General features: G+C 40.6%; 1 non-coding gene and 2 pseudogenes across 1 annotated transcript; all 3 read left to right on the forward strand.

Annotated features, from left to right (window-relative positions):
• The first annotated feature begins 32,989 nt into the window (after window positions 1-32,989).
• On the forward strand, window positions 32,990-34,258 carry LOC130035265 (zinc finger protein 322-like; annotated as a pseudogene).
• A 391-nt stretch (window positions 34,259-34,649) lies between these two features.
• On the forward strand, window positions 34,650-201,322 carry LOC130034952 (contactin-associated protein-like 3; annotated as a pseudogene).
• Window positions 35,678-35,784, forward strand: LOC130036264 (U6 spliceosomal RNA). Its single transcript, XR_008794317.1, has one exon. It is a non-coding gene; the product is annotated as a U6 spliceosomal RNA (small nuclear RNA).
• Window positions 201,323-288,358: the final 87,036 nt, after the last annotated feature.

The raw sequence follows: 288,358 nt of genomic DNA on the forward strand, positions 1-288,358 counted from the left end.
ATTTTGAGCACAGAGCCAGGAGTAAGGCCTGAGCACTGCCAGGTGTGGCACACCTCTACCCACCCACAGATAAGGGGGAAAGATGAACAGACTTCCTCAGAGAAAATAGACAGCATATATATATATATATATATATATATATATATATATATGTAAATGCTCTGTATTCCTTTTCAGAAGGGACATGAAAAGCAAAATAACAATGACGTACCACCTCACACTAGTGAGATTGGAACATATATAAAAGAACAAAACAAGTGGTGCTAGCACAGATATGGCAAAAAGAAACCCTTATCTACAGCTCGTGGGCATGTTGATTTGTTCAACCTATCTGAAAAACAATATGGACACTACTCAAGAAAATAAAAAAATTGAGCTTTCATATGACCCAGCAATTTCATTTCTTGGTATCTACCCAAAGGCCCTAAAGTCAGTATTCGGTGAAGACAATTGTGCTCTGATGATTATTGCAGGACTATTCGAAGTAGTCAAAATCTGGAAACAACTCAAGTGTTTGAGAGCAAGTGACTGGATAAAAGAAGTTGTGGTATATATACACAATAGAGTACTTCTCAGTTATAAGGAAAGGTTAAATCATGCAGGAAATAATAAATGGCTGAGGGCAACAGAACCTGAGCTGTAGTCTGCAGAGTGAGCTTACAGTTAGACTCTTGGTTTGACTCTTGGAGAGAACTTAAGACAAAGGTGAAGGAAAGTGTGCATTCTAATGGAGTGTGTGATGTTGGAATGTTGTGTGCACAAAACCCTTTCACTAACAACATTTTAAATTATAGTGTCACAAATACAATTTAAAATTAAAAAAATTCACTTACTGCCTGCAATCTACTTTTAAAAAAGTTTTGTTTTTTTTAGGCACTGGATGGTGGGGACACTCTTGGTAGTGCTCAGGATTTATTCCTGGTTCTGTGCTTAGGGATCACTCCTGGTGTGTTATTTATCTCACCAGCCTCATGTAATTGACTTCTTTTTCAAACTAATTTCATCCAAGACCTGTGGTGATTATGCAGTGAAATTTGATAAGGTTCACCACAACAAGCCAAAAAACATGAATGGTTCAGTGTTTATTACCTTGGCCAGTAAAATGATTTAAATGATAGATTTTAATTGTAAATGAATTCTTGAGCAATTGCTGACTCAGAAAAATCCTTTGAAAATACTATTCAAAATTATTTTATTATAGTTGAGATAACATGACTATAATAGTGTTCAATTTTATGGTGTTGATATGCAAAGTTACCACCACTGAAGTGTCTCCATTGTCCTTCTCTCATTTCTAATCACCTCTTCATTCCCCTCACCTTTGCTCACTCTGTTTTCTTTGTTTTGGTATTGTTTGTTTTTGTTTTTGGACCATGCCCGGCGATGCCCAGGGGTTACTCCTGACTCTGTGCTCAGGAATTACTCCATACAGTGCTCTGGGAACCATACAGAATGCTTAGATTTTACCCTGGTCAGCCAAGTGCAAGGCAAGCTCTGGACTTCCCACACTCTGAATCGGAGTTTTGTAACCCAAGGGTAACAGTTGTTTCAGTTTATGTCTCTTTCCTTGAGTTCAGAGAAGTTGTAGGTTCTCAGTATATTTGAGCACTTAACTCCCCAACCTCCCCTGATGCCCAGCTTTGTCATTATCAATATGGTCCCTGAGGGACTTTTTCTGTGTGCTTAGTGTGCTACACGATTTCCCACCCAAGGGACAAATTGTTCCTTGCACTTAGATTTGAACAAAATCATGCACAACTTTTGTCACCCCTTCATAAGACTGGCGATGGCCAGGGTGGGAAATGGCACCAGATGAAAACAGGGGACAACAGTTGTTTGGCAGCCTTCTTAACACCCCGAAAACCCTTTGGCTTCACATAATAGTTTTATGTCAAACAAGATAAGTCGGAAGGAAAAAAAGGGCAAGCACGGGGCGATCTCACTTAATCTGTATATGTGGAGAAACAATACAAGGGAATGACAATATTGACACTCTTAGCCTGGGATTCCAAAATTTAGACTACCAAGAAGTGGGGTTGGTGGTGGCAAAGAGATTATTAGAAGTAACCTTAGGAGGCTATAGAGATAGTACAGTGGGGAAAGTGCTTGCCTAGCATGCGACTGACCTGCATCCCCTGAGACCTGCCAGGAATGATGCATCTCAGAGCATCACTGAATGTGACCTCCCCACAAACAGCAATAACCACAATGGCAGCTGCAACAACAAGAAACCTAAGAACATTGATTTAGAGCATTTTGGTACTGATGAGGTGAGGTATCTGAGTACATTGAAACTCTAAATGTTAATGCTAATGTAAATATCTGATCTAATCTATCATAAATTAAGCAGAAGAATTTTTGGCTATTTTCATGCTAAGAATCTCCCCTCCCCCCCACCCCGGCCCCTGATTTATAGAACTAAGATGCTGATACAAGAATACCTTCAGTCTTCACTCTCTTCTCAACCTGTCAGAGCCACAGTATCAAGTCTTTCCTGCAAGATCTCTATTTTATGAAGGCTAGCATACCTTCCATCTTGATTTTTATGCCATTAAGTTTTGGATGCTCTACATTTTGCCTCTTGCTGTGTGTAATTGTGTGCGTTTTGGGGGACTGAACCAAGCTCTAAATGAATGTTCAGTAACACCATCCAAAGCAATATATTAATAATAATAATATAAGTGAAACCTATGTTGGTACATGACTCTAAGTGTATAGTTTATAGTTTGCTCTTTATGTTTTAACGAATGTTTAAAGGTACATAGCCCCCACTATAATATGATGGAGAGTAGTTTCTCTGAGCTAGAGATTCTTTCTGCTCCTCCTAATCATTTCTCTCCCTTAAAACTGGCAGCCACAAATCTTTTCACCATTTTCTTAGTTTTGCTTTTTCTAAAACGTCATATACCTGAATCAAACCTTATCTAAGTTTATTTTTGTGGTATGAGGCCTCAAACCCAGAACCCCAAGCCCTAAGACACACATACATGTCTTACAGGTACTCTGTCACAGGCTCACATTCCTGCCTCCCACCCACACCCTTTTAATGGCCTTTTTGTATTGACTTCTTTCACTAAGCATTTACATTTCCTCCATGTATTTTATGGATGAATGGCTCATTTCTTTTGATTTCTAAGTGATATTTTACTCTCTGTATGTATTTCAGTTTATTTGCCCATTCACTTATTATAGAATGTTGTGGGTGTTTCTGAATTCGACTCCTTGTGGGAAAAGTAGCAATAGACATCTGTGTATTTGTTTTTTTGTGAAGAGAAGTTTTTGACCCCTTTGGGTGATAATTGCTGGATTGTGTCACAGGAGCTTGCTTTGTTGTAAATGGCCTTGCCACACTGATCTAAAGTAGCTGCACCATTCTGCATTCTCACCAGCAATGAGCGAGAAGTATTATACCTTCAAGTTCTCATCAACATTCAATGTTTTCAGTCTTACATATGTTGGCATTCTAGGCCCTCCCGTTGATCGTCGATTTTGCTCGAGCGGGCCCAGTAACGTCTCCATTGGAGACTTTATTGTTACTGTGTCTGGCATATCAAATATTCTCAGTAGCTTGCCGGGCTCTCCGAGAGGGGCGGAGGAATCGAACTCGGGTCGGCCATGTTGGCCGCTTGTAAGGCGAATGCCCTACCCGCTGTGCTATCGCTCTGGCTGGAGCAATAGCACAGTGGCAGGAAATTTGCCTTGCACGCGGCTAACATGGCCGACCCGAGTTGGCATTCTAATTGCGATGTAATTATAACTCACTGTTGTTTTAATTTGCATTTCTACAATGACATATAATGTGAAACCTCTTTTCATATATTTATTTCTTTTTTTTGGCTTATTTTTTATTTTTTAAATTTTGTTTATTTATTTATTTATTTTTGCTTTTTGGGTCACACCCGGCGATGCTCAGGGGTTACTCCTGGCTCAGGGCCTCAGGAATTACTCCTGGTGGTGCTCCGGGGACCATATGGGATGCTGGGAATCGACCCAGGGTTGGCCATGTTGGCTGTGTGCAAGGCAAACGCCCTACCCGCTGTGCTATCGCTCCAGCCCCTGTATGTTTATTTCTTATCTGAAAATTCTTCTTTGGTTTCCTGCTAAAATCCTTGGACAGTTATTAATTCATATTGTCTTCTTATGCTTACTTCCAAGAGTTCTTTGTATATTTTACATGTCTTTTATCAGAATTGTCTTTTGCCAATATTTTCTCCTAGTGTGTGGTTTGCCATTTCTTTTGATTTTGCCTTTCACAGAGTAGTAAGTTCAGCTTTCCCATTTTCTCTTTCTCGGTAGTGTTTTTGATGTTGAAGCAAAAAGTGGCTATCAAACACAAGGCCATCTTGATTTTCTCCTCTGTTGTCTTCTAGGACTTACCTGATTGAGTGGTTAAGTTCCAATCTTAGACTTATGACATTGCTCAGACCCTGTGAAAGGTAAAACTGTCACACAGAGATAAAATTGTTACAGATTTGGGGTCCCTTCAATTCAACTGTTCTCAGAAGGACCTAATCAATTTAATTAATACAGGATTCCCATTCAATTAGTTAACAGGGAGAACAACAGGAAGAAATTCCAGGCACCTAAGACCCTGAGCACAGATTCCCCATTGTAGTAAAAAAAACTAATTTCTCACATGAGACCCAAGCACAGGTTGCCCATTTAGACACCTGTCACAACCAAAATCCCTAACATAAAATTCCATGCTTATAGCACTCCTAAAATAATATCTTCTCTATAAAGAATGACAAATAGAACCCTTAAAACTATTCTAGCCAGAGATGTTCTCTCTGGAGCCTTTCTGATATGTTCCTCTCTTTCACAAGCATCCTTTAACAAGCATCCTATGCTCTTACCCAGAGGGTGAGTCCTACAATTGTACACTTGAGTATTCCAGTCTGAGGAACTCCTACTTCAGTTTTGTGCTTTACATTTCGATCTTTATCATTTTGAGTTTTTTTTTTTTTGTGAAGGGTGAAAGATTTATGTCTGTCATTTTCTTTTTGCTTATGGTTCAAGTTGTTCCAAAATAATTAATTGAAAAAGACCATCTCTTCTGACTTAGTTCTGGGAAAGCTAGAAGCATATCACTTCACTAGAATTAATAACATACTGATAACATACTGCAACAGACAAGAAATCAAAATCCTTCTCTATGTCCTCCATTCACCCAGTGTCCTACCAGGCCAAGCCTTGAGGATTACAGAAGTAAATTTACATCTTCTGCCACTGTTCATAACTACTGCATGGCTTGCATCTTGGCAGCAGATTAAACTGATGGAAACCTCATTTCATATAGGAATACAGTCAGATATTTCTGTGGCATGTGTTTTTCAGGGATAGGAGGTGAGTATAAATGATATGGAGGTGGAGAGATATTCAGGCTAGTCTTGTTTACAAGCTTGGAATGTCCTATAGTTCCTAGGGGAATAAAACATGATGGCAAAGGGAGAAAGACAAATATGGGATATTCTTTTTTTTTTAATCTCCAACATGTAGAATAACAGGGCAAGGGAATATGGGCAAACCCTTGGCCTTAGGTTGTAGAAATGGAAAGGAGACTAGTGGAGAGTGGACACTAAGGAAGGAGACACATGGAGTGGCCAGGTAAGAAGAGGAGGACTAAAGCTAACACATTGTTCAGGTGTCTTGGTTATCTGACCAAAGGAGAGGTATCAGTAGGCATCAGAACCATAGACTTTAATCCTCCACTGTGCATTGGATCCAAACTACAATAATTAAATCTAAAAATTAATCTGTTAAAGAGGCAGACTGGGGGTTGGGAGGGAGCCTATGGATATAGGTGGAGGGATGCCCACCCTGATGGTGGGTTTGAAGTTGGAGCACTGTATACCTGAAATAATGTTAACAACTTTGTAAATCAGGGTGCCTAAATTAAAGAAACAAACAAAAACACCCTCACCACTGTTTATAATTAGGGTTTGGAATATAAACAGTTTGGAAACCCAAACCCCAAATATAAACTGTTTATAAACAAATATAACCCCTAAATTTGGCCAGTTCCCTGGAATCCTTGAACAATCTCAGACAGGAATCAAAGGCGTGAGAACATGGGTTGGATGTCAGCATGGAGATCAAACACCGGTGATACTGAGAAAGCACCTTGGACAAGGTAAGGATGTAGTTTCTGAGGCTGACTGAGTTCCCAGAGGCCTTAATGGATCATCAGAACATTAAATGTTAGAATCACAGTTGAGTTTAGGCCTCACTCCTCTCCATAGGGAGCTGGGTCCCAGCTATCTTCAGGGACTTCTGAGTCTGGAGGCTGGGAGGTGCCGTAGTGAGGTGAAGTAGTTGTTAGCCTTCCTTGTAGAGAAGAGAGAAGTGTGAGAGGAGAAAGGAGGGCTGTGATTCCAGCTACAGGAGAGAAGTTACACCATACTCTTACCCGTTCCAGGGATAAGAAAGCAGTTTTGATTTGTTAAAGAATGGACAGTAAACCAGCAAGTAAACACGCATTTTCAGTGTTGAGGAGGTTCTCTTCTGATAAGACACACTGAAAGATACCTTTCGTATACAATTGTGAGTAAATTGAATTTACAAGTGGTGAAAAAAATCAAGACAAAGTGTTGATTTGGATTACCGAAGGTCATAATTTATTAAAGAAGTTTATGTTTTATGTTTAAAACTGATTAATTTTAAACTTAAAAATAATTATATTTATTTTAATTTAATTGTATATTTGCTCGAGCGGGCCCAGTAACGTCTCCATTGGAGACTTTGTTGTTACTGTGTTTGGCATATCCAATACTCTCGGTAGCTTGCCGGGCTCTCCGAGAGGGGCGGAGGAATCGAACTCGGGTCGGCCATGTTGGCCGCTTGTAAGGTGAACGCCCTACCGCTGTGCTATCGCTCCAGCACATATATATACATATGTGCATAAATAAGTTTTGAAAAATGATACTTGACATGCTTTGGGGACTTGAAAGATAACTAAATGTTACAGTCTTAGAACGGGGAGATAGTGAGAACTTAGATCAGCAAACCTTGAATTTTCTAAGGACTAAGACCTGGGCTTAGTTGAAAATGCTGACATCCAGTTTTTCAAGATCTAAGATGGATGTGATCAGACTAATGGTACAAAGGGTGAGGCACTCGCCTTTGATGTGGCTGACCCAGGTTTGATCACAAACATCTCATATGGTCCCCTAAGCCATGAGTAATTCCTGAGTACAGTCAGGATTAAGTCCTGAATATCACTGGGTAAGACCTCCCAGAAGAATTACCTCCCAAAAAACCAACCCAAACAAACAAACAAACAAACAAAAATACTAAGGCTGAGAAGGAAATTAGTTTTTAACAGGCGACAAACATCTTTGTTGTGACTCCTAAGCTGTCCTAAAAGTAGCCAAAGACAATAAGTAAATTAGTGTGGTGACTGTGTTCAAATAAACCTTTACTGGCAAAAATATGCAGCAAGCTGGGTTTGGCCTTTGGATGCAAGTGCGTTTACTACTGTCTTATTGTTTTTCATATTTATTTCAATATGTGTTAGACCCAACTTTATTATTTATCAATATTTATTTATAGGTTTTTGAGCATTCTTTATAGCACAGCATTGATAGGGGAGCAATAATAACAGTGATGTGAAATAGGTAATTTCAACCAATTGGAAAAAGTCTAGGTCAGTGATTTGCAAAGTTTCTGTGGGCATAGTTGTATGTCTTAGTCAAAAAGCTGATGAATTTTTCTTATATTTTCTTCAGATTATGATAATGTCCTAGACTTCTATGTTATTTTATGATGGTGACCATAGAGAGATACAATTCGAGAATTATCAGATTTCAATTTTTTGAAAATGAAGTTTAAAATAATACTTGATTCATCTGAGCCAAAAGATGATTCTTTTCAGTACTACTAAGTCTCTTGTCTCATTTTTCAAAAATCTTAAGCACATCCCATTAGAGAAGGAAATACAAAAGCATAAAAGTTAGAAATGAAGATGAATTATTTGCCCTTTGAAAACCCAGAATAACTTCCAAGAAACAATAAAAATGAAAATGAGTCCTTATGAAAGTAATTTCCAAAATCAATTAATTTTTTCTACCTGTAATTAGCTAAATAATAAGTTCATAAAGAATGACATTTATAAAGAATGATAAACAAAATTAGTAAGAAATAATTCAAATTCATTTAAAGCACCCCCAAATGGCATAAAATAAGATTAGGAATTAGTCATCGTACTTAAATGTCTATTTTTAATTTATAATGATAAGTGCTCACTCTAAAGGAACCCTGAAATAAAACTGAGATCTTTTGAATTTTCATCTGGAAACGTCTGCATGTAGGAAAAATAACAGCAAGTGATAAAAAGGAGTAATTATCATAGTTATGAAAATGCATTAAGAGCTTAAATTCGACAATTTGAAACCAATTAATATTAATATTGTTAATATTAATAAATTCATTTGAAAATTAGTGAAGAAAGCTAACATGCTTTGTGTATTTATAGAATTAACGTAAATGTAATATTTCAAAGTAGGACAAAAATGGATTATTCAATAGATGAAACTGGCAATTATGTAGGTCCCTTCAGAAATGAACAAAACTGATATAGATCCTATGACTAGGCTGGAGCGATAGCACAGCGGGTAGGGCATTTGCCTTGCACGCAGCCAATGTGGCCGACCCGAGTTCGATTCCTCCGCCCCTCTCGGAGAGCCCGGCAAGCTACCGAGAGTATTCGATATGCCAGACACAGTAACAACAAAGTCTCCAGTGGAGACGTTACTGGGCCTGCTCGAGCAAATCGACGATCAACAGGAGGGCCTTTACCTTTACCTTACCACTAGGTGAAGATGTCTAGGCAAGCAAAAGAGCTCCTCCTGGTGAAATTCCTCAGGGAGTCCCAGGGACACTAACTGCAAAGATTCACCCTCAGCCTAGCAGGAGCACTGCAAGTCCACTGAAGAAGCCCATCAAGCTTGATGAGCGAGACAGTAATACAGAGGTTCAGTTAGAACCAACCAGCTCAGTAAGTCCTTAGACAGAGGCTTTAGTGACACCACAGGAAGGATATTCAATGAGCTCAAAGAAAGATACAATGACACAAGTGTTTAATACAGCACAAAAAAGTACAAGTGTTAAAACACAAGAAAGCAGAAATATAGAATACGGTAGGAGATATTAAAAACTCAGTAGAGCAGAGGAAAAATAGCAACTGAAGAAGAGATCAAGGAACTCCAAGAGTGATGGTGAAAACTGCTAGAAAATAACAGAAGGTGGAGAAAAGCCTTCAAAAAATGAACAACATACCACAAACAAAGGGGTGAATTCAAGGGGAACAATGTAAGAATTATTGGCGTCCTGGAAGAACAGGAAGGAAAATTTGATGAAGAAACAATGTCAAAAAAATCACAGAAAAGAATTTCTCAGACTTGAGGAATACAGGCATCCAGATCTCAGAGGTTTGACAAGTCCCAACAAAATATAGATTCAAATAGGAAAACTCCAAGAGATATTGTACTCAAATGACAATATCCAAAGATGAAGATAGAATATTGAAAATAGCAAGGTATAAAATGAAACGTACATACAAAGAAAGCCCCTTTAAAATAGATCTGTTGTCTCTATGAGCTGGAAGAGAATGGAGGGATATAGTACAAAAACTCAAGGCACTGAACACATCACGGAAATTACTCTATTCAGCTGGACTTTCATTCAGATTGAGGAATGTTTAGATTCAGGGACAGGCGATAGCTTAGAGAATTCATAGACTTGAAACCAGTCTTGTAAGAAGCATTAAAAAAGCTTCTTTAAAAGGCAAAACAAGTTTCTCAGCACTTGGCATTAAGGATGGCATTCATACATTGTGCTTTTCATTACCCTCTATTATATTAAGAAAGGTCTGTATATCCTATTCTGCTAAGTGATTTTATATATTCACAGTAACAAATTAACATTTCAGGAGTGTAGATGTCACCACCTCTTTTTTTAACATTTTTTCTTATTTATTTATAATTTAAAAAATCAGAGATTGGAGCAAAAATACAGTGTATATATCACTTGCCTTGTACCTGGATGACCTCGATTTGATCTCTGGCATTCCATATGGTCTCCCGAGCTCCACCAGGAGTGATCACTGAGCACAGATCCAATCGTAAGCCCATAGCACAACTGAATGTAGCTCCCAAACAATAAATAAAATTTTAAGCAGCATGATTTACAAAGCTATTAATAACAGTTTCCGGTATTTAATATTTTCTCTCCAAGCTCACCACCAATGTCAGCATCCCTCCACCAAAGACCTGAGGTCCCATCCCTGTCCCCATCTCCCCTCTTTAGCAAATTCATTATTTATTTATTTATTTATTTATTTTTATTTATTTACTTATTGAATCACTGTAGGAAAAGTTACAAAGCTTTCAGGTTTAAGTTTCGGTCATGCAATTATCAAACACATTTCCCTTCACCAATACTTATTTTTCACCACCAAGAACCCCAATAACCCCTCCCCTCAACCCTCCCAATGCCTGTGAGGCAGATGAATTCTAGTTAACACTCTATCTTCTTTGATTAGATTCCTTGTTTCGAGAAAAGATGCACCATTATTATTTAGAGTTTACACCCCCAAATCAGACATGCTGAAAAGGCATTGTGAAATAATTTGTTTTCTACAACTGGTTACAAGAATCAAATGATGTCGTGGCCGTGTGATTTTGGATTTCTTGTATTTTACTTATTAAGCCTGTAAGTATTTCTGCTGAGAGTCAGATAATTATGAGATTGATTTCTGTGCTCTGGAGCCATGGCTATGCTGGAGAGCTGCTCGTGGGGGCAATTCGTGACCTCGGTAGGACGTGAAGAACGAGCCGGGAACGCCCCCCTTCCCATGAGGTTTCAGTCGCCCCATCACGACAGGCTCATACCTGGCTTTCCATAAAGCTCTGAAGCGGCTACCATCTTTCTTTCCAGAGGGAAAAAGGCAGCCACCACCTCTTTAAAAAGAGAGAGCAAGCTGTATCCCCAATGTAGCACTGTAGCACTGTCCTTCCATTGTTCATTAATTTGCTTGAGCTGGCATCAGTAACGTCTCTTTTGTGAGACTTGTTACTGTTTTTGGCATCTCTCTCGGAGAGCTTGCCAGGCTCTGCCATGTGGGCGGGATACTCTGCGGGCAGAATATTCTCAGTATCTTGCCAGGCTCTCCGAGAGGGATGGAGGAATTGAACCCAGGTTGGCCACGTGCAAGGCAAATGCCCTACCAGCTGTACTATTGCTCCTACCCACTGTGCTATTGCTCCAGCCCAAATGTTAAAAAAAAGCCTTCGCCTTATTTTATTTTTAAAATAGATGTGATTACAATAAATTAGCCACTGTAAAGGTACCCACTTAGTTATAGGAATTTTTGTTTAGTAATAAGGTATGTGTTACTAAGTAAATGGTGGAATCCAGAATCTATCACTGTATCACTGCCACCCCATTGTTCATCATTGTTCATCGACCAGTAACGTCTCCATTTGTCCTAGCCCTGAGATTTTAGCAAGTGCCACTTTGGAGGCTCTTCCAGGGTCAGGGGAATGAGACGCATCATTGTTGCTGGGTTTTGGCATATGGAATACACCATGGGGAGCTTGCCAGACTGCTCTGTGGTAGTGTCTGCAATACTCTAGGTAGCCTGCCTGGTTCTCTGAAATCAAGAACTAGACAATAAAATAAAATATTGATGGATTAGAGAAATTAAAATATTTTAGCATTAAAGTGCTATCAATGAACATGAAAACTATCCACTCTATTCATCCTTACAATACTAAAACACCAATTCTGAAAGGTGCATGCATCATTATGTTCATTGCAATAGCTATAGTACTGGGGGAAATCAGTATTCATTGATGGATAAATAAATGTGGCATATATATGCATATATACACACACATACACAAATTATATATATGCAATGGCATTCTATTTAGCTAATAAAAAAGGTGAAATATTGCCATTTCCATTAATATATGGACCTTGAGTGTATTATGCTAAGTGGAATAATTGAGAAAGAGATAATAAAAGATGACATGATTTCACTCTTACATAAACTAAAAAGACACAAAATAAAGAAATGGTCAAACTCAAACTAATTGAACTCTTGGACATAGAGAGCAGAAGAGAAGGATGGTGATTAACTACAGGGGTTCAGTTATATGGTTGTGGATAGAAACTTGGTGGTGACATGTCAAATTATAATGCTGTACATCTAAAATATATGTAATTTGATAAACCAGTGTTACTTCTATAACAATTATAAGACTGCAAGAAACATCGAAGAATTTAAAACTATGCATAGAGGAATACATGTCATTATATGAAGCATATAGATGTGTTCCATACTTATGTGCTAGTTTTCTTAGTTTATAAGGCATTGCTACAAATCATTATTATAAGCTAAAACACCATTAAAAGGGTATGACAATACCTTCAAAAATCATATTGTCTCCCTTATCTCAGAATTGTATCCTCCAGAACTGCAAGCAGCAAATTCCTGTTATTCATAAGCTACCCAGTCTGTGGTGTTTTTTGTAGACTGAATGGACTCCGGTAGCTGTTCATCCAGTAAATACTGCATGCCTTTGAATCAATACGTTGCTAGAAATTCATGCATGCCTTTCACCTTCCTCTTGACTTGGTGAATGATGCTGTAGTGTACAAGAATCTCTGTGATCCTGTTTTGATTTCTACAGTACATAAAAGTATAACTGATGGATTTTATGTCAGTTCTATATTCTCTTTTTTTAAGACCCTCAAAAGCTGCTTTCTACAGAGGCAGCCTCATTTTGCATTTCCAACAAAGACTTCTGATTTCCCTCAGATTCATGTAAGTAGTATTTCTATTTCTCACGCCCATCAAACTGCCTTGCCTTTGTCTAGGGAAAGGCAGTCAGGTGGGATGGGATTGATGCTGCAGGTTCTTGCTGGGGCATTAAGACACTTAGTGTGCCTTATGCGGGCCATTCACAGAGAATGTTTGAGAACAGCACTCCTGGCTTCTGCTCACAATAACATCAGTGACACCCTTGGTGCTGTGCTCTTAAGCAGCATACAAGCAACATCTTCTTATTCCTGTCTTTTTGCATGTACCGAATCCATCTTAAACATTAGTGGCATCCACGTTTTGGGGAGGAGGCACGGGAACTAACCCAGTACTCATTCACTAATGCCTCTGTCATGTGGACTGGTTCAAAAGGTTCCACTTCCCAGATCTATCTGATAGCAATTTCTCTCCTTGCTGATTATTGGAAAGTTACAGTTATATTCCTTACTCTTTCATGGGCTTTTTATACTATTAAATGATACGCTGAATCTTGGCCGTTGATGAGATTATATGGCACCAGGGTCAGTTTGTGGGTGTGACTGCCAAACTAGTGGAAAACTGGGGATCTGGGCGGAGGAGTCTCAGGACCAATCCGAGCAGGCTTGGAGATCTCAGCCATAGGTCCCGCATACCTGGATTCCTCTGCCATATTATACATGCGTGAGGCTCGTCTGAACATGTGGAAAGTGGTTTTGAGCATGGCTCTGGTTGGATTCTGGAGGTTTTCACCTGCTGGGGTTCTGCTTTGTTCCATAAAACAAAGCTCCCGGAAGAGAGCAATGCAGTCTCCTGCCTCCGTGCCAGGACGTCTTCACCAGGACCCCCTTGAAGAGGTGCGGGTTGAGTTTCCCTCCCTGCCCCAAGCAGAGCCCTTACAACCTAAAACCTCCAGAACCCAGCCATCTCTCCCTCCCTCCCTCCCTCCCTCCCTCCCTCCCTCCCTCCCTCCCTCCCTCCCTCTCTCCCTCCCTCCCTCCCTTCCTCCCTTCCTTCTTTCCTGTTTTGGGCCACACACATCGTGCTCAGTGCTTGCTTCTGACTTCGCACTCAAGAATCACTCCTGGTGGGGCACAAGGGATCATATGGGATTCTGAGATTTAACCCTGGTCAGCGTTGTGCAAGTAAAACACCCTACCTGCTCTACTATTACTCCAGCCTCTCATGGTAAGTTTTTTCATCTATATCTATTATTCCATACAAAGGTATGCCAAGGGGCTGGAATGATAGCACAGTGAGTAGGGCATTTGCCTTGCACTCGGCGGATCTGGGTTCGATTCCTAGCATCCCATATGGTCCCTGGAGCACCTCCAGGAGTAATTCCTGAGGGCAAAGCCAGGAGTAACCCCTGAGCGTTGCTGGGTGTGACCCAAAAAGCAAAAAACCAAAAAAGGTATGCCAAGCATCTACCTCTGACCCCTGAAAGACCCCCTAGTCCTGTATTTTAATTAATTTTCAAGACCATGTTTTATTGGTTTCTGTCTATTGATTTTACTATTGGAACAGATCTTAAAGTTCTTGATTTTAAGATGCTGTTCAGCAAGAAAATTCTAAGAAAAGAATTTTATTGCTTAGAAAACATGTACATTTCATCAGCGCATCTGTGTCACACTGAGCTTACCAGGAGAGATGGGAGAGGTGAGGAGAGTGAGAGAGAGAGAGAAAGGAGGGGAAAGAGAATAAGAGAGGAAAGAAAGAGAAGGATGGAGATGAGGGAGGGAGAGAGGGGCTGAAGGAGAAAGAAAAAGGGTGAGGGAGAGAGGGAAGGAAAGAGAGGAGAGGAAAAGAGATTAGCACTGAGCAGGTATTTAAGAGGTAAGAGAAACAAAAGTAGAATGTTCTTCTGGAAAATATGGACCTATGGGACCAGTAACTGGGGGACCATATGGTATTGAGGATTGAATGGAGGTTGACCAGATAGATGTTAAGGCAACTAGCCCTGTACTATTTTTCGAGTCCTTGCCACACCCTCCTTTTTATTCAGTTGTTTTATTATAGTTGTGAACTTGTGTGAGTTCTTTTTGTATTTTGGACATCGTTTTGTCTGATGTATTATGCCCATGTATTGCTAAGTTACCTATTTGCTTTTATGATAGTGTCTTTTTTATGTACTAACCTTCTAATTTGATATAGTCCCATTTATTTCAGTTTCCTTGCAAATGGAGTTGAGTTTCCAAATATATCTTTAATGTTAAATTCCTGGGATATATCACTTATTTTTCTTTCATGTATGTGTGAAGCTTAATATTCAAGTCTTCAGTCTATTTTGAATTCATTTTTTGTGTGTGATATTAGTGATCAGGTTTTACTTTTTGTCTAGATACAGTTTTCTCAACCACCACTTGTTGGAAATGTTTTTTTTTTCTTGTTCTATTTATGAACTTGTCTCTTTTTTCATAGATTAGATGTCCATAAATGTCTAGGTTTGCTGCTGGATTCTATTTATTTCAATGATCTGTATGCATTTTTCATTCTAATATGTGGTTTTAATATTATTGCTTGATATCACACTATTTCAATTATTATTATCTGATTTGTAATGTATTTTAACTTTCTTTTTTCCTCTCAAAATTTTCTTTTTTCTCAAATATTTTCTTTTTCCTTAAAAAATGACATTTGTATTTTTGTTATTTCAATCCATGAACACTGGATATCTTTCCTTTTTGTGGATAGTCTTTTGTTTACTAATGGCTTGTCATTTTCAAATGTATACATCTTTTTAGCTCCTTTGACAGGTTTACTGCCAGCTAATTTATCTTTTATGATGACATATCAACTGGGACAGTTTTCTTAATCTCACCTTCCTCTAACTATATAGCAATGGAGAGGTGTGTATATTGATTTTAAATTCTACCGTTTTACTGAGTCACTTATTGTAGTAGCCTTTGGTTGAATCTTTAGGGTTTTCTATAGACATTATTAAGTTATCTATAAATAACAATAGTTCATTTCCTTTAATAAAAATATAATTACCTTTTATTTCTTTTTTCTTACCTCCTTGTTTGAGTTCAACTTCCAAAACTGCATTGAAAGGTACTAAAGAGAATTAACAGCCATGACTTATTCAGTGTTTTAGAAGGAAACATAGTTTTCCACCATGGAATATGACTTTGGCTTTGGGTTTTATATGACTGTTAATGTACTAAAAATATGTTTCATCCCTACATATTTTCCATTCTATTTTTATTTTATATCTCTTGTCGTTGGGATTGGAAACTTCTATGAATTTTTTGTTATTTCAATATTCTAACATTTTTTGAGATTTTTTGTGTTCCAGTGGTCATTGATATAACTCATGTGCACTTTAGAAGAAAGCATATTTATTTTTGTCCCTTAACTCTTTATCTTGGAATTAAACCACTATTCTAATAATACTTCTCCTAACTATATCTAATATTTTTTGAAGAGGGTATTTATTTCCTTCATTATCATTTCTATCTCCTGTTCTACTTAGGCTTTTACTGGAATTTTATCTTCAATTTTATTTATTTTTTCTCTGTGAGGTTAAAATTATTTTTTCTATTTTCCATGGAAATTTTCTTTTTATTCACAGTGGTTTTCCTATTTAGTATCTGAAAATTTTTGTAATTTCAATTGAAGAACTCTCTCTGCTCCTGCATTTCCTTTACTGTTTCACTGTTGTTTCATTCTGTTTAAATGTATTACTCAATTTTATTGAGTAATAGTTATTTTATAAAGATATGTTATAGACAGGCTGTTTTCACTTGGGACACCTCAGAGGGGGACAGGTGAGAGCCCTCTCCACCCCAAGGGACTCAGCCCCGGCAGCTGACTTCCACAACCCAACCACTGCCACGCTCCAGGACGCTTTCCACATGCTCGGGTCAAACTTCACGCATGAGTGAAGTCTTACTGGACCCAGGTAATGTACAACTTTGTGACCTTAGACTCTAGGCTAAACAGGACCCTGGAGCAGAGATCCTCTGCCTGCTTCCCACAGTCTCTGGTGACCCAGGAGTCATGCCGTGAGCCACCTTTTGCCCGCGCCAGAAAATCTCCTCGTCAGCCACCGTCCAGATCTCATGGCTGCTTCTCCCGGGAGGGAGCATAAAATGAGACACCCATTAGTATGCCATTGGACTCTATGCCAGGCTGTTTTCACTTGGGGAGCCCCAGAGGGGGTCGGGTGGGAGCCCTCCCCGCTCCAAGGGACCCAGCCCCTGCAGGCGACCTCCACAACCCAACCACCGCCATGCTCCAGGCTGCTTTCCATATGCTCAGGCCATGTTCACTCACATATGAATGAACATATCTTGTACCTCACGGCCACAGTCATAAGACACTCCCTACTCAGTTTCCATATTACCACACCATATTTGATGAGGTTCAGACAGTAGGCAACAAATCACAAAGGGGAAAAAAATCTCTCTCTATATATATGTATATGTATATGACTATATATATCTACATATGACTGGAAACACCTGTAAAGTGATTAAAGACCGCAAAAGCCTACATTCCTCTCAGAGAGCCTGGCAAGCTACCAAGAGTATCCCTCCTGCATGGCAGAGACTGGCAAGCTACACGTGGTATACTCAAAGTCAAAGAATGGAAAACAACCCGGCAAGCAAACACCCCCTTCAAGAGAGCTGAAGTGGCCTTACTAGTATCGGATAACATAGATTTTAGGTTGAAAAAGATTAGAAGGGACAGTGAAGGCAATATTTTTTTAAATCAAGGGATATGTACAGCAGGAAGAAATCACACTCCAAATGTATATGCACCCAATGAGGGACCAGCCAAATACCATCAACAACTGCTAGCAGATCTTAAGAAGGACATTACAAGCAACACAATAGTATTTGGAGAATTTAACACCACCTTATCACCCCAGATAGATCAAGAAGATTAAAACTCAGCAAGGAAATAATGGCTCTGAAGGAAGAAATAGAAGACAGAGGGTTAATAGATCTATACAGGACTTTATACACACCCCCCCCCCCCCAATACACATTCTTTTCCAGTGCACATGGAAAGTTTTCCAGAATAGACCATGCGCTGGGCCACAAAGTATATTTCAACAGAATCAGGAAGACAGACATTGTATCAACTATCTCCTCAGACAACGATGCGCTGGAGATAGAGGTTAATCATGTACAAATGCAGAAAACCAAATAAAAAACCTGTAAATTAAACAACTCAATGTTGAACAATGAGTGGGTCAGGAGAGAAATCAAGGAAGAAATCCAAAGATACCTGGAAATAAAAGAGAATGAAGACACAAGCTACCAGAACCTATGGGACACAGATAAAGCTGTGTTAAGGGGAAAATTTATAGCTCTGCAAGCATTTCTCAGGATGGAATAAAGGGCCCAGTTGTTTATGACAAATTGACCATTGGCCACACAGCACAAGATCTTAGAAAGGGACCAACAAAAGGATCCCAAACCAGGCAGAAGGAAAAGAGATCATAAAACTTAGAGCAGAAATCAACAACATGGAAACCCAAAAACAATTTGAAAGAACAATGAAACCAAGAGCTGGTTCTTCGAGAAAATAAACAAGATAGATAAACCACTAGAAAGACTCACAAGAAAGAGAACCCTAATAAACCAAATCAGAAATGAGAAGGGGGATATTACAAAAGAAAGCAAAGAAATTCAAAAGATCACCAGAGACCACTTTGAAAGTCTTTATGCCGCAAACAAGAGAACCTAGAAGACATTGTCAAAATGGCAATACTCCCAAAAGCATCGTGTAAATTCAATGCAATTCAAATAAGGATACTCATGACATTCTTCAAAGAAATGGAGCGAACACTCCTGAAATTCATATGGAACAATAATCGCCCACGAATAGCTAAAGCAATTCTTGGGAAAACAAAATGGGAGGAAACACCCTCCCCGACCTCAAATTCTACTACAAAGCAATAATAATTGAAACAGCATGGTACTGGAACAAAGGCAGAGCCACAGACCAATGGAACAGAGTTGAATATACTGAGACTTCTCCCCAAATATATGATCATCTAATCTTTAATAAGGGAGCAAGAAATGTGAAATGGAGCAAGAAAAGCCTCTTTAACAAATTGTGCTTGCAAAACTGGACAGCTGCATGCAAAAGAGTGGGCGCAGATCTCTACCTAATACCATGTACCAAAGTAAGATCAAAATGAATTAAAGACCTCAACATAAGACCAGAATACATAATGTACATTGAAGAAAAGATTGTCAAAACCCTCCACAACATTGAAGCTAACGGTATATATAAAGATGACATGCCACTGGCCAAGCAAGTGAAAACAGAGATAGACAAATTGGACTATCTTAAACTAAGAAGCTTCTGCACCTCAAAAAAAACAGTGGCCAAAACACAAAGACAGTCTAAAGAATGGGAAAGGATATTCGCCAAATCCACATCTGACAAGAAGTTGATATCAAGGATACACAAAGCACTGGTTGAACTCCACAAGAAGAAAACATCCAACCCCATCAAAAAATGGGGCAATGAAATGAACAGAAAATTTCTCAAAGAAAAATCTGAATGCCAAAAATGCACATGAGAAAATACTCTACATCACTAATCATCAGAGAGATGCAGATCAAAACAACAATGAAATATCATCTCACACCACAGAGACTGGCCCACATCCAAAACAACAAAAGCAACCAGTGTTGGCGTGGATGTGGTGAGAAAGAGACTCTCCTTCACTGCTGGTGGGAATGCCAATTGGTTCATTCCTTTTGGAAAACAGTATGGACGATTCTCAAAAAATTAGAAATTGATCTTCCATTTGACCTAGCAGTACTATTCCTGGTAATCTGTCTAAATGACGTCTCCACTTCTATGTTCATTGCTGCATTGTTCACAATAGCCAAAATCTGGAAAAAAACCGAGTGCCAGAGAACATATGACTGGTTAAAGAAACTTTGATATATCTACACAATGGAATACTATGCAACTGTTAGAAAAGATGAAGTAATGAAATTTACATACAAGGGGTTCTATATGGACAGTATCATGCTAAGTGAAATGAGCCAGAAAGAGAGGGACAGACATAGAAAGACTGCACTCAAACGGGGAACATAAAGTAAGAGAACAAGAGTCAAATACCCAATAATAGTTGAAATAAGTACCAGGATGTCTGCTCCAGGGCTTGGAAGCCGGCAGCACGTGCTGGGGAAAAAGACAGCTCAGATAGAAAAGGAAACACCAGGTGAAAGATGTTTGGAGTACTCGTTCGGGATGAGATATGCATGCTGAAAGTAGACTGTAGACCGAACACGATGGCCACTCAATACCTCTATTGCAAACTACAATACACTGAAGGAAAGTGTGAGCAAAAGGGAATGCCCTGCCACAGAGGCAGTGTGGGGTGGAGGCAATGGAGTGTGTGGGTGGGAGGGCTACTAGGAGCATTGTTGGTGAAGAATGGGAACTGGTGGAGGAATGAGTACTCGATTATTGTATAACGGAAACCCAAGCATGAAAGTTTGTAAGTCTACAACTGTACTCATGGTGTTTCACTAATTAAAAAATAGCAAAAAAAATAAAGATTTCTTTCCATCTCTGTGCCTTTTCCCCCTATTCTCTAGAGCCAGAACCAAGGGTAATCTAGGCATTCCCCCTTTTACTTCCTTGCATTGCCTTGTTCAATTATTTCATATATCTGTAACTTTTTGTTTTAACATTATCCTGAGGTTTAAATATAAAGTTGTGTGATTCTCACAGATTGGGTGGATTGATATTAAATTTATTCTATAGTGGACAACATATTTACTCTACCTGTGCCTCCACAGCCTAAAAGAAAAGGAGAAAGGAACCTTGTGATTCAATGCTTCTAGTTGGGAGTGCTTTGCAATTTACAGTATTTTCTTTAGCTTTCCTAGAAGTTCAGTTTCATGCTGAAGATTTGCTTTAATAAAAAAAAAATCTTTAAAGCTCTTTATTCCACTTTCAATTCTGAGTAGTACTCTGTAAATGAAAAGGGTTCTAGGTTGAAAATCATTTTAGCACTTTAAATTCATCTTGACACGCCTGCTTTGTCCTGCAATTCATCTTCTCAAGTCTGCAGATACTCCAACCAGGCTTCCCTCTCTGCAGTGTTTCTCCTTAGAGACATCAAACATTTTCTTCTTTAGTCTTTACCACCACACTTTCAGCGAGTTTCAGAGTATGTCTATTTGGCCAGATTTTGTTTGAAGTTGTTTAGACTACTTTTGTGAAGCTTTTTCTTCAAATTAATATGCTGTTAGTTGTTATCCTTTAACACATCTATTCTTTTTACCTTCTGGATATCCAGTCACGGTCACGGTCACGGTCTTCCTGTTGTTCATCAATTTGCTTGAGTGGGCCCAGTATCGTCTCCATCATGAGACTTGTTGTTACTGTGTTTGGTATATCGAATATGTCACGGGTAGCTTGCCAGGCTCTGCCGTGCGGGCGAGGTCCTCTCGGTAGCTTGCCGGGCTCTCCGAGAGGGGCAGAGGAATCGAACTCAGTTCGGCCATGTTGGCCGCTTGTAAGGCAAACGCCCTACCGCTGTGCTATCGGCTGGAGTGGATATCCAGTAATCCAGATAATATTTATGTTGTTCATAGGTTTCTTATGCTGTTTTAATTTATTTTCTTAATATTTTTCTAATTGTTGCTTTCTACAGTCATATTTAAGCTCACTGATTCCATTTAGCAAATTCTTCATGTTTATTATTGTAACTCATTATTGTATTGTTTTTACTATTATTTTGTCTTTATTTTTGATTTGGAATCCCTACTCAGAAACTCTCAGGTTTTACTCTTGGCTCTGTGCTAATGGATCACTGATGGTTGTGCTGGGATTATTCCATTGAAAGACATGTACTGTCTCCTTGAGCTGAGCAATTGTATTCTTTAGGTCTGATAGTTCTTTTGGAAACTGCTTCATATTATTCCTATCATTGTATATAATATTTCTTTCATTGATTATTTGTCATGTTTTGGTAAACACTGTTAAAACTGTTGCTTACATTTTTAGGTAAGTTTTCTAGTTCTAGAGGTTACCTAAATCTCAGACTGGAGAGATAGTAGAGAGTTTAAGCACTTGCTTTGCACACAGGCAAACCCTGATTTGATCCCTAGCACTGCATATGGGCTCCTGAATCCCACCAGAAGTAATCCCTCAGCATAGAGACAGAAGTAAGCCATGAACACCACCAATTTGGATCCCAAGCAAACAAAAGATGCATAGTTTTGTTGTATTTAAAATTTTCCCAGAGTTTTTCTTCGGATTATAATTTTTGGAATATGTCTCTGTATTTTCATGTTGTTTGAAATAAAACTAATTTATGAGTTGAGTAAAACTGACATCTTTTCTTGACTGGATGTGTAAAATTTATATTAAGGTTGTTGTTCTGCTGCACTTTTCTATGAACTCCCTGCAGCTTATGGGCCACACAAGGCATATTGTGCCTGTTTTGGACACTAGCCTGCCTACCCTGAGACTGAAGCTCTGATTGCCTCTGAACCTAGTGCATTACTTTACCAATTATTCTTCAGTTAATGTGATTGAAGAATTCGCTAAATCTCTAGACATAAACAGCTGCCATCTCCTAATTTTCTTAAGAGAGAGGTTCACAGGTTGCACTTTAACCACTGCTAAACCACTGATTTATTATATAACCTATTTTACATCATTGCTAATACTGAAACATTGAAATCACATTTAAATGTGGGATTTAAATATGCTAATTTAGAAAAATAAGGTTTTATTCACAAAAGTCATCTACTCAAAGTCTAAAAATTTGTGAGAGAAGCATATGGTTAATACATTCTTGGAAAAAATGTTATTGCTTGCATGGGCATTGTGATGTATTTAAATCCTCTCAGCAGATTGTCATTTAAGCAGCCTTAGTGATTACTGAATTGCTGATACAATGATATCATATAGTTTTGCAGTACATATGACTTAGATGGAGACAGCAATCACACTCAAGTAAATATTGAGCTGAGATCAAACTCTTTTCATAATAAATACATAATAGTGGGGAGTATGATTGTTGTTTTTACAATCATGCACCAAAATCATGCAAGTTAAATTACAAATACTTACAACGAAATGTCTCATCTCAATAAACTGAATAATAAAGAAGTGGGAGGCACATATGTAGAGTTCTGTGGCATATTATATTATGCATGACTGACTATTCCTAACCTCTTCTTAATTCACAATGCATAAAGTTATCGAGTAGTTTAAAAGATTGTAGGACCAGTGTGACAGGCATAGTGGGTAGAACAGTTGGCTGAGCTCCTTTGGGAATTATTCCTGAACACAGAGCCAGGACTAAGTCTTGAGCACCACTGAGTGTGACCCCCAAACAAAAACAAAACCAATATTATAGAAGAAATGTCTTGTGTAAGTTACTCATTCCAGTGCATTTTATGTAACAGAATTTGGCTTGTCCTGATTATGGCTGATAGTCACATGTCATCACAGAAACCATGAAGAGAGGAGATCTCCTGTGAGCTAGCTACGATAGAAAATCAGACTCTCTTTATAATGAATAGCTGATTAAATAGTTAAGACCAGAAAACCTGTCTACATATGTGGTGATTTATAATGATAAAGCAAATCAGATTGGCATCTTTAACTTCTGTCCAGCATTGCAAATCATAAAGAATGAGAGACTCTCTGGCTTGTGTATGTTGTAAGGCCACCTCTATAAGTCCCCAAACTCCACCCCCCCAGCCACCTAAAGGGGATTTAGTGGACATTTATTGAGTCCAATTTCTGTTCTGTTCCCTGACTCCAGACACATCAACCATTGACAGTGTAGGTTAAGGACAGTGTGTGTGTGTGTGTGTGTGTGTGTGTGTGTGTGTGTGTGTGTGTGTATATATATATTTACTTTTTGGCAATTTATACCTGGCAATACTTAGGAGTTACTCCTGGCTCATGCACTCAGGAATTACTTCCGGTGATGCTCAGGGGACCATATGGGATACTGGGAATTGAACTCCAGGTAGGCTGCATGCAAGGCAAACACCCTACCCGCTGGGCTATCACTCCAGCCCAAGTTAGCAAATGTATTAAGAGTTAAAAGGTACATTAAGAACAAAGACTGAGATACTGTGGCCTTAAGATCAGCAGCACTTTTAACATGTAGTATTGAAGTCAGGGTATTTATTTTATTTTGGCTTGAGTACACATTTTCAAACCCCTTGTCTAAATTTCTCTAGGTACTCAAGTTATGTTAATCTCCAATTCTGTTATTGTCTAATCACACAGTTGCAGCCCTCTTTGCTTAAACTAAACAAAACTTATTTTACCCAGGAGACTGTACCAGCCTTGGGAATATTACTACGGGAAGACTTCCCACACGAACAGTCTATAGCATATCATCTGGCTTTCCTCAAACTGCGTACGTGGAACTAAAATTCCATTTTCTGCCAGTATTGTTGTGAGGGAGTAAGTACTACTCATGCAGTCTCCATGGGGTCTTTTCTACATGTCCTGGGAAATTATTCTGGGAGAGACATGAAAGAAGAGTGCTTAACTCAGCAATCCCAGACACAAAGCAGATTGTCCTACGAACAGGAGCACCTAGAGAGCTGCCTGGCTTCGCAGGCATGAGTAGAGAGACAGATTTTGGGGCAGAGGGCCATCAGGGAGGTCTAGGTGAACCCTAGAAAAGGATTGAGGGGGTTTTCTGCTGTATTTCAGGGTTATAGGGCATAAAAAGGAACAAAACATGGAGGGACTGGTGTGACTACATAGAGACACCAGGGTTTCCGAGCCTCATGAGAACAGCCTGTTTTGTGGGCATTTTTTGAGGTTACAGTAGGTGGGGCACGTGTCTTGCTCACAGCAGACCTACACTTGATCCCTGTCATCCCATCTGATTCCCCAAGCACTCCCAGGAGTCATTCTGAGTGCAGAGCCAAGAGCACTCCCTAATGCTGGGTATGTCCCCCTCTTCCCACAAGTTTTCAGAATTGAAAAACCAATCATCTTTGCTACTTATTATCTTTTAAATCCTCTCCTTTCCCAGAGAAAAAAATAAGACTTTCTCAAAAATTACTCAATTTAGTTCTATAACACACAATCCTAAATTCTTAACAAGCACTTAGAGATAGAAAACAGGATTTCTGTTAGCAGCCATTCTGCTGAGGCTACCAGACACCATCCATATGCCTTGGTGCTTTTGTTGTTCTCTCAAAGGAAAGAATAACTTGCCTTTCAGTTTTTCATTCCTCTATTCTCTTTCCCCCTTTTTTCTTTTTTCTTTAGCCATATCCAGCTGTTGGGGCTCACTTTTGGCTCTGACCTTAAGGATCTTCCCTGACTACGTTCTGGACCATATGGCATACTGGAAATTGAATTCAGTTTTGCCATGTGCAAAGCAAATGTCTTCCCTGCCGGACATCACTCTAGCTCTCATTCCTTTACCCCTTCTACCTTGCCTCATTTCACAAATTGTTGACTGTAGAATGAGGATGGCCTTTATAGCTTATAAAACACGAGCACATCTCCTCATTGTGTTGGAGGTTGGTCGTTGCAATTACTATCACCTTTAGGTTGTGCAGAGAACAATGGAAGTTCATAAAGATGGAGAGATTGACACTTCGAATAACCTCTAGCCAAAAACATAGACTTATAAAGTATTTTTATTTTCCCCACAAATCTGTGCCTGTCTTACTATGTTAGTACATGTCTTCAAGGGCAGAAGCCTCTGAGGATGAGTTTCCAGGCCCTAAGCACTACCAGGAGGGAGTGTCTTGAGGTTCCCCAAGGAGGAGGATAGCCACTGTCCTTGCCCAGGAATCACAGGGCCCTGGTAGAACACTCTGTGGAAAACTATTGTAGTTCCTGGGTCAAAGGGTCCAGTTTAGAAGTGATTGTAGGCTCTAGGCCCCAGACTCTTTTGCGTGATGGGATTCGTGTTCATTGATAAGACAGGCTAGACCAAATGGAGGAAAAAAGGACACTGACTCTCCCTCTGTTCCTGATTTATCTTTGAGAAACAGGTTTTGTATGGAAAATGTCATTCCTGTATAGACATCTACCCCACTATAGTTATTTTCAAAATGTTGTGTATTAAAATATATAGAATAAAAATTGTCTTCACAGACCAAGAACAGGAAAATCCTTCATCAGTTCTAAAATCATTTTAAGTGGTTTTATAAAAATTGCAGGATGGTCAAGGTATTTTTCCTAAAATCTTCAATTAAGCAGCTTTAAACATTTTCAGAGAAATAGCCCCTGAGAAAAATATAATAGAGACTGAGCACATTCATGAATTTATCTGATTCCTAACAAGCCCAACTTGTGAGGAATAAAGCATTTTATATGTTGGAAATGTAATTATAAATTGTTCAAATACCCACTTGATCTCACTACAATATGTTTTTATTGCTCTCTTTGTATGCTCACTTAAGATTTTTCTCTGAAATGTACTCATGGCACAGACAGCTGTACAATAAAAGTAAGATATTGTTAAAAAAAACACTTTCAGAAATCACATTGAAACCACTTATCCTGGTGTAGGCTTTCTAGATGTTTTATGTTCTTTCCACAGAACCAGTCAGAAGCAAAAGAATAAGGCCACCAAACAAAATGTTCTGTCACATTCTCAAACTGCCAGAGATGAGCATTTCCCTTTCTCTCTGGGTACCAACTGCGCTCAGATAGAAGTGCGTTAGGCTGAAATGTTAGCAGTTCTGAGAGAGGCAACTGTTGCCTTTGTTCTTCTCCCCTGCTGTCTTATTCACAATTGCCTGCAACTGTGGTTCAATAAAGATTGTTGGATTAATAGGAGGATCAGAGCCCTTGACCTAGAGCAAAGTATGGTTAACTTTCAGAAAGAGGCTACTAGGATCCAAAAGCTTTGGAGACTCATGTTCTATTTCTGAATACCTAGGCTGCTCCCTAGATACCCTAGAGAAGAAATACAAGCAAACTTAAAATGTATATTTGTTGGAACACAGAGGCTTCTGGCAGAAATGCTTTTGCACTGTGAATTAGGCTACGGCCCCTGCCACCCCGGGTAGGAAAGGGCGTTGTCCCTTCCACATTTTCCCCTCAGTGGCACCATCTTTCAGAGCCTGTTGACAGAGGGGTATGAGTCTGCAGTGACAAGACACACCAGGCCTTACAGGATATGGGGGCGGAACTGGCCCTTCCTTCTGCCCTGACGAGACCCCGAGTTGCTGCCCACAAATGACTCTACCAAATCCTGGAATGGCCATGATCCCAGAGACACACAAACTAATCTCATAATCCATTGGCTTCTGGCAGAAATCCCTCCAGATTTAATTACTAAAATATCAGAAATACAAAATTACGTGGCCACGTGTCATCATATGCTCTTCATTATCAGCAATAGAAAACAAATTATCTAATGATGCCTTTTCAGAGGGCTGGAGCGATAACAGAGCAGGTAGGGCATTTACCTTGCACACGGCCAACCTGGGTTCGATTCTTCCACCCCTCTCGGAGAGCCCGGCAAGCTACCGAGAGTATTTCGCCCACACATCAAAGCCTGGCAAGCTACCCGTGATGTATTTGTTATGCCCAAAACAGTAACAACAATTCTCACAATTTGTTGTGAGACATTACTGGTGCCTGCTTGAGCAAATCGATGAACAACAGGAGGACAGTGCTACAGTGCCTTTTCAGCAGGTTTGATTGGAAGGGGAAAATTCCAAATAATAATGGTGGGTCTTTTGTCGAAAAATTGAATGTAATCAAAGTAGAGAGAGAGAGAGTAAAGTGGAAATCATCTGCCACACAGGCATGGAGGGGTGGGATGGGGGGTATACTGGGGTTCTTGGTGATGGAACATGTGCACTACTGAAGGGATGGGTGTTTGATCATTGTATGACCGAGACTTAAGCCTGAAAGCTTTGTAACTGTTCTCACAGTGATTCAATAATAATAATTTTAAAAAGTCTACTTGTGGTAAATCTCAATCCTACGTTGTGGTTTGTCCAGTGGTTCAAAAGTTATTGGTGTTCATCCAACAATCCTTTACAGCTCATCTGCATACGCCTGTGTTAGACTTCAATCATGACTTTTCAACACTTGCCTTTTAAACATTTTTACAACTTGAGATAAATCCCTTCCTTTACTAATTTATAGATAACATTGTACATGAAGTAGATGAAGTGCATGATATTAATATCCTAGTTACATTTCTAAAATATTTCTAAGTTTTGTGATAGAACTTGAGAATATCTATTATAATAAATTAGGGGATTTTCTCCTAAAACTTTCTTTAATGTCTCTAAAATAATCTAGAAGGGAAATGATTAAAAGGAACGTTGCTTTATAAGTAGTGCGACATCAATAAGCTCTTCCTTGCATTGAGTCAGATTTAGGTGACCAAAGTCATGTCATGATGTTTGAAATGAGCTGATAATAAGACCTGACCTTCATTTCCAGCATGGAATATCATCAAACCTCTTTGATGAATAATTAGATACTATTTTTTTCTCTTCTCCTTTCTTGGATTCATTTCTTAGTTGCCTCTAAAGTGAGTACAAAATATTTTAGTGAATATAGATTCCACTAATTTAAGCAAATAAAATTTTATCCACAGTGATAAAGTACTATAAGATGTTGATTTGGCCATATTGCAAACCACAATGCCCGAAAGTAGAGAGAGAGAGTATAGGGGAAATTGTTTGCCATAGAGGCAGGAAGGGTTGGAAAGGGACATTGGTAGTGAAGAATGTGCACTGGTGGAGGGATAGGTGTTCGATCATTGTATAACTAAAACTCAAACATGAAAGTTTTGTAATTGTATCTCACGCTGATTGAATTAAAAAAAGATGTTGATTTGGATTGTTGCATAAAGAGTTACTCCTTAATATCAATAAGAGAATAATTAATAGTATATAGAACTTTCAGGTAGAAATAGGAACCTGCTTTGTCAAATTCCTTCACTTAAGGGCAATCTGCACATGCAGATCTGCATCCTGGCCAGAGATATATGGTACAGGGGTTAAGGTGCTAGTCTTGCATGCAGTCAACGCTGAATCCTTACCCACCACTACATATGGTTTTCAGGTAATGCCAGTAGTGACCCCTGAACACACAGACAATAACCCCTAAATTACATGTGACCCCCCAAACAAACATCTTTGCTTCGATGACTGGGAACTTGCAAAGATGAACAGAAAAAAAGGACAGATTAATTAGAGAAAATGTATATTTATGTATAGGTTTCTTTCTGAAGCTCTTCATCCCCAGATGTTTCATAGTAATATCACAGTTATACCAACCTGGGGCTCTGTGGAATATTAAGGAAAGGAGCTCTTCCCTAGGTGTCTTTTACACTGGAGCCTGTTTTCTATCCCCTTCAGTCAGCATCTCTACTTCATTTTGCACATACCAGAACACTGCCGTGGAGACACTCAGTAGCCTGGCACAGATGAACAGTTGGTTCCTCACAAATGGATTCTTATTCCTAGACATCTGAACTAAGAGCCATTATTTTTTTTTACTTTTGGTGAGGCATTTATTTCATTGAGTGTTTTCACTATATCCCATCACTGTCTTCAGATCCTGAAGGTTTCATCAGATAAGTTGGCTGTAAATCTTTTTTTTTAAAATTATTTTTAGTGAAACACCATGAGGTACAGTTGTAGATTTACAATTTTTTGTGCTTGGGTTTCGATTATACAATGATCAAATACCCATCCCTCCACCAGTGCCCATTTTCCACCACCATGGATAATATCCCTCCCACCCCCATCCCTCCCATCTTACCCTGCCTCTGTGGCAGGGCAATCCCCTGTGTTCTCTCTCTCCTTTGGGGTGTTGTGGTGTGCAAAAGAGGCTCTGAGTGGCAAACATGTTCAGTCCATAGTCTACTTTCAACATGCATCTCCCCTCCTGGGAGGATCCTCCAAACACCCTTCATTTGGTCTAAGAGCCATTATTAACCATCCTTAAACAATTGAGCGAAGATCACTCAGGAAAACAGTTTCTAGTTTTTTGAGGAAGGCCCATATTGTTTTCCAAAATGGTTGGACCAGTTGGCATTCCCACCCACTATGAAGGAATGTACTTTTCTCCTGACATCTATGCCAGCAATAATTGCTCTTGCTCTTTTTGATGTGTGCCAGTTTTTGTGGTGTGAGATGACATCTCATTGTTGCTTTGATTTGCATCTCCCCGAATAGTAGAGATGTAGAGCATTTTTTCATGTGTCTTCTGGCCATTTGTATTTCTTCTTTCAGGAAGTTTCTGTTCATTTCTTCTTACCATTGTTTGAGAGCATTGTATGTTTTGTTCTTGTAAAGTTCTACCAGTGCCTTTGATATTGATATTAACAACCCATATCAGATGAGTATTGGATAAATAATTTTTCTCAGTCTGTGGGCTGTCTTTATATCTTTATAACCAGCTATTTGTATCAATTGCTTAGAAGATAAGTGAGTTTGTCCTCCTAGTGCAAATAAACATGAGGAAGTATTGACTCTGATTTTCTAATTTCATTACTACTAAATGAAGTACTATTTTGTGAACACCTTTATGTTTCTGCATATTAAAACTGTGAGATGAGACAAGAGATTTTGGAGTTAAAGTACGTCAAAATAACCCTAAATTTGTTTTGAATATACGTTCCATAAAGTTCATAGAACTTAGATACTTTATAATTTTTCATAAATTTCAAAAGAGACATCATACTGAAGGATTCATTCTTTTTTGTTTATTTTTCAGAGCATAATGTAACAGGTCATTGAATGGGGCAAATTTTCTTACATTTTGTGTAATTAATTCTAAAAACTTTTAGCTCTAATTCTAATATGTTGCAACTTCAAGATGCATTGATGATCTGGGAAAATCAGTTAAGTAGTTGATGAAGAATCAGTGATGTCAAATTTCAAAAGAAAAATGAGGCTTTAAAGGAAGAATCTTGGGCCCATTTTCTAAAATACTTTGAGTAGAATGATCTTGCTCAAATATTTTGGGAATTAAAAACATACAGCAAGGTAGCAACAAAGGTGCAAATTTAATGGAGAACTGATTCTCACAATTGAGTTGGGGGGAGGGTTTGATGGGGAGGAGTGTTGGGGTTCTTAGGATGGGGGTACGGTTATAATGGATGTGGTATTTGAATTATGCACACAAGAAGCCATTATTAATAGTATTGTAAACCACAGAATCAATAAATAAAAAAAGCTAAATAAAATAAGATGTTGGGAACAGGAATAACTGGTTGATATTCTGGCTACTGCAAAACAACCTTTACACTATAGCAGATTCTCTAGTGGAAGGAAAAATGGAAAGGGAGCTGGTTGAAATGTTTGTATACAAAGAAGACTGCTGTTGTTTATAGACAGTTGTGACTTTCTGCCCATCTTAAAAACAAGTCATTGTTTTACTGGTGTAATGTGGTGGTAATGTTTACTAGAATGGAGAAGAGTGGATATTTGGGGGGTGTTAATTTGCTAATAGGTAGCTATAAAACAAATCACTGTCACTGTCCTATAAAACGAATATATCTTTAAATTGATCTCTAATTTTTACATAAAAGCACAGGCAAAAGCACAGACCAAACAATTCAGTAAACACTACTAAAGAAATATTTTCCAGGGTGAGTGGGGTGGAGAGTCTAGAAAATTCATTCTGTGTGTGTTGGTGTTTTTCCTGTGTTTGTATGTCTTCTCATTTTTATATGGAATCACTGTCCTCCCGTTGTTCATCAATTTGCTTGAGCGGGCCCAGTAACGTCTCCACTGGAGACTTTGTTGTTACTGTGTCTGGCATATTGAATACGTCATGGGTAGTTTGCCAGGCCCTGCCATGCGGGCGAGATACTCTCGGTAGCTTGCCGGGCTCTCCGAGAGGGGCGGAGGAATCGAACTTGGGTCAGCCATGTTGGCTGCGTGCAAGGCAAACGCCCTACCGCTGTGCTATTGCTTTTATATGTAATGATGAAATTTAAGTCAATTAAACCTTTGTTGATTAAATCAGTAAAAACTTATGTATCTATAAATAAAGTATATATATTGTCCTTTTTATTTGCTTTCCCCCTAGTTGTTTCTAATTTTAAAAATTATGAGACAGAAGCCATGTATTTTCTATAAAAACTCAGTATCATTTTGGACCTCTCTAGCATGGAGTCAGATTACTATAATTAAGTAAACACACCTCTGTGTTTTGAGGCAGGTGATGTTGGTGTTTCTGCAAAGTGTCCCCTAAATACTGGTGATATGAGACCATCTGAATATCAGAGGGAAACATTACGTTTCATGACCAGAGACATAGGATCTAATCCTGACTCTGTTGAATAATATCTCTTCTACCTTCAAGGAGTCTTTCTACTTTTATTTTGGCTTTATATTTTTAAGTTATGGATTTTGAAATAGAAAATTACTCAGATTTCTTCTAGCTCTCAAATTCTCTGATGTAAAATTCTTACCATAGAGCCGCCAATGTGCTAAATGCCTAAGATGGAGAAGTTCCTTGTGAGTACTTTATATATCCTGGATATCTAACCCTAATCTGATGTGTCATGCAATTTGCCACAACATGGAACTGGGGGGGGGGGGGGCGGGGGGGCTGAGCCGGCCGCATCACTGCGGGCTGCGAGGGCGCGGGGAGCCGGCGTGTCGGCCTGCGCGCGACCCGGAACCCCTGCGCCCCGAGGAGCTGGGCCTGACTCTCCGCTGCGCCGTCCCGCCCCAGGGTTCCCTTTCCCTTCTGGCCCCGGAGATCCTCCTCCGCGGAGCCCGCGGCTGCTCGGAAGCCCAGTTTCCAGTGTCCGGAGAGTAACCGGAAGTGCCAGCCCAGGCCGCGGGGCGGCGCCGGTGGCTGCTGGAACGTTTTTTCCTTGAGAAGTCAAATTCTCAGGGCCAGGAACTGAAGACTGCTTTTTGCTGGAGGTAAAGGCCCTCCCATTGATCGTAGATTTGCTCGAGCGGGCCCAGTAACGTCTCCATTGGAGACTTTGTTGTTACTGTGTCTGGCATATCGAATACTCTCGGTAGCTTGCCGGGCTCTCCGAGAGGGGCGGAGGAATCGAACTCGGGTCGGCCATGTTGGCCGCTTGTAAGGCGAACGCCCTACCCGCTGTGCTATAGCTCCAGACTGCTTTTTATCCATCTTAAGTTCTGGGGCTGGCAGGAATTAGTGTATATGATGCTGGAAACCTCTGGAGACAAATTTCTCATGACTGGAAGGTCTCTTCAAGTCTTTATCAAGAAAATGACTTTGACGAGAACGATGGGTCAGGGAGACCAGTGGGAAACTCCCTAGGAGCGAGACCTAGAAAATGTACGCTTCCAAAGAAAGGTATAATTGGAGAACTCAAAGAAAGAAAATCCATCATGTTTGCCCTCAGAAGGGTAAAAAGATTTTTATTCAGGTACATGAGATTACTCGGATAGATGATCGGATATACCAGTGCCTTGAACGTGAGCAAAACTTCTGTGAAAACTTAGCTCTTATTATGTGCGAATGAACCCACTCTGGGGAGAAACCTGATCGCCGTGACATGTGTGAGAAAACCTTCCCCCAGGGCTCAAATCTCGTGTCGCATCAGAGGCTCCAGGGCTACGAGAAACCCTACAAATGCAGCAAATGCGAGAAGAGCTTCTGGCACCACTTGGCCCTGTCGGGGCACCAGAGGACACACGCGGGGAAAAAATACTACACGTGTGACGTCTGCGGCAAGAACTTCGGCCAGAGCTCGGACCTGCTGGTCCACCAGCGGAGCCACTCGGGCGAGAAGCCGTACCTGTGCAGGGAGTGCGACAAGTGCTTCAGTCGCAGCACCAACCTCATCCGGAACCGGCTGACGCACACGGGCGAGAAGCCCTTCAAGTGTCTGGAGTGCGAGAAGGCGTTCAGCGGGAATCGGACCTGATCAGCCACCAGCGGACCCACACCGGGGAGAGGCCCTACAAGTGCACCAAGTGTGACAAGAGCTACCGGCACCGCTCGGCCTTCATCGTGCACAAGTGGGTCCACACGGGCGAGAAGCCCTACAAGTGCGGCGCGTGCGAGAAGTGAGAAGTGCTTCGGCCAGAAGTCGGACCTGATCGTGCACCAGCGGGTGCACACGGGCGAGAAGCCCTACAAGTGTCTGGAGTGCATGCGGTGCTTCACGCGCAGCGCCAACCTCATCCAGCACCAGGCCACGCACACGCACGCCTTCCGGTGCCTGGAGCACGACCCGGGTTTCGGCCGCGACCCTGACCTCATCGTCCGCCAGCGGATCCATGTGGACGAGAAGCCGCGCCAGTGGCGGCCTGCGACGGCGGCTTCCTCCTGGGCATGGACTTCGTGGCGCAGCAGAAAATGCGGACTCAGACCGGGGAGCTGCGGTGCAGGTACAGCGCCTGCGACAAAGGCTGCCACCAGGCTGCGGGGCTTGGTCCGCATCCCGCGGGCCACGCCAGTGACAAACCCTACCTCTGTCACGTGGGTGAAAAAGGCCTTGAGCTGAGCCCCCCGCATGCGGCGGACGCCTCGCAGATGTCTTGACCAGACTGAAATTTTATTATTATTATTATTTTTAAATTTTTTTTGCCTGTTTGTTTGCTTTCGGGGTCACACCTGGCCATTCACAGGGGTTACTCCTGGCGGTGCTCAGGGGACCACGTGGGATGCTGGGAATCGAACCCGGGTCAGCCGCATACAAGGCAAACGCCCTACCCACTGTGCTATCGCACCAGCCCCCTTATTGTTATTTTTTTAATGTACATGTTTAAGACTCATTAAGATGGAAAGAAAATGCTTAGGTAAATCTCAGACTTTCCTCAGACCTCAGACCTGAGTGGGGACCAGAGAATCTGCAGTTGGAGGCAGTGAGATGGTTTGCGCAGAGCTGCCTGACAGGACCCCTTACTAGTCACTCCAGTGAGAAACCGTACAGATGCCCCGAGTTTTGGTAAAGCGTTAGTTGAGTTCATACTTGAGCACCTCCAAGGGGCTCGGGATTCCGAGATGAGAACCCTTCCGAGGCAATGAGTGTGAGCTTTCTGGAGTGCATCCCCCTTTCCATTCTAAGGGAATTCATACCGAGGGCAGCTTTTCCAGTATCCTCAAGGTCATCTGGGCCTCGGGCCGGATGCACCGCCCTCTGGACTTCAGAAAACCCACAATGAGGAGAAAGCTCGGCAAGAACGAAACAAGCCATCAGAATTCTGACTTAGTCATCAGTGAAGCCAGACTCGGGGGAAATTTGTATGTTTCTCCTGAATGGGGCAAAAACAGGAGCTTGGAGCGTCTTTTGGGGTTCTTAACAAAAATGACCTGTTCTAAAGAAAGACCTTCCAAAGTGAATGACAAAATTTCTATCAGTGACCAGCTCTTGTGGTAGTACTCCGGGGAACTCAGATAAGTTCAGACTAATACCAATCTGAAAAAAGAAACACCTTGCTTGAAATGCCTACCTTAATGGGTCCCAGAGCGCTGCCTCTGCAGAGAAATCTGCTCTAGTGAGAGATCAAACTGTGAACAATGTACATAATAATAGGTTTGCGGAGAACTGTGCTCATAGGTGGTTGACCCATACGGTCCAGATGGTTTTAATAGAGTCCGGATAAAAAAATACTGAAATACCAGAAGCTTTTTCTGGGAGGAATTTTAGGGCAAGTCAGAGTAGACCTGATGGGTCACTCAGGTCAAGATGTTTTCTTTACCTGAACCAGTTAATGATTGCTTTACTTTCCATTTTTTAAATTTGGCAATCCAATAAAGGAAAGGACTATAACCTTAAAAAAAAACATGGAACTGGAAGATAATCATAAGCCAGAAGAAGAAAGACAAACACAGGATGATGTCACTTATCTGTGAAATGGACTTATCTGTGAATAGGCATCAGGGCTTTTTTATACCGATGATATGGGGGAGGGGTATAGCCAGATTTCCAAAACACAGATTCATTAAAACTGAAGACATATGCTCGCTTCGGTAGCACATATAGTAAATTTGGAACGATACAAAGAAGATTAGCATGGCCCCTGCACAAAGATGACGTGCAAAATCATAAAGCGTTCCATATTTAAAAAAAAAACCTGAAGACATGATACCTAAGCAGTAACGAGTGAAACTTTGCAATGTTCCTGTCACGCTGACAGCTGACAGGTAGGGGTAAAGTGGGGGTTGGGATGGGGAGGAATATGGGAGCACTGGTGGAGGGAAGCTGACACTGGTGGAGGGACTGCTATTGAATTAGTGTGTCCCTAAAACACAACTATCAGTAAATTTGTAAGTCATGATGCTTTAGTAAGAATATTTATACAAATAAAGAAAAAGCAAAAAATAGTCATTTTAATGTGAAAAAAAACCCTAAGATAATATAAAGAAAGAGGAGGAAAAGATGGAGAGCGTCCATATGGTTGCATTGACTTGCTTTGGAATCAGAGAATGGGTTTAGGAGATGAGCACCTTTCTAATAGCAGCTTTTGAAGGTAGACATTTTATAGCTCATTTAATGTAGCACTGAAATTTAAAATAGTCTTCAAATAGAAAAATCTTGATGAAGATTATTGATCCACCCTCTGAGAAGAGGTTGTCACTTTCCTGAGGAGAAATTGTCATTTTCCAGGTTAAACGTTAGCAAAATTCCTTTAAAACAGGACAGTTCTGCATTTTGATAAAGTGGAGCACCTGCTGTTTACTGTCAAGTGGGGTAACAATGTAAAGATGATCTTCTATCTATATTGATCATTTTTTTTTCTCCAAGGGCTTTCCAGGAAACTCAAATGCAGACAGCGTGGTGCAATACAGACTCCATTCTCCCTTTCAAGCCAGATTTCTGCGCTTCCTTCCCGTGGCCTGGAACCCTAAGGGCAGGATCGGGATGCGGATTGAAGTATACGGATGTGCATACAGTGAGTGATGGCTATACTCAAATGGCTATGTTACCATGCTAACTCCATGTTAGCAGGATATTGTTCACTGAGATCACGGTCACGGTCCTTCCGTTGTTCATCGATTTGCTCGAGCAGGCCCAGTAACGTCTCCATCCTGAAACTTGTTGTTACTGTGTTTGGCATATCGAATATGTCACGGGTAGCTTGCCAGGTTTTGCCAAGTGGACTAGATACCCTCGGTAGCTTGCCGGGCTCTCCAAGAGGGGCCGAGGAATTGAACTCGGGTCGGCCATGTTGGCTGCCTGCAAGACAAACGCCCTTACCTGCTGTGCTATCGCTCCAGCCCAGCAGGACATTACAAAAACCAAACTGAAAACCCTTGTTGATCTATGTCCTTTGATTATCATAGTTGTTTATTTATTTTAACTTGGATCACATGAAATATTCATTCACAAAGCTGTTTATGATCGGGTTTCAGTCACAAAATGTTCCAGCACCCATCCCTCCACCAGTGTACATTTTCCACCACCAATGTCTCCAGTTTCCCTCCTGTCACCCCCACCCCTGCACCCAGCCTGCCTCTATGGCAAGCATTTTCTTCTTCTTCCTCTTTCTTCTTCTTCCTTTCTTCCTCTTTACCCCCCTCATTCTCCTCCTCCCCCTTATCCTCCCCCCCTCCTCTTCCTTCCTCTTCTTCTTCCTTCTTTCCTTCTTCTTTCTTCCTCTCTTCCTCTCTTTTGGGAATTATGCTTTATAATGTAGATACTAAAAACAGTACATCATGTTTTTTTTCTTTACCCACTGCTCCATAATTGATCTTTTCAGCCTTTTAAATATCTGTGTGTGTAGAACTGGACTGAATGGATATCTTTGATAATACTGCTGTTCCTTCAGAGTTGAGTTCAGATACCTAGTCAGAAGTTTAGAGACATAGATGTCTAAAGTTTCCCAGAGTGCATGTTTATAAAATTAACAAAGTTCAAATTGACAACAGAAGTTAACTTAAAAGCTGCTTGCTATTTTCTGATACTGTAAGGACACTTGTGGGAGTGGGTGTCGCAGGCCCAGATGCCCATGTGATATGTGGACCCCACAGTGTCTACATTCTATTTGCACCCCCCCATTACATACTTTTTGTACAGCCATCTAACTTAATTTACTCTTAAACTTTAGAACATCATCTTTATATTCTACCTGCTGATTTCCACTGATAATAAAAAAAATAAAGTTAGGAAAGTCACGAACATTGGAGTATTTGAAAAAATCTATCCTCAAGTTGCTATTTTGAAGATACAAAATATACTGTTATTTCTTAAGTTAGTAGAAATCACACTATTTTTAAAGAAATATCTTTAGAAAACTGAAAAAATGTAGACTAACTTGGATCATAATAAGATTGGTTTTTTTTCCCTTTAGGTTTGGATAATAACAGGCAATACTCAAGACTTACTCCTGGCTATGTGTCAGGGATCAGGCTTGTTGAACTTTCTAGACCATATGTGGTGCCAGAGATTGAACCTGGATTTGCTGCATGCAAGGCAAATGCCTTACCTGCTGTATTATTGCTCCAGCCTCAGGGAACAACTTTTCATTTTAGGTTCAGGTCAGGTTGATCATTCACACTTCCTCATACCTTATTCTGTATCCGAGTCAAGCATTAGTTTGGCATAAGTATGTAATTATAATATCTACCGCATGTAGAATTCATAATGTGTCACATACTAACTACCACACTCCTACAGACATTTTCACTTGAATACCACACCAACCAAATGAGTTTAGTATAGTTATAATTGCACTGCTTTAGAGATCAAAGAAAACTGGACATTGGGAAAATGAAGATGTTTTCTGGCTGTCTAGAGGATACCTAGGTATTAGAATAAAGGGAAGAAGGAAGGAAGGCAGAAAGACACGAAGGGAGAGATGGAGGGATGGAGGGAGAGAAGGAGTAAAGGAACTTAACCAGAATTATACTTTCAAAGTTAAATATTTGGGTAGTGTAGTAGAAAGGAGGGAGTATACTCATCAGAAGAAATTAAGGTTTTATTATTGCAGGGACAGGCTTTGTGGGTATAGTGAGTTATTGAAAATGCTAACATTATCACTTTGGTTATCCATAGATAATGTGATTTCTGAAGGTGAGGTTAGCACAAGCAACTTCATTATAGATATGAGAGTAATTCTAAAGCTTCCCAATCCCCAAAGTTTCACTGTTTACCAAACTTTGTCTATATTTTGGTGTTTCTATTTCCATGGGCTATTAAACTGGGGAAGGTGTTGTGTTTGCATCCATATTTTTTTCCTGCTTTGCATTAGTCAGTTTTTTCCACCCTTTTGTTTCTTGGATCTCTTAAATGAGCTCAGACTTCCATAGCTAGGACACCTGATATTTAGAGATTCCCTTTGATCCCCTGAAATTAGCATCTCCTTCCATATTCTGCAAACAACTTCAGGGGTACTGACTTCAAACCTCAAAAAGCTCTTTGATGGGGATTTGCCATTAACTTGATATTACTTTGGCAGAATGAATTAGCTAGATCCTTGGTTTAGATGGCATAAGGAAGATTAAAGCTGAGTGTCTGAAACCCAGAATTTCCCATTTGCTTTGCTTTGGAGCTGTGGTGCTAGCTGTCATTCAGTAAACATGAGCTATTAGAGACAATGTTCTCTTTCTCTCTCTCTCTCTTTCTCTTTCTGTCTGTCTGTCTGTCTCTCTATGTGTGTCAGACAGATAACAAATCACCAGGGCTTCATAGTTTACTTTTTTGATGAGTATGTAATGTGTACATTTCTCTTTTATTTTTTTTTCTTTTTTTTTTCCCTTTATTGTATTTTATTTTTTTTTAAAGTTGTAGATTTACAATTTTTTGTGCTTTGGTTTCAATTATACAATGATCAGATACCCATCCCTCCACCAGTGCCCATTTTCCACCACCATGGATAGTATCCCTCCCACCCCCATCCCCCCATCCCCCCTGTCTCTGTGGCAGGGCAATCCCCTGTGTTCTCTCTCTCCTTTTGGGTGTTGTGGTCTGCAAAAGAGGCATTGAGTGGCAAACATGTTCAGTCCATAGTCTACTTTCGACATGCATCTCCCCTCCTGGGAGGATCCTCCAAACATCCTTTATTTGGTGCTCCCTTCTCTATCTGATCTGCCCTTTCCTCTAGGATACCTGGCTGGCCTCTAAGTTATGGAGTAATCCTCCTGGTGCTGATCTCAGCTATTCTTGGGTATTAATCTCATACTTTGTTACTTTATATCCCCCAGATGAATGCAATCTTTCTATGTCTATCCCTCTCTTTCTGACTCATTTCGCTTAGCATGATACTTTCCATATTGTACCACTTGTATGTAAATTTCATGACTTCATCTTTTCTAAGAGCTACATAGTACTCCATTGTGTAGATGTACCAAAGTTTCTTTAACCAGTCATCTGTTCTTGGGCACTCAGGTTTCTTCCAGTTTCTGGCTATTGTAAAGAGTGCTGCAATGAACAAACAAGTGCAGATGTCACTTCGACTATACATTTTTGCCTCTCTGGGATATATTCCCAGGAGTGGTATTGCTGGGTCAAATGGGAGCTCAATTTCTAATTTTTTGAGAATCGTCCATACTGTTTTCCAGAAGGGCTGAACCAGTGGACATTCCCACCAACAGTGAAGGAGTGTCCCTTTCTCGCCACATCCACGCCAGCATCGGTTGCTTTTGTTCTTTTGAATGTGGGCTAGTCTCTGAGGTGTGAGAACATTTCTCTTTTAAAGTAATAATGGATTTTATCTTTGTCATTTGTTTTTTCACTGAACACTTTATGTTGAGTGGCTTATCTTAACATGCAGTATCTCTTGCTTTCAATGCTTTTTCAGTTGCTTTTCTTTTCATTTGTCCATAATTACATTATTATTCCTATAAACATTCCATTTTCTTTTTTGGTGTTTTAACCACAGTCAATAATGCTCAAGGGTTACTCCTGGTTCTATACTCAGGAATTAACTCCTCATGGTTCTCAGAGGACTATATGGGATGCTGCAATTGAAGCTAGGTCAGCTGCGAACAAGGCAAATGCCCTAACTGCTATACTACTAATAACTCGAAGCTTAAACATTTTCTTGCCTTTTTGAAATGGCATATGCACTCTGTCTTTTGATGATGATGATGATGATGGTGGTGATAATGTTGATGATGATGTGTGTATATGTAGCAAGTAGAGATAAAGGATGTGTTCTTAGGGGTCTAACCAGTCTGCAGGCAAGGTCCTGGGTCTGCTGTGGGGCTCTCCTTATCTGTGTCTCATTGACTTTTCTGGGTCATGTTAGCCATCTGAGCCACTTTCCTTTTCCTCCCTTGCTGCCTCCCAGCAGTTCTATCCACCTGATGTCCACATTCCTTTTAGACCTGCTCTAGGCCTTGCCTTTCACTCAAGGCAAGTGCAAGGCATGTGCAAGGCAAGCCACATGTTGGGCAAGTGCCCTTTCCTCTGTGTTATGACTCCCAGTGTCCCAGTCATGTCAAACTAGACTTTGAAAATAGCTTTGAAAGTTATTTGAAAGAAAAGACTTTGAAAGTCAACAGGGAAGAGGAGACCAGTATGCAATTGTAATTTATTTACCTTTTCACTTAATCACTTAATCACTTAACTTCCCGTTAGTCGTCGATTTGCTCGAGCGGGCGCCAGTAACGTCTCCATTTGTCCCTGTCGCATGCTAGTGTAGCCCAATGGCATCTCTTCGCTCCGGGAACATGGAGGGCCTCAAACCGATCGTTCATGACCTTGACAAAGAAGTCTGACCATCTGGTAGGTGGGCGGCCACGCGGTCTCTTGACATCCCGTGGAATCCAATCAGTAACAGCTCTAGTCCAACGGTCGTCTTTAAATCTCATTACGTGACCAGCCCATCTGATTTTCGACACCTTGGCAAATGAGACAGCGTCCCTGATCCTTGATCGTCGACGGATGTCAGAACTCCGGATTCGTTCTCTCATTTGAGTGAAACGTGATAGTCCAAGCATAGCTCTTTCTATTCTTCTTTGGGAGACCTGAATGGCGTTCTCATCTTGTTTGCGTAGGGCCCAGGTCTCTGAGGCATATGTTAATGCAGGAAGAACAGTGGAATCAAAGAGATGTGCCCGGAGCCGGAGGTTCTTCGTCCTCTTAGCTATTTCTTCGACGTTCTTGAAGGCGTTCCAAGCCGCTCTCTTCCTCCTGCGCAGCTCGGGTGCCAGGTCATTTGTCATGTTGACCTCTCGACCTAGGTACACATAGCTGTTGCATTCGGAGATGGTCGTTCCATTGAGAGCGAATGGGGCATCAGGAACAAGGCTGTTTCTCATAAACATTGTCTTCGTAAGATTCAGCTGTAGTCCTACCTTTCCACACTCACGGTCAAAGTCGGCCAGCATTTGTGCCGCTTGGCTGATGTTTGGTGTTATTAAAACAATGTCATCAGCAAAGCGGAGGTGGTGTAGTTGCCGACCATCTATCTTCACTCCCATTCCTTCCCATTCCAGTCGTCGCATGATGTTCTCGAGGGTGGCACTGAAGAGTTTTGGTGAAATGGTATCACCCTGCTGCACCCCTCTCTTGACATCAACGATCACTTCTTTGTAGAATGGTGAGATCCTGGTAGTGAATCCGCAATACAGCTCACGGAGAATCCTGATGTATTGGGCTTGAATGCCCTGATTGGCTAGGGCTTCAATGACCGCTTCTGTCTCAACAGAATCAAAGGCCTTCTTTAAATCAATGAACGTTAAGCAGAGCGGCATCTTGAACTCCCGAGAAACCTCAATGAGTTTGGTTATCGTGTGGATATGGTCGATGGTGCTGAATCCTTTGCGGAACCCTGCTTGCTCACATAGTTGTCCTTCATCTAGTGTTCTGCCAATCCTATTCAGGATGACTCGAGTGAACAACTTGTAGATGACAGACAATAGGCAGATCGGGCGATAGTTGTCAATGTCATGGATGTCTCCCTTCTTGAACAGTAGTACGGTCCTGCTGGTTTTCCATTGAGATGGAACCTTGCATTCAGACAGGTAGCGAGTGAAGAGCCGAGCCAGTCTATTGATGAGTACTGACGGCAGGTTCTTCAGGTGTTCAGGTCTTAAATACCCCACTGGCAGACTTCCACTCTCGACACTACTTCCACTACCCAGCCGTCGCCACACTCCAGGACGCTTTCCGGACCCGCGCGGCCACAAGCGGCCGCGCGACACATCATAAGACACTAAATACCCGTCTTCTGGAATTGTCTTACCATATTTGATAGGGTTCAAATATGGTAACACCTACAAGGGTGATTAGAGGTCACCCCAAAAGCCTCTATACCTCTCGGAAAGACTGGCAAGCTACCGAGAGTATTCCGCCCGCACGGAAGAGCCTGGCAAGCTATCCGCTGTGTATTCGATATGCCAAAACCAGTAACTACAACTGGTCTCATTCACCTGAGACCTCAAAGAGAGAAGAGCAGAAGTACTGGTAGATGCGGCAGAAGCCGGGAAAAGTATTCGTAACGCCCGCCTGTCCTTCGCCAACTATAAGACCAAGATGACTGCCCTCCGACGTCCTGATGGATCCATCACATCCTCCAGAACGGCAATGGAGAAGATTATCCATGACTTCTACTCAAATCTCTTCGATAGCCATGTCCACTTGCCGACATACCAAATTCCACAGGATGGGTATGTCGTTCCCAACGTTCTCCCTTCCGAAATCCGACACGCCATTTCGTCAGTAAAGAAGCAAACAGCACCCGGCCCAGACAAGGTCAGACCTGAACACCATTTACCTTTTATATTTTAAAATATCAATGCAATGAAAATAGAGATTTTGATGAATGAACTCAAGACATGTCAATATTTATTAACCTGCTCCTAAACTGAATAAAATTAAATAACCCATATTTGTTAAGTACTTGAAGAAGCTTGAGAAAAGGGTACGGATAGAACTTCCTTCTTGTCTGTAGCTCTTCCACTCTGAATGGATTTAGAAACTGTTAATAGAACTAGAAAGACATGATGTATAGTAGAAGGAAACTTAATAAAGAAGGAAAACCCCAGACATTCTTCAGACTTAAAATTCTGTAGTCATAAAGAGAATAGTGTGGTCCCATGTGTGCTCCCATTTCAATTATTAAAGAGTAGAAAATTGATTGTACTGGCAAAATGAATGACACAGTAGTTGACGGCCAGGCACCTGGGTTCCTATGTCAGGGAGGGCAAGTGTCCATTCTCTGCAGGCTGCTCAATTTGGTATTGGGTTTCTCACTCTCAATTTATATCAAAGTATAAAGAGAAGATAGATTTTTATCTAATAAAAATGCTTCTCTCATCTCCAACCATATAATCTTATAGTGTATTTATAGTAGGAATGGAAATTAACAATTTTGAAATATAATTAACTCTAAAATAATATGAAAATTATCCCACTCCTATTTTAATATATAGTAGATATTGTTCAGTGCAGTTTTATCTAACATCTAGTAAATTCATTATGCAATTACTCCCTGACTTATTCTTAATCACCTGCCTGGTGCGTGGGGCTCCCCTACAGTTGCACCTGGTATTTCCCAGGGGACCATGTGGTGCCCTGAAATAAACTGGGGTTGGCCTCATGCAAGGCGCATGTCTTCACCCTGTATAATTACTTTCCCAGTGATGGTATTTTTTAAAAAGGAAAAACAAGCAAACAAGTTCATAAATTAGCACCACTAAGTATTTCACTGAAACTAAATACTGAAAGACATAGTACACACCCTGTATAATGTAGGTGAACAAGCAAAATCAGATTGTACTATAAGTCACATATACTGATAGCTTCAATTCATCAAAAATTTTGTTTTAAAATACTATAATTTACTGAGGCCCAAACAATAGCACAGCAGGTAGGGTGCTTACCTTGCATGAGGCTGACCCAGGTTCAATTCCTGGTATGCATATGATCCCCCAACCCTTCCAGATGTGATCCTTGAGTTCAGAGCCAGGAGTAAACCTTGAGTACTGCTAGTTGTGACCCAAAATAAAACCTCTACCACCTTTTATTCTCGCTTTGCTACACTCCAAGTCCTCCTCCTCCCCAGAGATTTTAAGGGCCAAGAAATTTGTTCATGGCATATTTTTTTGCCAATAGCCAGAAACTGGAAGAAACCTGAATGCCCAAGAACAGATGACTGGTTAAAGAAACTTTGGTAGATCTACACAATGGAGTACTATGTAGCTGTTAGAAAAGATGAAGTCATGAAATTTACATACCAGTGGTACAATATGGAAAGTATCATGCTAAGCGAAATGAGTCAGAAAGAGAGGGATAGACATAGAAAGATTGCATTCATCTGGGGGATATAAAGTAACAAAAAATGAGATTAATACCCAAGAATAGCTGAGATCAGCACCAGGAGGATTACTCCATAACTTAGAGGCCAGCCGGGTATCCTATAGGAAAGGGCAATTCAGATAGAGAAGGGAGCACCAAATAAAGTGTGTTTGGAGGATCCTCCCAGGAGGGGAGATGCATGTCGAAAGTAGACTATGGACTGAACATGTTTGCCACTCAATGCCTCTTTTGCAGACCACAACACCCAAAAGGAGAGAGAGAACACAGGGGATTGCCCTGCCACAGAGGCAGGGAGGGATGGGGGGATGGGGGTGGGGGGATATTATCCATGGTGGTGGAAAATGAGCACTGGTGGAGGGATGGGTATCTGATCATTGTATAATTGAAACCCAAGCACAAAAAACTGTAAATCTACAACTGTACCTCATGGTGTTTCACTAATAAAAAAAAAAAAGAAATTTGTTCATGGCATATTTTTTTTATTTTCTTCTACTTGTTGTCTTTAGAGTTAGTGGATATTAAAATATTCAACTTTATATCTTTCTTCAGTTTTCTCTTTTTCTTTTTAAGGGACTCAATTGCAAATACCATATATCAGATGAAATATGTATACATACAAATGTATATATATATGTATTTATGTATTTTACTCCTTGACTTTGTTTATTTCACAATTCTTCACAGCCCTGTTTCTGTTCTTGTATTATTATTTTTCCTCTGGTTACAGTTTAATATATTGCTATTAATTTTCAAGTTCATTGATCTCCTCTGGCATTCTTTCCATTTTGTATTTTTCTTCAAGGATATTGTAGCGTTTTTTTGGCATCTTGAGTCTGCTTAACTTTTGGAAATATAAAAAGGTTATAGAGTTCATCATCATCGTCTTTTTTTTTCTAACATGCATCAGTTCTATGTGAGTTTTTACTGATTTTTTTTTGTCATCACTGTGGGTCATTCTTTTCAGTTTCCATGTATGCTTGTAAATATTGGTTAAAGATAAGACTTTTACTTTTGTTTTGTTTAATGTTTTTGCATTGTAATATTTTTGAACTTCATTCAAATATATATTTGGATGGTGTCTTAAAATGTTAAGAATTTGATCCTCATGTCTTGAGGAACCAGTTGGGATGAGAGGTGTGTGCAGAAAGTAGATAAAGGACAAAACATGATAACCTCTCAGTGTCTGTATTGCAAACCATAATGCCCCAAAGTAGAGAGAGATTATGGGGAATATTGTCTGCCATGGAGGCAGGGGAAGGGTGGGAAAGGGGGAGCATACCAGGGATATTGGTGGCGGGGAATGTGTGCTGGTGGAGGGATGGGTGTTTGATCATTGTGTGATTGTAACCAAACATGAAAGCTTTTAACTATCTCACGGTGATTCAACAAAATTTAAAAAAAAAGAATTTGATCCCCTTAAGTGTTTCTTTTAAAAAGTTGTTATTCCCAGTCAGTTCAGTGTTTGGTGTAGAGTTAATTATTCCCCACTCCTCAGTAAGACCATCTTGAGCACTCCACCCAATTACATGGGTATTGAGATTTCTGGGTGAGTAATAGAACGGCTACTATTCCTTGTGTGTGTCAATCCTGTTTCCCATTCACATGTCAGTGGTTCTTTGCCCAGCCCCAAGGCATGCACTGATCCATGCTTTTCTGAAAGCTTTAGAAATGTTGCTTCTCAGTCACTTACATTCTCAGCCTCTCTCTTCTCTGTACTCTGCTGATGCATTCTAGGTGCTTTAGTCTCTCAGCAGACTCAACTCTGTCTCATCTGCACTAGGAATCTGTTGGGCTCTGCCTGATGTCTTCCTTTTTTCTCTCTGACCTGGAGCCTCTCCAAGCTTAAGCCCTGGTAACTGTAGTGCTTTGGTTTCGCTTATCTACAATTATTAGATGTTATTCTCCTTTGGTTCTTGATGCCAAATGTTGACTGTTGAAAACCAGTCTTACATAGGTTGGTTACCTTTTTCTGTTGGTGGCTTCCAAGGAGAGCCTAGTTGGTTCTGACACTCCACCTTCATCTGAGCAGGTGCTCTGAATGGAGTCTTCACTGAATTAGATAACAGGTCAACAAAATAATCAAGTTGCTGTTGCTTTTGTAAAACAGGTTTTTCATTTTTAAAGCAAAGAAGGATCACAGAGTGTCAGATTGTGACCTGGTTCTTATCACGGACATCTTGACCAATCAGACTCAGACTCAAGGGCCATAGATGAATGCTTCTGCAGTACGTTCTGTAAAGTGCCAGTTTTAAACTTTATGGTTCTCTCTGTTATCCATTCTTTTCTGGCATGTTCTTAAAAAACATGAAAAAATAGTCATAATTGTATGATAATATGCTAAAGTGGATGTGGATAATTCCAGATGAAGGGAACAGTCTAATAATCTGACTTTTGCTTTTTGTTATTCAACTCCCTAAATTGAGTTTAAGATTATTCTGATTTAAGACTTAAACTGTCAATGCTATTGCAAAATACATTATTTTAAGTGGTTTTAACATGTTTAGTTGACTATGTATCTCATTTAAGTTTAGTCACCTTATAGGCTTAGTCTGTCAAAATATTTATAAAACCTACCCCATAAAATATAATTTCATTACCTATATTTGCCTTTTTTTCTCCCCCCCCCAATTTTATTTTATTAAAGCACCATGAGTTACAACGTTATTCATACTTGGGTTTTTGACATTCAGTTCCCAGGACTGGTCCTACCATCAGTACCAACTTCCCTCCACCAGCGTTCCCAGGTTTCTGCTCCTACACCCCCTCCTGCCCCGCCCCCTCTGCCCAACATACATAGCTCCAGCCTGCTATCTTGACAGGCACCTTTTAAGCTTGGTGTCATTTGTTTATAATATTTTCTAGGGTACAACTTTCACCAAACACATAGAAATAAAGTAAAAGTATTAGGATAAAAACTTTTATATTATAATTTTGTGTCTTTATCATTTTCTACAGCTTTTGTACCTGGGTAGAATGTTCCATAAAGTGTAATGTATGTGCTTTAGAGCACATATTCCTACATTTTTCTCTGCCCACACTCCATCTTCTTTCAAGACATGCAATGCAAGCAACCACAGTCAGAAATCCCTGAGGGTCATTATGGGTTTTATTTTGAATGAACTGCGAGAACAAATATTATAACCATTTGGGGAGAAATCAAAGTCCTTTCCCTTAAAAATAAAACACAAAGTTTGCCCACTCTCACCACTTATTATTCAAATTAGTATTGGAAACACTTGCCATAGCAATTAGGTAAGGAAAATATCTTTTTTAAAAATTTTTAGATTGAAAAGGAAGAAGTCAAACTTCCATTCTTTGCAGATGCCATGATTTTTATTTAAAAAACTTAAAATTTACAAAAAAGTTAAATTTCATCTACAAAAACCTTTAAATTTAAATCTACATAAAACAATTGTATATTTTTCTACAAATGCTCCTGGAAACAATTGATATGTATGATAAAATGGCAGGCTACAACATTAACATGCAAAAGTCCATGATTTTCAATATGAAAATAAAATTTAACACAAAGGTATTAAAAAGCATCCCATTTATGATTGTGTCATAGATTTTCAATGAATTTAGGGAAGGGTTTTAGGTCACACCTGGTGGATCCAAGGTGCTCTGTGCTCGGGAAAGATTGAATGTGGGTTTATTGCAAGTGAGGCAAGTACTTAACTTCTGTACTATCTCTCTAGCCCTTGAATTAATTTTTTAGTAATTGTGCATTCAGAAATCTTTTACTGTTGCCAGTTTTTTATTATCCCCACGTTCAGTTACATGATTCCCTATGGGATTGCAACCACAGTTAATAAAATTATGTTTCAGAGCAGCAGTTTTCAAAATATATTTATAAAATTTTATTAATTAGAGAATGTATGATAACAGCAAATTCCCAGGTCCATCATCAGATACATCCAGTCAGAGATTTTGGGATGGTCTCAGCACTTTGCATTAACACACCAGCATATCTAATTCAAAGAAAAGTGACATTATTATTACAAAGATAGAGGAGGCTGGAGAGATAATACAGTCATTAACGTACTTTACTTGCCTGGAGCCCACCTGGTTTGGTCCTTGGCACTGTGTATGGTCTAAGCACCTCCAGGAGTAATCCCGGAGCATGCTGGATGGTGCCTAATTACCTCCCCAAACAAACAAACAATAAGACCAACAGAAAATCTTATGACAAATATTATCTGATCAAAATTATTCTGGGCTGTTTTCCACAATGGGATCAAAAGCATGAAGCAATTGCCAGAGTACAGCTCCACTTTAAGGACAGTGCTGCCCGATCTCACCCAACTCTGCAGGCTGACCAAGACCTGCCAGTCAGGGTTAGGAAGGCACAGCTACAGTGGAGAAAGTGTGAGTGTGAAAGCATGGAGCACCCTGCAACCTCTTCCTACAAGTGGACTGAGCAAATTCACTCCCCCTCTCCCCATTACACTGACCAGCAGAACAAAATGTGCAAGTTTTAGATGGATTTAGACTGAATCCTGAATTCACTCACCCAAGTCTCATTGTCCCCCAGGATAGAACTGTTGTCTGTTGTCATGAGAGCATACAGCTCTGGTTTGCTCCCCTTCCAACACACCCACATCTCATGTTGCTGTAAAGGTGCTGAGGGATTTTGTGGTGGCAGATACTTCTGGCAGAGAAATCAGTGGCGTGGGTGTGTGGTCTTTGGCATATGTGAGGACTTCTCCAGAAACGCTCCCATAACACCATCCCTAAAGAGTGGCTTCTGGGGACTAATTCTAATGAGTAGTCATAGCCTTAACCCACTTATACAGATTTTCCTTGACATTATCCTGAAGTTGGGAGAAGTTTCTTTTACCATAGAAGTAACTGATCCCACTTTTGAATAATCGCAGACATGTTTACTAGTAGTGCCTGTCCTACTTCAACATTGGATTCTCTTTTAGGACATTTTCCCTGAGTGTTATGAGAGATGTATGCCAAATGCCCTTTTAACATTCTGATTTCCTGTGTAACTAAGAGCTGACAATAAAGTAGGAGGACTCTAAAAGAATTATTTATAAAAGTAAAATTCCTTATTCACTAAAATGTTTAATTGTTACTTTTGCCTTTCAGCAATGTACATGGAGAAAAACGATATTGTTTAAATGTGATAGTTTTAAATTTATTCTGGCTTCATCAATTTTTTGTCTTCAAACTTCTCAATTTTAATGGGTAGCTACATGAAATAGCACAGCGGGTTGGGCGTTTGCCTTACACGCGGCCAACATGGCTGACCCGAGTTCGATTCCTCCGCCCCTCTCGGAGAGCCCGGCAAGCTACCGAGAGTATTCGATATGCCAGACACAGTAACAACAAAGTCTCCAATGGAGACGTTACTGGGCCCGCTCGAGCAAATCGACGATCAACGGGAGGGCCTTTACCTTTACCTACATGAAATGGTTGATTCATTTGATCTACTATTATTGTTATTATTATTATTATTATTATTTGATTTGAGGATAACAACTAGCTATGATCAAGGCTTACTCCTAACTATGGACTCAGGGATCACTGCAGTCAGTGCTCTAGGGACCATATGCAGTGCCAAGGGTTGAATCTGGGATGTCTGCTTTCAATGTAAGCTCTCCATCTGCTGTACTGTCTCTTTAATATACACTTGAGTTTTAAACATAAAGGGATTACTTTAAATTGTTTAATTAAACTTAATGAGATGCATATCAAGTATATACTAGCCACACTTTATTTGGGGGGGGGTTGGGGAATTGCGTCTCACGGCAGTGCTCAAGGCTTACTCCTGGCTCAGTGCTTAGGCTTACTCCTGAATTGATGCTCAGGGATCATGCCTAGTAGATCTCATAGAATCATATGGGGTACTAGGGATTGACCTGGGTCAGACACATGTAAGATTAATGCCCTGCCCCCTGGATTGTCTTTCTGTTTTTAAACTACACATTTTTATTAAAGTTAGATTGAAAGATATCAGTTTCATCTTTTCTTATACTTTCATTTATTACACAAGTGTATTTTTATGTCTTTTTAGTTGCAAAATATGAGAGTGGGGATATTAATTCTTATATATATATATTGCTATGTATTAAAACTAGTTTAATACTAATTTGACTGAGGTTGTTTTTATAGTAGTGATCACAGTCACAGGTCACAGTCCTCCCGTTGTTCATCGATTTGCTCGAGCGGGCCCAGTAACGTCTCCATCATGAGACTTGTTGTTACTGTGTTTGGCATATCGAATACGTCACGGGTAGCTTGCCAGGCTCTGCCGTGGGGGCGAAATACTCTCAGTAGCTTGCCGGGCTCTCCGAGAGGGGCGGAGGAATCGAACTCAGGTCGGCCATGTTCGCCGCTTGTAAGGCAAACACCCTACTGCTGTGCTATAGCTCCTTTTAAATATAAATTGAATGCAAGCGACCCTGTCAGAAAGATAAGACACTGTCAGAAAGTAGAGAAGAAATTGTCACATCACAGTAAAAAGGCACCTAGTAGAATGGCTTTCATGTTTTCTCGAAGTACCATGCAGAATAGATATGCTTTCTAGATGACTGAGGATCCTTTACTAAGAGCTCAGAGGAGTTTTGTAAATCTAATGTAAATTCCTATGACACTTATTCTTAGCAGAAGTATGTGGGAGTGTTTGCTCTATAGGAATTAAAATCAAAAGTACTGATTTAAAATTGAACTCATTTACATTGAATTTTAGTAATATCTTATCTTTTGTCAGTATGTAAAATGTATAGCATTTCAGTGAAACAATATTCACTGACCATAAAATATAAGAAAAGACTTTCCTTGTGAGAGATTGTCTTCAACGTCTTTCTATAATCACTGTGTTCACAGAATGAAAATAGACCAATACAAACATATGGACTTTCTGAGAAGATGCCTTTTCGGAGAAATGTCAGAAGAGGCAAAGAATTGAGTCCAAGTATTGTTCTTTTTAGTGCACAGAGAAAATTGACAGTGTAGTTTTTCACTGTGTTAAACAGATCAGAGATATTCTATTTGTGTGTTGACTTACACATTTCAACTAATTGATAAAAATATATTATACTTCAGTAACATGTTAATGTTTTCTGTTGTAGGATCCGAGATGGTTAACTTTGATGGGAGAAGTTACTTATTGTATACATTTAAGCAGAAATACATGAGCTCAACAAAAGATGTGATTTCTTTGAAATTTAAGACCAGGCAAAATGATGGGACTCTGTTGTACAGAGAAGGACAAAATGGTGAATATATCACAGTCGAGTTAGTTAAAGGAAAACTTGTCTTATTTCTTAATTCAGGTAAATCTATGGGAAATACTTTGGGGAATTTAAATTAGTTAGATAAAATTTTATGTCTAATTTTTGACAAGTAAATTATTGATTTATCCTAAAACCAGGATACTATTGAAAGTGGAAGAAATAACCTATAAACTAGTATTATGGTCCAAGGGTATAAGCCAGGACTTTCTAGGTGCATGGATTATCCTATAACTGAGTGTGTATCTTGAAAAGGCAACAACAATGTATCTTGAATATGCTTTTATGAAAAAAGTTTTATAAACTTGATTATTCTATAAAATGATTATTTTGTATGTTCAACATGCTATCTACCATTATTGCAAAGAAAAGAAAAATGATATAAATCATAATTATAAGGACAAATGAAATAGAATTACTCAAAATCTGAAGAAAATTGGCTTCATGACTAGAATAGTTTCACCAGTTCACCAGTCCTTGGGACAGAAGGAAAGTGTAATTGTGAGAATTGCTAAACCTCAATGGTATGAACACTATGGAATTGTTCATTTACCATTTCTCTGTTTTTAGGAGACTCTAACTCACCCTCCTCTGATGTCCAGGAGGTCCTCACTCTGGGCAGCCTGCTAGATGACCAGCACTGGCACTGTGTCCTTATTGAGCTCCTCCACACTCATGTCAACTTCACTGTGGACAGACACACACATCACTTCCAGGCTAAGGGAGAGCCTGACTATTTGGATCTTGATTATGAGGTGTGAAAATCACTTTCTAATATATTGGATGTACTTTTTAAATGTAAATATCAGGATTTATAAGAATATTGATATTTATTCTTTAAACATTCAATCTTATGATACCAGGCTCATCACCACACTTTCCCTTTTTACCTTCTAGAGATGGTGATGGATAGCAAATAGATTTACTGTGATCATCTGATCATTTCTTATCATATGTCATCATTAAATCATGGTGTTAACCTGAGAATAATATAATGTGATATTTCAATTATGCTTTAATAAAATACATAATTACCTGCTAGAGAATGTACCACTGTGTGCAGAAAGTTTTTCTTATTCTATGACTAATATAATAGTTGAGACTAATATAATATGAGATGTTTATTATTCCTTAATAAAATACATTATTACCTACTAGAAAATGTACCACTGTGTACAGAAAAAGTTTTTCTTACGAGTTGAGACTTACAGTGAAATATTTCTTGTGGTTGATGATACACAAGAATGTAGGGAATACATTTATATGCTATTGTGATGGATTGTCCCTTACTATTGTTACTCTCACATGGGATTAAGTGGTCATTACATCTAGGGAATAAGTAGATGAAACACTTTCGATATGACATCAACATTTTACAAAGTTTGGAACTTTCTTCTATATTACATCTAGTTTTAGGTTTTGAAGATACTTTGAGTTGTAAGGCAATCTTAAACAGATTAGCAACAGAGATAATTTGGAGAAGTAATTCTTTTGTGCCAAAATTTGATTTCTTTTAAATAATGCACCCATTTAGTTCAAATAACTCTTAGGTTACCCTGTTCCCAGATTATAAAACGGAGAAGGTTACGGAAGTAAATAAAGCAAGGTACAGAAATAAGAAGAGGTGGACAGAAGGAAATAGGAGTCGGGGACTCCTTGGACATAGTGGTGGTGTGGAACTCTGTTTTATCTATATATCTGAACCACAGAGTCAACAAGAACCAGTGAAAGTATGAGGTACAAACTGCAACAACCAATTTTGCCTGTCAAAGTTGCAGGCTGAGTGTTGAAAAGGAAACTGGGGAGAAATTAACATTTGTGAAGTGATTGGTGTTGGAACACAGTATGTCTGAAACTCAACTATGTGTAACTTTGTAATTTATTGTGACTTAATTTTAAAAAATATTATCTCATGTAATTTTTAAAGACCTAATGCAAATTTCAGTGCATTGCCAAATCCACTCTTAAAATCAGCAATTCCACAATGCAGCTAACAATCTAGAACATTTCAAAAGTTATTTGGTATTAATGATTTCAGCATAATCATTAAATGTATATTATTCTAACTTAAATATTGGCAAAATCCAGTATTCTCAAATATGTCACTTGAAAGATTAATAAAGTAGGATGTAACTATGGTAGGTCACTTATTAGACTAATCCAGACTTATATGGAAATAAAGATAAATTATTATCCATCAATGAAAATTATAGTGCCATAGGAGAAGATAATTGTAAGAGTATTAAACATACTATTTAAATATGACAAATGGAGATATGTAAATCTGAATCATCTATAAATCTGATCATATACTTAACATAATCATTAATGCCAGATAAATTAGATGATTTTCCTGTTAAAATATTTCCTCAGAAATATTTTAGGCAGATAAGAAACTCATTAAATAGTGTTATTTATGTCATTTTTCTTCTTTCTAAGATTAGCTTTGGAGGGATCCCCGAGCATAGAAAATCAATGGTGTTACGTAAAAACTTTAATGGCTGTCTTGAAAATCTCTATTATAATGAAGTAGATGTCATTGAATTATCCAAGAGAAAAAGCCCACAAATCCTCATCATGGTAAGAAAAATCTATATATGAGTTCAAGAGAAAAGGAAACACAATTTTTTTTATTGATTTGCTTTTTAAAATATACTTCTTCTAGAAGCTGGGAAGGTACAAGTTATAAATAATTTTTTTGTTAATGTTTGGTTTCTGCTATGTATATAAAGACAAATTCATAATTTCATAACATTGTTAAATTATCATCATTGAAAGACGATAATGTAGTGTCTATTTTCTTTTTTTTTAGGTGAAGCACTTTTTGCTGTTTTATTTTACTTTTTTAAAAATTGAATCACTGTGAGATACAGTTACAAAGTTTTCATATTTGAGTTTCAGTTATACAATGATTGAACGCCCATCCCTCCACTAGTGCACATTTTCGACCAGCAATGTCCTCAGTATCCCAAGCACACACATCCCAGACCTTCCCCTGCCTCTATGGCAGACAGTTTTCCCCATAATCTCTCTCTACTTTGGGGCATTATGGTTTTCAATATAGCTAATGAGAGGCTATCATGTTTGGTCCTTTATCTACTTTCAGTACACATCTCCCATCGCGTTCCATCTCTCCAACCACCATAGAATTAGTGATCCCTTCTCTATTCCGGCTACATTCTCCCCCATCTAATGAAGCAGGCTTCCAACTATGGAGCAATATTCATGACCGTAGTGTCCACTGTCCTTGGATATCAGATTCATATTCTGTTATTTTGTATTCCACAAATTAGTGCAGTCATTCTAAGCCTGTCTCTCTCTTTCTGACTCATTTCATTTAACATGATACTATCCATGACCATCCACATATAAGCACATTTCATGACTTCATTTCTCTTAACAGCTGCATAGTATTCCATTGTGTAGATGTACCAAAGTTTCTTTAACCTGTCATCTGTTCTCCTGCACTCAGGTTCTTTCCAGATCTGGCTATTATGAACATTGCTGCAATGAATATACATGTGCAGATGTCATTTCTACTGTGCTTTTTTGCACCCTCGAGATATATTCCCAGAAAGATGTTGAGGGGTCATACGGAAGCTCAATTTCTACTTTTTGAAGGAATACCCATATTGTTCTCCAAAAAGGTTGACCAGCCAACCTTCCCGCCAACAATGAAAGAGAGTTCTTTTCTCGCACATCCGCACCAGCACTGGTTGTTCTTGGTTCTTTTTGTTGTAATCCAGTCTTTGTGGTGTGAGATGATATCTATAGTTGTTTTGATTTGCATCTCCCTGATGATTAGTGATGTAGAGTGTTGTTCATATGTCTTTTGGCCATTTGTACTTGTCTTGAGGGAGCTTCTGTTAATTTCTTCTCCCCATTTTTTGATGGAGTTGGAAGAGTTTTTCTTCTACAATTCAACTAGTGACTTGTATATCATGGGTATTAACAACCTATTCGATGGGTATTGGGTAAATATTCTCTCTCATTCCTTGGGTTCTTTCTGTATTTTGGTCACTGTTTATTTTGAGGTGCAGAAACTTCTTAGTATAATGAAATTCCATTTGTTTATGTTTGTTTGCATCTGCTTGTTCAGTGGTGTTTTATCCTTAAAGAAGCTTTTAGCTTCATTGTTATGGACAGATCTGCCTACATTTTCCTCCAGGTACCTTATGGATTCGAGTCTGATATTGAAGTCTTTAATCCTCTTTGATATGACTTTTGTGCCTGGTGTTAGACAGAGGTCAGAGTTCCTTTTTTTTTGCAGATAGATATTCAGTTTTCCCAGCTCCACTTGTTGAAGAGGCTTTCCTTGTTCCACTTCATATTTCTTGCTCCTTTATTAAAGATTATGTGATCGTATATTTGAGAGTCTGTAACAGAATATTCAGCTCTGTTCCATAGGTCTGAAGGTCTGTTTCTTGTTCAACACCATACTGTTTTAATTACTACTGCTTTCCACTCGGCCATCCTGACATTCATCTTTCAAACAACAAATGTTTTTAGATAATATTTCAGTTGTGCAGATAGAAAAAGAAATTGATGTTATTCCCAAGATACTAATTAACTTGTGTAAGGTTGCACAGAAAATGTGGAATTTCAAATCGAGGCTTTCTGACTGAATTGTGTGCTCTTCTAACTAACTGTACTACATTGCTTGCTAAATCATTTTAGGCTTTGGAAGTTTAAAATAAAATAAATCCCAGTTATCTTTTGTTAGAAAACAGTATCCGAATTGCCTGGGAAAATGATAATTTTTATAATGTTTTTAAATTTTCTTAATGCTATGTTATAAACGAACACGTCATTTTATCATTGTGACAAAATTAGCTAACCTATTTTTCTCATTCAATGTGGGGGACAAGGGTGAAGATTTTGGGGGATTAAATATCTCAATTTGCCATTCAGTTTCCAGTTGGATGTGTATTCCAAAACTACTTCCTGTGGTTTATGCTAGATTTTGTGTTGTTTGTAGCGCTGTTTCAAAATTTGTCTTGTACATACCCTGGGGTGAAAGACAAATTATAGTTTGTTTTTATAATTACTGAAACAAAAACAAATTATAACTGTAGCTTTTGCCAGGATTTTCAGCCCCTGTTATTAGAATTTAGAAGATTTCTTTTTATCATTTCGTTTCTAAGAGAATTGCCCAGTCATTTAATAAGTCACATTAGCAAATTCTGAATGAATTAGATATCTGCTTTTGGTGTTGATGGTAAATTTTTAAAAGGGGTAAGTTTTGCTTTCCAGTTTTAAATAACAGGATACAATTCACGATGGTCTAGATCATTTAAAGGGCCTCTGTAGCCCTTTAAATATTCAAACTAGTACAGTCTGGTTCTTTAATTTGATTTGCGTTAATTGCCCTTTATCACGTACTTGATTCTAAACAAACACAAAATTTTCTTATTTGGATTTCGGGAATTGGTTTGGACCACACCTAGCTGTATTCAGGGCTTCCTCCTGGTGGTGCTCAGGAGACTATAGGTGTTAGCTACAGATGGAACCTCGTTGGCTGCTTGCAAGGCAAGTGCCCTATCTACTGTATTTTCTCTGGCCCTAAAGACAAAATACTTTTTATCTAAAAAATATTTTAACACTGAGCCCAGCAAGCTACTGAGAGTATCCTGCCCACACGACAAATCCTGGCAAGCTCCCCGTGGCATATTTGATATGCCAAAAACAGTACCAACAAGTCTCACAAGTTGTTGTGAGATGTTACTGGTGCCCGCTGGAGCAAATCAATGAACAACGAGAGGACAGTGCCACAGTGCTACAGTGTAGTGATAGCTTGACCTCTTCCTTTGCTATCTGTATGAGCTTGATATCTTTTTTTTTGGTTATCTGCTATGGCCAGGACTTCCAGTACTATATTGAATAGGAATGGTGAGAGTGGGCAACCTTGCCTCGTGCTCGATCTTTGAGGGAAGGCTTTTAGTTTCTCCCCATCGAAAATGATGCTTGCTGTGGGTTTGTGGTATATGGTTTTGACGATATTGAGGAAATTTCCTTCAATGCCCATTTTACTGGGAGATTTTATCCCAAATGAGAGCTCTATCTTGCCAAATGCTTTCTTTGCAGCTATTGATATGGTCACATGGTTTTTACACTTTATTTTATTGATATGATGGATTACATTGATTCACTTGTGAATATTAAACCATCATTACATCCCTGGGATGAATCCTGCTTGGTCATAGTGTATGAATTTTTTTGGTGAATTGTTGGATTTTGTTTGTTGAGGATCTTTGTGTCTATGTTTATTAGGGATATTGGCCTGTGGTTCTCTTTCTTTGTGGTATCTCTGTCTGCTTTTGGTATCAGGGTGATGTTTGCTTCATAGAAACTGTTTGGAAGTGTTTATAATTGTACAATTTCCTTAAAAAGCTTTAAAATGATTGGGATTATGTCCTCTTTAAAGATTTGGAAAAATTCACCAGTGAATCCACCTGGGCCAGGACTTCTGTTTTTGGGGAGAAATTTTTTATTACCGTTTCAATTTCCTAGATGGTGATAGGTCCGTTTAGATAGTCCAGGTATTATTGGTTCAGTCTCAGAAGGCTATAGGAATCCAGGAGTTTATCCATTTCCTCAAGGATTTCTTATTTCATGGTATGAAGATTCTCAACGTAATCTCTGATGATCCTTTGAATTTCTGTAGTTTCTGTTGTGATATCCCCTTTTCATTTCCGGTTCTATTTATTCGGTTTTTCTCTCTTCCTTTTTTGTGAGTCTTGCTACAGATTTATAGATCTTGTTTATTTTCTCAGAGAACCAGCTCTTATTTTCATTGATCTTTTGGATTGTTTTTTGGACATCCAACTCACTAATTTCTGCTCTAAGTTTTATTATTTCCTTACTCCTGCTTTGGGCTCTTTTTGTTGGTCATTCTCCAAGCTCTTAAGCTGTGAGGTTAGGTTACTTAGGTGGGTTCTCTCTTCCTTCCTGAGGAATCCTTGTAGAGCTATAAAATGTCCTCTTTATACACCTTTTTCTGTATCCTATAAGTTCTGGTAACTCGTGTCTTCATTTTCCTTCATTTCCAGGAATCTTTTGATTTTCTCTTTGATTTTCTTTCTAAGCAACTCATTCTTCAGCAGTGAGCAGCTTAATTTCCAGGTGTTTGATTTTATTTTCTGTTTATGTGTCTTATTCCCTTATATTTTCAGTGCATCGTGGTCTTCGAAGATCACTGATTCAAGCTCTATCTTCTTAGTTTTATGGAGGTATGTTTTTTGGCCCAGCTTGTGGTCAGTCTTAGTCCTATGCACACTTGAAATGAATGTGTATTCAGCTTTTTGAGGATGAAGTGTCTTGTATATATCTACTAAGTGAGCTCCTTTCTTTTATTTATTCATCAAATAAAGCATGTCCTTGTTAAGATTGAGTCTAGCTGACTATCAAGAGGTGACAAATCAGTGTTGAAATCGCCACTAGTATTGTGTTGCAATCTGTTTCTTCCTTCAAGTCTGTGAGTAGTTCTTTTAAGTATTTCACTGGTCCCTCATTAGGAGCATATACATTCAGGAGTGTAAGTTGTTCCTGACGTGCAGATCTCTTGATCAATATGAAATGAACTTCTCTTTCTCTTGTGAACTTTCTTCAGTCTGAAATCAATATGGTCTGATACCAAAATGGCCAGCCCAGCTTTTATGAGAGAGGTGTTTGCCTGAAAAATTGTTTCCAGCCATTGACTTTGAATCTGTGTTTGCTCTGACTGTTCAAATGTGTTTCTTGCAGACAGCAGAATATTGAGTTCAATTTTTGATCCATCCCTTGCCACTCTGTGTCTTTTAATTGGTGCATTTAGCCCATTGATGTTAAGAGAGATTATTATTATCATGGGGTATTGTATCATCATTCTGCTGAATTTTGGTTTATTTGAGGGGTTTGTCTTATCTTGTTCGTGCAACCATGGTTTAGAGTTTATGAAGTTCCTGAGTTGTGGTTTGTCTGTGAAACTGTGTGTTGTTCCTTCCACTATGAATGAGTCTAGCTGGGTAAAGTATTTTTGGTGAGGAATTTATTTAATTGAGTTTTTTCACTATATCCCATCAGTGTCTTAAGTCAGCTGTACATCTTAAGGATGCACTTTTATAAGCAATTTCTTGCTTTGATCTTGCTGCATTCAGAATTTTATGTCTGTTTAAGGTGTTTGTCATTCTGATCAGGATGTGTCTTGGAATATTTTTATTTGGATTTCATCTAGCTGGTACCCTTTGGGACTCCTGAATCTGGTTGCATGTGCTCTTCAGCTCTGGGAACATATTAGCAATGATGTCTTTGACAGTTTCTTTTTCATCAGGGTTTTCTTCCTGTCCCTGGGACTCTAATGATTCGTATGTTATTCCTCTTGACTTCATTCCGATTTTCTCTTCACAGTTGTTGGTTCATTATGAGACTCTTTTCCATTTTCTGCTGTTGTCTGGAGATTCTCTGCATCACCTTGAAGCTCACTGATTCTGTTCCTTAGAACCTGTTACTCTGCTGTTGAGGCCTTCCAATGAGTTTTTCAATTCACATACCAGGTTTTTCAGATCTGTCATTTCTGTTTGTAATTTTGTTTGTATTTTCCACATTTCTGCTCTCAGATGCTCTTGTACTGTTTTGGCGGTGTGTTTAATTTAGCTCCCTAATCATCTTCAGTAGCTCCCTTCTAAGTTCCTCATCAGAGAGGTTGTCTAGTGCATTATTACTGATTTGATTTTCTGGACTAGTCTCTTCACTAACTAAGCTTGGTGGGCTTCTGCGTTGCTTTACCATTGTGACCTGTGCAGTTTAGACTTTCAAGCTTACTGTTACTGTTGTGTTTTTGGTGTAATATTAATTGATAATATTAATTTATAATATTAATTGATAATATAATATTAATAAACAAAAAGCACCTGGCCCAGACAAGATCAGACCTGAACACCTGAAGAACTTACCATCAGTACTCATCAATACATTAGCTCGACTCTTCACACGCTACCTGTCTGAATGCAAGGTTCCATCCCAATGGAAAACCAGCAAGACTGTACTACTATACAAGAAAGGAGACATCCACGACATTGGCAACTATCGCCCAATCTGCCTATTGTCTGTCATCTACAAACTATTCACTCGAGTCATCCTGAATAGGATTAGCAGAACACTAGATGAAGAACAACCATGTGAACAAGCTGGATTCCGAAAAGGATTCAGTACCATCGACCATATCCACACAATAACCAAGCTCATTGAGGTATCTCGGGAATTCAAGATGCCGCTCTGTCTAACGTTCATTGATTTAAAGAAGGCCTTTGATTCTATTGAGACGGAAGCGGTCATGGAAGCCCTAGCCAATCAGGGCGTACAAACTCAATACATCAGGATCCTTCGTGAGCTCTATTGCGGATTCACTACCAAGATCTCACCATTCTACAAAGAAGTAATCATCCATATCAAGAGAGGGGTTCGGCAGGGTGATACCATTTCACCAAAACTCTTCAGTGCCACCCTCGAGAACATCATGCGACGACTAGAATGGGAAAACATGGGAGTGAAGATAGATGGTCGGCAACTACACCACCTCCGCTTTGCTGATGACATCGTTCTAATAACACCAAACATCAGCCAAGCGGCACAAATGCTTGCGGACTTTGACCGTGAGTGTGGAAAGGTCGGACTACAGCTGAATCTTACGAAGACAATGTTTATGAGAAACAGCCTTGTTCCTGACGCTCCATTCGCTCTCAACGGAACCACCATCTCCGAATGCAACAGTTATATATACTTAGGTCGAGAAATCAACATGATGAATGACCTGGCACCTGAGTTACGCAGGAGGAAGAGAGCGGCTTGGAATGCCTTCAAGAGCATTGAAGAAATAACTAAAAGGACAAAGAACCTCCAACTACGAGCACATCTCTTTGATTCCACTATTCTTCCTGCATTAACATATGCCTCAGAGACCTGGACCCTACGAAAACAGGATGAGAACACTATTCGGGTCTCTCAAAGAGGAATCGAAAGAACTATGCTTGGAATATCACGATTCACTCAAATGAGAGATAGAATCTGGAGTTCTGATCTTCGTCAACGCTCAAGAATCAGAGACGCTGTCTCATTTACCAAGACATCAAAAATCAGATGGGCTGGACATGTAATGAGGTTTACAGACAACCGCTGGACTAGAGCCATTACTGATTGGATTCCACGAGACATCAAAAGATCACGTGGACGCCCACCTATAAGATGGTCAGACTTCTTCGTCAAGACCCTAAATGATCGGTTTGAGGCTCTACATGTTCCTAAAACGAACAGATACCATTGGGCTACGCTAGCACGCAACTGGGATGAATGGAGACGTTACTGGCACCCGCTCGAATAAATCGATGAATAACAGGGATTAAGTGATTAAGTGATTAATTGAGGTGGAACTAATAAATTATTGGCCTAATGTGTTTTTGGTGTTTGGGCTGCCCTAGTGAAAGTTTAACATAAGAGGGTAATTTATGGTTCATATGTGATGTGGAGGGGAGAATATCTTGAGGTTGGATGTCATTTCCACCAAGCCTGTACCTGGGTTGGGGGAGATGAGCGAGTCCTTGAAAGTTGGCTGCTATTGCTATTTCTTTGTTGGTTTACTTTTACTTCTGATTTTTCTACCCACAAGTTTTGCTTTTCAACCAAGCCACATTGATACTAATCAAGTATTTGTCTTTCCATATATATAAAAATAGAATTTTATGTAAATCACTAGACTGATAATCACACATATTAATGCATACACATGCCTCCACATTTTATACTGTTTAGCAAGAATGAAATTGTTAAAGCTTATTTTTCATTTTGATTTTCTGACAGCAACATCTCACTTCAGTGATTTAATTCTATGTCAGAGTAGCTTTAAAACTTTCCATTATGAAAGTATAGTATTATGTATTTGGTCATTTCCTAGTGAGGGCATTTGCTTTATTCTTGCTTTTTGATTACTAAAAGCAGACATTTGTGGGGCCAGAGTGCTAGTACAGCAGGTAGGGCATTTGTCTTGCAGATGACTGACCCTGATTTGATCCTCAACACTACATATGGTCCCCCCAAGCCCTGCCATGAGCACTGCTGGGTGTGATTGCAACTCCCACTTGCCAAATAAAAGAGAAACATTTGCACATGTACATATATTTTTGCTTAGAATTTTCACTGATATAATTCCTGAATATAACATTTTAGTTAAATGTTTTATATAGTTTCAGAAATTATCAAACAGTTTTGGTGCTTTCCAAAAATCATAACATGATACTTTCACTAAAATATGAGAGATACCTCTCTTCTCCTATAAGCTAACTCTTTTTTTATTTTCCATCTCTTAGTTCCTTGCCAGCTAAGTCAACTTAACTAATTTCTTACTGTTATTTCCTGCTTATGTGACTACAGGTAAATTAAAAAAACTCCAAATATTTGTTTTTTTATTTCAATTTTTAATTTTTTTTATTTGAAGAACAGTTAGTTACAAAGTTGTTCCTCATTGGGTTTCAGTCATACTATGTGTCAACACCCATCTTTCTGTCCTCCACAAGTGTACATTTCCCACCACCAATGTCCCCAGGTTCCCTCCTATCTCTTAACCTCCCCTGCTCAACCAGCCTGCCTCTATGGCAGGAACTTTGTTCCTGTCTCTGTGTCTTTGGTCTATCTGTCTCTGTCTTTCTGTCTCTGCCAGTCTCTGTCTCTCTCTCTCTCTCTCTATGTTTTTCTGTCTGTTTCTCTTTCTCTCTTTCTCTTTCTCTCTCTCTCTCTCTCTCTCTCTCTCTCTCTCTCTCTCTCTCTCTCTTTTGCTCTCTCTCTCCTTTTGGGCATTGGTTTGCTATACAGGAACTGAGAGGTTATCATGTTTGTTCCTTTTCCCATTTTCAGCCAGCAGTCCTCATCCAGAGTGATCATTGTCATGGTGATCCCTTTATCCCATATGCCTTCTCTCCCAGCAATTGAGGCAGGCTTGCAACTATGGTCCAGTCTTCCTGGCCCTTGTTTCTACTCTCCTTGGGTATTAGTCTTTCACTATATTTTTTAATATTCCAAACATGAGTGCAATCATTTACTTTTCTTAAGTTTTTAAATTTTATATTCATCAGGTTGTTCACATTAATTGATTACATTCAATATTTCAACACCAATCCCACCACCATTACACCTTCCCACCATCATTATTTCAAATTTTCCCACCACTACTCAAGCCTGCCTGCCACAGGAAGATGCTAGGTAATTTATTTTCTATTGCTCATTGTGAATATAATGAGAGGTCACACAGCTGCTTTTGCAGATGCATTCTCCTGGAATTCTAAAACTGTAAATAATTGGGATCTAGAGACATCTATATAGGGACTAAATCCATTCTGAGATTCATTTGTGAGTCTCTGGGTGAAGGCAGTTGGTATACTTAACTGGGTCCTGGAGACAGTTTATAGGCATGACAGCCAAGGAATACAGGAGGAGAGACGAGGAGGGACTGACCGTCCCTTGTCACCATGTGGCCTGGAGTTTTCAGTCCCTGGTCCCATGTACGGGGGTTTTTATTTAAGAATTTTGTGCCCACCAGGGTTTCATTTGGAGTAAGCAGAGAGAAGGCACCTTCTCCGTCTGAGATGCCTGAGTCAAATCTGCTCGGTATGGGGTCCTGAGAAATCTTGGGCGAGCTACTGTCTTCTAATTGCTGAGTCTGAGTGTAATAATTTGATGTCTGTCTCTCTCCTTCTGACTCACTTCACTCAGCATGATACTGTTCATGTTCATCTATAGATAAGCGAAGTTTATGACTTTGTTTTCCCTTATAGCTGCATAGTATTTCATTGTGTAGGTGTGCCATTGTTTCTTTATCCTGTCGTCTCTTCTTGGGCACTTGGGTTGTTTCCAGTTTCTTGCTATTCTGAGTAGAGCTGTGAACATAGAAGTGCAGTTGGCATTTCTACTGTGTGCTTTTGGGCCCTTGGGATATATTCCCAGAAGTGGTATTGCTGGCATCATATGGAAGCTCTATTCTAGTTTTTTGAGGAATACCCATATTGTTTTCCATAAAGGTTCGGACAGTTGGCATTCCCACCAACAGTGAATGAGAGTCCCTTTCTCCCTGCATCCACTTTGGCATTGGTCTTGTTCTTTTTGATGTGTGCCAGTCTCTGGCTTTCCATAGATTTGTATTTTATTTTCTTATCAATGTGAACATTGATTATTATGTCTTATTATTTTGAATACCTTTCTGTTTACTTTTATAAGAACTTTCATATTAATTTATAGTTTTATGTTAGTAAACAACATTTTATCATTTTTAGTTAAAACATTTTTTGTATTAATTTTGTTTTAAAGATTTTATGGTATGTTGGGTGCATAGATATTTTTGTTAGTCATCAGTTTATCTATGTGCTTTCTTGTAGCTTATTTCAGAATGTGACTAAAACTTTAGACAATGTATTTGGCCTCATGAATATTCTTGTAACATCTTCTAATGGTTTTATTGTTTTAAAAATCTAAATCTGTATCATTTTATGTGATGTAAGCATTGATTTTAATTTTTATCTGATAAATTTCCATTTATTTATTTGCTAGAGCAGTGAACCAAATCTTTTCCTCCACATAGTTGAATCATCATAACTTTCACTCCATACTGAGCATATGTGAACATCTCCGATGCTTTTGTTGACTATTTTTGTTCCATTGAAATATCTATGTCAATAACAATACTACATTGACCTGATTATAGTGATTTCAAAATATGCTCTGGTGTCTAGAGTCTTGTTTTTCTTAACATAATATTTGTTGAGGATGAGGGGAAATTTGGGGACATATATGCTTCCCTGTGAAATTTATGAAAACATATCCAATAGCAGGTAAAAGTTCTTATAGCAAACTTAATTGGAATTGCATTCAGATTTTTCTCTTCAGACATTATGATTAATGAGATTTGTTCGTCGAACAATGAAAATAATCTAGACTATAAAGTGTTGTTTTTTAAATAGAATTGTGAAAAATTAAGAGCATTCCCAACTGATGGGTTAAACTTTTGGCCAGTAGCACCTCTGGGTGAAAGCCTGTGAGAACTTTTGAAGAGGTAAGTCTGCTTCTGGTTCATCTTGGCTGGCTGCACATTTTCCCTCAGATGTGCATAAATATTCCTCCCACTAAGAGTTGCTATCATCTGAGTGACAAGAATAGTTCCTGGATTTCAATTATACAATGATCAAATACCCATCCCTCCACCAGTGCCTGTTTTCCACCACCATGAAATCCAAGCACAAAAATTTGTAAGTCTACAACTGTACCTCATGGTGTTTCACTAATAAAAATTTAAAAAAAAAGAAGGAAACTGCAGAGTAAAAAAAAAAAAGAATAGAAGAATAATTCCTGGAACTCATGATCCTGTTTCACTGATGAAAACATGTAACATCTCAAGGGAGAAAAGCTCTCCTCTATTGTATCTTTTACTCAGCCCAAAAACTCAGGGAGAAAGTTGCTATAGATCCCTTTGCTAACACTGAGAAATGAAGTTGGAAATTTCCTAAAACGTTGACCAAACTAGGTGCCAGAGGGAAAGTACCACAGACAGGTAAGGTGGTTGCCTTGCTGGATAACTGACCAAACCAGGTTCAATCTCCAGCACCTCATGTAGTCCCCCAAACCCCACATGGAGTAATTCCCGGAGCAGAGCCAGGAGTAAGCCCTGAGCATGCTGGGTGTTGCCCTAAAATAACAACAACAAACAAACATTGACCAATCCAGAGTAGAATGGTATGAAGGATTGTGAATGATTCTGTTTGTCTACTTGGAGAGGACTAATATTTAAAATACGTGTTTACTGAGATGTTTGCAAAAAAGATGAATCTTGGAAAACTGCTGCTACTGAAATGAAACTGTCATTCCTGTTCCTAACAGTGTCTTTTACTGTATCCACAGGGAAATGTGACTTTCTCCTGCCTGTGCCCATAACATTTTTGAGCCCCAGGAGTTACTTGGCTGTTCCAGGCACCCCAGGAAAGGATGAAGTATCTCTTGCTTTACAGTTTCGGACATGGAACCGAGCAGGACATGTATTTACTTGCGGGTTTCATCATGGGTCCGGAGACCTCAGTCTTTCTCTAAATGATGGAAAACTTCAGCTGAGTCTCTTCCATCTTGTACATCCACTGAGGAGTGTCACAGCAGGTAAAAATGTGCTCCCTAATAGGTGTGTGTTCAAAAGGGAGTGTGGGCACTCTCATCACGTACATTAGGTGGCGATGAGCCACTTCCCCACCCCTACCTCTGAGAGCGGCCAACAAACACATGAAGGAGGGAACGGGGCCGCCAAGCTGGTTGGTGATCAGTTGCCATTTATTTCAATCTCTGTCCCGCCACTTATTCCGTTCTCCCCATGCACCTATTCCAATCTAACTGAGTGCTCCATTCCAGTCTCAAGCTGCCCTTCTTTCCTCTCTCCTTCTTTCCCCTGTTAGTCTCCTGGCACTTGGTCTCAGTGCCTTAGTCAAGAGCCCAGCCTCCAAAGGTTGGGGATACCAATCACACCTAGGTGAGATAGCACAATCAACATATGTAAAGCTTTCCTTCTGGAAGCTCTTCTAAAACAAAGATCTCCTCCTGCTAGGAGATCAGCTCAAGGCTGTGTTTCTCCTTTCCTTAGTCCATATACATTTAAACATTTAAACGGTTATCTTAAATTTATGTCTTAACGATATTAGTCATTTTGTATAGACACAGTAAGAAATGTATTAAGCTTAAAAGATGGATCTCCTGGGTACATCTCGCTATAGATCCCAGACTACAGTCTTCAGGCCAGATTAGTCTGTCCTGAGGGTTGTAACTGCAGGGTCCTTGTCCAGTCACTTCTTTTTGGGTCATGACAGAATTCGTTCAGTACCATGCTTTTAAATTATAAGTTTTATGGCACTTATATACCCTGTCCTGTTTTGAAACCAGGGTTGCTTACAGCTTGCCCTGGGTCCATCCAGTCCATTCATCAGGACCCTGCTTTGGGGTGCTAGGAACGAAAGGCAACCAAGGCTTAAATTGAGTTAAATATTACAGATGTCTGGGAGTAAATGTTATTTGGACTCAATTATCTTCCAAGTTACAAAAGCACAGAATTAACTGTCTTCCTGTGTCAACACAGAAAGGACATTGTTGTAAAGTAAACTATGCAAAGGACATAAGGGAAAGAGAAAAGCAATATTTCACTTACAAATACAAAATCCAGAGTCCTTAGCAGGATCTGACCTTACAAGTCACAGGGTTTAATTTGGGGATATAGGTGATTAACAGATAGGGAAGCAGAGCACAGAGAAGAAGTTAAAGATTAACATAGAGGAATAGGAGTGCCTCGGGAGCACTGTGATGGTCGTAACTCAAAAAACTTAAACTCCTTGGCCAAGGGAGAAAGGATGAACCAATGTTATCCTACAAATAGGCATTTGATCTCTGACTGAGCCAAGGTTGGCATCTCTAAAATAAACAATTGAATCCATTAACATTTATAATCACACCAAAAGAAGCTAAATTTTCTTTACCTGTGGTTTACATAACATTATGATGGAAGCTTAGCACAATTATTTTAAAAGTTCAGAAAATAATTTTATTTATAAGGTGAATGATGGTTGTGATATCTTTAAAATAATGAAATGCATTAGCTTAATCCTTGTTAGTTTTGAGAAGACACATTTTTAGCTGTCTTGTGGAATTATACACACATATATTTTAAACAGTTTCATGTCATAATTTTCCTCTCTCTTGTCATAGCTGGGCTGGAGAGAGTAGGATATTTGCCTTGCACTCAGCCGACCGGGGTTCAATTCCTCCATCCCTCTCAGAGAGTTCGGCAAGCTACTGAGAGTATACCGCCCACACGCCAATGCCTGGAAAGCTACCCATGGAGAATTTGATATGTCAAACACAGTAACAATAAGTCTCACAATGGAGACGTTACTGGTGCCCGCTCGAGCAATTTGATGAACAACCATAGATAGTGCTTCAGTGCTACAGTGCTTGTCAGAGCTGCTATTTCCCTTTGGGGGGCTGCTGGTTTTGGATGTATTTTTGTAACTATGGGTGGATATTTGACTATTTTCCAAGGAGAATCCATTTGTGTGTAGAATAACTTCTAAAGTTATGACATTATTGAACTTTGGGGATTATCTTGCATTTTAAAGTCCATTAATATGTAAATCTAGGCACACTCATGACATGTTATTTCACAAATATTAAATGTGAAAGTAATATATTACGTGACCATAGTCATGGGTTTTATATTTAAATAGGTAAAGGTAAAGGTAAAGGCCTACCCGTTGATCATCGATTTGCTCGAGCGGGCCCAGTAACGTCTCCATTGGAGACTTTTTTGTTACTGTGTCTGGCATATCGAATACTCTCGGTAGCTTGCCGGGCTCTCCAAAATAGAAGAATTTAAATTTTTATTTTTTATATGAAAAAATCTGATAATGTGAAGTTCCTTTTAGACCCTAGGAATGGAATTGAGTTGACTGAGATTCACTAAATTAAGTCTTGCTTTGTGTAAATTCGAAATCCTCATGCAATATGATCTGAATACGATAGATTTTACTGGTTCTCATGGGTACACAACACCTATTCTCTCATTACATATCATGTTAATGGAATTTTCTGAATGCTGAGAGTGGAGCTTTGCAAAAATGTTTTATTGTTCCAATTTTTAAGCATTTACACTTCAACATTTGTTATTTTTTTATGAAAGAACCAAGGACAAATTTTTATTGATACTTGCTGATTACCTTTGCAATTAAGTACATTTAAAGAAAATTTACAAAAAATAACACCAGCACTTTTTCTTAAACGTCCAGGGTATTTTTTCTCAATCCATATTTTCTCCCAATTCTTACAATCTCTTTCCCTCTGATAACCACAGTTTGTGTCAAAGTGCATCAGTTTGTATATTTTTTAATTTTATGATTTTTACGTTAAAAAACATGATTTACAAAGTTATTGATAGTTGAGTTGCTTGTCCATTCATTTTATTTAATCATTGTATCACTGTATCAGTCATCCAGTTGTTCATTGATTTACTCAAGCGGGCACCAGTAACACCTCCATTCATCCTAGGCCTGAGATTTTAGCAGCCTCTGCTTACTCGTCTTTCCCAACGTACTGGAGGCTCTTTCAGGGTCAGGGGAATGAGACACATTATTGTTACTGTTTTTGGCATATCGAATACTCCATGGCTAGATTGCCAGGCTCTGCTGTGTGGGCGGGATTCTCTCAGTAGTTTGCCGAGCTCGCCGAGAGGCATATATATATATATATATATATATATATATATATATATATATTTCTCTATGATTTGTTACCTACTGTCTGAACCCAATCAAATATAGTGTGGTAATTATGGAAAATGTCTAGGAGTATGTTCACTTGGCTGTGGAGCTCGGCCCAAGCATGTGGAAAATGACCTGGAGCATGGTGGTGGTTGGGTCGTGGAGGTCGACTGCCGGGGCTGAGTCCCTTATTTCTTTTATAAGTTTTATTATTCTGTTTGCCTTTCTTCTGATGTACTCCCATCTTCAGTGGTGACTTTCACTGTCTTTAATTTTTTGATTGTTTTTTTTGGGTCACAAACTGTGCCAGGGATCAAACCCAGGTCAGCTACATGCAAGATAAACACCTTTCCTGTTGTACTATTACTCCAGGCCACTTTAATGGATGTAGTTAGATGTAGTTATTATGCTGCAGATATGCTTTACAACCTTTAAGAAAGATAGCTGAATTGTCAGACTGGAAGAAGCATTTAGGGATTTTTTTTTGTTCTCTGAGTTATAGAGGACTTTATTTTAGGATCAATTTCTTCATGTTTTAATTAGATTTTTTCGTTGCCTTTCATGATAATAAATTTTGAGTCTGAGAACATTTCTGTTTTCACAAATATGAAACAAAACCTACTGATAATAGAAGAGTTCACTTGATCACTTGATATCCCGTTACTCATTGATCTGCTCGAGTGAGCACCAGCAATGTTTCCATTCATCCCTGTCATGTGCTAAGTAGCCCAACGGTATCTGCTAATTCTAGGAACATGAAGAGCCTCAAACTGATCATTCACGGTCTTGATGAAGAAGTCTGACCATCTCAGAGGTGGGTGGCCACACGATCTTTTGACGTCCCTTGGAATCAAGTCGGTAATGGCTCTAGTTCAGTGGTTGCCTCCAAATCTCATTACGTGTCCAGCCCATTTTCGATGCCTTGGCAAACGAGACAGCATCCCTGATTCTTGACTGTCCACGAAGGTCAGAACTCCAATTCTATCTCTCATTTGAGTGAAGCATGATACTGCAAGCATAACTCTTTAAATTCCTCTTTGAGAGACCCAAATAGAGTTCTCATCCTGCTTTTGTAGGGCCCAGGTCTCTGAGGCGTATGTTAATGCAGGAAGAACAGTGGAATCGAAGAGATGTGCCTGGAGCTGGAGGTTCTTTGTCCATTTAGCTATTTCTTCGACATTCTTGAAGGCGTTCCAAGCCACTCTCTTCCTCCTGCACAACTCAGGTGCCAGGTTGTTCGACATGTTGACTTCTCGACTTAGGTACACATAACTGTTGCATTTGGAGATGTTCGTCCGGAATTTGGTATGTGGGCAGGTAGACATTGAGAGTGAATGGAACGTCAGGAAGGAGACCATTTCTCATAAACATTGTCTTCATTAGATTCAGCTATAGTCCGACCTTTCCACACTCACGGTTGAAGTTGGCCAGCATTTGTGCCATTTGGCTGATGTCTGGTGTTATAAGAATGATGTCAGATTCATGCCTGAAGCCCAGTGGGGAAAGCGCCCGTCCATCTCCGAGGGACCGACCACCAGTCCCTCGGCTCCTCCCCTCCAGGTGGGTCGGGGGCGTCCAGCCAGGAAGTGCTCCTGCCCCCCCAGCCGTGCCTCAGATTCCCGCCTGAAGCCCAGTGGGGAAAGCGCCCGTCCATCTCTGAGGGACCGGCCACCAGTCCCTCGGCTCCTCCCCTCCAGGTGGGTCGGGGGCGTCCAGCCGGGAAGTGCTCCTGTCCCCCCATTCGCGCCTCAGATTCCCGCCTGAAACCCAGTGGGGAAAGCGCCCATCCATCTCCGAGGGACCGACCACCAGTCCCTCGGCTCCTCCCCTCAAGTTTCACTCAATGTCTGTTATAAAACAAAAAATAACGCCTGACTGAGAAGAACGTCAAACTCAGAAACGTAGAAGGGTGCCTACCATGGACAAAATCTTATCCATAATCCCTTTCCACTATAAGAGAGAATAGTAAAATCTGTGCGGGACGGAACCGAGGCCCATTGTTTGGCAACAAAACTGAACGGCTCCTGGCAGTCTCTCCTCATTCAACCAGGTACAGCCTGCCCCACGGCTTGAGACTCCCCCAGGGAATGCGCAGCTAGCTTGATCCCCTAGAATTGCCGGTTTTCTCCCTTTACCTGTACAGGAAGGGAACTGAGGCAACATCAGATCCCACAGCAACAAAGCTGAAGGGATCCGGGAACTCTCTCCTCACTCAACCAGAATAGTAACAGTGAAGGTGAAGGACTAAAGCACACTGGTTACAATGGTAAAGCAACGCAAAAGCCCACCAAACTTTCTTATTGAAGAGGCAAGCCCAGAAGACACCAACAGTATTGTAGTGTTAGACAACCTCTCTAACAAGGAATTCAGAAGGGAGCTAGTTAGGATGCTTAGGGAACTAAAAGAAACAATGTAAAACAAAGCCAATAAAAGACAAGAGGATTTGAAGGCAGAAATGAGAAAAATGCAATTGGAAATGTCGGACCTGAAAACCCTGGTAGGCGAATTGAAAACCTCAGTGGAAGGCCTCAGAAGCAGAGTAACAGCTGCTGAGAACAGAATCAGTGAGCTTGAAGATGAAGTTCAGAGACTCGCCAGAAAAGAGCAGAAAATGGAAAAGAGACTCACAGTTCGGAAACAGATGGCAAGAGAAGATCGTGATGAAGCCAAAAGGGGTAACATAAGAATTATTGGAGTCCCAGAGGGACAGGAAAAAACCCTGATGAAGAAGAAACTGTCAAAGACATCATTGCTACAACATTTCCAGAGCTGAAGAAAACTTGTGACCACATTCAGGAGGTCCGAAGGGTACCAGCTAGAAGAAATCCGAACAAAAATACCCCAAGACACATCCTGATCAAAATGAGCAAAACTTTAGACAGAGACAAAATTCTGAAAGCAGCAAGATGGAAAAAAGAAATCTCTTACAAAGGAGCATCCTTAAAATTCACAGCTGATTTTTCTGATGAAACCCTCAGGGCCCGAAAACAGTGGTGGGACATAGTGAGAAAACTCAATTAAATAAATGCCTCTCCAAAAATACTTTACCCAGCGAGACTCTCATTCATAATAGAAGGAACAACACACAGTTTCACAGACAAACAACAGCTCAGGAACTTCATAGACTCAAGACCATGGTTACAAGTACAAATAAATGGGCTACTTTAAGACAGGACAGGCCCCTCAAATACACCTAATTTCAACAGAACAATGGGACAAAATCCCATAACAGTAATCTCTCTCAATGTCAATGGGCTAAACGCACCAATTAAAAGACACAGAGTGGCTGGATGGATTAGAAAATTGAACCCAACATTCTACTGCCTGCAAGAAACACAACTTAATAGTCAAAGCAAACACAGACTCAGAGTCAAAGGCTGGAAAACAATCCTACAGGCAAACAGCTCCCATAAAAATGCTGGGGTAGCCACCTTAATAACAGACCACATCGATTTCAGAGTGAGGAAGGTCATAAGAGACAGTGAAGGCCATTTCTTAGTGATCAAAGGATCTGTACAACAGGAAGAACTTACAATACTAAATGTATATGCACCTAATGAGAGACCAGCAAAGTACTTAAAACAACTACTCATAGATTTGGAAAAAGACATCAATAGCAACACAATACTAGTGGGAGACTTCAACACCGCTTTGTCACCTCTGGATAGATCAACCAGACTCAAACTTAGCAAGGACATACTTAATCTGAGGGAAACAATGGAAGAAAGGGACGTAGTAGATATATACAGGACACTTCATCCTCAAAAGGCTGAATACACATTCTTCTCAAGCATACATGGAACATTCTCCAAGATAGACCACATGCTGAGCAACAAAACATATCTCCATAAAATTAAGAAGATAGAGATTGTATCAACAATCTTCTCAGACCACAATGCGCTTAAATTAGAAGTAAATCACACTCAAAAACAGAAAACTAAATCAAACACCTGGAAATTAAACAGTGCACTATTGAACAACGAGTGGATTAGACAGGAAATCAAAGAGGAAATCAAAAGATTCCTAGAAACGAATGAAAATGAGGACACGAGTTACCAAAACTTATGGAACACAGCAAAAGCTGTCTTAAGAGGAAAGTTTATAGCTCTACAAGCATTCCTCAGAAAGGAGGAGCGAGCCCACATAAATAAACTAACCTCACAGCTTAAGAGCTTGGAGAAGGACCAAAAAAAGGAGCACAACCCGAACAGGAGGAAGGAAATAATAAAACTCAGAGCAGAGATTAACGAGATGGAAACCCAAAAAACAATCCGAAAGATCAATGAAACCAAGAGCTGGTTCTTTGAGAAAATTAACAAGATCGATAAGCCTATAGCAAAACTCACAAAGAAAGGGAGAGAGAAATCCCTAATAAACCGAATCAGAAATGAAAAGGGGGTCATCACAACAGAAACTACAGAAATTCAAAGGATCCTCAGGGAGTACTTTGAGAAGCTTTATGCCACGGAACATCAAAACCTCGAGGAAATGGATAAATTCCTAGACTCCTACAGACTCCCAAGGCTGAACCAAGAAGACCTGGAATACCTGAACGGACCTATCACCATCAAGAAAATTGAAATGGTAATAAAACGTCTCCCCAAGAACAAAAGCCCTGGCCCTGATGGATTCCTAGTGAATTCTTCCAAATCTTTAAAGAAGACTTACTCCCAATCCTCTTTAAGCTTTTCCACGAAATTGAAATACCAAAAACACTTCCGAATAGTTTCTACGAAGCGAATATCACACTGATACCAAAAGCAGACAGAGATACCACAAAGAAAGAGAATTACAGGCCGATATCCCTGATGAACACAGATGCAAAGATCCTCAACAAACTACTAGCAAATAGAATCCAACTACTCATCAAAAAGATCATACACCATGACCAAGTAGGATTCATCCCAGGGATGCAAGGATGGTTCAACATTCGGAAATCAATCAACATAATCCAACATATCAACAAAAGAAAAGATAAAAAGCATATGATCTTATCAGTAGATGCAGAGAAAGCATTTGACAAGGTCCAGCACCCCTTTATGATGAAACCCCTAGCCAAAATGGGTATAGAGGGGACTTTCCTCAACATAGTTAAAGCCATCTACCACAAGCCTACAGCAAGCATCATCCTCAATGGGGAAAAACTGAGAGCCTTCCCTCTAAGATCAGGGACGAGACAAGGATGCCCACTCTCTCCACTGCTGTTCAATATAGTACTGGAAGTACTTGCAATAGCGATTAGGCAGGAAAAAGATATTAAAGGGCATTCAGGTAGGAAAGGAAGAAATCAAGCTCTCACTATTCGCAGATGATAAGATACTATACTTAGAGAACCCAATAACCTCCACCAAAAAACTCCTAGAAACAATAGACTCGTATAGTAAAGTTGCAGGCTATAAAATCAATACCCAAAAGTCCATGGCTTTCCTATACGCAAACAGTGAGAGAGAAGAAAGCAACATGAAAAAAACATTCCCGTTCACAATTGTGCCCCAGAAAATCAAGTACCTAGTAATCAGCTTAACTAAGGAAGTAAAGGACCTGTACAAAGAAAACTACAAAACGCTACTTCAGGAAATAAAAGAGGACATGAGGAAATGGAAAGATATCCCCTGCTCATGGGTCGGGAGACTTAACATTGTCAAAATGGCAATACTACCGAAAACATTGTATAAATTCAATGCAATCCCTATAAGGATACCCATGACATTCTTCAAAGAAATGGAGCAAACACTCCTGAAATTTATAAGCAACAATAATCCCCCACGAATAGCTAAAGCAATTCTTGGGAAAAAGAAAATGGGAGGAATCAACCTCCCTAACTTCAAACTCTACTACAAAGCAGTAATGATTAGAACAGCGTTGTACTGGAACAAAAGCATAACTGCAGACCAATGGAACAGGGTTGAATACACTGACATCTCCCCTCAATCATATGATCATCTAATCTTTGATAAAGGTGCAAGTAATGTGAAGTGGAGTAAGGAAAGCCTCTTTAACAAATTGTGCTGGCATCACTGGACGGCTACATGCAAAAAAAATGGGCTCAGAACTCTGCCTAACACCATGTACAAAAATAAGATCAAAATGGATTAAAGACCTCAATATCAGACCAGACACCATGAGGTACATTGAAGGCAAAGTTGGCAAAACCCTCCATGACATTGAGGCTAACGGTACTTTCAAAGATGCCACACCACTGGCCGAGTAAGTAAAAACAGAGATAGATAAATGGGACTATCTTAAACTAAGAAGCTTCTGCACCTCCAAAGAAACAGTGACCAAAATACAAAGACAGTCTATAGAATGGGAAAGGATATTCACCGAATACACATCTGACAAGGGGTTGATAACAAGGATATACAAAATACTGGTGGAACTCCACAAGAAGAAAACATCCAACCCCATCAAAAAATGGGGCAATGAAATGAACAGAAACTTTCTCAAAGAAGAAATCCGAATGGCAAAAAAGCACATGAGAAAATGCTCTACATCATTAATCATCAGGGAGATGCAGATCAAAACCACAATGAGATACCATCTCACATCTCAGAGACTGGCCCACATTCAAAAGAACAAAAGCAACCGATGCTGGCGCGGATGTGGTGAGAAAGGGACACTCCTTCACTGTTGGTGGGAATGTCGACTAGTTCAGCCCTTTTGGAAAACAGTATGGACGTTTCTCAAAAAATTAGAAATTGAGCTCCCATTTGACCCAGCGATACCACTCCTGGGAATATACCCCAGAGAGGCAAAAGTGTGTAGTCGAAGTGACATCTGCACTTGTTTGTTCATTGCAGCACTCTTTACAATAGCCAGAAACTGGAAGAAACCTGAATGCCCAAGACCAGATGACTGGTTAAAGAAACTCTGGTACATCTACACAATGGAGTACTATGTAGCTCTTAGAAAAGATGAAGTCATGAAATTTACATACAAGTGGTACAATATGGAAAATATCATGCTAAGCGAAATGAGTCAGAAAGAGAGGGATAGACATAGAAAAATTGCATTCATCTGGGGGATATAAAGCAACAAAATATGAGATCAATACCTAAGAATAGCTGAGATCAACACCAGGAGGATTACTCCATCACTTAGAGGCCAGCCTGATATTCTAGGGGAAAGGGCAGTTCAGATAGAGAAGGGAACACCAAATGAAAGGTGTTTGGAGGATCCTCCCAGGAGGGGAAATGCATGTTGTAAGTAGACTATGGACTGAACATGATTGCCACTCAATGCCTCTTATGCAAACCACAACACCCAAAAGGAGAGAGGGAACAAAGGGGAATGCTCTGCCACAGAGGCAGGGTGGGGGGGGTGGAAATGGGCACTGGTGGAGGGATGGGTATTTGATCATTGTATGACCGAAACTCAGGCACTAAGATTTGTAAATCTACAACTGTACCTCATGGTGCTTCACTAATAAACAAACAAAAAAAAAGTATAGTATTTAAAAAAAAAAAGAATGATGTCATCAAAGGAGTGGCGGTGGTGTAGTTGCAGACCATCTGTCTTCACTCCCATTCCTTCCCATTCCAGTTGTTGCATATCGTACTCGAGGGTGGCACTGAAGAGTTTCGGTGAAATGGTATCACCCTGCGGAACCTCTCTCTTGACGTCAATGATCACCTTCCTCTAGAATTGTGAGATCCTGGTAGTGAATCAACAATACAGCTCATGGAGGATCCTGCTGTATTGACTTTGAACGCCCTGTTTGGCTAGGGACTTGAGGACTGCTTCTGTCTCTACATAATCAAAGGCCTTCTTTAAATTGGTGAATGTGAGAAAGAGTTAAACTCCCGAGAAACCTCAGTGAGCTTGGTTATCATGTGGATATGGTTGATTGTGCTAAATCCTTTTCAAAAACTGGCTTGTTCGCATGGTTGTCCTTCATCTAGCTTTCTGCCAATCCTATTCAGGATAACTCGAGCGAACAGCTTGTAGACGACAGACAACAGGCAGATTAGGTGATAGTTGCCAATGTTGTGGATGTCTTCCTTCTTGTACAGTAGTACAGTCCTGCTGTTTTTCCACTGGGATGGAAACTTGCATTCACACAGGTAGTGTGTGAAGAGCCGAGCCAGTGTATTGATGAGTACTGACGGCAGGTTCTTCAGGTTTTCAGGACTGACCTTGTCTGGGCCAGGTGCTGTTCACTTCTTTACCAATGAATTGGCATGTTGAATTTCGGAAGGGACAACGTTGAGAACGACATATCCATCCTGCGGAATTTGGTATGTCGGCAGGTGGACAAGGCTATCAAAGAGATCCGAGCAGAAGTCCTGGATAATCTTCTCCATTGCCCTTCTGGAAGATGTGAGAGATCCATCAGGACGTTGGAGGGCAGTCATCTTGGTCTTGTAGTTGGTGAAAGACAGGCGGGCATTGCGAATGCTTTTCCCAGCTTCTGCCACATCTGCCAGCACTGCTGCTCTTCTCTCTTGGAGGTCTTCCTTTATTGATTCGGAGAGCCCGGCAAGCTACCGAGAGTATTCGATATGCCAAACACAGTAACAACAAAGTCTCCAATGGAGACGTTACTGGGCCCACTCGAGCAAATCGATGATCAACGGGAGGGCCTTTACCTTTACCTTTACCTTTACCTTCACTGCTTTGCGAGTTTGGACATTTGCTTGCGGTTGCCTGAGGCTTGCGCCAAGCCACATTGACAAATGAGCTCGAGAGTTTTTGAAGACAGGCATCTTTTTGTGGCTATCTCTCTCTTGGCATTCCTCGCACAATCATGGCGGTGCTGAACCAGTCAATCATATTCCTTGTCAATGTTGTCAGTGATGGCATCTTCCCATGTTTCTGCAATAGTACCAAAGAGCTCCCTGTTGATGGTTGTTCTGGTAGTTCTCTTCTTAAACTTTGCAGCTTTTTCTCCCTCCTCTGTGAAGTACAATTTTGCATGAAGGTGACAGTGGACCGATCCCATTTGAAATTTTGGGACAATAGCGACATCAGTCAGGCAAAACCATCGATTGAATATGATGTGGTCAGTTTCATTGTGGAACCGTCCACTGGGAGACTCCCATGTCCAATGTTTAGATTTAGCCTTTTGGAATTGTGAGTTATCATGGATGGTCTTGGTTAACACAATGAACTCGGACTGTCTCTCACCCTGTTGGTTCCATTCTAGGCCATGGGTCCTGATGTGGAGTTTTATGGCTGATCTTCTCGGTCCTATCTTGGCATTAAAATCACCAACAATGATCTTTTAGAAAGTGTGGTCTTCTTTATAGGACTTCTCCAGCTCCATGTAGAACTTCTCAATTTCTCCTTCATCATAATTGGATGTTGGTGCGTAGACAACCAAGATAGATACTGCTGGCAGTGAGCCACATCTGTTCATGTGAAATTTTCCGATTTGGGTTCTTAGGCATTCTAATGAATCAATGTTTATGGCCAAGTTCATGTTGACAAGGACACCAACACCACCAACACCTCTTTTGTCCATGTTCCGAGGAATAGTTCTTCCCCAGTGTCAAAAACGGCGTGATGTGATTAATGCCTTCTTGTCTCGGTCAGACCAATGATGTCATACTTGATCTTTCGTGCTTGCACCATCAGGTCCTCAATGGATGCATCCAATGCTGACGTACGTGCATTGAAACTATAGTCATTTTTGTCCTTCTTCGTATTGGCAGCCTAGGTCGGCCCTGAGATTTTATGAGGCTATCCTTCCTCATCCTTTTTAACGCTACCCTATTGGTGGCTCTTTCAGGGTCAAGAGAATGGGACCCATTGTATTTACTGATAGAGGAGTTGAATTTTATAAGTTTGGTTTTGAGACCACACTCAGCAGTGTTCAGGGCTTACTCCTGGTTCTGTGTTCAGGGATCACTCCTGGCAGGGCTCAGGGGATTATAAGGTTTGTTGGTTATCAAATCTTGATTGTCTGCATGCAAGCCAATTACCCACCCTGCTATATTATTGCTTCATCTCCAAAGAACTAACTTCAAACTTTTCCATTCCTGTAAATCTGTAAATGTGTCAGGAAGCATAAAATTAAGATTTAATGACTTGAAAAAAATAGTTACAGCTGCATTGTCAACAGGATTCGTGATCTTTTGGGTTATACTGGGAACATTTCTTAGATCTCAAGCCCATGTTGGAATCAGAAATCAGAAATCAAGGAAAAATCAAAAAGGTGGTTTGAAGAACAGTGGAAGAACATGGATTTACTTGGTTAATTGGACAATAAACACTGTATGTAGTATTAAGATAGAAATGGCTTTCAGACAGTCTACTGAAAATATATGATCATATTTTACTTGGGGATAACAGTTTTACTAGAAACAAATTCTTACAGGTTGACTTTTAACTCGATAGGTTTGTAAATAGCCCATATCATTTTCAGGTTATTAGTTGGCAAACATACCAATGAAACTGCTAGACTATTATTACTATTATTATCTAATCATCCAGGGTCTGCCCCAATGAGGTTAACTAATAACCTGAGCATAAACTCAGATTAGATAATAATGTTTTTAATTAAATGAATGAATAAAGTTATTTTCTGTTTTTTTGAAACTAGCAAAGTTTATTGGAAAGTAGAAGAGAAAGGAAAAGTAACTCCCCACGTGGAGAAGAACTTACTATAGGACAAAGTTCGAGGTGTTTCTTTTGTGACTCATTTCCCCTGATTGACCAAGTCCTAAGCCCTCTTAATTGAAGCAAGCATCTCTGTGCATTGTTGAGTACCAGTGACCATCTGTGCTTCTAATGGAGTCCAGGAGCATGGGAAGAAGGGAATGTAGTCATTGCCTTTGGCTTAATTTTCGCAGTTGAAATATGAATGGACGTAGCGTATGCCACATCTCAATAGAAGCTGCAGTTGCCATATCAAGCGTTGTGTTTCCCCATGAGAGAGAGAGGGCCTTGTTTCCTCCAAGGTTGTTTAACACTTACAGCACAAAGGACGAAGATTTGCATGGTTTGGGGCCAGTGTGAGAAACTGACCTTAATTATTTGTTGAAATGTGGGATTGTTTGCCTCCAAGAAGCTAACAAAAAAATGCCTGGATGAGTGGTTTGGGCCACTACTCTTTACTGGTTTATTTATGTCTGATGCAACATTCACTTTTCATTTACTCTAAGTTCCTTCGTCATGGGACAGTTGGTGGCAATGTCTAAACTAATCCAGACTAAACTTCATGATCATTTTCCAGTCTATCACTTTGAGAAAAAAACATTATATCATAGACATAATTAACATAAAATGACTTCTTTTGGATAAACTAACATTAGTTTTTTAAAAATAATACTTATTGGCAGAGTACACTATGGCATTTGGAAAATATGGAAAATATAAAAATGTCAAAATAAAAAAAAAGCATACTTTGTTAATCCAAAAATTTAGTTTAATATTTAAGAGCCTCTCTTTCAGATTTAACTCTATTTTTATAAATGTTTAAGTATGAACACATTAAAAATATGTATATGTACAAGTGTATGTATACTCACATATAAATAGGTGCATCGTTTTGAAATACTTTACATCTTGTTCAACAAATTTTCATGTTTTATTATAACTTAGATTACTTCTTTTCAAAAATTGATAATATATTCTTCCAAATAATCTTTAAGATTATTATAGGGAGTAACAGTACACAGAAATAAGGAAAATTATATTTCTAACATAAAAGTTTATAAAATATCTTATGTTACAAACTCTCCAGATATTAGTGAAGTGGATTGAAATAAATACAAGATTGAAATAAGCCCTATGTCCTGTCACTGTAAATAGTTCATTTTATGATTGTTTAGGACGAATCATGAAAATTCCATTTTTGTGAGGCCCTTGGAGTAGTCTCTTTCACCTAGATCTGCCTGAGATGTGGAATTTCACACATTTTCTGGATTTCCTCATTCTGGTGAAATGGCTCACACATCCTTCCTTGAAAGTATTCTTACCTTTTTTCCCCCTTTCTAGTGAGAGAGAAAAACATGCCTCTTTATTTCTCTCTATTTCTCTCTCCATCTCTCTATCTCTCCCTCCCTTCACATCTCTCTAAAGTTTTTCAATAAAAACTTTTTCTTTTCCAAAAAAAAGGCTGTTGCACATTCTAATGTAAAATAATTGGACTCTCTATTCTTGTTACCTCTTTGCCCCTTCATTATTTCATTTCTTCTTTGTCTATAATTTTCACATTTTTTAAAAAAAGGGTGGGGGTTAATAGCCACCACCAATTGTGCTCCAGGCTTACTCCTGACTCTGTGGATGCTGTTTGACTGGACTCAGGGGAACAATTTGAGGTGCTAAGGATGGAACCCGGGCCAACCATGTGCAAGGAAAGCAGTCTATTCACTGTTCTATCTCTCCTGTCACATGTCTGTAATTTTCAAATGTAACTGAATGATAGTGTCAAGAAATGAGCCTCTTTACTGCCATACAAGAAATGACAGCAGATAGTGACTGCCAAATGCTACAGTCTTGGCAGAGGGCATGCAGACTATAATACTGCAAGTTGAACATTGTAAATTAGGTTATAAAATATATAAGTAAATGATAGATTATATTTGCCTAGATATGAGAACCCTCTAATCACCAAATTCATTGATCAACCTGTCATTAAACCAGCATGGACTGTACCCTCCTCCTAGCTAACAATGGTCAATCTATAAATCGAAGTGCATTGCCTAATTGCATAATGTGCACCCCTTTCCCCACAATCTTGCATCTAGCGTTTCTTACTGTCTCTCTCCAAGAGACTCCATCCCTCCTTCAGATTGTGATTTCTTTTGTCCAAGCAGCTAAATGTGCTGCACAGACTTTGGGTGAGCTCACTGTGCCTTTGCAAGATGATCCAAGATGTGCATTATATTTTCAAGCATGTGTCCTGTTTAGAGGCAAAATCTGAAGAGTTTACAGGAATTTATTTTAACTTATTTTTTTTACTTTCAGGTTCTGCACTAAATGATGGACAGTGGCATTCTGTGTCCATATCTACTAGAGGGAGTCACCTGAGTATGACAGTAGATGATAATGCAACTTCCATAGCACATTCCCTACATGGGCAGATTCATTTTGGTGACACATACTATTTGGGAGGTAAGTGAAAGGAACAGGTAATCCGGCTTATTTTAAGACAACAAACATTTTTTGTGGGGTTGGGACTGGATCACACCCAGCTGTGCTCAGGGTTTGCTCCTGGTTCTGTGCTCAGGGATCACTCCTGGAGGGTTCAGGGACCACAATATGGGAATGCATGGGATTGAACCTGCCTCTAACACATGCAAGGCAAGCACCCTACCCATTGTACTATTGCTTTGGCTCCAAGACAACAAATATTTTAAAATGAAAGTTAAAAATGAGTATTTTTCAATTATGCTATGGTCAGTGGCAATCTTGAGGGGACAAAGTTGAAAAAATCATGACCCAAAGTGCATATTTACTAAGTGGCCTTGTTTAAATATGCACAAAGAAAGAAATTTGACACTAGTGTTTTACAATACCTTTATATCACAGTTATCTGGAAAGCTTCCAAAAGGTTGGTGCCTGCCTCTGTTTCACAAGCTGCTAATGTCTCAGGTCATGAGGTCTGTTCAACAGGTTCCTTACTGTTTTCTAGATCATTCTCTGTGCAGACAGCATTGGAAGGCATTGTTCTCCTCTCTAGTCTTGACTGCTTTTCTATAAGTTCCTAAAGCCAATCCTCTCCAGATGCTCTGTGTTAATCATGCTGCCATATGTCAGGATTATTCTCCTTTTCTCGGTTGGTTCTTCTTCGACCTGGAGCTTGATGACTCAGTAGTGCGGCCCCTGAGCATCATGACAGCAATGGTAGCACCTGGAAGCCCATAAGAGGTAGCCAGGTACCCCACCTTGTCCTCCTGAGCCAGGATCTGCAACTCGCCAAGAAGTACTTCTTAGCCACTCTCGACAGAAGTCACTTTTGCATAGCATATCAATAGTTGTAGGTAGCAGCTATAAACAGTGATCCCTTTGCCCGGTGATGAGATTACCAAAACCCCAGCAGGGCCTCTCTACCCTAAGCATAGTAAATGGATGGAGCATGGAAAATTCACCTCCTCAGTGCATTGTAATTACGATTTGGGGTCAAATTCAACCATCCTCAGGGTTTACGCCCAGCTCTGTGCTCAAGATTCAGTACTAGCAGTACTTGGAGGACCATATGTAGTGCCAGATATCTAACCAGTTGTCCACCTGCATGGCATCTTACCCCTTGTATTACTCTCATTCTGGCCCAACAGTGAATCTTTTATTAACACTGATTTTAAGTGCTGTGCTTTACAATACTGTTACTAGTAGGGTTTTATGGCTATAATGTATCAACATCACACTCTCCACTATAATGCCTACTTCCCTCCCCACTGTTGTCTCAGATGTCTCTTCATCTTAACTCCCCACCCACCCCAGTTCAGCCTACCACTTCTCAGGTTCTGTTGCCTTTGGGCAATTGTTATTCACTTACTATGTGTCTCTTTCTATGGCACATATGAGAGAGATTGTTCTGTACCTGTTCTTCAACCTCTGGATAACTTCATTCAACATAATACAACCCCCACCCATCCACTAGGCAGTAAACAGCTTGATTTTCTCTATTCTTATAGTCCAGAATTCCATTATATTTATATCCCATTATTTCCTTATCCAATCATCTCTTGATTGATTCCAGTGGGATCACCTTAGCCAGAGTGTTGTTGTGGAATGAAGATTTTGAAGGTGATACTCCCATACATAGGAACATTGAAGTAAAGAATCACATGTCCTCTGGAGGCTTAGAGATGCCATAAAAGATATATTTCTCATTGTCTTGAAACACTCCTTTATATATTTTGTTTAGTGTTTTATAATTATTTATTTTTAAAATAAGTTTGGAATCAAGGTGAAGATAGAGTGATTAATTGACAGCCTGACCAGAAAGTATAGTATCTTCCCTAGGAATTGACAACAGGCACATAAAACATGACTCCTAAGATTCTTGAAGCAGCATTCACTAGGAAGGGCAAGTTGGTACCAGCAACCAGCAACCTTGATTTCTTGGTCCTCTCACATGCTAACTGTGGTTCATTTCTGGCCCAGATCATTTACTAAAGTTTTATGCTTATGCATCATAAGTGTAAATCTGTAAGTATAAATCTTATAGTTTAAAAGATTTTACAGCTTCTTCACTTAATCACTTAATCCCCTTTATTCATCGATTTACTTGAGCGGGTGCCAGTAACATCTCCATTCATCCCGGTTGCGTGCTAGCGTAGCCCAATGGTATCCGTTCGTTCTAGGAACATGCAGAGCCTCAAACCGATCATTCAGGATCTTGACGAAGAAGTCTGACCAGCTTGTAGGTGGGCGTCCACGTGATCTTTTGATGTCCCGTGGAATCCAATCAGTAATCGCTCTAGTCCAGCGGTTGTCTGTAAACCTCATTACGTGTCCAGCCCATCTGATTTTTGATGTCTTGGCAAATGAGACAGCGTCCCTGATTCTTGAGCGTTGATAAAGATCAGAACTCCGGATTCTATCTCTCATTTGATACAGCTTCTTAGAGGAACAAATTCCTTCAAAATGAAATAATTTATCCAATAATTATAATTTAAATGGAAAGAAATTTAAATCAATAAAATAAATAAGCCAAATGCTTGATATAATATTGAATGATGCAAAATAAAGTACTTTCTAAAATTTTTAACGATTTAAAACTATTTCAAAGTATTTAAACAAATTTCAAAATCCTTAAAATTTAAACATTCTTTATATTTAATGAAATGTATAGCTAGAGAAGGAAATTTTCATAAATATTCAAAGACTACTCTCCACACGCTTGGACAAGCCTCTCGCATGAAAGAACTGGCAGAGGAACCCAGGTGTGTGGGACCTGGGGCTGAGACCTCCAAGCCTGCTGGAATGGGACTGGTCCTCCTCCAACCAGATCCCCTAGCTAGACAGTTATACCCACCAATTGCCCCCGGTTCCCAAGTAATCCCATCAATGGCTAAGATCCAGAGACTATAAAGCCAAGCTCCTGGAAGAGAACAACACAGAGTCTCCTTCCCCCGCACCTGACTGTCCTCACCAGGGCCCCTGAAAGTAGACAGGTTGAGTTTCCATTCCCACCCCAAGCAGAGACCCAACAGCTGAAGACCACTGGAACCCAACCACAGCCATGCTTAAGACCACTTTCCACACACTCAGATGAGCCTCATGCATGAAAGAACTGCAGAGGAACCCAGGTATGTGGGACCTGGGCCTGAGACCTCCAAGCCTGCTCAGATTGGGACTGGGCCTCCTCCACCCAGATCCCCCATCTTCCAGTAGCTTGGCAGTCACACCCACAAACTGCCCCTGGTGATGTGCAATATAATTAATGGTGACGATCCAGAGAATATAAAACCAAGTTCCTGGAAGCAACCTCTAGTTTTCACTCTAAGGAGAACCTGGTAGGCTACCAAGAGAATCCTGCCCATGTGGCAGAGTCTGGCAAGCTCCCTGTGGTATATCTGATATGCCAAAACCCAGTAACAATGATGGGTTTCATTTCCCTGACCCTGAAAGAGCCTCCAATGAGGCACTTGCTAAAATCTCAGGGCTAGGACAAATGGAGACGTTACTGATGCCTGCTCGAGGAAATTGATGAACAATGGGATGGCAGTGATACAGTGATTCAAAGCTTTGTGATATCAATCAGTTATTACTATGAAAAAAGGGTCACTCTCACTGTCCTTCCATTGTTCATTAATTTGCTTGAGCGGGCCCAGTAACATCTCCATTGGAGATTTTGTTGTTACTGTGTTTGGCATATCCAATACCTCACGGGTAGCTCGCCAGGCTCTGCCGTGCGAGCTAGATACTCTACGTAGCTTGCCGGGCTCTCTGAGAGGGACGGAGAAATCAAACTCGGGTCAGCCATGTTGGCTGCGTGCAAGGCAAACGCCCTACCTCTGTGCTATCACTCAAGCCGAATGAAAAAAGAGTATATGCTTTAACTTTTCTGGGGCTGGAGCAATAGTAGGTAGGGCATTTGCTTTGCTTGAAGCCAACCAGGGTTCGATTCCAAGCATCCTATTTGGTCCCCTGAGAACCACCAGGAGTAATTCCTGAGTTCAGAGCCAGGAGTAACCCCTGAGCATCGCTGGGTGTGACCAAAAAAGAAAATAAATGAAAATAAATAAATATATAAATAAATACTAATCTTTCGTAAATAATATACATAGGCACATTCTATCATCTACAAAATCAAGTGACAGTACTTTTGATAGAATACATCATGACAATGCTTCACTTCTGCCCTCAGATTCTCATTTTTGTAGATATTGCCTTGAATCTTTTTTTAAAACTGATCTTTGTTATACTCTTCTTTGTAATCCCTAATTTTCATAGGCAGTTAAAATTGTCTTGGCTTGTTTTTAAATATATAATCAGTAAGATAATACTGTAAGTTTTATGACTTTTTTGAGATCTAGCTTAGTAAACCTGAAGAGCTAAAGTTAACTCATTCTCACTTTGATTATGATTTTTTTTCCCCTTTATTTTATTTTATTTTTTTTAAAGTTGTAGATTTACAATTTTTTGTGCTTTGGTTTCAATTATACAATGATCAGATACCCATCCCTCCACCAGTGCCCATTTTCCACCACCATGGATAATATCCCTCCCACCCCCATCCCCCCATCCCCCCGTCTCTGTGGCAGGGCAATCCCCTGTGTTCTCTCTCTCCTTTTGGGTGTTGTGGTCTGCAAAAGAGGCATTGAGTGGCAAACATGTTCAGTCCATAGTCTACTTTCGACATGCATCTCCCCTCCTGGGAGGATCCTCCAAACATCCTTTATTTGGTGCTCCCTTCTCTATCTGAATAGCCCTTTCCTCTAGGATACCCGGCTGGCCACTAAGTTATGGAGTAATCCTCCTGGTGCTGATCTCAGCTATTCTTGGGTATTAATCTCATACTTTGTTACTTTATATCGCCCAGATGAATGCAATCTTTCTATGTCTATCCCTCTCTTTCTGACTCATTTCGCTTAGCATGATACTTTCCATATTGTACCACTTGTATGTAAATTTCATGACTTCATCTTTTCTAAGAGCTACATAGTACTCCATTGTGTAGATGTACCAAAGTTTCTTTAACCAGTCATCTGTTCTTGGGCATTCAGGTTTCTTCCAGTTTCTGGCTATTGTAAAGAGGGCTGCAATGAACAAACAAGTGCAGATGTCACTTCGACTATACATTTTTGCCTCTCTGGGATATATTCCCAGGAGTGGTATTGCTGGGTCAAATGGGAGCTCAATTTCTAATTTTTTGAGAATCGTCCATACTGTTTTCCAGAAGGGCTGAACCAGTGGACATTCCCACCAACAGTGAAGGAGTGTCCCTTTCTCGCCACATCCACGCCAGCATCGGTTGCTTTTGTTCTTTTGAATTTGGGCCAGTCTCTGAGGTGTGAGATGGTATCTCATTGTGGTTTTGATCTGCATCTCCCTGATGATTAATGATGTAGAGCATTTTCTCATGTGCTTTTTTGCCATTCGGATTTCTTCTTTGAGAAAGTTTCTGTTCATTTCATTGCCCCATTTTTGGATGGGGTTGGATGTTTTCTTCTTGTGGAGTTTAACCAGTATTTTGTATATCCTGGATATCAACCCCTTGTCAGATGTGTATTCGGTGAATATCCTTTCCCATTCTGTAGACTGTCTTTGTATTTTGGTCACTGTTTCTTTGGAGGTGCAGAAGCTTCTTAGTTTAAGATAGTCCCATTTATCTATCTCTGTTTTCACTTGCTCGGCCAGTGGCATGGCATCTTTGAAGATACCATTAGCTTCAATGTCATGGAGGGTTTTGCCAACTTTATCTTCAATGTACCTTATGGTTTCTGGTCTGATGTTGAGGTCTTTAATCCATTTTGATCTTACTTTTGTACATGGTGTTAGGCAGAGTTCTGAGCCTATTTTTTTGCATGTAGCCGTCCAGTGATGCCAACACAATTTATTAAAGAGGCTTTCCTTACTCCACTTCACATTACTTGCACCTTTATCAAAGATTAGATGAGCATATGATTGAGGAGAGATGTCAGTGTATTCAACCCTGTTCCATTGGTCTGCAGTTCTGCCTTTGTTCCAGTACCATGCTGTTTTAATTATTACTGCTTTGTAGTACAGTTTGAAGTTCGGGAGGTTGATTCCTCCCATTTTCTTTTTCCCAAGAGTTGCTTTAGCTATTCGTGGGGGCTTATTGTTCCATATAAATTTCAAGAGTGTTTGCTCCATTTCTTTGAAGAATGTCATGGGTATCCTTATAGGGATTGCATTGAATTTATACAATGCTTTTGGTAGTATTGCCATTTTGACAATGTTAAGTCTCCCGACCCATGAGCAGGGGATATCTTTCCATTTCCTCATGTCCTCTTTTATTTCCTGAAGTAGCGTTTTGTAGTTTTCTTTGTACAGGTCCTTTACTTCCTTAGTTAAGCTGATTCCTAGGTACTTGATTTTCTGGGGCACAATTGTGAATGGGATTGTTTTTTTCATGTTGCTTTCTTCTCTCTCACTGTTTGCGTATAGGAAAGCCATGGACTTTTGGGTATTGATTTTATAACCTGCAACTTTACTATACGAGTCTATTGTTTCTAGGAGTTTTTTGGTGGAAGTTATTGGGTTCTCTAAGTAGAGTATCATATCATCTGCGAATAGTGAGAGCTTGATTTCTTCCTTTCCTACCTGAATGCCCTTAATATCTTTTTCCTGCCTAATCGCTATTGCAAGTACTTCCAGTACTATATTGAACAGCAGTGGAGAGAGTGGGCATCCCTGTCTCGTCCCTGATCTTAGAGGGAAGGCTCTCAGTTTTTCCCCATTGAGGATGATGCTTGCTGTAGGCTTGTGGTAGATGGCTTTAATTATGTTGAGGAAGGTCCCCTCTATACCCATTTTGGCTAGGGTTTTCATCATAAAGGGGTGCTGGATCTTATCAAATGCTTTCTCTGCATCTATTGATATGATCATATGCTTTTTATCTTTTCTTTTGTTGATATGTTGGATTATGTTGATTGATTTCCGAATGTTGAACCATCCTTGCATCCCTGGGATGAATCCTACTTGGTCATGGTGTATGATCTTTTTGATGAGTAGTTGGATTCTATTTGCTAGTAGTTTGTTGAGGATCTTTGCATCTGTGTTCATCAGGGATATCGGCCTGTAATTCTCTTTCTTTGTGGTATCTCTGTCTGCTTTTGGTATCAGTGTGATATTTGCTTCGTAGAAACTGTTTGGAAGTGTTTTTGATATTTCAATTTCGTGGAAAAGCTTAAAGAGTATTGGGAGTAAGTCCTCTTTAAAGATTTGGAAGAATTCACTAGTGAATCCATCCGGGCCAGGACTTTTGTGCTTGGGGAGACTTTTTATTACCATTTCAATTTCCTTGATGGTGATAGGTCTGTTCAGGTATTCCAGGTCTTCTTGGTTCAGTCTCGGGAGTCTGTAGGAGTCTAGGAATTTATCCATTTCCTCGAGGTTTTGATGTTCCGTGGCATAAAGCTTCTCAAAGTACTCCCTGAGGATCCTCTGAATTTCTGTGGTTTCTGTTGTAATGACCCCCTTTTCATTTCTGATTCGGTTTATTAGGGTTTTCTCTCTCCCTTTCTTTGTGAGTTTTGCTAGAGGCTTATCGATCTTGTTAATTTTCTCAAAGAACCAGCTCTTGGTTTCATTGATCTTTCGGATTGTTTTTTGGGTTTCCATCTCGTTAATCTCTGCTCTGAGTTTTATTATTTCCTTTCTCCTGTTCGGGTTGTGCTCCTTTTTTTGGTCCTTCTCCAAGCTCTTAAGCTGTGAGGTTAGGTTACTTATGTGTGCTCGCTCCTCCTTCCTGAGGAATGCTTGTAGAGCTATAAACTTTCCTCTTAACACAGCCTTTGCTGTGTCCCATAAGTTTTGGTAACTCGTGTTCTCATTTTCATTCGTTTCTAGGAATCTTTTGATTTCCTCTTTGATTTCCTGTCTAATCCACTCGTTGTTCAATAGTGCACTGTTTAATTTCCAGGTGTTTGATTTAGTTTTCTGTTTTTGTGTGTGATTTACTTCTAATTTCAGCGCATTATGGTCTGAGAAGATTGTTGATACAATCTTTACCTTCTTAATTTTATGGAGGCATGTTTTGTGGCTCAGCATGTGGTCTATCTTGGAGAATGTTCCATGTACGCTTGAGAAGAATGTGTATTCAGCTTTTTGTGGATGAAGTGTTCTGTATATATCTACTAAGTCCCTTTCTTCCATTGTTTCCCTCAAATGAAGTATGTCCTTGCTAAGCTTGAGTCTGGTTGATCTATCAAGAGGTGACAAAGCAGTGTTGAAGTCTCCTACTAGTATTGTGTTGCTATTGATGTCTTTTTCCAAATCTATGAGTAGTTGTTTTAAGTACTTTGCTGGTCTCTCATTAGGTGCATATACATTTATTATTGTAAGTTCTTCCTGTTGTACAGATCCTCTGATCAATAAGTAATGGCCTTCACTGTCTCTTATGACCTTCCTCACTCTGAAATCAATGTGGTCTGATATAAGGATGGCTACCCCAGCTTTTTTATGGGAGCTGTTTGCCTGTAGGATTGTTTTCCAGCCTTTGACTCTGAGTCTGTGTTTGCTTTGACTATTGAGATGCGTTTCTTGCAGGCAGCAGAATGTTGGGTTCAATTTTCTAATCCATCCTGCCACTCTATGTCTTTTAATTGGTGCGTTTAGCCCATTGACATTGAGAGAGATTATTGTTATGGGATTTTGTCCCATTGTTATGTTAAAATTGGGTGTATTTGAGGGGCCTTTCTTGCCTTAAAGTAGCCCATTTAGTTGTTCTTGTAACCATGGTTTTGAGTCTATGAAGTTCCTGAGCTGTTGTTTGTCTGTGAAACTGTGTGTTGTTCCTTCTATTATGAATGAGAGTCTTGCTGGGAAAAGTATTTTGGGGGAGGCATTTATTTCATTGAGTTTTTTTACTATGTCCCACCACTGTTTTCGGGCCATGAGGGTTTCATCAGAAAAATCAGCTGTGAATTTTAAGGATGCTCCTTTGTAAGAGATTTCTTTCTTCGATCTTGCTGCTTTCAGAATTTTGTCTCTGTCTAAGGTTTTGGTCATTTTGATCAGAATGTGTCTTGGGGTATTTTTATTCGGATTTCTTCTAGCTGGTACTCTTCGGGCCTCCTGAATGTGGTCACAAGTTTTCTTCAGCTCTGGAAATGTTGTAGCAATGATGTCTTTGACAGTTTCTTCTTCATCGAGGTTTTCTTCCTGTCCCTCTGGGACTCCAATAATTCTTATGTTACCCCTCTTGGCTTCATCACGATCTTCTCTTGCCATCTGTTCCCGAATTGTGAGTCTCTTTTCCATTTTCTGCTCTTTCCGGGAGAGTCTCTGAACTTCATCTTCGAGCTCACTGATTCTGTTCTCAGCCGCTGTTACTCTGCTGCTGAGGCCTTCCACTGAGCTTTTCAATTCGCCTACGAGATTTTTCAGGTCTGACATTTCTGATTGCATTTTCCTCATTTCTGCCTTCAGATCCTCTTGTCTTCTATTGGCATTGCTTTCCATTGTTTCTTTTAATTCCCTAAGCATCCTAAGTAGCTCCCTTCTGAATTCCTTGTCAGAGAGGTTGTCTAACACTACAGTACTGTTGGTGTCATCCTGGCTAGACTCTTCAATATGAATGTTTGGTGGGCTTTTGCGTTGCTTTACCATTGTGAGAGGTGTGGTTTAGTCCTTCACGTTCAGTGTTACTATTCTGCTTGATATGCAGTGTGAGTTAAGATAGGCTTATGAGTTATTGGCAATTGTATTTCTAGTGGCTGAGCTAAAATAGAGAAGTTTCCATCTAAGAAGTTAGCTTATGGTTCCTATGGTATACGTAGTGGGGAAATATTTCGCGGCCGCGTTAGCGGCCGCGGCTCCGGAAAGAGTCCCTGGCACTGGGCGAGGAGTTGGGAATGTCTCCTGTTTGGAATTGGAGCCGTTCAGCTTTGTTGCCCAGAGCTGGGCCTCTGTGCCCATCCCACGCGGCTCAGGGGTTGAAAACCGGCTGTCTCGGGGCTGTTTCTAGCTGCGCGTGCCCAGAGAGGAACCCAGGCCCTTGGGGGCGGGCTGTACCTGTTGGAATTGGAGCCGTTCAGCTTTGTTGCCCATAGCTGGGCCTCTGTGCCCGTCCCACGCGACTCAGGGGTTGAAAACCGGCTGTCTCGGGGCTGTTTCTAGCTGCGCGTGCCCAGAGAGGAACCCAGGCCCTTGGGGGCGGGCTGTCTGATTATGATTTTTATTTATAATCTTGATTATCTCTTCTGTCTCTTTCTGAAATCCAATAGTTGGTGCTCAGATTTCTTTTTTTAACAGTGAAAAGTGCTGTGAGTGTTCTTGTACAACTGCCAAGAGTCATCTTGCCATTGTATTTTTACTTTTCCCTTATACATCAATTGTCTGATTTCCCCAATGTGGACAGTTCATCTAATGACACAGCAGCCATGCACTAATATATCATTGACATTTTTGAATTGTTAAGTTGAACAAATGTTCAAGATGCACAGAAGTGATGATGAGTGTGCTATTAATATGTGGCTTCATTAATATCTGTGAGAGGAATCTAGATATTTGGAAACAAAGCATATCAAAGGATGATAGACATGTTCTTTTTCATAGAGTTTTGTTGATATGCAGACCATTAGACTGGTTATAATATAGTTGCCTGTAAAAAGCAGTGTCTCTGAGATGAGTCTATTACAATGTTGGCACTGATGACTGCAAGTTGCTGAATCAAGGTTTAATTCTGGAGGCCTTCATCCACCTGGGTAGCCAGGGTAAGACCCAGCATGCAGGGTCCCCAGAACCATTTGAGTCCTTGCTTTGAACCTTCAGTTCATCAATGCCTACTTGTACCTATTAAATAAACACACCATGCACATTTTTTTTGGTGCCTGATATTAGGGGTAGTTGAAAGACAGGCTCTAAATAAATTTCTTTTAATGGACTCTATTCAATGACATACTTATACCCCAAAGATAGGGAATACTCAACAATAATCAGAATCCCCTGAATATCCTTGTGTTAAATGTCAGCATTTCTGTGTACTGTAAAGACATTTCACTAAATACTCATTGTACTACAGTGAAATGATTGATAATTTATATTATCTTCAGTGGTAATTAACCTATGGCTCCCTTGGCAGTGATGAATCTCTAGTGATAGCATAGCAGGTAGGGCATTTGCCTTGCATGCGGCCGATCTGGGTTTGATTCCTCCGCCCCTCTCGGAGAGCCCGGGAAGATACCGAGAGTATTTTGCCCACATGGTAAAGCCTGGCAAGCTCCCCGTGACATATTCGATATGCCAAAAACAGTAACAAGAAGTCTCACAATGGAGATGTTACTGGTGCCCACTTGAGAAAATCGATGGACAATGGGAGGACAGTGACAGTGACAGTAATAAACATTACCATTCACTTTCACTCTTAATCCAAAATTAGGTGACTGATGAATGATCTCTGCCATTTTACCAGTACAATGTTGGGATCAGTCTTCTCTATGGTTACTTGTCCTGAGCGCTCTTGAGCCTTGGTCCCTTATTCTTGACCTCTTTCTCAATTCTGGAAAGTGAATCAGTAGTAGTGGCTTGACCTTTACCTCATTCAAGTTCCACTTTTACAAAGTTTTCCTTATGACTGAATACATTTGACTTAGTTTAGATAAGTTTGCTTGAGTTTGGGATCTGGTGGAAGAAAGATATGCTGAAAGAGAATAATAATAATAATAATAATTAATATAAAGCTGTTTATTCACTTACTACTAACTTCTAACATTCCTATAGTTGCTAGTACTATATATAGAAGTAACGTATAAAGATGAATCATTTTTTCAAATAGAGCCAGCCGTTTAGAAATTCTTTTATAAATTATCCTCTTTGGAATAAGTAAGTAAAGGCCCTCCCATTGATCATCGATTTGCTCGAGCAGGCCCAGTAACGTCTCCATTGGAGACTTCGTTGTTACTGTGTTTGGCATATCGAATACGTCACGGGGAGCTTGCCAGGCTCTGCCGTGCGGGTGAGATACTCTCGGTAGCTTGCCAGGCTCTCCGAGAGGGGCGGAGGAATCGAACTCGGGTCGGCCATGTTGGCTGCGTGTAAGGCAAACGCCCTACTGATGTGCTATCGCTGAATAAATTTTTAAAAATGGTAAAAAGAAAGTTATAGAATAAACAGTTCTTTACATTGTAGTCACTGTCACTGTCACTGTCCTCCTGTTGTTCATAGATTTCCTTGAGCGGGCCGAGTAACATTGTGAGACTTGTTACTGTGTTTGGCATATCGAATACATCACGGATAGCTTTCCAGGCTTTGCTCTGTGGGCAAGATAATCTTGGTGGCTTGCTGGGCTCTCTGTGAGGAGTGGAGGAATCGAACTCGGGTCGGCTGGGTTGGCCACGTGCAAGGCAAACGCCCTACCACTGTGCTATCACTCCAGCACCTTTCTCTTAGCTAACTGAATTTAATTGAACATGACCATAATCGGAGGTGCCCTCATTGTCACTAAAGTAGGTCCAATATACTGAATACTTTGCTGAAGGGTGGCTGTTCATAATTGTTTCTGATTTTTCCATCAATCCAGAAGTTCACAATCATCAGTCCTTCTGATTCACATGACTACTCTAACAACTATTGCCTTGATAGTTCCTTAAAAAAAATAATTATTGTTTAATCCAAAGATCCAGCCTGGTTCAAATAAGAAGAAATTATTTCTCTTTAATGATTGTTATGGCTTTATTTTTAGTGAAACAAGATAAGTTTTTATTGCACAATACTTACTTAGAAATATGCAAGGGCTAGAGTAATAGTACAGAGGATAAAGCTTTGCATGTGGCCAACCTGGTTTAGATTCCTGCATCCCAAATGGTCCCCCAGGCACCACCAAAACTAATTCCTCAGTGCAGAGCCATGATTGGCCCCTGAGCATAACCCCTGAGTGATCCCTGAGCATAACCACCCCTCCCCCCAAAATTAGAAAATTGAAAGGGGGGGAGAAGGTAAAGATTACATGTTCAAAAGGAAACATGAACTTGAAAGATGAAGCAAGCAAGCATACATAGAGATAAACAAGCGAGATAAGTGTTCAATAGAGAACACAGGCTTGAAGAGCTAACATTTTTTTTTTGCTTGTTGGGTCACACCCGGCGATGCACAGGGGTTACTCCTGGTTCTGCACTCAGGAGTTTCTCCTGGCGGTGCTCGGGGGACCATATGGGATGCTGGGAATTGAACCTGGGTCGGCTGCGTGCAAAGCAAACGCCCTACCCTCTGTGCTATCTCTCCAGCCCTGAAGAGCTAACCTTTGACTATTTTAAAATAGTATGCCATTCAGATCGGAATCCATAAGGTACATTGAAGACAAAGTCGGCAAAACCCTCCATGACATTGAAGCTAATGGTGTCTTCAAAGATGTCACGCCACTGGCTAAGCAACTGAAAACAGAGATAGACAAACGGGACTATCTTAAATTAAGAAGCTTCTGCACCTCAAAAGAAACAGTGACCAAAATACAAAGACAGTCCACAGAATGGGAAAGGGTATTCGCCAAATACACATCTGACAAGGGGTTGATATCAAGGATATACAAAATACTGATTGAACTCCACGAGAAGAAAACATCCAACCCTATCAGAAAATGGAGCGACGAAATAAACAGAAAGTTCCTCAAAGATGAAATTCGAATGGCTAAAAGACACATGAGAAAATGCTCTACATCACTAATCATCAGGGAGGTGCAGATCAAAACAACAATGAGATATCATTTCACACCGCAGAGACTGGCCCACATCCAAAAGAACAAAAGCAACCCGTGCTGGCGCATACGTGGCGAGAAAGGGACCCTCCTTCACTGCCGGTGGGAATGCCGACTGGTTCAGCCCTGGAAAACAGTATGGACGATACTCAAAAAACTAGAAATTGAGCTCCCATTTGACCCAGCAATTCCACTCCTGGAACTATACCCCGGAGAGGCAAAAATATATAGTCGAAGTGACATCTGCAGTTGTCTGTTCATCGCAGCACTGTTTACAATAGATAGAATCTGGAAAAAACCTGAGTGCCCAAGAACAGATGACTTGTTAGAGAAGCTTTGGTACATCTACACAATGGAATACTATGTAGCTGTCAGAAAGGATGAAGTCATGAAATTTACATACAAGTGGTACTACATGGAAAGTATCATGCTAAGCGAAATGAGTCAGAAAGAGAGGGATAGACATAGAAAGATTGCATTCATCTGGGGAACAGAAAGTAACAAAATAGGAGACTAACACCCAAGAATAGCCGAGATAAGTACCAGGAGGATTACTCCATGGCTTTGAGGACAGTAGCACACGCTAGGGGAAAAGGCAGCTCAGATAGAGAAGGGAGCACCAAATAAAGGATGTTGGGAGGTTCCTCTCAGGATGGGAAATGCGTGATGAGAGTAGACTATAGTCTGAACAAGATTGCCACTCAATGTCTCTTTTGCAAACAGCAGCACTCAACAGGAGAGAGATAACAAAAGGGAATGCCCTGCCACAGAGGTAGGGTGGGATGGAGGGAAGGGAGGTGGGTGGGATACTGGGACTGGTGGTGGTGGAGAATGGGCACTGGTGGAGGGATGGGTATTCAAACATTGTATAACTGAAACCAAAGCACAAAAGTTTGTAAGTCTGCAACTGTACCTCATTGTGTTTCACTAATAAAAATTTAAGGAAAAAAATAGTATGTCATGTCAAATTTCCACAAACCAAAATAAAAGAAAGACTAAAATTGGAGCTCTTATTGAAAATACATAGGAGGGAAACTGGGAAAACTAATGTTTCTTCTCCTTTTCTAATTTCTTGACTGAAATCTCTTATAAAGATAAGAAAAATAAACAATTTTATTAATTTGTTTACTCCTTTATATAAGAATTCAGAGTAACTCCCAAGAATGCATAAGCTACTAGCTTAAATACCATTTCCAGCTGAAGACAAAAAGAAACATTCAGGGACAAAGACAAGGATAGGCAGACACTGTGATCAGGAAAAATAACACAATAAACAAGGGTAAAATCCTTATGCAGATTTAATTTGCTGCGTACTCAAATGCTCATGGCAGAGCCAGGTAAGCTCCCGGTGGTGTATTCAATATCCCAAACACAGTAACAACAAGTCTCACAATAGAGATGTTACTAGTGCCTGCTCCAGCAAATCAATGAACGAACAATGGGAGTACAGTGCTACAGTGCTAGTCCAGTGTTGATTTTCTAGATATTTATTGATCTTTGTAGTACAGAAAGTGAGACACCCTGGTAATTGGAGAATTCCATTTTATATGTAAATTTCACCTACAAAAATTTCACCTACAAAAGTTTGTATATATTGTTTTTTAAAATAATCAGCTGAAGATAATGCATGTGCTCAAAGGGATGAGCACATGCTTTGTGAACCTTGCTTTGCATGCAGAAGACCTCAGTTTTGATCCTTGGTACCTCATGGTCCCCCAAACACTTCCAGAAAGAGAACCTGAGCACCAAGCTGCTCTGGGCAATGTCCGTTGTTATCCAAAAGCAAGGGAAAAAACAACAGAAAAGAAAAAAAGAAAAGAATAAGGTAACCCTTGTTTGTTCTTTGCTGTTGCTTTTATTTTTTTGGACCACACCCTGAGTTGCTCAGGGTTTACTCCTGAGCACCGAGGACTCATTCCTGTCAGGTTTGGGGACCTTATGGAATGTTGGGAAGCAAAGCCTGGTTGGGCACATGCAAGACAAACTCCCTATCCACTGCACCATTGCACAGATTCCACAAGATAACCCTATATCGAGAGAATATTTTGAGCTGGCATATTCCATTCTTTAAAAAAAATTCTTAGGGGTTGATATATCACGCAGCCAACATGGCCGACCCGAGTTCGATTCCTCCGCCCCTCTCGGAGAGCCCGGCAAGCTACCGAGAGTTTCTCGCCCGCACGGCAGAGCCTGGCAAGCTCCCCGTGACGTATTCGATATGCCAGACACAGTAACAACAAAGTCTCCAATGGAGACGTTACTGGGCCGCTCGAGCAAATCGATGATCAATGGGAGGACCTTTACTTATTTACTTACTTTACTTTTATTAATTATCAGCCAAACGTGTCTACTTAGAAAGCATGAAAGAACTGGTTACTAATGCATGCTGTGGGTAGAGATGAGCTTCTGCTGCTTCTAATATTTTTTTTATTTTCTAATATTTTTTAAGGGGAGCAAAAAAGATACAGAATAAAATAGTTACATTTCACATGAAGCAAAAAAATTTACTTCAAAAAATTTTTAGAAGGGGCATATGCTGCCCAAGCTCATGTGCTGCTTGCACCCATGTGGCCAAGCAGATGTGGTGTCGGAGCTCATTTGTCACCACATCTCCTTTCTTGAGATGTGTACTTTCATGCTTTCCTGTCTAATGCTCGGATGTGTATACGGGCTCTCTCTGCCCTTGGAGAAGCCCAGGGTCTCTCTTGAGCATAATACTGTCCACTTGCTCCCACTTTCTCTTCCTCTTTCCCTTCAAAACCTCCAAATAAAATCTGTTTTACTTCCAAATTTTTTTTGGAAGTAAAAAAAAAATTGGGGAAGTAACAAAAATTTTTTTGGGGAAGTAAAATCTGAATATTTTCATGGTGGCGGGATTGTAAGCCAGTAGAGCACTTGCAGGCAGCCACCCTGGGTTCAATCCCCAGCACCCAGAACTGATGCATCCTGAGCACAGAGCCAGGAGTAAGTTCTGAGTACTGCTGAGTGTGGCCTGAAAACAAAACAAAGCAAAACAATAAACAAAAGCCTAAATATTTTGAAATAATGTGTCTCATTCATGTTTGCTTACCAAAAATAAGACATTCAATTAAATTAGTGCTATGTGATAATAGCCTACACTGCTACAGTGTTGGATTCTTCAGGACTCTTCCTCTGTGTGGGAGATTTAGCTTGTTTGTTTGGGTGGCCATATTCAGCAGTGCTCATAGCTTACTTTTGGCTCTGTCTTCAGGAGCCAGGGGACAATATGTGGTGCCTGGGGTTGAACCCGGGTCAGCCGCATGCAAGGCAAGTGCCCAACGGCACTATACTGGCCCTCTTCACGGAAGATTTGTGCGGAGGTGGTTGAGTGAGATTAATTCTTGCCAACAACCCCTAGAAGGGTGGAGAGAACAGATGGATGAACAGCGGAGTAGGCTGACTGGTGGGAAGTTTGTAATGACTCAGTGATCCTATATGAGATATTGGTGCTGGGAATCCCTTCCAGGGAGTCCCAGATGAGAAAATGTGTCTAGGTCACGATTGTATCCATTGTCCCTTTGAACATTGGTTATCTCTGGGGAAGAGCATTACCTTAAGAGAGTCAATTCCCTATAGCCAGGGAAAGTTTTACCCAAAGGCAATAAAGAATGGAGTGGTACTGGGGTCAGTAGAGATGTTCATTTGTTCTCCCAGTCACTGCCTGTCACAAACGCGTTTTGCAACAACTGCTTCTTTGTAGGTACAGCAACCATATCTTTGGCACCCCTGAATGTTTTTTAATTTTTGGGGGAGGCCACACCTGGAAATGCTCAGGGGTTACTCCTGGCTTTGAGTTTTCGAAATCACGCCTTATGGTCCTCTGGAGATCATACAGGCTGAAACCTGGTCAGCCTTGTGCAAGGCAAATGCTCACCTGCTGTACTATTGCTCCAGTCCCATGATTGTTTCTCTGTAATCATTGTAATAGTCCTTTTCCTAAATATCCACTCCTTTACATTCTAAACTTGCAGTGTACAAGAAGCTGTGATTAATAGAGGTAAACTCAGGGCAGCGTGTGGCAATTCTCAAGATTCTGTTAACCCACAGCAGGGGATGGATGAAGGTTTAAATTCCATCTTGCTGTGATTTTTATTTTAAAGCATCTCCTTTCTTATCATTATTAAAAGAACATTGTTTTCTTGCAAATTCCATTGGAATAACACAAAGCAACCATGTAGATATTGTGGTTTGTAATTTATAATGGGACAGTCAAGGACTGTACCAGAAGTTATGAAAACTACTATTATTGGAAAAAATCGATGCTACAAGGAGTAGCACTGTAGCACTGTCCTCCCGTTGTTCATCAATTGCTTGAGCGGGCCCAGTTACATCTCCATTGTGAAACTTGTTGTTATTGTGTTTGGCATATCAAATACGTCATGGGAAGCCAGGCTTTGCTGTGCGGGGGAGATACTCTGGGTAGCTTGTCGGGCTCTCCAAGAGGGGCAGAGGAATTGAACTCAGATCAGCCAGGTCAGCAGACTGCAAGACAAACGCCCTACAAGGAGTATTCTTATATATTTTTCTTCATATTTTCCATTGACATGGCAATACAAGATAGTTCTTAATTCTTTATGATATTGACTGAAGTGTCCAGTTCAACAAAATATTTTAAATGTAAATATAAATCTTAGAGGTGCAAAACAATTGTTATAAAAATTCTTTAAAAGTATGCCTGCGCATGCCTACAGACACACAGAAGTTAGGTATTTAGCATGAATTTTAATAAACAAAATTTATTTTTCACTTTCAATTTATGACTTATTTTTATTTCATTTTATTTTCAAAAACTTTCTATTTAGTACCTCTTATCAAACCTGCTCATTAGTTTGAGTTCAGTATCATGGTAATGTCATTCTTTATGCTTTTAATTTCTTCCTTAATTACCTTTCTGATCCACTCATTGTTCAGCATTGAGTTGTTTAATTTCCAGGTGATTTGGTTCTCTGTGTCTGTGCATGATTAAGTTCTATCTTCAGTGCATTGTGGTCTGAAAGGATAGTTATATGATGTCTATCTTTCTGATTTTCTTGAGGTGTGTTTTGTGACACAGCACGTGCTCTATTCTATAAAATGTTCCGTGTGCACTGGAAAGAACGTGTATTCATTTTGGGGACGATGCAAAGTCCTGTGTAGACCTTCTCTCTTCTATCTCTTCCTTCAAAGCCAATGTTTCTTTGCTGAGTGTTAATCTTGTTGCTCTATCCAGAGGTGACAAGGCGGTGTTGAAGTCTCCAACAACTATTTGTTGCTAGCAATGTTTTACTTAAAACTGTTGGCAGCTGTTTTAAGTATTTCACTGGTCCCTCATTAGGTGTGTATTCGTTTAGGACTGTGATTTCTTCCTGCTGTACATATCCATTGTTTATTAAAAATAGCCTTCACTGTCTCTTCTAGTCTTTTTCAACCTGCAATCCATGAGGTTAGATACTTGGATGGCCACCACAACTTTTTTGAGGGAATTCTTTGCTCGCAGGATTGTTTTCCATCCTTTGACCATTGAGTCTGTGTTTGCTCTGACTGTTCAGATGTGTTTCTTATAGGTAGCAGAATGTTGGGTTCAGTTTCTGAACCCATTTTTGTCACTTTGTGTGTCTTAATTAGTGCGTTTAGACCACTGATATTGAGAGAGATTATTGCCATGGGGATTTGTGCCATCTTTCTGTAGAGTTTTTTTGTGCTTGTAGGATTTTTTTCTTGTCTTACAGTAGCTCATTTAGTTCTTTTAACGTTAGTTTTGAGTCTGAAGTTCCTGAGCTGTTTTTTATTCATGAAATAGTGTATTGTTCCTTCAAGCTTGAGTGAGAGTTTAGCCGAATATAGTATTCTTGGTGAGGCGTTCATTTCATTGAGTTTTTTTCACTACATCTCACCATTGTCTTTGGGCTTAGAAAGGTTCCTCTGATAAGGCTGCTGTAAATCTAAGGGATGCTCCTTTGTATGTGATTTTCTTCTTTGACCTTGCTGCTTGCAGTATTGTGTTTCTATCCGTGGCATCCATCATTCTGACTATGATATGTCTTGGAGTCTTTTTATTTGGGTCTCTTTTAGCTGGCACCCTTCGGATCCTAGGATCTGGATGCCTACATTCTCCAGCTTTGGGAACTTTCCAGCAATGACATCTTTAACTGTGGCTTTTTCATTGGGGTTGCCTCCCAGTCCTTCTGGTCCTCTAATTATTCTAATGTTGTTTCTCTTTGATTCACCCCCTAGGTCTCTGATTCACCCCAGAGCTATTTTGAGGTTTTTTCCCCATTATTTATTGTTGCCTGTAAGCTTTCTGTAGCTCATCTTCAAGCTCACTGATTTTGTCTTCTGCTGTAGCCATCCTATGTTTGAGGGCACCCACTGACTTTTTATTTCATCTACTAAGTCCTTTATTAGTGACACTTCTGTTTGTAGCTTTCTAATTTCTGCTCTCATTTCTTCCTTTATTTTCTTGTCTGTCATTCCACTCTTTCTTTCATGTCCTCCTTTAACTTACTGTATGCCTTTTCCATTTCCTTGAGTTCACTGAACATCTTCAACTTTTCATCTCTAAATCCCTTACCGGAGAGATTGTATTTGTGGGTAATGCCTGCTGAGGCTTCTGGACTCTTCTCTTAATCCTTTCCTCCTGTGGGAATTTGAGCTGCTTCTTTATATTGTCGTGGTTATATGGAGGTGGGGCCTTCTAGTTCACTATCATTATTTCCTCTTGCTGCGAGAAAGTATTCTGGATGAGCTCACTTGATGGTGGTCACGTTTTCCACCTTCTATAAGTCCTTCCTCTCAGGTGCTCCTCTATATGTGAGGCCTCTGGTGAACCTGTGATCTTTTATTAGAATGAGCTTGTGTGGCTTCTTATGTTCACTGGTGTTTTGGTGAAATTGTAATAGACTAGTGGACTTTTGGCCTATTGTATTTGAAATAGCTAGGATGTTCTTCATGGAATTAGGTAATGAAGAGTGGGATGTGACTCCAGGGTGCCAGGAATGGGGAAGATTACTGGCCCCACCCCAAGGTCACACCTCCTACTATAAAGGCCACACCCCCTGCCACAGAGGCCATGCCCCCTGCCAGGCTGTAGGTGGTATCCTGGTCTGAGAGGCTGACTGCAGCATAAGTGGGGGAATGGCCACCGGCGACTGGTCACTCACCTGGCACATGGGGTGGATGCAGGAAGCACTGGAGGATGGCATGGGTCAGGCAGGCTGGGTGGATCTGGGTGCGAGGAACTGTCTGGAGCATGGGCACGGAAACCTATGCTTTTAAAAAGAAAACCAAGTTCTGCTTAAAACAGATTTTCACTAACTCTATACTTTTACCCCTTACCTTCTTCTGGTCATTCCATAAATTTGGCCTTAGTTTGTATTTTTCTTGTTACCAATACCAGAAACTCTTGTTCCTGTCAACTTCCTAGCACTCTGTCCTGCTCCAAAGGGAAGAGGAGTGTAATTCCCAGGGGTAGTTTCTACAATAAACACTGTGGTGTAATGGTTTTTTTTTTGTGGTGTGTGTGTGTGTGTGTTTGTGTGTGTGTGTCTGCTTGCCCTTTTAGGCTGTCCTGATAGCAACTCTGGCTCTGGATGCAGAAATCCTGGATTTCAGGGCTGCATGCGGCTCATCTCTGTTAGCCACAAGGAGGTGGATCTCATCGCAGTGCAACAGGAGAAGCTGGGCAGTTTCCATGACCTGCAAATAGACATCTGTAGCCTGACTGACAGGTAAGGAGTTACTAGATTATTTACATATACAGGTTTTCAAATTTCGGTAGCAGATTAAGTAACAAATCAAGAGCTGGAAAAGTGGATTTTCTTATCATCACCTGATACCCTTTCCAAAGGGTAAAATAAGCACAAGCTAAACATGAAGAAAAAAAAACTTAGTACAGTGAGTAAGAAAACTTCTTGGCATGTGACCAAGATGGGTTCTATCTCAATACCACAGATGGTCTCTCTCTAACCTCGGTATGACACCAAGACAAAACAATTTTATAATTTCACAACAGAATTTTGAAAACACAAAAGATATTGAAAACCTTGTACAGAATGGGATACTGGCCAAAACAACAGTCTGCTGAAGAGTCCATTGAAGGCCACCCCCACCTCCACAACCCTCATAGATATCTCGATAGGCCTGTCTCCTTGACAGGCTGATTTTTAAAATTACTTTTATTGAGGTACCAGGATTTGCAATACTGTTAGTGTTTTTCATGCAAATATCTTTTGAACATCACAACCCCATACTTTAACTTCTCTATTCATCTGCCATTGAGCACTTGAGTGGTTTTCAGATTTTTGTTATTTTCTATAGTGCTGTAATGAAAATTGCTGTGCATACATAATTTCAATGAATGGTTTATATTCTTGGAATAGATAACTAGGAGTGAAATTGCTGAATCTCATGTTAATTCTATTTTTAATTTTGGGGGAAAATCTCCATACTGATTTTCATAAAGACTGAAATCATTTTTTCATCTCCACCAAAAGTAAATGAGGGCTCCTTTTTTTCTAAATCTTCTCATTACATGTTTCCAATATTTTTCACATAGTTTAGTCTCACTGTTATGACATGTCTTTTTGGCATTTTAACTTTCGTTTTCCTGATAATCATTGATAATACATATTTGTCAGGTACCTATTTGCCTTCTGTATATCTTGTTTGAAGAAGCGACTGTGTAACACTTCTCGCCATTTTACTGGTAAACTTTTTTGTTGTTGGTTGTTTTTTCAGTTTTTAATTTATCTTGGATATTATCTTTTTTCCTAGATGTGCATATTTTTTGTTTATTTGGTTCTTTATTGGCCAGACTGGCGGTGCTTAATGTTAACTCCTGGATTTGCAATCAGGAATAACTACTGCTAGTGCTTGGGGTCCATATTGAATGCTGGGTGTCAAACCTGAGTGTCACGAGTACAAGGCAAGTACCCTACCCACTATATGGTCATGCCAGTCCCAGATATGCATATTTTCTCTACCATTTAGCTTTTATTGTACAGAGCTACTTTTAAATTTTTTACTTATTGAATCACTCTTACAAAGCTGTTTATGATTAGATTTCAGTCATACAGTATTCCTACACCCATTTCTCTACCAGTATACATTTCCCAGCACCAGTGTCCCCAGGCTCCCTTCTATCACCCCCCACCTCCTGCCTGCCTCTATGGGAGGGACTTTTCTTCACTCTCTGGCTTTTTCTTCTCTCTCTCCTTCTATCCCTCTCTCCTCATGGGCATTGTGATTTGCAGTATTGGTACTGAAAGTTATCAAGAATATCCCTTCACCTAGTTTTATCATTCAGATTTTGTCCAGCGTGATCATTTCCTGCTATTTCTGTCATACTAGTCTCTTCTCTACCTTACCTGCCCTCAGCCCCCCACACACTTGTGGTTAGTTCCAACCATTGACCAGTCCTCCTAGCCCCTGTTTTCCCTGGACATGGATATTAGTCTTCTACTATATATTATTTTTATATACCACAAATGAATGCAGTCATTCTCCATCTGTTCCTCACCTTGTGACTCAGAGCTACTTTGATCTAATCCCATTCATTGCTTTTACTTTTGTATTAAGTCATTAAACTCCCCACTGAAGTCATTATTATGCACTTTTCTGCCTGTGCTTTCTTTGATGTATTTTTAAAATGTGGGTCGAGCGTTTAGTTATATGATGCATTTTGAGTTAACTTTTGTGATTCTTTTGCCTGTGGCTAACCCAGTTTTCCAGAAATAATTTATTGAGACAGTTTTGTTCCTTCTTTGCTATAAGTTAACTTTCCATTGGTCTGAGAATCCACCTTTGTTCCAGTACTAAACTGATTTGATACTCTTGCTTTTTATATGCACAGTTAGGGAATGCAGTGCCCTTCATCTTATTTCTGCACATAATTTCTTTGGCTCATTGGAGTTTCTGTGGCTTCACACAAATTTATCAGTGTCTATTCTATGTTAAATGTATTTATTGCTTTGGGTAAAATGGTCATTTTAACAATGACAGTTCTTTCAAACCATGAACATGTAGTCTTTTTCCATTTCCTTGTAGCTTCCCTTTTTTATGGTAACTTGTAGTTTACTATGTATATCTTTAACCTTATTTGTTAACTTACTATTAAATACTTATTTTTGATGGTATAGTAAATGAGATATAGATTTTGGTTTCTCTTTATTTTCTTATTTTACTCTATAAATGCAACATTTAGAATTATACAGATTTTTTCCCTGAAACTTTTTTTTTCTACTAGTATTATGGTGACTGTCAGGGATTTCTTAACATATTGTCATGTTATTTATAAAATGTGATACTTAACTACTTTTTGAACTTTACTTTTTAAAGTTAAATCTCCTTTACTTTTTTTTTCTTAGCTAACTGTTTTGACTGAAACTTTTGACTACTGTATTTCATAATAGTGAGAAGAATGCACACAGTTGATTTGTTGTTTCTTAGGAAAAGCATTTTGTTTTTAAATAAGTGTGATATTTACTGAGTTTGCTATATATGGCATTTGCCATATTCAGGAATACCTTCCACTTCATTATGCTTTGATCATAAATTACATCTATTTATGTCATCATGTGATTTTTTTAAAAAATTTTCTTTTTGATATGGTTTAACATCCCAAAAATAAATACCACTTGTTTATGGTATATGATAATATTAATGTATTGTTGAATTCAGCTCATTGACATTTTATTGAAAATCTTTGCATCTAGGTTTTTATACGCATATTGATGTTCAGTTTCTCTCTCTCTCTCTCTTCTTTTCTATTTTTTTTCTTTTTAGTTTTTACTGCTTTTGGATTTTGTCTTTTGGTGTTTTCCTCACATAAAGTAGTTGGAAGAATTCCTGTTCAGATTTCCTAAAGATCTTAAGAAAGATAGAAAACATATCTTCGGGGCTTTGATTTTGTTTGCTTGTTTTGCTTCTCGCAGTGCTAGATGACCTTGTAGTGCTGGGAATCAAATTTGGGTCTCAAAGTCATCTCCTTGGCCCCCCACGTGATCTTGTATTTTAAAGATGGGGTTTTATTTAAAGTAGAATTTACCCTTAAATCCATTTGCACACAAACTTGTTTTGGAGAGACTTATGATTTATTTTTCAATAGTATTATTGTATTAGCCTGTTAAGGCTTTCTGTTTGTTTGTTTGTTTACTTGTTTTTAATTCAGTCTTGGGACATCATGTGAGTTTAAAAATTCATTCTTTCTGATGACTTTAAGTTTAACATTTTTCTCCTAATTCCTTAACATGGTAAGGTAGATTATTTACTTGAACTTATTTTCTTTTTGTTTTCTTTGTAAATGTAAAACTTCATTGTTAAAATTTTTCCTTTTAGTATTATTTTTGCTCTGTCTCATATGTTATGATGGCTTGTGTATTTATTCTTATTTGTTTTCAGAAATTCAGTTCTAATAGAATTTCTTCACTGAGCTAATATTAGGCATGTTATTTTGGTTATAGAAACTGATATCATCTGTAAATTATAGAACCACATATAGAATCCTGAATCTTGGTCTTGAGAGAGGGTCAGAGATGTTAACTCTGAGATAGGGTAAGGCACCCACTGAGGCTATAATAGCTAGAAGGATCAGAAGTCCCAGTTCTCTCGGAGAGGCCAAATTGTCATTTTTTCTGAATCTCAGAGAATACAGCATGTGATGTACAGTATTTCTCTCACATTGGGACTCCACATTTCCCTCTTGTGTGCAAAGATCCTTTAGCACCAACCAAAGTGTATCTACCTTTATTTCACTGCTACACTGTATACATATGTATATATGTGTATATGATACATAAAAAAGGAAAATAAGCTTTCCATGTCATTCATAAAATGGAATGCAAAAATATGCTGAAATCTCTGGAGATATATAAAATATGAAGTTATATCCTTTAAGCAAAAATTGAGATGCATCACAAATCTTTATGTATGAAAGAGCTACTCACTTCTTTTATGTCTGACATAGCTACTAAAGGTGATTTTTGTTTGTTTGTTCATTTGTTTTGATTTTGAAGCCACATCTAATTGTAATTGTGCTTCCTTCCTTCCTTCCTTCCTTCCTTCCTTCCTTCCTTCCTTCCTTCCTCCCTCCCTCCCTCCCTCCCTCCCTCCCTACCTCCCTCTCTTCCTTCCTTCCTTCCTTCCTTCCTTCCTTCCTTCCTTCCTTCCCTTCCTCCCTCCCTCCCTCCGTCCTTCCCTCCCTCCCTCCCTCCCTCCCTCTCTCTCTCTTTCTTTCTTTCTTTCTTTCTTTCTTTCTTTCTTTCTTTCTGTCACACCCAGTGGTGCTCAGAGCTTGCTCCTTGGCTCTGTGTTTAGGGATCACTCCTGACAGCGTTGCAGGGTCCCTGACAGGCCAGAGACTGAACTTAGGTCTGCTGTGTACAAGGCAAATATCTTATTCACTGCACTATCTCTCTGCCCCCCATCTCATTTATTTAAAAATATTATCCCCAAATGTTTTTAGATAAATCATGGTATTCTTTGTTTTTTAATCTGTCAAACAGACAAAACTGTCCTCCCATTGTTCATCGATTTGCTCGAGCAGGTCCAGTGACGTCTCCATTTTGAGACTTGTTGTTACTGTGTTTGGCATATTTAATATGTCATGGGTAGCTTGCCAGGCTTCGCTGTGCGGGTGAGATACTCTCGGTAGCTTGCTGGGCTCTCTGAGAGGGGAGGAGGAATCGAACCCAGCTCGGCTGGGCTGGCTGCGCACAAGGCAAATGCCTTACTGCTGTGCTATCACTCCAACCCATTTTTATTAGTTATTTTAATTCTATTACAAGAACAGAATCTCTTCATTAGTGCTTTTGCAGTGTTCCAATGTTTCAAAAAGACACAACAATTTACTTCATTTAAATAAATGGTAAAGAAGATGCATTTTGCTTCAGTTGTGTCATCCCTGCTGCCTGGTCCAGAGTGAGAATTTCTTGGAATATCACTACTAGTCTTTGTTTAAAATGGTCTGTAGGCCATTGGCCTGCTGCTAGCCTTTGTAAAATGCTTTTCAGTGAAGCAAGATTTTGCCCATCCATGACACTAAGGCTCTATTACCTTAAAAACTAAATATAGTTTTCTCTTTACACGAAAAATAAAAGCTGCCACTATAGAATAATAATAAGTTGGGGGTTGTAAGCATCTGGGGGCAGTTCTCTGTATTTGAACCACATATTACTTTTAAGGCACACCTAAACTTTGATGAAAATGTGGGTGGGAATCAAGTGGGAGAAGCCAGCAGTCCAGAGCAAGGCAGAGCCTTGTATCGAAGCCCAAAGTGTGGCAATTAAGTTTGATCCATTTAAAGATTTCTACACTAGCAACGCTGACTTAGAGGAATAGACGAGGGCACATGGGAGATGGTACTAACTAGTATGACAGAGGTATACCGCAGAGGCCTGGGAGCCATCTGAGGCTCTACATGTTGACCTAACGTTCTTAAAATATCTCTGAAGGGCTCAATGCCAGGTCCCTCTTTATACTATTTAGCAAAACTCTGACATCTGGTGAAGATGATGATAGTGAAGACAGCAGAGAAGAACACAAGAGGCAACTTATTTAAGGGTGAAATATTTTGGTCTGAATCATGAAGATTGGGAGGTTGAAATAGGGAATAGAGATTCTGTAAACAAATGATAGAGCGATTTATGAGCATTAGGTGAGCAGAATCACAAGTTAATTGCTTCATGACTGTGAATGATGGATCATTAATGAGTCTAGCCAAAAGAGTAATTCTTCAGTTTTGGTTGGATCATGGTGTGTATCTCTCAATGAAGCAGTATGGGGGAAGAGCACAGTTTTGAGGACTAGAGTCAGAATTTTCTATTATTCATTTTTTTATAATCAGTAATATTATAGAAGCACAGTGGGTAGGGCGTTCGTATTACACGCGGCCAACATGGCCGACCCAAGTTCGATTCCTCCGCTCCTCTCGGAGAGCCCGGCAAGCTACCGAGAGTATTCGATATGCCAGACACAGTAACAACAAAGTCTCCAATGGAGACGTTACTGGGCCCGCTTGAGCAAATCGACGATCAACGGGAGTGCCTTTACCTTTACCTTTACCTAATATTATAGAAAGAAAAATCTCAAAGTTGAAAAGAACTTTAACAGGGCATATTCTTTTTTAATGTAGGAGTACTGCTATTCATTCAGCCACTGATTAGCTGATAAAATTGGGCATGAACTCCAAATTACTTTTTTTTCATAATTTTATTTATTTATTTTTTCTTCTTATATTTATTTATTGAATCACTGTGGGAAAAGTTACTAAGCTTTCAGGTTTAAGTCTCGGTCATACAATGATCAAACACCTTTCCCTTCACCAGTACTCATTTTTCACCACCAAGAACCCCAATATACCCCCTCCCAGCCCTTCCAATGCCTATGAGGCAGATGATTTCTATTTAACTCTTCTCTACATTGATTACATTCATTATTTCAACAAAAAATGCACCATTACTGTTTAGAATTTCTCCCCAAACAATAAGAATTGCTGACATTGTGAAATACTTTGTTTTCTATAGCTGGTTATGAGAATCATATAATATCACATGGCTGCGATTTTGGATTTCTGCAAAGAGCCAGATAATTACGAGATTGTTTTCTGTACATCTGGTGTTATGGCTGTGCCGGAGAGCCACTCGTTGGGGGCAACTCGTGACCTCGGTAGGGCGTGAAGGACGAGCCATTATCACCACCCTTCCCATGAGATTGCAGTTACCTGTCACCGCTGGCTCACAACTGGCTTTCCTATAAGCTCTGAGGCGGCAGCCACCTTGCTGCCGGGGAGGGGGCGGGGAGGGATGGGAGGTGGAAGGGAGCAACACCCTTTCCCTCCCGGGGAGGCATGGTGCCATAGTTTAACCCATGGTTCATTAATTTTTCTGCCGCAAGTGGCCAGACTCTGGACTAAGTTCTTTTGCCTCTGGAGCCATGGCCGTGCTGGAGAGCCACTTGTGGGGTGGCAACTCATGACCTCGGTAGGGCGTGAAGAATGAGCCGGTACCATCCCCCTTCCCATGAGACTACAGTTGCCCCGTCACCACCAGCTCATACCTGGCTTTCCTATAAGCTCTGAGGTGGCAGCCACCTTTTATATGGTCCAGATGCATTTCTGCCAAAAGCTGCTGGGTTTTGAGATTTGTTTCTGAGTCTCTGGGATCATGGCCATTAATCAACTTGATCAGGAGCCAGCTTGATCAGGAGCCAGAGAGGCTGTTCGTAGGCGGCAACTCGGGGTCTCGTTGGGATGGGGGGAAAGGGCCGGTTTCACCCCCGTCTGGTGAGGCCCCGTGTATCTCGTCACTGCAGGCCCAAACCTGACTGTCCAGTGGCCTCTGGAGGATGGTGGGCCGCCAGGGAGAACAGCCAAGGCTGCCAGGAGGAACAGCCAAGGCACAAAACCTATTCCCACCAGTAACCTACTGCAGGAATAGGACACATTTCTGCCAAAAGCCTTTGGGTTCCAAGATTTGTTTCTGAGTCTCTAGGATCATGGCCGTTAAGCAGTTCGATCAGGAACCAGAGAGGCCATGCCTCCAATTATATAGCTGGGCCAGGGGTGGTTTGTGGGTATGTCTCCCACATACCTAACTTTTGGCCGTTTACTTTCTTGGTAAACTTTGCCCCAAGCTTTTGGGGTCTGCCCAAAGGCACAGCAGCAATTTTGGGGTATCTGAAAGTCTGACGGTGCCATCAGGCTGCTGATGCACTCGCCTCACAGGTACAGACCGATCTGCTGGGGGCATCATACCCCCAACAGGGCATATTCTCTTTTTTTTTTCTCAGTGGGGTCATTTTATTCTCAGGTGTAAAAGCCTATGATTTCTTATTTTTTTTAAATTTTATTTTATTAGTGAAGCACCATGAGGTACAGTTGTAGATTTACAAATCTTTGTGCTTGGGTTTCGGTCATACAATGATCAAATACCCATCCCTCCACCAGTGCCCATTTTCCACCACCATGGATAATATCCCCCCACCCCCCCTCCCACCCTGCCTCTGATTGAATTTGGATAGGTCTTATGCAAGACAATACCTTATCCACTGTACTCTCTGGCCCCCTTGATGCAGAACTTTTTCTTTCTTAATTATATTCTCACTGGCCAACAGCATGTCTTTCTTCAGGAAGTATCTGTTTATCTCTTCTCCCTATTTTTGGATGATGTTTATTGGAGTATTTTTCTTGTTAAGTTGTTTAAGTGCTAAACAGTTAGCCTCTTCAGACCACAAAATAAAGTCCCTAGGAATCAGCTTAACACAAGAAATGACATATGAGACTTATATAAAGAATCTATGAATCACTACTAAAAGTAATTAAAGAAGACACAAAAAATCGAAATATATTCCCTGATCATGGAAGAATTGATTTTGTCAAAATGAGAACCGTACCCAAAGCAATGGAGTCCTTATGAAAATACCCATGACATTTTAAAGAGACAAATGAAAAATTTTAAAGAGACAAATGAAAAATGGTGCTGTTGAAATTTTTATGGCATAACTCTTCATCCTTCAATAAAAGAGATGGAAACATTTCTCACTCCAGTTTTAAATCATACTATGAAGTTATATTAATAAAGACAGTGTGGCACTGGGAAAATGGCCGATGCAGATAAATAAAATGCAATTGAGAGCCCAAAGATCAGTCATCAGGTATATATATATATATATATATATATATATATATATATATATATATATCTTTGACAGAAGAGTTAATAACATGAACTGGTACATTTATTTATTTATTTTTTTGTCAAGGGTTGGTTTGATGTTTCCATTGTTTCTTTTTTTTTTCTTTTTTATTAGTGAAAAACCATGAGGTACAGTTATAGGCTTACAAATTTTGTGCTTGGGTTTCAGTTATACAATGATCAAGTGCCCATCCCTCCACCAGTGCCCGTCATCCATCCCCATGGGTCCCAGCATCCCCCTCCCCACCCTCATCCCCCCCCCACGGTCCCATCCTGCCTCTGTGGCAGGGTATTCCCCCTTGTTCTCTCTCTCTTCTTTTGGGTACTGTGTTTTGCAAGAGAGGCTTTGAGTGGCAATCATGTTTGGTCTATCGACTACTTTTAGCATGCTTCTCCCACCCTGGGAGGACCCTCACAACACCCTTCATTTGGTACTCTCTTCTCTATCTGAGCTTCCTTTTCATCTAGAGCCTGTGGCTGGCCTTCCATTCATGGAGCAAAATTCCTGGTACTAATCTCAGCCATTCCTGGGTGTTACTCTCCCTTTTTGTTGCTTTATGTTCCCCAGATGAATGCAATCTTTCTGTGTCTAACCCTCCTTCACTGCTGGTGGGAATGCCGGCTGGTCCAACCCTTTTGGAAAACAGTATGGACGACTCTCAAAAAATTAGAATTTGATCTGCCATTTGACCCAGCTATAGCACTCCTGGGAATATATCCCAGAGAGGCAAAAAGGTATAGTCGAAGTGACATCTGCAATTGTTTGTTCATTGCAGCACTCTTTACAATAGCCAGAATCTGGAAAAAACCTGAGTGCCCAAGAACAGATGACTGGTTAAAGAAACTTTGGTACATTTACACAATGGAATACTATGTAGCTGTTAGAAAAGATGAAGTTATGAAGTTTACATACAAGTGGTACTACATGGAAAGTATCATGTTAAGCGAAAATGAGTCAGAAAGAGTGGGATAGACACAGAAAGATTGCATTCATCTGGGGAACATAAAGAAGTGGTACATTTAACCACCTTTCAATAAGTATTGAGGAAAAAAACTAAACAGCCAGATGAGAAAAATGAATCTTATGTCACACTATGCATAAAAGTCAATTACAAATAGCATATGTCCCACTATGCATAAAAGTCAATTAAAAATAGCTCAAATACCTAAATATTGAGACTCAAATTCATAAATTATACATAGAACGAACCCTTCATGACATTGAATCTAGAGGCTTCTTCAATGACTTATTGACATTGGACAAGAAAATGGTAGCAAACTAAACAAGTTGAATTTTATCAAAATAAGAAATTTCTGTACCACAAAATAAATCATTGCCAGAATAAAAAGGCACTCCACATACTGGGAGAAAATATTTGTCTACTACTCTTCTTAAGAAGGTCAGTATCATTTTTTTCCCATTTTTTTCATTGAATCACTGTCAGCTACAGTTATAAAACTTTCTTGTTTGAGTTTCAGTCATACAGTAATAGAACACCCATCCCTCCACCAGTGTACATTTTCCACCACCAATATCCCCAATATACCCCCTCCAATGCTCCACCCATCCCCCTGCCTCTATGGCAGACAATTTCCCTCTAACTCTCTCTTTACTTATGGGCATTATGGTTTGCAATACAGATACTGAAAGGCCATCACGTTTGGTCCTTTATCTAATTTTAGCCCGCATCTCCCATCCCAAGTGACCCTGCCAACGATCATTGATTCAGTGATCCCTTCTCTAGTCCAACTGCCTTCTCCCTCAGCACATGAGGCAGGCTTCCAACCATGGAGCAATATTCCTGGACATTGTCTCTACTCTTCTTGGGTGTCAGTCTCATGTTGTGTTATTTTATATTCCACAGATGAGTGCAATCATTCTATGTCTGTCCCTCTCTTTCTTACTCACTTCACTTAGCATAGTACTCTCCGTGACCATTCACTGACAAGCAAGTTTCATGAAAGGTCAATATCTTTTGTCTTCTTAATAATTATAAAATGTTTCCAGTTTTGCGATCAGCATAGACTTTCGTAATGTGTGTATAGTTTGTATTTTTGTATGCTTGGGAAGAAAGTGATCTTCTTGTCATTGTATTTGCTCATTTTGGTTATTAAATGATTGAATTATAGTTTTCTGTTGGACAATTTCTGTTTGAATATTACTATGTGATACATTTCAGTATCAGCAATTTCATGGTCACTGTTTCTTTTTGTTTGTTTGGGGGTCACACCCGATAAAGTTTAGGTTTACTTCTTGTTATGCTATCAGGGGTCACTCCTGGCAGTTCTTGAGGACCACAGAGATTGCCAGGCATAGACTGGATCAAGTGCATGCAAGGCAAACAACTTTTTTCTGCTCTACCATCTCCCCAGACCCAACCTATTGAAAATAAAATTGAAATTAGGAGGGTATAAAAGAAATCATGATTTTATGAACCACGTCAAGTTTGTGTGCAAGGTGGTGTTTTTCAGTACAAATTTATTTTCACTAAAAATCATAAATCACATGAAGATAATTAATGGTTTGGGAACACACATTGTAAATTAGGAAATTGAACATGCGCTTTATCTTTATGCTTTTAGGAAAAGTAGCTATCACTATATTTGCTAAAAAATACTGCATCCTGTAAAATCATACCAAATATAGCTATCCATTCATCAGCTGATAAATGTTGTTATGAAATTTAGGTTATGAATGTTTAGAGTTTTGAGTTATGGCTACAGCTGATACAAATGCTTTTGCACAAGTTGTTATCTGCAACTAAATCTTCAATTTTCTAGGATATATACTCTAGCATATACACTTGCAGGGCTGGAGCAATAGCACAGTGGTAGGGTGTTTGCCTTGCACGCACCCAGCCGGGTCAAGCCGGGTTCTATTCCTCCGCCCCTCTTGGAGAACCCAGCAAGATACCGAGAGTATCTCGCCCACATGGCAAAGCCAGGCAAGCTACCCATGATGTATTCGATATGCCAAACGCAGTAACAATAATTCTCAAAATGGAGACATTACTGGACCCGCTCTAGCAAATCAATGAACAACGGGAGGACAGTGACAGTGACAGTGATACACTTGCTGGGTGGTCAGTAAAGGTAAAGGTTAAGGTAAAGGCCCTCCCGTTGTTCGTCGATTTGCTCGAGCAGGCCCAGTAACGTCTCCATTGGAGACTTTGTTGTTACTGTGTTTGGCATATCGAATACGTCACGGGGAGCTTACATTATCTTCACCATCACTTGTTTGACTTCTTTTAATTTTCAGTTTTAATTTTGTTTATTTATTTATTTTTTTGGTGCCAGAGATTGAACCCAGGCCTCACATGCAAAGTGAGAGTCTATCACTGAGCTATATTAAACTTTCTTTTTATCATTATTATTACAATATCCATATTATAAGATATGCAATGGCATCTCATTGAACTTTCTATTTTCTATGGATTAGTGCTGAATTAAGGTCTCTTTTCCTGTCCACAGTGCACCGTAAATGTTTTTAATAATCATTAGAGATGCAGTTTTTTGTTGTTATTTTTCTGACACCCCGGCAATGTTTAGGGGTAACCTGACTTGGTACTGAGGAATTACTTCTGGCAGTGCTCAGGGCACTATATGGAATGCCAGGGATTTTATCTGGGTCAGCTGTGTGCAATGAATGAATGGCGATGCTCAGGGGACCATATGGGATGCTGGGAATCGAACCCGGGTCAGCCGCGTGCAAGCAAATGCCCTACCCGCTGTGCTGTCTCTCCAGCCCCTAGTTCTGATCTTTAAAAAAATTTTTTTTGTCTTGTCCTTGTGGTGCCAGAGGTCCCATGCCTCCTTGATATAATAGACCACCCCTGGCCTTTCTATGGCTCTTGCAGAGCTTTTTTGATAAGGGCCATTGTCACAAATATGCAGTGAGAACTCAATGTGATTTTGATTTGCATTTTTCTGATGATAAGGAGTGAGCACTTTTGCATGTTCACACTGCCATCTTTAGTTTTCTTTCTTCCTATATATATTTTTTTATTTTTAAAAGAGCTTCTGCAGATTAATGTCCATTTTGTATTGTGTTGATTTTTGTTGTTTTAGTTGAGTTGTGTGATTCCTTCATGCATTATATACAAACCTGTCTGTAGGGTACATGATGTATAAAATATCTTTTCCCAATTATTAGGCTGCCTTTTTGCTCTGGTACTAGTTTCTTTCACCATACAAAAGCTTTTCATATTTTGATTTAATACTACTTTCACTCTTATTTTAACTCTTGATGCCCTTGATATTAAAATTGAGACTGCAAATATCTGTTATCAATATCTAGTATGTATCAATATCTAGTGTGTAACACATATTTTCTTATGTATGGTTTAGGAGTTAATCCATGCCATCAATCCATTTAAAATTATTTTTTCTTTTGATGTTAAATATTTATCTGGTTACTTTTTAAAATGTAGCTGTTCAATTTTCTCAACAGTGTTTTTTGAAGAGGATTTCCTTTGCTCATTGTATATTCTTAGCCTATTTGTCATAAATTGACAGGGGCTGGGGAAATAGTACATCTGCTATGGCATTTGCCTTGCATATGACTGGCCTGGCTTCACTACAGAACACAGAAAAAAGTCCCCTCAGTGTACCTAGAAATGATCTCTGAACACAAAGCCAAGAGTAATTCTTCAAAACTGCTTTTCATGCTCTCCTTAAAAAATAGTAAAATTGATGCCCAGCTAGCTCCACCTCCTAGAAAGCCGGTTTTACCCCAGGTCTGCGTGGGACGGGCACGGAGGCCGAGCTCTGGGCAACCAAGAGAACGGCTCCTATTCCAACCAGGTACAGCCCGCCCCAAAGGGCCTGGGACCCTCTGTGCGCATGCCCAGCTAGCTCCACCTCCTAGAAAGCCGGTTTTACCCCTGGTCTGCGTGGGACGGGCACGGAGGCCCAGCTCTGGGCAACCAAGCGAACAGCTCCTAATCCAACCAGGTACAGCCCGCCCCCAAGGGCCTGGGACCCTCTGTGCGCATGTTCAGCTAGCTCCACCTCCTAGAAAGCCGGTTTTACCCCTGGTATACGTGGGAGGGGCACGGAGGCCCAGCTCTGGGCAACCAAGCAAACGGCTCCTATTCCAACCAGGTACAGCCCGCCCCCAAGGGCCTGGGACCCTCTCTGCACATGCACAGCTAGCTCCATCGACGTTCCCAACTCCTCGCTCAGTGCTACGAACTCTTTCAGGAGCCGCGGCCGCTAACGTGGCCGCGTAATATTTTCCCACTACATATGTCATAGGAACCATAAGCTACCTTCTTCGATGGAAACTTTTCTAGTTTAGCTCAGTCACTACAAACACAGTAGCCAATAACTCATAAGCCTATCTTAACTCACACTGCATATCAAGCAGAATATTGACAGTGAATGTTAAGGACTAAACCACAGTTTTCACAATGGTAAAGCAACGCAAAAGCCCACCAAACTTTCTTATTGAAGAGTCTAGCCCAGATGGCACCAACAGTACTGCAGTGTTAGACAACCTCTCTGACAAGGAATTCAGGAGGGAGCTACTTAGGATGCGTAGGGAACTAAAAGAAACAATGGAAAGCAATGCCAATAGAAGACAAGAGGATTTGAAGGCAGAAATGAGGAAAATGCAATCAGAAATGTCAGACCTGAAAAATCTCGTAAGCGAATTGAAAAACTCAGTGGAAGGCCTCAGCAGCAGAGTAACAGCTGCTGAGAACAGAATCAGTGAGCTCGAAGATGAAGTTCAGAGACTCTCCAGAAAAGAGCAGAAAATGGAAAAGAGACTCACAATTCGGGAACAGATGGCAAGAGAAGATCGTGATGAAGCCAAGCGGGGTAACATAAGAATTATTGGAGTCCCAGAGGGACAGGAAGAAAACCTTGATGAAAAAGAAACTGTCAAAGACATCATTGCTACAACGTTTCCAGAGCTGAAGAAAACTTGTGACCATATTCAGGAGGCCCGAAGGGTACCAGCTAGAAGAAATCCGAATAAAAATACCCCAAGACACATTCTGATCAAAATGACCAAAATCTTAGACAGAGACAAAATTCTGAAAGCAGCAAGATCGAAGAAAGAAATCTCTTACAAAGGAGCATCCTTAAAATTCACAGCTGATTTTTCTGATGAAACCCTTATGGCCCGAAAACAGTGGTGGGACATAGTGAAAAAACTCAATGAAATATATGCCTCCCCAAAAATACTTTACCCAGCGAGACTCTCATCCATAATAGAAAGAACAACACACAGTTTCACAGACAAACAACAGCTCAGGAACTTCATAGACTCAAAACCATGGTTACAAGAACACCTAAATGGGCTACTTTAAGGCAAGAAAGGCCCCTCAAATACACCAAATTTCAACAGAACAATGGGACAAAATCCCATAACAATAATCTCTCTCAATGTCAATGGGCTAAATGCACCAATTAAAAGACATAGAGGGGCAGGATGGATTAGAAAATTGAACCCAACATTCTGCTGCCTCTAAGAAACACATCTCAATAGTCAAAGCAAACACAGACTCAGAGTCAAAGGCTGGAAAACAATCCTACAGGCAAACAGCTCCCAGAAAAAAGCTGGGGTAGCCATCCTAATATCAGACCACATCGATTTCAGAGTGAGGAAGGTCATAAGGGACAGTTAAGGTCATTTCTTATTGATCAAAGGATCATTACAAGAGGAAGAACTTACAATAATAAATGTATATGCACCTAATGAGAGACCAGCAAAGTACTTAAAACAACTACTCATAGATTTGGAAAAAGACATCAACAGCAACACAATTCTAGTGGGAGACTTCAACACTGCTTTGTCACCTCTTGATAGATCAACCAGACTCAAGCTTAGCAAGGACATACTTCATCTGAGGGAAACAATGGAAGAAAGGGACTTAGTAGATATATACAGGACACTTCATCCTCAAAAAGCTGAATAAACATTCTTCTCAACCGTACATGGAACATTCTCCAAGATAGAGCACATGCTGAGCCACAAAACATGCCTCCAAAAAATTAAGAAGATAGATATTGTATCAACAATCTTCTCAGACCATAATGCGCTGAAATTAGAAGTAAATCACACACAAAAACAGAAAACTAAATCAAACACCTGGAAATTAAACAGTGCTCTTCTGAAGAACGAGTGGCTTAGACAGGAACTCAAAGAGGAAATCAAAAGATTCCTAGAAACGAATGAAAATGAGGACACGAGTTACCAAAACTTATGGGACACAGCAAAAGCTGTGTTAAGAGGAAAGTTTATAGCTCTACAAGCATTCCTCAGGAAGGAGGAGCGAGCACACATGAGTAACCTAACCTCACAGCTTAAGAGCTTGCAGAAGGACCGAAAAAAAGGAGCACAACCCGAATAGGAGAAAGGAAATAATAAAACTCAGAGCAGAGATTAACGAGATGGAAACCCAAAAAACAATCCGAAAGATCAATGAAACCAAGAGCTGGTTCTTTGAGAAAATTAACAAGATTGATAAGCCTCTAGCAAAACTCACAAAGAAAGGGAGAGAGAAAACCCTAATAAACCGAATCAGAAATGAAAAGGGGGTCATTACAACAGAAACTACAGAAGTTCAAAGGATCCTCAGGGAGTACTTTGAGAAACTTTATGCCATGGAACATCAAAACCTCGAGGAAATGGATAAATTCCTAGACTCCTACAGACTCCCAAGACTGAACCAAGAAGACCTGGAATACCTGAACAGACCAATCACCATCAAGGAAATTGAAATGGTAATAAAAAGTCTCCCCAAGCACAAAAGTCCTGGTCCGGATGGATTCACTAGTGAAATCTTCCAAGTCTTTAAAGAGGACTTACTCCCAATCCTCTTTAAGCTTTTCCACGAAATTGAAATACCAAGCACACTTCCGAACAGTTTCTACGAAGCAAGTATCACACTGATACCAAAAGCAGACAGAGATAGATACCACAAAGAAAGAGAATTACAGACCGATATCTCTGGTGAACACAGATGCAAAGATCCTCAACAAACTTCTAGCAAATAGAATCCAACTACTCATCAAAAAGATCATACACCATGACCAAGTAGCATTCATCCTAGGGATGCAAGTATGGTTCAATATTCGGAACTCAATGAACATAATAGATATATATATCATATATATCAACAAAAGAAAAGATAAAAAGCATATGATTATATCAATAGATGCAGAGAAAGCATTTGACAAGATCCAGCACCGCTTTATGATGAAAACCCTAGCCAAAATGGGTATAGAGGGGACCTTCCTCAACATAATTAAAGCCATCTACCACAAGCCTACAGCAAGCATCATCCTCAATGGGGAAAAACTGAGAGCCTTCCCTCTAAGATCAGGGACGAGACAAGGATGCCCACTCTCTCCACTGCTGTTCAATATAGTACTGGAAGTACTTGCAATAGCGATTAGCAAGAAAAAGATATTAAGGGCATTCAGGTAGGAAAGGAAGAAATCAAGCTCTCACTATTCGCAGATGATATGATACTCTACTTAGAGAACCCTATAACCTCCACCAAAAAACTCCTAGAAACAATAGACTCGTATAGTAAAGTTGCAGGCTATAAAATCAATACCCAAAAATCCATGGCATTCGTATATGCAAAAAGTGAGAGAGAAGAAAGCAACATGAAAAAAACAATCCCATTCACAATTGTGCCCCAGAAAATCAAGTACTTAGGAATCAGCTTAACTAAGGAAGTAAAGGACCTGTACAAAGAAAACTACAAAACGCTACTTCAGGAAATAAAAGAGGACATGAGGAAATGGAAAGATATCCCCTGCTCATGGGTCAGGAGACTTAACATTGTCAAAATGGCAATACTACCGAAAGCATTGTATAAATTCAATGCAATCCCTATAAGGATACCCACGACATTCTTCAAAGAAATGAAGCAAACACTCCTGAAATTTATATGGAACAATAAGCCCCCACGAATAGCTAAAGCAATTCTTGGGAAAAAGAAAATGGGAGGAATCAACCTCCCGAACTTCAAACTGTACTACAAAGCAGTAATAATTAAAACAGCATGGTACTGGAACAAAGGCAGAACTGCAGACCAGTGGAACAGGGTTGAATACACTGACATCTCCCCTCAATCATATGATCATCTAATCTTTGATAAAGGTGCAAGTAATGTGAAGTGGAGTAAGGAAAGCCTCTTCAACAAATTGTGCTGGCATCACTGGACGGCTACATGCAAAAAATGGGCTCAGAACTCTGCCTAACACCGTGTACAAAAGTAAGATCAAAATGGATTAAAGACCTCAACATCAGACCAGAAACCATAAGGTACATTGAAGACAAAGTTGGCAAAACCCTCCATGACATTGAAGCTAATGGTATCTTCAAAGATGCCACGCCACTGGCCGAGCAAGTGAAAACAGAGATAGATAAATGGGACTATCTTAAACTAAGAAGCTTCTGCACCTCCAAAGAAACAGTGACCAAAATACAAAGACAGTCTACAGAATGGAAAGGATATTCACCCAATACCCATACGACAAGGGGTTGATATCCCGGATATACAAAATACTGGTTAAACTCCACAAGAAGAAAACATTCAACCCCATCCAAAAATGGGGCAATGAAATGAACAGAAACTTTTTCAAAGAAGAAATCTGAATGGCAAAAAAGCACATGAGAAAATGCTCTACATCATTAATCATATGGGAGATGCAGATCAAAACCACAATGAGATACCATCTCACACCTCAGAGACTGGCCCACATTCAAAAGAACAAAAGCAACCGATGCTGGCGTGGATGTGGCGAGAAAAGGACACTCCTTCACTGTTGGTGGGAATGTCTACTGGTTCAGCCCTTCTGGAAAACAGTATGGACGATTCTCAAAAAATTAGAAATTGAGCTCCCATTTGACCCAGCAATACCACTGCTGGGAATATATCCCAGAGAGGCAAAAATGTATAGTCGAAGTGACATCTGCATTTGTTTGTTCATTGCAGCACTCTTTACAATAGCCAGAAACTGGAAGAAACCTGAATGCCCAAGAACAGATGACTGGTTAAAGAAACTTTGGTACATCTACACAATGGAGTACTATGTAGCTCTTAGAAAAGATGAAGTCATGAAATTTACATACAAGTGGTACAACATGGAACGTATCATGCTAAGCGAAATGAGTCAGAAAGAGAGGGATAGACATAGAAAGATTGCATTCATCTGGGGGATATAAAGTAACAAAATAGGAGATTAATACCCAAGAATAGCTGAGATCAGCACCAGGAGGATTACTCCATAGCTTAGTGGCCAGCTGGGCATTCTAGAGGAAAGGGCAGCTCAGACAGAGAAGGGAACACCAAATAAAGGGTGTTTGGAGGACCCTCCCAGGAGGGGAGATGCATGTCGAAAGTGGACTATGGACTGAACATGTTTGCCACTCAATGCCTCTTTTGCAGACCACAACACCCAAAATGAGAGAGAGAACACAGGGGATTGCCCTGCCACAGAGGCAGGGGGTGATGGGGAATGGGGGTGGGGGGATATTATCCATGGTGGTGGAAAATGGGCACTGGTGGAGGGATGGGTATCTGATCATTGTATAATCAAACCCAAGCACAAAAAAATTGTAAATCTACAACTGTAACTCATGGTGTTTCACTAATAAAAAAAAATTAAAAAAAAATAGTAAAATTGTGGGGACAGAGAGAAAGAGTGCAACAGAGTACAGCAGTTAAGGATGCTTCCTTGCATGTGAAGCGCCTAGCTTGATTCCCCATACCATACACCCAAGCCTCACCAGAAGTCATCTCTGTACACAAAGCCAGGAGTAAGACCTGACTACCACCAGTTGTGGGCTCCCCAACTCAGAAATAAGTGAATTGGCTGTCCATATTCTGGTAACTTTAATTTGTGGCTCTGTATTGTATTCCACTGGTTCATTTTTGTTGGAATATTTTGTTTTTAATTTCTTATTTCTCTTAAAATTTGCAATTATTTACTAAATCAATAGGGCATCAAATTCTAATGGTAGGTTCATAGAGCAGTTAGCTTTAGCTGCACAATAAAGTACTGTAAAACATAATGACTGAAAATCCTCTTGGTTAAATTCACAGTTCTGTGGCTATTGTTAAGTTAGTCATCTGCGGTCAGTGGAGTTGGATGCTTTATAGTCCTCTTATGCATTTGTCCTATTTGTCATTTGGCTGAAGCCTAAGTTTCTTTTAAAAAAGATGCTTCTGGAGAAACTTGTGCCAGTGGTGCTTGTGGTTCACCAGGGCTATAACTGGCAGTATTCAGTGGACCACTTGGTGCTGGGGAGATAACTCAGAATTTTGTGCACCCTAAGCATATGTTTTGAATGTAGCCTGCCCACAGGGCAGAGTCTGGCAAACTCCCCGTGGCGTACCAAATATGCCAAATACCAGTAACAATGATGGGTCTCATTCTCCTAAATAGCCTTGAATATAATCTCAGGGCAAGGATGAAAGAGACGTTACTGGGGCCTGCTCGAGGCAATCGACGAATAACAGGATGATGAAATGAAAATGAATGAAATGAAGCATATGTTTACCATATAAGTATGTGTTGTTTTTTTTCATATGGCTGGGGTTATAGGATAAGAATGAAATGAGAGTTGGTCCACTGCTGAAAGCAATGTACTCATGTACCATTGGCCAAAATAGGTCAATATTCAACCCAAGTGCTTTTCTATAGGAGAGTTCTCAAAAGGGAGAATATTTAATAATATTTTCTTTCCTATACTTATACTATACTACACATACAGAGATGCAGGCTAGTAACATGTGCTGTGTATGGTCACTCTAAACAATTTATACCGTGGTCCTCTATGAAATTAATTTTATTACATTTTAGGAAAAGCAAGCCTATTTCCTGATATAATACAATATACAGTGAGTGTATCTATCCCCAGTATGTAATTTTTGGTAGACTCTACTAAATTTATTAGACCATGGTGGTGTTATGTTAGGAAATCATGTTGACAAAACTAGTTATCTTTGTTGTTTCTTTTGAGTTCGTCTTCCTCCAATTTTTCTAGCAGCGGATTAGTACTAAGATGCATATAACTCCTGATGGAGTTGGGCAGTAATAGTGTGTATGTCTTCTTCTAGGTGCCTGCCCAGCTATTGTGAACATGGGGGTGTATGTTCTCAGTCCTGGGACACCTTCTCTTGCGATTGCCAGCACACTGGTTACACAGGTGCTACATGCCATTCCTGTAAGCCTTGAAAACTGCTTAGTCTCCTTCTTCATTATTTTCCGATTTTCCTTCTCATAACTATGTTTATATGCATCTGCGCAAACATATGATGTAAAAATGATAGCAGAAAACAGAGACTCAACTTTGAGTCTAATTTGCTTTAAAAATGGTTTTACTTAGACAAATTTGAGGAAAGAGAAAGAAAGAGACAAATGTTTAAGAGATAACATGGGCTTTCCCAGCAAGGAACAAACCTGTCTGATATACTTTTAACAAATTTTAATTTCTAATGATGTCATGACAGCTTACAGAAATACATCAATAAATAGACAAGAAAAAATAGAAGGTAAGCAGTAGTAAGTCACAGTCACGGTCCTCCCGTTGTTCATCGATTTTCTCCAGCGGGGCCAGTAACGTCTCCATTGTGAGACTTGTTACTGTATTTGGCATGTCGAATACGTCACGGGGAGCTTGCCAGGCTCTGCCATGCAGGCGAGATACTCTCAGTAGCTTGCCGGGCTCTCCGAGAATGACGGAGGAATCGAACTCGGGTCGGCCATGTTAGCTGCGTGCAAGGCAAACGCCCTACCCGCTGTGCTATCGCTCCAGCCCAAGCAATAGTAAGTAATGAAAAAAATTATAAAGTGTTTTTTTTAAATCTAGAATATATAACTTACCCTGTTTAAATTTGAGCCAATTTTAGTTTCTGAGTTCTGTAGCAAAACAAGTTATTGGGTTTCATGATAAATTTTTATGATGATAACATACTGGAATTTACTATCTGTCCACAAATTTTAATTTATCTAATATTTAAAAGCATCCTGGAGGTAAGTACAATGATCTCCAGTTCACATTTATGAAAGAGGAAATGAGTACATGGTCAGACTGCTTTAAGACAGATCTCTTGATCTCCAGTCGATTATGTTTCTTCTGTCTTGATCGGCATTCTCTTTCCTGAAAAATAATTCTCTCAAGTTTAAAGCTAACCAAACTTGTCTGACCAGTAAATGATTAGACCCACTTATTCCTCTTAGTGGGCTGGAGCAATAGCACAGCAGTAGGGTGTTTGCCTTGCGCATAGCTGGCCTGGCCGAGCAGGGTTCAATTCCTCCGCCCCTCTCGGAGAGCCCGGCAAGCTACCGAGAGTACCTTGCCTGCACGGCAAAGCCTGGCAAGCTACCCGTGACATATTCAATATGCCAAACACAGTAGCAGCAAATCTGAGACGTTACTGGACCCGCTCAAGCAAATCGATGAACAGCGGAAGGACAGTGACAGTGACAGTGACAGTGAGTTCTCTTAGTAGAGTCCTGAAATTCTCATGGTTTCCTAATTATTGGCTTTTGTCTTAGCTTCCCCTTATTTGTATAGCACTGTTCTCATTTCTTAATACATACCTTCCTTCCCTGGGACTTTAAGTAAAGAGGTAAAGGTAAAGGTAAAGGCCCTCCCGTTGATCGTCGATTTGCTCGAGCGGGCCCAGTAACGTCTCCATTGGAGACTTTGTTGTTACTGTGTCTGGCATATCCAATACTCTCGGTAGCTTGCCGGGCTCTCCGAGAGGGGCGGAGGAATCGAACTCGGGTCGGCCATGTTGGCCGCTTGTAAGGTGAACTCCCTACCCGCAGAGCATGGTATAAAAATGAGCACATCCAACCACCACCAGTTCTTCTTATTAGAGGTTATGTTTCATTTCTGAGAGTTCTTCCTTAAAATTATTTAATAAATTTTACACTGTGTGGAAAGAAGGCAGCATATGAATTGACATGGTCCAGTTTGATATGGGTGGAAATTTAGGAATTTGTGTTCAGATAAGAACCCTTGGTCCCCATTTTGGCAGTTCCACAGAGGAGCCCACAGCATCTTGCTGAACTTAGGGAGGTAAATAACCCCGTAAACACAAGGTAAATTCAACCAGAGTAAATTCACTTGCCTCTATTTTTTATAATGGTGTCAGGTTAGAATTTACAGGACTACTCTTCATTGGAACTGGGCTGAATAATCAGAAATTAAACGTTGAGAGATTTGGTCAGAGTCATTTGTGTTAAACAGTCAATTTCTTACTTGGATCATCCCTTGTCACATCTAGCAGATGTTTTAATCAATGACTCAATACCTGCTGAATGTTAGTGATTAAGGAATGATAGCTAAAATAATATCTCACTTTGATCTAATTATGATCTAAACAAATATGAATACAATTATGAGAGATAATAGATTTTTTTCACTTGTGAAAAAATATTTTCCTAATAATTAAATTAACTTCATTGTGGTTCTCTACTGAAAAATAAAATGAGGGCCTGAGGTTTCTAGATCAGTAGTAAGAGATCATAAGCTTATTGTCTTTTGGTATGCAATAAATATTTTTTTCTCTAAGTACACAATTAGTACATATGTGCATTCACGTTAAGAACAGGTTTTCATACTCTATTTCCATAGGAAATTTCAATCCTAATCCAAATGTAACCACCGCTATCAATATTGTCTGTGTTTCCATCACTATAAGTGGCAATAATTGTGTTATTTACTTGGGAAACTCCAACCTGGACACATTGATTGATGTGTGGCTATATTTAATAAAACAGTGTTTTCTTTTATAAAATTCCTGGACAAACATTAGTTCTTAAAATTTTCCCTTTTTTGAGAGACAAACAACAGTAATTCTTGAAGCCCTCTCTGCATTTTCCTTAGCTATGGAGAGTAGTTACAGGGTTTAAAACTTTAGATCTAGAATCTCATCAGTGCAGACAGATCAATGTTCACACCCTCCTCTTATCTCTTTCCCTCCCTATCCCCCTTTCTTGGATCAGTTCAATTTAAGGATTTTCCTGTACTTTTACATGAGAGTTGGTGTGGATGCCAAATCTGATCACTAGTGTTTTAAAGTGCCAATCCAACCATGTGCCAGAAAGAGCCCTGTACCATTTTCTGGCAGTCATTGAGAGCTTTACAGGTTTTCTAAAGATTATTCCTGTCCAAGCAACAAATGAGATGTTTGCAGTTGATTATTCATAAAAACTTATTCTAAATATTAAGTCTATCATCTGCACATGTAAATAATTTTCTTTGTTTATAGAAAAAATTTGCTCGAGCGGCCTGGAGCGATAGCACAGCGGGTAGGGCGTTTGCCTTGCACGCAGCCAACATGGCCGACGCGAGTTGGATTCCTCCTCCCCTCTCAGAGAGCCTGGCAAGCTACCGAGAGTATTCCATATGCCAGACACAGTAACAACAAAGTCTCCAATGGAGACGTTACTGGGCCCGCTTGAGCAAATCGATGATCAACGGGAGGGCCTTTACCTTTACCTTTAGAAAAAATTATTGGTAATATGAAAAATTCCAAAATGAATCAGGATAAACTGAAATTACAAAGAGGTTTTCACACACATTTTGTTTGAGTTTCAATTTCTTGAATAATCATTATGGATAATTTTAAGAAGTTCTGTTAAACAAGCTTTACAAAGTGAAGAAGGCAGAATTGCTCATTAGTAAAGTGCATCTTTAAAACTGCATCTTTCAAAATGAATTGTTAAAAATTCATTTCATATATAAATTGCTTTAATTAAACAAAGAGTATAACTATTGAGTAATATAAAGGAAATAAAAAATAATAGTATCTATTATTATATACTGACAGGTGAGCTAATGTGCTTCAGATACTTGGATGTATCTGAAGGTCATAAGGGATTCAGCTTCACATATCACACAGCAATAACTCTTAAAATGTCTCAGATTCAGCTCATTGCCTAATTGTAACAGAGATCAGTCCCCTAGAGAAAATGTGGATGAGAGCACAGTTCAGAGTGAGTACTGCCAGGGGGAGGTATCACACAATTAAGCTGCTAGAGGGACACAGCTCATTGTGGTGTTGTCTGAGATCATGTGTTTTGCAGCACTGTACGAGCAGTCTTGTGAAGCCTACAAGCACAGGGGAAACTCCTCAGGACTCTACTATATTGATTCCGATGGAAGTGGCCCACTGGGACCATCTCTTGTATATTGCAACATGACAGGTATTCTAATGAACTCTTTTTATAATAGTCAAAATCATAGTAATGTTTATTTTGCGCAAAATAAAATCGGGGAAAGTAGAGTTTGATTTGTGGCAGCTCTATTAAATTGTGATTATATTGTGATTGTTACGTCATGGAGAGCTTGCCAGGCTCTGCCGTGCGGGCGAGGTACTCTCGGTAGCTTGCCGGGCTCTCCTAGAGGGACGGAGGAATCGAACTCGGGTTGGCCATGTTGCTGCATGCAAGGCAAACCCCCTACCGCTGTGCTATCACTCCAGCTGAAGTATTAAATATAATATTATAAGCCAATAAAGAGTAGTAATCAAAAGTTATTTGATTAATTTTGAAAAATTTTTAGGTTAAAATTAATTGTAGTCTCTACTCAATAATCTAAAAAATGAATAGATTTTATTTATTAGTTCATGTCAACAAATGCCATAGACTTTTAAAACATGAAAAATTCCAGTTGCAATAATGTTTTTTTAAAATTTTTATTAGTGAAACACCATGAGGTACAGTTGTAGACTTACAAATTTTTGTGCTTGGGTTTCAATTATACAATGATCAAGTACCCATACCACCACCAGTGCCAATTTTCCACCACCACAGATCCCAAAATCCCTCCCACCCCATTCCCCGCCCCATCCCACCCTGCCTCTGTTGCAGGGCATTCCCTTTTGTTCTCTCTCCTTTTGGGTGCTGTGGTTTACAAAAGAGGCATTGAGTGGCAATCATGTTCGGTCTATAGTCTCCATTCAGCATGCTTTTCCCATCCAGGGAGGATCCTCCCAACATGCTTTATTTGGTGCTCCTTTCTCTATCTGAGCTGCCCTTTCCCAAAGCATGTGTGGCTGGCCTCCAAGCCATGGAGTAAACCTCCTGGTACTTATCTCAGCTATTCTTGAGTGTTAGTCTCCTATTATGTTACTTTATGTTCCCCAAAAGAATGCAGTATTTCTATGTCTGTCCCTCTCTTTCTGTCTCATTTCGCTTAGCATGATACTTTCCATGTAGTACCACTTGTATGTAAATTTCATGACTTCATCTTTTCTAACAGCTACAGAGTACTCCATTTTGTAGATGTACCAAAGTTTCTTTAACTGGTCATCTGTTCTCGGGCACTCAGGTTTTTCCAGATTCTGGATATTGTAAAGAGTGCTACAATGAACAAACAAGTTTAGATGTCATTTCCACTATATTTTTTTGCCTCTCTGGGATATATTCCCAGGAGTGGTATTGCTGGGTCAAATGGGAGCTCAATTTCTAGTTTTTTGAGAATCGTCCATACTGTTTTCCAAATGGGCTGAACCAGTCGGCATTCCCACCAGCAGTGAAGGAGGGTCCCTTTCTCACGAGATCTGAGCCAGCACCGGTTGCTTTTGTTCTTTTGCATGTGGGCCAGTGTCTGTGGTGTGAGATGATATCTCATTGTGGTTTTGATCTGCATCTCCCTGATGAATAATGATGTAGAGCACTTTCTCATGTGCCTTTTAGCCGTTCAGATTTCTTCTTTGAGAAAGTTTCTGTTCATTTCATCACCCCATTTTGTGATGGGGTTGGATGTTTTCTTCTTGTGGAGTTCAATCAGTGCTTTATATATCCTTTATATCAACCCCTTGTCAGATGGGATTGGGCGAATATCCTTTCCCATTATTTAGACTGTCTTTCTATTTTGATCCTTGATTCTTTTGAGCTGTAGAAGCTTCTTAGTTTAAGAAAGTCCCATTTGTCTATCTGTTTTTACTTGCTCGGCCAATGGTGTGACATCTTTGAAGATACAATTAGCTTCAATGTCATGGAGGGTTTTGCCAACTTTGTCTTCAATGTACCTTATGGATTACGGTCTAATGTTGAGGTCTTTAATCCATTTTGATCTTACTTTTATACATGGTGTTAGGCAGAGATCTGAGCCCAGTTTTTTGCATGTAGCCATCCAGTTTTGCAAGCAAAATTTATTAAAGAGGCCTTCTTTACTCCACTTCACATTTCTTGTTCCTTTATCAAAGATTAGATGATCATATGCTTCAGGGGAGATGTCAGTATATTCAGTTCTGTTCCATTGGTCTGAATCTCTGCCTTTGTTCCAGTACCATGCTGTTTTAATTATTACTGCTTTATAATAGAGTTTGAAGTTGGTGAGGTTGATTCCTCCAATTTTCTTTTTCCCAAAAATTGCTTTAGCTATTCATGGATGATTATTGTTCCATATGAATTTCAGGAGTGTTTGCTCCATTTGTTTGAAGAATGTCATGGGTGTCCTTATAGGGATCTCATTGAATTTGTACAGTGCTTTGGGGAGTATTGGCATTTTGACCATGTTAATTCTCCTGATCCATGAGCAGGGGATACCTTTCCATTTTCTTGCATGCTCTTTTGTTTCCTGAAGTAGACTTTTGTAGTTTTCTTAGTACAGGTCCTTTAGTTCCTTAGTTAAGATGATTCCTATTTTCTTGATTTTCTTTGGCACAGTTGTGAACAGGATTGTTTTTTTCATGTCACTTTCTTCTCTCTCACTATTTTCATATAGGAAAGTCATGGACTTTTGGGTATTGATTTTATAGCCTGCAACTCTACTATACAGTCTATTGTTTCTAGGAGTTTCTTGGTAGAGGTTATAGGGTTCTCTAAGTATAGTATCATATCATCTGCACCTAGTGAGAGCTTGATTTCTTCCTCTCCTACCTGAATGCCCTTAGTATCTTTTTCCTGCCTAACTGCTATTACAAGTACTTCCAGTACTATATTGAACAGCAGTGGAGAGAGTGAGCATCTTTGTCTCATCCTTGATCTTAGAGGGAAGGCTCTCAGTTTTTCCCCATTGAGGATGATGCTTTCTGTAGGCTTGTGGTAGATGGCTTTAACTATATTGAGAAAAATCCACTCTATATCTATTTTGGCAAGGGTTTTCATCATAAACTGGTGCTGGATCTTGTGAAATGCTTTCTCTGCATCTATTAATATGATCATATGCTTTTTATCTTTTCTTTTGTTGATATGATGGATTATGTTGATCGATTTGCGGATGTTACACATCCTTACATCCCTGGGATGAATCCTACTTGTTCATGGTGTATGATCTTTTTGATAAGTCGTTGGATTCTATTTGCTAATACTCTGTTGAGGATCTTTGCATCTGGGATATTGGCCTGTAATGCTCTTTCTTTCTGGTATCTCTGTCTGCTTTTGGTATCAGGTTATTTGCTTCATAGAAACTGTTCAGAAGTGTTTTTGATATTTAAATTTCATGGAAAAGCTTAAAGAGGACTCAGAGTAAGTCCTCTTGAAAGATTTGGAAGAATTCACTAGTGAGTTCATCTGGGCCAGGACTTCTGTGCGTAGGGAGACTTTTTATTACCATTTCAATTTCCTTGATGGTGATAGGTCTGTTCAGGTATTTCAGGTCTTCTTGGTTCAGCCTTGGGAGTCTATAATAATCAGGTAATTTATCCATTTCCTTGAGGTTTTCATGTTCGGTGGCATAAAGCTTTTCAAAGTACTCCTTAAGGATCCTTTGAATTTCTGTAGTTTCTGTTGTGATGATACCCTTTTCATTTCTGATTCAGTTTATTAGGGCTTTCTCTCTCCCTTTCTTTGTGAGTTTTGCTAGAGGCTTATCGATCTTGTTTATTTTCTCAAAGAACCAGCTCTCGGTTTCATTGATCTTTCGGATTGCTTTTTGGGTTTCCATCTCGTTATTCTCTGCTCTGAATTTTATTATTTCCTTCCTTCTTTTCGGGTTGGGCTCCTTTTGTTGGTCTTTCTCCAAGCTCTTAAGCTGTGAGGTTAGGTTGTTTATGTGGGCTCACTCCTCCTCCCTGAGGGATGAGTGTAAAGCTATAAACTTTCCTCTTAACACAGCTTTTGCTGTGTCCCATAAGTTTTGGGAACTCGTGTCCCCTTTTTCATTCGTTTCCAGGAATCTTTTGATTTCCTCTTTGATTTCCTTTCTAAGCCACTCATTGTCCAATAGTTTACTGTTTAGTTTCCAGGTGTTTGATTTAGTTTTCTGTTCTTGTGTGTTATTTACTCTTAATTTCAGCGCATTATGGTCTGAGAAGTTTGTTGATACAATCTCTATCTGCTTAATTTTATGGAGGTATGTTTTGTGGCTCAGCATGTGGTCTATCTTGGAGAATGTTCCATGTACGGTTGAGAAGAAAGTGTATTCAGCTTTTTGAGGATGAAGTGTCCTGTATATATCGACTAAGTCCCTTTCTTTCATTGTTTTTCCTCAGATGAAGTATGTCCTTGCTAAGCTTGAGTCTGGTTGATCTATCCAGAGGTGATAAAGTAGTGTTGAAGTCTCCCACTAGTATTGTGTTGTTATCAATGTCTTTCTCCAAGTCTATGAGTAGTTGTTTTAAGTATTTTGCTGATCCCTCATTAGGTGCATATACATTTAGTATTGTGAGTTCTTCCTGTTGTACAGATCCCTTGATCAATAAGAAATGGCCTTCACTGTCTCTTGTGACCTTCTTCACTCTGAAATCAATGTGGTCTGATACTAGAATGGCTACACCAGATTTTTTATTGGAACTGTTTGCCTGTAGGATTGTTTTCCAGCCTTTGACTATGAGCCTGTGTTTGCTTTCACTATTGAGATGTGTTTCTTGCAGGCAGAAGAATGTTGGGTTCAATTTTCTAATCCACCCTGCCACTCTGTGTCTTTTAATTGGTGCGTTTAGCCCATTGACATTGAGAGAGATTATTGTTATGGGATTTTGTCCCATTTTTCTGTTGAAATTTGGTGTATTTGAGGGGCCTCTCTTGTCTTAAAGTAGCCCATTTAGTTGTTCTTGTAACCATGGTGTTGAATATATTGTAAGTTCCTGATCTGTTTTTTGTCTGTGAAACTGTATGTTGTTCCTTTTGTTATGAATGAGAGTCTCGCTAGGTAAAGTATTTTTGGTGAGGCATTTATTTAATTGAGTTTTTTATATCCCACCACTGTATTCAGGCCATGAGGGTTTTATCAGACAAATCAGCTGTGAATCTTAAGGATGCTCCTTTGTAGGAATTTTCTCTCTTTGATCTTGCTGCTTTCAGAATTTTGTCTCTATCTAATGTTTCACTCATTTTGACCAGGATGTGTCTTGAGGTATTTTTATTTGAATTTCTTCTAGCTGGTACCCTTCCGGCCTCCTGAATGTGGCCACATGTTTTCTTCAGCTCTGGAAACGTCGTAGCAATGATATCTTTGACAGTTTCTTCTTCATCAGGGTTTTGCTCCTGTCCCTCTGGGACTCCAGTAATTCTTATGTTACCCCTCTTGACTTCATCACGATCTTCTCTTGCCATCTGTTCCCGAATTGTGAGTCTCTTCTCCATTTTCTTCTCTTTTCTGGAGAGTCTCTGGACTTCATCTTTGAGCTCACTGATTCTGTCCTCAGCAGCTGTTACTCTGCTGCTGAGGCCTTCCACTGAGTTTTTCAATTCGCCTACGAAATTTTTCAGGTCTGACATTTCCGTTTGCATTTTCCTAATTTCTACCTTCAAATCCTCTTGTCTTTTATTGGCATTGCTTTCCATTGCTTCTTTTAGTTCCCTAGGTATCCTCAGTCGCTCCCTTTTAAATTCGTTGTCAGAGAGGTTGTCTAGCACTTCATTACTGTTGGCGTCTTCTGGGCTAGGCTGTTCAATAAGAAAACTTGGTGGGATTTTTCGTTGCTTTACCATTGTGATCAGTTTGGTTTAGTCCTTCACGCTCACTATTCTGCTTGAGTTGCAGAATGAATTGAGATGGGCTTAATCAATTATTGGCTAATGTGTGTCTGGTGGTTAAACTAACTTAGTGAAAGTTCCATGTAAGAGGGTAACTTATGGTTTCTATGGGATATGTAGTGGGAGAATAACTCTGGCCACATTAATGGCTGTGGCTCCGGGAAGGGGCCCTTTCGCTGAGTGGGTTCCTGGGTGAATAAGGAGAGAGTGCCCAGAATGGTTCAGCTTTGTTTTTGTGCAGTGTGCCTCAATTCCCGTCCCCCGCAGACCAAGGGTGAAAACTAAACCATTCTCAGGGGATCTAGTTAGCCGTGCAGACCCGGGAAGGGGCCCTACTGCCGGGCAGGTTCCTGTTTGAATCAGGCTCTACTGTACTTTTTTGCCTCTCTGGGATATATTCCCAGGAGTGGTATTGCTAGGTCAAATGGGAGCTCAATTTCTAATTTTTTGAGAATCGTTCATACTGTTTTCCAAAATGGCTGAACCAATTGACATTCCCACCAGCAATGAAGGAGAGTCCCTTTCTCCCCAGGTTCGTGCCCCAACACTGGTTCCTTTTACTCTTCTGGATGTGGATCAGTCTCTTTTGTGTGAGATGATATCTCATTGTTGTTTTGATATGCATCTCCCTGATGATTAGTGATGTTCAGCATTTTCTCATGTGCCTTTTTACTATTCGGATTTCTTTTTTGAGTAAGTTTCTGTTCATTTCATCACCCCATTTTTTGATGCGGTTGGATATTTTTCTTCTTGTGGAGTTCAACCAGTGCTTTTTATATCCTTGATATCAACCCCTTGTCAGATGTGTATTGGGTGTATATCCTTTCCCATTCTGTAGATTGTCTTTGTATTCTGGTCACTGTATTTTTTGAGGTGCAGAAGCTTCTTAATTTCAGATAGTCCCATTTATTTATTTCTGTTTTCACTTGGTTGGTCAGTGGAACATCATCTTTGAAGATACTGTTTGCCTCAATATCATAGAGGGTTTTGTCGACCTTGTCTTCAATGTACCGTATGGATTTTGGCATGATTTTGAGATCTTTAATCCACTTTGATCTGACTTTGTGCATGGTGTTAGGTCAAGGTCAAAGCCTTTTTTTTTTGCATGTGGTTGTCCAGTTATGTCAGCATCATTTGTTGAAGAGGCTTTCCTTGTTCCACTTCACATTTCTTGCTCCCTTATCAAAGATTAGATGTTGTGTGTGTTTTGGGTTGTGTGTACAGATATTTCACCCTGTTCCATTAGTCTGCAGTCCTGGCTTTGTTCCAGTACCATGCTGTTTTAATTATTACTTCTTTGTAGTAGATTTTGAGGTTGGGGAGGGTGATGCCTCCCCACGTCTTTTTCCCAAGAATTGCTTTAGGTATTCGTGGGGGTTGTGTTCTATATGAATTTCAGGAGGATTTAATCTATTTTTTTGAAGAATTTCTTGGGTATCCTTATAGGGGTCACACTGAATCTGTATATTGCTTTGGGGTGTGCCCCTACCCGCTGGACTAGTCAACATGGATAACTGGGAGAGAGTGCATGAATGATAAAAAAAAGAGAGAGAGACAGAAGAATGGGAGCAAGACAAGACTCTGATCAAGCTCCAAATTTATTTCTCCAAGGTAGTTTTTTTATAATTGATTACATGAGGAAGTAGGGAAAATGGGGAATTAACAAAACATGCAGATTTTCAGTGAATCAAGGTGTGAGCCCTAATGGCGGGCTCATGGCAGTTATCTCTTTGGCATATCTCAGAAGCTTACACAATGTATTTTAACGTTTTTACAAGTAGAGATTAATTCCTAAATTTCAGGTCAGGGTGTACTGACCTTTTGGCTCCCGGTAGGAGAGTATTGCCATTTTGACAATGTTAATTTTTCCTATCCATGAGCAGGGGGTATGTTTCCATTTCCTCATGTCCTCTTTTGTTTCATGGAGTAGCGTTTTGTAGTTTTCATTGTGCCTTTACCTCTTCAGTTAGACTGATTCCGAGGTATTTGATTTTCTGGAGCACAATTGTGAACGGGATTTTTTTTCATGTACTTTCCTTTCTCTCATTATTTGCGTTTAGGAAGGCCATGGATTTTGGGGCATTTATTTTATAGTCTGCAGTTGCATTAATTTTTATCTTTAATTGCATTAACTAATCTAGAGAGAATAAATATTTATAAGGCACATGTATATGTTTAATAGAATAAAGTGTCAATATTCAACTATAAATAAAATTTCATTTCTCCTAGGCCTAATATATGTAGTCAATAAGTAAATATAAACATAAGTTCTTTGAATGTTTTTGCTGTATATTTAGTGTAGTCAATAAGTAAATATAAACATTAGTTCTTTGAACATTTTTACTGTATATTTAATGTAACAAATGACTAACACATTTCCTGATGTAAGCGCCAACAGTTCTGATAGACTTGATGCAATTTCTGTCCATCTCATCTATGACTGTGCCTGTTGGTGTCAGTACCCACAACGTCCCCTTCTTATCTCATTTTACCAAATGAAAGGGGGAATTGTCCTAATGAAAATTCTGTGCACTCGCAACAAAATAGATATACTCAAGCAACCACAGATTTTTATAATCTATGAATTCTCAAAATTCCCCAAATCAACTGTAGATGGTTCTAAAGTTATGTAAACCCCATTTTAATTTGGCTTCTCTTCAGATTTGTCTATGTGCACTCAACATTGTAGGATAATAATATTTACAAGGCAATATTTATGAATACATTTTTTTGTTTTTTTGTTTTATTTTGTTTTTTATTTGGGGCCATTGAGGCTTTCTTTACTCAGCACTAACTCACAGCTCTGTGCTTGGGGACCATTCTTGTTGAAGCTCAGGGATAATATGTGGTGGTAGGATTGAACATGCATCAGTCACATGCATACCCTCCGTGTGTTTTTTACCCTCCGTGTTACCTCACTTTTACTTTGATATACCTTATGCTTGATCTGTAAAGTAAAATCTAAGCAACTTTCAGTATATAGTTATTTATCTGTTCTTAATTTGATCACCTAAATATTCCAGAACTACAAGAAATATAGTAGCCTCTGAATTTTGTACATAAAACAAGAAACTTCTCCAGGTCTTAAGCTTTCATATTGGCATTTTTCAAGCAATTTATCTTTATACTGAGCAAAATTTTGTGATGTGATGATAAAGATATATGAGTTACCTTTGTGTGAAGATATATGATCAGAAAAAATGTGAGAAAATCACCAAAGGATATTTCTAGATTTTCTGCTCTTAGAGGTAATAATTGAATATTGAAATTTCTGCGGCTTTTAAAATTAATTACTACAACTCAATAAAGGCAAAAAAGGAGCTAAATATAGATCTATTCCAGTGATATAGTTACCTTTAATAAGTGGTCGCATAATTATCACAAATCACAAGGTATATTAAAATTTTTCATAATTTTGTCTTGGCTTAATGCTAACAGTAGATGCTTTATAATTCTTTTTGAGTGCAGGGGTATTGCTATTTATTCAGCCATTGATTAAGCTGATTGAGCTTAACTCATTCACGGTCAGGGTCCTCCCGTTGTTCATTGATTTTCTCAAGCAGGCCCAGTAACGTCTCCATCGTGAGACTTGTTACTGTGTTTGGCATATCGAATACGTCACGGGGAGCTTGCCAGGCTCTACCATGCGGGCGAGATACTCTCGGTAGCTTGCTGGGGTCTCTGAGAGCGGTGGAGGAATCGAACTCGGGTCGGCCATGTTGGCTGCGTGCAAGGCAAACGCCCTACCCGCTGTGCTATCGCTCCAGCCCTTGAACTCAGTACTTTAAAAAATTTTTTTAATTGGACACCCGTGAGATAGACCATTACAAAGCTGTTCATAATTGAGTTTTAGTCATACAATGATCCAGCATCCATTGTTCCACCAGTGCACATTTCCCACCACCAATGTCCCCAGTTTCCCGACCACTATCCCCCCCCCCACACACACTCCCCCACACTATTCAACAAGAAGGGGAAAATCAAGAGTAAAATCATGATGAGTAAGTGGCATGCTGTGCAAAATAATAGAAGTCTGTGCTCAGATGAGTGACACAAAACTGTATTCCCATGAAATGGCCATCCTCTGGGTTCCAAGGGAAGGATGTGCAGGACAGAGAGCTTGGAAGAGCTCTTAGGGATGTTTCCCCTCTATCTTATAGTATTTTGATGGAGGTGTAAAGACTGAAGAAATCATGAAAGCCCCTAGGTCCCAAATTTGTGGCAAGAAGTTTAGCCCCATGAGAAGACAAACACCTGGAGGTCTGAGGGAGTGGCCTTTCTCAGAGCTGAGAGACCATGTACTCACAGCTCTGGCCTCTACCACTCAGGAAAGGGCACATATGAGTCACCTTCGCCCTGAGGAGCCTTCAGTACAAAGCCCCTGAGCTTGGGTGAAAGTGGTCCCAACTGACCATGCTCCTCAGGGCTCCTATTGGACACCATGCTTTCCCACTTGCAGTCACTAGCACATTTGCTCATAAATGCCCGTGAACAAACATCTTATCTCCCAGTAACTGTTCTTTTACAGGCATAAAATTCACCCCCAAAATTGTGGTAAAGTGATGCAGTTTTGTGAAGTTGAGCAACTGAACTTTGTATAGGCCTCATCTGTGTGACACCAGGGCTGTGTCACAGAGACACAGATGTGTCATAGATGACAGTGGCTCTCACCCGTATTTCTCTGTACAGGAGTTCAGTCAGCAAATTTCCAGCAGACTACTTCAGAGGCCTGTGGTCATCCTTCTTACAGACAAAGTGTTTATTTACATTTTCTTTGTGAATCCTAAAATAACCACTTGAATTTTAGTCCATCTACTTAATTTATTGTCCTGCACTTGTATGTTCATTGCTGCACTGTTCACAATAGCCAAAATCTGGAAAAAAAACCAAGTGCCCGAGAACAGATGATTGGCTAAAGAAACTTTGGTACATCTATACAGTGGAATACTATGCAGTTGTTAGAAGCCATAAAATTTGCATCCAAGTGGTTCTACGTGGAAAGTATCATGCTAAGTGAAATGAGTCAGAAAGAGAGGGACAGACATAGAAAGACTAAACTAATTAATATGTGGAATATAAAGTAACAGAACGGAAGATGAACACCCAAGAATAGTTGAGATAAGTAAAAGGAGGTCTGCTCCACAGCTTGGAAGCCGTCAGCACATGCTGGATAAAAGGAAGCCCAGATAGAGAAGGGAACACCAAGTAAAGGGTGTTTGGAGGATTCGCTTGGGATGCAAGATGTGTGCTGAAAGTAAACTATAGACTGAACACGATAGCCACTCAATACCTCTACTGCAAACCACATCACCCTTAAAGGAAAGAGGCAGCAAAAGGGAATGCCCTGTCACAGAGGCGGGGTGGGATGTGGGGGTGGGGTAGGAGGGCTACTGGGATCATTGGTGGTAGAGAATGGGTACTGATGGAGGGATGGGTACTCGATCATTGTATAACTGAAACCCAAGAATGAAAGTTTGTAAGTATAAAACTGTACCTCATGGTGTTTCACACACACACACACACACACACACACACACACACACATATAAAACAAAATTATTGTTCTAAAGTGCAACTTCTTGAGCAGTTCTGGATTTTGGATATAGAAGGTAACATGTTCACACATAGAAATTTACTGTCTCCAATTTTCTCAGAATTTTATTTTCCTTTCTATCAGATACAAAGCAGCAGCAGGTTCTGCTCATAAAGAAGTGGGTCTGAGATTCAAATTGAATTTCATTCTCACCATTTGTGAGAAGGGCTTTGACTTTCTCTTCCCTTGAAATAAAGTTCCAAATCTTGAGTGAGGGACTCACCAACTAGAAAGGCATCAGATTTTTCTTGTCAAGTTTTTACTTACATTTTTTGGTCACGGAGACGGAAATGTTCAGAACAGATGTGCTTTGAACTTGTGTTTTTTCATGTAAACTAAAAATGTTTTTTAGTTTCCCCATCTGACCACCTGGTTTCCTGTGAAAGGCTACTTGGATAGTTTAGGGGGAGATTGTAAAGCATAGGCAAATTTGCAACTGGAAAGCGCATATCATTTGACAAAATCAAAAGCAATTAGAAGATGTTGTTTGGTATGGTGAGTCTGTGTTATTTTCTCCTGTTTATTCAAATTAAAGTATTACATTAAATGAGCTTCAGGGCTAGTTGCCTTAGCACATGGTAAACAGTTAAATTTGCATCTATTGGGGGCCAGAGCAGTAGTACAGAGGGTAGGATGCTTGCTCTGTTCCTGTGGAGCTCAGGTCTAATTCCCCAGCATCATAAATAATCCCCCAAGACCCATCAGGAGTGATCCCTGAGTGCCAGCCAGGAATAAACTTTGAGAACCACTGGGTATGGTCAAAAAGCCAAAGAAAATTTGTATCTTTTATACCTTTAATAATTCTCAGTTCAATCCAGTTCATCTGCTTATGCATTGATAAAAAGACTCCAGTAAGACAAACAAGCACATTTGCATGTGGTATAACTCAGGATAGTTAAAACATCTTGCTTGAACTCAAGGTCTTACTAATATTTTTGAAGTCCATACAAATAACACATTGTGGAATATGAGAAAAATAATTATGTCTTTCTGGGGTATTTAAAGTTATTTTAGAAAAAACAGTGATTTAAATTAGTATTATTTTTTTCTAGAGTAGTTTCAGAGACTTTTTTCCCAACAGTTTTCTTTCTCCTCACTTGAAAAATATTTCTATTACATTTTAACCATATGAGACCATCAATCTATCATGCTGACCAATGGCCTATATGAACCACTCAGGCACATCATATTTCTTTGTGCCATAAACCATGAAAATAAATGACAAACTGGCATTATAATTGATGAGTTCCCAAGCCTCCCCCATCTTTTATGTGATTTCTTTTACCCTTGTTTCCTATGAAGGAATAAACTCAGAGGACAAATGGAAGTAGGTCTCGGTCACGGTCCTCCCGTTTTCATCGTTCTGCTTGAGCGGGCCCAGTAACGTCTCCATTGGAGACTTTGTTGTTACTGTGTTTGGCATATTGAATACATCACGGGTAGCTTGCCAGGCTCTGCCGGGCAGGCGAGATACTCTCGGTAGCTTGCCGGGCTCTCCGAGAGGGGCGGAGGAATCGAGCTTGGGTCGGCTATGTTGGCCGCTTGTAAGGCAAATGCCCTACCGCTGTGCTATCGCTCCAAGAAGTAGGTAATTACCAAAAAATAATCCTGGGTCACTAAAGGAATTTTCCATGGAAGTGTTGAAATATGGACTGTCTGGTGAGGACAAGATTAAAGGGGAACGATATATAGTATTCAAGTAGCACAAGTGGCTTCATAAGCAAAAAGAATGAAATGCTCTATTAAGCCCTTTTTCATTATTGAACATAAAATAGATCTCATACTGATTTAGTGTATTTCTGTTCTTCCTGGTTTTTTTCATGATCTGTGATATTATTTTCAATAGGTTTTGAGACAGGATTCCTTTTGCTCCTTGGATTCACCTCTGTGGATCTCTGCTGTACTTGATGGTTTAAAGATTTGTGACAACTAAAGGCTCGCTAAGTTTTTCCAAGGCTCAAACTCCCATGACAGAGGCTAGAGGGAACTCCTCATTGTCTTCCAGAGAATGTTTTTATTTTTAAATGTGTTCATATATATATTATATATGATATATATATATATATTTAAAAATAAAAATACAATTCATGACTATTTTTTGCCTCTATAGTTTGGAAATGGCTTTTCATGTCACCAAATTCACATTACAGGTCCATTTATATGATTTTCTATTAGAGTTGAGTTGTATAGGGAAACTTCTGGTCTGCATCTGAGCCACTTAGACTATGGGTTCACAAACTTTCATATCTTTATGGTATGATCTGTATATTGTAGAAAGCGTATAATAGTGAAGATGTTTTCTTTATGGATGGTCGAGTGTATAGAAGACGGCAGGCTCATGTCCTCAGGGTAGCCATCCTGTCTGCAAGGCCACAAGAAATACTTTCTGTAGGGAAGAACAGGGAAGCATATTTCTAGAAAAGATAGATTGTGAGCTGGTGGGCCTAGGGTGGTCAATCGATTATCCTGTGGAATGGTCCTTTGAGGTAAAGCCAATTGTACCTGCAAATATACACAAAGATTTCAGACTTAAACTTGTTTATTTTAGGATTTTTTGTGAAGGACAAGACTTGGACAATTATTGCTGCCTAGAAGAAGTTTGTGTTGGTAATTTCCGCCACTTCAGGGCACAATGAGAGCCTCATTCTCAGGCCCTTGAATTGAGTTATCTATTGGAATAGCCAGAAATTGCTAGGAGAGTGTCGTGGTAGGAGTGTGTGTGTGTGGGGGGGGGATGGGCTTCAAAAATAAAACATTGCCAAGGTAGGATCAAAGAGATAGTATAACAGATATGGTGGTTGCCTTCCATGTGGGTAACCCAAGTCCAATCCCTGGCACCTCTATGGTCCCCCATACCCTGCTGGGAATGATCACTGAGCATAGAATCAGAAGTAAGACTTGAGCACAACCAGGTGTATCCCCCTAAACCCCAAAAACTGTTTATGGGGGAGTTGTTTTTCCTGAGCACTGTTTGTGAGACTCATTCCTACCTCATTGAAACAAAACCTAGTTATTTCCAAATTGTTGTTATTTTGGCCACTGTGGTGGGTGAGTTACTGAAATCAAGTTTAGCCAAAAATATTTACTTCCTGTTATTTTTATCTTAATGTGACCTGTTTGGTCATCAAGTAGGTAGAACAAGATTCTCAGTCCAACATGGAATATACTTATTTAAAAGGAAAAAAAAAAACTAGAGTTATAGTACAAAGCTTTGGCACTTGCCTTGTATGAGGCTGTGGCTCAAATGAAAATGGTTCAAATTGTGGTTTTTCATGTAGTCCCCACAGTTCTACAGGGTGTGACTCTAGCCATAGATCCAAGAATAATCAGGAGCACAGAGCCACGTGTGACCACTGAGTGTGGCACAACAAAAATAACCAAACAACAACAAAAATAACATTTAAAAGGAAAAGGATATACATATTAAATACTTGTCTTTTGATAGTAATAAAATAAAAAGATTATGAGAAAATTTTATGTCTAAAATTTGTAGTTATTTCTTTGAATATGATAAACACAGAACTTAAGAATTGGCTCATAGATCAAATAAAGGGTGTTGGGAGGATCCTCCCAGGATGGGAGATGCATGCTGAAAGTAGACTATAGACCGAACATGATTTCCACTCAATACCTCTTTTGCAAACCACAGCACCCAAAAGGAGAGAGAGCACAAAAGGGAATACCCTGCCACAGAAGCTGGGTGGGATGTGGGGATGGGGGTGGGAGGGATATTGGGATCAGTGGTGATAGAAAATGGGCACTGGTGGAGGGATGGGTACTCGATCATTGTATAATTGAAACCCAAGCACAAACATTTGTGAGTCTACAACTTTACCTCATGGTGGTTAACTAATAAAAATTAAAAAAAAAAAGAATTGGCTCATCGATGGTATTGATGGTATTGTTGCAACAAAGTTCATCAAAACTAATGACCACCAATTCATAGTAATGCAAATTATAATAGATAATACCTATCTGAATATTATAGGATCCTAGTTTTTTTATTCTAATCTCAGAGATATTTGATAAATATACAAAAAACCCTCAATTCAGATAAAATTGATTCCAATGTTTATTTTAACAATTTCCATCCATTATCTTCTCCTTTCTCCCTCTCATACCATATCTGTTCTCAAGATTCCACGTGGACCTCCGTTTGGCACACTGGGTCCCATATTGCTAGGGCTGGGAGCTCAAATGGAGGAAGCCCCCAACCAGTATTCTTCAAGTACTCAGTCAACATGGACCAGCTCCGAGTAATGATTGAACATGCAGATCACTGTCAGCAGGAGCTGGCTTTCCACTGCAAGAAGTCAAGGCTTCCAGCTCACCAAGGTAAGTGATCAGTCATTAGGGCTAGAGGCCAACTGGGTCACGGGGGCAGTCACTGATCTATTAAAGGTCTTTGAACACACTGCCCAGTTCATTGTCTGAGAATTACACGTTTTTCTTGAAGCAGTACTTAATGTCAATCTGTTGCTCTTTGTTCAATGTGGGTCTTTTGTTCAATATGAAGTCTTTTTCTAGACTCACCTGGGCAGCTGAGCCTCAGTGGTCCTTGGAAAGCTCAGGATTCATCCACCAAGAAGGGTGATAGCATTTCACTTTATTTTTTGGTTATAAAAAAGTGTAAATTAGAACAGGGCTTGGATGTCATTATACCGTGACTATTTTTTTTCACAGACCAAATTTATTCTATGTCTTAGGAAATTACAAATTAGAAAACAATGTTAGCTCTAGACATCTCTTTTAGGATATAGAAGATTGTGGTAGATTGTTAATTTTGTATCTATTGATGCCAGAATAATAGGATAGAGGGTAGGGTGTTTGCCTTGTAGTGTGGAGCTAAGGATTGACACATATGGTCCTTCCAGCCCCATCAGGAGTGACCCTGAGTATAGAGCCAGGAGTAAGCTCTGAGCACTGTGAGGTTGAGATTTCAGCTTTTCAAGCCAAAGAAAAAAGTATCTATTATACTTTTAATAATTATCAGGTTTTTTATTTTTTCCTTTGCAATATCTCATTTTGTCAAAATATGCAGCCCCATGGCTTCCTTGAAACATGTGGATTTCTACTTTATTCTTTCTCTGATCGACATAGTTAGTTGGGGGACAGAAGAAGGGAGACAAGGCTCTTGTGCTTCCATGCCCAGCAAATCACCCCGCAGCTGGGAAATAATCTCAGTACTCTGTCTTCAAACAGTAATCTCAGCAGGATTTAATTGCACACAGAAAATGTGTATCAAGTAAGTGCTACTTATTTTCAGTTTACTGAATGTACAGTTAGTACTAGAGGGTTTAGTACTTACTTACTTTAGTTTGGCAGTTGGTTACTGTAAAATGGAACACCAAACTGAAATTGTAGAAGAACGTACAAGCACCCTCTAGAAGAGCAAATTAGTGCTAACCAGGTGATTAACCACTGCCAGAGTTAAAAACAAACCCACCCAGAGTATCCGGAAAAACATATCCCAGAATATAATCTATACCAGAAATTGAACCCCATAAAGATAAGTAAAAATTGTGCACAGAGAGTGAATGAATATCTACCTGTTGATTTGCAAGTGATTACTTAAAGTTGTCAACCCTTTAATATAGATATATGGCAGCCATATCACCAAATGAAAACAAACATTTAATTGGAGTGGGGAGATGGAAGGAGAAAATACTTTGAAGCCTGTCAAATTCTTGCAAGGAAATGAAATAAGAAATTTCATTTTCTTTCTATGCTCAACTTATATACATTACTTATATGCTGCTACTAACTTTTAGCACAAACTTAATTTAGATATATTCAGTACAGTTCTATGTATTTTTAGAAGTTCTTAAGTAAGGTAAAGATGCGGTAGACAAATAGTGTAGCCTACTAGGCCTTGAAATTGTTGCATTGATTTTCTCTGAATAATCAATATACACAAATGAATATGCAGGAAATCAATACCATCCTTATGAAGTAAAAATAACTAAGCCTTCACAAGGATTTTATTTATTGTAATGTTTTATGGAATGCTGCACTGAGGCAGGGGTAGGGGGAGAGGAGAAGTCTTCTGAGTTGGTATTAAGGCACTTGCCTATGGCTGATCCTGATTTGATCCCTGGTACCACTAGGAGTGATCCCCAAGCACAGTCAGGAGTAAAACCTGAGCACACATGGGTGTTGCCTAAACTTCTCCTCTTCTACCCCCTCTTCCCACGCCGTCAAGAAAGGATGCATTTTGAAAGCAGTAAAGAATGCTACAGTGTGAGGGAGAACATTCTTCACAATTATATGGGTCCACTGGAGAATGGTAGTCAATATTCAGTTGCTGCTTGGACATTTATTTGTGTTGATCACAAGAGGGGATACCACTGATCTGGGATGTCATTGCAACGTCCATGGAGTAGGGTGGATTTGCAAAGGGCTGGGGAGGGTGAGGAAGGAATGCTGTCAAGAGAGGATATGAACGCTTTTCTTTAACATCTTCAGGGCCTTTATGTTGGCGCTAGTTTAAGGAGACTTGATTATGGATGGTAAAAGAAGTTACAAGATGACGTTGACATTCTTGGAAACTTTGATCACGGTACTGAGAACTCTGTGACCATCAAAGATGCTGCAATAGCAACCTTTAGTATTTTGGTTCGCAAAGAGGGTCAAGCAGGGCGCTAAAGATAATTAAGAGGAGTCGTGCTCTCTGTACATTGATATCTTTTCTGCTGCTTTTCAAGAAGAATTAGACTCTAACTTTTCTTTGGTTTATTCTGAATGATTGCTTGTTTTATAGAGAAATGAATAATTCTGATGTAAACATACAGAAGTGAAGTTATGTATAATAATTTGCTAGTCAGTCTCTGGAAGAATAATTATTGGACTTTGACTTTTCAAAATATTTGGGAAAGTATCATTTAAATATTTCTTAAGCTAAAGGAAATTTTCCCCTCCCTAGAGATAAGTTTTCAACATAGTAAGAAATAAATCATTGATGTTGAATTCCTGGCACATATCTCATGGACGGGGCCTGAGGTGGGTGGCAGTGAATGCAGTTAATGTGCTTATAAGCTCAGAGGCTCTCAGCAGAAGTAGAAGTTTCTTCCAACAGGGAGCAATCATGGACAGTGGCGGCTGTGCATATTTGGGAAAAGCGGGGTGATGGTCCAGTTCGGGGGAAGAGGGGGCGTCTGTTGGGAATGACCTAGCGGTCTGAAAGAGCACACTGAAACAGACAGAGCCAGTGTATCTGATGGTATTCCTGTTCCCTCCTGGCTATTTTCTGCTGAGTGTTTCTCTAATGCCTGCTTTAATGTTCCCTCTCTTGTAATCTTCCTTCCCAGGTAAACTGCCATTGCCCACGGGGTCCCTGTTAATGTGAATGTGTAGTAATATGGGGTCGAGGCTGGTTTTGACCTGGTCACTTAATTTTCGTTTGCACTGAGGTTGGGGTTGTGTTGAAGAACTAGGTTTGCTCCAGGGCTCACCTGAGACTTAAAGATCCAAGAACAGCATCATTACAAATATAGTGCTAACCTAGTCAAAGTGAGCAAGAACTCACGTTTTTCCTCCAAGCAACTTTTAAGACATAACAGAAAATATCCACATTTTAGCTAGCAAGTCAAGCGAAATAAGCCCATTTTTCACATAATCATAAATTCTTCCAGTAGCTTTTAAGGATATCAAACAGATTTTTATATTCAGAGTCTAAATTATTCTGGTTTTCTAGTGCCAATTATTTTTAGCTATTGTATCCAAGTATTATAATCCTCAAGATAAACATGGAAATGCCAGGCCAGAATGAGCTAGGACATCCTTGATCGTTTTCTAATAAAACATAAATCATGCAATTATAGTTTTGAAACAAAAATTTTCAATCTCACTTTTTAAATAGAAGGAGAAAACAGGAATGGTACTGGGGCCACAGGTAGTGGGGGACAATGTAAGTGTCATCTTTCTCATTCTTGTCTTGCAGATGGAACCCCAGTGAGCTGGTGGGTTGGAAGAACCAATGAAACACACACTTACTGGGGAGGCTCTCTGCCTGATGCCCAAAAATGTACCTGTGAATTAGAGGGGAATTGCATTGATTCTCAATATTACTGCAACTGTGATGCTGGCTGGAATAAATGGTGAATATCATTTTTCTGTGCAAACTGTAATTTTTTTCGTTGCTTAAACCATGTATCTTAGCAGACATCAGACATGACTAAAGTGAGAATAGATTAAAGGATTTCCAAGCAAATTAAAAATAAGCTCTTTTATGTGTATGGTGTATTTAATCTGAAGCCTAAAATATCAAGTTTAACTTTTCTGCTCACCAGTGCATAGTAATCATTGTCTGTTTAATTTTTCTGATAAGAAAATATTGGAATACCAAGTTAATGCTACCCATTCAAAAGCATTATAGTATTAAATTTCTTTTTTAAAAAAATTTTCGCCTGCTCCTCTCTGGAAAGAAAGATGGCGGCCGCACGGGAGCCTTGTGGAAAGCAGGTTTGAGCCGGGGCTGGCGGGAGCGGCAGGGACCTCATGGGAAGGGGGGCTTTGTGGGCCATCCCCCACGCCCCACCGAGATCGCCAGCTGCCCCCCACGAGCGGCTCTCCGGCACGGCCACGGCCCCGGAGGCACAAGGACTTAGCACAGAGAACCAGCCGCTTGGAGCAGAAAAGCAAAGGGACTTGTGTTAAACCGCGCGCCACCAAGCCTGCCCGGAGGGGGAAGGGCGTTGACCAGCCCGCCCGCTCCTCTCTGGAAAGAAAGATGGCGGCCGCACGGGAGCCTTGTGGAAAGCAGGTTTGAGCCGGGGCTGGCGGGAGCGGCAGGGACCTCATGGGAAGGGGGGCTTTGTGGGCCGTCCCCCACGCCCCACCGAGGTCGCCAGCTGCCCCCCACGAGCGGCTCTCCGGCACGGCCACGACTCCAGGGCACACAAACCAATCTCTTAACTAGCTGACTTTTAATAGAAATTCTTCCAGGGTCAATAAGTAAAATAGCAGAAATTCAAAACCGCGCGGCCGCTATTGCGGCCGCGCGACATCATTTTATTCTTAAACCAAGTTGTAGAAAGCAAATCATTTCACAACGCTGTTTCAGCATGTCTGATTGTGGGGGGTGGGTCGTAAACTCTAAACAATAATTGTGCATCTTCTATCGAAATAATCTATCTAGTCAAAGTAGATAGAGTATTAACTAGAACTCATCTGCCTCACAAGAATTGGGAGGGGTGGGAGGTGGGGGTCTATTGGGGTTCGGGGTTAAAAATGAGTATTGGTAAAGGGAAATATGTTTGGTATCTACATGACTGAGACCTAAACCCGAAAGCTCTGTAACTTTTCCCACAGTGATCCAATAAATAAATAAATTATTAAAAAAAAAAATTTTATTAGTGAAACACCATGAGGTACAGTTGTAGACTTACAAATTTTTGTGATTGGGTTTCAATTATACAATGATCAAGTACCCATCCCTCCACCAGTGCCCATTTTCCACCACCACAGATCTCAGTATCCCTCCCCACTCCCCATCCCCCTTCCTTCCCCCGACCCACCCTGCCACTGTGGCAGGGCATTCCCTTTTCTTGTCTCTCTCCTTTTGGGTGCCATGGTTTTCAAAAGAGGCATTGAGTGACAATCATTTTCGGTCTATAGGCTGGAGCGATAGCACAGCGGTAAGGCGTTTGCCTTGCACGCAGCCAACATGGCCGACCCGAGTTTGATTCCTCCACCCCTCTCAGAGAGCCCGGCAAGCTACCGAGAGTATCTCGCCCGCTCGGCAGAGCCTGGCAAGCTCCCCGTGACGTATTCGATATGCCAGACACAGTAACAACAAAGTCTCCAATGGAGACGTTACTGGGCCCGCTCGAGCAAATCGATGATCAATGGGAGGGCCTTTACTTTACTTACTTTACTAGTCTACTTTCAGCGTGCTTCTCCCATCCTGGGAGGATCCTCCCAACACCCTTTGTTTCGTGCTTCCTTCTCTATCTGAGCTGCCTTTTCCCCTAGAATGTGTGGCTGGCCTCCAAGCCATGGAGCAAACCTCCTGGTACTTATCTTGGCTATTCTTGAGTGTTAGTCCCCTATTTTGTTTCTTTATGTTCCCCAGATGAATGCAATCTTTTTATGTCTGTCTCTCTCTTTCTGACTCATTTTGCCTAGCATGATACTTTCTATGTGGTACCACTTGTATGTAAATTTCATGACTTCATCTTTTCTCACAGCTACATAGTACTACATTGTGTAGATGTACCAAAATTTCTTGCAGTAAATTTTATTTTATTTTATTTTTAATTTTTTTATGTAGCTTGCAGTAAACTTTAGCCCAATTAATAAAATTGCTGCATGCTGACCTTTCTAGCTTAAAGATATGTTTTCAATAGCCACATAGCTAATCTTCCCTTGGCATGTGGATTAGTTTGATCATAGGATGAGAGGATGATAGAGGTCCTCTAGACTCAAGTCCAATTTTACTTATACCATCAAATACCTAGAACAGTGTCCCCCACAGTAGGGGATACTTCACCATGGGACTTACTGAAATCATTCTGTGAATCATATTAGCTTCCCAGATAAGTTGGAGAAAGAGGTAGTTGTTTTGTTTGCTTATAAGATAGATTTTCAATGGGATACTAAGTAATATTTTTTTGAAAAGGCTCAAAAGGTATGGAAAATCTGATCTGGACATAACATGGTAAAATCAAAGAACGTGAACATCAAAGTTAATGGAAAAGAAATGCAAGAAATTGACTACAGAGTAACAGAGATGCACTTAGAAGTCAAGACAATTATAAACAATTGCATTCCAACAGCATAGAGAATAAACTAAGGACAGAAAAACTCTGAAATAGAGAGTTTTTTTAAATTTTAAAATACTAAGCTATTAGTTTCAAAAGTAAAATAAAATGAAGCAGCAAACACAGAAGAAATTTTCTGCCATCAGACTCCACAAAATAAGTTATTTATTTGTTTTTTGTTTTTGTCTTTGGGCTCCATCTAGAAATTCTGAGTTTTCTCCAGTTTCTGTACTTAGTGATCACTCCTGTCTGGGATCAGAGAACTCTTTGGGATTCCTAGAGGGAACCAGATCATCAGTTTGCAAGGCAAATAACCCTCCTCCTGTCCTAACTCTCCACCTCTGCCACAGAATAGTTTTCAGAATGATAGAGTAGTCTTATGGGAAGGTTTCAGATACATTTAAACTTTAAAACTATTATAACAATATGAAATATTTCAGTTTAAATTAAACTGTTTAACTTAAATTGTTTAAAAATTATTTTTAACATTTAAAACATTTTATGGCTGGAGCGATAGCACAGCGGGTAGGGCGTCCGCCTTACAAGCGGCCAACATGGCCGACCCGAGTTCGATTCCTCCGCCCCTCTCGGAGAGCCCGGCAAGCTACCGAGAGTATTCCATATGCCAGACACAGTAACAACAAAGTCTCCAATGGAGACGTTACTGGGCCCGCTCGAGCAAATCGATGATCAACGGGAGGGCCTTTACTTACTAAGAAATTACTCACATGTCCCTGGAAATCTCTTTTTTAAGCAAACAAAGATGCATCTGAGATGAACACCAGTCCTTCACCATCACCTACTTTGAGAAATATTGGTTTCTAGTTACATCAAAGAAAGAAGTTTACAAGATTTGAGGGTGCAATATAAGAGATAAATGTCAGACATGTTGCATAAGGTAGAAAGAACATATAACTACATAAGAGAAATTGAAACGCAAGAAGCAAAGAAATCCAATTATTAATGATAATAACTTACAAAAACAAAGTAATGCTTACAGTGAAAATAGTGGTTGTATTTTTTTTTTTTTTTTTGCTTTTTTGGGTAACACCAGCAATACTCAGGGGTTACTCCTGGATTTGCACTCAGGAATTACTCCTGGCAGTGCTTGGAGGACTACATGTGATGCTGTGGATTGAATGTGCAAGGAGAATGCCCAAAGTGCTCTGGCCCTGAAAATACTGAAATTTAGAATTAATATTTTAGTATATATTATCCCCGGCAAGGACAGCCAGGCTGAAAGAGCCTGGAATGTGGCGCTTTTTAGAATCTCAGGGCTAGGAAGAAGGAAATGTTACTGGTGCCTGCTCGGGGCAATCGACAAACAACAGGATGATCGTGATCGTATATATTATCAAGAATTTCTTCAGGTACATACATCAAAATTTTAAAGGAAATGTCTGACAATAGAAATAAAACATGTGCTCTTCAAATCTATGTAGGAAGAAAGAATTAATGAATTATTGAAATTTTTGTTAATTCAAAAGAATATAGAGTACAACTATATCTTCTTTGTTCACGCAGAAATATTAAAAGTACAAAAATCCATTTGATAAGCAAATACAAAATCAAGATAGTAAAGTTTGAAAAGTTTAATGTGGGAAAACTTATTGTCACTATAATATGAAACTTTAAAATTTTACCATAAAGAACTAATGATCCTAACTTTATAATAAAAATGCTTTTAATATAAATGATTCACAATATATATGGAAAATAATAAAACCGCAAAACAAATTTATAACCAACCGTGATATAAACAATTCAGTTAGTAATTAAAAAGCCAGACACTAATTACTAAAGATGTAAAATATTTTGAAGAAAGGGACCCACAGGGATAGATCAGAGACTAAGGTTTTTATGTTTTTAACATTCATTTCTAGCACCATTGCATTATAATTAGAGAAACTTATCATATTACAAAAACTATCATAATTAAAAAATTTACTTAATGCATGAAGCCAGTTTTGGTTTGATCTCTGGCACTGCATTTGATCCCCCAAGCATATCTAAGAGTGATTCCTGAGCACAGAACTGGAAGTTAGTCCTGATCACTGTCAGGTGTGGCCGGAAACACACACACACACACACACACACACACACACACACACACACGCACACACACACACACAAACTATCAAGATGAATGAGCCAGAGAGATAATAGGGGGTTAAGAATTTTCTTTTGTATATCATGACCAAACCTGATTTGAAACTAAACCAGAAGAGCATATTGTTTCCGGAGTTCCAAGGTTCACTTCTGAGCACAGAATCAAGTTGGAATATCCCTGAGCCCTGAGGGTGTAGCCCACAACCACCACCCTAAATCTAAATAAATAAAGTTAAGATATCAACTGAGAGGGATAATACAGTGAGTAGGGAAATTGCTTTCACGGGGCCTACTGGATTTGATTCCACATACCACATACAGTCTTCTGAACTCCGCTAAGAATCAATCCTGAGTTCAGAGTCAGTAGTAAACCCTGAGTACCTTCAGATGTGTTCTCCAAAACAACTGAAATTAATAAACAAATTAAATTAAATTAGAAAGTTGACTTTTTCAGCCCATAAACTTAACAGAATACACGATTATCTTAGGCATGCATAGTGAATTTTCATAAAGTGACTTTCCACAGATTCCATTAAGTAAATTTTTTAATTATGATAATATGAGCAGTTTCTCTAATTATAATGTAATGGTGCTAGAAATGAATGTTAAAAACATCAAAATAAATGTGTCCATTCAAGCCACAGAACATTGGAAATGAATAAAAATTGCATTATGCATAGGCAATATGCTTGCTCACAAAAAAAGCAAGTTAATAACAGATCATGAATATTGAACTGTATTTCTATGAAGAAACATAAATAAATACTATGAAACTTCCTTCTAAATTAACTGAGAGGAATGAAACACCATAATATGCAAGATGTTGAAAAAAATTATAAAAGTTCTGAAAACTTATGTGAGCATCTACACCACATTTTTGCAATAATTCCCTTAAAGGAAAAGTTAATTTTTCATTAAATAATTAATTGATTTAATTTAGTTCCAAGTGAATGTCAAACATATTTTTGTTGTTGTTTAGAATGTTGACAAATTTTGTGGTTGTTTAGAATGTTGACAAATTGTTCCAAAATGTATATGGACAAGAAACGAAGAATGAATAGCTAAAATACATCCTATAATAGAAGCCAGGTGAGAGAAGAATCCCACCTAATAAATATGAGAATGTGTTACAATGCTGAGTAATGGTCTCTTTATTAGTGAGAAAACAGAACAAAACCCAATGGAGAGCCTATATTTGAGTTTCAAATTATGTACTTCTAGATGGTAATTATGATCTCACCAATTATTTTCTCCCAAGTACTGTGAAACTTGAAAGTTGACCCAATATTTCTCCCAGTAAATTTCCCAATGTAAGTAAGGAGTCAAAAGTTCTGCTATGCCTCAAAAAGCAGTCTACGAAATACAGCAAGCAGTAAGAATTATTCCTGGTGCATGAGGAAAGGAACCAAACACAAAATAGACATAGGTTTAGAAGTTCTCTTACTGAATGTTTAAAATTATTGTGAGAAATTATCTGATATGTAACATTTACAAATTTGGGAGGAAATAGAGAGGTCCTTAAGGGGCCAGAGATTGTCCAGGGGTTAAGTCACTTGCCTTCCAAGTAGCCTGCCCAGGTTTAAGCCCTTGCACCATCTATAGTCCCTAAGAACCACCAGGCCTGATCTCTGATAGTCGAGTCAGAAGTAACCCCAAAGTAACACCAAGTATGACACAATCAGACAAAAAATAGAGGTAAGAGGAAAGCATTTAATTATAAGTTAGGCAAATTCTAATGGGTGTGGGAACTCTGGAAATTAATAAATCCTGCATAAAATGAATATAGTCAACAATGATGTGTGCCCATAAAGAACTGTTAAATTAGAATTTCTCAAAATTCCCTTAGATAAAGGGAATCTGCCTGATTCTTACAGTAAGCAACAACATGAAAAAGACTATTGTTATTGCCTAATAAACACTATCTGCATTACGATTTCTTAAGATTTTTCAGGGCTCTTTATGCATTGTCTATAAAATAGAATGAAAGTGTAGTTTTGTACTGCTTTGAGAAATAGAGCATTTAAAATGTTATTTAAAACCAAAAATACTCAACGAATAAGTTATGTAATGGGCTGGAGTGATAGCACAGTGGGTAGGGTGTTTGCCTTGCACGCAGCCAACATGGTCGACCTGAGTTCGATTCCTCCGCCCTTCTCGGAGAGCCTGGCAAACTACCAAGAGTATCTCGCCCTCACAGCAAAGCTTGACAAGCTACCAGTGACGTATTCGATATGCCAAACACAGTAACAAGAAGTCTCAAAATGGAGACGTTACTGGCCACGCTCGAGCAAATCGATGAACAACAGGAGGACAGTGACAGTGACAGAAGTTATAATATAATTATTTTTCTTCTAGTATACTTCAGTGTTTTTCAGTTCTTTGTGAACTTGGTTGCCTTCTGGCTGTATTCTTCTTCTATGATACTTTTTTTTTTCATTTTGGGTCAAACTCAGCAATGCACAGGGGTTACTCCTGGCTCTGCACTCAGGAATTACTCCTGGCTGTTCTCAGGGGGCCATATGGGATGCTGGGGATTAAACCTGGGTCAGCCGCGTGCAAGGCAAAAGCCCTACCCATTGTGCTATCGCTCCAGCCCTCATTTGTAGCATTACTGATATCAAACACTAAAACTAGTTTCAGCTTATTTTAGCAAAGTTAATTTCCAGACAGATCTCCCCATAAACCAAGCTTGCACTCTAGATCGTTGACCACTCTTCCTGACCAAACCAGGTATTATATGCTTGGGATGATTTCTGCCAGTGTGCGGTAAATACAGGGATTAGGCAGATAAAACTGTTACTTCATTTTATCTGAGTTTTAAAAACAGCTAGAATCAAAGCATTTTTTTTAACATTCAAGATATTTCATTCACATATGTATGTGTATGTATTGTCTTACCATGAGCACTGATGGTCTCTTGGCTAAAACTCTAAAACAAATGTTTTAATTTTTTACTTCAAGGAAATATTTTGGAACCTAAGCAGAATTTGACTAAGTATTAGTCATGATTTTCTGCAAAGCTTATTAAGTTGAGCCATTCGAAGTATTTTTTTTTAACCTATGGAATTGCAGTTGAAAATGCTTCAGCTTGCCTAGCTAGGAGTGGTCATTTGGTAATTTTAAAAATCAAAACTTACTAGGTTTGTCACAAAGCATCATAAGGATAAGTGGGACAAGTTATTATTTATTAAAAAATCAGATACACATATGTAATTGAGGTACACAGTATAATAGTCAACAGTTTTGGGACCAAAGAAATAGCATAGTAGGTAAAATGCTCGCTGTGCAGTCAGTCTGGGTTTGATCTTTATTACCCCATATGGCCTCTTGAGTGCTGCCAGGAAAGATTTCTGTGCACAGAGTCAGGAGAAATCCCTGAACACAGCTGGGCATAACCTCCAACTAAAATGCAACAAATAAAAAACTTAGAGTTTATAAGTGTTCTTACTTTCTCTAGAAAGGTGACAAAGCAAGCTTATCACCTACACCTTGTTTTCTTTGTTTGATGGAACCATAGAATTATGCTTCCTAAAATATTATTTTTGTACTGAAGCATCATTGTTGTTATAATATAAACTGTTTCCTGGGGCCACAAATGATGATTTCTATACATGTCCCATATACAGAAGATTCTTCATAATTGTCAAGAGAGCATATTGTGACAATAATTAACATGCCACTTTTACACCCACAAACACACACACACACACAGTGAGTCTCTTTAATCATTTTAAGAGTCCATCACATCACACCTTTTGCCTTGGTGTTGGACAGTAATTTGTTTTTTAAGTTCATTTCATTAACAAATAAGGAAATGCTGACAACTATAGTAGGAGTTTCTTAAACACCTTTGAAGTTTTGAGAATTCCAAACATAAAGCTTACCACCTGAATGTTATTGTTTATTTGCTTTTTTAATTTATGAAGACTGATTACTGTCACTCGCATAAAAATTCTACATATAACAATTTACACAGTGGCTAACCTAGAGCAGTGAGCTGCTTAGTGGCATTAAAAATGTTACCTCTAGTCTGTCCCTTTACTATAGTTGTGGACCTGTCTGCTTTCTTTACTGTTGTGTTGTCAATAAACATGATCTCTGATCTTCAGATGGCCCCAATAAATATTTTGCTATCTTTGTCAATGTTTAAATGAATCATTTTCTTTTCTCACTGCTGGGTAACGACAAATTTAGCTTGATAACTCTTGAACTGTGATGAAAGACTATTATGTGGATGTGTATTGCTCAGAATAATGTTTTGTGGCTGTCTTTGTTTTCTAGGCCCAGTGATACAGTCATCCTTTCCCATAAGGAGCATCTGCCTGTCACTCAGATAGTGACAACAAACACAGGCCAATGACACTCTGAAGCAAGCTTTACATTGGGGCCTCTGCTTTGCCAGGGGGACAGTAAGTGACATAAAGGAATTGTCCTGTCTCCTGAAAATACATGTCAGTGCTCTAGGAGGAATTTGGGTGCATGGGTTCTAACTCTATGCAATTAGCACTCATAAATGAAGTTTTACTATCTTACTTGTAAATGAAAACATTACATTTCTACTGGATGAGTGTTTTAAATTATTTTATGTTTTTAATACTTTAATTGAATCACCACGAGATTGAGAATTACAAAGCTGTTCATGATTGGGTTTCAGTCACACAATGTTCCAACACCCATCCTTACACCAGTGCACATTTCCCAGCATCAGTATCCCCAGATTCCCTCTCATCACTGCCCCCCACTCCCCTTCACTCCCGTCTGCCTCTATGGCAGGCACCTCTCTCTCTCTCTCTCTCTCTCTCTCTCTCTCTCTCTCTCTCTCTCTCTCCCACCTCTCTCCCTCTCCCTCTCCCACCTCTCTCCCTCTCCCTCTCCCTCTCTCCCTCTCTTTCTCTTCTCTTATTTTGGCCATTATATTTTGGAAAATAGTTACTAAAATGTTATGATGTATATTGATCTCTGATCTTCAGATGGCCCCAATTTTCAACTCTTGTTGTCACACTAGGCCCACCTCTAGCTTGATTACCCTTCATCCCCCACACACTTGTGGAGATTTCCAATCATTCACCAGTCCTCCTTGCTCCAGTTTTCCATGGCCTTGAATATTAGTTTCATACTATTTTTTTGTATCCCAGAAATGAATGCAGTGATTCTATATCATCCCTCTCCTTCTGACTCATTCCACTCCACATGATACTCTCCATTTCCGTCTATTTATAGGAAAATTTCATGACTTTATTTTTCCTGTGTAGCACTAGTTATGTAGATGTACTATAGTTTCTTTTTCTAGTCATATCTTCTTGTACACTCAAGTTGTTTCCAAACTCTTGCTATTGTAAATATTGTAAGTAGTGCTGCAATAAACATAGAAGTGCAGGTGATGTTTCTTCTTGCTTTTTTTTGGACCCATGTATTATGAGTTTTTAATGTAGTATCTAAAGAAAGTTACTATTTTGAGATTCATGGAACTGGAGCGTGGCAGCATATTTTAACACAATATGTCAAAAAATAAAGAAAATATTTACCCAACAATCTTACTTTACTAGTTATGTGTATGGTCACGCCATTCTTCCTGTTACTCCTTAGACTCTCACAAAAGTCATATAATTCATCAACAAACCTCACTGCTTCAATATCAAAAGTAGATCCATTATCCACCTCCATGCCCACATCTCTGGTCTGGATGTTGCTGGAACCCCATAACTGATCTTGATACTACCTCTGTTTACCTCACTGATACTGCACACAACTGTCAGAGGGAATGAGTCAGAACAACACAGTTTCCATATCACTCTCCTGTGTCACTGCTCTTATGGGGTGATCACCAGTATAGACCCAGGCAGCGCTGCCCCAGGGCCTTCCAGGATGTCAGTGGTGGCTGTGGAGCCAAAACCTTTGCTGGGGCCCTGTGTGAATGGGTGTTGTGTCAGGAAATCACAATATTCCAGCACTTTGCTTTTTTTTTAATTTTTAATAGTGTGACATCATGAGATACAGTTGCAGACTTAGACATTTTTGTGCTTGGGTTTCAATTATACAATGATCAAATACCCATCCCTCCACCAGTGCCCATTTCCCACCAACACGGATCCCAGTATCCATCCCACCCCCCCATCTCCCCCATTCCACCAGGCCTCTGTGGAATTCCCTTTTGTTCTCTCTCTCTCTCCTTTTGGGTCCTGTGGTTTGCAAGAGAGGCACTGAGTGACAATCATGTTTGATCTATAGTCCACTTTCCGCATGCTTCTCCCATCCTGGGAGGATGCTCCCAACACCTTTATTTGGTGTTCCCTTCTCTATCTGAGCTGCCTTTTCCCCTAACATGTGTGGTTGGCCTCCAAGTCACGAAGTAAAATTCCTGGTACTAATCTCGGCCATTCTTGGGTGTTAGTCTCCTATTTCGTTACTTTATGTTCCCCAGATGAATGCAGTCTTTCCATGTCTATCCCTTTCTTTCTGAGTCATCTCAATTAACATGATACTTTTCATGTAGTACCACTTGTATGTAAATTTCATGATTTCGTCTTTTCAAACAGCTACATAGTACTCTACTGTGTAAATGTACCAAAGTTTCTTTAACCAGTCATCTGTTCTCGGGCACTCAGGTTTTTTCCAGATTCTGGCTATTGTAAAGAGTGCTGCAATGAACAAACGATTGCAGATGTTACTTCAACTATACTTTTTTGCCTCTCTGGGATATATTCCCAGGAGTGGTATTGCTGGATCAAATGTGAGCTCAATTTCTACTTTTTTGAGAATCGTCGATATTATTTTCCAAAAGAGCTGAACCAGTCGGCATTCCCACCAGCAGTGAAGGAGTGTCCCTTTCTCGCCACATCAGTGCCAACACCAGGTGCTTTTGTTCTTTTGATGTGGACCGGCCTCTGTGGTATGAGACGGTATCTCATTTGTGTTTTGATCTGCATCTCCCTGATGATTAGTGGTGTACAGCATGTTATCATGTGCCTTTTTGCTATTCAGATTTCTTCTTTGAGAAAGTTTCGGTTCACTTCATCACCCCATTTTTTGATTCGGTTGGATGTTTTTTTCTTGTGGAGTTCAACGAGTACTTTGTATATCCTTGATATCAACCCCTTGTCAGATGGGTATGGGGCGAATATACTTTCCCATTCTGTGCACTGTCTTTGTAGTTTGGTCACTGTTTCTTTTGAGGTGCAGAAACTTCTTAGTTTAAGATAGTCCCATTTGTCTATCTATGTTTTCACTTGCTTGGCCAGTGGCGTGTCATCTTTGAAGATACCGTTAGCTTTGATATCGTGGAGGGTTTTGCTACCCTAGTCTTCAATGTACCTAATGGATTCCAGTCTGATGTTGAGGTCTTTAATCCATTTTGATCTTACTTTTTTCACATAGTGTTAGTAGAGATCTGAACCCATTTTTTTGCATGTAGCCTTCCAGTTTTGTTGGAACAATTTGTTAAAGATGCTTTCCTTGCTCTACTTCACATTTCTTATTCCCTTATCAAAGATTAGATGATCATAAATTTGGGGGCAGATATCAGTATATTCAACCCTGTTCCATTGGTCTGCAGCTCTGCCTTTGTTGCTTTGTAGTAAAGTTTGAAGTTGGGGAGGTTGATTCCTCCAATATTCTTTTTCCCAAGAATTGCTTTAGCTATTGTTTCATATGAATTGCTCCGTTTCTTTGAAGTATGTCATGGGTATCCTTATAGGGATCTCATTGAATTTGTACAATGCTTTGGGGAGTATTGCCATTTCGACCATGTTAATTCTCCTGATCCATGAGCCGGGGATATTTTTCCATTTCCTCATGTACTCTTTTATTCCCTGAAGTAGCCTTTTGTAGTTTTCTTTGTACAGGTCTTTTACGTCATTAGTCAAGCTAATTCCTAGGTACTTGATTTTCTGGGGCATAATTGTAAATGGGATCGTGTTTTTCATGTCACTTTCTTCTCTCTCACTATTTGCATATAGGAAAGCCATGGACTTTTGGGTATTGATTTTATAGCCTGCAATTTTACTATACAAGTCTATTGTTTCTAGGTGTTTCTTGGTAGAGGTTTTAGGGTTCTCTAAGTATACTATCATATCATCTGTGAATAGTGAGAGCTTGATTTCTTCCTTTCCTACCTGAATGCCCTTAATATCTTTTTCTTGCCTGACCACTATTGCAAGTACTTCCAGTACTATATTGAACAGAAGTGGAGAGAGTGAGCACCCTTGTCTCGTCCCTGATCTTAGCTGGAAACCTCTTAGTTTTTCCTCATTGATTATGATGCTTGCCATAAGCTTGTGGTAGATGGCTTTAACTATGGCTTCTATCCCAATTTTGGCGAGGGTTTTCATCATAAACGGATGCTGGATCTTGTCAAATGCTTTCTCTGTATCGATTGATACAATCATACGGTTTTTGTCTTTTCTTTTGTTGATATGATGGATTATGTTGATTGATTTCTGAATGTTAAACCATCCTTGAATCCCCTGGATGAATCCCACTTAGTCACATGAATGATATTTTTGATGAGTTTTTGAATTCTATTTGCTAGTATTTTCTTGACAATCTTCGCATCTGTGTTCATCAGGGATAACGGCCTTTTCTTTTCTTTTCTTTTCTTTTCTTTTCTTGTGATGTCTTTTTTCTTTTTGGTTTTAGAGAGATATGGGATTCATAGAAACTTTGGGAGAGTTTCTGTTTCTTCAATTTCTTGGAAAAGCTTGAGAAGAACTGGCAATAGGTCCTCTTTAAATGTTTGGAAAAATTCACTAGTGAATCCATCTGGACCTGAGCTTTTGTTTTTTGGAAGAATTTTGATTACAGTTTCAATTTCCTTGATGTTAATAGGACTCTTCTAGTATTCTAGATCTTCTTGATTCAGCCTTGGGAGATTATAAGAATCCAGAAATTTATCCACTTCTTCTAGGTTCTCTATTTTGTGGCATACTGACTTTCAACATAATCTCTGATGATCTTTTGAATTTCTTTGGTTTCTGTTGTGATATTCCCCTTCTCATTCCTGATTCGGTTTATTGGGGTTCTCTCTCTCCCTCTCTCTCTCCCTCTCTCTCTTTCTTTGTGAGTCTTGCTAATGGTTTATCTATCTTGTTTATTTTCTCATAGAACCAGCTCTTGGTTTCATTGATCTTTTGGATTGTTTTTTGTGTTTCCATGTTGTTAATTTCTACTCTAAGTTTTCTGACCTCTTTCCTTCTGCCGGGTTTGGGCTCCTTTTTTGGTCCTTTTCTAAGATCTTGAGCTGTGAAGTCAAGGTGTGTATGTGGGCCCTTTCTTCCTTTCTGAGAAATGCTTGCAGAGCCATAAATTTTCCCCTTAACGTGGCTTTAGCTGCGTCCCATAGGTTCTGGTAGCTCGTGTCTTCATTCTCATGTTTCCAGGTACCTTTTAATTCGTCCTTGACTTCCTTCCTCATTGTTCTACGTTGAGTTGTTTAATTTCCAGGTGTTTGGTTTGGTTCTCCATGTCTGTGTGTGATTCGCTTCTATGTTCAGTGCATCATGGTTTGAAAAAAATGTTGATACTATTTCTGTCTTCCTGATTCTATTGAGGTATGTTTTTTTGGCCTAGCACGTGGTCAATTTTGAAAAATGTTCCGTGTTCCCTGGAGAAGAATGTGTATTCTTTCTTTTTGGGCTGTGAATCCCTCTTAGGTCTATAAGTCCTCTCTATTCTGTTTCTTCCTTCAAAGTCATTTTTTCCTTGCTGAGTTTTGTTCTTATTGATCAGGAGGTGATAATGTGATGTTAAAGTCTCCAGTGGCTACTATTGTCTTGCTAGCAATGTCCTTAAAATTGTTAGCAGTTGTTTAAAATATTTAGCTGTTCCCTCATTAGGTGCGAATACATTTAAGAGTGTGATTTCTTCCTGTTGTACATATCCCTTGATGAATAGAAAATGGCCTTCACTGTCCCTTCTAATCTTTTTCAACCTGAAATGTAAGTCGTTGAATACTAGTATGGCCACCCCAGCTTTTTTGAGGGAGCTTTTTCTTGCAGGATTGTTTTTCATCCTTTAACTTTGAGTCTGTGTTTGCTCTGACTGTTCAGATGAGTTTCTTGTAGGCAGCAGAATGTTGGGTTCTGTCTCTGAATCCATTTTGCCACTCTGTGTCTCTTAATTGGTGAATTTAGATTGTTGACATTGAGAGAAATTATTTTATGGGACTTTGTGTCATCTTTCTGTAAGGGTCTGTTGTGCTTTGTAGGGTTTGTCTTGTCTTATAGTAGCCCCTTTATCCCTTCTTTTAGGTTTGGTTTTGAGTCTATGAAGTTTCTGAGCTGTTGTTTATCCAGAAAATAGTGTACCGTTCCTTTCGTGTTTGAGTGAGAGTTTAGCCGGATAGAGTATTCTTGGTGAAGTGCTCAATTCAGTGAGTTTTTTCACTATATCCCACCATTGCCTTCAGATTTGGAGGGTTTTCTCTGATAGGTCTGCTCTGAATCTAAGAGGTGCTCCTTTGTATGTGATTTACTTCTTTGACCTTGCTGCTTGCAGTATTGTGTCTCTATCAGCAGCATCCACCATTCTATGCTATGTCTTGGAGTGTTATTGTTAGGGTTTCTTATAGCTGCCACCCTTTGGGCTCCTTGAATCTGAATGGCTGCATTGTCCAGCTCTGGGAATTTTTCAGCAATGATTTGTTTAATCGTTGCTTTTTTATTGGGATTGTTTCCCTGATCCTTGGTACTCCAACAATTCTAATGTTGTTCCTCTTGGAATCATCTTCTAGGACTCTGATTCGCTCTAGATCTATTTTGAGGTCTGTTTCCATTGTTTTTTTGTTTGTTTGTTTGTTTGTTTATAAGCTTCGTGCAGCTGATCTTCCAGCTCACTGATTCTGTCTTCAGCTGTAGTCATTCTACTGTTGAGGGCACAGACTGAGTTTTTTATATCATCTACCGAGTCCTTCAATCATGACACTTCTGTCCATAGCTTTCCAATTTCTGCTCTCATTTCTTCCTGTAATTTCTCGATTTTCCGATCCATTGTTTCCGTCATGTCCTCCTTATTTTATTGGATAACTGTGTCACTGTTTCTTTGAGTTCATTGAACATCTTCATTACTTCATATCTGAATTCTTATCAGAGAGGTCCCTTAGGTGAGTAATACCTAATGAGGCTTCTGGACTCTTTTCATCATCCTCTTCTCATGGTGGGCATTTGCACTGTTTCTTCATGTTGGTAAGGTGGCATGGAGACTGAGAGTTATATGAGATTGCTGGGTATGATTAATTTACCTGTGGCCGCTCAGTCCAAAATTAGGTCACGCCTACTTCTGCGAGGCCACGCCCACTGTGGAAGAGGCCATGCACCCTATGGGTACCTGGTGTGTGTGAGGGGTACAACCTGAGGGATGGAGAGATCAGGTGTTGGGAATGAACAGGAAGAGGCTCAGGGATGATAGGCTCAGGGTCTTAGAGAACGTCTGGTGCACGTAGGCAGCGAAAGCGAAGTCTCAGATTCGAATTAAGACTGACCTGAGGGATAGAAAGGTCAGACGCAGCGTTGGGGACGAACCTATTCTCACTGTTTGTATCCCTTCTTTTTGTAAACAGATTCGTTTTGGAATTCAGCTTCCTTCAATACTGAAACATCATACCTCCATTTCCCAGCATTCCGTGGAGAACTTAGTGCTGACATGTCTTTCTTTTTTAAGACCACAGCCCCTTCTGGAGTGTTAGTAGAAAACCTGGGAATCACAGACTTCATCCGGCTGGAGCTGCGTGGTGAGTGACCTTATCTGGACATAGCCACTGAGTACCCAATTATTAATAATGCCCCTTATAGACCTAATTTTTATAAGATGCCTGTTTCTTTTTCAGTTGTATTTCTCTATTAAATACTAAAATTCTATAATCGTTAATAATCATTTCAATAGTAAGGCAATGGATTGTGATATCCTATGCCAATTTTGTGTTGTGAATAGCAATTTGTATAATCAGAATTTGACACCAAATGGGCCAAATAGCATCCTACTAGGCTATGAAACTGTTTGATATAATTCATTAGGTATATTATAATTGTTTTGTGCAGAGGTTAATTTCTTGCTTCCAAAATTTCATACAGTGCATGCAATAAAGTTATGTGAAGATTTAAACCGTTTTTACATGAATACATTTGTCATATTAAACCAGGTAAATTGTTCATTTTAGTACTAAATATTTAGTAATTACTTAGCAAGATGAATAGTGCACCTGAGAAGGAATATGCTAAAATAGTTTTGCTTTCTCCCTCCAGGTACAGACTTATTTTGCTCTTAAGACAACTGGGAATGGCAGTCTGTTTTAGCCCAAGGTCCCCTTTAAGCGAGCATGTCACCATACTCTTCTCACATATACTCAAGTCATATTTTCTCCCTGTGAATGACCATAAGCAACTCACATCTATATTTCTAGCTTCTGCGGAAGTGACCTTTTCATTTGATGTGGGAAATGGACCTTGTGAAGTCAAAGTGAAGTCCTCTACCCCCTTGAATGACAATCGGTGGCACTATGTGAAGGCAGAGAGGAACATTAAGGAAGCAACTCTCCAAGTGGATCAGCTCCCTGTCAGAACCCAGTCGGGCCCTGCTGATGGGCACTCCCGCTTACAATTCAACAGCCAGCTCTTTGTCGGTGAGTGCTGTCATTCATAACTATGCAGTGCTGGGAATAGATTCAATGACCAAGAGACAATGGTTACTATAAATAGTTACCATAGCAATGGCAAAACAATACTACTATGGGCTCCATGATCTCAGGTCTCCATATTTAACATATAGTGTTGGGTGGAGATCCAGAGGGATCAAGGGGCTTGACCACATATACAACCAAAAGAAAATTCTAAACTTGTATTGAACTGTTTCCCATGTTTGCACTCAATATCATATAGATAGAGTCTATTTGTATTTCTTTCAGTCACTTTTTAACAATGGTTTTTATAAAACTCTTGACCATTTTTGTCTATTTCTCCTACTTTGCCTCTCAGGGGAGTTAGAGAACATGCACTGTAACTGGGACCCAGTCATCATCTGTCTCCTGGGAAACAGATCTGAGGGATCATGCAGACATCGCTCAGGGTGTTTATCCATGAACGACTCTCATCAGTCTGAGCCTCAATTCTCTCTGCACCTCCCTTTGGTCCCATATCATGCACCATATTTAGGGCCCAAGCTTTCTCCTTTTTCCTCATAATCCTTTTCTAAACATTAAATATCTGAGTCTTAGAAATATTCTCTCTTAATTTTCGTGCTTATTGTTTCACTGCTGTTAGTTTCTTCAATGGGGTAAAAATGATTTTTGCTACATTACATTTCAGACAATAGTAGTGTGATTTGGAAACTAAGCAGATTAAAGGATTCACTCTTACTTGGCTTTTTTTTTATGTTTTACATGAGACATTTCTAAGTAAATAAGGACACAACCCAATTAGATACAGACAAAAATCACAAACTAGCATACAGTCTGTTTTGCCAGAGTATACCTCCAGCATCTATGAGTCTAATGCCATGCAGTGAGTTAAACTATGTGTGTATACAGTTCATGGAATCATAAAATTCAACTTCAAGCATAATTAGTTCTTACCGAGCTAGAGTGTCCTTCAATTAATTATTGCAGATTTATACTAAATAGCTCTATCTTCCGATTTCAAGTCTAGAGAAAGAACTAATGAAATGTTAAATTTTAAAAAAGAATTTATGAAAAATCTACTCCAAATTAACATTATCCCCTAGGGTAATATTACTGAAGCCTGAGAACTTAGCTGAAAATTCACATTTTGGGTAACTCCCATATCCCAGTATTGAGTTGAATCTCTAGAATGAGCCCTCAGATCTGTTTTTAAAACAAGCTTCCAGCTTTCACCTATGTTCCCAACTGTCACTGTTACTGTCCTCCCATTGTTCATTGATTTTTGCGAGAGGGTCTAGTAACGTCTCCATTGTAAGACTAGTTGTGACTGTGTTTGGCATATTGAATACATCACAGGGAGCTTGCCAGGCTTTGTCGTGCAGGCAAGATACTCTCGGTAGCTTGCCAGGCTCTCTGAGAGGGGCTGAGGAATCGAACCTGTGTTGGCCTGGTCTGCCATGCACAAGGCAAACGCTCTACCCACTATGCTATCGCTCTAGCCCCCAACAGGTAAGAATAATTGTCTTAGGCTTACATAAGATGTGATCAATGGAAAGTATTTATTATTCAGGTAGTATTCAAACGATCCAACTTCAGATTGTTATGATAGATAAGATAAGCTGAAACCATAGATATTGTCTCAAATTTCTTTTTCTTTGCTCTTTCCTTGATTCCTTTCTAAAGCTTCATTAATAGAGAGATCTCTAATATAAATATTTGTGTTATATAAAGAAAAATTTTAGATATGCTATTTGTATTATTATATAGTTCAATATATGATAGTCAAAACAAATTATAAAATTATATTATTACATATTCACAGTCATGGTCCTCCAGTTGTTCATCGATTTGCTTGAGTGGGCCCAATAACGTCTCCATTGGAGACTTTGTTGTTACTGTGTTTGGCATCGAATACATCGTGGGGAGCTTGCCAGGCTTTGCCATGCCGGTGGGAGACTCTCGGTAGCTTGCCAGGCTCTCCGAGAAGGGCTGAGGAATCGAACTCAGGTCGGCCATGTTGGCTGCGTGCGAGGCAAATGCCCAACCGCTGTGCTATCGCTCCAGCCCAGCAATAATGATATTAATTACATAATAAATCACAAAGATTACAAAACAATGCACATAAATTTGCAATGCATATTTATATTTCAAAATTACAACTGTAATATTTTCTATGCATTCTAATCTATAATTTTATAATATATTGGAAAGATTTTTAATTATGTAACTGTATTCCACACATATTTCATTGAGTATAAATTTTGAAAAGGATCACTTTTCAAAGGATCACTTTGAAAGGATTCCTTTATAAACAATGATAGTTTATATTTCATTGTTTATAAAGGAATGAATGTCAAAAATCAAAATGAAACATGAAAAATACTGTTAGAATATGTAACCATATTGTTTCCATATTGTTGTTTGATGATTTTTAAATTGACTAGAGTCTATATTTTCAAAACCACATATGATCATAACACGTGGGGCAGTATTTTAGTGTTAGTACTGTCATATATTTGCCCTGGAATATTAGCATGGCAAGACACAGGACTATGACACATCTGGGGTGTTTCTCTGGCAGGAGGTACAGCAACCAGGCGGAGAGGATTTCTGGGGTGCATCCGGGCCCTGCGTTTGAATGGGCTGGCCTTGGACTTGGAAGAAAGAGCCACAGTGACCCCAGGTGTGGATCCAGGATGCCCAGGTCACTGTGCTAGCTATGGACATCTGTGCCACAATGGAGGCCTCTGCCAGGAGAGGCTAAGGGGGTTTGTGTGTGACTGCACCTCCTCTGCTTATGATGGGCCCTTCTGCTTCCATGGTGAGTGGAACCCGGGACAGGGCTCCTGGGGATGGAAAACACAAAATAATGTTGTAGTATATGGCTTGCAGAAACATCTCCCTGGGCTCTGTCTCCATCTTGCTGTTTAACTGGAGAAGAGACCAGGTTCAGTTTGCAGACCTCGAAGACTATCCTGTGAAATCTTGGTGCCAGTCCTCAGAGGCCCCTCAGTGCAGTGTCACGAGGAGACCCATAACCTCCAACTCTGTCTGAACTGGATTTTCACATGGATCACTCCAGTGCAATTAAATATTACAAATAGTTAATATGTACATAATTATAAAAAATATAATATTATATATAATATGTACATAATTTCATGGAGTGATAGCAGAGCGGTAGGGCGTTTGCCTTGCACGCAGCCAACATGGCCGACCCGAGTTCAATTCCTCCACCCCTCTTGGAGAGCCCGGCAAGCTACCGAGAGTATCTCGCCCGCACGGCAGAGCCTGGCAAGCTCCCTGTGACGTATTCGATATGCCAAACACAGTAACAACAAAGTCTCCAATGGAGACGTTACTGGGCCCGCTCGACGGGAGGGCCTTTACCTTACGAAGCATGTTGGATTACCAATCAATGTCATTTGATTTGGGTCTATGATGGGATTAGTTATTTTGTATCAATATTGCAAATTTTGACTATTTACACTGAATTAATATTGGTCTATAACATTATGTAGTTTTTAGTATATATAGACAGTAATTTATATATAATTATATATATATACACAGTAATAAATATAAAGGACTTCATAACCTGAGGTATAGTGAAAAGTTCCATCTTCCCTTCTGGTAAATGCTATTTTGCTTCTATAGTCTACAAGTTGATTTGGATCTAGGAAGATAAATAGAAAGTTGATTTGATTTATTCATTTGTTTATTTTCTTTAGCTGCTACATGTGTGAAATCATCTAGTTTTTAGTTATCTGTTTCAATGAGTATGATAACCTCTGGAGCCATCGATGTTTTTGCAATTGACATGAATTCATTTTTCAGAGCTGAATAACGTTCTCTCATGAATTCTGCACACAGCATCTTTATTTATTCATCCATGTATGGGCACTTAGATTGTTTCCAGCCCTTGGTGATTATGAATAATGATGTGATGAGCAGGGATTTGCACATGTCTAATAAATATATCTCTTTACATGGATATGTGCACATTCTTCAGGTAATGACACAACTGTGCAATCACTGAATAATATGGTAATTCTATTTTTAAGTTTTGAAATACTATTTTCCCAATTAGCATTGGCTATCCATTATAGACAATACATAATGGATAAACAATACATGATGGCTACTTGAATTAGCATTCCCAATAATAGAATTTAAACTTTTAATGTGAAAGCCCACACACACGAGTAGGTAAGACATCTGAGGGCTAGTTGCACCTGTAGGAGGAAGGGATTCAATCACAGCACCAAATGGTCCCTTGAGAACTTCCCTAAGTGATGCTTGAGCACTGAGTGTAGAGAAGTCTTAACACTGCTGAGTGTGGCCCCCAAACCAAAATATCCAAACTAAATTTAAACAAGAAAACATGTAAAAATGATGTCACTCTTGTTTTCTCTCTTAGGTAGTCTTTAAATATAAATAGATCAAGACTCTTGCATTTAACCATAATGCTCAAAAGGAGAGAGAGGGACAGAGACAGAAAGGCAGAGACAGAGAGGAAAAGAGTATGCCATTGAGGCAGGTTGGAGAAGAGGTGTGGGGGAGGGAACGAGTTGGAAATGTACACTGATGGAGAGATGGGTGTTGAAACATTGTATGAAATGCAAGCATGAATAGCTTTGCAACTATACATCACAAGGCCTCAATTTTAAAGTCTTTGGCTTTTACATATAACAGTTATATGTGTGTCATTCCAGAGGTTTCTGCATATTTAAGAACTGACTCATCAATCACTTACAGTTTTCAAGGACCTTACCACCACACCCCCAGCACGAACACCAGTTCCTTTGCAACTGGATCCCATGAGGATCTAACACTGACAGGAGAAGAGACCGCGATAAGCTTCAGGACAACAGGGCTTCCCTCCCTACTGTTCTTTGTTGGGGCCTTCTCAGAGGAATACTTTTCTGTGATCCTCACCACAAATGGTGAGTGTCTGTAGTGTAAGACTAAAAAGAATGAAATTGAAAGTTAGCACCATGCAGGGATGGGTCCTTTTCATGTTAAGGTGCAACATAATTGGGTGGCCTAAACATCTCTATTTATTAGGCTTCACTTATTGTCACAAATAAGTGTAAATAATGTCCACATTTTAATGAATAAACAAATGAGTCTTCCATAAAATGCTGATCATTTTATGAGATCAACATAAAACTACTCCCAGGATGTATTTTTCTGTTCAGTAATAATCTAAATGACTTTTTCAGGTAATTTGGAAACAAATTTTTTATCTGGTATGTAAATTTATTAGCATTTTTTATTGAATCACCTTGAGATATAGTTACAAAGCTTTCATAATTGAGTTTCAGTCATAAATTTTTTCACCACAGATGTCCCCAGTACCACCCCCACACGACACCAACCCGTCTCTATGGCAGACAATTTTATTCTTACTCTCTCTGTACTTTTGGGCGTTATGGTTTAGATATAGATACTGAGAAGTCATCATGTTTGGTCCTTTATCTACATTCAGAAAACATCTCCCAGTCTGAGCTATCCCTCCAACCATCATTGACTTAGTAATCACTTCTCTATCCTGGCTGTCTTCTCCCCCAGCTTGTAAGGCAGGATTCCATCCTTGGAACAATCTTCCTGGCCCTTGACTCTACTGTCTTTGGGTGTTAGTCTTATTTTATGTTATTTTATATTCCACAAACAAGTGCAGTCATTCTATGTCTGTCTTTCTCTTTCTGACTCATTTCAGTCGGCATGATACTGTCCATGTGCATTCACTTATAAGGATATTTCATGACATTATCTTTCCTAACAGCTGTATGTTATTCCATTGTGTATATATACCAAAATTTATTTAACCCTTCATCTGTTCTTGGGCACATGTGTTATTTCCAGACTCTGGTTATTGTGAGCAGCGTTGCAATGAACATACAGGTGCAAATGTCATTTCTACTGTGCACTTTTGCACCCCGGCATATATTCCCAGAACTGGTATTGCTGGCTCATATGGAAGCTCAGTTTCTAGTTTTTTGAGGTATGCCCATATTGTTTTCCAAAAAGGCTGGACCAGTCAGTGTTTCTACCAACAATGAAAGAGAGTTCATTTATTCCCACATCCTCAGCAGCACTGCTTGTTCTTGTTCTTTTTGATGTGTGTCAGTCACTCTGTTGTAAGATATCTTATTGTTGTTTTGATTTGCATCTCCCTGATGATTAGTGATGAAGAGCAGTTTTTCATGTGTCTTTTGGCCATTTGTATTTCCTTTTTAAGGAATTTTCTGTTTATTTCCTCTCCCCATTTTGGTGCTGTTGGAGGATTTTTTTGGCACAGATCTACTAATGTCTTGTATATCCTATGTATTAACAACTTACTGACAGGTATTGGATAAATAATTTTTTCCAATCAGTGGACTCTCTCTGTAATTTGGTAACTGTTTTTTTTTTCAGTGTAGAAGCTTCTTAGTTTAATGTAGTCCAATTTGTTTATGTTTTCTTCCACTTGCTTGGCCAGTGGTGTTTAATCCTTAAAGATGCCTTTAGCTTCAATTATAGTGGAGGACTCTGCCTACATTTTCCTCCATGTGCCTTATGGATTCAGGCCTGATACTTAGGTCTTTAATCCATTTTGATCTAACTTTTGTGCTTGGGGTTAGACTGTTAGGACGCGGATCCTGATCTCCCTTTAACAACAAAAAGACTCCAGAAACTGCAAACAGCAAGCAAGGTTTATTGTAAGACTGGCTAGCCAGGGTCAAGCCGCCTACACAGACATGCAGGTCAGATAGGTAAGGCAAGACCCTGAACTTCTTCAAAGGGGATCTTACATAGGCCTTCACTGGCCATTACAGCAAAGCCCGTGCATTTCATAGCCAATAGATTTGTAACAACATATACTTTCTTAACCAATCCATTTAAAAGTACATTACTCCTTAGCCTATAGATTCAAAGATCAGCATTTACATACATAGGCATTGTGGCTAGTGGGCTACTGGGTAACTTGGACATTTGGTTATCACCAGGCTCAATTTGATTTGGTGGAAGAGGATAAGGGAAAAGTTCCTAACAGAGGTAACAGAGAAGGAAGGGCCAACAAATGGTTTCTGAATTTACATCCCAGCAAGGAAGAGTCAACAAATGGTTTCAGAATTTACATCCCAATAAGGAAGGGCTTCACAGCTAAGGCTCTACTAGGGAGGGGGAAGGAAATGGAGAGTTACTAAGTAGTAGTGTTTTAACTCTGGAATCTCCCTCAGGGTCCCAAGGGACCTTACAAGACAGAGATCTGAGCTCAGTTTTTTTTCAGATAACTATCCAGTTTTCCCAGCACCACTTGCTGAGGAGGCTTTCCTTGCTTCACTTCACGTTTCTTGCTCCTTTGACAAAGGTTTAGTGATCATATACTTGAGTGGCTGTGTCAGAATATTCAACTCTGTTCCATTGGTCTGCAGGTCTGTTTCTAGTCCAATACCATGCTGTTTTAATTACTACTGCTTTGTAGTACAGTTTGAAGTTGGGGAAGATGATGCAACCTATCTACTCTTCCCCAAGAATTGCTTTAGCAATTTGTGGGACATTATTTTTCTATATGAATTTTATGAATGTTTTGTCAATTTTTTTTAAAGAATGTCATGGGTACCCTTATAGGGACCACATTGAATCTGTATAATGCCTTGGGGAGTAGTGTCATTTTGGTAAGGTTAATCCTCCCGATCTATGAGCAAGGGATAGGTTTCCAGGAAATAAGATATTTTTTACATAAAATATTTCCTCCATCTAAGCAAGGAGCTGCATTAAACCTCATAAAAGATAGTTTTATTTGGTTTAAGGGGCCAAAAGATAGCACAGCATGAAAGAAACTTGTCTTACACCAGCTAACCTGGGTTTGACTCCAAGCAGTGCAAATGTTTGCATGGTATGACAAGGAGCCATCTCTGAGCTCAGAGTCCGGAGTAAGCTCTGAGCACCACTGGGTAAAACCGGAAAAGAAAAGATAAGCTAACAGGGGCTAGTGTGATAGGACAGTATGTAGGCTGCTTGCCTTGCACTCTGTGAATCTGTATTCTGATCCCTGGCATTACATATGTTCCCCTGAGTGATACATGAGTATAGAGAAAGGAGTAAATCCTGAGCATCGCCAGGAGAAATTCCTGAGCACCACCAAGATTGGTCTAACCACCACCCCCGAAAAAAAAAATAAAAGAAGAAAGCAAACAAAGTGTGCTGATATCCATAAGTATGAGATGAATAAGATTTACCTAACTCATCACTTATTTATGTCATATCTGTATCCAAAACGAAGCGAGTTATTACTCAACACTTGATTACCAAATCAGTCTAAGATGCTCAGTTAGAGAAAAGAATCAGGCTACAACCTTGCTTCCTTGAGCATGTGGAAGCTGAGTGCTCAGAAAGCTTGCTATTATCTCTCACTGATTACTTTAGAAGGAGAGAGTAAAGAAGAGGAAGTTTCCCTTCCAAGGAGGAAAGCAGAGGGACAAAAGAGTGATAGTACACTCTTCAGAGGGATTTGCATATCATGGCAGATCACTAACATCTATCTTATTTTTCCTGTTTCTTGATTCTTCAGAAACATTAGTAGAAAATTTGAGCAATTGCAAAACTTAGTTATGCAAATGCAGATAGCACAGTGATAGGGCGGTTTGCCTTGAATGCAGTCAGCCAGGCTGAGTCAGGTTCAATTCCTCCACCCTTCTCGGAGATCCTGGCAAGCTACCAAGAGTATCTTGCCCACACGGAAAAGCCTGGGAAGTTACCTGTGACATATTCAATATGCCAAAACACAGTAACAACAAGTCTCAAAAAATGGAGATGTTACTAGGCCTGCTCGAGCAAATCGATGAACAACGGGAGGACAGTGTTTCAGTGTTTCAGGTACTGATTTAAAATGCATCAAAATAAGCAACATTAAAAGAAGTTATGTTTATGGAAAGTGAATGTTAATGTATTATTGCCAGAGGTTTTATCATTTAGTAATATGAATACCACATGAATAATTAACTGAGAACCAAGCTTTAATTTTCTTATGTTTAACTTAAGTTTCTACCTTATGTAAGAAAAACTGAAAAAAGAGACATTTTAGGCCAGTGAGATAGTACAGTGGTGGTGTGCTTCCCCCTATGTAGTTCAGTCATCAATAGTACATGGTTCCCTGAGCCCTGCCAAGATTAAGCCTTGAGCACCCTCAGGTGTGACCCAAAAGGTAAAAACACAATATAAGTGAGACAGTTAGGTCATTACTATTGAAATTAAGAGTAAAATAGGGCACTCTGAATTTGGCCTTCAGGGCTGGAGTGATAGCACAGCGGGAGGGCGTTTGCCTTGCTCGCAGCCAACATGGCCGACCCGAGTTCGATTCCTCTGCCCCTCTCGGAGAGCCCGGCAAGCTACCGAGAGTATCTCGCCCGCACGGCAGAGTCTGGCAAGCTCCCCGTGACGTAGTGGATATGCCAGACACAGTAACAACAAAGTATCCAATGGAGACGTTACTGGGCCCGCTCGAGCAAATCGACGAACAACGGGAGGACAGTGACAATGACAGGATGTGTACACAAAAAGATCAAAATCCAGTAAATTACAACAACCCTGGCACAGACATAATCCAGAAGACATAGGTTCAATAAACACTTGTGCTTTGGTTTACTGTCTCTTAGGATGGAAAAGCTTATATCTGAAAAAAAAGCCATTCTATACTGGGGTCCTTTTCACACAAGTGAGTGCTGTTCTGATCAGTGGAAATTTTAAGTGGTCACAGGTCATATTTTAGTCTTGGTTTGTCTTGGGTTTTCTTACAAGCCCACCTGCAGGTTCCTATTCCTTCCTCGAACAGCCTGGTGAAAGCCTGATTCTGGGTCTTTCCCCAACTCAGACTGGCTCTATTGAATAGAAATATTAATTATCAGGTGAGCCCAAATAAATAAATTTAGATTTAAATTGAACTGAACAACAAGTAAAAGGTTTAGGTCTCACACTGGAAGGGGTTTTTTTCCTTTTCTCTTTATGAAATTCTGTTTTAGTTTAAAATGCCGTTTCCCCCTTCTTTAGGAAGTTTGCAGATCACATATAAACTAGACAGACACCAGGAACCTGATATTTTTAATCTTGGCTCTAAAACTGTGGCTGATGGGAAACTTCATCGGGTGACAATTAGCAGAGAAGCAGCCGCAGTCTTTGTAGAGGTAAGACAGTATACGCAACAGCATCAATAGTAATTTAGAATGTGACTTTCAGAGAAGTGGTCCATTTGATAATAAATGCTAAGAAAAGAGCTATGCTTTTGGCAGACTTCCATAGTTCTTTCAAGGACAATAAACAGCATGTTTTATTGTTTGATATTAGTTGTTATTTAGCCTATTAAATGTAATTAATATGTGACCATTTAAAATACTCAGCTGTCCTTTTCTTTGGTATGGAAATGTTGTCCAGCTTATCACAGTGACTATTGGTCCCATTCCTAAGGGAACATTTTCCACTGGATGACAAAAGAATCAGTGCTACCAGTATTTTAATTCAACAGAGAAAGTAAGACCCGGCTGAGAGTGAGAATATATTTTTAAAATGACTATTTAAATTATGCATTTGAAAAGTGTTTTGAAGAATAATCTATATATTCAATCACTATATTTGTTTTCTGTACATGTTACAATACAGATTATTTTGGGCCATTGAGAACAAAACATGAAGTATCATAGTAAAGGTGATAAATAGCCACAAAAGATTCCCCCATAACACTTAAATATCAATAAAATAAATGGTCTGCATATGATCAAAATAGATAAGCAGTGTCTTTCAAAGCTTATTTCAATTTAATTCTTGGTAACAAGGTAAAATTTAAATGTATAATGAATTTTATATCTAGACTAGAGAGATAGTACAGTGGACACTATCTCCTTTTTGAAATTTCCTTTTGAAAATAATAAAAATTTTAAGATTTGAAAAATTTTAAGATTTCATTACATTTCTTTGTTGATTATATATCTATTTCATTACATTTCTTTGTTGATTATATATCTATGGTAGGTACTTAACTGGGGGAAAAAAATTAAGGGACAGGGTGGAGTAGAATTTGATATATTATGAAAATTTTCTATAAAACAGCTTTCTCCCTTGATCTTTCTAATATCATTAACATATGTTTTGATTTTTTAAATGATTTTTGTCTCATTTTTATTATCAAAATTGATCACCATTTTGAATGGACAATGCTGGTGGACGTCTAATAGGTTAACCAGAATACAAGGACACATGTCATCCTGTCCTCGGGGACCGAATTCAATGCAGTCAAATTCCTGACACTGGGGACAATTTTCGGTAAGTGTCAGAATGCTGTCACTTCGTGATGAGGATCTGAAGTGTTAGGATAAAGACCCAGAAGGTGTTTGCCATGTTGAAAGGAATTCCTTCTCATATTTATGATATCCCAGGGAGTGAAAAATTCTCAGAAGCTGTGACCTTGTCTCGGGGACAAGTAATCAAGAATAAGTGCTTCTGACCTTTCCACACACAGCCTTTGCTTAATAATCAAGCAGAATGAAGGTTGGTTGTTTTTGTCTAGCAATTAGGAAACACTAAACTTCTTGGTTTCTACTCTATAAACCAAGCTCACACTGATAAAAATCAGGCATCAATAAATGACTTATTGATAAAGCTAGATTTTTACACTTTAGAAAGGATGATTTTTACTTTAGCCAAGAAGTATGCTTTGGGTCCTGTTTTGCCTGGGAAGGGGGTGAAGAGGAGAGGTGCCTTTATTGTCCCAGGTAGTGCTGTACCATGGCTCCGGGCCCCTCCCCTGTTTTTAATAAGAATTTTTTTGATCGACTACTGCAAGTTTTGCATCCTACGCTTAACTCATATTCATTCATGTATTTCCCCATATATTAAAACAATTTTTGCACGGCAAAGCCTGGCAAGCTACCTGTGACATATTAAATATGCCAAAATCAGTAACAACAAGTCTCACAATGGAGATGTTACTGGTGCTTGCTCAAGCAAATCGGTGAACAACGGGAGGACAGTGCTACAGTAGCAAATTACAGATGTGATATTCTACAAAATACCTTCATGACCACTATTCATTCTCTTCAGATTCATGATAATCTCTTATTTGAAGATGATTTTTTCCCTTTGGTTTTTGGACCCACCCAGTTGTGCTCAGACTAACTCCTCACTCTGGCCTCAAGGATTTCTCCTGGGAGGCGTCAAAGGACAATAGGTGGCCCAGCAATGAGACCCAAGCTGCCTGCATGCGAGGAAAATGCCCCACCCACTGTACTGTCTCTTCACCTCTGGATATAAAACTCATTATACATTTAAATTTTACCTTTTCATCAAGAATTAGTTTAAAATAAGCTTTGAAAGGCATAGTTTATCTTTCTGGATCATATATAAGATATTAATTTTATTGAGATTTAAGTGTTATGGGGGAAAACCCTTTTGTGGCTGTTTATTACTTCTGCTATACTTCATATTTTGTGATCAATAGTTCAAAAGAGTCTGTATTATCTTTTCAGTCAATGATATACTGTTTCTTTAGGTCATTTATTTTACCCCAATTTTAAAACGATTATTTAGGCACTATGACTTATACTGTTATGAATAATATCTCTGTATACTGTTAAGAGTAATGTTACTATACCTTGTTGCTACTCCTGGTCTGGACATCCCAGTTGTATACATGTGCATTAGTTAAAACTTGAGATTAGGAAAAGCCCATGAATGGATAATAAAAATACACAGTAACTGTAAATTCTATCATGACTTTTGGTCAGACAATGGACAAATATTATGATTTCTTATTTTATGGACAAAGGAAATATTACAAATTCTAGTTCTTTGCCAGGGCTCTTGTGAAGGTGACAAGGCACAAGTGGTGATGCAGCTTAAGTGAAATCTCTAGTTGCAACTGTTGAAGATCCAGATTAAACTAAATCAGGAGTGTACTTTACCTCTTGATTGAGCTAGTTTAGGTTTTTAATCCCAGATTAAACAGATTAAACTAGTTTGGGAGATTCGTGACTTCTTGACTTGCTCTAGTGGTGGTTCTGTATTATAAAGGTGCCTTAAAGGTGGATAAAGACTTTCTTGATTCTTTGACCGAAAGGCAGTTAACATTTAGGCTCCTGTTTGAGGTCACTGTTCTAGTTCCATTCCTCTTTTGTGGATACACTGATGGATCAGTTTGCTCAGGAATGAAGATGGGAGCAACTATTTCCCATTTGGAATAGGAGACACTTGCAGCTACAGAAGTGCAGTTGTAGAATTGAGCATCTGAGTCCCAATATATGACTTTGACTAAATTTCTTGGTCATCTGTATTCCCTATTTTTTATGATGTAGTTGAATTTTGTACTTCTATCTAAAACACTTACACAGTATAAGAAATGACAAAGAACTGGAAAACCACTGAAAGAAATAAACTGATCGCCTAGCATTCAGTAATGATAACAACAGCAATGCATATAGATATAATAAAATTCTTAAAAGGACAAAGATAAAAATCAAAGACCACATTTACCTTAGAGAACAGTGGAATGGACCTTCCTCCCTGGAGACTGTGCTCAACAAAATGACGTTGCTGAACACATTATAAGAAGTAAATTTACTATAACTGTTTAAATGGAGCTTTTAACATCCAAGTGGAGGAAATTTTATCCAAGTAGATGAGAACATTTTTATGAGAAGAGTTCCTTTTTTAAAATCTATCATTGAGCTCTTTGGGTGCCCTAATGCTAGTTATATTTGAGAAGACTTAGTAATAGATTATTTCCAGTAATCCATGAGACCACCCAGAGCCACACTTAGAAAATATGCAGTCTCTGAGTGGAATTTTGGTTTAGTCTACCCCCGGGAGCTGATTTCTTTCTCAATGCCAGAAGAAATGTCTAGATGTACTTTCCCCCAAGTCATCACGACAGGCATGTTCAATGAACAAAATAAACAAAGACACAATTTCCTATCATCAGTGACTCCACTGTCTGTGAGGAGAAAGGAGGCATGTTCAGAAGTTTCCATGATTCAAGATAGAAAATTGCTATTACTAAGTGTAAAATTGAAAAAAATTTTTTCAAGACAATAAAGAAGTATGTGGTTAACTATGAAAAGTGATTTAACCACATTTTTGAAGGAGATCATTTTAATTAAAAAGTAAAATAATAAAGTTCATTATATACATTTGAATTTTCCTACAAGTTTAAATATAGAAGTTATTAGCACAGAATTTAAAATATTAATGACATGGTTCAAGAGTAATATGTTAAGAACTATCTTTCTCAGCTAGAAGTTAAAGTTGAAATTCAAGTAAAATTTATAGCCTGTAGCAATTAACTCTAATAAAATTATACATATTCATTTCACCTGTGTCTAGGGGCATGCATCTTGATCAAAAGCTCATAAAATATTTCATGTTTTAGATGAATTTATGTTAGGGTGGTTTTTAATCTAATTTTGTTGCTACTTTTATATAAGTAACTACAAGAAGCCTATAGTTCTTTTGTTCACAATTAGAGTGCATAAAGAAAACTTCCTTTTATTAAATTATAGTAAAATACACCATCAGTCTTGGTAAAAAAAATGCATCAATTTCTCAAAGCAAATTATTGCAAATTTTTTCATGTTCACGGTCTGATCACAGTCCTCCGTTGTTCATCGATTTGCTCGAGGGGGCCCAGAAACGTCTCCATCATGAGACTTCTTACTGTGTTTGACATATCGAGTACATCACGGGTAGCGTGCACTTTTTTCTTGTAAGCTGTTTTCATCCATTAAGCTATCCATTTGCTAAAAATAACCATTTTATCTTTTGTCCTTATATGACCAATTTACTATTGTTATGTACTATGACTTTCCTTTGGAAAAAGATAATTCAGCATTATTGTCAAATCAATGTACTCTCTTTTTCCCTATTTTTAATCAGTTTTATTAGTGATGATTAATTAGGTTCTTTCTCAAGGTTCTATATAATAACAGCTTAATCCTAATTTAAATACAAATCATGGGCCCAGACCCAACCTCAGGGCCTTGCAAGACCCCAGCGCCAGCAGAGGCAAATGTGGAGCACTGCCAAAAGATGGCGCCCAGAAACGTCAGGAGCACCTCAGAGGGTATTAGATGACAGCATCAGGGACATAAGCGGCCCCTCCCACCCACAGTTATGGCAGCATGCTTTGTGTAGCCTCCGAGCGGCAGCTTATTTCCCCCTTTCCCAGCACATTGGACTCACAGCTAAACCTCCATTTCCTTATTCTAAAGTGGACATCCTGACTATCCCAAACACATTAGGCTATAGACCACTGGCCTAGTCCAATCAAAGTATACTGAAACAGCCACCTCCATCAACCAAGCTCATCCAGAATCCTTTCTCAAAGCAAGAGAAGAATACTGATAGTGAACAGGAAGGTCCCACCTCCATACCACCACAACAACTTGAAGAAACAATCCCCACCACGGGGAGAGGATGAAGAAGAGTCCAGAGTGCTCAACAGGAATTACCCACAAATAGGATGTCTCCGAAAAAGAATTCAGAGATGAAATGTTGAAGATGTTCAATGAACTCAAAGAAAAGGTGGAACATACATTCAGCAAGTTAAAGGAGGACATGAAACGAATAATGGAATGGACAGCCAATAAAACTGAGGAAGAAATGAGAGCAGAAGTAAAAAAGCTGCAAATAGAAATGTCACAAATAAAAGCATCGGTAGGTAAAATAAAAAACTCAGTGGGTGCCCTCAACAGTAGAATGACTACAGCTGAAGACAGAAGAAGTAAGCTTGAAGATGAGCAGCAGAAAGCTTACAGGCAATAACAAACAATGGGAAAAGACCTCAAAATACCTTTAGGATGAATCAGAGTCCTAGGGAATGAAATCAAGAGGAACAACACGAGAATCATTGGAGTACGAGAAGGACAGGGAGGCAAACCCAATGAAAAAGCCACAGTTAAAGATATCATCACCGAGAAGTTCCCAGAGCTGGAGAATGCAGGCATCCAGATCCAAGGAGGCAGAAGTGTGCCAGCTAAAAGAGACCTAATAAAAAGGCATATCATAGTCAGAATGATGGATGCCATGGGTAGAGACACAATAATGCAAGCAGCAAGGTCAAAGAAGGAAATCACATACAAAGAATCACCCCTTAGATTTACAGAAGTCCTATCAGAGGAAACCCTTCAAGCCCAAAGATAATGGTGGGATGTAGTGAAGAAAATCAATGAAATTAACACCTCACCAAGAATAATTTATCCAGCTAAACTTTCACTCAAACTTGAAGGAACTATACACTATTTCATGGATAAACAACAGCTCAAGAACTTTATAGATTCAAAAGCAAACTTAAAACAAGGACTAAAAGGGCAAGAAAAAAAATCCTACAAGCACAACATCGACAGAAAGATGGCACAAGACCCTGTGCCAATAATATCTCTCAATGCCAATGGTATACATGCACCAATTAAGGATACAGGTGGCAAAATGGATTCAGAAACTGAACCCAACATTTTTCTGCCTACAAGAAGCACATTGGAACAGTCAGAGCAAACATAGTCTCTACTTCGAAGGATGGAAAACAATCCTGCAAGAAAACAACTCCCTCAGAAAAGCCGGGGTGGCTATCCTAATATCTTACAACATTGATTTCTGGTGGAAAAGATTAGAAGGGACAGAGAAGACCATTTTTTAATAATCAGTAGATATGTACAGCAGGAAGAAATCACACTCCTAAATGTATATGCACCTAATGAGGGACCAGCTAAATACGTAAAACAACTGCTAAAGGATTTTAATAAGGACATTACTAGCAACACAATAGTAGTTGGAGACTTCAACACCATCTTATCACCTCTAGATAGTTGAAGAAGATTAAAACTCAGCAAGGAAACACTGACTTTGGGGGAAGAAATAGAAGAGAGAGGGCTGGTAGATCTATACAGGGCTTTACATCCCAAAGAGAGAGAATACACATTTCTTTCCAGTGCACACGGATCATTCTCCAAAATAGACCACGTGCTGGGTCACAAAACAATACCTCAATAGAATCAGGAATATAGGAATTGTATCAACTATCTTTTTAGATCACGATGCATTGAAGAGAGAAGTTAATCACATACAAATGCAGAGAACCAAATCAAACACCTGGAAATTAAACAACTCAATTTTGAACAACAAGTGGGTCAGGAAGGAAATCAAGTAATAAATCAAAAGATACCTGGAAACAAATGAGAATGAAGACACGACTTACCAGAATTATGGGATAAAACTAAAGCTGTATTAAGGGGAAAATTTACAGTGCTGCAAGAGTTTCTTAGGAAGGAAGATAGAACCCACATAAATAACTTGACTTCATAGCTTAAGATCTTAGGAAAGGACCATCAAAAGTACCCCAAACCCAACCCCATCAAAAAATGGGGTGAGGAAATGAACAGAAACTTTCGCAAAGAAGAAATTTGAATGGCAAAAAGGCACATGAGAAAATGCTCTACATCACTAATCATCAGAGAGATGCAGATCAAAACCACAATGAGATATCATTTCACACCACAGAGACTGGCCCACATCCACAAGAACAAAAGCAACCGGTGCTGGCGCGGATGTGGCGAGAAAGGGACCCTCCTTCACTGCTGGTGGGAATGCCGGCTGGTCCAACCCTTTTGGAAAACAGTATGGACAACTCTCAAAAAATTAGAATTTGATCTGCCATTTGACCCAGATATAGCACTCCTGGGAATATATCCCAGAGAGGCAAAAAGGTATAGTCGAAGTGACATCTGCAATTGTTTGTTCATTGCAGCACTCTTTACAATAGCCAGAATCTGGAAAAAACCTGAGTGCCCAAGAACAGATGACTGGTTAAAGAAACTTTGGTACATTTACACAATGGAGTACTATGTAGCTGTTAGAAAAGATGAAGTTATGAAATTTACATACAAGTGGTACTACATGGAAAGTATCATGTTAAGCAAAATGAGTCAGAAAGAGCGGGATAGACACAGAAAGATTGCATTCATCTGGGGAACATAAAGAACAAAAAGGGAGAGTAACACCCAGGAATGGCTGAGATTAGTACCAGGAATTTTGCTCCATGAATGGAAGGCCAGCCACAGGCTCTCGGTGAAAAGGAAGCTCAGATAGAGAAGAGAGTACCAAATGAAGGGTGTTGTGAGGGTCCTCCCAGGGTGGGAGAAGCATGCTAAAAGTAGTCGATAGACCAAACATGATTGCCACTCAAAGCCTCTCTTGCAAAACACAGTACCCTAAAGAAGAGAGAGAGAACAAGGGGGAATACCCTGCCACAGAGGCAGGATGGGGGGCGGGGATGAGGGTGGGGGGGATGCTGGGACCCATGGGGATGGATGACGGGCACTGGTGGAGGGATGGGCACTTGATCATTGTATAACTGAAACCCAAGCACAAAATTTGTAAGCCTATAACTGTACCTCATGGTTTTTCACTAATAAAAAAAGAAAAAAAAGTACCCCAAACCAGGCAGAAGGAAAGAATTAATGGATGGATTCACTAGCGAATTCTTCCAAACATTTTAAAAAAAATTTTTTTATTGATGAATCACCATGAGGTACAGTTACAGAATTACAAATTTTCGTGCTTGTGTTTCAGTTATACAATGCTTGAGTACGCATCCATCCACCAGTGCCCATTCTTCACCACCGATGATCCCAGTAGCCTTCCCACACACACCCCATGCGATTCCGCCCACCCCACACGGAATCTGTGGCAGAGCATTCCCTTTTGTTCTCTCACTCCTTTCAGTGTTGTGGTTTACAATAGAGGTATTGAGTGGCCATCACGTTTGATCTATAGTCTACTTTCAGCGCACATCTCCCATTCCAAGTGGGTCTTCCAACCACACTTTACCTCGTGTTCCATTCTCTATCTGAGCTGCCTTTACCTCCAGCATGTGAGGCCAACTTCCAAGCCATGGAACAAAGCTCCTGGTACTTACCTCTACTATTCTTGAATGCTAGTCTTCCATTCTGTTACTTTGTATTCCACAGATGAATGCAATCTATGTCTGTCTCTCTCTTTTTGACTCATTCCACTTAGCATGATACTTTCCATGTTGATCCACTTATAGGCAAAGGTCATGATTTGATCTTTTCTAGCAGCTACATAGTATTCCATTGTGTACATCTACCAAAGTTTCTTTAACTAGTCATCTGTTCTTGGGTACTCGGGTTTTTTCCAGATTCTGGCTATTGTAAACAGTGCTGCAATGAACATTCGAGTGTAGATGTCATTTCGACTATACTTTTTTGCCTCTCCAGGATATATCCCCAGGGGTGATATTGCTGGGTCAAATGAGAGCTCAATTTCTAATTTTTTGAGAATCATCCATACTGTTTTCTGAAATGGCTGAACCAGTCAGCATTCCCACCAGCAGTGTATAGGGTCCCTTTCTCCCCACTTCCATGCCAACACTGGAAAGGAATGCAATGAGATGTTTATATAGTTGACACTTAAATAAGGCAGAGTTCAGAAGGAATGTTATGCCCTGCATTTGAATACTTGAGTATAATTTTTATTAACACCAAAATGCTGTTCTAGACATGGTATGGGCCATAAACCATGACAATAATATACACAGTCAGTGAAGATATTTTGTATGTTTTATTATATACATGGACTGCAGCGATAGCACAGTGGTAGGGCGTTTGCCTTGCACGCAGCCAAGACGGCCGATCTGAGTTTGATTTCTCCACCCTCTCAGAGAGCCCGGCAAGCTACCGAGAGTATCTCGCCAGCATGGCAAAGCCTGGCAAGCTCCCCGTGATGTATTCGATATGCCAAACACAGTAACAAGAAGTCTCACAATGGAGACATTACTGGGCCCACTCGAGCAAATCGATGAACAACGGGATGACCATGATTATATACATATTGTATTCATTTAAAAAGAAGTGAGAAAGAAAATGCTATTAAGAAATTCATCACTTGATCACTTGGTCACTTGATTTCCTGTTAATCATTGATTTGCTTGGTCGGGCGCCAGGAATGTCTCAATTTGTTTCTGTCACGTGCTAGTGTAGCCCAATGGTGTCTGCTCATTCCAGGAACACGAAGAGCCTCAAAGCGAATGTTCAGGATTTTGACGAAGAAGTCTAACCATCTTGTAGATAGGTGGCCACACGGTATTTGACATCCCGTGGAATCTAGTCAATAATGCCTCTAGTCCAGCAGTCATCTCTAAATTTCATTACGTATCCAGCCCACCTGATTTTCGATGCCTTGGCAAACAAGACAGCATCCCTGATTCTTGATTGTCCATGGAGGTCGGAACATCGGATTTTTTCTGTCATTTGAGTGACACATGATACTCCAAGCATAGCTCTTTTGGTTCCTCTTTGGGAGACGTGCATAGCATTCTCATCCTGTTTTTGTAGGGACCAGGTATCTGAGGTGTATGTTAATGCAGGAAGAACAGTGGAATCAAGAGATGTGCATGGAGCCAGAGGTTCTTCATCATCTTAGCTATTTCTTAAACGCTCTGAAGGCGTTCAAAGCCACTCTCTTCCTTTGTGCAACTCAGGTGCCAGGTCATTCATCATGTTGAGTTCTCGACCTAGGTACACATAACTGTTGCATTCAGAGATGTTCATTCCCTTGAGAGAGAATGGAACATCAGGAACGAGTCCATTTCTCATAAACATTGTCTTATGAGATTCAGCTGTATTCCAACCTTTCCACATTCACAGTCGAAGTTGACCAGCCTTTGTGCTGCTTGGCTAATGTTTGATGTTATTAGAATGATGTCATCATCGAAGCGGAGATGGTGTACTTGCTTACTGTCTATCTTCACTGCCATTCCTTGCCATTCCAGTCATTGCATAATGTTCTTGAGGGTGGCACTGAAGAGTTTCAGTAAAATGGTATCACCCTGCCAAAACCCTCTCTTGACATGGATGATCACTTTCTTGTAGAATGGAGAGATCTTGGTAGTGAATCCATAACACATCTCATGGAGGATCATGATGTATTGAGTGAGTTTGAATGCCCTGTTTAGCTAAGGCTTCGACGACCACTTCAGTCTCAACAAAATCAAAGGCCTTCTTTAAATCAATGAACGTTAGACAGAGCGGCATTTGAACTCCTGAAAGACCTCAATGGGCTTGGTTGTCATGTGAATATGGTCAATCGTGCTGAATCCTTTGTGGAACCCGACTTGCTCGCATAGTTGTCCTTCATCTAGTGTTCTGCCAATCCTATTCAGGATGACTCGAGTGAACAGATTGCAGACCACAGACAACAGGCAGATCAGGCGATAGTTGCCAATGTCATGGATGTCTCCCTTCTTGTATAGTAAAACAGTCCTGCTGCTTTTCCATTGGGATAGAACCTTGCATTCAGACAGGTAGCATGTGAAAAGCCGAGCCAGTGTATCGATGAGTACTGACTGCATGTTCTTCAGGTGTTTGGGTCTGACATTGTCTGGGCCAGGTGCTGTTTGCTTCTTTACCAACAATTGGTGTGTCAGGTTTCAGAAGGGAAAACCTTGGGAACAACATATCCATCCTGTGGAATTTATTATGTGTGCAGATGGATGTGGCTATCAAAGGGATCCGAGAAGAAGTCATAGATGATCTTCTCCATTGCCCTTTTGGAAGATGTGATAGATCCATCAGGACGTCGGAGGGCAGTCATCTTGGTCTAGTAGTTGGCGAAGTACAGTCGGACGTTGTGAATGCTTTTCCTATCTTCTGCCACATGAGGCAGCACTGCTGTTCCTCTCTTTGAGGTTTTCCTTTATCGCTTCTCTACACTGCTTTGCGAGCTCAGACATTCGCTTGCGGTTACCTGAGGCTTGTGTCAAGCCATGGTGGCAAATGAGCTCAAGAGTTTTTGAAGACAGGCATCTTTTACTAGCTATCTCTGTCTGGGTGTTCCTTGAACAATCATGGAGATGCTGAACCAGTCAATCGTTTTCTTTGTCAATGTTGTCAAAGGTGGTATCTTCCCATGTTGCCCCAATAGTGCCAAAGAGCTCCCAGTTCGTGGTCTTTCTGGGAATTCTCTTCTTAAACTTTGTAGCCCTTTCTCCCCACTCTGTGAAGCAGAATTTTGCACAAAGGAGATGGTGGTTTGATCCCCTTTGGAATTTTGGGACAACAGTGACATTGGTCAGGCAAGACCGTTGATTGAATATGATGTGGTCAATTTCGTTTTAGAACCATCCACCAGGAGACTCCCAGTTGGTGGTCTTTCTGGGAGTTCTCTTCTTAAACTTTAAAGTTTAGATTCGGCCTTCTGGAACTCTGAGTTACCATGGATGATGAACTCAGACAGTCACTCTCCCTGTGCATTCCATTCTAGGCCATGGGTCTTGATGTGGAGTTCTTCGGCTGATCTTCTCGATCTTATCTTGCCATTAAAATCACGACAATGATCTTGTAGAAGGTGTGGTCTTCTTTATAGAAATTCTCCAGCTCCATGTAGAACTTCTCAATTTCTCCTTCATCATAATCAGATGTTGGTGCATAGACAATGAAGGTTTGCAAAGTAGTCATTTGTTAATTATGTCTTTTATTTAAAATAAAGGAAATTTACTGTTTTATCAACTCCAAAATAGTAGGGCAAGGTTTATATTTATAGGCCAGAGAGATAATACAGGAGTAAGGAGTCACCCTCTTACTGGGGTTAGATGTGGCCAACCCTAGTTCAATCTCTCACACCAAATATGGTCCCCTGAGCATTGCCCAGAGTGATCCTTGAGCACAGAGCTACAGGAATAAGCCCTGAGTAAAGCTGGATATGACAAAATCTAAACATTTTATACTCAGTTTACTCCATTAAAAAGTATTTTGAGCCTGTATCTGTGCTGGTGCATGTAATGGTAACTCATTCTTTTGCAGCTTTTTTATTGCATGAAATGTATCACAATGTCTTGTCTATATTTTTATGTTGATGGGTAGTTTGATGGGCAGTTTAGGGCAGTTAACTTCCTTATTATTATATTTTTGCCTCAATTTTTTTCAATTACTCCTATGAATAAACTATGCATCCTTGAATAACTTAATGCTACTTTCAATTACCTACTACTACTTTGAATGCATCCTAAACTATATAAAAATCCTAAAATATTTCATTTACATTTTACTTGTTCACCTTCTTTTTGGCCATTGTCATAAATTGTGTTTTACTTTTATACATTTTTTCACATTATTTTTGCCCTTGTTTTAAAGTCTCCATTTACTTTTTTTTTCTTAATATGCCTGTATTTTCAAGTTTTGGTGAATTCAATTATGACAACAAATCCTTTGTCATCTTGAGGTATACATTTTTAAATGCATGAATAATTCTAATATCTCCCCTCCACCACTTTAATTTTATTTTCTTTCACTTTAAACAGTCAAACAAATTGAGTTGAAAGGAAGGATCCTTAGTGATGATTTTCAGAAGGCAAGTAGTAGGAAAGATGGATGATACTCAATATATTTTTTAATAACACTTTATTTATTCTGATGCTGAGTTTGTATGGATCTGGTTCTGGTGAAAGACAACTTTGATCAGAAAAATTAGGTTTGACAATAAAAAGGCATTTGGAAATAAATATAGAAACCTAACATGCATAATAGAAGATCTAAGAAGAAAACTAGAAGAAAGACAATAATTAGATATACTTACAGGCCCATTTTTTTTTTGAGCTAAGAAATTTAAGAGACATAAATCCACTTATGAATTCATGAGAAAAGACACATTTCTGGGACAAATCTTGAAACATTTCTGAAAGCACAGATAAATTTCAAAAAAATCACAGAGAAAAATTTCCAAAATTTTCTGAACAAAAGTTACAGTGACAGGGGCTGGAGCAATAGCACAGCAGGTAGGGCATTTGCCTTGCACACAGTCGACCCGGGTTCGATTCCCAGCATCCCATATGGTCCCCCGGCACCACCAGGAGTGATTACTGAGTGCAAAGCCAGGAGTAACCCCTGAGCATTGCCGGGTGTCACCCAAAAAACAAATAAAATAAGATAAAATAAAGTTACAGTGACGAATAATGTTTTTGTAATCATCATTCAATTTTTCATTTGTGAAAGAAAGAGACAATGATTAAATAATTATTCTTCTGGAGAAGGAAGAGTGAAGTATTACTCAAGCACTGAATATATACTTTGTCTAAAATGATTAAAACTATATTTTGAACAGTAGGGTTCAGATTAAATATTAATCTTATATTCTGAGAAAAAAGTGGAGACAGTTTCTCCAATCAAAAAATAAACATAGGTGCCAGAGAGATAATAAGATGCTTGTGTTTAATGTGGCCAACCTGAGATTAATCCCCTGAGTTAAATTCTCAGTGTTCTCTGAACACTGCCAGGACTGAGTAACCCCTGAGCACAGAGTCAGCAGTAAGCCCTGAGCTCCATCGGGTATGCCCTGCAAGAAAAGAAAGAACCACAAAGTTGATTTCAAGATGGAAACTGTGAACATTAAGTTTTTTGATGTGACTTGTTGCCATACATGTATGTAAGCATGAGCATGGTCACAGCTCAGGGGTACTTTTTGTGCTGACGTAAATCAATGTACATGAACCCTTAAACATTCATATGTCTAAAACACAAATTCCTGAAATAGAGGAAAATATAATGCGAATTGTCGCAGAACCAACATCCTGTAGTAACGGCACTACCTACAGAGATGTAGGTTGGTGGTCTTTAAAAAGTAAATTTCACTAAATTATTATTTATTAAGACAAGTGGGCTGAAGCAATAGCACAGCGGGTAGGGCATTTTCCTTGCACATGACTGACCCTGGTTCGATTCCTCCATCCCTCTTGGAGAGCCTAGCAAGCTACCAAGAGTATCCTGTCTGCACAGCAGAGCTGGCAAGCTTCCTGTTATGCCAAAAACAGTAACAACAAGTCTCAAAATGGAGGCGTTACTGGTGCCTGCTTGAACAAATTGATGAACAAAGGGAGGACAGTGCTATAATACTATTAAGACAAGTAATTCACTCTGTTACCTCAGCATTTGTTGTATTCATGTCTATATTTGATCAGGAAAATAAGCTTTCCCTAAAACTCTCTTTTGAGACTAAGATTTTAATTGGTTTTCTTCTTCCTCTTCTTTAGTATTTTAGACTTGCAAAACTTCTGTATTGCTATTATTTTTGAAATTTATTTCTTCCTGGTAGTCTGTCAAGTTTATAACAGTAAAGATGTCCTTGTTTAAGAAATATATGTATTGTCTGAATGTAAAATTTTAAAAATAGATTGCTAAAGAATTATTATAATTTATAATCATTTAGTTGATTTGAACCAGAATTATTTTATGTTAGTTTGAAATCTATCTAAATATAATCAATTTAATAAAAAAAATTTCAGAGCAATGTTTATCATTATAGTAGAAATATATTATCATTATCCTGCACTAATTTTAGTTGTTTTTGGAGATGCTTTACGTGGTCAGCACTTATGCTTGCAACATTAAAATTATCACTGAACAGAATGTGTAAGCCCATTTGACTTTCAGCACATTTGCCTTAAATGTGTCTTAAAGTTAGATTATTTTTTTCAAACAACAGAACATAATGAAATTTTCCAAGTCAGAAGAAATATGGATATCAAATATTTGCCTTTCAAGAACAAGAATGAAATAATTAGATGAGTTCAATAGGAATGAATGTTACATTTATAATATGATTTAAGAAATTCAATCCGTGAGTTTGTAGTATGCAATATTTTACTCCTTCCTTCTTTGTTATGAGAATTAAATTGATATAAGATAGATTACCTTGATTTAAAAAAAATAATGTGTACTAGATTCCTCGTTAGGAAAATGAAGATGGCAAAGCAGATAGGCCCACCTGTTAGTATATTAAGTTGAACAAAATGTAGTGATTACAAAAGAGTAGCTGAAATATATTGTAAAGAAGATAAGAGTTTGTATGACACAGTTTGCTTCTCCAGACATTCTGAACTTGAATCTCCAGCTCTGGTGGTAATGTTCCTTTCTTGCTAGTTTGGGAAGCAAAGTTTCCACATAGAAGTTTCATCTTCTGGTATCAAGAAGAAAAAGGAAACCTGAATAACCTTTGCGAATCAGCTGTTCTTCCAATGCCTCTACCTCAGCATAATCCTAATGGCAAAGTGCTGTGTTTAGGGGTTCTGCCACCCTTCAGCAATGTATCCAGTACAATGTATCCAGTACATTTAGTGACAATGAGGGCACCTCTGATTATGATCATGTTCAATTAAATTCAGCTGGTAGGGCATTTGCCTTGCACGTGGCCAACCTGGCAAACCCAGGTTCAATTCCTCTACCCCTCGCAGAGTGCCTGGCAAGCTACCAAGAGTATCTTGCCAGCACAGCAAAACCTGGCAAGCTACCATGACATATTCAATATGCCTAACACAGTAACAACAAATTTCAAAATGGAGACATTACTGGGCCCGCTCGAGCAAATCAATGAACAATGGGAGGACAGTGACAGTGACAGCTAAGACAAAGGTGCTGGAGCGATAGCACAGCGGTAGGGTGTTTGCCTTGCAAGCGGCTGGACTGGACGAGCCGGCTTTGATTCCTCTGCCCCTCTCGAGAGCCTGGCAAGCTACTGAGAGTATCTCGCCCACATGGCCAAGCCTGGCAAGCTATCCGTGACGTATTAGATATGCCAAAACCAGTAACAACAAGTTTCACAATGGAGACATTACTGGGCCGGCTCGAGCAAATCGATGAGAACAAGTAGAGGACAGTGACAGTGACAGTGAAGACAAAGTGAAGACATTAGTGCTTTTATTTATTTTTTGCTTCAGCTATTGCATACCATTTATTAATATGAGGTGGTTCCCCACATTGCATTAAAAGTGGCTTGAGGGTAGTCCCTAGCATCCCAAAACCAAAAAGAAAGGAAAATCAAAGCAAAAAGGGAAAAAGACTTCAATAGCAAAATTGTCCCCCAAAGATTAGGGGCTCTAAGTTTCTGCACTGAATCTAATGTATATATTATATGTACGATGTATGTCAGACATGTATATAATGTATGTATGGTGTATATCAGACATGCATATATTGTATTGTGATGTACATCAGACATACATATATGGCATATAAGTAAGCCAAGAACTATCAATGCTCTGGGGGGACAGGAATAAAACACAGCATCCACCGTGAAGACAGATGATTTGAGAAGAGTAGGTTCTGTCGCCCAAGCACTGTGAGGTTGGGCCATGTGGACGGTCCTGAATTCTGTGTTCACAGGCCTGTTGGCTTTCCTGGGGATGGGAGCCATAGTCCTGTCACCCCCAAACACAGTACCCTCACTGTCCAGTACCTAGATTATGGGCCACACTTCCTCATCAAATTATTTGAATGATGACTTTTAAAGAACCAAGTGGCAAGGCCAGAGAGGGAGTGTAGCAGGTGAGTCACTTGGCTTGCATGCAGCCAATCAGGTTTGATCCTGAGACCTCATCTGATCCCTGAGCCCAGAACCAGGAGTAAGCTTGAAGCAGTAGCAGGAGTAAGCGCTGAGCACTGTCAGGAGCAATCTCTGAGAACTCCCAGGAGTAATCCCTGAGCACAACGCCAAATTACTCTTCAGCTCTGCCAAGATGGATGCCTGAACACAGAGCCAGGAAAAAGCGGTGATCACCGTGGAATGTGGCTCCAAGAGCCGAGCACAGCTAGCTGGGAACGCCCTCCACCACACCCCAAGCAAAACAAAATAAAACTAACAAAGGAAAAGTGGCAGAGGAACCGTTCTGGCGTCCCTGAGCTTGCAGGCGGGAGCTGCAGTGCCTCTCCTTAATCTGGTTGCTCACCGGTCCCAAGGAGAACGGGCAGAGGGTGCGGGGTGACCTGATGCCCGCGGTGCAGGTGCACGCTGTCCCTCCTCCGTGCCCGCGCGTCCTCGTGTCCCAGGCCCTGTTCCCTAAGGTCTCCCGCTCCTCCTCTTGCAGACGCCCCCGGAGCAGACGCCGACACGCTCCGCGCGGGAAGAAGCGGCTTCACCGGCTGCCTGTCGGCGGTGCGCTTCGGGCCAGCGGCTCCCCTGAAGGCGGCGCTACGCCCCGCAGCCCCTGCCCGGGTCAGGGTCCGAGGCCACGTGAGCGCAGTGTCCGGCTGTGCTGGGCGCTCGGGGTCCGGCGCCCCTGCACGCCAGGCCACCCCGCTCGCCGGCGGTGCAGGTGCGTACCCTCCGCCCAGGTGCATGGGCCACGCGCGGTCGGCCTGTAGCCCCCGGGCTCTGTCCCTCCGCACCTTCCTGACCGCTCTGTAGCCTCGCCTCCCTCCTCTGCGTGGCTGTCCGCATCCTTTGCAGTGCTTCTGTTTTAAATGTGGGTTTCCCCCTCTCAGAAGCCCTCCTTTCCTCTCGACTCGGTCGTTATCCCTTTTTCTGCTGTAGGTCGTTCAGGAGCAACAGATGAGGGAGAGCCCCTAGTTAATGCGGACAGACCTGATTCCGCGGTCATTGGAGGTAAGGAGGCCTAGAATGACCACGCCTCCCGTTGTTCCCCAAGTCAGAATAACCCTGTACCTAGCTGGGAAGAACGGGTCCCATCCTGCAAGGACCATAGCAGGCCATAAGGATTTGTTTGACGCAGGAATGTTATGTAGCAACCCAGCTCCTCTGGACATGCTAGAAGAAGGAAATCTTTCTTTTTTAAAGATTGTGTTAAAATGACACGGTTTCCAAAGATATTCATAGTTGATGTTTAGACAAGCAGGGTTCCAGCATGGCCCTATCCCCATGCCCCCACCAGAATCCCCTTCCCTCACCAGTGTCCCCAGGTTACCTACAGATGGCCTCCTTGCCAGGCACATTGTTAGGCCGGGTTGTTGTAGTTTGGATCTCATGTTTTCAGACTCGTTGGGTGTGTCGTTTGTCTATAGAGCAATACCACTTCTCTGCATCACTGGTGTATCAGAGGCCCTCAGCCTTGCCTTCACCTGAAGATCCTAATGAAGGATAGCTGAAAGACACTAAACTAAGGAGCATAGTTGCATTTGCAAGTTGCCATTTATATTTAAATATTTCTCAGCATGTATTTATTTAAGAGGTATTTATTTTTATTTGTTTGATTTGACATAGAGTCTTACACAGCTCAGTCTATTGACCTAAAACATTTTGAAATTAGATTAAAACTAAAGTATATATCAAGACAAAGAGCTAAACTATGCGAGCAGCAATTTTCTTTCTTTTTTGTTTTTTTGGGTCACACCTGATGATGCTCAGGGATTACTCCTGGCTCTCCACTCACAAATTACTCTGGCCGTATTCAGGAGACCAAATGGGATGCTGAGGATCAAACATAGGAAAGCCAAATGTAAGACAAATACCCTACTCACCGTACTATCACTCAGGCCCCAAGTAGTAATTTTCTTAAGTGTGAAAATACGTAACTAGGACCAGGAATGTAGCTCAAGTGGTTATTCCTGGCATAGGCATGGCCTTGCATTCTATACTCTTTGCTGATCGCAAGGGTGTGGTTTGGTGGCTACAGGCGGAAAGCAAAAAGCTGGTTGGCCCTCACCAATGCAGCAAGAATCACTAGGATTGTGGGACTGGCCCCACCTGTAATTCCTTTTCAGCTGGGTTTGATATCTCACACGCATACATATAGTACATATAAATATATTGTCCTGGATTAATTTTATATTAGGTTATGTATATTTGAAGAAGTAAAAACTCAATGTAAATATATAAATATGTTCTTGAAATAGACTTTTCTCCGGTCTGAAAAATAAATATTCAATTTTCCTTCAATTATCCCTACTTACCATACAAAGAACACATACACTCTTTTAAGGACATTACTGAAATGCTAGTTCCTTATAAACTCTGCTGAGTAGGAAGTAAATTGTTCTCCATTTGATAGCTGTCCACAGTAAGAAAATTGTGCCCAGGCTGGGTCATCTGGCTGGGTGCCCACTGTTTAGCCAGACTGGACACCAGCTCAGAATGGATCTCCTCATTTTGCTTACTTTCTTCTGGACACCAATATTTTCCCCCAAATTGGCATAGTATTCAGACTTTTTTTTTAATGTGTTAGCAAATATAGGCTGGAATGCTCATGTTTTGATTCCTATATCAAAATCTTTTATTTTTTGCAGTGAGTGTAGTATGGAATCCCAATTACATAATTCTAAGAATAAAAAGTATCTTACTTATAATGTACACTTAAAGGGATTCCTTTCATGTTAAAATCTGAATTAAACCTTGAAACATTGTTTACTTTTTCATTTGGTTTTTGGGGTCACACAGCAGTGCTGAGGATGAATTCCTGGCTCCAAACTCTGGGATCGTTCTTGGCAGGGCTCAGGAGACTATATGGAATTGTGGGATTCAAATCTGGTTTGGCTATGTGCAGGCAAGTGCCCTACCTACTGCATTATCTCTCTGAACCTCTAGTTTATTTGTAAAGAAATGACTCAACTATAATGTAAAAGCCAATTTAAGACAATGTGATTTGTATCTTCAGAATAGTAATCCAAGATGATAAAATTGCACAATATCCTCAAATTTGGTACCCACTTACTAGGAAGAACACAGATAGTAGTCAAATGTATGATAGAACAAAAGACATGGTCCCTAGAACTTCATTGCTTTTATCCAAATATCATTGGCTGGATATGAAACATTAAGTCTCACCAGTGTTGTTTTCCTGAGGAATCCTACTTGTATCTTGACAGACAGAATGAAGAATGAGATCAAGGAAGCTCTTGAGAATGTAACAACCCAGATCAATATTCCTGGGTCCTCTTGCTATCTGCCACACATCTGTGCAGTGGTGTCACGGATTGTTCCCTAGTGTCTTGGCTACTGAGATCATTTACTTGTCAAATCCAAGTATTTGTGTAATTGCTAATAGATTCCACTTAATGCTTAAGGGATGTTATCAGTGAGTGGATTTTTCTACATTTTGCACTTTATTGTTTTCTCTCATTGAAAGGTAAGAATGGTATAGAAAATAAAATGTTACAGGAAAGAAGGATTAGCTTTAACTATCTTCAAACCTGGTAAATCAAGGATCACAAAGGTTTACTAATATTGTATATGGGCAAATAAACTTGTCAAAAGCACATTACACTGGAGTTGCTGATAGGAAGGTAATGGAGGGAATCAGATGCATTTTTGCCAATTATCTCATCCTTTCCAGCTAGTGAATGAAGAAAGGTTAATTTAGAATCCTACTTAACCTCACAAAACAAACAAAACTGATCAACCATGGCCAGAGAGATAGAACAGCAGATAGGATGTTTGCATTGTTCATGGCTGACCTGAATTTGATCCTTGGCATCCCAAATGGGACCTCAAGCACTGCCAATAGTTATCCCTAAACACAGAGTCAAAGTAAGCCCTGAGCACCATTGGTTGTATCCTCAAAACAAGAAAAGTAGTCAATCATATACATAAAATCCTAGATGTTTTAGTGTATGGTGACAAGTGTATAATCAAGGAATCTTATAATTGTTATTGTTTTTTTTAAATAACACTGCAGTATCTCCATTTAAATGGAGTTTACCTAAAACATAGTCTACCCAAACTTCACCCAAAGAACTTTGGGTCTGTTGTATTCCACTTACATTGAAGTCTATTATTACATTACCATTTACTATTTTAGGATAATATACTAAAGAAACTAAGTATATAATATAAATTTTGAATCATGTAGTTAAGCAGTAACATATTTTATAGTATTATGTCATTAACCTGAATGAGACCAGTTGTAGTTACTGGTTTTGGCATATCGAATACACAGCGGATAGCTTGCCAGGCTCTTCCGTGCGGGCGGAATACTCTCGGTAGCTTGCCAGTCTTAACCTGGTCAGACTTCTTCCTGAAGATCATGAACGATCGGTTTGAGGCCCTTCATGTTCCCGGAGCGAACAGATGCCATTGGGCTACACTAGCACGCGACAGGGACAAATGGAGACGTTACTGGCGCCCGCTCGAGCAAATCGACGACTAACGGGAAGTTAAGTGATTTTAAGTGATAAGTGATGTCATTAACCTATGATTACTATCATTTTTTCATCATCCTGTTAATCGTCGATTGCCTCGAGCAGGCCCCAGTAACGTCTCTTTCATCCTAGCCCTGAGATTATATTCACGGCTCTTTAGGAGAATGAGACCCATCATTGTTACTGGTATTTGGCATATTTGGTAGACCACGGGGAGTTTGCCAGACTCTGCCCTGTGGGCAGGCTACATTCGATAGCCTGCAAGTTTGTCCAAAGTAGGAATGAGATAATAAGATGTTCTCGTCCGGGATCTTGATTTTATAGCCTCTGAGTCTTGGCCGTGTAATCCCATCAGCGGCCAAGACTCAGAGACTATGATTACTATCAAGTCTCATAAAAGTATATTGACTAGAGCTTTTTTATATCTTGATTTGATATAGATTGAATATCTGTTCTATAACAATATGACATTTTCAGTTAGCAGTTTAATGTTAATAGCATGGAAATTTTAATATCACTAATGCAGTTATAAGTGATTTTTTAAAAATAATACTTCTATCCAGGAATTCCACCCCAAAATTCTTACTCTGCTGTGCAATTTAATATTGAGAATCATTATCATAGCCAAGATTTTCAATTCTTAAAAACATTTCCATTAAGATATGTCAAATAATTAACATATAACTATCAATATTTCTGCAAATAGACTATCATATTATCTATTATCTGTTGATGTATGATGAATTTTTACCCTTCTAACTATGTAATGCAACCCACATTTATTATATCACATTTTCTGTTGACTAGGAATTTGGTCATAGTTTAGCTGAATCTTCTGGTCAGTGACAGCATTAAGTATCATAAAGTTAGAAGGCTGAACAAATCAAGATTTTAAAATCTAGATTTTATTTCTGGCTGCTGTCAAGAGCTTGCATTTGGCACTCCGAATCTTTCAGCCTCTCCTTGCCACATCCTTTCTCCCAGCATGAATATTTGCCACCTATCAGTCTTCAGAAGGAGAGTCTCCAGTGAGACAATGCTAGAACACCATGTTAATGTATCTGGTAGTCACTGTCACTGTCACGGTCCTCCCGTTGTTCATCGATTTGCTCGAACTGGCCCAGTAACATCTCCATTGGAGACTTTGTTGTTACTGTGTTTGGCATATTGAATACATCACAGGGAGCTTGCCATGCTCTGCCATGCGGGCGAGATACTCTCAGTAGCTTGCCGGGCTCTCTGAGGGGGCGGAGAAATCGAACTCAGGTCGGCCATGTTGGCCGCGTGCAAGGCAAACGCCCTACCGCTGTGCTATTGCTCCTGTACATATAATGAAGTATATTTCTTATGTGCTATATTTTATTCATTAGAGACAAGACATAAGCCCTGCATATAAGCAATAGAAGGGGAGAAAAATATTGGTCTCCATGGATACAGATCCATTAAGACACCCCTTGGCCTCATACAGATACAAGATACACATGTTATACTACAGCAGTTCCAATAGTACAGCAGCAGTACTATTATGAGAATATTATGAGAATATTTACATCATTTGCTTGAGCGGGCCCAGTAACGTCTCCATTGGAAACTTTGTTGTTACTGTGTTTGGCATATCGAATACGTCATGGGGAGCTTGCCAGGTTCTGCCCTGCGGGCGAGGGGCAGAGGAATCGAACTCGGGTCGGCCATGTTGGCTGCATGCAAGGCAAACGCCCTACCGCTGTGCTATCACTCCAGCCCTTTACCTTTTTTACCTTTATTCACATCATACTGGAGCGATAGCACAGCGGTAAGGCATTTGCCTTGCATGCAGCCAACATGGCAGACCCGAGTTTGATTCCTCCACCCCTCTCGGAGAGCCCGGCAAGCTACCGGGAGTATTCGATATGCCAGACACAGTAACAACAAAGTCTCCAATGGAGACGTTACTGGGCCCGCTCGAGCAAATCGACGAACAACGGGAGGGCCTTTACCTTTACCTTTACTTTTAAAATAACCAATGCCTGCTTGCTTGTTAGCATGAAGAATGAGCCTTCTCTAAAAAGTCACACTTATGTATCTAAGGGTGAAGGCATTAGTATAAATTAGTATAAATTCAATAATCATATGTCTTTTGGATAAAGGTTTAAAACTTTAGATACATCTAAAAGTTGTATGGATTTACAAGTGAACTTAGTTTTATATGACTTTGTTTATGGATATATATGCTCATAGAAATTATTATATAGATATATGCACTTTGATATAAATTATGTTAAGGCAGTCAATTTGATTTTTAAAATGTAGGTTCCGAATTTATATTTTTAACATTCTTCTCTTTCTAGGAGTGATAGCAGTTGTGATATTAATCTTGATCTGCCTCACTGGCATAGTAATATGTATTTACCAACAGAGATGGTTACATCAGAAAAATGAGACAAAAATTCCTCCGAATGGAGACAATGCTGAGACTGCTCTGAAAAGTGAGCCCAACCTGCAAAGTTTAGTCACTGAAAGCCAGAAAGAGTACTTCTTCTGATCTGCAGCCATGCTTTATTTATTGCAATGATGACTTGCCTTTCTTGTTCAACCAGAGCCCGTCTTGACCTTCTGGAATAGGTGGTGACAATAATGCCCACAGCTAGTTGGCATATAGATGCACTCTGCTCAGGGCTTGTTTATGATATGTGGAACAGGGACTTTGTGTACTCATTAATCACTCCTTGGCATTTTCTCAGAATTCTGACATGATGTTATAAAATTGAATTGTATTTTGCATAATGACCTTGGATTTTAAATAGAAACATGGATTTACACTTCGTCTCTTAAAAATTTATCATTAAGGTTTATAAAGGTCAGGGCTGGACTTGGAGTTTTATGCCTTGTTCAAATCTGTGCTGTATTTTCTTCATCAATTACAGACTGACATCTTTACCCCAGTAAGTTCTTCTTAGATGACCTCACCTGTATTTCCATTGTTCTGTGAAACAGAGTCCTGTGGTATTCTCCAAAGCCCTGAGAGGTAACAGATATTTAGTTTACTCTGGGCTGGGAACAACCCTCAAGCTTTATTAGTTGTGACCAAAAAACAAAGGAAGAAAAAATGAATGAAATGGGATGTTGAGAGCTTCAACAAACCATTTTGGACCAATGCCTCATCTGTGTTCTAAGGGGCACAGCACGTGCACTGAACTAACAGGACCCTTTCTTTCCAAAGTAAATGTCCTAGTAAAAAGTTCTGCATGTGACTTTCTAGGACCCTAGCTATGAAGACTCCTGCTTCTGAGTTGCTTCCCCAGCTGGCCTCTTCGATAAAGCACACCACAAAAAAACCAAAACCCCCATTGCTTTTGTTTTCAACTGCTCATAATCCAGAAATCAGCAAAGTGTTCCACCCCTACAGCCCTGTAAAGGCGTTTTCCCAGGATCTGCCAGGGTGTTTTCCTCTGCCTGTCTTAATACGTCCACTTACCCATCCAACTGTTCCAGCACCCGTACCGCCACGTTTACAGAGTCCACTTCTCTAATGAAGTTGGTTCATGGTCCACACCCTACTCAGGATTCCACCTAACACAAGCTCATTTAGCAAAATCACAACATTTAAAATAAAGCTTAAATTGCTCTAGTATCCTTAGGGCTCCATAACTCCCTAAATCATGATTATCTTTTTACAAAAGCTGTACTTTAATCAGTCAGCCTGGCCAGTGAGGAATCTCCAGATGAAGAAGAGACTATCTGGATGAAAAGTTTCTTGTTCTGTTCCCCACTGATTGGCTCTAAGACCCCGAATATTGAGGAGAGTCATCACTTGGGGCTTGAGCTGAGGCCTCACCTGCAACACAGACGGCATCAGCGAGGGTGATCCATGCTTCTCCCTACAGAGAAGCGTGAGAAGGCTGTGTTCAGGATGGGAAAACCAGACAACAGGTGCATCAAGGTGTCTGAAGAGGAGAAGCAAAGCCCAGCGTGGTAGCACTAGCCCCTGACCCTGATCAATCCCACCTGGAGAATGCTGGGAGCTCTGCCCGAGCTGCACCGCACCAAAGGGACAATAGAAAAAGAGTTCTGAGCAACCCTCTCCAGGTTACCACCTGAAATGGGACCTGCCTCCATGAAGCGTTGTGCAGACAAGTGTCTGCCAATTTGGCTCTTCAAAAGGAAGGCACGGCCCAAGACACAGAAACACAAATCAGCAGCCCTCACTCCCAGTCACTCCTTTAGTCTAACTAAACTCTACAGCCCCTGTTCCAGCAGACAGCAACAAAGAGGGGATTGGCAAAGGAAAAGAATATATGAACCACATTATATTGTAAGTTTGATCTATCTGTAGCACATATGGGTATAACTTGGATGGAGTTCACCATTGTTCAGTTCTAAAATCCTTCGATTATACCCATTTGATTTGTTCATGCAAAGCTTATTCATAAACTTCAGACCTGACACAAACTGTTCATAAATGAAAGACTCGAAACAACTCAGTCTGTTTCTTTGCCTACACTCTAGTTCATAAGGGTGCTCTTTCCTATCATTATGACTAGGAGGGGCTATGCCGTGCTCTCCCTGCAACTAGGCTGGCTTTGGTTTTATGAATTATCTTAGGAACCAGGTTTTCGAAACTGAGACAAAACCTGCGGTGTCTCTTAAAAGACGATAAAGTTAAGCATAAACAGGAAAGGTAATATCTGAGAGAAAAGTTCTGATAGAAGAAGGAAGTAACTGCTTCTGCTCGGAAAGGGCATGAAGAGAACAGTGTTGCCACTGTTGGGTGTGACAGTCTAGGACACAACTAAGAGGTGGGGAGCCTCCTCCAGGGAGCCAACAACTGTCTAGGAAGAAAGAAACAATTGCTCATCTATCTCATTGGAGGGAAGTTGCTCACCATTTTATTTTACTTGGAAAGATGGCATCGTGGCTCTCCTGTGTGGACTGGGGTCCTCCCTTCTCTTACTCCCTTTTCTCTCAAAGAAAACAAAGTAGCACAATGTAGGAAGCACAGACACGTCAGGGAGGTAAGTGAGGAAGCTTGGGTGGACAGCAATCCATGATACCTTTCTATTCTTATTTGCTTTTACTCTTTGAAGAAATGACCTGAAATATTTCTTAGACAGAAAGTCTCAGGGAAAAAAAAAAAGAAAGAACAAAACATCATTCTCCTAGGTTTAAGCTATCACAGAAAAAGTTACAATGCATCTACATATATCAGTTTGAAGATTTAAGACCAGATATAGGAGTATCCAGGTATGGTAGAAGACTCTAGAGCAAAGCCAGAAAGGTAGTGCCAATGCCCTAAGTATACCAGCTAAAAGAAATCCTAATAAAACTACTGGAAAACACATCCTAATCAGAATGAAAAAAACTACAGATAAAGATACCAACAATACCCAAAGCAGCAAGATCAAAGAAGAAAATTACTTACAAGGAGCATCCTTAAGAATTATCACAGACTCATCAGATTCAACTCTCTGAAGACAAAGACAGTGGTGGCATAGAGTAAAAAAACAGTTGGAATATCCTCCCAAAATCTGAAAGATCAACGAAACCAAGAGCTGATTCTTTGAGAAAATAAAAAAATCAATTAAGAACTAGAAAGACTTAAAACAAGAGAGAGGAGTGTAGATAAACCAAGAACTCTAATAATTTACTAATTACTAATAATTATTAATTTACTCTAATAATAAATATAAGTGATTGAATGAGAAAAAAGGAGGGCATTACATTAGAAAGTACAGTTATCCTTAGGATCATCAAAGATTACTTTGAAAACCTTTATGCCTTGAAGAAATGGATAAATTCCTGGATTCCGATAACCTCCTAAGGCTGGATTCCCATAACACCAAAGATATGGATTACTGTAATAGGCCTATAATTATTGAGGAATTGAAATGGTAATGAAATGTCTTCCCCCCAAAAAAACTCCAGGCCCAGATGGATTTTTTAGTGAATTCTTCTCAACTCCCAAAATATTTACCCCAAAAGAATACTGCCAATTCTTTTCAAGCATTTTCTGAAAAGTGAAGAAGAAGAAACACTTCCAAAGGGTTTCTATGAGACAAACATCCCCCTGACACCCAAGGCAGACAGAAACACCACAAAAAAGAAATTTACAGACCTATAATCCTGATGAACACAGATGCAAAGATTCTCAACAAAATACTAGTGAAGAGAATACAACAACTCATGGGGAAAAAAATCATGCACCACGACCAAGTAGCATTCATTCCAGGGATGCAAAGATGATTTGCCATTTGCAAGCCAGTAAACATAGTACTCCATATGAATAAAAGAAAATATAAAATCTAAATGACCATACCAAAAGATGGAGAAAAAGAATTTGTCCACAAGCAAAGCAAATGCCCTACTCATTGTACTAAAGCTCAGGCCCAGCGGTATTTTTAAACTGCAACTTCTCTAAAAAAATTAAGGAGTATGTTATAGGTAATTAACACTTGAAATACAAAGATGACAATTCTAAAAGTCTAAAGCAATCTATCTGACCTTACAACAAGTCTCTGCTATAATTTCTGTTTGTGAAATTGTGTACTAAACTTGACATTGAAAGAGGCTTGATGTAAAAATATCTCAATCTATTTCCTCTGGAACCTTTTTCAGGTCCAAATGGCAAAGTTTCAGGTTGCTAATGGTATATCAGTGGTGTAATGTCCTGCTGAGAAAATTTGATTCTTCCAGGATAAATATCTGGTGTATTTTTATATTTTTGTTTTTTTGACTCTTTATTACATCACTCACAGTTTTTTTTTGTTCAATAATTTTATTAGAAAGAACACATTCCCATTAAGGTCACTGTCACTGTCATCCCATTTTTCATCGATATTGCTGGAGCGGGCCCAGTAAAGTCTCCATTGTCACAGTAGTTACAGTATTTGGCATATTGAATGTGTAAGGGTAGCTTGCCAGGCTTTGTCCTGCGTCCGAGATACTCTCAGTAGCTTGCTGGGCTCTCAGAGATGGGCGGAGGAATCAAACCTAGGTTGTTTGCATTGGCTGTGTGCAAGGCAAACACCCTACAATTTGTGCTAATGCTCCAGCCCATTAAGGTATCAATACTATAAGAATTAAAAGTGTTCAGTGACAGAAATGTTAAAGTATAAAAATTATCATAGTGAGCATCAAGTATAGTAAAGGTAACATTTCTATAAATAAATAACAATAATAATCAATCTTGGGCTGGAACAATAACATAGGGGGTAGGGCGTTTGCCTTGCATTGGGCTAACTGGGTTCAATTCCTCTGTCCTTCTCAGAGGGCCCGGCAATCTACTGAGAGTATCCTGCCCGCACAGCAGAGCCTATCAAGCTCCCCATGGTGGATTCGATATGCCAAAAACAGTAACAACACGTCTCACAATGGAGACATTACTGGTGCCGCTCGATGAACAACTGGAGGACAGTGCTATAGTGCTACAATAATCAACCCATAAAATTTGAATGGTATTCATATCTAGCTATTTGAAGAACCAGAGAGCTCATGTTTAAAAGTTCGAAATGCATAATGGGTAGGAAAATAATTAATCTCTTAATTCACGCAAGTACTACTTTTACCAAAGTTGACAGAAACACCAGCAAAACGTCTGCATTAATAATTTGGTCAATGTTTGAAACTACAAAGTTATTAGAATTATAGCAATTTTCAATCATTAATGGTAACTTGATTCGATTATCATCATTAGTAAGGCTTAATTTCAAACATATGTTAAAAATGGGGCAGGAGTGGAATGGTTCTGTTTAAGTGTATTAAAAAAATTCATGCATTTAATCTTACTTCAGATAGCATGCTGTACAATTTCTGTGAGATTTAATGCCAATTTTCCCTCCATTCATTTAGGGAGATTGAGAATATTCACTGAACGTGCTACATGCTAAATTTGAATATGAATTTTGAAGGATATGCTGACACAATATTCTATGATATCTCAACTAACTGTGGTGCTCATTTTCTGGGACTATAGATTTTCAAGTTCCTTTTTATGCATTTCTAATCAAACCAAGCAGAATTAGTAAGTAGTATTGCATTCTCATTACCACTTTGACTTGAAATACATTGGATATTTGACAATATTGGTATTTACAATGTTGAGTTTCTGATGGATAACCTGTAATACAAATATTTTGTTTACCCTACTCTTGCTACTAAATTCCTGTAATCTGATGGGAGAAACAAGCCAGGGTGAGGAGAGAGAATATTTATAAACCTAGGCACTGTATAAGGGAGTGTTCAAGGCTGAAGGATGGTGCAGTGCATGAATGCGTGTGTGTGTGTGTGTGTGTGTGTGTGAGGGTTGTCCAAGGAACACCTTTTCCTGTCTTCCATGGCCATTCCAACCAATTTGAGTTCTTAACTAGGAGCTGTAACACTGAACAACTCCAGGGTCATAGGGACAAACCACAGGCATCCGCCCTGACTCAGAACTGGTCTCAAACTGTGAAGACATTGCGGACAGCTTCAGTTATTCCATGAAGGGGTTGTGGCAGGCGTCTCCTGGGGGAAGTTAAATTTTGTGTGGTAGTGAAACCGGTGCCTGAAATGCTAGTAAAGAGTTGGGCTGCTTGTTTTGCCCTGGCCCTGGCCCATTTTTGATCCCCAGTCCTCCGACTTGTTCCCCAAATAGCTTCCCAGTGGATCCTTAGTTCAGAGCCCTGAATAAACCTGAACTCTGCAGGGGTCAACTGAAAAACCAAACCAAGACAACAAAAGCAGTATGTCTGTAAGTGCAAAGTATGATTTTCGGGCCTTCATTGTTTTCTTATTTGCTATTTTGCCTTATAGATCCTACATGACACTGCCTTGATCATTCCAGTTTTCTAGCCATGATAGGGAATAAGGTACATACTGGAGTGTACATACTACTATCTTTTCCGCTTCTGATGTTTTGCAAATTTAAAAATCTCGCTGGCAGTCTAATAATTAGACAAAATGAATATTTTCAATGAAAAAGCATTGGATATATAGATTGAAGTGAGATGTAGAATACTTCATATGTTCATCTTATTGGGGACTTAAGGTCACCTTCATAGGACCGAAGTCTTGTTATGGGCAGTGAAAGGTTGGTGGGATCTTTAGGCTCTTTAGAGATCCAAAGACCTGCTCTTTTCTTGGGTACAGGGTGTTGGGTCACACCCAGTGATTCTTGGGCTTTTCTCTTGACTACCCTCTCAGGGATTAGGGATCAGTCCTGATGGATCTCAAGGACCACATGGAGTGTTGGGAATTGAACTCGGGTCCAACATGGGCGAGACAAGAGCCTGAATCACTGTACTCTCTCTGCAGTACCCCAAAGTCATTCTTCTCCCACCTCAAACTATCCATTCAAAGGAGTGTCTTGAAAATTGAAAAGCATTTATGGACAAAGTCTACAAAGTTAAAACTCCAAAATATCTCAGATAAAAGAAAGTGTGGAACAAAAATCTTGCATTTTGGTTACAGATCTAATTTGAATGTGTAATTAAATTTGACTTTTGACATCCAAAATATAATATAATTATTGCAGCTGTTATTGTATGAAAAAGGAACTTCCAAAGACTATAATACAAACCACGCTATTTCATGTAAAATTGTCAAATACAGTGCTCTTAATATCTACTCATCTATCATTTAGTTTTAGAGAATAAGTCGTGACTAAAAGCTCTCTAACCATCTTTTCCCTAGCTTAAATGTTAAGAGAAATGACATTGCAAATAGCACATTTACCTACTATACCTTTAATCAAGTCCCTTAACAAAAAAAGACGCTTAATCAAATATTCTTATAAATGCACTTCCTGAGTGTTGGGAATGGTGTTACCTCAAGGGGTTGCAAACCAAAATGTGCTCAGGTCTTAGTCCTGGTACTATACTCAGAGAAAACTCCTAGTAGGGTTCTGATGACTATAAGCTTGACCCAATTCCCAGGGTTTCCCATAGATGGATATGGTGGTAACATCCAGTGAGAGCTCTCGCCTCTTCTCCTCATCAAATGAACCCATCCTCACATTTCCAACTGACCTGAAAGAATTGGAGAGGACCTGCATCCTGAGTGCATGTCCACAAAGGTAAAGCATCTCCCCTTCCTTTCTAGTGTTCTTCTGCTTACCAGGGCCTGTGGTGTAACCCCATGGCTGCTGGCTACCTGGGAGAGAACTAAGAGGGGATTGAATAATACACCAAGTAGAAAAACTCCCTTGGAGTGAAGATGTCAGAGAAATGTGGGGGCAGTGGAGGGGTGGGAACAGGGCAGGGTCTCTGGGCTGCAGGTTCTCATTGCTACTCACTCTTCTCCACCCTCCCTGTCACTATACCCTCTGGACTGAACTTGTGCCTCTTGTCTCCTGAAGCATGGAGTGGACGTATCAGGACAAGGGCAGCCTTTGTCCATTCCCTGTGGAAGAGCAGCCTGGGGAGGAGTTAAACGCAGCGTCTGCTGGAACTCAGAGTCCTTTAGGGCAGCATGTTACTGCTAGATCTTTGGTGACACCCACAGCAACTCTGACAGACCACACTCTACATCAGCTCTCTAGCTAGCTTCCCATCACACCCCCAACAGAGGCAGTCTCTTGTACTTCAGATCCATCCCAGAGGGATTCTCAGCCACCACCTGGGAATTCCATTGGGATTCCCTTCGCATCAACTCACACTCTCCCCTCCTTCAGTACACCTGCCTGTTTCAGGGACCCATCCTCCCCCTCCTCTGTTCAGAGGTGTAAGCAGTTACGAGGCTCAAAGGTTTAAGAGCATTTCTCTGTGACCCCATCTCTTCAAAGAAACTTTGGGATCTCAGGAAAACTAGGCTCCACCCTGTACTCTTACTCAGAAAGGAACAGACAGAGGCTACCATCTCTCACGAAAACATGAGATTTATTTTGTTCTGAGGCGCACAGTACATAGAGCAGCCTCTAGTAGACAAGGGAGGACCTTGAGGTGCGTCTGTCCTTAGAATGAATATTTCCCAGCATGACAGCAGTCTGCTGAACTATTGGTTGAGAGGCTGCATCATTTTTGCGGTGAGTGTCTTCACCAAGTGGATGGTCGTCTGAGCCTCTTGTCTCTCTTGAGTTGTCTGACTGGGTTTGGCCACTGTCCTCAGATCAACTTTTCCAAACCGACCTTTTTAAAAAACACTTTCTTGGCATAATAGACATCGACTTTGGGGATATCTTTGTCAGTGTGGAATCTTTCCACGCACATAACCCTTGACTCTCAGAAAGGGTTTCTCTTGTAGTGTAAGTAAATACTTGGTGTGTTTATCTTTATACTTGCTTTGACTTGGATGCCAGCTATGGTTGCTGAAGGGTGATTTTTTTCTGCTGAATGTTTCCAAAAGCACCCTTATTAAGTGTCTCTGCTTCTGAAGTGAGTGACCTGCTTTTCCCCGTTCCCCCATATTTCTGCTTAGTGCGTGATTGAGACCAGGTTTTCAGGTCTCTTGTTGTTCATGAGGAAAAAGCACTGAATTCAAGAAATTCTCTGAACTTGCTTTGAATAAATTTTCTAGAGGTTCTTGTCTCTCTTGCAGATCTTGGGACTCAGTCACAGAGGCCTCCACTTACTGATCTGGATCATGCTAGACAATTCTTTGACATATCGTGTTTTCTGAACACCGGTTTCCTATTTGCAAAGTTTGGGGATGCTTAGAATCCTTCTCATGTGAGATGGAGGTATGGTCATGGCTAATTGTGGGAAACTCCTGATACCCCTGGCTGCTTCTCCTCCTTGACATGATTTCACTCAGTGCCTGGGAAATGGGTGAGTCCTCTCTGGAGTTACCATGGAGGTCAGCCTTTGTTCTTTCAGATGCCAAAACATTTGCAATGAGATATGAATTTGCTTTACACTCTTGGAGAAGTGCTTCTGTAGCACTGTCACGCAGGAGGACACCACTCTACCACTCTCACAGTCCTGAAGTACGATGTCCTTGGCAGGCTCTGGGGCCTTCATCCGAGTCTCAGGCAACTCTGCAAGTGCCAACACAAGATCACAGGTCTTTTCTGCTGGTGCCGCCATGGAGTTTGTATGTTTTATGAGGCTTTGACAATGTGTGTAAGAACCTGTTTGAAAAGAAACTTGAATGTCTGTAACAGACTCCCATTCCAGAGAGACATCTTGAGCCGATAATTCTTAAATGTAGATCATTTTTATGTCCTGTCCCATCCCCACCTATGGGGGCCTAAAATGGCTCTGGCAGTCCTGCTCAGTGGTAAGAGTTTTGTGAGCCCTGTTCGTCTTCTTTTGCCTGAGAATCGGTATTCCTGAGTTCAGTTCTTCCCTGCAGTGCCCATCATTCAAGGCCACTTCATAGTTCCATAGCTGGTTCACCAAGCTATATGGGACGGTCAGAGGAGGGGACTTGCTCCTCTGTCCAGGCAGAGTGGCTGCTGAAGGTGAATGAGCATCATGCTGTGTGCTCTGTCCCAGGTGGTGTGTCCTCATATTTTGTGGGTCCTTATGCACAGAAAGAGCCCTTGTCAAGACTGGGAGAAAACTGGAAGGCCAGTGGCTTCTATTCTCATTGCCCTGTCTTCCAGGCTGGCCAGAGGTGGTTTCTCAGAGACTCCGGCTAACTTCACTTTCCTATCAGTCTTCACAATCAGTCTCAACTAAATTGCTGGGTTTTCTGGAAAGAACAGTCTGTTGATTGAGGAGAAGGTTGAACTTTTGTATCTTTAAGATATTTGTGGACTGAAAATCATGAGAGGTAAGAGCCACCTATGTCTCACCTGAAGCTTTACAATATGACCCACCAGCACCTTCATAAAATGTGGGAAGAACTCTGGTGTTCTCTGGTTGTCGTCTATGTTGAGCACCGTCCACTGGTGGAGATGATATTTGCTGTTTTTTTCTTTTTGCCAGCATCTGGATGACCACAATAGGTAAGAAGATTGGAGCCATAAGCATCTTTAGAACTCTCACTAGCTTTTATTTCCACCCATTTCCTACCTCACTTGCTTTCAAATTTTTTCTGTATCCCTCTTCTGTCGGTCCATTGTGGGGAGATACAGAAACTCCCTTCTCGATCTTGTATTGTGTGAGTTCATGATCTCAATTGGGAAATTGACTGAGCCTGTAAGGACATCTTTAGGATCTGACCCACACTGTGCCCTAGGTCCTGCATCTAATTATTTTCTAATGAAATTCCTTGTGGGCACTTCAACCCACAATTTTCCATCCATCAATTACTTTAGCCCATAAAAGTAAGTGGTTTTGAGAGCCTGTGTCTGTCTTGTGTCTTATACACAACTGGATTCCTCCTAGGTGTTTGTCTCGGTTTGGGGGCTACTTGGCCATTCCTGTCTTTATGGTAATCAAGACCTTTTCTGAAAGGTCCTTCCAATTTTCCTTCCATTTCTCCTGTAATGCAGCGGTGCAGAGTAAGGTTCCTTACCTTTGCACAATTAATGCCATGGTATGAAATCCCCATAAGGAGACCAGGTCACAGGGTGAAGGGAAACCTGGAGCCTCCCGGGTGGCTCCCTAAAATCTCTCTCCAGGGGAGAACTTTTGGGGATCTGACTGTGGACACCAAGAGATAGTTTCCATAGCCACATGGTGCTTTCAGTGTTGAACCTTTTTATCCTGAGGGTGCACGGTCACTTCAGAACTGCTTCCCCATTCATTTTCCTTGAAGACATTGTCCCCTGGGGGGACAAATGTTGGCAAAAGTTTGGAAAAGGGGCAGCGGTTTGGCCCGCACCTTTCCCTCACTTGAGAGAAGTGTCAGCACAGATAAACCACTTGCTCCCACCGGGACTGAGTCCCAGCTCCTGGACCTGGACTGCAGGTTCACTCCAGACACACAGTCCACCTGGCAGCAACAGTCCTGCACTGTTCTGGGCCTGTGCCTGGAAACCCAGACTGTGGCGAGGTTCCTTGTTCTGTCCAGGTATCTTCCTCGGGCTGTGTTTTCTGAAGGATGACTCTGCCATTTCCCACCTTTGGGGATCAGGAGGCAAACCCCAGGGGAAGGAGGGGAGAGGGGACCTCAGGTACTGGCTGTGGCAGCCACTTACCTTTGACCATTCCATGGGTCCTTCCCTTGTTTCTCTTACAGGCCTTTCTTAGAGCCTGAGAAGACAGACACTGGGACTCGTTTCTCAGTGCTCCCTCTCTAGACTAGCTAAGGCCCCTCAGTGGTCATGAACAGTTTAGACCTTCACTACTCTAGAGCTGTGGTTTTCTTCTCTTTCACTTATTTCTAGAGAAGAAAGAACAGAGGAGGCTCTTGATGAGCCCTCCCATGGATTCCTTCCCTTCCTGCTCTGCTGCTCAGGAAACACGTATGTTCTCAGGAATCTGGGTGCTCAATCATTCAGCTAGGACCTATTTGTGGGTCTGGTGCTAGGGTCTCTCATCAGTGACCTCTGTTGGCCACCACTGAGGAAATGCTGGGGTCAGACATATGCCAAGAATTTGTGGGCCTGTTCTCCAATCTAAGGTGTTTTGTCTTTGCTTGTTTCTCAGTAAATTTGGGACCACTTCCAGGAGCCCCTCAGGATACCCACTGTGATCTCTTTGGATAGAAATAGCTAAATAGTTGAGTTATATTTTTCCCCACTCTTCCTAGGCTGGCTTCTGCCCAGAAGGATCCTGTTTATACTTTCCTGGGAACAGCTGTCATTGTCTTCCCCATATCAAAAATATCTCCACTTGGTTTTAAAAAGCAGAACTAATAAAAAAAGAGAGAGAAAAAAAAGAACCTTGTTTTCTTGGTTGTGTATGGTTTCTTACCTCATTGATGTTCCTAGTTTTTTCAGGTGTTGGTACGTATGGATTCCTCTGGATAAAAGGCCATAATCCAAAAAAGGTTGTCACAACACAAAGGATGAGAAGGATTGTGCTAATCACACAGTTTCTGAGTTTTACATTAAACCAAGCAAGAATCAGCCTTTTCAGAGCAGAGAAAAAATTCTCCATCTGAATTGCACAGATGCAAATGAAACCTGGGCTTCAGTTTGGTCACTTAAACCTCAGCCCCTCATCATGTCCAGTGACCTGCCACTAAGGACTCCTGCCAGCTGCAGTGCCTGCACCAAGTGGAGGTAGATAGTCACAACTCTGCCCTCAGTTCCTGCACCCTTCCCTGTCTTTGCTGAACCATCTCTCACTGCCAGAAAGACCTAAAGTTATTTCCTGTGAATTTCATGTACATTTTCTTATTCCCTGGTTGATTTCTGATGTGTATGTGAGGTTTACCAATTTCATACCCTGAAAAATCTAGAGGTTTACCTGAATTTTGGTTTTAAATTTTTCAGGATCCTTTATTTCAGAATGTCCTGTCTTTCACCCCCATCTTTTCCACATAATATATTTTTTGCAGTAACCTAATCATATGATTTATATTTATTATATTCCATATTCAATCTTATATTATAGATTAGTTAACTTTATTTCACCTGTATGTCCACTTTGAAAAGTTATTTGATCAATTTTGTCCATTTTAAAAACTTGAAAATATATATGGCACTGGACTATACTCTATTTTTAACCCGAAGTACTTTCATTTGTCACTGTCACTGTCCTCCTATTGTTCATCGATTTGCTTGCGTGGACCCAGTAACATCTCCTTTGTGACAATTGTTACTCTGCTTGGTTCTGTAAACACACAAAAAAGGATGGGCAAGGGACGGCAATGGCCTGTCTCTCCCGCCGCCCACATTCGGTAGTTGCAGGCCGTTTCCCACACCAGGGAGGTCGATGGCTATGGTCAGGCGAAGGAAGGAAACGAAGGCCAGGCTGGTTGGTCTTAGCAGCAATTTATTTCATGGAAGAGATATATGTCATGGAAGCCCCAGGATCTCTCAAGCACGTGCACCTTTGTTCTCTCAGCGTCTGTCCTCAGCCCCATCTTTCCAGGTTCTCTGCTGCACCTGTCCCCCAGAGAGCCCTGAAATCTCCCTTATGTAGATCATAGGACCTTTAAAGGTGTAATATAGTGATGTCATCAAAAGGAGTTACAGAAAGAACATTGAGGCAAAACATACATTGTTTCTTTACATCCAAAGGCCAGTAATCCTGGCCTCACCTTTTACAAGCTACAAACACTTGGATTAGTACCACAAAGACCAGTCTTCTAGAGCTTGGAATCTACATCTTCAAGATCAGCCTGCCTGGAGCCAGGCATCTATATCTCAAATATCAGGCCTGGCTTAGCACCTGGGATCCGCATACCGAAGACCAGCTAGGTTCTTGTGAGATAAGGGAAAGTGCCTCAGTATACTGAAATCATTTACTGAAGGCAGTTTGGGGGGGGAGAAAAGTTCAGTCTCATCCAAGCTAGTCAGGACACACAGGAAAACTGCTTCTGGGACAGATTCTCATTTAGCAGATCAACTCACCCTAGAACAGATTTCTCTGGGTGTGTTTCTCCTCTCCTTGTCCGACCAACATATAAGCATACATAATATAAATCATTTTGTATGGAAACAGTAAGAAATACTTTGAGCTTATAGAATTGCTCTCCCAGGGCCATCTCAAACTCATACTGCAGTGCTCAGGCCAGATATTTTTCCTATTCCTAGCAGCAGGGTCCTAGTCTCGTCGTTACTTTTGGATCATGACAGCATTTGCCTATGATCAAACTCTTAACCTATAGTTAAGGATCATGGCATCATGGCCTGGCCCATCACGATGCCAGGGTAGTATAAAACTTACCGGTTTGCCCTGGTTCCATCCAGTCCCACCTGGGGACCCAGCTTTGGGGGTGCTAGGAAGTGAGGGCAACTGAGGCTTAAGTTGAGAAAGCAGATGCCCGGGAGTGAATAATATTCAAAGCCAATTAAGCCCTAAGTTATAAAGCATAATATTAATTGTCTTCCTGTATCTATACAAAAAGGACTGCATTAAAGTGAACTATTCAAAAGACATAAGGAGAGGAGAAAGGCAATATTAACTTACAGTAAAGCTTCAGTGTCTAAGAAGGATGAGACCTTACAAATTGGTTGGGGAAGAGAGCACAAAGAAGTGGTTACAGACAAATGTAGTAATGGAAGTGACTTGGGAGCACTGTGTAGCTTGCCAGGCTTTGCCATGTGAGTGAGATACTCTTGGTAGCTTACTGGGCTCTCCAAGAGGGGTGGAGGAATCGAACTTGGGTCGGCCATGTTGGCTGCTTGCAAGGCAAACGCCCTACCCGCTGTGCTATTGCTCCAGCATGTCACATTAAAATTTATAATTTACAGATCTAAAGTATAAAACAGAAATAGCTAATTATGTTGAGGATATTTATCATATGTTCATCAGAATGTTCTTGATCACTTGATATCCCGTTACTCATAGATTTGCTCAAGTGAGTGCCAGTCAAGTCTCTGTTTGTCCATGCAGTGTGCTAGTGTAGCCCAAGGGTGCTCGCTCCAGGAACACGAAGAGCCTCAAACCATTTGTTCAAGGTCTTGACAAAGAAGTCTGACCATCTCATGGCTGGGCGGCCACGCATCCTTTTGACATCCCGTGGAAACCAGTTTGTAACAGCTCTAGTCCAGCGGTCATCTCTAAATCGCATTATATGTTCGGTCCATCTGATTTTGGACGCCTTAGCAAAAGAGACTGTCTTCCTGATTCTTGATTGTTGGTGGAGGTAGGAACTCCAGATTCCTTCTCTCACTTGAGTGAAATGTGATATTCCAAGCATAGCTCTTTCGATTCCTCTTTGGGATACCCGAATAGTGTTCTCGTCCTGTTTTTATAGGGCCCAGGTCTCTGAGGTGTAATATCAGGATGTTAGACAGACATTTTCTTTTCTAGTATTGTTCTACCTCTTTGGCTATCAGTGTAACATTGGTTTCACAGAAGCTCTTAGGAAGGGTTTCTGTTCAATAGTTTGGAAGAGCTTAAAGAATAAAGGCAGTCAGTTTCCTTTGAATTTTTTTCTTTAAATTTTTATTCGTGAAATACCATGAGGTACAGTTGTAGACTTACAAACTTTTGTGCTTGGGTTTCAGTTATACAACGATCAAGTACCCATCCCTCCACCAGTGCTTGTTTTTCTTGCTTGTTGCTTTGAAGAACCAATTTATTGTTTAACTAACTCTGATTGCTTTCTTGACTTCTATATCATTGATTTCTGTGTTATTTTTCAAAATGTATCCTTACTTCTGCTAGTTTTGAAATTCATATTATTTTTGCTTCTTTAGGTATTTAAAGTCTGTGTTTAGTTTACTTGATCTTTTTACCTTCTCTCCTAATGTAGGCCTTTATTGCTATGAATTTCCTCCATAGTGTAGATTTTGTAGTGCCCCATGGATTCCAAAACATCATTCTCACTAGTTTTAAGGAATATTTATTTTTCCTTAACTTCCTCTTTGACCCTGTTGTTATTTAACATTTTTCAGCTCCCAAGTGTTACAGTTTCTACATGTCATATAATTACGGACGACTTTTATATCGTGGCATTGTAGTCTGAGAGGATGCTGCTATGAGTTCTATATTTGTAAATTTATATGTGTTTCTTTATGCACTAGCATGTGATCTTTGCTGGAGAATGTTCTTTCGTGTCCTTGGAATAAAGGGAACATGTATTAATTTTTGAGAATGAAGAATCAATTAATTCCAGTTCTTCCAGTTTTCTCATTTAGAGCTTCTGTTTGTTTACTGGTACTCTTACTGGTTTAGCTGATGTTTCATGGCAAAAGTGGCATGTTGTAGGCTAAAGATATTGTGATTATTTCAGTGAGTTCCTTAAGTCTCTGAACAGAACCTTAAAAAATTTCCTGCTCCTTCATTTTGTGCATATGTATTGCTAAGAATTAGTCGTTTTGAACTAGTATTCCCAAAATCAATAAATATTGTCCATCCTATCTCTACTTCTATCTCTATTTACTTTCTTGAAATTTTATAGTATTTGGTCTGATATGAATATAGCTGTCTTAGTATTATCATTCCTTCCCTCCTTATTTCCTCCCTCCCTCCCTCCCTTCCTTCCTTCCTTCCTTCCTTCCTTCCTTCCTTCCTTCCTTTTTCTCTTCCTTCCTTCCTTCCTTCCTTCCTTCCTTCATTCCTTCTTCTGTTCCTTCCTTCCTTCCTTCCTCCCTCGCTCCCTCCCTCCTCCCTCCCTCCCTTCCTCCCTCCCTCCCTTCCTTCCTTTTTCCCTTCCTTCCTTCCTTCCTTCCTTCCTTCCTTCCTTCCTCCCTCCCTCCCTCCCTCCCTCCCTCCCTTCCTTCTCTCCTTCCTTCCTTCCATCCTTCCTTCCGTCCTTCCATCCTTCCTTCCTTCCTTTTCTCTTCCTTCCTTCATTCCTCCCTCCCTCCCTCCCTCCTTCCCTCCCTCCCTCCCTCCCTTCCTTCTTTTCTTCCTTCCTTCCTTTCTTCCTCCTTACTTCCCCCTCCCTTTGTCCCTCCCTCCCTCTCTCATTCCCTCCCTCAGTCTATTCCTCCCTTCCTTGCTTCCTCCCTCCCTTCCTTCCTTCCTCCCTCCCTTCCTTCCTTCCTTCCTTCCTTCTTCCTTTCTTCGATTTGTCTTTCTTTTTTCTCTCTCTCTCTTTCCTCCCGCTGCATTATATGACTTTTCTCCCCATCCTTTCTAAGCTTGTATTTATTCTGTGAATTTGGATGGGTTTCCTATAAGCAGTAAACTAATGTATGTTGTTCCTGATCCAGCCAGTCACCCTATGACATTGCCTGCAGAGTTCACCTCGTTGGCATTCCAGGAAATGATTGATATAAATGAAGTTTTAATCAAATTTCTAAAGGTGATTTTGATTATATTTTCCCATAGATATTTGTTTTTTTGAGGGTGAACTTGTTTGTTTGAGAAGGTTTCGATTCCTCCCTCCGAGGCGGCAGAACTTTCTTTTGGGTATGTCATTCTATGTCTTGCTTCTATGGTTTCATAATAGAGTTCTATTGTAAGTGTGATGTTCTTTCCTTTGTATTTTAGATTTGGCTCATTTATTGCTGTTTTTAATAATCAGTTTTTTATTAGTTTCAGGTATTTTCATTACAATTTGTCTTGCAATTTTTGTTTGTTTATTTTGGTACTTGTTGGGTCTCTTCAATCTATGCACAATTCTCCCTTCCGTGACTGGGGAAGGTTACAGCTACAATCTCATATGTTATCATTTCTTCCCCTGACTTATTTTCCTCTCCTTCAGATATTCCTATGATTCAACGATAGCTCCTCTTGCTAATAGCCATTATATACTTTATACTTTCCTCCATTTTAAGATTCTTTTTAAAAATCACCAACATTTGTCTGTCAAAGGAACAAAAAGTGAAGGTAAAGGTAAAGGTAAAGGCCCTCCCGTTGATCATTGATTTGCTCGAGCGGGCCCAGTAACGTCTCCATTGGAGACTTTGTTGTTACTGTGTCTGGCATATCGAATACGTCATGGGGAGCTTGCCAGGCTCTGCCGTGCGGGCGAGATACTCTCGGTAGCTTGCCAGGCTCTCCGAGAGGGGCGGAGGAATTGAACTCGGGTTGGCCATGTTCGCTGCGTGCAAGGCAATGTTTTTAAACAACAAGGCACGTAATAATCGAAAGTTAATCAAAGACAATTTAAAAAATCTCTAAAAGAGTAGAAGGAAAAAATATAAGAGCAAACAAGAAAATTTCTATTTAGCTTCATAGGAAACAAGCCAAAAGAGGAGCAGGGTAAAGTAAATTTTGTGTTGAGAGAAAAACCTAAACAACCTTGAATTCTACACATGATCAAATTATTTTTCAAACATAACAGATAGATATAAACATTTTAAACAGATTTTTTTAAAGTTTTGTAATTGTTATTTGGGGATCCACCCTTTAATTTTCATAGACTTTTCCTGACTCTCTGTTTAGGAGTGACCTTCGACTGTTCTCAGGACAGCACATGCAGTGCCAGGGGTTGAATCAGGATCGCTGCAGCAAGGGAAGAGCCTCGTTTCCCATACTATCTCTCCAGGCCCCAAACAAATCAAATTTGAGAGAATTTATTTTGTGCATTCCAAGTTTCATAAAAGTATGAAAAAAGTGTTTAAGGGAAAATTGAAATAAATCATTAATCCAAAAAAAGGAAGAATATTAGGGAAGTCATAATAATAATAAATAAAAGGCCCTCCCATTGATCATTGATTTGCTCGAGCGGGCCCAGTAACGTCTCCATTGGAGACTTTGTTGTTACTGTGTTTGGCATATCGAATACGTCACGGGTGGCTTGCCAGGCTCTGCCGTGCGGGCGAGATACTCTTGGTAGCTTGCCGGGGTCTCCGAGAGGGGCAGAGGAATCGAACTCGAGTCGGCCATGTTGGCTGTGTGCAAGGCAAATGCGCTACTGCTGTGCTATTAAATTATTTGTATTCTTAATTTGTTCCTCAAGTAATAACTTATTTCAAAGCAAAACCAACACTTATGTATGCTCATGTATATAGAATACTCATGCCGATGAATGTACGTAAATATTTAACATATGGTTTTGTATTAGTGAAATAAATGGCAAAAGATTCAAGGAATCTGTTTAAGGAAGGAATAGGAATATCTTCCTGTTAAAAATGCTAGCACAATGAAGTGATATAGTGTTAATTAGAATAGATGCAAATTACTTTAAAACACTTCAAGCAAACTCCCAGGCAATATAGATTTAGAGTATAAGTATTGTAGCACTATCGCACTGTCCTATGTTGTTCATCAATTTGCTTGAGCGGGCACCAGTAAACTCTCCATTGTGAGACTTGCTGTTACTGTTTTTGGCATATCGAGTATGCCACGGGGAACTTGCCTGGCTCTGCTGTGCAGGCGGGATACTCTCAGTAGCTTGCCAGGCTCTCTGAGAGGGGCGGAGGAATCAAACCCGGATTCTTGCAAGGCAAACGCTCTACCTGCTGTGCTATAGCTCCAGCTAGTATAAGTATTATGATAAGAAATAACAGAATATCATACATGAGGAGTCATTTAAACAAAAATTCATAAAAAGAATGGAAAACATAGAGGAGCAAAGAAGAAAAGCAATGAATAAAAGACAGCAGCAAATTTAGATATTAGCTTGTATCAGTAATCGTGATGAATATCTTGCCAAAATATGCCACCTAAAAGACACATGATCAGAATAAGTAAAAACACCAGCGATTTTTATTAAAAAGAAATTCACCTTAGATAAAAGGACACGTAAAACAAATGAACAGGGAAATACATCTTATAGTCATACTGAACAAAAGGTAGCACTGTCTGTATCACTGTCCCCCCTTTGTTCCTCTATTTGCTCAAGCAGGCGCGGTAAAGTCCCCATAAAGTAAAGACTTGACTTTACAAGTCTCCATTGTGAGACTTGTTGTTGCTGTTTTGGCAGATAGAATACACCACGGAGAGCTTGCCAGGCTCTGCCATACAGGCGGGATACTCTCAACAGCTTGCCTGGCTCTCCCAGAGAGACGGACAATGAACCTGGGTTTTCCGCGTGCAAGGCAAACAACCTACCCACTCTGTTACCACTCCAGTCTATGACCAAAAGGTAATATAATTGTTCAGATAGAAAAGTTCAAAGGAAGAAAGTTATAAGGAGGAATATTCAGAGAGAGAAAGGAAAGCCAAGGATCCAAAATGATCCTTACTCTTTATGAATTGTAAAATTTAAATTTAATAGCAATCAAGGAAAATTTGATAGAACTGTAAAGAGAAATATATTTATTCACTTTAGATACTCCTTTGACAGCAATAGACAGTTGCTATAAGTAGAAAACCTGCTAGATACAATTGACATCTACTGACTACTCACGCGAAGCTAGAAAAGCAATTTTTTTCAACTTATATAGACTGTTAACTAAGAATTCTAAAACACACTTTCAAAAATTAAAGAAGAATAAAATTATACACTATTTTCTCTTAAATTGCAATAGAGTTAAATTTAAAAATCAATCACCAAAATCAGGGTTAGAAAAATCTCCCTTAATGGCCCCTCCCTCCACACACAAGTAAAACAAACAAAAGAAACCCACTTGCACATTAAATAGTACACTTCAAATATAGCATGGGTCAAGGAATAAATCTCCAATTTAAAATAGTTTTGATAAGGCTTGCAACCGAGTGCAGCTATTAGGGCGCTTGCCTTGTAAATGGTTGATCGAGTTCAGTCCCTGGAAGTGCATATGGTCTCCCTGAGTCCCACCAAAAGTGATCCCTGATCTGAGATCCAGGAGTAAATCCTGAGCACAGCTCAGTGTTGTGCCTCCCAAATACTTTGAACTAAGTATAGATGAGAATACAATTGTATAAAACCCACTGCACATAGAACACTCCAAGGACCATTTAGAGCTATGAATCCCTGTGTTTGGGAAAAAGGAACATAAGAAATCATCTAATCTTCACCTTAGGAAACTAGAGGGTGGGGGAAGCATGTCTAATTGAAAGTAATAGGAGTAAATTGAATGATTTCAGTGCTCCTTGCAGCAGGAAGCAAATATGAAATCATGTAAGTTGCTGCAACCTGGCTGGAATTGAAAGATATCACGTGGAGCAAAGTAACCCAGAAGGAGGACAAACACAGGATAATCTCACATATCTACCGGAACGTAGATATGTAATAGAAAATGTAATGTTGTAAAGAGAGTGTTGCCTAGATCACCTGTGACTCCAGAGTAGATGGAGCAGAAGGACAGACAGAGAAGGAAAGAAATTGAGGGGCAAAGGAAGAGCATGAGAAATGGCAGTAATGGGAGGACAGTGTTTCGGGGCTGGGGCACACATACTAGGGAAGTGGGAGACTAGTATTGCTGTATCTCCAAAGCACAAACTCAACAACACAGAAAACATGAGAGCTAGACTCCAATAAACAGGCTTGGAAACGTGCCTGTCGAGGTGGCAGATAGAGGGTGGGACCTGGGAGTTAGAAGGGCAGGATGGAGCATGAAAACACTGGTGGAGGGAAGCTGACACCAGTGGTGGGGCTGGTATTCGAGTAGTATATGCCTGACTCAACTGTCAATAGCTGTAAAGGGCAGCTCTTTAATTGAATCAAAAAAAAAAAAATTCAAGTAAAAGGTGAAAACAAACATTGAAGAATTTAAGCAGAAATGAACTATTGAAAAGAGGCTGTCAATGGAGAGAGTGAATGGAACTAAAATCTGGTTCCTGAAAATATCAATGAAATCAACTGTCCTGCTCTTCAGGAATCAGTGCAGTCTCTAGTTCTGAACTTCCTAGGCACTTTCTTCACTGCCAGCCGTCTAGTGAGCTGTGTGGTAGCAGTGAGGGGACTCTACGGGAATGGACTCTCTCTGTGCTAGGGGTCCCCTGGAGTGACCCACAAAGATGTGTGTGTTTTCCCATTTCTAGTCTTCACTTTCTCTCGGTCAACCAATGGAGCACTGACTTAACTGACAGTCCCTCTTTGTCCTTGCGAACAGTCAGACTGTGATGTTAGGAGCCTGTGTTGTGCATTCTGGTAGAAGACATCCTCTCAGCCTGGGTGAGGAGCAGAGTGCATTCTCCAACTCCTCTATATAGTTCATGAGCTAATAAGATATCAGTTAGATTAGTAGGAAGAAGAAAACATTTAATTATATACTTAAAGGAGGTTCAAGTAGATGTGGATTCCAGTCAGAATGAAGCATCTTGAATGTGCGAGTCCAGAGCTAAATATAGAGATGTAGGTCTTGGGCTTAAAAAAGCTGAATTGAGGGGAGAGCTTTCATGAGGTTGAGGTGATGATAGAAACACATATTTGCAATTAGGTGTTTTGTGTTACAAAGGTAGATTTCTTTATTTCTGGTAAAAAAAATACAACACAGTTTTGGGTAATTTCCCTAATATCTACTTTTTCAGACACTTAAGTGAGTAGTAAAAACTTATTGTGAGGCTGTAGAGCCTTGATTGGTCTCATCTTGAAATATTTCATACGCCAAAGTGGATCTTAGTTTTCACTCCTGGCGCTTCTCAGGGGATAGTGTAGAGTATCATACTTGACCCCTGACTTGTGTCTGTTCAAGACAAGCACCCTCACCGCTGTACTGTCTCTCTGGCCAAATTGACTCTTGAGACTGCTCAGTCATTCTGAATATTTTGGGGAGGCCCAACTGAACATCTTGTGGGAGACCTGTTCATTGAGGCCCTCTGGTTGAAATCCTGCATGCAGTCATTTGTTGTTGCTGGGAGACCTGAGGGCTATTGTGTACCACCTGCATAACCCCAGTGGCAGAAGGAGCAGAAAAGATTGCATTTTGCTTCCTTTACTTACTGTTATCTTGTTTTCATCTGCTTCCCTTTGCTGTCATAAATCATAGCAAATAAGGCAACAACTTTTTCTTCTGATTTCATGACCCTGTCCCTATAATAAGTCTCTTTGAATCTGAGAGTGTTCTTGGGGACTCCTGAGCAAACACTCTGGTTGATTTTTGCGACTAACTATTGTGAAGTCAGAAAATGCCCTTTGACTGCCAGTGGTGATGCCTGCTTTTAATATCCTAAGCAGTCAGCCCTGAAGCAATAGGACATTTCTGTTTTCTAGATGAAAATGTCTTATCTTTGCTTCCGCTATAGTCCATTGGCCTACAATGACTAGAAATTCTTAGGTTGCAAAGCAGCTGACAATTCCAAATAGGAAAGCAAAGGTGGCTTTGCTTTCCAAAAATAATTTCTTTGTCCAGAGTAGGCTCAAAGAACAATAGAAATCTTTACAAGTGGAATGGGGGTGGGGAGGTGGGGAAGCTCCATCTGTCTCACATAAGAGGCCTGTTTTCTGCAAATGTATGCCATGATTTGATTCAGTGAACTATGGTATTCGGTTTTCTTTTTACCTTCTTTGATTGTTTTAAAGTTCTAAGAGTATGCAAGTCGTGGACATGAGGATAATTTTTCACTATGACAAAAATTTGCCTTGAGATATTTATCCTGTCTTGAGAATGTTTTCTCGGGGCTGGAGAGATAGCACAGCATGTAGGGTGTTTGCCTTGGACGCAGTCAACCCGGGTTCGATTCCCAGCATCACATGTGTTCCCCAAGCACTGCCAGGAGTAATTTCTAAGTGCATGAGCTAGAAGTAACCCCTGCGCATCCACTGGGTGTGACCCAAAAAGCAAATAAAAATGTTTTCTCTCAGACCCATTCCTAGAATTGAACGTAAATCTGGTAGTCTTTATTTTTTTCAGATAAAATTAGAAAACATAATGAGGGAATTATTAATGCCCAAATACAGTGGAAACAAAGACCATGAGAATTGGTTTCCAGTAGGAACATGCCACTTACTGAGGCTTGGGGAGAGGCCAGGCAGGGGCATAGTCTATGGTGTAGTGTAGCATTCAACCTGGTGGAGGAGATGGTGCTGAAAGGTGGTAAAACGTTATGTATGAAACCCTATCAGCAACAGCACTGTGAAGAACAACGCAAAAACATATCTTAAAAAGTGCCCTCATAGAGGCAGACTTGGGGATGTTAGTCAAATCAGGAAAGGTAAAGGTAAATGCCCTCCTGTTGTTCGTCGATTTGCTCGAGCGGGCCCAGTAACGTCTCCATTGGAGATTTTGTTCTTACTGTGTTTGGCATATTGAATACATCATGGGTGGCTTGCCAGGCTCTGCCCTGTGGGCGAGATACTCTCGGTAGCTTGCCGGGGTCTCCGAGAGGGGCAGAGGAATCGAACTCGGGTCGGCCATGTTGGCTGCGTGCAAGGCAAACACCCTACCGCTGTGCTGTTGCTCCAGCCCACAGGAAAGCAGGAAAATTATGGAGAGAAGTGGACACTGGTGAAAGGATTGGTGTTGAAACAAGGTGTGCCTGAATCTCAATCATGAATAACTTTGTAATCACACAGTGAATAAAGAAAAAAATGAAAGAAAAACAATTCCTTCAAAATTCCACAAGGCACTGCAATATCATTGGATGATCCACAGTTGATATATGTTGTTTACGAAAAAAAAAAAAACTGCTCTGAACATAATGGGAAAAGTCAATCAGAAGAGTTCAGGGGTTGTAAAGCAGACAATAAGACCTTCAAACATAATTAGTAAGATTTAATTTTTGAAATACATTATTATAGAGATTTTTATTGGTAGTGGAACACAGCATGACTTTATGTCATATAATGAAAAGAAACCACTGAGAAAATAAGACATGACAATAGGTAGCCACAAAGTTTATCTGATGGGCTTTTGTTATCTCAGACTTGTTCTGCCCCACACTGATTAACAGCCAGTACATGATCAACAGTACATGATTAACACACCGATTAACAGCCAGTACCTTTCACCTCTGCAGCTGTGGAAGCAACAGCCTATACACTCTGGAGCAATCACGGGATTTCAGAGAACTTGAGATAGCCTTTACAATGTATAAAGAACATGAAATAATTAGCAAAAATAAAAGCTAGCTTGGAGAGAGATATTTTCTAAGTTTGGATAACCACTTGAAAGTCAACTTACAAATCCTCCTATTTGCGATCATCGGGAACCTCTATTACTAGCGCATACTTAAGCTTGTTCTTCTTGAGCCTCTGGGTAAAAGGTTCCATGTGGCAATTAACCTTGGAGAGGCTTCTTCATGTACATAACTTTCACACAAGGATCAGATTTCCTCTGACAGAAGGAAAATAATCTGTTCTAGCTCTTATTTTTCAGTAAATTGGTCCAAATACGACTATATGGGCAAAAAAAAAAATTCCCCCTGCCCCTCTGCATTCTTCTTTGGCCGATCAAGTAATCGGATTAACATTAATGAGTTTTGTAGGAGAAAAATCAAATTTAATTACATTTGTATTGAGCAACCACATGTATATGGATTTTAAAGAAATGGTGCAAAATAAACAGATCTATCCCAATTAAACCAAAGGGCTAGGGGCTGGGACAACAAGGAGAGAGGAATGGATTCATGATGAGTGATTCATATGGTGAAATCCAGGTGCTCTTCAATCATACATGTGTCCTGCGATATTGATAGTTTTTTTTTTTCTGATACACCACTGTTACTGTTCTCCCATTGTTCATCGATTTGCTGGAACAGGCTCAGTAACATTGTGAGACTGTTGTTACTGAGTTTTGCATATTAAAAAACGTTACCGGTAGCTTGCCAGGCTTTGCCTTGTGGAAGAGATACTCTTGATAGATTGCCAGGCTCTCTGAGAGGGGCAGAGGAATCGAATTCGGGTCAGCCTGGTTGGCTGAGTGCAGGGCAAATGCCCGACCCACTGTGCGATCACTGCAGCATATTTCTGATACATAATTTCTGATAAGTATTGAAGTTTATGTGGGAACAAATGGAAAACAGGAAGAATATTTGAAGGAGAAGATTTATCCCAATCATATTCTGACAGTGAAAGAAAAATTTTATAGAACTTACACAAATTACTATTTAGCCTTCCAGAATAAGAAGATTCAATAAAGTTTTATTTTTATTTTTTTCTTTTTTTATTAGTGAAACACCATGAGGTACAGTTATAGACTTACAAATTTTGTGCTTGGGTTTCAGTTATACAATGATCAAGTACCCATCCCTCCACCAGTGCCCATCATCCACCACCACGGGTCCCAGCATCCCCTCACCCCCCATCCCCCCATCCCACCCTGTCTCTGTGGCAGGGTGTTCCCCCTTGTTCTCTCAATAAAGTTTTCACAATTCTAATATGACCATCTTTGTTGAGAGTATTCAGTTAGAATAATACATCAGTTAAAACATATTCTCACGATTTAAAAGAATCTTCTAGGTTACTATGAACCATTGTGAATTTGTTGAAAGATTATTAAAATTACCGTGCTTAATTTAATACCTGGCATTTTTAAATGAGAAAATTTTGATTTAATTTTTTTGCCAGTATAAGGCGATGGACAACAAATTTGGTTACATGTGTCCAGAGCATATGAAACAAGATAATGAAATCAGAAGTTTCAGACAAAATGCCTGTTAGCACTTAATTAAGCCTATTTTTGAAATAGACCGTGAATGCTCTTTCTCATGTATTAAAAATGAGGAATAAGGCTAGGAAGTTTCAAGGAAAACCTGGTGGATGTGAACGTTGTTAGTGGATAAGTACCATTTCCACAGGCTGGTCCACCGCGGCTGATTAACAAAGGACCCGAGGAACGGGGCCCGGGACTCTAGCTAATCAGCAGACAGTTTATTTTTCTTTGCACCCCAGTGTGTTTGATCTCTCCCCTTAAGGCACAGTTGTTGTCATAATTTTGGTCGTGGTCCCATTGATTATATTTCCATAATCCCAGTGTTCCCCCAGACCTGAAAGTACTCAACACTTTGCATTTTCTTCCTTTTTTTCTCGTAGTCTCATAGTCCTCTTCCAATCTTCATTGACATCTAGTCCTCTTTCTAGTCCCCAAAGTTCCAAAGTCCCAAAATTCCAAACTCTCAGTTCTCATTCTCTGTCATTGACATTCTAGTACTTGGGTCTGTCTCATTTGCAAGTACTTAAACTGTGGCTGTGACTCCTTTGTCCTCTGGGAGCAAAAAGGATTCCCATACATATGCTAGGATTCTAGAGAGTAAATTCTCAATTCTCAGACAGTGTCAATAATGGCCAGCATTTTAATATCACATGAGATCCCATACTCAGGAACAGTAATTCGCTGACAGGAGGCCGGGGTGTCAGACTGAAAAGAGGCACCACCTTCACTAAAAAGCAAGTCAATGTCCTGTGACATTTGTATGATTTCAGTGAATGGCTGTGTCTTCTGGACACAAGATTCCTGTCACTGAACAGCTGAATTATACCAATCAACGTAATACCGGGACAGGAGCAATAGCAGAGCAGGTAGGTCATTTGCCTTTTATGCAGCCAACTGGGGTTTCATTCTTAAGATCTCTCAGAGAGCCCAGCAAGATACCTAGACTATACCCCCAGCACGGCAAAGTCTGGAAAGCTCGTCTTCAAGTATTCGATATACTAAAAACAGTAACAACAAGTCTCACAATGGAGACGTTACTGGTGCCCGCTCAAGCAATTCAATGAACAACGGGAGGACAGTGCCACAGTGCCATGTAATCCCTACTGTACCTCTGCTTTGAGTTTAACAGATCATATACAATGTCCACCTAGGAACATTTCGTGAAATTTTTCTGTGGGAGGTCCATTCTAAATTAACAGAAATGTCTGCCACTCTCAGAAATATTGTAATCAGTGAAAATGATGCTTGTCCTCTCTGAAAAAATTGAACATTGTTCTTCAATATTGTGTTTCCCAGTGCTTTATTTCACTAATTTTTCTAAGAAGGCTCCAAACTGTTGTCCACAGAGGTGGTATGAGACAACATTCCCACCAGCAGTTGTTAAGAATCCTTTTACATGACATGCCCACTAACAGTTACTTCCTACTATTTTTGATGTGTGCCAAGTGAATGTGCATTTTCAGATTGTTTAAAAAATGAATTCTCCCAGTCTATCACTTCAGTAAGTGGAATGTTAGGACTTTGTCCTATCTCGGAAATATGTGACATTCTATTTGAGGCCACTGCCACTTTCTAAAGAAGAAAGAGTTAAGGAATTGAATGTTGCCAGGAGACAAAAGAGCACTGTAGTCAGATACAGTCATTTGTAAAACTCTTTCCATAATAGCTCTCCTGGTTTGATTGAGAATAAAACGAAGCCCACACAAGGACAGTAGTCTTTGTGTATACACTAATGTGCTGGTTCCCAATCTCCTATTTTGGGTGGCAGAACTGCAAGTACTTCAGCTGCATTTCTTTTCAAAGGTCCCTTCCCTAAAGGTGTCATAAGGTTCTAAAGAAGCAAGACATTCTCAATTCAGATCTGGCCCCAATGAAATAAAACACATGCACCATACCTAGGTGACTGAAGTTAAAAACGAATAAAATATTTTCTCTGTTTTCAGGCTGAAAATATTTTCTAGGGCTGGAGCGAGAGCACAGCGGGTAGGGAGTCTGCCTTGCCCGAAGCCAACATGGCCGACCCGAGTTCGTTTCCTCCGCCCCTCTCGGAGAGCCCGGCAAGCTACCGAGAGTATTCGATATGCCAGACACAGTAACAACAAAGTCTCCAATGGAGATGTTACTGGGCCTGCTCGAGCAAATCAATGATCAACTGGAGGGCCTTTACTTTACTTTACTTTAGGTTTGAAATTGGTGATTCTCTGGACAGTGGTTCAGAGCACAAAATAGAAAAACCCGTGCAAAACAAGAATATCGCTGCCCCACACATGGAGTCTGAAAATTTTGCTTAAAGGCCATGACATGGCAAAAGGAAGAACCTTCACTGACTGTGCCCTCTGGAGAGATTGCCATGAGCCAGTAGTGGAGAGAAACTCAGGGATCCTAGTGGGGCATAGTCAGGCTATGCTCAGCGTCAAAGGTCTCTGGGGAGACCCAGGGACGACCCTGACTGCACAGAGTCACAGAGATCTCATCCCACATTGCTGTCTCAGTCCACAGATGTGCCCTGGTGGGCACCAAGTCTAGACATTCCACTGACATTAGCTTCAGTCAGGCATTTCCTGAAACAGGACCTAGCCGGGTGAGGAAGTGATGGCCTTGCTGTGTGTGTGTGTGTGTGTGTGTGTGTGTGTGTGTGTGTGTGTGTGTGTCAGTGGTGTGGTGTGTGTGACTGTGGGTGCAGAAAAGTATGATAGCCACTTGTTGAGGGCCATGTGAGCCTGAATCTTACCTGGATAGGTCATTTGAGGCCCACTGTGACACGCCTTGCCTGCAGGGCCTGCTCCAACTGGTGTGATAACAGATGGAAAGCCAGGGTATACTTTCTTCCTGAATCCTTACTAGATGCAACCTCTCTCCTGGGAGTCATCCTTGGGGAGCCCAGTGTCATGGGGGCTGGTTAGAGATGCATGTGATGGGCATCAACCTCTCTGTTTCAGGGGTTTCCCTTCCTGGGGCCTGACTCCTTGGGGGGTTCTGGGCTTTTTTGAGGAACTCTCCAGACCAAGGTGCTTCCGTGATCTGAGAGGGGGATGGAGTGCAGGCCCCGTATGGGGCACACTGAGTCACTGAGACCCTGGTGTCTTTCTCCCTCACGGCCTGAGAAGAGGAATGAAGACACTGGTTTAGACTGCCTTAAATTCTACACCATTGGGGTGTACAATTGAAACCATGCATTTAGTGGTTAATGGGGACAGCTCAGTCTCACCCCAGCTGAAGTCCCTAGAGGGCTGCTCTCTTCTCTAGGTAACAAGGACCTCAGCATCTACCCACCCAGGACCATATGTCCTCCATCCGTCTAGGTGGAAGAGAAGAAGCTTCTCAGGTCAGGGCCATCCAATCCCCAAAAGGGTGGGTTCCCATTTCTCCCAGCTTCAGGCTAGTCAAGTCCCCACTCCAGTCTGTGATGTGTGCTCCAGAACCCAAAGGGAATTTCAGCCTCTGCATACCCTGGAGCTGTTCGGTTTGGGAAGAGGACAGAGTGTTTTGCCCTGTCTGAATGAATGCTTCTGAATTCCTTTTTTTCTGGATGGGCTGTGTTAAGGTGCGATCAGAGGGCCAGAGGTGTGTAAGCAATCAAGAGACTCTGAGGTGAACAGCAAATCTCTATGATCCCATCCCTTCAAAGTAAGAACTAGCACTCAGGAAGAGTGGACCCCACCCTGTCCTCTTACTCAGCAAGGCACAGCATGAGACCACCATCTTTCATGAGAGACCATGTAATTTATTCGGTTACATTAGGAGCAGTGTAGAGAGAGCAGCCCCTAAGAGACAGGGCAGAACCTTGAATGATAGGAGATGCGTCTCTGCTTAGAATGGTGTTTTCCAAGCATGACAGGACTCTGCTCATCATTTGAATGAGGGTCTGCAATGTATTTCTGTTGAGGGTGTCGTCCACAATGTGGATGGTGGTCTGAGGCTCCCATCTTCCTTGCCTTGTGTTGACGGGGTTTGTCTGCGGTCCCCAGCTCATATTTTCTAAAATGGTCCTTTTGGGAAAACCCTTTCTTGGCGTCATAGTCGTCGTTCCTGTGGCTGGCTCTATCCGTGTGGGAGCTATTCGTCACCATTCCCTTTGGCTCTTGGCAAGGGGATCTCAGGTAATGCAAGTGACCACTTCTCGACTTGCTTGCCTTGGAGGCCAGCTGTGGTTGCTGACTGGTAATCTTCTCCTCCAGAATGTTGCCCACAGCAGCCTTAAGTGTCTCTGCTTCTGAGGCGAGAGACCTGCTTTTCTCCGGCCTCCCATGTTTACGGGTAGTGGATGGTGTGGGCTGGCACTGGGGCAGCCGGACTTTAAGTCTTTTGTCAGTGCAGGGAGAAAACCACTGCAGAAATTGGGAAAATATGGAGTCCTCTCTGGAGGCACTGTGGAGTTCGGCCTTTGGAACTTCTTGCGCCAAAACATCGGCCACCACATACTCATTATCCTGGCAGTCTCGAAGAAGTGTTTCTGTGGCACTGTTGCGGAGGAGGACCCCACTCGAACAGTCCTGAAGGACAATTTCCTTTTCAGGCTCTGGAGCCTTCTTCCAACTCTCAGGCCACTCTGGGAGTGTGGACACACGAACATAGTTCTCTTGTGCTGGTGCACCCTTGGAGTCTTGATGATGTGAGAGGCTTTGATGGCAAGTGGACGAGCGTGTTGGGACGTAAACTCGAATGTCTCGACCATAATCACATTCCATGGGGATTTGTAAAGCGGAGAACTCCCGAATGCTGGCCAATTTAGCGTCCTGTCCCACCCCCACCAACTGGGAGCCTAATGTGGCCCCCGGTAGTCCTGCTCGCTGGTGTCTGATGAGGGTTCAGCCCTGCTACTCTTCTTCTGGCCAGGAATCGGTGTTCCTGACTTGATGAAATCATTGTGGTCCTCTTCCTTTCTGGCAATTTCATGGTTCCAGAGCTGACTCACCAACCTGTATGGGATGATCTGAGGAGAGGACTTCCTCCTCTGTCCTGGGAGAGTGGCTGCTGAGGGCCATTGCGCAACCTGCTGTGGGCTCAGTCCCAGGTGGTGTGTACTGAGAGTTGTTGTCCTCTGGCCAGCATTTGGTTGACCACGATAGTCACGAGGTTCATAGCGCTGAGCATCTTTCGAGACCTGACTGGCATTTGCCTCTTCCCATTTCCTGCCTGCACTCCCTTTCAAAAAGGTTTCGAGGTGCCTCTTGTGTTGGTCCGCTGTGGGGAGTTTCAGAAAGTCCCTTCTGGAGATGGTAGGTTTTGAATGGACGATCTCTACAGGGAAATTGGGTGAGCCAGTGAGAACATCCCTTAAGATCTCCGCCACATTGTGCCCTAGATCCTGGCTCAATTGATTTGTTAATGCCATTTCCCGTGGGCACCTCCACCCATGATCTTTCCTCCATGGGGTAGTTTGGCACTTCAGAGTAGCTGGTTTTGAGAGCTTGTGACTGTCCTGCATCTTAGACTGCCCTGGAAGCGAGTGGGCCGGGGAGTCTCCAGAGCGCTGGTGGAGGTCAGGAGGGTCTTTATGCTGAGATGTTGTGGCCATAGATGATGAGGTCCCTCCACTTTCTCGTTCTGTCTTTGACAGGTAACCTTGCGTATTTTGTAGGGCACTTGGCGAAGAAGACCCTGTATTAGGCCAGAGTGTGAAGAGAGATTGGTTTAGCTCTCCAGGCGGTGAGGAAGGTGGTGTGAATATGCGACGGACCTCGGTGTCCATCTGAAACTGACTCTGGCACGGGGGCCTGATTGTAATCTTAGGTGGAGGTGGAGGTGGAGGTGGAGGGGGAGGGGGAGGGGGAGGGGGAGGGGGAGGTGGAGGTGGAGGTGGAGGTGGAGCTGGAGGTGGAGGGGGAGGGGGAGGGGGAGGAGGAGGTGGAGGTGGAGGGGGAGGTGGAGGTGGAGGGGGAGGGGGAGGTGGAGGTGGAGGTGGAGGTGGAGGTGGGGCTGCAGCAGCAGGCAAAGGCTCACTTAATGTCTTGAGCTGAGAAGGCCCTGCTTTGAGGATGCGTCTTTTTGCAAGACGGACGCGTCTTGGGTTAAAGACAGTCGATGGACCTCTTACGAGAGGGTCGGCGAACCTGACAGGAGCCACTAAGGATTCACTGTGCAGAAAGGGGAGACCCCAGTAGAGCTGCCTGAAAGTCTGCGAAATGCACGCTCTCCAGTCGTCAGGGTGTACAGACTTCTCAGGATCCAACAGTTGCAGTGATCTGCCTCTGGTGTTCCAGGACTGGAAACCTGTAGAGTCCTGCTCGCCACCCTGGGATGCCAAAACCTTCGCCCAAGAGTTCACGGGGCCATCAGAAAAATCTTCCCTCCTTCCCCTCTTGCAGACATTTTGCTCCACTTTCTTGCTGATGAGCATCTCCAGCAACTCTTGGAAGGCAGGGTTGATGAAAGACAGGCGGGCAGCCTCAGCCTGTTGGTACATGGGCTCTCTGCAGACCAGGGGTGCTGGTGAGACACAGGAAATATGCTTCTCCTGGGACTTAGAAGGGGATAAAGCCCGGAGTTTCAGGGTCTTGGTCCTCATCTCCCGCCAGGGCAGAGTCGGCCCAGGACTCTCAGCCTGGCTGATGCCCCAGAAGGTTTTGATGGAAGAAGCTGGCCAGTGGGCACGCGAGCTGGCAGAGGAGGCATGTGGGGTGCTGGCCAGTGGTGGGGCCTGCAATTCCCCCAGGGAGAGCGAGGTGCAGCAGACAGAGGAGGCTGTGGCGGAGGGAGGACAGCTGTCTGGCTCTCCGGGTGTTGAGAAGGGAGAGCAGAGACGAGCTGGTGGTGGTGGTGGTGGTGGTGGTGATGGCCAGAGGCATTTCCGGGGCAAGGTTGATCTCAAGTTGCTCTGGAGCAAACGGACAGAATTAGAGAAGGTGGTGCAGCTTGGACTGGGAGGGAAGGTCCCAGGTGGTGGCAACGGGGCTGCAGGAGGAGGCGGAGATGGTGGAGAGTCCACAGTTGCAGTATCTTGGCCAGAGTCTGGGTCTGGCCAGGGCGGGTCATGAGCTGAGAGGTTTTTTATTTTTGTGTGCTTCCTTAGTTGTCTGTGGGAGATTGAGGGAACCTGTGTCAGACAGGGCCTCCTGGACCCCGGAGTGTGGGCATGCAAGGCGGGTGCGTGCAGCCCACAGCACCTCCAGAGTCCCACAGTGATTTCACGACTTCACAATGTGCCTGAAGGCCTCACCCCAGTGCTGAGCCAGGGCCCTCCCTTCAGGTCAGCCTCAGGCTGCCTTAGTCCGAGGATCCTGTGACCCCCAGCCTCCTTCCCCATAAATCCTGAGAGCCCCAGGGTACAGAGAATGATTCCTTACCTCTGCATGTCTAACGCCATATTCCAAACCTCATCCAATTCTCTCAGACACTCCCTGAAAGCTGCACATAAGGAGAGCGGGTCACAGGGTGAAGGCAGACCCGTGTACCACCTCAGGCCGCCCCGTAACATCTCTCCCCAGGGGAGATCTTTGAGGGATCTGACTGTGGACCCGGAGTGTCAGTGTCCAAGGCCACATGCTGCTGCCTATGTCTGGCCATTATATCTTGACAGTGCAAGATCACTTACGAACTGCTTCCCCATTCATTGTCCTTGAGGCCAGTGTCCCCTGGGAGGACAAATGTTGACAAGGTTGGGACAAAGGGAAGAGGCATAAGCCCCAACTCCCCCTCCCAGGAGAGCAGTTTCAGCACAGCTTAACCTCTTGTTCCCACTGGGAACAAGGTGGTTGCTCCTTGACCAGGACTGCAGGTCCACTCCAGACACACAATCCACCGGGTAGGGCCATTCCCGTGCTGCTAGGGGCCTGCGCCTGGAGACCCGAACTGTGGCGAGGTTCCTTGTTCTGTCCAAGCGTCTTCCTCGGGCTGCCTTTTCTGAGGGATGACTCTGCTACTTCCCAACTTTGGGGATCAGGAGGAAAATCCCAGGGGAATGAGGGGAGGGGTGATGTCAGGGGCTGGCTGTGGCAGCAGCTTACCTTTGACCTTGTCGTGGGTCCTTGTCTTGTATCTCTTGCAAGACTTTCTTCGACCCTGAGAAGGCAGAAAAGGCAGACTCTGGGACTCATCTCTCACTGCTCCCTCTCTGGACTAGCTAAGGACCCTCGTGATCATGAACACATTGGACCTTCACTAACTCAGGACCTGTGGTGGTCTTCTCTTTCACTTCACTCTCAAGAAGAAATATCAGAGCAGGCTCTCGATGAGCACCCCCTCTTCTCCCCGGATTCCTTCCCGCCCTACTCTGCTACTCAAGAAACACGTATGTTCTCAGGCATCTGGGTGCTCAGATTTGTCAGCTAGGACCTAATTTGTGGGGCCACTTCACAGGGACTCTCACCAGTCACCTCTGTGGGCCACCACTGCACAAATGCAGGGGTCAGATGCCTGCCAATGGGTTGGGAGCTGGTTTCCCACAGACACACTGAATCTAAGATCTCTTGTCTTTGGTTGCTTCTCACAAAATTTGGGACCACTCCCAGGAGCCCTTCAGGATGCCCACTGTGATGTCTTTGCATAGAAATAGCTTAAGTGTTGAATTATATTTTCCCCACTCTGCCTAGGCTGGCTTCTCCCCAGAAAGATCCTGTTTATACTTTCCTGAGAACAGCTGTTTTGATCTTGCCCATCTCAAAAATATCTCCACTTGGTTAAAGCAAGCAGAAGTAATTTAAAAAAAAGCAGAGAGAGAGGAAAAAAAGAAGAGAGAGAAGCTTGTTTTCTTGGTTGCGTATATGATTTCTTACCTCGTTGATGTTCCTAGGTCTTTCAGGTGGTGGTACGTATGGATTCCTCTGGATAAAAGGCCATATTAGAAGAAAGGTGGTCACAACACAAAGGATGAGAAGGACTGCGGTAATCACACAGTTATTGAGTTTTATATTAAACCAAGCAAGAATCAGGCTTTTCAGAGCAGAGAACAAATTCGCCATCTGAATCGCACAGGTGCCAGTAGGCAAATGAGCCCTGGGCTTCAGTTTGGCCACTTAAATCTCAGACCCTCATCACTGCTTTGTGACTTGGCACAAAGGACACCAGCCAGCAACATGTGGCTGCAGCAAGTGGAGGTGGATAGTCCCAGCCCTGTCCTCAGCTCCTGCACCCTTCCTTGTCTTTGCTGAACCATCTCTCTCGCTGCCACAAAGACCTAAGCTCATTTCTTGTGAATTCCAATACAACTTGTTATAACCTGGTTGATTTCTCATGTCTACTTGAGCTACACCAATTTCACCTTCTGAAAAATCTAGACTTGACTTTCATTTTTGTTTTATATTTTCAGGAGACTCTCCTTCCAAATGTCCTGTCTTTAACCCCTATCTTTCCCCCATAATGTGTGTCATTTTGAAGTAATCCAGACAAGTGACTAATATTTATTATAGTGCATATTAAATTTTCTCATTTTTTCTATGATTTCAGTTTATTTCACAGTTGTCTCCACTTTGAAAAGTTGTTTGTCCAATTCTGTCCCATTTGAAAATTTGAAAAAATTAAACTGGCACTAGACTATTCTATATTTTTAACTAGAAACACTTTTATATTAAAATTAACATTTATGATATACAAAGGTAAAATGTAAAAGAGAAACACCTAATTATGTTGAGTATATTTTATGGAAGTGCATCAGGGATATTAGACCGATATTTTCTTTTCCAGTATCGTTTCTACTTTCTTTAGATATCTGTATAACATGGCTTTCATAGAACCTACTAGAAAGGGTTCCTTGACTCTTCAATATTTGGGAAGAGCTTAGAGAACAAGGGGAGTGAGTTTCCTGTAATATTTCGAGGGAGTTCACCCGTGAACCAATTTAGACCCGGGCATTTGTTCTTCTGGACATTCTTACCTACTCTTTCAATTTCCTTGCTTTTGATTCGCTTGATCAGATTTTCTCTCTCTTCCTCATTAAAGTATGGGAGATTACATGATTCTAAGAATCTGTTCTTTAGTTCTATTATATAAAACTTTACAGCATACTTTGTTCATAGAGACCTTTATGATATTTTTTAATTTCTGGAGGAACTATTGCAGTTTCTCCTCCTTTGTACTTGATACACTTTATTTACAATGTATCTTCCTCTGTTCTTCATGAGTGTAGCCCAAATGATTAGGTTACTGTTTTGTAGTGCCAGCTTATTGTTGAAATAACTCTTCGATTACTTTTGATTTCAGTATCATTGTTATTGTGTCCCAATTAACCACTAAACACATGGTTTCAATTGTACACTCCAATGGTGTAGAATTTAAGGCAGTCTTCATTTAATTTAAGCCAGTGTCTTCATTCCTCTTCTCAGGCCTTGAGGGAGAAAGACACCAGGGTCTCAGTGACTCAGTATGCCCCACACGGGGCCTGCACTCCATCCCCTTCTCAGATCACAGAAGCACCTTGGTCTGGACAGCAACTCCAAAAAGCCCAGAATTCCCCAAGGAGTCAGGCCCCGGAGGAGGAACCCCTGAAATGGAGAGGTTGATGCCCATCACATGCATCTCTAACCAGCCCCCATGACACTGGGCTCCCTAAGGATGACTCCCAGGAGAGAGGTCGCATCTAGTAAGGGTTCAGGAAGAAAGTATACCCTGGCTTTCCCTCTGGTATCACACCAGTTGAAGCAGTCCCCTGCAGGCAAGGCGTGTCACAGTGGGCCTCAAGTGACCTATGCAGGTAAGCTTCAGACTCACATGGGCCTCTACACATGGCTATCATACTTTTCTGCACCCAAACTCACCACACACAACACCACACACACACACACACACACACACACACACACACACAGCGATGCCATCACTTCCTCACCCGGCTAGGTCCTGTTCCAGGAAATGCCTGACTGAAGCTAATGTCAGTGGAATGTCTAGACTTGGTGCCAACCAGGGCACATCTGTGGACTGAGACAGCAATGTGGGATGAGATCTCTGTGACTCCGTGCAGTCAGGGTTGTCCCTGGGTCTCCACAGAGACCTTTGACGCTGAGCATAGCCTGACTGTGCCCCACTAGGATCCCTGAGTTTCTCTCCACTACTGGCTCATGGGAATCTCTCCAGAGGGCAGAGTCAGTGAAGGTTCTTCCTTTTGCCATGTCATGGCCTTTAAGCAAAATTTTAGTTGAAGACGGAGAATGGCTCTAAGCACGGTTTCATGAATTCTTCATATGTTGTTCGATTTCATTTAAAAATAGTATCTCTTCAAAAAAAAACAAATGTTAGGATTCATAAATATGAAGAACAGGAAGCAGTGTCTTTGACTAACAGTTCTAAGGATTGTATATATTCCTGAAACATTTGGGTGTGGGTCACAGAATGGACCTCTGAGAAAGAAGAATCACTGGAAAGAAAGCATTACATCCTCTCCCTGTCTCCAAGGATATATGTTCACTTGGAAAATTACTCTCGATGCTGCTTGCAGTGTTTAGTGGACATGAAATATCAAGTGGCCAACATGGCCGACCCGAGTTCGATTCCTCCGCCCCTCTCGGAGAGCCCGGCAAGCTACCGAGAGTATTCGATATGCCAAACAGAGTAACAACAAAGTCTCCAATGGAGACGTTACTGGGCCCGCTCGAGCAAATCGATGATCAACGGGAGGGCCTTTACCTTTACCTTTTATCATCAAATATTAAAAATTGAAAAAATAATTTAACAGCCTAGAAATTTCAACAAATCCTGTGTGCTATAGATAACTGAGCCAACAATGGTATGCTGCTCTCCATAGCTACACCCCATGCTGGGGCCTACTCTGCTGCACCCAGTACATGCCTCGGGACTCCATGTTGTGCTAGCCATTAAATCCAGGTCAGCACATGCAGGCATGGACCTTGATCCATGAACTAACACTGAATATCTTATTTCCTAGGGTATACATAATCTCTTTAAGGAAATTATTTTGCTACCTGTGTGATGGGTTAAACGGGTTAAAATGTCCTGGAGACCTTTATAGTCATTCACAGTGACTGAGTACAGGGGCTGCATCAGGTGTGGACCATGCTTACATATGCTTCACCTTAAGAGAAATTCATGTTGAAAATCATGAAGGACTAGAGAAAACCCATGAGGATGAGGTGTCCTTCTGTATTACACAGTACGATTCATCCTCGCCCTGGGGAGCCTTCAGTACACAGCACCTGAGCTTGGGTGGAAGAAGTCCCAGCTGAACATGGTCCTCAGAACTCCTGTTGGACACCATGCTCTCCCACTTGTAGTCACTAGCACATTTGCTTATAAATGCCCGTGAACAAAACATCTCATCTTCCAGGAGCTTTTCTTTAACAGGCATAGAAGCCCCCCAAAAAAACTGTAGTATAATGATGCAGTTTTGTGGAATTGGGCGAGTGAACTCTGTCTAGGACTCGTCAGTGCAACACCAGGGTTTGTCACATAGACAGAGATGTATCCTGGATGACAGCCAGCGCTCACTCTCTGAACTCTCAGAAAAGGAGTTCAGTCAGCAAACTTCCAGAAGACTCTGTCAGAAGCCTGCGGTCATCCTTCTCATAGACATCACACATGGTTCCCCAGCATCACGTATGGTCCCCCAAGCTCCATCAGGCGTGATCCCTGAGTGCCAAACAGGAATAAACTTTGAGCACCACTGGGTGTGGTCAAAAAGCCAAAGAAAACACATACCTTTTATATCTTTGATAATTCTCAGTTCAATCTAGTTCATCTGATTATGCATTGATAAAGAGACTCCAGAAAGTCTAACAAGCACTTTTGCATTTGGTATAACTCAAGATAGTTAAAACATCTTATTGAAAACTTGTACTGTCACAATTAATTTCCTCAGACCTCATTTGCGTTTTAGACAAAGTGAATAATAGCACTGTGCTGCCCAATCTTGTTGTTCACTTACAATATTTGATCAGTCTCCTCATTCGTGAACACCAAAGTTTCCTTGATTGAACTCACGATTTTCTCTTACTGATATTTTTTGAAGTCCATCCAGTTAGAAATATTTCTGGATCATTGGATCACTGGATCATTGATATTGATTTTTTTGGCACATGTCTCATGCATGTGGCCTGAGGCAGATACAAGTGAATGCAGTTAATGTGCTACAGCTGAATCTTATGAAGACAATGTTTATGAGAAACAGCCTCTTTCCTGACGCCCCATTCACTCTCAATGGAACGACCATCTCCGAATGCAACAGCTATGTGTACCTAGGTCGAGAAGTCAACATCACAAATGACCTGGCACCCGAGCTGCACAGGAGGAAGAGAGAGGCTTGGATCTCCTTCAAGAACATTGAAGAAATAGCTAAGAGGATGAAGAACCTCTGGCTCCAGGCACTTCTCTTTGATTCCACTGTTCTTCCTGCATTAACATATGCCTCAGAGACCTGGCCTAATGCAAACAGGATGAAAACACTATCCGGGTCTCCCAAAGAGGAATTGAAAGAGCTATGCTTGGAATATCACATTTCACTCAAAGGAGAGAAAGAATCTGGAGTTCCAACCTCTATCGATGATCAAGAATCAGGGACGCTGTTTTGCTTGCCTAGGTGTCAAAAATAAGATGGGCTGGTCACATAATGCAATTTAAAGATGACCGCTGGACTAGAGCTGTCACCAACTGAATTCCAGGGGATGTCAAAAGACCACGTGGCCACCCACCCAACAGATGGTCAGACTTCTTCATCAAGATCATGAACGTATTCCTAGAGTGAACGGACACCATTGAGCTATACTAGCACGCAACAGGGACATATGGAGACGTTACTGGCACTCACTCAAGCAAATTGACGATTAACGGGAAGTTAAGTGATCAAGTGATCAATATCTTTATCAACAATGTTTTTCAGAGATACACTTAACATTGATCTCACTGATAGAGCCCTCTTAATAATCTCGTCTTTCATAAAAACCTTAATGAAAATGACAAACAAATGGAACAATTTAAATACATTCATTAACTATATATCTTTATCACACTAATCTTTAGCTAGTAATCCACTCAGTACTTGAGCTTTGAGCAACAAGACACTGAACAAAAATGATCCTTAGAAATCATGGTTCTGGACACAACTGTCATAGCCAAGATGCCCTTAGCTATAGCATTCATTGACAGAGATACTCTTAGCAAAAATTTCATATTATATTAATAGCACACTTTCTCAATACTCGATGAATCAAAATTTTTAACAAAAATGACCCTTAGGACAATTTTCTTGCAAATCATTATTTTCTTCTTTTGAGGAGAGGGGTGTGGGCAGGGGAACAGCATACAGGACTGTGCTCAGGGCTAGCTGCTGGCTCTGCACTCAGGAAACCCTCCTGACTGGGCTCAGGGGTCTCCTTGGGGGCCCAGGAATGTAACTCAGGTCAGCTGCCAGCATGGCCAGTGCTTTAGTCACTCTAACTTTTCCCTAACCCTTGCACTTTTTACAAATCTATCTAAAACTTTTCTTAATAGAATTGTGCTTAGCAAACATATTCTGAATCACATGTCCCCAACAACACCTAATGGAAATAGTGAATAGAGCAGCAGTATAACTGACAACAATACTTTGTAACTTTTGAAGCTCCTGTGGTGTAGAAGACTCTGCATGCTGTTGCAGACTTTGGATCCTCTTAGCTAGGAGTCCAAAACATTTGGTGAATTTTTATATTGTAAGGATAACACAACGGTAGGGCGTTACTCTTATGCAAGGCGAAACGACCCAAGGAATCCAGTTTAATTATTCAGCCACTCTGGGGAGTCCAGCAAGCTACGGAGAGTATCTTGCCTCACGGCAATGTCTGGCAAGATATCGATGTACTCCATATGCCAAACACAATTAACAACAAGTCTAAGATGGAGATTTTCCAGGGTCTGCTTGAGCAAAGAGATATACAATGGGAGGACAATGACAGTGACAGTGATTGTATTGTAGAACTAGTATATTTTGTATGTCCTACCATCTGTAGAACTTATAGTTTTGACTTGGACAGAATTCTAGACTTTTTAGTTCTAAAATCCTTTGATTATTCCCATGACTTTTGTTCATTAATATAATATCTTGTAATAATCTATATCTTGTACAAAAACTTCAGACTTGACAAAAACAAACTGTTCAACTTTGGATCCTCTTAGCTTGGAGTCCAAAATGAAAAACTCTTAAAAACTCACTCGGCTTAGAGAGACTGAGTTTTTAAGAAAGAGAGAGAAAGGACTGAGTTTTTTTAAGAGAGAGAGATAGGAAGAGAGAGACAGAGAAAGAGTACAGAGAGAGAGAGAAAGAGAGACAGAGAGAGAAATCTAATAAATTAAATCAGAAATGAAAAGGGGGACTTTACATCAGAAACTACAGAAATACACAGGTTCAACAGAGCTTACTTTGAAAAGCATTATGCCTTGAAGAAATGGATAAATGGATAAATTCCTGGATCCCTATAATCTTCTATGGCTGAACCCAGAAGTTGTGAAATACCGGAATAAACCTCTCACTATGGCAAAAATTGAAATGGTAATCAAAGATGTTCAGCAAAATCAAAGCCCAGGCTCAGATGGATTTGTTAGTGAATCCTTTCCAACCTTAAAAGAGGACCTGCTTCCAATTCTTTTTCTTTCTTATTTTTAAATTTTTCTTAGTGAAATACCATTATGTATAGTTGTACACTTAGAAATATTTGTTGCTTGGGTTTCGATTATATAATGATCAAATACCCATCACTCCGCCAGTGCCCATTTTCCACCACCATGAATCCCAGTATCCCTCCCACCCCCATCCTCCCATCCCACCCTGCCTCTGTGGCAGGGCATTCTTTTTTGCCCTCTCTCTCCTTTTGGGTGTTGTGGTCTGCAAAAGAGACACTGAGTAGCAATCATGTTCGGTCCATAGTCTACTTTCAACATGCATCTCCCATCCTGGGAGAATCCTCGAAATACCCTTTATTTGGTGCTCCCTTCTCTATCTGAGCTGCCCTTTCCCCTAGAATGCCCAGCTGGCCTCCACTGCTTCCCATTCTTTTCAAGCATTTCCTGAAAAGTGAAGAAATAGAAACACTCCCAAAGAGTTTCCATGTGGCAAACATTCCCTGACACCCAAAGCAGACAGGAGCACCACAAAAAAGAAAGGTACAGACCTATATTCCTGATGAACACTGATGCATGATCCTCAATAAAAAACTAGCAAATAGAATACAACAACTCATGTAGAAAAAATGATGCACCATGACCAAGTAGGATTCATCCCCGGATGCAAGGACGATTTGCCCTTTGCAAGTCAGTAAACACAATACCTACTATCGATAAAATAAAAGATAAAATCCAAGTGATCATAGCTCAGTGGTAGGGCGTTTACCTTGCATGCAGCCAACATGGCCGACCCGAGGTCGATTCCTCCGCCCCTCTCGGAGAGCCTGGCAAGCTACTGAGATTATCTCGCCCACACGGCAGAGCCTGGCAAGCCACCCGTGATGTATTCGATATGCCAAACACAGCAATAATAAAATCTCCAATGGAGACGTTACTGGGCCCGCTCGATCAAATCGATGAACAATGGGAGGGCCTTTACCTTAATCATTTAATCACTTAACTTCCCGTTAGTCGTCGATTTGCTCGAGCGGGCGCCAGTAACGTCTCCATTTGTCCCTGTCGCTTGCTAGTGTAGCCCAATGGCATCTGTTCGCTCCGGGAACATGAAGGGCCTCAAACCGATTGATCATGATCTTGACGAAGAAGTCTGACCATCTGGTAGGTGGGCGGCCACGCGGTCTTTTGACGTCCGGTGCAATCCAGTCAGTAACAGCTCTAGTCCAGCGGTTGTCTTTAAATCTCATTACGTGACCAGCCCATCTGATTTTCGACACCTTGGCAAATGAGACAGCGTCCCTGATCCTTGATCGTCGACGGATGTCAGAACTCTGGATTCTTTCTCTCATTTGAGTGAAACGTGATATTCCAAGCATAGCTATTTCTATTCTTCTTTGGGAGACCTGAATAGCATTCTCATCTTGTTTGCGTAGGGCCCAGGTCTCTGAGGCATATGTTAATGCAGGAAGAACAGTGGAATCAAAGAGATGTGCCCAGAGCCGGAGGTACTTTGTCCTCTTAGCTATTTCTTCAACGTTCTTGAAGGCGTTCCAAGCCGCTCTCTTCCTCCTGCACAGCTTGGGTGGCGGGTCATTTGTCATGTTGACCTCTCGACCTAGGTACACATAGCTGTTGCATTCGGAGATGGTCGTTCCGTGAAGAGCGAATGGGGCGTCAGGAACGAGGCTGTTTCTCATAGACATTGTCTTCGTAAGATTCAGCTGTAGTCCTACCTTTCCACACTCACGGTCAAAGTCGGCCAGCATTTGTGCTGCTTGGCTGATGTTTGGTGTTATTAAAACAATGTCATCAGCAAAGCAGAGGTGGTGTGGTTGCCGACCATCTATCTTCACTCCCATTCCTTCCCATTCCAGTCGTTGCATGATGTTCTCAAGGGTGGCACTGAAGAGTTTCGGTGAAATGGTATCACCCTGCCACACCCCTCTCTTGACATCAATGATCACTTCTTTCTAGAATGGTGAGATCCTGGTAGTGAATCCGCAATACAGCTCACGGAGGATGCTGATGTATTGGGCTTGAATGCCCTGATTGGCTAGGGCTTCAATGACCGCTTCCATCTCAACAGAATCAAAGGCCTTCTTTAAATCAATGAACGTTAAACAGAGCGGCATCTTGAACTCCCGAGAAACCTCAATGAGCTTGGTTATCGTGTGGATATGGTCTATGGTGCTGAATCCTTTGCGGAACCCGGCTTGCTCGCATGGTTGTCCTTCATCTAGTGTTCTGCCAATCCTATTTAGGATGACTCGAGTGAACAACTTGTAGATGACAGACAATAGGCAGATCGGGCGATAGTTGCCAATGTCATGGATATCTCCCTTCTTGAACAGTAGTACGGTCCTGCTGGTTTTCCATTGGGATGGAACCTTGCATTCGATGAACAATGGGAGGGCCTTTACCTTACCTTTATCATATCAATTTGTATAGAAAAAGGGTTTTTCTATGTGTGAGGTAAGATAAGGTAAGGCCCAGGAGGTATTTTTCAAGTTCACCTTCTCTGAAAAAAAAAAGAGGTGTATTGTATGTGCAAGTCATATTTGAAATGCAAGGATGACAATTCTAAAAGTCTAAAGCAGTCTATCCAACCTTAAAAGAGGTCTCTGATATGATTTCTATTGGTTCATGAAACTCTGTACTACAATGAAAGTTGAGAGTAACTCGATATAGAAATCACTTGATAACTTGACTTCCTGTTACTCATTGTTTACTGGAGTGGGTGGCAGTAACTATTCTGTTCGCCCCTGTCACGTGCTGTGCTAGTGTTGCCCAATGGCGTCTGCTCGTTCTCGGAACACAAAGAGCCTCAAAAAGATCGTTCAGGGTCTTGACCAAGAAGTCTGACCATCTCACAGGTGGGCGGCGATGCGATTTTTTGACGTCCCATGGAATCCAGTAACACTAGCACAGCATGTGACAGTTCACGTGCTAGTGTAGCCTAATGGCATCTGCTCGTTATAAGAACAGGAAGAGCCTCAAACCGATCATTCAGGGTCTTTTTTTTTTTTGTTAAAAAAAAGTGACAGTGAAAGTGACAGGATTTTTTTTCTTAAAAAAAAACAGTGACAGTGACAGGATTTTGTGGAGGTTTTTTTGTCTCTTCATCAGGGATATCGCCTTTAATTCTCAATCTTTGTGCTATCTCGGTCTGCTTTGTTATCAGGCTTCTATTTCCTTCCTAGAAACTGTTTGGAAGTGTTACTGGTTCTTGCTCATAATGGACCCAGGTTCAACACTGGGGGTCACACTTGAATGTTTCAGCGGACCATTCAATGCTTGGAATCAAAATCAATCTTGCAGCATGCAAAACCCAAGCTCACGCCATTCGACTATTTCTCTGGCCCCTTACGTTTCCCAATTTTTATTAGAAAACATAAATATTAGGCTAGAAACTGTTCATTTCATAGAAAAACGTGTGGGCATGTGAACGTTTTTGGCGAGTGAGTACTGTTTCCACAGGCTGGACCACAGTGGCTGATGACTAAGTGCCCTGGGAATGGAGGAAGTGGGCGGGGCCTCTGGCTAGTTGGCAGACAGTTTCTCTTTCCATCCCATTGTGTTTGATCTCTCTCCCTCAGCCACAATTGTTGTCAAACTTTTGGTCCTAGTCCTGGCTATCATAGTTCCATCATCCTTGTCTCCTCCCAACCTCAAAGTCCTCTAACTCTTTGCATTTTCTTCCTCATCTCGTAGTCTCATAGTCCTCTACTTCCAGTCTTCATCTTCCTCTAGAACGCCTTCTAGTTTCCAAAGTTCCAAAGTCCCAAAGTCTCCAAATCTTAGTTCCCATCCTCTTAGTCGTTCACTTTCTAGTTCCCACTTACCCCTTACAGCATAGATATACAGAAATCATGAAGTGTGGGAAGACGCAAAGGTGGGGTTAAACTTTATGTTAACAACAAAGAGATGTAAAATCATTCCTCCCAGACATTAACTCAAGGAAAAAACCTCATCTGGAGTTTCAGCACCCAGATGACTAGGTGATCCGCTCAAGGGCAGGATTCCATCCAGGGTGTATGGTTCTCTCTTTTCATCAGCTAGTAATCCATTTACACAATCATAGTAAATTTACTTCTTACACTATTTCTGATCATTTTCTGTAAACAGATAAGAGATATACTAAGATTAAAGATAGGCTCTTCCTGGGGATATCTCGCTATCTATACTAGACCACAGTCCTCAGGCCAGGTTAGTTTTTCGAAACCCCATCAGGGTCCTTATTCAATTACTTCTTTTGGGTCATGGCAGATTTTGTACTATGACCTCCCTCTTACCTTATAATTATGGTGCTTTGCTTGTCTTCTTTCGATGCCAGGGTATCTTACAGCTTGCCTTGGGTCCATCCAGTCCCTTCTTCAGCCCCTGCATTTGGCGTGCTAGGAATGAAGGGCAACTGAAGCTTAAGACAAGTAAATACAGATGCCCAGTAGTAAACAATATTATTTTTCTTATCTTAATTGTTTGATTTTTGGGAAACACACAACAATACTCAGGGGTAACTCCTGGCTCTGCACTCGGAGATTACTTCTGGCAGTGCATGGGTGACCATACCCGTTGAAGGGTATCAATCCTGGGTTGGCCATGTGCTAGGCAAATGTCCTAACTGCTGTCCTATTGTTTCAGCCCATGATTTTTATTTTGGCCTCAGTTAACTTCCAAATTGCAAAGCATAGCACGAACTGTCTTCCCATGTCTATACCGAATGCACATTGCTAAACAAACTACACAAATGACAGAGTACAGGAGAGTAAAGCAATATAGGATTATCAGTGCTTTCTGGAATCTGATGTGCCTCAGGGGCACTGTTGTGGGTGTGGCTCAATGAACCTTAAGCTCCCTGCTGTAGGAGGAAGGAGAACCCAATATTATCCAAGGAGAAACCACCTAAAGGACCATAGCATACATGTTTAACATATGTATGGGGAGTGCCACTCAATTCAATAGACAAAATTGTCTTGATTGACTGCATTGCCTGGATTTCATGGTTCATAATCACAAAATGGGTGAACATAAATCAAGCTTGACACGTGGACAAAAATAAGATGTTTTTTGAGATGACATGTGCAGCAGACATTGGAACCTCAAAGGTGCTCTGAAGACGAAACAGCAAGAAGAGCAGGCAGCTGAACAAAAACGATCCACTGTGCAATGAGCACACACAGCTAGAGAAATTGGCAAGTGTTTTCTCTGAACCTAATGTCCAGAGTTTCCATTTGTAGATTGGCAGCGTTTGCATAGTTTATATAAATAAATGTTCATAGAGGTGGGTATCTGGTGTGTGTTAAGGTGAGCAGTCTGTCAAAGGTTTAGGCATCCCTTCTGGAAAATAACATACACAGACATGTGAGCCCCTTGGTCTGGAAAAGTCCCTCTATCACCTCATCCCACAGTTTCACTGTACTGAGGGCTCTACCATCTGCCTTTGGAATCATAATTTGGATCTGCTGCTTTTGCAAGTGCTGAAACTACGGCTGTGAATCCACTGCCCTCTGGGACCAAAAGGACTCCCGCACCTGTCCTAGGAGACTAGAGACTAAATTCTCAATTCTCAGAAAGTGTCAGCTGAAGCAATGATGGCCAGCAATTTAATAATAATATCAAATAACATTTCACATACTCAGAAACAGTAAATCCCTGTCAGTAAACCATGGTCTGAGACCTTAACCAGCGCCGACTTCATGAAACGGCAACACACTGTCCTGAGATGTTTGTGTGATTTTAGTGAATTGCTGTGTCTCCAGGACCCAGTGATTCCTGTCACTGAGCTGCTGAATTATACAAATCTATGTAATCTCTGGGCTGGAGTGAAAGCACAGCGGCTAGGGCATTTGCCTTGAATGCAGCTAACCCGGGTTCGGTTTATCCCTCCCTTTCGGAGAGCCCGGCAAACTATCCAGAGTGTCCCGCCTGCACGGCAAAGCCCGGCAAGCTCCCCGTGACATATTCAATATGCCAAAAGCAGTAACAACAAGTCTCACAATGGAAATATTACTGATTCCCGCGCGAGTAAATCGATGAACAATGGGAGGACAGCGCCACAGTGCTACGTAATCCCTACTGCACCTCGCTTTGAGTGTAACAGAACGTATACAATGTGCACCTAGGAACATTTCATAAAGTATTTCTTGTGGGAAGTCCATTAGAAAGGAACAGAAATTTCTGCCAACCTCAGAAAAATTGTAATCAATGAAAATATTGCTTGACTTTCATGATAAAAATTGAACATTGTTTGCAATATTGTGGTTCCCAGCACTTCACTTCACTAACTTTCCTGAGAACGCTCGATACTGTTTTCCACAGAGTTGGTTCGAGACAACATTCCCACCAGCAGTGCTTAAGAGTTCTTTCACACGACATGTGCACTAACACAGATTCTTCCTTCTATTTTTGATATGTGCCAAGAGAATCTGCATTATCAGATTTGTTTAAAAAAGAATTCTCCCAGTCTAGCAGTTTAAGTAATTGGAGTGTTAGGACTTTGTCATATCTTGGAAATATGTGTCATTCTATTTGAGTTCACTACCCCATTTTAAAGAAGAAAGAGTTAAGGAATAGAATGTGGTCAGGGGATAAAAGAGGATCGTTGCCAGACACACGTCATTTGTAAAACCCTTTACATACTAGCTCACCTGGTTTGATTGAGAATAAAACAAAGGCCACGCAAGGACATCAGCCTTTGTGTGAACTGAAGTGCTTACTCCCAAAGGCTATTTTGGTGAGCAGAATTGCAAGTGGTTCAGCTGCATTTCATTTCCATGGTCCCTAAAGGTGTCATCAGACTCGAAGTCAGCAAGACATTCTCAATTCAGATCTTGTCCCCAGTGAAATAAAATACATGACACCATTCCTAGGTGACTGAAATTAAAACAGAATAAAATATTTTCTCTGTTCTGAAGATGGCAACATTTTCTTTATGTTTGGGATTGGTGATTCTTGGTCAAAGCTCAAAGCAGAAAAACCTGTGGAAAATAAGAGTTTCACTGCCTCACATATGGAGTCTCAAAATTTTCCTTAAAGGCATGGCAGAAGGAAGAACCTTCACAAGCTCTGTCCCAAGGAGACAGTCCCATGAGTCAGTATTTGAGAGACACTCAGCGTTCCTAGTGGGACTCATTCAGGCTATGCTCAGCTTCAGAGGTCTCTGGGGAGACCCAGGGACAGCCCTGACTGCAGAGACTCAGAGAGACCTCAGCCCACTTTGCTCTGTCTCAGTCCACAGATGGGCCCTGATGGGCACCAAGTCTAGACAGTCCACTGACATTAGGTTCAGTCAGGCACTTCCTGGAACAGGCCCTGTCTGGGGGGAGGAAGTGATGGCAGCTGCTGTGTGTGTGTGTGTGTGTGTGTGTGTGTGTGTGTGTGTGGATGTGTGTGTGTGTGGTGAGTGTGTATGGACAAATGTATGACAGCCGTGTGCAGAGGGCCATGTGAGCCTGAAGCTTACCTGGATAGGTCACTTTAGGCCTACTGTGACACCCCTTGCCTGCAGGGGCCAGCTTCTACTGATGTTGGGACAACAGATCAAAAGCCAGAGTAGACTTTCTCCCTGAACCCTAACCAGATGGCACCTCTCTCTTGGGAGCCATCCTTGGGGAGCCCAGTGCCTTGGCGGCTGGTTAGAGATGCATGTGATGGGCATCTACCTCTCCGGTTCCGGGGTTTCCATCCTGGGACCTGGCTCTTGGGGGGTTCTGGGCCTCTCTGAGGAGCTGTCTAGACCAAGATGGTTCTGTGTTCTCAGTGGGGGATGGAGTGCCGTTGCATGTGGGGCACACTGAGACCCTGGTGTCTTTCTCCCTCAAAGCCTGAGAGGAAGCATGAAAACACTGGCTTAGACTCTGCAGCATTAGGGGTACAACTGAACCCATGTGTCTAGTGATAGATGGGGACAGCTCATTCTCACCCCAGCTCTGGTCCCTTGTGTGCTGCTCTCTCCTCTAGCAAACAAGGACCTCAGCATCTACCCACCCCCGACCACATGTCCTCCATCCCTCTAGGTTGGAGCTTCTCAGGTACAGGCCATCCAATCTCCAAAGGGGTGGGTTCCCATTTCTCCCAGCTTCAGGCTATTCAAGTCCCTACCCCAGTCTGTGATGTGTGTGTCAGAGCCTAAAGGGAATTTTAGCCTCTGCACACCCTGGAGCTCTCCGGCTTTGGAAGAAGACAGCATGCTTTGCGTGTCTGAATGAATGCTTCTGAATTCCTGTTTTCCTTGATGGGCAGTGTTGAGGTGCGATCAGAGGGTCAGAAGTTTGTAAGCAGTTAAGAGACTCTGAGCTAAACAGCAATTCTCTATTTCTCCATCACTTCAAAGTATGAACTTTGCGTGTCTCAATGGATGCTTCTGACTTCCTTTTTTCCTGGATGGGCAGTGTTAGGTGTGATTAGAGGGTCAGAGATGTGAGAGCAGTGAAGAGACTAAGAGATGAATATTTGGACATAACTTCAGACTTGACAAAAACAAACTATTCAATAATGAAAGTCTCTTCAAATCTCAGTCTGCATCTCTGCCTACACTCTAGTTCATGAGGGCACACTTTCTTAGATTTATGACTACAAGGGGCTATGCCACACTCTCCCTGCACCTAGGCCTGATTTACATTCATGAATTGTCCTTAGGAACCAGGTTTTAGGAACTGAAACAAAACCCTCTGTGTCTCTTAGAAAGATGATAAAGTTAAGTATAAAAAGAAAAGGTCATATCTGCGAGAAAAGTTCGGATAGCAGAAGAAACTGCTTCTGCTCAGAAAGAGGATGAAGAGAACAGTGTAGTCAAGGTTGGGTGTGACAGCATAGGATGCAACTAAGAGGTGGGAAGCCTCCTCCAGGGAGCCAAAAACTGTTAGGAAGAAAGAAACAATTTTTCATCTATCTCATTTGAGGGTAGATACTCACTATTTTATTTTCTTTTGAAAGATGGCATCGTGGCCCTCCAGTGTGGACTGGGTGTCTCCGTTCTCTTACTTCCTTTCCTCTCAAGGAAATCAAATTATCACCATATAGGAGGCACAGACACATTAGAAATATAAGTGAGGAATCTTGGGTTGACAGCAATCCATGATCTCTTTTATTTTTATTTGCTTTTAATGTCTGAAGAAATGACCTGGACATATTTCTTAGGCAGAAAGTCTCAGGAAATTTTTTTTTAAAAAGAACAATACATTATTCTCCTAGGTATTAGGAGAACGAGGAAAATGTTAGAATGGATCTTCAGATTTTTGTCTGAAGATCTCAGACCAGATAGGAGTATCCTGTTATGGTAGAAGGCTCAAGAGAAAGGCAGGAAGATAGTGGCCAGGAGGTCTTAAGTCTACTAGATAAGAGAAATCCAAATCAAGCTACTCAAAGATACAACCTAATCATAATGATGAAAACCACAGATAACGATTCTTAAAACAGCAAGACCAAAGAAGAAAATTTGTTACAAGGAGCATGCTTATCATTTACCAGAGCCTCATTCGATTCAAGCATCCAAACCCAAAGATAGTGTTGGGTTACAATAAAGAAAAAATCTTGGCTCCGCACCCCCTCCCAAAATCTGAAAGGTCAATGAACGAAAAGTTGGTTCGTTGAGAGAATAAGCAAGATCAATAAAGCTCTACCAAAAGTCAAAAAGAGAAAGAGAGAGGGAGAGAGAGAGAAACTTAAGGAGAGAGAGACACAAACACAGAGAAGAAAGAACTCTAATTAATGGAATCAGAAATGAAAACGGTGAAATTACAACAGATATTACCGTAATCCACAGGTTCATTAGGGATCACTTTGAAAATCATTATTCCTTGAAGAAATGGATAAATTTCTGGATTCCCATTACCTCCTAAGGCTGAACCCAGAAGACGTGGAATAGACCTATCACTATGGAGGAAATTGGAATGGTAATCAAATATCTTCCCCCAAACCAAAGCCCAGGCTCAGATGGATTTGCTAGTGAATTCTTTCCAACCCTAAAAGGGCACCTACTGCCATTTCTTTCCAAGCATTTCCTGAAAAGTGAAGAAATAAAACATTCACAAAGAGTTTCCATGTGGCAAACATTTCCCTGACACCCAAAACAGACAGAAACATCACAGAAAAGAAAGTTACATACCTATATTCCTGATGAACACAGATGCATGATTCTCAATAATTGACTAGAAAACAGAATACAACAACTCTCGGGGAAAAAAATGATGCATCATGACCAAGTAGGATTCATCCCGGAGATGCAAGGATGATTCGCCCTTTGCAAGTCAGTGAACGCAATACCTCATATCGATAAACTCAAAGATAAAATCCAAGTGATCATATCAATAGATGCAGAAAAAGAGTTTGTCCATGTGCGAGGTAAATGCCCTACGCCTTGTCCTGTAGTTCCGGAGCCAGGAAGTATTTTTCAAGTTCACCTTCTCTGAAAAAAAAGAGGAATACTGTATGTGTAAGTGATATTTGAAATGCAAAGATGACTATCTAAAAGTCTAAAGCAGTCTCTCTGACCTTATAAAAGGTCTCTGATATAATTTCTAAGGTTCGTGAAACTCTGTACTACAATGAATGATGAGAGTAACTTGAAATAGAAATCACTTGATCACTTGACATCCCGTTACTCATCAATTTGCTTGAGAGGGTGCTAGTAACGTCTCCATTCATCCCTGTCACGTGCTAGCTAGCACAATGGCGTCCGCTCGTTCTAGGAGCACGAAGAGCCTCAAACCCATCGTTCAGGGTCTTGATGAAGAAGTCTGACCAACTTGTTCGTGGTTGGCTACGCGATCTGCTGCTGTTCCCTGAAATCCAGTCTGCAATGGCTCTAGTCCAGAGGTCGTTTCCAAATTGCATTACGGTTCCAGCCCATCTGATTTTCGACGCATTGGCAAATGGGACAGCGTCCCTGATTTTTGACTCTCAATGGAGGTCAGAAACCCGGATTCTCCAGGATATACAAAATACTGGTTAAACTCCAAAAGAAGAAAACATCCAACCCCATCCAAAAATGGGGCAATGAAATGAACAGAAACTTTCTCAAAGAAGAAATCCGAATGGCAAAAAGCACATGAGAAAATGCTCTACATCATTAGTCATCAGGGAGATGCAGATCAAAACCACAATGAGATACCATCTCACACCTCAGAGACTGGCCCACATTCAAAAGAACAAAAGCAACCGATGCTGGCGTGGATGTGGCGAGAAAGGGACACTCCTTCACTGTTGGTGGGAATGTCCACTGGTTCAGCCCTTCTGGAAAACAGTATGGACGATTCTCAAAAAATTAGAAATTGAGCTCCCATTTGACCCAGCAATACCACTGCTGGGAATATATCCCAGAGAGGCAAAAATGTATAGTCGAAGTGACATCTGCACTTGTTTGCTCATTGCAGCACTCTTTACAATAGCCAGAAACTGAAAGAAACCTGAATGCCCAAGAACAGATGACTGGTTAAAGAAACATTGGTACATCTACACAATGGAGTACTATGTAGCTCTTAGAAAAGATGAAGTCATGAAATTTTCATACAAGTGGTACAACATGGAAAGTATCATGCTAAGCGAAATGAGTCAGAAAGAGAGGGATAGACATAGAAAGATTGCATTCATCTGGGGGATATAAAGTAACAAAATATGAGATTAATACCCAAGAATAGCTGATATCAGCACCAGGAGGATTACTCCATAGCTTAGTGGCCAGTCGGGCATTCTAGAGGAAAGGGCAGCTCAGACAGAGAAGGGAACACCAAATAAAGGGTGTTTGGAGGACCCTCCCAGGAGGGGAGATGCATGGACTGAACATGTTTGCCACTCAATGCCTCTTTTGCAGACCACAACACCCAAAAGGAGAGAGAGAACACAGGGGATTGCCCTGCCACAGAGGCAGTGGGGGATGGGGGGATGGGGGTGGGGGGGATATTATCCATGGTGGTGGAAAATGGGCACTGGTGGAGGGATGGGTATCTGATCATTGTATAATCAAACCCAAGCACAAAAAATTGTAAATCTACAACTGTACCTCATGGTGTTTCACTAATAAAAAAAAAGAAAAGAAACCCAGATTCTTTTTGTCATTTGAGTGAAGCTTGATACTCAAAGCACAGCACTTTCAATTCCTTTTGGGGAGACCTAAAGAGCGTTTTGATCCTATTTTCTTAGGGCCCAGGACTCTGAGCCCTATATTGCCGATGGAACTTTTTTCAGATCCAAATTGCAAACTTTCGGATTGTCAATGGTATCTCTGTGGTGTAACGGCATACTGAAAGAAATTGTGTCTTCCTGGATAATTATTGTGCGTATTTTTATATTTTATGTCACAGGGGTTTTGATTCAAGAACTTTATTAGAAGAAACACATTCCTATTAAGGCATCAATATAATAAGAATGAAAAGTTTGCAGAGACAGAAATCTTCAAGTATAAAGGTTATCGTAGTTAGCATCCACTCTAATAAAAGGAAGGTTTCTTTAAATAAATAAAAATGATAATCTACCCATACAATTTGGAGTGAAATTCATATGTAGCTATCTGAGGTATTAGAGAACTCAGATTAAAGGTTGCAAATGCATAATAAGTAGGTAAAGGATTATTCTCTTCCATTCACTCAAGCACTAATTTGGACCAAAGTTGACAAAAACAACAGCAAAAAGTCTGCACTAATAATTTGGTCAATGTTTGAAAAGACAGAGTTCTTAGAATCCTAGCAATTTTTGGTGATTCATGGTAACTTGATGAGGTTAGCACCATAACTTGTAAGGTTTCATTTCAAACGTACAGTAAAATTTGTGCAGGAGTAGAATGGCTCGGTTTACTGTACAGTGGAAAGTTTCATGGAATTACTCATACCTCATGTAGCATGATTTAGCATTATGTTAGAGAGAATGCCAATTTTATCTCCATTCATTTAATGAGACTCAGAATATTCATGAAATGTGCTTCAGGCCAAATTTTAATATGAACTTTGACTGGTATGGTCAAAAAGATGCTATGAGATTTGAACTTACTATGGCACTTATTCTCTCGGTCTAAAACTTTTCAAGTGCCATCTTATGCAACTCCAGTCAAACAATGCAGAATTATGGAGGTAGTATTGCATTCTCATGACAATATTGGCTTGAAAAACACTGGCTGTTAGATGATATTGACTTGTACAATGTTGATCTTCTGGTAAATTGATTGATTACTTGTAAAACGAATGTATTATTTGCCCGACTCTTCCTAATACATTTCTTAAGGACGAATATTTATATTTATATACGTGTATATATACATATATTGAATTCTATGCTATTTTTTAAAATATGTTCTTCATCCAGCTATTTCTGAAATTCAACTTTATTCTTCTTTTAGGTATTTAAAAGCTGTGTTTACGTTGATTTGAGCTTTTCCCCTCTCTCATGAAGTAGGCATATGTTGCTATACATTTCCAGTTTATTGTAGAGTTTGTTGTGTCTTATAGATTCTGAGAGTCATTGCCACACATATCGAGAATATTATTTATGTCTTTTTTCATTAGAGTATTTTTGTATTCAATCTCCGTGATATACAGTTCATATTTGAGTTTCAGTCTTACATATTTGAGTTTCATATTTGAGTTTCAGTCTTACAATGATTGAACACCCATCCGTCCACTAGTGCATATTTTCCACCACCAGTGTCTCCAGTACAATTACTCAATAACCCATCCCTGCCCTTGCATCAGTGGCAGACAAATCCACCCTCACCACACATACACATACTCTCTCTTTCTCTCTTTCTCTCTTTCTCTCTCTCTCTCTCTCTCTCTCTCTCTCTCTCTCTCTCTCTCTCTCTCTCTCTCTCTCTTTACGGCAAGGCATTGTGCATTGCAATGCAGATACTGAGTGGCTATCACGTTTGGTCTTCATCTACTTTCAGCCCACATTTTCCCAGTTCTGTAGGACCCGTGACTGAGGTCCCAAGCTTGCTCAGACCAGGATTGGGTCTCCTCCCCAGTTTTCCAGTAGCTTGGCAGTCAGACCCACAAACTGCTTTCTGTGCCATGTAATCTCGTCAACCGCCAGATTCAGAGACTATGAAGTAAAGCTCCTGAAAGAGAGCAATACAGAAAGTCCTGAGCCAATTTAAGGCTGTCTTCTTCACTGGGGGAACTCCGAGTGGGGTGTGTTGATTTTCCCTCCATGCCCCAGCAGAACCACGGCAGCTGAAACACCCAGAGCCCACCCAACTGCCATGCTCAAGGTCGCTTTTCAGAGACTTGGACTAGCCTCATCGGGGGGAGAAACTACAGAAAAACACAGGTACGTAGGACCCATGACTGAAATTCCGAAGCTCCTTCAGACCAGAAATAGGGCTCCTCCCATCGACTCCCCAGTTTTCCAGTGGCTTGACAGTAACACCCACAAACTGACTCTGGCACCATATAGTCTTTTCGGCAGTCAAGATCTAGAGACCATGAAATAAAGCTCCTGGAAGGGAGCAACACAGAAAATTCTGGGGTCCAGGTCATGAATGTCGCCATGCAACCTCTTCTACTCTGCCCCACTGATATAAAAAAGGTAGCGGATTTTTGTTTTGGTTTAAGATATATGTTTATAATCCCATATACAAGGGCTTAAATGGCTCCAGGATGAAATGCAGCAATATTTACACAGTTTCCTCTTGTGGTGGAGGTGGTGCATTAAATATTCTCTGAAATGAACTACTTTGAACAACTTGATAAAAATAAAATAATATTTAAGATAGCTGAAAAACAACAACAACAAACAAACAATTCTACTAAAGTCTTCTATAACCTGGACATTAACCCCTTTTCAGATGGGTATTGAAAGTATTTTTCACATCCTGCGGGGGCTCTGTGTATTTGACTCCCTGTTTCCATAGAGGGGTAGGAGCTCTTAGATGAATGTAGAACCATTTGTTTAGGATAGTTTGCACTTGCTTGGTCAGAGGGGTTTCATCCTTCATGATGCTTTTAGCTTCCATATCACGGATGGTTCTGCCTACCTTTTCCTCTCTGTACCTTATGAGGCAGATCAGATATTGAGGTCTCTAAAGCACTTTGATCTGACTTCTGGGCCTGGCATTAGACAGAGGTCAGAGTTCATTTTTTCGCAGGTAGCTGTCCAGTTATCCCAACATCATGTGTTGAAGAGGCTTTCCTCCCTCCATTTCACATTTCTTGCTCCTTTCTCTAAGATGAAGTAGTCATATAGTTGAGACTCTGCAACAGAATTACAGAACATTGAACTCTGTACCATTGATCTGCAGGTGTTTTTCTAGTGCAATACCATGCTCTTTGAATTACTACTGCATTGTAATACAGTTTAAAGTTGGGGAAGGTGATGGCACTCATTTGCTTTTACCCAAGGATTGCTTTAGCTATCCGTGGGGGTTGATTGTTCCATATGAATTTCAGGGTGGTTTTCTTTATTTCTTTGAAGAATGTCATGGGTATCCTTATAGGGACTGCATTCAATCTGAATAGAACTTTGGAGATTATTGCCATTTTGATAGTGTTAATACTCCTTTTCATTAGATGGGATGTGTCTCCATGTCCTAGTGTGTTCTTTTATTTCTTGAAGTAGTGTTTTGTAGTTCTTTGTAACATTCATTCACGACCTTACTGAAAGTGATTCCGTGGTACTTGATTAACTGAGGCAACATTGGGAAAGAAACTGTTTTTTGTTGTTCTTGTTGTTTGGTTGTTGATTTTGTAGCCTGCCACTTTATTTTACAAAGCTATTGTTTCTAGAAGCTTTTCTGCAGATTCTTTAGGATTGTCTAAGTATTTTCTAAAGGCCTCCTTCTTTCCTCTCGGTTGCTTTGATATCTTATTCGTGCCTGACTGCTATGGTCAGAACTCCCAGTATTACATTGAATAGGAGAGTGGGAAACCTTGTCTTGTTCCAGATCTTAGAGGGACAGTTTTTAGTGTCAACACATGGAGAATGATACTCGCCTTTGGCTTTTGGTAGATGGCTTTGACCATACTGACATAATATAGTCAATGTCCTTTTTGCTGAGAGTTTCATCACCAATGGTTGCTGGAACTTGTCAAATGCCTTCTCTACATCTATTGATATGTCCATATAATTTTTAATGTTCTTTTTTGATGTCATGGAATATGTTGATTGACTTGCAAATGTTAACCCATCCTTGCAATCGGGGATAAATTCTACTTGGTCATGGTGTATGATCTTTTTGATGAGTCATTAAATTCTTTGTGCTAGGATTTTGTTGAGAATCTTTGCTTCTCTGTTCATCAGGGATTTCGGCAAGTAATTCTCTCTCTTTGTGTTATCGCTGTCTGCTTTGGATATCAGGGTGACATTTGCTTCCGAGAAACTGCTTGGAAGTGTTTCTGGTTCTTGCTCATGTTGGACCCAGGTACAACGCAGAGGGTCCCTTCTAAATGTTTCAGTGGGCCATACAATGCTGGGAATCAAATCCAGCCTTACAGCATGCAATACCTGAGCTCATGCCACTAGTTTATCTCTCTGGCCTCCTGCATTTCCTAATTTTTATTAGAAAATATTAGTATTTGATTAGAAACTGTGAGTTTCAAAGAAAAACCGGTGGATGTGAACGTTGTTGGTGGGTAAGCACCGTTTCCACAGGCTGGTCCATGGCGTCTGATGGACAAAGGACCCAAGGAACTGATGAACGGGGCCCGGGACTCTGACTAATCAGCAGACAGTTTATTTTTCTTTCCACCCCAGTGTGTTTAATCTCTCTCCTTAAGGCACAGTTGTTGTCATAAGTTTGGTCGTGGTCCCAGTGATTATATTTCCGTCATCCTAGTGTTCCCCCAGACTTGAAAGTACTCTAACACTTTGCATTTTCTTCCTTTTTTTCTCGTAGTCTCATAGTCTTCTTCCAGTCTTCATTGACATCTAGTCCTCCTTCTAATTCCCAAAGTTCCGCAGTCCCAAAGACTCCAAAGTCTCAGTTCTCATTCTCTTTGTCGTTGACTTTCTAGTACTTGCGTCTGTCAATTTTGCAATTGCTTAAACTATGGCTGTGACTCCTTTTTTCACTGAGACCAAGAGAATTCCCGCACATATCCTAGGATTCTAGAGAGTAAATTCTCAATTCTCAGAGAATGTCAATAATGGCCAGCATTTTAATATCACATGAGTTTCCATACTAAGCTAAAGGTAAAGGTAAAGGCCCTCCGGTTGATCATCGATTTTCTCAAGCGGGCCCAGTAACATCTCCATTGGAGACTTTGTTGTTACTGTGTTTGGCATATCGAATACGTCACGGGGAGCCTGCCAGGCTCTGCCTTGTGGGCGAGATACTCTCGGTAGCTTGCCGGGCTCTCCAAGAGGGGCGGAGGAATCTAACTCGGGTCGGCCATGTTGGCTGCGTGCAAGGCAAACGCCCTACAGCTGTGCTATCGCTCCAGCCCAAGTTCCCATACTCTGGCACAGTAATTCACTGACAGGAGGATCGGGTCTAAGACCAAAAACAGGCACCACCTTCACTAAAAAGGAAGTCAATGTCCTGTGACATTTGTATGATTTCAGTGAATGGCTGTGTCTTCCGGATACAAGATTCCCATCACTGAACTGCTGAATTATATCAATCTACGTAATCCCGAGACTGGAGCAATAGCACAGCAGGTAGGTCATTTGCCTTTTATGCAACCAACTGGGGTTCGATTCTTCAAATTTCTCAGAGAGCCCAGCAAGATACCTAGACTATATCCCCAGCACAGCAAAATCTGGAAAGCTTGTGGACACGTATTTGATATACCAAAATTAGTAACAACAAGTCTCACAGTGGAGACGTTACTGGTGCCCGCTCGAGCAATTCCATGAACAATGGGAGGACAGTGCCACAGTGCCATGTAATCCCTACTGTACCTCTGCTTTGAGTTTAACAGAGCATATACAATGTCCACCTGGGAACATTTCATGAAATTTTTCTGTGGGTAGTCCATTATAAATTAACAGAAATTTCTGCCACTCTCAGAAATATTGTAATCAGTGAAAATGATGCTTGTCTTCCCTGAAAAAAATGAACATTGTTCTTCAATATTGTGTTTCCCAGTGCTTCACTTCACTAATTTTCGAAGAAGGCTCCAAACTGTTGTCCACAGAGGTGGTATGAGACAACAGTCCCACCAGCAGTTGTTAAGAATTCTTTTACACGACATGCCCACTAACACAGGTTCTTCCTACTATTTTTGATGTGTACCAAGTGAATGTGCATTGTCAGATTGTTTAAAAAATGATTCTCCAAGTCTATCACTTCAAGTAAGTGGAATGTTAGGACTTTGTCATATCTCAGAAATATGTGACAATCTATTTGAGACCACTACCAATTTTTAAAGAAGAAGGAGTTAAGGAAATGAATGTTGCTAGGAGACAAAAGAGCACTGTCATCAGATACAGTCATTTGTAAAACTCTTTCCATAATAGCTCTCCTGGTTTGATTGAGAATAAAACGAAGCCCACACAAGGACAGTAGTCTTTGTGTATACACTAACGTGCTGGCTCCCAATCTCCCATTTTGGTGGGCAGAATTGCAAGTGCTTCAGCTGCGTTTCTATTCAAAGGTCCCTTCCCTAAAGGTGTCATAAGGTTCGAAAGAAGCAAGACATTCTCAATTCAGTTCTTGTCCCCAATGAAATAAAACACATGACACCATACCTAGGTGACTGAAGTTAAAAACGAATAAAATATTTTCTCTGTTTTGAGGCTGAAAATATTTTCCTTATGTTTGAAATTGGTGATTCTCTGGACAGTGGTTCAGAGCACAAAATAGAAACACCCGTGCAAAACAAGAATATCACTGCCCCACACATGGAGTCTGAAAGTTTTGTTTAAAGGCCATGACATGGCAAAGCTAAGAACCTTCACAGACTCTACCCTCAGGAGAGATTCCCATGAGCCAGTAGTGGAGAGAAACTCAGGGATCCTCGTGGGGCACAGTCATGCTATGCTCAGTGTCAAAGGTCTCTGAGGAGACCCAGGGACAACCCTGAATGCACGGAGTCACAGACATCTCTTCCCACACTGCTGTCTCAGTCCACAGATGTGCCCTGATGGGCACGAAGTCTAGACATTCCACTAACATTAGCGTCAGTCAGGCACTTCCTGGAACAGGACTTAGCCGGGTTAGGAAGTGATGGCATCACTTGTAATTGTGTGTGTGTGTGTGTGTGTGTGTGTGTGTGTGTGTGGTGTGTGTGAGTGTCGGTGCAGAAAAATATGATAGCCACGTGTAGAGGGCCATGTGAGCCTGAAGCTTACCTGGATAGGTCACTTGAGGCCCACTGTGATATGCCTTGCCTGCAGGGGACTGCTTCAACTGGTGTGATAACAGATGGAAAGCTAGGGTATACTTTCTTGCTGAACCCTTTCTAGACGCAACCTCTCTAGACCCGGGCTTTTGTTCTTCTGGACATTCTTACCTACTCTTTCAATTTCCTTGCTTTTGATTCGCTTGATCAGATTCTCTCTCTTCCTCATTAAAGTATGGGAGATTACATGATTCTAAGAATCTGTTCTTTAGTTCTATTTTATAAAACTTTACAGCATACTTTGTTCATAGAGACCTTTATGATATTTTTTAATTTCTGGAGGAACTATTGCAGTTTCTCCTCCTTTGTCACTGATACACTTTATTTAAAATGTATCTTCCTCTGTTCTTCACGAGTGTATCCCAAGGATATTTGCCGAATACACATCTGAGAAGGGGTTGATATCAAGGATCAACAAAATACTGCTTGAACTCCACAAGACGAAAACCTCCAACCCCATCAAAAAATGGAGCAACGAAATGAACAGAAACTTTCTCAAAGAAGAAATCCGAATGGCAAAAAAGCACATGAGAAAATTCTCTACATCATTAATCATCAGGGAGATGCAGATCAAAACCACAATGAGATATCATCTCACACCTCAGAGACTGGCCCACATTCAAAAGAACAAAAGCAACCAATGCTGGTGCGAATGTGTTAAGAAATGGACACTCCTTCACTGTTGGTGGGAATGTGGACTGGTTCAGCCCTTCTGGAAAACAGTACGGACGATTCTCAAAAAATTAGAAATTGAGCTCCCATTTGACCCAACAATACCACTCCTGGGATTATATCCCAGAGAGGCAAAAATGTATAGTCGAAGTGACATCTGCACTTGTTTGTTCATTGCAGCACTCTTTACAATAGCCAGAAACTGGAAGAAACCTGAATGCCCAAGAACAGATGACTGGTTAAAGAAACTTTGGTACATCTACACAATGGAGTACTATGTAGCTCTTAGAAAAGATGAAGTCATGAGTTTTACATACAAGTGGTACAATATGGAAAGTATCATGCTAAGCGAAATGAGTCAGAAAGAGAGAGATAGACATAGAAAGATTGCATTCATCTGGGGGATATAAAGTAACAAAATATGAGATTAATACCCAAGAATAGCTGACATCAGCACCAGGCAGAGTAATCCATAGCTTTGAGGCCAGCCGGGCATTCTAGGGGAAAGAGCAGTTCAGATAGAGAAGGGAGCACCAAGTAAAGGGTATTTGGAGCATCCTCCCAGGAGGGGAGATGCAGGTAGAAAGTAGACTATGGACTTAACATGTTTGCCACTCAGTGCCTCTTTTGCAGACCACAATACCCCAAAGGAGAGAGAGAACACAGGGGATTGCCCTGCCACAGAGGCAGGGTGGGATGGGGGGGATTGGGGTGGGAGGGATATTATCCATGGTGGTGGAAAATGGGCACTGGTGGAGGAATGGGTATTTGATCATTGTATAATCGAAACCCAAGCACAAAAAATTGTAAATCTACAACTGTACCTCATGGTGTTTCACTAATAATAATAATAATAATAAGAAGAAGAAGAAGAAGAGGAAGAAGAATTATTTCAAAAATAGTTGCAATACTCATTGGAGCCACTAGAGGCTGCACTGCTTTTCTTTTTTAATTTTCACAGAACACCAAAAGGGTGAAGATTCAGAGTATTTTCAAAATCATCTGTAATGTGTAAAACGTTAACTGTGCATAAAATTCCAGAGATTCAAAAATAAAAAAAGACACCCTGGCATCGAAAGAGGACAAGCAAAGCGCCATAATTATAAGGTAAGAGGGAGGTCATAGTACAAAATCTGCCATGACCCAAAAGAAGTAATTGAATAAGGACCCTGATGGGGTTTCGAAAAACTAACCTGGCCTGAGGACTGTGGTCTAGTATAGATAGCGAGATATCCCCAGGAAGAGCCTAACTTTAATCTTAGTGTATCTCTTATCTGTTTACAGAAAATGATCAGAAATAGTGTAAGAAGTAAATTTACTATGATTGTGTAAATGGATTACTAGCTGATGAAAAGAGAGAACCATACACCCTGGATGGAATCCTGCCCTTGAGCGGATCACCTAGTCATCTGGGTGCTGAAACTCCAGATGAGGTTTTTTCCTTGAGTTAATGTCTGGGAGGAATGATTTTACATCTCTTTGTTGTTAACATAAAGTTTAACCCCACTCTTGCGTCTGCCCACGCTTCATGATTTCTGTATATCTATGCTGTAAGGGGTAAGTGGGAACTAGAAAGTGAATGACTAAGAGGATGGGAACTAAGATTTGGAAACTCTGGGACTTTGGAACTTTGGGAACTAGAAGGCGTTCTAGAGGAGGATGAAGACTGGAAGTAGAGGACTATGAGATGAGGAAGAAAATGCAAAGAGTTAGAGGACTTTGAGGTTGGGAGGAGACAAGGATGATGGAACTATGATAGCCAGGACTAGGACCAAAACTTTGACAACAATTGTGGCTGAGGGAGAGAGATCAAACACAATGGGGAGGAAAGAGAAAGAAACTGTCTGCCAACTAGCCAGAGGCCCGGCCCAATTCCTCCATTCCTGGGGCACTTAGTCATCAGCCACTGTGGTCCAGCCTGTGGAAAGAGTACTCACTCGCCAAAAACGTTCACATGCCCACACGTTTTTCTATGAAATTAACAGTTTCTAGCCTAATATTTATGTTTTCTAATAAAAATTGGGAAATGTAGGGTGCCAGAGAAATAGTCTAATGGCCTGAGCTTGGGTTTTGCATGCTGCAAGATTGGATTTGATTCCAAGCATTGAATGGTCCGCTGAAACATTCAAGTGTGACCCCCAGTGTTGAACATGGGTCCATTATGATCAAGAACCAGTAACACTTCCAAACAGTTTCTAGGAAGGAAATAGAAGCCTGATAACAAAGCAGACCGAGATAGCACAAAGATCGAGAATTAAAGGTGATATCCCTGATGAAGAGACACAAAAACCTCCACAAAATCCTGTCACTGTCACTGTTTTTTTGTAAGAAAAAAAATCCTGTCACTTTCACTGTCACTTTTTTTAACAAAAAAAATATCCTGAATGATCGGTTTGAGGCTCTTCGTGTTCTTAGAACGAGCAGATGCCTTTGGGCTACACTAGCACGTGAACTGTCACATGCTGAGCTACTGTTACTGGATTCCATGGGACGTCAAAAAATCGCATCGCTGCCCACCTGTTGAGATGGTCAGACTTCTTGGTCAAGACCCTGAACGATCTTTTTGAGGCTCTTTGTATTCCTAGAACGAGCAGACGCCATTGGGCAACACTAGCACAGCACGTGACAGGGGCGAACAGAATAGTTACTGCCAGCCACTCCAGTAAACAATGAGTAACAGGATGTCAAGTTATCAAGTGATTTCTATATTGAGTTACTCTCAACGTTCATTGTAGTACAGAGTTTCACAAACCAATAGAAATTATATCAGAGACCTCTTGTAAGGTTGGATAGACTGCTTTAGACTTTTAGGATTATCATCCTTGCATTTCAAATAGGACTTACACATACAATACGCCTCTTTTTTTTTTTCAGAGAAGGTGAACTTGAAAAATACATCCTGGGCCTTACCTTACCTTACCTCACACATAGAAAAACCCTTTTTCTATATAAATTGATATGGTAAAGTTAAGGTAAAGGCCCTCCCATTGTTCATCAATTTCCTTGAGCGGGCCTAGTAACGTCTCCATTGGAGATTTTGTTGTTATTGTGTTTGGCATATCGAATACATCACGGGTGGCTTGCCAGGCTCTGTCGTGTGGGTGAGATACTCTCGGTAGCTTGCCGGGCTCTCCAAGAGGGGCGGAGGAATCGAACTCGGGTCAGCCATGTTGGCTGCATGCAAGGTAAACGCCCTACCGCTGTGCTATGATCACTTGGATTTTAGCTTTTATTTTATCGATAGTAGGTATTGTGTTTACTGACTTGCAAAGGGCAAATCGTCCTTGCATCCGGGGATGAATCCTACGTGGTCATGGTGCATCATTTTTTCTACATGAGTTGTTGTATTCCATTTGCTAGTATTTTATTGAGGATCATGCATCTGTGTTCATCAGGAATATAGGTCTGTACCTTTCTTTTTGAGGTGCTCCTGTCTGCTTTGGGTGTCAGGGAATGTTTGCCATATGGAAACTCTTTGGGAGTGTTTCTGTTTCTTCACTTTTCAGGAAATGCTTGAAAAGAATTGGAAGCAGTAGAGGCCAGCTGGGCATTCTAGGGGAAAGGGCAGCTCAGATAGTGAAGGGAGCACCAAATAAAGGGTATTTCGAGGATTCTCCCAGGATGGGAGATGCATGTTGAAAGTAGACTATGGACCGAACATGATTGCTACTCAGTGTCTCTTTTGCAGACCACAACACCCAAAAGGAGAGAGAGGACAAAAAAGAATGCCCTGCCACAGAGGCAGGGTGGGATGGGAGGATGGGGGTGGGAGGGATACTGGGATTCATGGTGGTGGAAAATGGGCACTGCCGGAGGGATGGGTATTTGATCATTATATAATCGAAACCCAAGCACAAATATTTGTAAGTGTACAACTATACCTAATGGTATTTCACTAAGAAAAATTTAAAAATAAGAAAGAAAAAGAATTGGAAGCAGGTCCTCTTTTAAGGTTGGAAAGGATTCACTAACAAATCCATCTGAGCCTGGGCTTTGATTTTGCTGAACATCTTTGATTACCATTTCAATTTTTGCCATAGTGAGAGGTTTATTCCGGTATTTCACAACTTCTGGGTTCAGCCATAGGAGATTATAGGCATCCAGGAATTTATCCATTTATCCATTTCTTCAAGGCATAATGCTTTTCAAAGTAAGCTCTGTTGAACCTGTGGATTTCTGTAGTTTCTGATGTAATGTCCCCCTTTTCATTTCTGATTTAATTTATTAGATTTCTCTCTCTCTCTCTCTCTTTGTACTCTTTCTCTGTCTCTCTCTTCCTATCTCTCTCTCTTAAAAAAAACTCAGTCCTTTCTCTCTCTCTCTTAAAAACTTAGTCTCTCTAAGCCGACTGAGTTTTTAAGAGTCTTTCATTTTGGACTCCAAGCTAAGAGGATCCAAAGTTGAACAGTTTGTTTTTGTCAACTCTGAAGTTTTTGTACAAGATATAGATTATTATAAGATATTATATTAATGAACAAAAGTCATGGGAATAATCAAAGGATTTTAGAACTAAAAAATGGAGAATGCTGTCCAAGTCAAAACTATAAGTTCTACAGATGGTAGGACATACAAAATAAACTAGTTCTACAATACAATCACTGTCACTGTCATTGTCCTCCTGTTGCTCATCTCTTTGCTCAAGCAGACCCTGGAAAGTCTCCATCTTAGACTTGTTGTTAATTGTACTTGGCATATGGAGTACATCGATAGGTTGCCAGACATTGCCGTGAGGCAAGATACTCTCGGTAGCTTGCTGGACTCCCCAGAGTGGATGAATAATTAAACCCGATTCCTTGGGTCCTTCCGCCTTGCATAAGAGTAATGCCCTACCGTTGTGTTATCATTCACTTAATCACTTAATCACTTAACTTCCCGTTAGTCGTCGATTTGCTCGAGCGGGCGCCAGTAACGTCTCCATTTGTCCCTGTCGCGTGCTAGTGTAGCCCAATGGCATCTCTTCGCTCCGGGAACATGGAGGGCCTCAAACCGATCGTTCATGATCTTGACAAAGAAGTCTGACCATCTGGTAGGTGGGCGGCCACGCGGTCTCTTGACATCCCGTGGAATCCAATCAGTAACAGCTCTAGTCCAACGGTCGTCTTTAAATCTCATTACGTGACCAGCCCATCTGATTTTCGACACCTTGGCAAATGAGACAACGTCCCTGATCCTTGATCGTCGACGGATGTCAGAACTCCGGATTCGTTCTCTCATTTGAGTGAAACGTGATATTCCAAGCATAGCTCTTTCTATTCTTCTTTGGGAGACCTGAATGGCGTTCTCATCTTGTTTGCGTAGGGCCCAGGTCTCTGAGGCATATGTTAATGCAGGAAGAACAGTGGAATCAAAGAGATGTGCCCGGAGCCGGAGGTTCTTCGTCCTCTTAGCTATTTCTTCGACGTTCTTGAAGGGGGATTAGAGGTCACCCCAAAAGCCTCTATACCTCTCGGAAAGACTGGCAAGCTACCGAGAGTATTCCGCCCGCACGGAAGAGCCTGGCAAGCTATCCGCTGTGTATTCGATATGCCAAAACCAGTAACTACAACTGGTCTCATTCACCTGACCCCGAAGGCTTCACCGACATGGCAGCACTGAGAAGGATGAGAAAGGAGAGGCCGACAAAATCTCAAGGCCGACCTAGGCTGCCACAACGAAGGAAGACAAAAATGATCGTCTGTACTTTCAATGCACGTACGCTAGCATCAGATGCATCCATCGGGGACCTGATGGTACAAGCGCGAATGATCAAGTACGACATCATTGGTCTGACCGAGACAAGAAGGCACGAATCTCACCATGCCGTTTTCGACACTGGAGAAGAATTGTTCCTCGGAACATGCGATAAAAGAGGTGTTGGAGGCGTTGGTGTCCTTGTCAACACAAACTTGGCCAAGAGCATTGATTCATTCGAATGCCTAACAACCCGAATCGGACGTTTACATTTGAATAGATGTGGCTCACTGCCTGCAGTTTCTATCTTCGTTGTCTACGCACCAACATCTCATTATGATGAAAGAGAAATCGAGAAGTTCTACATGGAGCTAGAGAAGTTCTATAAAGAAGACCACACCTTCTACAAGATCATTGTGGGTGATTTTAATGCCAAGATAGGACCGAGAAGATCAGCTGAAGAACTTCACATCGGAACCCATGGCCTAGAATGGAACGAACAGGGTGAGAGACTGTCTGAGTTCATCATGTCGACCAAGACCATTCATGGAAACTCACAGTTCCAGAAGGCAGAATCTAAACGATGGACATGGGAGTCTCCCGGTGGACGATTCCACAACGAAATAGACCACATCATATTCAATCGACGGTTTTGCCTGACTGATGTCGCTGTTGTCCCAAAATTTCGAACGGGATCGGACCACCGTCTCCTTCGTGCAAAATTCTACTTCACAGAGCGGGGAGAAAGGGCTGCAAAGTTCAAAAAGAGAACTCCCAGAACGACCACCAACTGGGAACTCTTTGGTACTATTGCGGCAACATGGGAAGATGCCATTGTTGACAACATTGACGAGGAATACGATCGACTGGTTCAGCACCTCCATGAATGTGCGAGGAACGCCAAGAGAGAGATAGCCACAAAAAGTCGCCTATCTTCGAAAACTCTTGAGCTAATTCGCCAGCGTGGTTTGGCGCATGCCTCAGGCAACCGCAAGCTAACGTCCGAGCTCGCAAAGCAGTGCAGAGATGCGATCAAGGAAGACCTCAAAGAGAGAAGAGCAGAAGTACTGGTAGATGCGGCAGAAGCCGGGAAAAGTATTCGTAACGCCCGCCTGTCCTTCGCCAACTATAAGACCAAGATGACTGCCCTCCGACGTCCTGATGGATCCATCACATCCTCCAGAACGGCAATGGAGAAGATTATCCATGACTTCTACTCAAATCTCTTCGATAGCCATGTCCACTTGCCGACATACCAAATTCCACAGGATGGGTATGTCGTTCCCAACGTTCTCCCTTCCGAAATCCGACACGCCATTTCGTCAGTAAAGAAGCAAACAGCACCCGGCCCAGACAAGGTCAGACCTGAACACCTGAAGAACCTGCCGTCAGTACTCATCAATACACTGGCTCGGCTCTTCACTCGCTACCTGTCTGAATGCAAGGTTCCATCTCAATGGAAAACCAGCAGGACCGTACTACTGTTCAAGAAGGGAGACATCCATGACATTGGCAACTATCGCCCGATCTGCCTATTGTCTGTCATCTACAAGTTGTTCACTCGAGTCATCCTGAATAGGATTGGCAGAACACTAGATGAAGGACAACCATGTGAGCAAGCAGGGTTCCGCAAAGGATTCAGCACCATCGACCATATCCACACGATAACCAAGCTCATTGAGGTTTCTCGGGAGTTCAAGATGCCGCTCTGCTTAACGTTCATTGATTTAAAGAAGGCCTTTGATTCTGTTGAGACGGAAGCGGTCATTGAAGCCCTAGCCAATCAGGGCATTCAAGCCCAATACATCAGGATCCTCCGTGAGCTGTATTGCGGATTCACTACCAGGATCTCACCATTCTACAAAGAAGTGATCGTTGATGTCAAGAGAGGGGTGCGGCAGGGTGATACCATTTCACCAAAACTCTTCAGTGCCACCCTCGAGAACATCATGCGACGACTGGAATGGGAAGGAATGGGAGTGAAGATAGATGGTTGGCAACTACACCACCTCCGCTTTGCTGATGACATTGTTTTAATAACACCAAACATCAGCCAAGCGGCACAAATGCTGGCCGACTTTGACCGTGAGTGTGGAAAGGTAGGACTACAGCTGAATCTTACGAAGACAATGTTTATGAGAAACAGCCTTGTTCCTGACGCCCCATTCGCTCTCAATGGAACGACCATCTCCGAATGCAACAGCTATGTGTACCTAGGTCGAGAGGTCAACATGACAAATGACCTGGCACCCGAGCTGCGCAGGAGGAAGAGAGCGGCTTGTGTTATCATTACAATATAAAAATTCTACAAATGTTTTGGACTCCAAGCTAAGAGGATCCAAAGTCTGCAACAGCCTGCAGAGTCTTCTACACCACAGGAGCTTCAAAAGTTTCAAAGTATTGTTATCAGTTATACTGCTGATCTGTTCACTATTTCCATTAGGTGTTGTTGGGGACATGTGATTCAGAATATGTTTGCTAAGCACAATTCTATTAAGAAAAGTTTTAGATAGATTTGTAAAAAGTGCAAGGGCTAAGAAAAGTTAGAGGGAATAAGGCACTGGCAATGCTGGCAGCTGACCTGAGTTACATTCCTGGGCCCCCAAGGAGACCCCTGAGCCCAGTCAGGAGGGGTTCCTGAGCGCAGAGCCAGCAGCTAGCCCTGAGCACAGTCCTGTATGCTGTTCCCCTGCCCACACCCCTCTCCTCAAAGGAAGAAAATAATGATTTGCAAGAAAATTGTCCTAAGGGTTATTTTTGTTAAAAATTCTGATTCAGGTGGGACGGGCACAGAGGCCCAGCTCTGGGCAACAAAGCTGAACGGCTCCAATTCCAACAGGTACAGCCCGCCCCCAAGGGCCTGGGTTCCTCTCTGGGCACGCGCAGCTAGAAACAGCCCCGAGACAGCCGGTTTTCAACCCCTGATCCGCGTGGGACGGGCACAGAGGCCCAGCTCTGGGCAACAAAGCTGAACGGCTCCAATTCCAACAGGCACAGCCCGCCCCCAAGGGCCTGGGTTCCTCTCTGGGCACACGCAGCTAGAAACAGCCCCGAGACAGCCGGTTTTCAACCCCTGATCCGCGTGGGACGGGCACAGAGGCCCAGCTCTGGGCAACAAAGCTGAACGGCTCCAATTCCAACAGGCACAGCCCGCCCCCAAGGGCCTGGGTTCCTCTCTGGGCACAAGCAGCTAGAAACAGCCCCGAGACAGCCGGTTTTCAACCCCTGATCCGCGTGGGACGGGCACAGAGGCCCAGCTCTGGGCAACAAAGCTGAACGGCTCCAATTCCAACAGGCACAGCCCGCCCCCAAGGGCCTGGGTTCCTCTCTGGGCACGCGCAGCTAGAAACAGCCCCGAGACAGCCGGTTTTCAACCCCTGATCCGCGTGGGACGGGCACAGAGGCCCAGCTCTGGGCAACAAAGCTGAACGGCTCCAATTCCAACAGGCACAGCCCGCCCCCAAGGGCCTGGGTTCCTCTCTGGGCACACGCAGCTAGAAACAGCCCCGAGACAGCCGGTTTTCAACCCCTGATCCGCGTGGGACGGGCACAGAGGCCCAGCTCTGGGCAACAAAGCTGAACGGCTCCAATTCCAACAGGTACAGCCCGCCCCCAAGGGCCTGGGTTCCTCTCTGGGCACGCGCAGCTAGAAACAGCCCCGAGACAGCCAGTTTTCAACCCCTGATCCGCGTGGGACGGGCACAGAGGCCCAGCTCTGGGCAACAAAGCTGAACGGCTCCAATTCCAAACAGGAGACATTCCCAACTCCTCGCCCAGTGCCAGGGACTCTTTCTGGAGCCGCAGCCGCTAACGCGGCCGCGAAATATTTTCCCACTACATATGCCATAGGAACCATAAGCTAACTTCTTAGATGGAAACTTCTCTATTTTAGCTCACCCACTAGAAATACAGTTGCCAATAACTCATAAGCCTATCTTAACTCACACTGCATATCAAGCAGAATAGTAACACTGAACGTGAAGGACTAAACCACACCTCTCACAATGGTAAAGCAACGCAAAAGCCCACCAAACATTCATATTGAAGAGTCTAGCCCAGATGACACCAACAGTACTGTAGTGTTAGACAACCTCTCTGACAAGGAATTCAGAAGGGAGCTACTTAGGATGCTTAGGGAATTAAAAGAAACAATGGAAACCAATGCCAATAGAAGACAAGAGGATCTGAAGGCAGAAATGAGGAAAATGCAATCAGAAATGTCAGACCTGAAAAATCTCATAGGCGAATTGAAAAGCTCAGTGGAAGGCCTCAGCAGCAGAGTAACAGCGGCTGAGAACAGAATCAGTGAGCTCGAAGATGAAGTTCAGAGACTCACCAGAAAAGAGCAGAAAATGGAAAAGAGACTCACAATTCGGGAACAGATGGCAAGAGAAGATCGTGATGAAGCCAAGAGGGGTAACATAAGAATTATTGGAGTCCCAGAGGGACAGGAAGAAAACCTCGATGAAGAAGAAACTGTCAAAGACATCATTGCTACAACATTTCCAGAGCTGAAGAAAACTTGTGACCACATTCAGGAGGCCCGAAGGGTACCAGCTAGAAGAAATTCGAATAAAAATACCCCAAGACACATTCTGATCAAAATGACCAAAACCTTAGACAGAGACAAAATTCTGAAAGCAGCAAGATCGAAGAAAGAAATCTCTTACAAAGGAGCATCCTTAAAATTCACAGCTGATTTTTCTGATGAAACCCTCATGGCCCGAAAACAGTGGTGGGACATAGTAAAAAAACTCAATGAAATAAATGCCTCCCCAAAAATACTTTTCCCAGCAAGACTCTCATTCATAATAGAAGGAACAACACACAGTTTCACAGACAAACAACAGCTCAGGAACTTCATAGACTCAAAACCATGGTTACAAGAACAACTAAATGGGCTACTTTAAGGCAAGAAAGGCCCCTCAAATACACCCAATTTTAACATAACAATGGGACAAAATCCCATAACAATAATCTCTCTCAATGTCAATGGGCTAAACGCACCAATTAAAAGACATAGAGTGGCAGGATGGATTAGAAAATTGAACCCAACATTCTGCTGCCTGCAAGAAACGCATCTCAATAGTCAAAGCAAACACAGACTCAGAGTCAAAGGCTGGAAAACAATCCTACAGGCAAACAGCTCCCATAAAAAAGCTGGGGTAGCCATCCTTATATCAGACCACATTGATTTCAGAGTGAGGAAGGTCATAAGAGACAGTGAAGGCCATTACTTATTGATCAGAGGATCTGTACAACAGGAAGAACTTACAATAATAAATGTATATGCACCTAATGAGAGACCAGCAAAGTACTTAAAACAACTCCTCATAGATTTGGAAAAAGACATCAATAGCAACACAATACTAGTGGGAGACTTCAACACTGCTTTGTCACCTCTTGATAGATCAACCAGACTCAAGCTTAGCAAGGACATACTTCATTTGAGGGAAACAATGGAAGAAAGGGACTTAGCAGATATATACAGGACACTTCATCCACAAAAAGCTGAATACACATTCTTCTCAAGCGTACATGGAACATTCTCCAAGATAGACCACATGCTGAGCCACAAAACATGCCTCCATAAAATTAAGAAGGTAGAGATTGTATCAACAATCTTCTCAGACCATAATGCGCTGAAATTAGAAGTAAATCACACACAAAAACAGAAAACTAAATCAAACACCTGGAAATTAAACAGTGCACTATTGAACAACGAGTGGATTAGACAGGAAATCAAAGAGGAAATCAAAAGATTCCTAGAAACGAATGAAAATGAGAACACGAGTTACCAAAACTTATGGGACACAGCAAAGGCTGTGTTAAGAGGAAAGTTTATAGCTCTACAAGCATTCCTCAGGAAGGAGGAGCGAGCACACATAAGTAACCTAACCTCACAGCTTAAGAGCTTGGAGAAGGACCAAAAAAAGGAGCACAACCCGAACAGGAGAAAGGAAATAATAAAACTCAGAGCAGAGATTAACGAGATGGAAACCCAAAAAACAATACGAAAGATCAATGAAACCAAGAGCTGGTTCTTTGAGAAAATTAACAAGATTGATAAGCCTCTAGCAAAACTCACAAAGAAAGGGAGAGAGAAAACCCTAATAAACCGAATCAGAAATGAAAAGGGGGTCATTACAACAGAAACCACAGAAATTCAGAGGATCCTCAGGGAGTACTTTGAGAAGCTTTATGCCACGGAACATCAAAACCTCGAGGAAATGGATAAATTCCTAGACTCCTACAGACTCCCAAGGCTGAACCAAGAAGACCTGGAATACCTGAACAGACCTATCTCCATCAAGGAAATTGAAATGGTAATAAAAAGTCTCCCCAAGCACTAAAGTCCTGGCCCGGATGGATTCACTAGTGAATTCTTCCAAATCTTTAAAGAGGACTTACTCCCAATGCTCTTTAAGCTTTTCCACGAAATTGAAATATCAAAAACACTTCCAAACAGTTTCTACGAAGCAAATATCACACTGATACCAAAAGCAGACAGAGATACCACAAAGAAAGAGAATTACAGGCCGATATCCCTGATGAACACAGATGCAAAGATCCTCAACAAACTACTAGCAAATAGAATCCAACTACTCATCAAAAAGATCATACACCAAGACCAAGTAGAATTCATCCCAGGGATGCAAGGATGGTTCAACATTCGGAAATCAATCAACATAATCCACCATATCAACAAAAGAAAAGATAAAAAGCATATGATCATATCAATAGATGCAGAGAAAGCATTTGATAAGATCCAGCACCCCTTTATGATGAAAACCCTAGCCAAAATGGGTATAGAGGGGACCTTCCTCAACATAATTAAAGCCATCTACCACAAGCCTACAGCAAGCATCATCCTCAATGGGGAAAAACTGAGAGCCTTCCCTCTAAGATCAGGGACGAGACAGGGATGCCCACTCTCTCCACTGCTGTTCAATATAGTACTGGAAGTACTTGCAATAGCGATTAGGCAGGAAAATGATATTAAGGGCATTCAGGTAGGAAAGGAAGAAATCAAGCTCTCACTATTCGCAGATGATATGATACTCTACTTAGAGAACCCAATAACTTCCACCAAAAAACTCTTAGAAACAATAGACTCGTATAGTAAAGTTGCAGGTTATAAAATCAATACCCAAAAGTCCATGGCTTTCCTATATGCAAACAGTGAGAGAGAAGAAAGCAACATGAAAAAAACAATCCCATTCACAATTGTGCCCCAGAAAATCAAGTACCTAGGAATCAGCTTAACTAAGGAAGTAAAGGACCTGTACAAAGAAAACTACAAAACGCTACTTCAGGAAATAAAAGAGGACATGAGGAAATGGAAAGATATCCCCTGCTCATGGGTCGGGAGACTTAACATTGTCAAAATGGCAATACTACCGAAAGCATTGTATAAATTCAATGCAATCCCTATAAGGATACCCATGACATTCTTCAAAGAAATGGAGCAAATACTCTTGAAATTTATATGGAACAATAAGCCCCCACGAATAGCTAAAGCAATTCTTGGGAAAAAGAAAATGGGAGGAATCAACCTCCCGAACTTCAAACTGTACTACAAAGCAGTAATAATTACAACAGCATGGTACTGGAACAAAGGCAGAACTGCAGACCAATGGAACAGGGTTGAATACACTGACATCTCTCCTCAATCATATGCTCATCTAATCTTTGATAAAGGTCCAAGTAATGTGAAGTGGAGTAAGGAAAGCCTCTTTAATAAATTGTGTTGGCATCACTGGACGGCTACATGCAAAAAAATAGGCTCAGAACTCTGCCTAACACCATGTACAAAAGTAAGATCAAAATGGATTAAAGACCTCAACATCAGACCAGAAACCATAAGGTACATTGAAGATAAAGTTGGCAAAACCCTCCATGACATTGAAGCTAATGGTATCTTCAAAGATGCCACGCCACTGGCCGAGCAAGTGAAAACAGAGATAGATAAATGGGACTATCTTAAACTAAGAAGCTTCTGCACCTCCAAAGAAACAGTGACCAAAATACAAAGACAGTCTACAGAATGGGAAAGGATATTCACCGAATACACATCTGACAAGGGGTTGATATCCAGGATATACAAAATACTGGTTAAACTCCACAAGAAGAAAACATCCAACCCCATCCAAAAATGGGGCAATGAAATGAACAGAAAATTTCTCAAAGAAGAAATCCGAATGGCAAAAAAGCACATGAGAAAATGCTCTACATCATTAATCATCAGGGAGATGCAGATCAAAACCACAATGAGATACCATCTCACACCTCAGAGACTGGCCCACATTCAAAAGAACAAAAGCAACCGATGCTGGCGTGGATGTGGCGAGAAAGGGACACTCCTTCACTGTTGGTGGGAATGTCCACTGGTTCAGCCCTTCTGGAAAACAGTATGGACGATTCTCAAAAAATTAGAAATTGAGCTCCCATTTGACCCAGCAATACCACTCCTGGGAATATATCCCAGAGAGGCAAAAATGTATAGTCGAAGTGACATCTGCACTTGTTTGTTCATTGCAGCCCGCTTTACAATAGCCAGAAACTGGAAGAAACCTGAATGCCCAAGAACAGATGACTGGTTAAAGAAACTTTGGTACATCTACACAATGGAGTACTATGTAGCTCTTAGAAAAGATGAAGTCATGAAATTTACATACAAGTGGTACAATATGGAAAGTATCATGCTAAGCGAAATGAGTCAGAAAGAGAGGGATAGACATAGAAAGATTGCATTCATCTGGGGGATATAAAGTAACAAAGTATGAGATTAATACCCAAGAATAGCTGAGATCAGCACCAGGAGGATTACTCCATAACTTAGAGGCCAGCCGGGTATCCTAGAGGAAAGGGCTATTCAGATAGAGAAGGGAGCACCAAATAAAGGATGTTTGGAGGATCCTCCCAGGAGGGGAGATGCATGTCGAAAGTAGACTATGGACTGAACATGTTTGCCACTCAATGCCTCTTTTGCAGACCACAACACCCAAAAGGAGAGAGAGAACACAGGGGATTGCCCTGCCACAGAGACGGGGGGATGGGGGGATGGGGGTGGGAGGGATATTATCCATGGTGGTGGAAAATGGGCACTGGTGGAGGGATGGGTATCTGATCATTGTATAATTGAAACCAAAGCACAAAAAATTGTAAATCTACAACTTTAAAAAAAATAAAATAAAATAAAGGGGGAAAAAAATACAACAGCATTGAAATATTTTTGTCACTGTAAATAAACTTAATTTAATGATGTGTTATTAAAAAAAAATTCTGATTCAACGAGTATTGAGAAAGTGTGCTATTACTGTAATATGAAATTTTTGCTAAGAGTATCTCTGTCAATGAATGCTATAGCTAAGGGCATCTTGGCTATGACAGTTGTGTCCAGAATCATGATTTCTAAGGATCATTTTTGTTCAGTGACTTGTTGCTAAAAGCTCGAGTACTGAGTGGATTACTAGCTAAAGATTAGTGTGATAAAGATATATAGTTAATGAATATATTTAAATTGTTCCATTTGTTTATATCATTTTCATTAAGGTTTTTATGAACGACGAGATTATTAAGAGGGCACTATCAGTGACTTTTCTCTAAGATCAATGTTAAGTGTATCTCTGAAAAACATTGTTGATAAAGATATTGATCACTTGATCACTTAACTTCCCGTTAATCATCGATTTGCTCAAGTGGGCGCCAGTAATGTCTCCATATGTCCCTGTTGCATGCTAGTATAGCTCAATGGCATCTGTTCGCTCTAGGAACACGAAGAGCCTCAAGCCGATCGTTCATGATCTTGATGAAGAAGTCTGACCATCTGTTGGGTGGGTGGCCACGTGGTCTTTGATCGTCGACAGAGGTTGGAACTCCAGATTCTTTCTCTCATTTGAGTGAAACGTGATATTCCAAGCATAGCTCTTTCAATTCCTCTTTGGGAGACCGGATGTGTTCTCATCCTGTTTGCCTAAGACCCAGGTCTCTGAGGCATATGTTAATGCAGGAAGAACAGTGGAATCAAAGAGAAGTGCCTGGAGCCAGAGGTTCTTCGTCCTCTTAGCTATTTCTTCAATGCTCTTGAAGGCGATCCAAGCCTCTCTCTTCCTCCTGTGCAGCTCGGGTGTCAGGTCATTTGTGATGTTGACTTCTCGACCTAGGTACACATAGCTGTTGCATTCGGAGATGGTCCTTCCATTAAGAGTGAATGGGGCGTCAGGAAAGAGGCTGTTTCTCATAAACATTGTCTTCATAAGATTCAGCTGTAGCACATTAACTGCATTCACTTGTATCTGCCACAGGCCACATCCATAACACATGTGCCAAAAAAGTCAATATCAATGATCTATTTCTAACTGGATGGACTTCAAAAAATATCAGTAAGAGAAAATCCTGAGTTCAATCAAGGAAACCTTGGTGTTGAAGAATGAGGAGACTGATCAAATATTGTAAGTGAACAACAAGATGGGACAGCACAGTGCTATTATTCACTTTGTCTGAAACACAAATTAGATCTGAGGAAATTAATTGTGACAGTACAAGTTTTCAATAAGATGTTTTAAATATCTTGAGTTACACCACATGCAAAAGTGCTTGTTTGACTTTCTGGAGTCTCTTTATCAATGCATAAACAGATGAACTAGATTGAACTGAGAATTATCAAAGATATGAAAGGTATGTGTTTTCTTTGGCTTTTTGACCACACCCAGTGCTGCTCAAAGTTTATTCCTGTTTGGCACTTGGGGATCATGCCTGATGGAGCTTGGAGGACCATACGTGATGCTGGGGTACCATATGTGATGCCTATGAGATGGATGACCGCAGGCTTCTAACAGAGTCTGCTGGAAGTTTGCTGACTGAACTAGGTTTCTGAGAGTTCAGAGGGTGAGCACTGGCTGTCATCCAGGACACATCTCTGTCTATGTGACAAAGCCCTGGTGTTTCACTGACAAGTCCTAGACAGAGTTCACTCGCCCAATTCCACAAAACTGCATCATTATACTACAGTTTTTTTTTTTTGGGGGGTGGGTTCTATGCCTGTTAAAGAACAGCTCCTTGAAGATGAGATGTTTTGTTCACGGGCATTTATGAGCAAATGTGCTAGTGACTACAAGTGGGAGAGCATGGTGTCCAACAGGAGTCCTGAGGAGCATGTTCAGCTGGGACCTCTTCCACCCAAGCTCAGGTGCTGTGTACTGAAGGCTCCCCAGGGCGAGGATGAATCGTACTGTGTAATACAGAAGGACACCTCATCCTCATGGGTTTTCTCTAGTCCTTCATGATTTTCAACATGAATTTCTCTTAAGGTGAAGCATATGTGATCATGGTCCACACCTGATGCAGCCCCTGTACTCAGTCACTGTGAATGGCTATAAAGATCTCCAGGGACATTTTAACCCATTTAACCCACCACACAGGTAGCAAAATAATTTCCTTAAAGAGATTTTTATACACTAGGAAATAAGATATTCAGTGTTAGTTCATGGATCAAGGTCCATGCCTGCATGTGCTGACCTGGATTTAATGGCTAGCACAACATGGAGTCCCGAGGCATGTACTGGGTGCAGCAGAAGGAGCCCCAGCATGGGGTGTAGCTATGGAGAGCAGCGTACCATTGTTGGCTCAGATATCTATAGCACACAGGATTTGTTGAAATTTCTGGGCTGTTAAATTATTATTTCAATTTTCAATATTTGATGATAACTAGAAGATATTTCATGTCCACTAAGCACTGCCAGCTGCATCGAGAGTAATATTCCAAGTGAACATATATCCTTGGAGACAGGAAGAGGATGTAATGCTTTCTTTCCAGTGATTCTTCTTTCTCAGCGGTCCTTTCTGTGACCCACACCCAAATGTTTCAGGAATATGTACAATCCTTAGAACTGTTAGTCAAAGACACTGCTTCCTGTTCTTTATATTTATGAATCCTAACATTTGTTTTTTTGAAGAGATACTATTTTTTAATGAAATCGAACAACATATGATGAATTCATGAAACCATGCTTAGAGCCATTCTCCGTCTTCAACTAAAATGAAGAATTATGACATCTCCCCAAATTTTCCCATAAAGAAAACATATACGTGGAAGTATTCAGGCATTTTCTTATGAGGAAATTCTACAATTCACTCTGCCAGTTCTATTCACAAATTTCCAGAATATAGATTTATGCTTTACATAGCTAATGAGACATTGATAATATTGGCAGCATGTTTAGGTATGGAACTAACGTCTTTCTGCCTTCTAAGTGTGAGGATCTATGGCAATAATCCATTTCCTTTTTTCGTGGGTTTAGTTCCTGTAAACACAGTGTATGCCTCTATATTTGTAGTTTAAGTTTAGTTTGCAGGATAATTGAATCCATAAAGAATTCAGTGACTAAGTGAAAATCTTTCTGCTTGATTAGAGAGGGAATTCTAGGTAGAAAAGGGGTGAAAGATACAGAAAAAATGTAAAAATGTACAAATTATGACCCTTTGGTCGTTCATTAGTAGCCTGTTTTTGTTTGGTGGTCTCAGCCTGAGGTGCTCAGAATTTACTGCTGCTTATGTTCACAGGGATCACTCCTGGCAATGCTTGGAGACCATCTGCAGGTCCAGGGGTCAAACCCAGGTCTACTGCATCTAACGTATGCACTTTACCCACTAAAATTTCTACATCCTCTAGAGGATATAATTTTTAAATGTTTTTAATAAATCACTGTGAGATTCAGTTACAGGCTTACAAAATTTCATGATTACGTTTCAGTCATACAATGATCGAGTACCCATCCCTACATCAGTGCCCATTCTCCACCAACAATGTTCCCAGAATCCCTCCAACCTCCCCATTCCCATCCCTCCCACCCTGCCTCTGTGCCAGGCACATTCCCTTTTGGATTTTACGGTTTGCAACATAGGTAGTAAGTAGCCATCATATTTGGTCTATAGTCCATGTGCAGCACACATCTCCCATCCTGCACGAGCCTTCCAAGCATCATTCACTTAGTGGTACCTTCTTTATCCCAGCTACCTCACCCCCTGCATCTCAGGCCAGCCTGCAAGCCTTGGAGCAAACATTCTGGCCCTTATCTCTATTATTGTTGGGTATTAGTCTCCCATTCTTCTACTTTCTTTTCCACAAATGAGTGAAGTCACTCTATGTCTGTCCCTCTCTTTGTGACTCATTTCACTTAACATGATACTTTCCATCTTGATCCATGTATACGCAAACGTCATGACTTCATCTTTTCTCGCAGCTTCATAGTATTCCATTGTGTATATGTTCCAAATTTGCATTAACCAGTCATCTTTCTTGGGCACTCAGTTGTTTTTCCAGATTTTGGCTATTGTAAACAGTGTCACAATGAACATACAAGTGCAGATGCCATTTCTACTGTACCCTTTTGCCTCTCATGGCTATTTTGCTCTGCATCTCCTTGATCATTAGTGATGGAGAGCATGTTACCATGTGCCTTTTGGTCATTCAGATTTCTTCTTAGGGAAATCTTACATTCATCTCGTCTCCCAACTCATTTTATGACGGGATTGGATATTTTCTTCTTGTACATTTCAACCAGAACCTTGCATATCCTTAATATTAACCCCTTATGAAGAAGAGTAGTGGGTAAATATGATTTCCCATTCTCTCGTTGTATTTCTCTTCTGGTCACTGTTTATTTTGAGGTGCAGAAGCTTCTTAGTTTAATATAGTCCCATTTGCTTACTTCTGCTTGCACTTGCATGGTAAGTGGCATCTCGTCTCTGATGATAATTTCAGCTTCAATGTCGTGGAGGGTTTTGCTGAACTTTTCTTCAGTGTACCTTACGGATTCTGGTCTGATGTCTCTAATTTATTTTGAACACAAACTGCTCATAAATGAAAGACTCTCAAAGCTCAGTCTGTTTCTTTGCCTGCGTTCTAGTTCATAAGGGTGCTCTTTCCTAGCTTTATAACTAGGAAGGGCTATGCCATGCTCTTCCTGCAACTAGGCTGGCTTTGGTTTTATGAATTGTCTTTAGGAACTAGCTTTTCGAAATTTAGACAAAACCCGCGGTGTCTCTTAGAAAGATGATAAAGTTAAGTGTAAATAGGAAAGGTCATACCTGAGAGAGAAGTTCTGATAGGAGAAGGAAGAAACTGCTTCTGCTCAGAAAGGGGCTGAAGAGAACAGTGTTGCCAAGGTTGGGTGTGACAGCCTAAGGCACAACTAAGAGGTGGGGAGCCTCCTACAGGGAGCCAACAACTGTTTAGGAAGAAAGAAACAATGACTCATGATATTTGAGGGTAGTTACTCACTATTTTATTTTAATTTGTAAGATAACGTTGTGGCCCTCCTGTGTGGACTGGGGGATCTCCCTTCTCTTACTCTTTCCTTTCAAGAAAACCAAAGTACCACAAATGAGAAGCACAAACACATAAGGAAGATAAGTGAGGAAGCTTGAATCAACAGCAATTCATAACATCTTTTGTTTTTATTTACGTGTACTTTGTGAAGAAAGGCTGGAGCGATAGCACAGCGGATAAGGTACTTGCCTTGCACATAACTGACCAGGCCGACATGGGTTCTACTCCTCTGCCCCTCTTGGAGAGCCTGGCATGCTACTGAGAGTTTCTCACCCGCATGGCAAAGCCTGACAAGCTCGCCATGACATATTCGATATGCCAAACACAATATCAAGTGTCACAATGGAGACGTTACTGGGCCCGCTTGAGAAAATCCATAAACAATGGGAGGACAGTGACAGTGACCATTTCTGAAGAAATCACTTGGAAATATTCCTTAGACAGAAAGCCTCGAGGGAAAAAAGAAAGAATGAAACATCATTCTCCTAGGTTTAAGCTGTAACAGAAAAAGTTACAATGCATCTACAGATTTCAGTTTGAAGATTTCAGACCATGTATAGGAGTATCCAGGTATGGTAGAAGACTCCAGAGCAAAGCCAGCAAGTCCCTACTAAAAGAAATCCTAATAAAACTACTGGAAAACACATCCTAATCAGAATGAAGAAAACTATAGATAAAGATACAAACAATACCCAAAGCAGCAAGATCAGAGAAGAAATGTTCTTACAAGGAGCATCTTTAAGAATTACCACAGACTCATCAGATTTAAATCTTTGAGGACAAAGACAGTGGTGGGATAGAGTAAAAACAAAGTTGGAATACCCCCCAAAAATCTGAAAGATCAATGAAACCAAGAGCTGATTCTTTGAGAAAATAAACAAATCAATAAAGATCTAGCAAGACTTAAAACAAGAGAGAGAGGAATGTAGATAAAGAGAGAATTCTGATACTTTACTAATTACTAATAATTATTAATTTACTCTAATAATCACTGTCACTGTCCTCCCGTTGTTCATCGATTTGCTCGAGTGGGCCCAGTAAGGTCTCCACTGTGACACTTGTTACTGTGTTTGGCATATTGAATACACCTTGGGGAACTTGCCAGGCTTTGCCGTGCAGGTGAGATACTCTTGGTAGCTTGCCGGGCACTCTGAGAGGGGATTCTAATAATAAATCTAATAAACTGAATGAGAAATAAAAAGGGGCCCACTACATCAGAAAGTACAGTAATCCTTAGAATCATCAAAGATTACTTTGGAAATCCTTATGCCTTGAAGAAATGGATAAATTCCTGGATTTCTAAAACCTTCCAAGGCTAGATTCCTATAACCCAGAAGATTTGGATTACCATCATAGGCCTATAATTATTGAGGAAATTGACATGGTCATGAAATGTCTTCCCCCAAACAAAACTCCAGACCCAGATGGACTTGTTAGGGAATTCATTTCAATCCCAAAAGAGTTCCCCCCAAAAGAATACTGTCAATTCTTTTCAACCATGTTCTGAAAAGTGAAGAAACAGAAACAGTCCCAAAGGTTTTCTATGAGACAAACATCCCCATGACACCCTAGGCAGACAGAAACACCACAAAAAAGAAAGTTATAGACCTGTAATCCTGATGAACTCAGATGCAAAGATTCTCAAGAAAATACTAGCAAAGAGAATACAACGACTCATGGGGGAAAAATCATGCACCACAATCAAGTAGGATTCATCCCGTGGATGCGAGAATGATTTACCATTTGCAAGTCAGTCAACACAATACCCCATATCAATAAAAGAAAATATAAAATCCAAATGACCATACCAGAAGATGGAGAAAATGATTTGTCCACAAGCAATGCAAATGCCCTACACATTGTACTATAGCTCCTGGCCCAGCATATTTTTAAACTGGACCTTCTCCGAAAAAATTCAAGGAGTATTTCATACGTTAAGTCACACTTGAAATACAAGGACGACAATTCTAAAAGTCTAAAGCAATCTCTCTGACCTTACAACAAGTCTCTGATATAATTTCTATCTCTGAGAAATGGTGTACTAAAATTGACATTGAGAGAGGCACAGATGTAGAAATATCTCAATATATTTCCACTGGAACCTTTTTTCAAGTCCAAATGACAAATTTTCAGGTTGCTAACGGTATATCAGTGTAATGTTTTACTGAGAAAACTTGAGTCTTCAAGGATAATTATCTGGTCTGTTTTATATTTATGTTTTTTGACTCTTTATTACATCACTCACAGATTTTTTGTTCAAGAACTTTATTAGAAGAAACACATTCCCATTAAGGTGACAGTCACTGTCACTGTCCTCCTGTTGTCCACCTGTATTGCTGGAGCGGGCCCAGTAACGTCTCCATTGTGACACTAGTTACTGTGTTTGGCATATTGAATACGTCACGGGTAGCTTGCCAGGCTTTGTCCTGCGGGGAGATACACTCTGTAGCTTGCTGGGCTCTCCGAGAGGGGCGAAGGAATCAAACCTGGGTTGTCCGGGTCGGCTGTGTACAAGGCAAACGCCCTCCCCACTGTGCTATCAGTTCAGCCCTTTAAGGTATCAAAAGTATAAGAATTAAAAGAGTTCAGTGACGGAAATGTTCAAGTATAAAAACTGGAACATTTACACAATGGAGTACTATGTAGCTGTTAGAAAAGACGAAGTCATGAAATTTACGTACAAGTGGTACTACATGGAAAGTATCATGTTAAGCGAAATGACTCAGAAAGAAAGGGATAGACATAGAAATATTGCATTCATCTGGGGGACATAAAGTAACAAAATAGAAAACTAACACCCAAGAATGGCAGAGATTAGTACCAAGAATTTTACTCAATGACCTGGAGGCCAACCACACATGTTAGGGGAAAAGGGAGCTCAGAAAGAGAAGTGAACACCAAATAAAGGGTGGTGGGAGGATCCTCCCAGGATAGGAGAAGCACGCTGAAAGTAGACTATCGACCAAACATGATTGCCAGTCAATGCCTCTTTTGCAAACCACAGCACTCAAAAGGAGAGAAAGAGAAATGCCCTGCCACAGAGGAAGGCTGGGATGGGGGCTGGGGGGGTGGGAGGGATACTGGGATCCATGGTGGTTGGAAATGTGCACTGAAGGTGGGATGGGTGTTTGATCATTGTATAATTGAAACCCAAGAGCGAAAATGTGTAAGTCTGCAACTGTACCTCATGATGTCTCACTATTAAAAAAAATAAATTAATAAATTAATAAAAAAATGAAGATACTTGAACATAGTGATCATCAAGTATAGTAAAGGTAAGGTTTCTATAAATAAATAACAGTAATAATCAACAATGGGCTGGAAGGTTAGCACAGCGGGTAGGGCATTTGCCTTGCATTGGGCCACCCGGGTTCGATTCCTCCGTCCTTCTCAGAGGGCCCAGAAATCCACTGAGCGTACCTGCCGGCACGGCAGAGTCTGTCAAGCTCCCGGTGGTGGATTTGCTATGCCAAAAACAGTAAAAAGTCTCACAATGGAGACATTACTGGTGCCCACTCGAACAAATCGATGAACAACTGGAGGACAGTGCAGCAGTGCTACAATAATCAACCCATAAAATTTGAATTGGTATTCACATGTAGCTATTTGAAGAACTAGAGAGCTCATGTTTAAAAGTTGGAAATGTATAATGGGTAGGAAAAGAATTAGTCTCTTCATTCACGCAAGTACTGCCTTGTACCAAGTTTGACAGAAACAGCAGTAAAACATCTGCACTAATTATTTGGTCAATGTTTGAAACTACAGAGTTATTAGAATTATAGCAATCTTCAATCATTAATGGTAAGTTGATTCGGTTACCATCATTAGTCATGCTTAATTGCCAACACATATTAAAAATGGGGCAGGAGTAGAATGGCTCGGTTTAAGTGCATTAAAAAATTTCACGGATTTAATCATACCTCCGATAGCATGCTGTAAAATTTCTGTCAGATGTAATGCCACTTTTCCCTCCATTTATTTAAGGTGATTGAGAATATTCACTGAACTTGCTACTTGTAAAATTTGAATATGACTTTTGAAGGATAAGCTGAGATAATATACTGTGATAATATACTATGGTGCTCATTTTCTGGGTCTAAAGATTTTCAAGTTCCTTTTTCTGCATTCCAGTCAAACCAAGCAGAATTATGAAAGTAGTTTTGCATTCTCATTAGCACTTTGTCTTGAAATACACTGGAAATTTGACGATATTGATATTTACAATGTTGAATTTCTGATGGATAACTTGCAATACAAATATTTTTTTTACCTGACTCTTGCTACTAAATTCCTGCAAGGCAGAATATATATATATACATATATATATATATGTAATATGGAAATGGTGTATCGTCAAAGTAACATCATGTAGAGATTGTAAGTAACTATATATATATGGTGTGAAATCATGAAATCATGAAGCAGGGAGCAGGTTAGAGGATATATAAAGGGTGGGTCCAATGAGATGAGATGGGAGGGGCTGGATAGAGCCCATCTTTAGTTAGCTCCTCACAATCATCACATTGGCCAATCCCAGGAAGCAATCAAATGGCAGAGTAAAGAGGGCACTGCAAGGAAGGAGTGACAGTTGTGGCCGTTGGGAGTTTCTGTTAGTGCTTAAGCTCTAATTGAGAGGAGGTGACCAGATTGGTGGTTGCAATCTGATGGGAGAAACAAGTGAGGGTAAGGAGAGAGAATATTTATAAACCCAGACACTTTATAAGGGAGTGTTCGAGGCTACAGGTTATTGCAGTGTGTGCATGTGTTTGTGTGTGTGTGTCTATGTGTGAGTGTGTGTGTGTGGGTAAGAGGGGTTGTCCAAGGAACGCCTTTTCTTTCCTGTCTTCCATGGCCATCCGACCAATTTGAGCTCTTAACTAGGAGCTGTAACACTGAACGAATCCAGGCTCATACGGACAAATCACAGGCATCTGCCCTGACTCAGAACTGGCCTCAAACTGTGGAGACATTGTGGACAGCTTCAGTTATACCATGAAGGGATTGTGGCAGGCATCTCCCAGGGGAAGTTAAATTTTGCATGGTAGTGAAACAGGTGCCTGAAGCGCTAGTAAGGAATTGGACTACTTGATTCGCCCTGTCCCTGGCCAATTTTTGATCCCCAGTCCCCCGACTTGTTCCTCAAATAGCTTCCCAGTGGATCCTTTGTTCAGAGCCCTGAATAACTCTGAACTCTGCAGGGATCGACTGAAAAACCAAACCAAGACAACAAAAGCCGTATGTCCATAAGTGCAAAATATGGCTTTCAGGCCTTTATTGTTTTCTTATTTGCTATTTTGTCTTAGAGATCCTACAGGATGCTGCCTTGATCATTCCAGTTTTCCGAGCCATGATTGGAAATAAGGTACATACTGGAATGTACATACTACTATC

The sequence above is a fragment of the Sorex fumeus genome, unplaced genomic scaffold (genome assembly GCF_029834395.1).
Source record: "Sorex fumeus unplaced genomic scaffold, SorFum_2.1 ptg000063l, whole genome shotgun sequence".
NCBI lineage: Eukaryota > Metazoa > Chordata > Mammalia > Eulipotyphla > Soricidae > Sorex > Sorex fumeus.